General features: G+C 40.1%; 7 protein-coding genes, 1 long non-coding RNA gene and 1 pseudogene across 13 annotated transcripts; 6 read left to right on the top strand and 3 right to left on the bottom strand.

Annotated features, from left to right (window-relative positions):
* The first annotated feature begins 12,664 nt into the window (after positions 1-12,664).
* Positions 12,665-69,286, top strand: SHOC1 (shortage in chiasmata 1). Its single transcript, XM_070430877.1, has 28 exons — positions 12,665-12,709; positions 16,050-16,173; positions 19,846-19,933; positions 22,812-22,996; positions 28,888-29,053; positions 29,261-29,378; positions 30,033-30,186; positions 32,590-32,691; positions 34,275-34,383; positions 34,616-34,618; positions 37,275-37,366; positions 38,122-38,364; positions 42,466-42,879; positions 44,033-44,152; positions 45,262-45,438; positions 47,705-47,809; positions 50,183-50,361; positions 51,512-51,584; positions 53,844-53,913; positions 55,292-55,470; positions 57,129-57,246; positions 58,610-58,721; positions 60,174-60,292; positions 61,181-61,274; positions 63,136-63,267; positions 64,782-64,931; positions 65,581-66,547; positions 69,010-69,286. The coding sequence occupies exons 1-28, from the start codon at positions 12,665-12,667 to the stop codon at positions 69,108-69,110; spliced, it is 4,539 nt and encodes a 1,512-aa protein (XP_070286978.1). The 3' UTR covers positions 69,111-69,286.
* Positions 69,287-72,354: 3,068 nt separating this feature from the next.
* Positions 72,355-79,203, bottom strand: GNG10 (G protein subunit gamma 10). 2 transcript variants are annotated; one of them, XM_070430907.1, is made up of 3 exons: positions 79,028-79,203; positions 74,369-74,500; positions 72,355-73,134 (listed from the first exon to the last, which is right to left on the bottom strand). In XM_070430907.1, the coding sequence occupies exons 1-2, from the start codon at positions 79,151-79,153 to the stop codon at positions 74,375-74,377; spliced, it is 252 nt and encodes an 83-aa protein (XP_070287008.1). In that variant the 5' UTR covers positions 79,154-79,203; the 3' UTR covers positions 72,355-73,134; positions 74,369-74,374. The 2 variants fall into 2 exon arrangements, with proteins under 2 accessions (XP_070287008.1, XP_070287009.1); XM_070430908.1 differs by having other exon boundaries at positions 79,073-79,200.
* Positions 79,175-100,376, top strand: LOC139020868 (uncharacterized). Its single transcript, XR_011473373.1, has 3 exons — positions 79,175-79,350; positions 97,790-97,893; positions 98,675-100,376. It is a non-coding gene; the product is annotated as an uncharacterized lncRNA (long non-coding RNA).
* Positions 80,753-104,305, bottom strand: DNAJC25 (DnaJ heat shock protein family (Hsp40) member C25). Its single transcript, XM_070430902.1, is given in 5 exon segments — positions 80,753-81,971; positions 84,524-84,994; positions 85,902-86,054; positions 103,972-104,238; positions 104,240-104,305. Coding segments are annotated over 5 exon segments (1,080 nt in total). The 3' UTR covers positions 80,753-81,848.
* A 15,574-nt stretch (positions 104,306-119,879) lies between these two features.
* Positions 119,880-143,806, top strand: PTGR1 (prostaglandin reductase 1). Its single transcript, XM_070430903.1, has 10 exons — positions 119,880-119,968; positions 121,730-121,845; positions 123,716-123,761; positions 124,566-124,622; positions 127,416-127,583; positions 130,106-130,223; positions 133,310-133,465; positions 136,236-136,344; positions 140,226-140,341; positions 143,580-143,806. Exons 2-10 carry the CDS (start codon positions 121,740-121,742, stop codon positions 143,688-143,690), a joined length of 987 nt encoding a protein of 328 aa, XP_070287004.1. The 5' UTR covers positions 119,880-119,968; positions 121,730-121,739; the 3' UTR covers positions 143,691-143,806.
* A 651-nt stretch (positions 143,807-144,457) lies between these two features.
* ZNF483 (zinc finger protein 483) lies at positions 144,458-161,139 on the bottom strand. 2 transcript variants are annotated; one of them, XM_070430878.1, is made up of 6 exons: positions 161,093-161,139; positions 158,865-159,349; positions 156,853-156,935; positions 156,199-156,325; positions 155,715-155,807; positions 144,458-151,847 (listed from the first exon to the last, which is right to left on the bottom strand). In XM_070430878.1, the coding sequence occupies exons 2-6, from the start codon at positions 159,250-159,252 to the stop codon at positions 150,280-150,282; spliced, it is 2,259 nt and encodes a 752-aa protein (XP_070286979.1). In that variant the 5' UTR covers positions 159,253-159,349; positions 161,093-161,139; the 3' UTR covers positions 144,458-150,279. The 2 variants fall into 2 exon arrangements, with proteins under 2 accessions (XP_070286979.1, XP_070286980.1); XM_070430879.1 differs by lacking the exon at positions 161,093-161,139 and adding an exon at positions 160,204-160,273.
* A 13,312-nt stretch (positions 161,140-174,451) lies between these two features.
* ECPAS (Ecm29 proteasome adaptor and scaffold) lies at positions 174,452-270,885 on the top strand. 4 transcript variants are annotated; one of them, XM_070430911.1, is made up of 49 exons: positions 174,452-174,722; positions 195,203-195,333; positions 201,445-201,561; positions 204,646-204,764; positions 205,716-205,865; positions 208,543-208,711; positions 211,285-211,424; positions 214,532-214,613; positions 216,693-216,812; positions 218,716-218,801; positions 219,035-219,113; positions 221,140-221,189; positions 222,220-222,286; positions 222,376-222,498; positions 223,331-223,434; positions 223,838-223,961; positions 224,976-225,056; positions 226,054-226,279; positions 226,686-226,777; positions 228,453-228,587; positions 229,337-229,499; positions 230,185-230,357; positions 233,803-233,904; positions 238,283-238,406; positions 240,782-240,927; positions 241,370-241,424; positions 242,099-242,213; positions 242,882-242,950; positions 244,188-244,305; positions 244,599-244,766; positions 247,540-247,619; positions 248,239-248,344; positions 249,325-249,372; positions 250,081-250,202; positions 251,684-251,834; positions 253,595-253,660; positions 254,848-254,937; positions 256,258-256,324; positions 256,872-256,963; positions 257,042-257,108; positions 257,498-257,689; positions 258,305-258,513; positions 259,254-259,297; positions 259,394-259,586; positions 262,515-262,653; positions 264,891-264,996; positions 265,459-265,547; positions 268,800-268,871; positions 270,603-270,885. In XM_070430911.1, exons 1-49 carry the CDS (start codon positions 174,701-174,703, stop codon positions 270,740-270,742), a joined length of 5,523 nt encoding a protein of 1,840 aa, XP_070287012.1. In that variant the 5' UTR covers positions 174,452-174,700; the 3' UTR covers positions 270,743-270,885. The 4 variants fall into 4 exon arrangements, with proteins under 4 accessions (XP_070287012.1, XP_070287010.1, XP_070287011.1 ...); XM_070430909.1 differs by lacking the exon at positions 174,452-174,722 and adding an exon at positions 175,288-175,356; XM_070430910.1 differs by lacking the exon at positions 174,452-174,722 and adding an exon at positions 183,667-183,770.
* LOC139020899 (phosphatidylinositol-glycan biosynthesis class W protein-like) lies at positions 184,118-194,322 on the top strand (annotated as a pseudogene).
* Positions 270,886-282,275: 11,390 nt separating the features above from the next.
* Positions 282,276-283,304, top strand: OR2K2 (olfactory receptor family 2 subfamily K member 2). The gene has a single exon (XM_070430084.1). It carries the CDS (start codon positions 282,354-282,356, stop codon positions 283,302-283,304), a length of 951 nt encoding a protein of 316 aa, XP_070286185.1. The 5' UTR covers positions 282,276-282,353.
* The last annotated feature ends 5,054 nt before the right edge of the window (positions 283,305-288,358 follow it).

Raw genomic sequence — 288,358 nt, forward strand, 5'->3', positions numbered from 1 at the left:
ATTCAGCATGTATTTAATAAACATACATGCTCGGCTAGGGGAGAACAAAACTCTGAAGTCATGGGAAGTATAGTAGAAAGAACCCTCACCTAGAGCCATAGCTCTTGGGTTAGTTTGGGTCATTCTAGAACACTTCCTTTTGGCCGGTCCCCTGACCACTCTGAGCCTTGGGTGGTTTTTTTCTGTTAGTAAAGTATAATACTACCTTGGAGAATTGCTATGAAGATTAGAACCAAACACGTACATTTATTGAGCTCCTACCCTTTGCCAGATTCTTACCATATATGAAAGTGTTTGCAAAATCCTAAACAAATATGTTACTATTAATAACAAAGTTTGAAGGTGAAAAAACTCCACCAGAAGAGAGAGAGAGAGAAAGAGAGAGAGAGAGAGAGAGAGAGAGAGAGAGAGAGAGAGAGAGAGAGAGAATCAGAGAAGATTAGAGAATTCAGCTGGGAAGCTTGAATTGGGCTTTGAAAGGTGGGTAGGTATTGGAAGTGTGAGAAGGATAACATAGAGAGTATGATATGAGAGGGAGCAAATAGAAGGGGGGAAAAAAACCACAGAGCTAGCAGAGCACAGTACTTTAACAAAAGTGTGTGGTGTGTGAAGGTCAGCATAACTAGAAAAAGTTTGGAGCCAGATTACAGGGTCCTAGAGGCCAAACTAAGGAGTTAGGACTTATTTCCTTAGGGAATGAAAAGCTGTATAAAATGTATAGACTTTGGCATAAGACTGGCTTGGGTTTGAAACCTGACTCCTCACCTCCTGGCTATGTCGTTCTGAGCAAGTCACTTAACCTCTCTAAGCCTCATCTCTCATCTATTTGATGGAGATACTAATGCTAATTTAAGCCAAGTTCCAAACATAGCTCTTGTAATTACTTGAAGCTTGATTTGGTATCATGTACAGGCATTGGTTGACTACTAAAGGACTCTGATGAACATAGTGGGCATAATCTAAATTCTGCAGCACTATACAGGTTAGATTACAGGCTGGGAGAATAATTAGAAGAAAATCCCAGTAGTTTAAGAGTCCTGGGGGACACAAAAAAGTTAAAAAGCACAAGTTTTAGAGAATATTTTAGGATAAATTATAATTAAGCACATTTTAGACACAGAGGGAAAACACATTATATGGGAGAGAATGAAGATCCTATATAATAAAAGGGTAATATGCAAATCAACCGAATGGCAGAACTACCAGTTGCTATGATGTGTACTGACCACCAGGGAGCAGACACTCGACACAGGAGCTGCCCCCTGGTGGTCAGTGCGCTCCCAAAGGGGGAGCGCCACTCAGTCAGAAGCCAGGCTCATGGCTGGAGAGCGCAGCTGTGGTGGCGGGAGCCTCTCCTGCCTCCACAGCAGGCAGTCAGACAACCTCTGAGGGCTCCCGGACCGCGAGAGGGCGCAGGCCAGGCTGAGGGATCCCCCCGGCCCCAAGTGCACATATGTACTGGTCCTCTAGTATATACATGAGAAGAAATAACCTACGAACTAAATTCTGGAGGTGAGTAGAGATGAGATAAAGGATCCAAGGAAAATAATACTCTCTGCCTAATTTCTAATTTGCTTTTATTCGGTGATACAGAATGCGTTTTTTGTAGGGAGCATAAATAATTTGGGGAATAAGATAGGGCATAAATATTGAAAGGTAACAGTTTGGGAAAGAAAGACAGCTATTCACAGAAAGAAGAGAATAAGAAAATGCCAAATGAGGTTACACAGACATTTTGAGATGAAAAGAGAAAAGTGAAGGAAGGCAATTTCCCATTCAAGAAGGACATGAAGTCATCTGCAGGGAATGAGACAGGTTTTGTATGCACGACTAGAGGAGTGTGGAAATGCTTGAGTGTTTAGTTGGTTTAGAGCAGGATTTCTTAACTTTGGCCCTATTAATGTTTGGGGTTGGATAATTCTTTTCTAGGGAGATGAGAGGGCTTTCCTCTTCATATAGGATGTTTAGCAACATCCTAGCCTCTACCTAGTAGATGCCAGTAGCACCTTTTCCCCAGTTCTGACAATCAAAAACATCTTCGGACATGACTGAAATGTCCCCTGGGAGGCAACATTACCTCCAATTGAAAACCATTGGTCTAGGTCAGTGATGGCGAACCTTTTGAGCTCGGTGTGTCAGCATTTTGAAAAACCCTAACTTAACTCTGGTGCCGTGTCACATATAGAAATTTTTTTATATTTTCAACCATAGTAAAACAAAGATTTATATTTTTGATATTTATTTTATATATTTAAATGCCATTTAACAAAGAAAACTCAACCAAAAAAATGAGTTCGTGTGTCACCTCTGACACGCGTGTCATAGGTTCGCCATCACTGGTCTAGGTGTTGTTGGAATATGGTAAGGGGCCTAAAGATATTTTCTTATTTGAGACTTTATTCCTTACATATGCAATATTGCTGGCACATACTGATTCTGTCTGTCTCTCTCGATAGAGATAGATAAATATGTAGAAAGATACCGATATGAAATTAAGGGAAAAATGATTGACAGTTGGCAATGAAGGTCTACCTGAAGTTGCACAACATATATTTGTAGTGAAACCAAAGAGCCTGATTCTATGGTTTTATTATTTTCTCCCCAAATTATGAAGAGTCCAGAAGCAGAACTGGTGAGAGAAACCTGGAAGCTAGAAGCCAAAAGAGGAGACTATTTAAAAGAGAAGGTTGCCACTAGTGCTACATGTTATTGCCTCTAACTACTTTTCTTTTTCCTTTTTTTCTTTTATTCCTGTAAGAGACTATACAAGTTATCTAACTTCCCATTAAATTCTATGTAGTAAAAGCATAATATGCTAATTAGACCAGACGTCCTTCTGGACGACCTTCCGGATGAAGCCAGGTCTGTGAGGGAAGCCTGGGTCCTGGGTTCCGGAGGGAAGCCAGTGCTGGCAGCTGGGGGAAGGAAGGCCTACTCTTGAACGAATTTCATGCATCGGGCCTCTAGTTTGTATATATTGAGCATATAGTAGGTATTCAAAAATTATTTGTTAAATTAGTTTATATTCTGAGGTATAAGATTGGGTCTAAGTTTAAAACATCAAGTGGCAAGAATTGCTGTTTACAATATATTTTAATTTATGGGAAAAGCCTACCCTCAGCTTTTCATAAAATAACTTTTCCTGCACATGAAATTGTTATTAATGTAATATTCTTCTTCCCAAAATTTAGCTCAATGAACTATCTCCTCTATTTAAAAATTATAAAGCATAACTGCAATCTAGAATGCCTCATACAACAGTAAAGACTTTTTTGAAAATAAAAAAAATAATAGTTGTCCACACAGCATGGCTCAGTGGTTGAGCATCAACCTATGAACCAGGAGGTCACAGTTTGATTCCTAGTCACATGCCCAGGTTGCAGGCTCAGTCCCCAGTGTGGGGCATGCAGAAGGCAGTTGATCAATTCTCATCACTGATGTTTCTATCTCTCTCTTCTCCTTTTCTCTCTGAAATTAATAAAAACATATATTTTTTAAAATAGTTTTTCCAGCTTTTGTAAGGATGATGTTTGCTACCTTAAATGTTTGCAACACTTGTTATAACTTATTATAGCTCGAATTTGCAAGTTTAGATCCTAGGAAGTTATATGTTTACAAGGTAGTTCATTTCCCTTTAGAGACATAGTAGTGCTGTTATGGTTTTTGTGGTTCAAGCAACTAGATTTCCCATAGGTGTGGTCAACATGGGGAAATACTGAAATAAGTTATTTAATCAATTATTTTTCTGTATCTCTACAACTTATTTGTTAAAATAATAAAGCATTACAGTCATGTGTTGCTTAATGACAGGGACACATTCTGAGAAATGAGTCATTAGGTGATTTTGTCCTGTGAATGTCATTGATTATATTTAAACAAACCTGGATTGTATACCTACTACACACCTAGGCTATATGGTGTAGCCTATTGCTCCCAGGTTACAAGCCTGAACAGCATATTACTGTACAAAGCAGCATGAGATTAAGTCAAGTACAGGAGAAAATGATGCAATTGGACATGATATGAGTCTGCTGTCGGCCTACTGTTTCACAGCAAACATTTTTTTTATAACAAGAATACATTCTTTAAAAATGATAAAATATACAATACATAAAGGAGAGGGGGGAGAGAGAAAGAGAGAGAGAGAGAGAGAGATCAATGTGTGAGAGAAACATCAACCCATTGCCTCCCATAAACGCCCCTATCCAGACCAACCGAGACTGACCGGGAATTGAACCCACAACCTAGGTACATGCCCTGACCAGGAAACAAACCTGCAACCTTTTGGTGCACCTGGAATGATGCTCCAGCCAACTGAGCCACCTGGCCAGGGCATATGTTTTAATCTTATACTACTGGCAATGCAGTAGTTCTCTTTACACCAGCAACACCACAAATGTGAATAGTGTGTTGCACTGTGATGCTATGATGGCTACAGTATCACTAAGAGATTGGAATTTTTCTGCTCTATTTTGATCTTATGGGACCACCATTGTATATGTGGTCCATTGTTGGCCAAAATGTTATGTGGCGCATGACTATATTTCCTTTTTATACTCCTACTAGAGGCCCGGTGCACAAAAATTTGTGCACTTGGGGGGAAAGGGGGTTCCTCAGCCCATCCTGTGCCCTCTCCCAGTCTGGGACCCCTCGGGAGATAATGACCTGCTGGCTTAGGCCTGCTCCCGGGTGGCAGAGGGCAGGCCCAATCCCTGGATGCAGCCCCTGGTCAGGCTCAGAGCAGGGCCGATTGGGGAGCTGGGGTGCCGCCCCCTGACACGCACAGAGCAGGGCCCATCAGGGGGGTTGGGGCTCCATACCCTGTCACACACAGAGCAGGGCCCAACAGGGGGTTGAGGAGCTCCCCCCTGTCACTCACAGAGTAGGGCCAATAGGGGAGTTGGGGCACCACCCCCTGTCACACACAGAGCAGGGCGGATCAGAGGGTTGGGGCGCTGCCCCCTGTCATGCACAGAGCAGGGCCCATCAGGGGGGTTGGGGAGCTCCCCCCTGTCACCCACAGAGCAGGGCCCATCAGGGGGTTGGGGAGCTCCCCCCTGTCACACACAGAGCAGGGACCATCAGGGGGTTGAGGAGCTCCCCTCTGTCACTCACAGAGTAGGGCCGATAGGGGAGTTGGGGCACCACCCCCTGTCACACACACAGCAGGGCGGATCAGGGGGTTGGGGCACCGCCCTCTATCACCCACAGAGCAGGGCTGTTCAGGGGGTTGGGGCGCCGCCACTGTCACACTCAGGGCAGGGCCGATGGGGAGGTTATGGTTCTACCCTGTCACACACAGAGCAGGGCCCGTGGGGCGGGGGGGGGGGGGGGGGAGTTGGGGCGCCGCACCCTGTCACACACAGAGCAGGGCCAATCAGGGGGTTGGGGCGCAGCCACTGTCACACTCAGGGCAGGGCCGATGGGGAGGTTATGGCTCTACCCCATCACACACAGAGCAGGGCCCGTGGGGGGGCGGGGGTTGGGGCGCCACCCCCTGTCACACACAGAGCCACAGGGCGATCAGGGGGTTTGGGCGCTGCCCCCCGTCACGCTGATCCGGTGCCAGGAGGCCTCGAGGCTCCACTGATCCCGGTGCTGGGAGGCATATTACCCTTTTACTATATAGGACAGAGGCCTGGGGGCCGGCTGGTTTGCCCTGAAGGGTGTCCTGGATCAGGGTGGGGGTCCCCACTGGGGTGCCTGGCCAGCCTGGATGAGGGGATGATGGCTGTTTGCAGCTGGTCACACACCCTTCAGGTTGGGGGTCCCCACTGGGGTGCCTGGCCAGCCTGGGTGAGTGGCTGAGGGCTGCTTTCAGGCTGGCGGTTGTTGATTGAAGCTCCCAACCACTCCTTTTTTTTATTTTATTCTGGGCCAGCTTTAGCTCTGGCTCTAGCTCTGAGAGCAGGTATCTGGTTTGTTTCGGTTCTATAATCGAAACAATATATAACTTCAGCTCTGAGATCCTGGCCTATATTTGTTAGAATCTTTCAAACTGCCAGCTCAGAGGCCGGCAGCGCAGGCGGGGAACGTTGGAGTCTGCAGTCCCTGGAGCAAGCAAGCCTCATGTTCGCTTCCAGCTGCCTGGCTGCCGGCCGCCATCTTGGCTGACAGTTAATTTGCATAAGGATATGCTGATTAGCCAATGAGAAGGGTAGCGGTCGTACGCCAATTACCATGTTTCTCTTTTATTAGTGTAGATAACTTACGACATAAATTTCCTCAGGGAATAACCAGTCATTTATACAAACATCTTAATTTGTCTCCGCACTGACAGAGTAGAATCCTTTGCTCTTCCCAACTAGCATAGTTCCTTACACATAATATGTGCTTAAAAATAACTACTGGATAAATCAATGAATGAACAACTACACTCACTAGATGGAAGTCAGAAGACCTGTCTAGACCTATCTATGTAATTATAGGCAAACTGCTTATCTTCACTGGACAAAAAAATATGAGAAATATTAGAGTGTTACCCAGGAAAATTTTAAAGCATAGAGTTATCCCTTCCATTTTCCCCAAGGAAATGAACACTCAAGTGTAAGTATTTATTCCAGACTCTGGCTTCTTCAGGGATACAGAATCAGGTCTAAGCATGGATAAAATTTTCATCCTGGCCAGAAGCTTGGCTCAAGTGAATTGTTCAATGTGTGTAAAAGACCCAATAAATATGTAAGGTCTGAATAGGCTCATAATTAGAAAAATGTTGAGGGGTTGAATGTATGGAACAGAAAAATGTCAGTAATTATAAAGATAGATGTTGTAAATATAGGCTACAATAGCAATTGGCTTATTTATTTGAAAAAAGGTAAAACTACATGAATATGAAATGTTCGGTTTGTCTTCTATACTTGTGAGAATTTCCTTACATGGTGATGCTACCACAGCTCTTTTCTAGCATGATTATGTAGTTTAATTATATTAAATATGGTGTGCTAAAATGTTTGTTCTGAATCTATTGATGTAAAATAGTCCCTTACTGATCAAAAGATAGTATGTGAGACTACACCCATAAATTAGCACCATAAGACAAGTTATTTATGCAACACATTTGTGCAATATTATTTCATTCCATATATCCAGATTTTCTGCATTTTCTAGTTCAAACTAATCAGTAATTCCATCTCAAGCTGACTATCTGCCATATTCATGCCATGCACAGGACTCTCCAGAATAAGTAATGCATCTGCTAGACTTTATTACAGCTGAGTGACCATGTGACTAGGTCCTGGCCAATCAGATGGAAGCAGAAGTCTTATGTAGCAGCTTATGGGAACCTTCCTTAAGAGGCACCTGAATACTTACCAGATTCTCAACATTAAATAGTATGACATTGCTAAGGGTTGGTGAGGATACAAAGCAATAGGAACTCTCAAATAGTGTTGGTGAGAGTGTAAATTGGTACAATCACTTTGGAAAACAGTTTGATATTGAATAAATGTGAAGTTATGCATACTCAATAAACAAGAAATTCATTCTCAAATTTATATTCTAGAGAAACATATATGTGTACTAGGATATGTGTAAAAGGATATTGGTAGCAGCATTATTTGTAATTGCCAAAAACTGCAATAACTCAAAGATCCATCAGCAGCAGAATGGATAGATAAATTGAGGTATATTTATACGCTGGTATACTATTCAGCCAGAAATTGAATTTACATATACATACAACAACATCGATTAAATAGAAGCGAAAACCAAACTAACACAAATAGTAAGATTCAAAAATAGGCAAAGCTATATCCTTTAGAAATGCATACTTGGAAATGCATACTTTAAAGCAAGGCAAAGCAATGATTACCATAAAGTCAGGATTATAGTAATCTCTAGGTCTAAGGGGAGATTTCCTTTAGGGAGAGTTGTGATTAGAAAAGGAAAAAGAGAGTTTCTGAAATTCTCAAAATGTTCTGTTTCTTCACTTGAGTGGAGGCTGCAGGGATGTTTTTTAAAAATATATTTTTAAACTGTACATTATCTTATGTATTTTCTATATGAACTAGAGGCCCGATCGATCAGCCCCCGGCCTCCTCCACCTCCTCCTCTGCCTCTGCCCCCGCCCGCTGTGGTGACCTGGGCCTCTGCCTCTGCCTCGGCCCCAGCCCACTGCAGCTTGGTCCGGAAGGACGTCCGGAAGAACATCTGCTCTAATTAGCATATTATATTTTTTTATTATAGAAGATATTATATTTTACAATTTTAATTACAGATATATAAAGAAACATTGTGCCCCGGGCCTCTTATCTTTTTCATTCCTTTCTCTATCCTGCTGCCTGAAACAGAGATCCTGCCACCTGAGACCATGAAAATAAGGATCACAACATAGAAATATCAGAGTAATGAGCTGGAAGGTAAGTCCCTGAGGACTTTGTGGGGCACAGGTGCCATATCAGTTCCGAATATTTCACCTCTGTACTTCATTTACATGAAAGAGAAATAAATTTAGTATTATTTTAGAATTTTATGTTATTTATATAGCAAAACCTGATATGAACTAATATGCCTGTATACAAGATCTTCCAAAACACAAACTATTCAACAGAAAAAGTGCCTGATCTTATAGACACACAAACATACATACACACACATATAAATACACACAAACACACATACACAATTAGGCAATTAATTCCTGGAAGAAAAATCCAAAGAGCTCATAAACATCTAAAAAAGTGTGTAATCTCAGCAGTAATCAGAGAACTGTGAATTAAAACAAGATAGTATTTTTCATGCAGTAGATCAGCAAACACTTTTAAAAAGCAATATATTCATTTCTGTTGAGTATTCAGGATAATGGTCCCTCGCAGGCACTATTAACATAAATTGCTACAAATTTTCAGAAGGTAAATTGGCAATATCTATTACATTTGAAATGCTTTATCATTTGAGACAGCAAAGCAACACAATTCTACATCACAGAAATAAAAGCAACAATATTCAAGACCACATGTCCAAGAATTCTTACTGTGGCATAATTTGTCAAGGTAAAAAACTGGACAAATCCAAAAGTAGTAGAATATTTGGATAAATCATAGCATTACCTTACTATGAAATATTATGCAGCTGCTAAAAATGAGTTAAATCTATATATCCTGATCTAGAAGTTTGTTTATGAGGTATTGATTAGTGAGAAAAACAAATTACCTATTTTTATATAATTGGTCAACCTATTTTGTGTATGCATGTCTATATAAATTTGTATGAATATGTAAGAAGGTGTGAAAAAATACACCTCAGACTAACATTGGTTGCCTGGGACTCAGGGTAGTAATGGACATTACTTTTTCTATATTCATCTTTGGATGGTTTTACTTGTTACAGTGAGTATTACCAGGTGTTGCTTTTGTTTTGTGTAATTTTAAATTAGTCTTATTAAAAGGTATACATCCAAGAATGCAAAATAATTAATGCCCCTCAATGCAAGATGGACATCTTTGTAACTGATTATTGCCCAACATTTAAATCCACATCACTGGAGCAAACTGCACAAACCTGCACAAAACAAAGTAGGTAACTTGAGAGTAATGTGGTTTATTGACCGACCTTTCACAATAGTACTTCGTTAATCATTAGCTTTGTAAGACAGCCATGTGTTAGTAAAATAAATACATGCATGTTACTTCTTGCAATCTCCTGGGAAAAAATGTCATGTCTGGCTATGTTATGGAAAGGAAGGCAGGAGTTAAGAAACCCAGAGAAAGGAACAAATCTTTTTCTTATCAAATGGGTCTAAGGATTCCCCAATGAGTGTGCGAGTGAGGGCGTGGCTATCAGTCAAGGTATACAATCCCGAGGCCCCAATTCTAACTTCCGGCCGCTCCTCACATGTTCTTCCGCCATCAAGGCCCAGCCAACACCTAGCCAGACACCTGAGTCACGCTGGCCTCCACCCTTTTGCTTGCTCTTTCCCTGGATCTGTTTGGTTGCCAGATCCTCTGAATTTCACCTCTGGAAGGCTTCTGCCCTGGCCCTCCTCCTGGACCTGTCGCATTTGCCCAGGATTATAGCGTAACGGTGGCGTGGCCGCTAAGGAAGAGGCTCGGGCTCCTCCGCCAGGTCTCCCGGACCTTCCCCATCTGGCACCCCGCGGCTACCACCACCTTCTCCACCTTCCCCCGCCTTTGCTCGGTGTGACCTGGATTTTGCTCACCCCCGAGGACCTCGGCGCTGACCAGGTCCCGCCCTCTGGTGACCTCCTCAAGCCTGGGAACACCAGGAAGGAGCAACCGCTTCCGGAAGTGCCGGAGCCTGCGGGGCGGGCCTGTTCGGGAAGGGCTGGCCAATGGGGACGCTGAGCTCAGGGTCAGAGGTCACAGGTGCTGTGGGCGGACATTTTCTCCAGCGAAGGTGACGGCCGGTGGGAAGCTGTTTTAACCTCCAGCAAAAGGTCAGAGAGGCTGGAGAGAGAAGGGAGGGAGAGTGTTCTTGATGTGAGGAGAAGGAAAGGTCGGGATGGCAGCTCTGAAATCCCTGGAAAACAGGTTTATGGGGCTGTTTAAATAAGTCCCAGGGCCTCAGAACCAGCGTCCCCTCACCTCACCTCATTCGGCGGGAACAGAGGATGTGAAGGGCACAGAAAGGCCAATAGGGCTTCAACCCACTAACTAGAAGTTGCATAGTTTACACAATGTGAGAAAGTATTGAATATTGAAATTTCGAATTGCTCTTCCGCGATTTTACTTAAAGTGTCGTTTTTTATGTGACGGAGTGAGGAAGGGGAGAAATCTGATGCTTTAGGCTAGTGGGAGGAGATTCACACTCGCCTGTGTGTGGTCTTACATAATCTCGGAAATTACGTGCATTGTATATACGTACACTTTAAATATATGCAGTTTTTGTTTTTTAAATATGTTTTTATTGGTTTCAGAGAGGAAGGGAGAGAGAGAGAGAAATAACGATGAGAGAATCATTGGTTGGCTGCGTCCTGCACGCCCCCTACTGGGCTTGAGTCTGCACACCCGGCTGTGCCCTGGCCAGAATCAAACCCTGACCTCCTGGTTCATAGGTCTGTGCTCAACCACGGAGCCACGCCAGGCGGGCATGTACAGTTTTTAATTTGTCAATTACACCTCAGTAAAGCTGGGAAGGAAAAATCTTGGGAAACCGTACTTTTCCACCTGGTGCATAAGCACCTGGCCTACTTATTTGTATTTACTTCCATTTTGGCCCAATAAATGCAGGTCAGTAGGTAGCACAGGAGAAATAAAATATTTAAAAACAGGTCAGGAAAAATATTTCAGGAACTGCTGCTGTTCAGAAGTTGGCTATTTTAAAATACATGTTCTCTAACCATGATTTTGCTTATTTCCCCCCCCGCTGTCTTTGATTTTAGAAATAAGGCCTATTTATCTTCCTATTCATCCACCGCTATAAGATGGATTCCAATATCTGGAATGCAATAAAATTAAATTGCAGATTAAAGGGATTCTATGAGTGTATATAACATGGTGTCTTAATTTAAGTACTATATATTTAGATGAGTTTAAATGATTAAGTTCAGTACAACAGTAATTATTGTTTAAGGTTAGTCAATGGGCACGATGAATCTAAAATAGACATACTGGAAAATTTAGAAGTTCAAAGAAAGAAAATTTAAGGTAAATATTGACAATAAACTGAATGGATAAACTAGGTAGAGTTCGTTTTTAACTTTTGTTTAATATAGTTTTATTGATTTCAGAGAGGAAGGATGAGAGAGAGATAGAAGCATCTATAATAATAAAAGCATAATATGCTAATTAGACCAGACGTTGAACAACCTTCCAGACTTCCTTCCAGATGACCTTCTGGATGAAGCTGGGGCTGCGAGGGCTGAGCCTCTTGCACAGATTTCGTGCATTGATCCTCTAGTCAATGATAAGAGAGAATCATTGATTAGCTACCTTCTGCATGCCCCACACTGGGGACCAAGCCCACAACCTGGGCATGTGCCCTGACCAGGAATCAAACTGTGATCTCCTGGTTCATAGGTTGATGCTCAACCATGGAGCCACACTGGCTGGGCATGTTATTGCTTTTTAGAGACAGAGGAAGGATGAGGGAGAAAGAGAAACATCCATATAAGAGGGAAACATCAATTGGCTGCCTGCTGCAGGCCCCCTACAGGGGACTGAGACCACAACCTGGGCATGTGCCCTGACTGGGAACTGAACTGGCAACCCTATGGTGCATGGGAAAACACCCAACCAATTGAGCCACACCAGCCAAGGCAGGCTTTTTATTTTCTAAGACAGCAGAATTTCCCAAATCCTACTCCACTGCTTCAGCACAGTTTTGCCCTTGGTTATTCAATTTTAAAGTCACTTAAGAAATATGGTTATCCTGAGAAAACTACTCTATCAATTTTGTAAACTCTAGCCTCTTTTGCAACAAAATGATCACATTAAATATATTTCAATCTCCCAACAAGAAGTTGGAAGAATTCAACAATGTGAAAGATTTTATATCAACATATTTATATATTAGCTATAAGTCTTTAATAAGTATTATGTTCATAATTAATTTTTTTATCATTCAGAGCCTTTTTTTTAAATGAATGACCACAGTTTTGTGATTAAGAATGATTTGTCTGTTCCTGGCTTCACTATTTTACCAGCATTTAATTTCATTTTTCTTTTTCCAGATGTTGAAATTTGTACTGCCTTGAAAGGAAGAAGAAATGTTTTCAATATTCAAATATCGTGCAATAGACTATTTATACGAGGTAGGGTGTTACTGGGTCACCACCTTTTTACTAAGAATTGTGATATAAAAAGTGCTATCTGCATTCACAACATGATTATGATAATTTTGCAGTTGTCCTTAGATTCATCCTCAGTCTAGTTGCTTTGAGATTTATTTAAAATTACTTTTTACTTTTAATATACCTTAAAAATGACAGTTTGGGAAAAATAATTGACAATATAACATGAAATTAAAACTCTTAGTGAAAAAAAAAGGAAACTTGGCAAGTTTGGGCTGCTTTTATGAATAATCTTGAGTAATCTTTTTTGAAAGGAGGGGGAGGGAAAGGCAATCTCAGTTATCTTTATGATAAAATAACAGTATTGACCACTTACTATGGGCCAGGTACATTGTTTGTTTGATGGGTTATATCATTTGATCATTTGCTCTTGTGATAGATTATGTCATTTGATCATCATAACTACCTGAGGTAGATACTATTATTATAAAGGTTTTACAATTTTAAAGGTTAGGAAACTAATGTCTAGAGAAGTCAAATAGTTTGTACAAAGCTGGGAGTCAACCAAGGCACATTGTTAAGAACTAACTGGAGTACTTGTCATACAACAGTTCACTGTTCTTATGATCTTAATTCACAAGTTAAATTTTTGGGGTTTTTTTATAACCTTGACCCCATCTACCAGGAAAAAAAATTATTCCAATATAACCAAAATTGTGTTACATTTTAGAGAAAATAAAGGCATCTTCAGGTTTTATCACTCCTTCATAAGTGAGGGAGACAAATGTGTCATTATAACATATATGTGGCAAGGAATCAGAGATCATTGTTATACAAATATATTTATGAATATACTAGAAACCCAGTGCACAGATTTGTGCACCAGTGGGGTCCCTTGGCCTGGCCAGCAGAGATCAGGCTGAAACTGACTCTCCGACATCCCCTGAGGGGTCCCAGATTGTGAGAGGGCTCAGGCCAGGCCGAGGGACCCCACTGGTGCACAATCAGGGCTGGGGAGGGACCACGGAAGGGCCCTAGGGTGTGTCCAGCCCATCTTGGCCAGTCCCGATCGGCTGGACCCCAGCAGCAAGCTAACCTACCAGTTGGAGCATCTGCCCCCTGGTGGTTAGTGTGCATCATAGCGACTGGTCGAACAAAGGGTTGGACACTTAGCATATTAGGCTTTTATTATATAGGACTAGAGGCCCGGTGCACAAAAATTTGCGCACTTGGGGGGTGTTCCTCAGCCAGACCTATGCCCTCTTGCAGTCTGGGACCCCTCGGAGGATGTCCACCTGCTGGCTTAGGCCCGCTCCCTAGGGGATTGGTCCCAAGCTGGCAGTCAGACATCCCTCTGGCAGCCTGGCAGCCCTCAGGGGATGTCCACTTGCCAGCAGGGAGCAGGCCTAGCTGCAGTCAGACATCCTTAGCGCTGCTGAGGAGATGGGAGAGGCTCCCACCACCACCGCTGTACTGGCAGCCATCAGCCTGGCTTGTGGCTGAGCAGAGCTCCCCATGTGGGAGTGCACTGACCACCAGGGGGCAGCTCCTGCATTGAGCGTCTGTCCCCTGGTGGTCATGTGTATCATAGTGACCAGTCATTCCCAGTCGTTCTGCTGTTAGGGTCAGTTTGCATATTACCCTTTTATTATATAGGATTGGCCACTTGCAAAATTAGTCTATACTCAAACATCTTCAAACTTTAATCTTGCCCATAGTATCTTAATTTCTTGTTCAAATACAGTACAAATATGATACTAATAAATGGTAACTCTTACAAAAAATACAGGATTTTGTAGAATTCATGAAAACAGTGTTGAAGAAATACTCAAAAGCAGGTAAACCTATTATCAAATGAGGATCTTGCAAAATTAGATCAGTTAACAAACAAAAAGAAGAGAATGGTTTGAATATCAGAGTCAGAGATACCTTGGGAAAATTTGACTAAATCCTCAAATACTTTCTAAAAATATCTTTTTATGATCAAAGGTGAAGTAATGACTAATATCATGTATATCATCACTTAATACAGTTTGTGGGGGAATTGTGACAAAACTATTACAATTATAAACTAATTATAAACAAAATTTTGTTAGGTATAAAATTTAATTTTTTATAAGTTTGTTAGTTTTTTAGATAAAGTACCAATCAAGCTATTTTTCCTTCTTACTGTGAACCTTTGATTCTCATATAAATTACTTTAACTGATCTTTTCTTTGTACCATTTATTTTTGGATAATGACGATCTGTTATTTAATATGTTTTAACACCTTCAGCAAACATAAAACTCTTGGGGAATTATGCACAAAACAATAATTTGTTCAACTTCCTAAAATAATGAACTCTGTGGGAAGTTGAGAATCATTGAGGGATGACTTTGTAGAGGAGGTATTGCTTAAGACAAGCCTTGAAAGACGAATAGGTTGTTGATAGCTAGAGTAGAGTAGTGGGGCATTTTTCAGAGGCAAACAATAACCATGGTGTGCCTGGTAAGGAAGTGACTGCTGAATGTTAAGGGAGGTAATAAGGAGACAAGTCTATTTAAAGAGAACCATTAGTATTAGAGAGTAATGGGAGATAAAACAGGAAAGTAAAGGCAGAATGGAATTATAGAGAACTTCGATTTACAAGTTTGCTTAGCTGATTTAACATTCTTTTAAAGAACGAGCTTTATTTGTTAGAGTTTTTAAAATTAGAAAAACATTTGATGGTTCTCACAAGTGAAATAATGCAAAGACATAGAAGAAAAATATTAAGACAGCTATGTTTTACTAAGTGAAAAAAACCACATTGCTAAATGGTATATAAATGATGTGATCCCATTTTTTTGTCAGACACACCACACACACACACATATTTTGGCCTAACCTGGAAAAAAAGACTGGGGGAAACAATACCAAACTATTACTGATATTACCAGGGACCTTGATTTTTTCAGTATGTGGTTCTGTGTTATTTTATATTTTATAATGAGCATATATTACCTTTAAATAAAAATAACATACATTTAGCCTGGCTGGTGTGGCTCAGTTGGTTGAGCATCACCCCATGCACCAGGAACTCACTGGTTCAGTTCCAGGTCAGGGCACGTGCCTGGGTTGCAGGTTCGATCCCCAGTAGGGGACGTGCAGGAGGCAGCCAATCAATGTTTCTCCCTCATTGATGTTTCTATCTCTTTGTCCCTCTCTCTTCCTCTCTCTGAAATAAATAAAAACATATATATATATTTTTTTAAAGCAGTGGTTATCTGGGGATTTTTTTTAAACCATATATTTTAAAGAATAGAGAATTTTAATATTCTGAATATTGATAAATATGTTTAATATATTAAAATATTTTATAATCTTGCTTTCTTACATAGAATGTAGTTAGAAAGAAATTTTGCAGAGATGCTTTATTGCTTCGAATCCCTTCATGTTTATATCAAGATGGAAATTATTATGCAGAAGTTACTGATCATAAATTTAGGAGGCCATGGACAAGAGGTATGTTTTACTTTTATTTCTTAATAATCTATTTTAAAAATTATTTTAGAGGTTAGCACAGTAAATTAAGAAAATACAGTGCTTTTCTTATTAAATAAAACACATTGAATTTATTTATTTGGGTGGCAAACTAAGGAATTGAAAAGCTTATTCTAGAAATGAATGAAAGATAAGACAATAGTTAATGTGATATGAAATTTTAGGAGTAGAGAGTGCTATTCTGAATATGGTTAGGGAAGGACTTCTATGAAGAGGTGGACATTTGAGTTGAGATCAGAGTGATGAAAAGGCAGTAACCATAAAAAGATGGAGAGAAGCCTTTCAAGCCAATGTAAAGTTCCTGACTAGGGATAAACTTGATGTGTGTAAGGACCAGAAAATTAGGCCATTGTGACTGGCTCATGAAAATGGAGATCTGTGAAGTAGGCAGTTTCTAAAAGATATAAGGCTTTGAAGCTCATAATATGGAGTTTGTTTAGAGTACGGCTAATGTAGTAAGTCATTGAACAGTTTTAGGACAGGGAGTGACATAACCTGATTTAAGCTTTAGAAAAATTATTCTAGTTGTCTAGAGGATGGAAGGGATAGTGATTGGGAGGCAAGAGTTGAAGACAGGAGAGTCAATCTAAAAGATATTTTAAGTGGTTCAGAATCTAGACCAGTGATGGCGAACCTATGACACGCAAACTCATTTTTTTGGTTGATTTTTCTTTGTTAAATGGCATTTAAATATATAAAATAAATATCAAAAATATAAATCTTTGTTTTACTATGGTTGCAAATATCAAAAAATCTCTATATGTGACACGGCACCAGAGTTAAGTTAGGGTTTTTCAAAATGCTGACACACCGAGCTCAAAAGGTTCGCCATCACTGATCTAGATTATCAGGTGAATCTATACATAAAAGATGATGGTGGCTTGGACTAGCTTATCATAATGGATATGTGAGAAGTGGTTGAAAATGGGTTTACTTTAGAAGTCTAACCCACAGTGTGAGGGTTAAAAAAGTGTAAGATTCAAAAATTTCTTTTAGGTTTCAGACCTTAGCAACTGGGTGGATGGCAGTGCTATTTCCTAAGATAGAAAAAGGCTCATAGGGAAGCCAATTTGTATCTCATAGGCTGCAATCAATAGCTCTGCTTTCACCAGATTAAAATGCCTATTAGGCTTCTAAATGGAGACATCAAGAAGGCAATTGATTATATTAATCTTGAGCACAGGTAGAGCTTCAGATTGGAGTCATTGATATGTAAATTGCACATAAACTCATGGAACTAGATGACATCACTGAAAGCATGAGTATAGATCAGGGGTCCTCAAACTACGGCCCGCGGGCCACATGCAAATACAAATATTGTATTTGTTCCCGTTTTGTTTTTTTACTTCAAAATAAGATACGTGCAGTGTGCATAGGAATTTGTTCATAGTTTTTTTTTTTAAACTATAGTCCGGCCCTCCAACGGTCTGAGGGACAGTGAACTGGCCCCGTTTAAAAAGTTTGAGGACCCCTGGTCTAGATGGAACAGAGAGCCTAGGACAGAGCCTTGGAACATTCCAACCGTTAAAAGGCTGATAAAGAAAGAGGAATCACTTAAGAAGACAAGTGAGAAAGGAAACCCAAATAAGTGTGGTGGTGTAGCACTCCAAAGAAGAAGGTGTTTCAAGAAAGGAGAAGTAGTCGAAAACATTGGTCCCTGTTAAAAGGTCAAGTAAAATGATGATAGTGAGTTGACCATTAGCTTGACTAAATTAAGGGCATTGCTGACCTCGGTAAGAGAGATTTCACTAGAATATTGGGTAAGAAAGCCTAATTAGAGTATGTTGAGAAGAGAATGAGAAGTGGATGTGAGGTGGTAAAGACGGACAACTCTTCCGAGGAATTTTGCTATGAAGCAAAGTAGAAAAGGGAGAAATGAGGTAAAGAGCATGTTTTTGTTTTCTTGTTTTTTTAATGTGTGATTTTAAAAAATATGTGTGTGATAAGGAAAGAGACTATAAAATATTTGCCAGTGGAAATTATCTTGGTAAAAAGAGAGAAAAGAATGATGTAGGAAAGAAAAAGGGATAGCTTAATAAAAGGGTGTAGTATCAAGAGCACAGTTGGAGGAGTTGGTATGAAGAGGTAGGGTAGTTCTTCCATAGTGATGGATAGGAAGGCAGGGTTTGTAGGGACTAAGCCACTGAGATGGTAGAGCTGGGGGTGAAAGACAAGGTGGTTCTTGATTTATATCAATTTTCTATGTTGAAGCAAGGCCATAGACTGAGAGTTGGTAAGGGAATGAGTATTGAAAATTCAAAGGGAGAAGTGTTAAATAGTTAGTTGTCTTCAAAAATGAGAAAGCCAGTTTTATTAGGAAGTTATGTTATTATCGTCTGTCAACATTGGATGCCCTTTTGAAATTTATGATCATAATTTCAAATGAGTTCATTTGGCATGGCTGGGAGACTTTTCCTCCAATAATTTTCAGCTGCTCTAGAGCATTTACACAAAGTGGAGAGTTGGGGAAAACCTTGTAAGTTAGTACAAGAGATAAAGAGGCAACTGAAGTCTTTCAAAGAAGTGGTAATGGGGCTGCCATGGAACCTAAACTGAGAAAGAAAGTGAGGATATGAGAGAGGATGAACACAAGAAAAATGGAAGGGTCAATGGATTGAAGGTCTCAATTGGGTTGCAATAGCTTTTATCAAACTGTTTTTCTAAAAGTGCAGAAGGGAAAAAATGAGTTTATAATTTCTTCCTACTTATTTTCCTTTTCATCTTTTAAAAAATATTAACACTCAAAATTTATTAGGCTCTTATAATATTTCAGGTACTGTTCTAAAGCAAATTACATTTAATGTCTCATCACATTTAATTTTTATGAAAACACTATGAAAAAGCCATTACTATTTCTAATTTGTAGATAAGGAAACTGAGGTACAAAGAGGCTAAGAGATTTACCCAAGGTCATATAGTTAATAAGTACCAGTACAAGTATTAAAAACCAGGCAGAGTGATTCTAGAACTTGTACTCTGCATAAAAGATTTCCACTAAACTTTCATATTTTTTCAGTGAGGCACAGACTCAAATGTTGAGTGATTTGTTCAAGATAACGAAACTAGTAAGAAGTAACACTGGTAGGAAGATACAGGTCATTTGACTCTTCCTTTACTCAGTTGCTTTATTTGATATTAGTATATGACACAGCTCTTGTCCTTAAGGAACCAAGGGTCTAACTTGGGAGACAAGTATAGATACATACAATTTTAATATGTGACTGAATGTGATTAAGTACCAGAGGGAGTACTGCTGACAATATTACTGCCCTTCATGGCGAATACATTAGAGTGAGTTGGAATGGTTAATAAAGGCTTTATGAGGAGTAATATGAGCTGTTGAACAGCATGACCTGGGAGGATAGTGCTGTATAAGCAAAAGAGAGGCTGTAAAAATAGGATGGTATCTTCTGGTGATATTGTTCTGCCTGTAATTGAGGGATTTGGGTGAAGGTGGGGGTCGTAGTAATGAGAATAATTGTTTGAATATTTGGAATCTGGTATAACTTAGGGGGAAACTACATGATGAACAAATAAAGGTAACACCATAATGTAAAAGTTGAATGTTGGGCTTCCTTGTATTAAGTGTAAAAGAAAATTCTGAAAGCTAATGTTTACCATTCTTCTTTCTAGTCTCAGCTGTTCCAGTTTGGGGAATGACAGATAGCTCAATCTTGGACCAATGGAAAGCAAGCCTCATTGGGGAGGAATTCCATGAAAAGTATGTGTCCTTAACCTCAAATTTTCCTTTTACATCTAGAAGTTAAACAGTAAGTCCTCAAGACAACCAAAGAGAGAAGATCCTTTCCTTTATATCCTCACATATCTTCTTCCTTTTTTATTTTTGTTGTTAATCCTCACCGAGGATATTTTTCCATTGATCTTTGAGAGAGGGAAAGACAGAGAGAAACGTCGATGTGAGAGAAATACATTGATTGGTTGCCTCACTCACGCCCTGACCAGGGCCTGGCCTGCAACCAAGCCCTTGACCAGAATCGAACCTGAGACGAATGCTCTATCCACTGAGCCAAACCAGCTCAGGCAGATCTTCTTTTATCAGAAGAAAAAGCCTTAATCTGACCACAAAAGTGAGGTTAATAGAAGTGACTTATATCCTCTTTTTATCCTTCCTTCATTTATCATATATTAACTGTTCTCTATGCATTTGTGTTACAAAGACAGACAGAAATAAAGCAAATATTATTATGCCTTTATTCAATAAGTATGCTTTGTGTAGAAAATGTATATAGAAAATTCTTTATATTAAAAACAGTCTTTTCTCCTGTAGATGTAAGGCTGTTTTCTAACATACCTTGTCAAAATGTTATTTATTACTAGAGGCCCAGTGCACGAATTCGTGCATGGGTGGGGTCCCTCTGGGTGGCCTGCAGGGATCGGTCCGAAACTTGCAATCCAACACCACCTGCAGCTCCTACCTGCCACTCCTGCTCATCCCGGCCCCACTGTACCTGCTGTGGGCTCGCACCCAACCTATGTTGAGTAACAAGATATAAAATGATCTCTTCACTCTGTGGGTCAGATTGGTAGGGCTGTGCATTTATAAGCAAGAGAGATCAGCTTCACAAAGAAGTAGGAATTGAGCTTGAGCTGGACATTGAAGGAGAAAACTACTTAGAAGCATTTCAGGCAAAGGAAACAGCATGTCTGAAGGCACAGAAGCAGGAATATGATATAAGTGCTTAGCAAAAGCAATGATCAGGCTACCCTGGCTCAAACCAAAGATTCATGTGTGAGAGAAATGAGAGACCCTACAGGAATGGACACCCCATCATATCTGACCTTCCGTTCATTTTGCAGTACCAATATATAGTCCATGGCAAAGCAGGTTGAACCTATGGCACCTCCTAGAATAAGATTTACATTTCTCAACCTCCCTGTAGCCAATCCTAGCAATTTGACCCAAGTTCTTCGCAGTGGGATAGAAGCAAAAGAGGCTTTTGCGATTTCTGGGGAATGTCCTTAAAAGGAAGTGGCATGTTTTTCTCCTTCAGTTTTCTCCTTCCTGATGCTGGAATACAGATGTAATGACTGGTTCCAGCATCCACCTTGGACCATACTGACAAGAATTAAATCTAGGCATGGCAGAGTCGAACAGAAGGGGCCTCAGTCCCTGACCAATTGTAGAATTGCCTTGCTAGCCATGAACTTCAAATCTCCAGACGTTTTGTGTGTGTTTAAGCCACTATTGAGTTCAATTTTTGTCTCATGCAGTAAAATTTAATTTTTTAATAGACTCTATTTTTTATAGTAGGTTTTGGTTCACAGCAAAGTTGAGCAGTAGGTACAGAGAAAATGATTCAGGAGCCACTGCTAATGGAACTTAAGGATAAAATCCTGATCATTAGCACTACCGAGATTTCCTAAATCTTGCTTTTCCTCTGTCTCACCTCTCTTTGTTTCTTGTTTCTATTTTTGTTACTTCTTAATATTGATTGTAAGGCCTCAATTATTTTACTTTTACTAATTTGTTGGCATACTGTGTCTTAATATATATGGGCATTTTTTGCCATGCGTATCTTGAGAAAACAATTAGACAAGTACACAAAGATATTCCTTGCATTATAATAGCAAAACAATTAAGAAAATTTAAGTTTTCAACAACAGGGAATTGGTTGAATAAATTATGATTTACCAATATAATTGGATCCTGTTCATCCATTCAAAAATGAAGTAAATATACATTGATTGACATATAAATGTACTCATGCTTTACTGTTTAGCAGAAGAACAGATTACAGAATACTATGTACATGAATCCACTTTGGTTTAGAAATATTCAACATAGCCCATGGACACAGACAATAGGGTGGTGAAGGGTAAAAAGGGGGGAATGGGAGACATCTGTAATATTGTCAATAATACTAGTAAATATCTATAATAATAAAAGGGTAATATGCTAATTAGACCAGACATCCTTCCTGACAAAGCCAGGCCGAAGGGAAGCCGGCCCGGGTCCCGGGTGCCTGCCTGCAGCCTGAGGAGGGAAGCCCGGGTCCTGGGTGTCAGAGGGAAGCCGGTGCCAGCAGCCAGGGGAAGGAAGGCCCACTCTTGCATGAATTTTTGTGCACTGGGCCTCTAGTCCTATATAATAAAAGCCTAATATGCAAATTGACTGAACAGTGGAACGACGAGTTGCTATGATGCTCACTGACCACCCAGGGGCAGACACTCAATGCAGGAGCTGCCCCCAGCCCGCAGGCCCTGACTGGCGGTGGCAGCAGGGGTGGGACCGGTGAGGGGGGAGTGCCAGGCCAGCCAAGGTGGGTGCCAGTGCGGGCCCCCGATCACCCCCCTAATCACCCCACAGATAAGCCCTCATTGTGGGCCAGGACTAGGGACCTTACCCATGCATGAATTTTGTGCACCGGGCCTCTAGTGTATATAATAAAAATATTAAAAGTAACTACAAAAATACGTAATTTTTAAATTTATTTCTTGAGTGGTGGGGCTATGGGTAATTTTTCTCTGTATCTGTTGAAATTTGGTGTGTGTTTTTCTACAGTGAATATATGCTATTTGTTAACAAAGATGTTTTAAAATAGGACATACATAAAATCAGTAATTTTACAATGTCATAGAAAAACAGTTACAGGAATGATGACTCAGATTAACTGTGAATTTGAAGAAATTGTTCCAAGTTCAAATCCAAACTCCCCAATTGAAGTCGATGAAGCCATCTTACACACTCAGAAGGACTACACTGAAGTCTTTACACCTATTAGCTGTTCAGAAAAATGTCCAGCATTTCAAGCACAGAACCAAGGTAAAACATTTGATTCTATTGTTTTAAAATATTTCTTACTAATACTCAGATTTATCCTAGTGAATTTGGTTTTATTAGATTAAAATTTTTATTTTATTGAAAATATCCATCTGCAAAATTATAATTCTAAGCCAGTGATGGTGAACCTTTTGAGCTCGGCGTGTCAGCATTTTGAAAAACCCTAACTTAACTCTGATGCCGTGTCACATATAGAAATTTTTTGATATTTGCAACCATAGTAAACAAAGACATATTTTTGATATTTATTTTATATATTTAAATGCCATTTAACAAAGAAAAATCAACCAAAAAAATGAGTTCGCGTGTCACCTCTGGCATGAGTGTCATAGGTTCGCCATCACTGTTCTAAGCTGTGCCACATTAGGGAAATATTTACCCTTTTATATTAATCCCCTTATTGTAAGTTAGGCTTTTGGAGTTTAAGTGTGTTGGGCCTCAAAATAGCCTGAGAGATTTGATCATACCGTGCTCACAGCATATTGCTGTAATAATAGTAGCATCTGGGTACGGATCTGATAACAGCAATCTGGTATAATATTAAATTAGTAGATTATTAAGTGACGTTTTTATTTTCTAAAATATCCTAAATATTTTCAATGTTATCACTTATGTGAAACCATAATTCAAAGTAGAGATGGAATAATTTCAGTATTATGTCAGAAAATTCGCCCAGTTTTTACAAATTTACCAAAAGTAGTAATTAAAATTATATTTTATCGCAAATATGTCTCAAATCTTTCATAATATTAAAGGGTGCTGAATTCTTCCAGCCTCATAATAACTTGCTAAGATCTACCTTCCTAGTATGGAAGCCTATTCCCTTTTTATGTGAAAAAATTTAAAGCTCTTTTATATAACTAGAGACCGGATGCACGGATTTCGTGCAAGAGTAGGCCTTCCTTCCCCAGGCTGCTGGCACCAGCTTCCCTCTGGCACGCGGGACCAGGGCTTCCCTCACAGCCCCGGCTTTGTCCCGAAGGATGTCCAGTCTAATTAGCATATTACACTTTTATTATTATAGATTGGTATTATCATTTAAGATACGCTATAGTTTGAGTAAGGAAAATAAATTGATTGATTTACTGCTGTTTTTATGTAGATACATAAATTGTGTATAAGTTTTTAGTATTGGCAAATAGGCGTGTTAAATCCCTCTTATAGTTTCAGAAGAGAGAGAGTGATTGCATTAAAGATTAAACTTCAACGCATGGTATAGTAGGAAGAGCCTGAATTTAGAATCAGAAGCTTTGACCAGAGTCCAAACCCACCCTTAAAAAGTGGTACAAGTTTGGAACAGTTATTTAAAATGTCATGGTTTTCAATTTTCTTCTATAATTTCTTTCTTTTAATGTATTCTTCTAATTTCTTATAAAATTTTTGTGGGGATCAAATAATATACTAGTATATGTACATGTAAAGAGAGGGTTTGTAAAAAATAACAGGCTACCCAAACATAGCTATTATTAATGTGGCAAACTAGAAGCTATTATTGGCAAATTTTATAATAGCTACTGTCTGCAAGAATTAGAATCTTCTTTATGATTCACTGAATGAAAATATGATTGAGTTTCCCAAAGCAACAGACTCATCAATACAGAGGACAAACTTATAGTTGCCAGATGGGAGCGGGGTTGGAAAAAGTGAAGGGATTAAGTACAAATTGGCAGTTACAAAAAAGTCAAGGGGATGTAAAGTACAGTATATCCCTATATTTCCATAGAGTCAATAATATTGTAGTAACTATGTATGGTGCCAGGTGAGTACTAGACTTATGGTGGGGGATGATTACTTTGTAAGTTATATAATTGTCTAACCGCTATGCTATATATATGACACTAATATAATATTGAATGTCAACTGTAATTGAAAAATAAACAAATATTTTTAAATACATATGAATTATTCATATGTTATATTTCGTTAGGGGTCCTATTTCATTATATTTCCTTCTTTGTAAGGCTGAACAATATTCCCTTGTGTATACATATACACCACATTTTCTTTATCCATCTCTGTCAACGAACACTTAGGTTGCTCCATACCTTGCCATAATGAATGCTGCAGTGAACATGGGAGTACAGATAACTCTTTGAGATAGTGATTTCGTTGGCCATCTGTTTCTTCCTTTACAACATTTATAACTTTCTTTGTCTCACTGTGCTGACTGAAACTTCCAGTACATTGTTCAGCAAAAGCAGAGAAAAACAAGACCCTTTCTTGTTTCTGACAAAAAGGAAGTCCTTTAACTTTTCGCCATTAAAATGATGTAAATATCATTTCATTGTTTACGTCATTTTAAATGAATCATTTTTAATATTTACATTGTTCTAAATGGTGAAATGTTAGAGAATTTACTTTATTGGGTTGGGGAAGCTTCTTTTTGTTCTAAGTTTGCTAAGAGCATTTGACCATGAATGAGGATTGAATTTTACTAACATTTTTCTACAACTATTAAGATATCTACATCTTAAATATATAGAATATCTCTTTACTAAAAAGTTATAGTCCTTAATCTAAACATAAATTGTTTTACTATTGGGATCATGCTGTATATGTGTTACAGTATTTTTAAATGTTAACATTATCTAGGGAATAGTTCACCATATACTAAGATTTCCTCAAAAACCTGGTTTTTTATTATGGCAGTTTTTTGTTTTTTTTAAATATTTTATTGATTTTTTACAGAGAGGAAGGGAAAGAGATAGAGAGTTAGAAACATCGATGAGAGAGAAACATCGATCAGCTGCCTCCTGCACATCTCCCACTGGGGATGTGCCCGCAACCCAGGTACATGCCCTTGACCGGAATCGAACCTGGGACCCTTCAGTCCGCAAGCCGATGCTCTATCCACTGAGCCAAACCGGTTTCGGCTATTATGGCAGTTTTTAATCTTATTTATGATTCATACATTTGAGAACACTAATGTCTTTAATTTCAAATGTGTTTCCATTTTCAATTATTTCCTTTTTAAAGTGAATCCTTGGAAATGGAATTATTTGATATAAGTATATTTTTAGCTATATGTTCACTAGTATGGTATGAGAATACCCTGTGTACACCAACCTTATCATCACTGGATATATTATTACTGATGTTGTAATAATATATTTACACAATGTGATGGGCAAAAAATGCAATATTTTCTACTGGCACTTTAATAATTACTGGTGCTTAGTGCCTCAGATTTACTTTATAACCACTTTTCCAGGTTCCGAAACAGACCTCTTGAGAAATTTAATGTTATTGGGACTTTGTAGAAATTTTACTATAGACTTTTTAGCCAGGAAAGGGTTTATCTTACCTTTTCTTTAAGTTTTTAAAAAATTATCCTCATTAAAGTTTAATGATTCCTCCATATACTTTCTGCACATTTTTGTTATGTTTTCCCTCAATATTAATATGTTTATAGCCATTATGAATTAGTTTTTCCATTAGTCTTTTTTACTAGGTTTTTGTATGTATTGATTTTATAACTTTTAGCAGCACCTTAGTGAATTTCTTTATTTGTTTTCATTCTGTTATGTTGGGGTTTTTAAGTGGACAAAAATTATCTTCTGCAAAGAATAAATTTATCTTCTTTCCTATTCGTAGACCTCTTTTTTTCTGCTTTTTTTCATAGTTAACTAGCAAATTTTTTTTCTTAAGAGTTTAAACACTCTTCTACAATAGAGGAAAATAGTCTCTGTGTTGGTTCATATAATAGAGTTACAGTAATAAGTAAGAACTCAAAGGAATGCTGTATAGGCATAAGAATATAAAGAAATAGCCCTAACTGGTTTGGCTCAGTGGATAGAGCGTCGGCCTGCAGACTGAAAGGTCCCAGGTTCGATTCCGGTCAAGGGCATGTACCTGGGTTGCGGGCACATCCCCAGTGGGAGATGTGCAGGAGGCAGCTGATCGATGTTTCTCTCTCATCGATGTTTCTAACTCTCTATACCTTTCCCTTCTTCTCTGTAAAAAATCAATAAAATATATTTTTTTAAAAAAGAATATAAAGAAATAGCACCCTTGGTTAAATACAAAAAACTACCTTTGTAGTTATAAAGAACATTAATTGTGGTGTTTGCTGCCATCTAGTGGCTGCATCTAAAAAGGAAGAATGTCCGGGTGGACTTCCAGAGATATCAAAAAGGAAAGATGGCTAGAAGGTCTGTGTTTGAAAGTGGAATGTGAAAATAGGGATATAAACAAGTGCTGCTTGGGTTTTTGATATTAATATAACTTTATTAATATTTACAGAATGAACCATCTTTAAATTTTCTCAGATATGCTTAGACTTGGAACCAATAGCTAGTTTTCTTTGGTGTGTAATGGGAAGCTCTGGGAAGCTCACATTTTTTTGCCCACAAGATTGTCAGGAACATAACAGGTTTAGATAAACAATCTTTTAGGAAGCTAGTTTATATAACTTGTTCCCTCTTTTTTTAAAAAAAAATATTTTTATTGATTTCATAGAGGAAGGAAGAAGGAGAGAGAATCATTGATTGGCTCCCTTGTGCACGCCCCCTACTGGGGATTGAGCCCACAACCCAGGCATGTGCCCCTGATCAGAATCGAACCCAGAACCCTTCAATCCACAGGCCGAAGCTCTATACAATGAACCAAACCAGCCAGGGCTAACTGGTTCTCTTTTGACACTTGAAGTTAGCAGCAGTCAAAGGGATGGTCCCCACTGCTCTACATTACATATTTATTAAGCACAAGCATACCAATGATATGGTTGGTCATGGGAGACATGGCTCCGTGCTCCCTCTCTCATGCCATTCTAATGTTACTTAACTGAAACACCAGTGCCAGGACAAGGGACCATTGCTCCCCTTCAAGGTGCCCTTTGCTTTGGGGAGCTTGGCTTTCTGAGTAGCTCCTCATCTGAGCTTACATTTTCCTTTTTCTCTTTCCACTCAAGAGTTTTTGAAGAATGGGGCCAGGTTCAGAAACCGTTAAAGCCCTGACATAATTAGCTAAGATTCTAAAGTAACACAAACATGGTAGGATGGGGACAGAGAACAGAAATGTATTCCAGCAATTAGTTGTTAGCAGTAATATGTAAGATACATCACACTTCTCACGTAAATACGTAACTATAAAACTTTTTCATTGTATCTAATTTTATAGGAACATGCTTGACAACTTTAGAGTGCTAGAATCAAAGTTGGCCTCACTTGTAGGCTTTGCAGACCATCTCCATTTCCTACTAGTACATGTCAGAGTCTCTGGGGATGAGCTGGGGACTTTAAGAGGCAAACTGATGCAGAGAAGAAAAGACTAGTCATCAAAAGTCAAATGCTGTGACCTGGCTGGTTTGGCTCAGTGGGTAGAGTGTCAGCCCAGGGACTGAAAGGTCCCAGGTTCGATTTCGGTCAAGGGCATATGCCTTGGTTATAGGCTTGATTCTCAGCCCTTGTCAGGGTGTATGCAGGAGACTCTCACATCAGTGTTTCTCTCTCTGTCTCTTCCACTCTCTGTAAGAATCAATGGAAAAATAACTTCAGGTGAGGTTTTTAAAAGTCAAGTGCTTTCATTCCTTTACAATTTTATTTAGGCTATTCATGGCTATGTTAAATCATGGCACAAGAGCTTTTCCTCCATTGATTAAACTAATTTTGTTGAACAGTTATAAGCTATTATAACTCTTTTAGGATATTTGGTTACTACTCAGTGTATGAAATAATATTAAAACTTACTGAGCTTTTACCTACTTACTAGTACTGTGCTACATGCTTTATATGCAGAGTACAATGAAGAATTAAAGAATTAAACATGTGTTTGAAAACCCCAACTTTATCTAATGGCTCACTATAGTAACTAGATCCTTTTGTATAACTTTCAGATTTTTTTCTTATTCTTTTATATTTCTTATTTCCTTTCAGATTTGTTTTTTGATGATGAAGAGATAATTTTCACAAATAATTTGATGACTTATAAAAGTTATCTACCAACATTGGATACTCTGTTGAGTAGGCTGAAACTGTTTTTGATAAAGGACCCCCTTTTAGATTTCAAAGAACAGATCTTCACAGATGCTGATTTTTTCAGGTACTTAGTTGCAAGTGTTGTAAATATTTGTAAGAGGAGAAAATATTCTTTGTATGCTCACAAATCTACATGGTACCAATAATAATATTTTATCATTGTTGTACTTCAACTCTAATTTTAATTATTGTCTATCATTTTTGGCTACATTTTATTTCATGTAACTTGCTATTAATAAACACTAATTTAATGTTTTATTTTTTTGTTAAGGGAATGTTTCTCTTTTCAAGGAGATTTGAAAGATCATATGAAAGAAGATTTTCATGTGGATAAAGAGAACTTTTGTCAGGAGAAACTAGAAGATACAGTAGGTTTAAATGAAGCTATAGTACTTTCATTACTATTTTTACAGAAATAGTAAAGCACCCTTTAAAAAATTTTAGTAATATACCTTGACCATCTACTATTATCAAATTAAAAAGACTTGATAATGGGTTGAATGCATATCAGCTAAGAATTCAAATTTACTTCTAAGGTAGTAGTTCTAAACTTTGGCAACACATTGGAATTACTTGGGGAATTTTAATAAAATACTGAAGTCTGGGTCCTACCCACATATATTCTGACTTCATTGGTCTGGTGTGTAGCTCAGTTATAGAGAATTTTAAAACCTCTCCCAATTATTTTAATCATTAAACCTGGTATAGGACATTAAGTGATTATGTTCTAATTTAAAAATTTAGAATTTTTTAAATGTATTAGCCCAAAAGAAGACATTCCTGCCTCTATGGATATTGTACATCACTAATATAATCAGTGACCATACAAGACATTACTCAGAACATTGCTTATTATGTAGCAGAATATATTTTTGGCTGCTACACTTCTATTTTTTAAAGATATGCATAGTATTACAATTTTTGAGGGTGGGTTTGGTTTAAAATTTGTTATATCAATTAAACAAATATAACTGTTTATGAATTCAGAAATCTTTATTTGCAAAACCTAACTAAAAATTTATTTTACTTACTTATCATTTCAGTCATCAGTGTTTTCTGAGTGTGAATTAATAGCTCCAAACCTTGATCAAGAAGTTGGTATTCCATCACCTTCAGAACTGAAGGAGTCATTACACTTAGTGCCAGAAATAATAACTCACGAAGATGAAAATGAACATGAAAAGCTTTTCAAAAGAGGTGAAGATTAATTTAAAATTTTATTACTTATAAAAACTACTTAATAATGTTTGTTATAAAAATTCTTGTTCGTTTTTTTCTCAACCTCCAGATTTTTAAAAAAGATTCTGCAGGTTATATGGCAAAATCTCAGAATTATTGATGAGACTCTTTTCTCATCTTTCTCTTTATATGCTTGCATGCTTAAAATGTCTCTGAAATTCATCTGACCATTTCAAGTTAATCACACTAATAAAGCTAAGATACCTATGACTGTATTACTTTTTTAGTTGTTTTCTTTTCTTATATAAAATGACAAAGCACTAACAACTTATGTGCTAACTTCAGTTAAGTACAGAGAAACTCATAACCTAAAACTTAGATGGTTTCATCTCAGTTAGACTTGGTACATGTTGTTGAATTCTTTTTAAGACAACTTGGGCCCAAATATTTAACTCCCCTCTCATAAATTTCAGTTGAAATTATGAAAGACATAGAATATTAGAGGAGTGAAGGAGGATTTGTGATACCCATTGAGAACAGGGTTGCTTGCTATCCATAGACCACAGACTTGAAGGAATTCTGCAGACAAAACTAAATTGAGGGAATTACTAATCAGCCTACAAGTCAAAGCAAGGGAATGAAAAGTCAACCTGAGTATGTGAATAAAATTTATACCCAAACTTGAAAATATAGCAGAGCTCAGAATGCAGGGTGACCATGGGCTTTTCAGCAGGACACAAATTTATGAATGCTAATGGTAAAGGACAAGCAACTTTATTGGATGACTGTGGTATTACACTCCCAGCATTTCCTTGGCTCTGATGGTGACTAAGTAAGAAAGAGGCATTACCACAGAGGAATGAACAAGCTTACAAGACATCTATCCTATATAATAAAAGGCTAATATGCAAATCAACCAAGCAGTGGAATGACAGGTCGCTATGACACATACTGACCACCAGGGGGTAGACGCTCAACACAGGAGCTGCCCCTGGTGGTCAGTGCGCTCCCACAGGGGGAATGCCGCTTAGCCAGAAGCCGTGGCAAGTGCAGCGGTAGTGGCAGGAGCCTCTCCAGTGGTGAGCAGGCCTAAGCCATCAGTCAGACATCCACCGAGGGCTCCTGGACTGCGAGAGAGCACAGGCCAGGCTGAGGAGCCCTCCCACCCCCCGAGTGCACGAATTTCTTGCTTTGGACCTCTAGTATATATATAAAAGGCTAAGTGACCGACCGTATGTCTGTCCGACCAACAGACCGGCCGGTACATATGACGTGCACTGGCAATTTAAAAATAAATGTTGACTCGCACATGTGCGATACATATAAAGCTCTCACTGGCACCAATTGCATGCATGTGTTTCAATCTGTCATTGTTGATCGTGAATTTGGTTGTTTTTGTTGACATTCTGAAACTGAAAGAAAGCTGCATCGTCAACTGAATATGTCTAAAGAGCAACTATTGGCTCAATGTACTTCTGAAGCCGAAAGAAGCCAGCATCGTCAACAGAATGTATCTGAAGACCAATTATTGGCACAACATACCATTTGAGTGATGATTCCGTCGATTCAATGGATGATGCCTAAAAGAAAAATTTTCCCATCGAATTTCTTAATAGTATTACTCCTTCAAGAATGCCATGTCATAAATTAAAATTGAAAGTAGGTGCAATCATCATGCTACTGAGAAATCTTAATAGTAAATAGGGTCTTAGTAATGGTACTAGATTTATTATCAAAAGATTGCAACCTAACATAATCGAAGCTGAAGTATTAACAGGATCTGCGGAAGGAGAGGTTGTTCTGATTCCAAGAATTGATTTGTCCCCGACTGACACTGGCCTCCCATTTAAATTAATTTAAAGACAGTTTCCCGTGATGTCAGCATTTGCGATGACTATTAATAAATCACAAGGACAAACTGTAGGAATAGGCAGAGTAGGAATATTCCTACCTGAACCCATTTTCGGACATGGTCAGTTATATGTTGCTTTCTCTCGAGTTCGAAGAGCGTGTGACATTAAAGTTGTAAATACTTCATCACAAGGGAAATTAGTCAAGCACTCTGAAAGTGTTTTTACTCTTAATGTGGTATACAGGGAGATATTAGAATAATTTTAATCAATTTATCAATCATTGTATCAATGTTTTTATATCATGTTTTTGTTGTTTTTATATCATGTTTTTGTTTTTATATCATGTCTGTTATATCATGTTATTTATTAATTTATATATTATTTTCATATGCATTTTACTAATTTTCTTTCATCTCTGACACTTCAAGTATAGAGAAAGGGCAAATAGCGATATTAAAATATTTCTTTTAATTAATTTCCTTTCAATGTGCACAAATCCGTGCACCAAGCCACTAGTTTATTATGCTAGTACTTTGGCTGAAATAGACTGCCTTCCTTTTCTTTCCAGATCCTACTACCAAGCATGTAATTGACACTGAAGCTATAAAATGCAGTTCCACAGAGATTTTGGCCATTCAAAGCCAATGCAAACCAGAGCACCATAAACCAGGTAGAAATTTTGACTAAATCATTGAGTTTTCCAGCCCTGGCCAGTTTGACTCAGTGGATAGAGCATTGGCCTCCAGATCAAAGGGTCCTGGGTTCGATTCTGGTCAAGGGCATGTACCATGGTTGCAGGTTCCTCCCTCGCCTGGGCTCTGGTTCAGGATCATGCAGGAGGCAACCAATTGGTATGTTTCTCTCATATCGATGTTTCTCTCTGTCTTTCCCCCTCTCTTCCACTCTCCCTAAAAATCAATGGAAAAATATCCTTGGGCAAGGATTAACATAAAATACTTTAGTTTATCAGAGGTTACCTATATCTGATGTAAAAGTACAGTGCATTCACATACAAAGTCTGCTATGGGACGGTTTTCATGTTTAAAATTTGATTATTGTAATCCAAGGTATTATATTTTTCTCTTATCTGTTCTTTTACATGTATTACTATCACTAACTCGTTATCCTTCTAGCATCAAAACTGAATACTTTACAGAGAGAGTTACAAAGATCAAGGAAGAAAAATAGAGGAAATAGCATTAATATTAAAAATAGGAATCTTACAATATTATAACTCAGTAAATGAAATTTTATATTTTATCTTAATAAGTAATCTTGCTAATCCTTGTTATATTTTTATAAATTTAACCTTTTTAACCTCTCAAAGAAATCTTATAATTATTGTTAATGTTATAATTTTATCAAATTTGGAATCTTAGAATAATCTTTTGTTCCAGTGTAATGCCAAATTGTGTTGTTTCTTAACTATGTTGATGATATTTAACTATGTTATTTAGTTATATTTATAATTGGACCATATTAATAATCTATTTGGAAGTTTATTTATTTATTTATGAAAGTGATAGGAACATACTGACTACTTATGAATAAATAAGAGTCAGTTTGTCAGGCCCACCCTATTAAAATGTAACTCTGCTAGGACACCTAGACCCCAGACTTATTAAGGTGAAGGATTACCCACCATTAATACTACTTACTTAGCATCACTAATATTTATTCTGGAGGTTAAAATAGTAGTGACAACAAAATTGTCAGAATTAAAAGCATGATTACATATAAAGCTCTTAGAATTTATCTTATATAATAAACTCAATAAAGTTTAATTGTCAATTGATTTTTTAAAATATATTTTTATTGATTTCAGAGAGGAAGGGAGAGGGAGAGAGAGATAGAAACATCAATGATGAAAAAATCATTAATCTGCTTCCTCCTGCACATTCCAGACTGTGGATCAGGCCCACAACCTGAACAGGAATCAAACCATGACTTCCTGGTTCATAGGTCGACGCTCAACCACTGAGCCATGCCAGCTGGGCCCAATTGATTTTTTTAAAAACCACCACTATCACAGTTGAGACACCATGAAATGTATGTGTAATTGCTTATATAGATGAAAAATTAAGTTATTTTGTATTTCAAGTAAGCCAAGTTTTTATTGAAAATTTTTTTGTTGTAACGTAATGATCAAACATAATAATTGCTAACAAAAATTCTAAATTATACTTAATTTTATTCAATGTTTATGTAATATTATGATTTTTAAATTTGTATGCATTCTAGAAGAGTTAGAAGAAGAGTTAGAAACGCCATTGCCTCCTCTACACCTAGCAAACCAACAATCTTCTGTGAATTCATTATGTACAGGACTTCAGACATTTCCATCTTCTCCTGCTTGTGAAATGTAAGTAAAGATTATATCTAGAACTCCAATTGCAATTCAGATCAAGCAGTTTTTAATTAAATCTCTTTATGTAAAGGCAATTTCTAAGATACCTCTGTGAAAAACATTCTAAGAGAAAGAACAGTGTCTAAAGTAAGCAACTGGGGGGGAATATATGAATATACATGTACATACTTGGTTTTACATGCATAGAATATCTTTTGAAGGACACAAAAGGAAATATGGAAGCTAGTAAGTGATAGAGCCAGGCTCTTTTATACTTTTAATATTTTGAATGTTAATATATTACTAGTAAAAATAAACAACTTGAAAATTTTATACCATGTGATATACATGTAACTTAATATTTTCCAAGTTAGATTAGTTTGCTCTCCTGGAATAAAGTCACCCATTCCTCTGTTTCTTATACCACTTATAAAACTAGGAACATAACTAGTATAGTCCCCTTCTTCCTTACTTTAATCCTGGAATTTAATGTGTCCTAAAATAGCACATTTTCAGAAAAATTACCCCCAAAAAAGTCTATAAATCTTGAATGAATTATTCTGAGAGTGGGCATCATAGGAGCTACAAGCAGGGTTTTGAGTTCTTAGCTGTGATTGGCTGATCTATCAGAGGAGAATGCTGTTGGGTTACCAGGAGCAACTCATCCCTAGCTGCAGATTCCTGGTAATGTTCTGAGAAAGGTGTCACAGCATAAGGTGGAGGGGTCTGGCATTGAGGGATTATCATCATCATCATCATCCCTGGCAAAGATTTAGGTCATTTGAAGGGTATATCTGTGATACAGAGAACTCTACCATGAACTAGAACTCCCTATATCAGACATGAGCTCTCTAAAAGCAGCATGGGACAAATATAGAAAATACCTATAATTTGTCCAAGTAGTTTGAGTCCTTCTGTAGGATCTATACTTTCTTTTTATTGCTCTTTTACATTTTTTTATTTACTCCACATACCATGATCCTTCTGTTAAGGCAGATTGGCAATCTGAAACAGAAACCAGCAGAAAATTAGTATAATTTTGAATTTTAATTTGATATAAAAATATTTACTTAAAAATAAGTTATATATCTATTTATTGTTATAACTAAAATGTCTAATGATAATTTATGAAACTTATCTATGTATTAAAACTTGCCAAAGTTAGAACAAGAGACTAAAATTAGCCAAGGTCGTAAGGTCATTGAAAACAATTTAAAGTGGTCTCATCACCACTACATTCATTAACAAGCAGTATATCACTTCCATTTGGTTTGTGAGTTATAAAAACTTAAAAATTCCTATTTAAAAAATTGATTTACACCTCAACCATGAAACTGCAAACAATGAGGAAAAGTATTAAAATAAAAATACAACAGAAGGGGGAAATAATATATAATATTATTGTATTTTTAACTTGCTTTTATGACTCCAATTACGTTGTTTCAGGACACATTTTGGCTGGAAATATACCTAGTTAACACATATTTTTAGTGCCTACCACCTCTAAAACTCTATGCTAAATTTTATGGGGCTAAAAAGAAAAGTCTGTATGGCATAAGATTTAATTTCCATACTAACTGATTTCTGAATTGTGAATATTTTCATATATAATCAAAGAAGATATCAAATTCAGATATGTCTTCAGAAATTTCCATTAAGCATAAAAATACATGTCTATATTACAGTCTCCTGTTGGACTTGGCCGGCCTAAATATTTCCCCTTCTTTTTACTTTAAAATAATTACCTACAATCAGATGTGTCCAGTTGCCAAAGACCTTGGTAAGGTTCAAGAATTGTCTAGATTCTCAAATTTTGCCACTACATATCAGATTATTTTATTATGTGGGTAAATTGGATTGTTTAGACATAAAACCTAGCTTTCTTAGTCCAGGACTGTCAATTTAACTAGCAGTACTTATCATTAGCATGCTCATATCTACATTATAAAAGGCCAAGTGGCCGTAACGCCATAACGACCAAATGACCGGTCACCAGGAGGTGCATTGATGGGTCCCTTGGCGGTGGCGGGAGGGACTCTGAGTCTTGCTGTGTGGCGGGTTTAGGTCTCGCAAGATTTCACGTGCTGGGCCTCTAGTATGTTTCATATGAAGAGAGAAACAGAATACAATCAGTTGTTATTTAGGAGGGCTTAGGAGGTTTGGGGGCATAGATTAAGGGGGTTGTGAATTAATGCTCACTTCCCTACCAAGGCTAGCATCTTCATAGTTGTTGATGTGCTATAATTTATATTGATTGTCTGCATATTTTCTCCCTTTAGGACCAAAAATGCACAAACAGACACATATCTCTCACTCACACACCCATCAGAATTGAAGGAACTGAACTAAATGTTAGGACCTGTCACTTCCTGAGAAGGTAGAGCAGACAGAACTTTTTCATAGTTCTGATGCTCAGCCAGTAGAGGCTCCAAATTTTTGGTTTAGAATGGACTTGGGGACAGCAATTTTGTAAAAGTTGGTGTTGAAACTGCTGTTTTGTATGGTAAGCAGAACAATTTTATGTAAAAAAAATATATATTTTGAGTGACTTATAAGGTTGGTGCTAGCACAATTTATGGAATAAAGTGCTAAAACCTTCCCAAGTCAGCCTCCTCTGGCTCCAGGTTCACTGAGGGAGATAGAGGTAGTAATAAGTTACCAGCAAGCAGGACCAATGAAAGGGCTGACAAATTGCCAAACCTTCCCAGGGGAGGAGAAAGGAAGAATTTGAAATTTGGTCTATGGAACTCTCTACTTCAGCTTATACATTTATAAAATAGTTAATTCTTCACTTTGCTTTTGAATGTAAAGAACTACTTTTCTTAAAAATATTTATTATTCAAAAAAGACATAATATTATTAATGTATTAAACTCTAACTCCTTTCCTCCCCCCCACCCCCAATAGTTTGCTTACTGCTGAAAAATCAGCTAATGAAGACTGTACAGTGTGGCAATCTGAAAGCTGCAGAAGCTTTCAGAACTCACTTTTGCTTCCAGGTAAAGATTAATTGATTTTGAATGCTAAATGAAGTGTATAGACAAAAATGTACAATCAGTAGAAATGTAATTGTCTGATTCAATGTTTATTGTTATTATTACCGTCATTATAAAAAGACACAGTTCTAAAATTAGAATTTTAAAATTCATAATCCTAATTTTGGGTTGATGCTTAAATGCAGATAAAAATGCTAAGTAGTCATGCTACTTCATTTCCTCCAAACATTATGATTTGTCCCTATTTAGGCTAAAGGTATTGAAGCAGAAAGCTCTGTGCCTTGCTATCTAAGCTGATAGTCATCATAAAATCGGATCAAGTTTATCTTCTTGTTTAATCTCATTATAATGAATCAGAATTTCTGTTTAAATATACCTTATGTTAACTCTTCAAAAATGTTGTCAAATGTACTAATTTAGTAAATGCTAAAATAGTCAAGTAGTAGTCCCATCTCCTACTAAATATTAGAATAATTTTAACTTCGTGATATTTCCACAGATTAAAGTAAATTTTTATATGGCTACTATTGCTGTAATATTTTGAATTTTTACACATATTAGCATCTGGAAGATGAAATACCAGATATCGCTTTAAGTTTCACGTTTTTTCCCTAATGTGTGAAAATCTATTTCACAAGAAATTTTCAGTGGTCCTGTGTATTGTATTTTCCATCTCTTGTGCTCTGTGAACTGTTTCAGACTATTTGTTGTGTGTTGGTGTTGTTGTTTTTTTTTTTTTTGCATTGTTGTTTTTTAAGTGCCAAGAACAGAAGAGCCCAACAGTCAATACTCAGTTACAGATTTGAAGAAGATATTTTCAATTGAGGAAGAAAGCCTTGTGGTTACTCCTGTGAGCCCAGAGTGGTGGAAACAAGCAGGACTAAATCTGAGAGTGACAGAAACTTTGGAACATCTGACTACATATTTCAGCGATCAGGATCTACCTTCTGATGACACTAAACTGGAGGTATTTTTGCCTACAAAAGTACCTGAACTAGAATGTAAGTACATAATAGTAAATACCACTTGTATGAACATTTTCAGGTTGAGACAATATTAGATACAGGTGATTGGGGAAATATAACTAAATTTCAGCATTCAATATTAGCTCTGGCTCTGCCAGAATTTATAGCTTTGAGTTTCACCAAACCCCATTTTCTTCCTTGGAAAAATATGAAAATTTAACTAGCTAAATCCTAAAATCCTTTTCGGTCCTAAAATTCTACAGTTTTGAAATTCCTAGCCATTTTCAATTAGTGACTTTATTTTCTTTTACAAACAATTAATTGCCATCTCAGTTTCTGTTTACGTAGCCTAGACACAAACCAGCAGTGTTATTTTTTTGACAGCTGAACTTTGCTCAGTAATATCTTATGATCTCTCTTCAACAATGGAAAATCTTCCCTTGTTACCAAAAAGCTTACTCATTTAGCATTTTTTTACTTGTATAATTTAAGAAGACAAAAATGTCTTTTGAATTTCAATCTTTTGAGTTATTTTGGTTGCTATATATGCCATTATAGTAAATGGAACATTCTTAATGTGAATTATATCTTTTTGAAGTATATATGTATTATTTAATAAACAATAGTTGAGTTGGAAAAGTTTACTTTTAGTTTATTATAGAGTAAATAAATATATTTAAAAGTGAATTTTAGAAATTATTGTGAATGTTAGGATATTGCTTTAAGGAGATAAGAATTGAGGTAAGAATTGTTATTAGCAAGGGATCTTTCAAAAACAGAAGACAGAGGGCTTTGGATATAGTACGAAGAAGAAGAAATAGACTTTATGAAGCAAATGCACACCAGTCTACCCAAAGCCTAGATGGTTATCCCTGGTAGAAGAATTTTTAAAGAGATTAGGTCAGAGTGCTAGACAAAGAAAAGGGAAAGGAAGATTTTATGGTGTCTTCAAATATACAGCATCATGTATTAAATCTATAAAATTATATAAAGTCTTTATTATCATATGTAACTATTTTAAAGTTAAAATAAATAATTTGCCTTGATACCCAATAACATTATGATGATAGTTTAATCTGATGTTCAAAAAGTAAATAACTGTATCAGGGGCCCATGGTCAAGAGAAAGTAATAGAAGAAAATAAACAGAAAAATGAAATAATAAAGTTTCTATTTACCTGTTAAACATACCAAGATATCTCTAGAAAATAGCTCAGAAATTTCAAATTGGTACCATTCAGATTCTATTCAGTCCACATATTATTGATCCATATGGTGTTTTAATTAGTTACCAACATTAAAAATTTGGAGGGTTGTCATAAATGATCTGCATTTTGAAATTATCTTTATGATTCCAAAAACCAGGCTTGTTTTTTCAATAATATATTTTATTATTGAAAGGAAGGGAGAGGGATAGAGAGCTAGAAACATCCAAGAGAGAGAAACATCGATCAGCTGCCTCCTGCATACCCCCTACTGGGGATGTGCCCGCAACCAAGGTACATGCCCTTGACCGGAATCGAACCTGGGACCCTTCAGTCCGCAGGCCAACGCTCTAGCCACTGAGCCAAACCAGTTAGGGCCAGACTCATTTTTATATGGCAACATTTGGCTGGGGCCAATAGCCACTCACCATTTTAGAACACACACCCTCTAGTGCACCATGGTTCTCAGTACTCACAAATTGAGGCTAACCCTTAGTTGTCATTACTCATTACATTCATCATTACTCTTGTACTTTTCCAGTTTTGTGTTATATTTAGTATAGTTAAGAGAAAAGTAAAATGTTTCTTATACCAATACCTCTAATAAAAACAAAACAAAAATAAAAAAATTCTAGACCATGTTTTAGAAGGAAAAATATAAAATTTATCTTCCCAAAGATTATGATTTAAGCCCTAGCCATATACTTCCCTAATTTATAATATTTAGCATTTTTGTTCAAATAAATTTTGAGGTATAATTTATATATAATAAAATGTGCCCATTCTTTTTTTAAAAAAATATATTTTATTGATTTTTTTACAGAGAGGAAAGGAGAGGGATAGAGAGTTAGAAACATCAATAAGAGAGAAACATCAATCAGCTGCCTCCCGCACACCCACCGCTCTGGATGTGCGTGCAACCGAGGTACATGCCATTGACTGGAATCGAACCCAGGACCCTTCAGTCCGCAGGCCGACACTCTATCCACTGAGCCAAACTGGTCAGGGCAAATGTACCCATTCTTAACTGTACAGTTTTATGCATTTTGACAAATGTGAAACTACCATCATAAATAAGATACAGAATATTTCTAACACCAAAAAGTTCCCTTGTGTCCCTTTGCATAATGCAGTGATTCTCCCTCCATCTCACTCCTCTCCCCTACCAGCTTTCACCCCTGATCCCAGCCAAGTAACTACTGGTCTACTGTCTATCACTATATATTAGTTTTTCTTGTTATAGAATTTTATCTATAGAATAATATAATATGAATTCTTTTGTACCTGTCTCCTTCCACTCAGCATAATATTTTGAGATTCACTCATGATGTTCTGTGTATAACTAGCTCTTTTCTTTTTATTACTGAGGAATTTTTCATTATATGGCTGTATCATGGTTTGTTTATCAACTCTCCTGAATCCCTCCGCCCCAGTTTTTTACCATTATTAATAAGACCACTACGAATAGTCTTGTCCAAATCTTTTTGTGGACACGTTATCATTTCTAGAGTGATTATTTAGGAGTAGAATTGCTGGGTCTTGTAGTAGGTGTATGTTTAACTTTATAAGAAACAAATTGTTTTCCAACTTGGTTGCACCATTGTACATTCACAACAGCAATGTGTGAGAATTCCAGTTACTCTATATCCTTGCCAACACTTAGTATCAAGAGTCTTGAATTTTAGTCATTCTAATGGGTGTTTTGTGGTATCTCATTGTGGTTTTAATTTGTATTTTCCTGATGACTAATGATGAAAAGCATCTTTTTACATGCTCATTGACCATTTGTATATCTTTTAAATATATATGTATATAACAGCTTTATTGAAATATAATTCACATATCATATAATTCACCCATTTAAAGTATACCATTCAATGTTTTTTAATATATTCATAGAGTTGTATAATCCTCACCACAATCAACTTTAGAACATTTATACCAACCCCAAAAGAAATATTGTACTCATTAGTAGTCACTCCCCATTTTGCCCAGATATGGAACCACTAATCTAGTTTCTGTATTTACAGATTTGCCTATTTTGGACATTTCATATAACTAGAATCATATAATATTGGTCTTTTATGACTAGCTTCTTTCATTAGGGTGTTTTCAGGATTCATTCATGTTGCAGCATGTGCATATCTTATATGAAGTACTAGAGGCCCAGTGCATGAAATTCATGCACTCGGGGGGTGGGGAAGGAGGGCTCATTCAAGCCTGCACCCTCTCACAGTCCGGGAGCCCTTGAGGAGTGGGCCTAAGCTGTCAGACATCCTTAGCGCTGCCACGGAGGCAGGAGAGGCTCCCACCACCGCTGCTGCGCTCACCAGCTGTGAGTCTGGCTTCTGTCTGAGCAGCACTCCCGCTGTGGGAGCGCACTGACCACCAAAGGCAGCTCCTGTGTTGAGCGTCTGCCCCTGGTGGTCAGTGTACATCATAGCAACCAGTTGTTCCGCCGTTTCGTCGATTTGCATATTAGCCTTTTATTATATAGGATTGTTCAAATATTTTGTCAAATTGTTCATTGGTTTTATTTTAAAATTAAGTTATAGGAGTTCTTTATATCTTTTGGATACAGTTCTTTTTCAGGTATATGTAGTGCAAGTACTTTCATTTGGTCTTGGCATGTAAGTTTTTGACCCGTAGAGTAACTGTTACCTCCAAAGCTCTAACTGATAAGTCTACTAGCAATAGGGCTTTTCTGGAATTCCTTTTTGCTCAGTAACCTAGTTTTAGTAGGAAAAAAAAGATGTGCTGGATTTTTATTCTATAATAATTTTAGTTTATTCAGACCAAAAATTGATTTTTAAAGCTGTGAACAAAGTGCTGGATTAAATTATATTAATAAGAACCCATAACTAAAAGTTATCCTAGTAGAACACTCATTTAGGCATGGAAATCATTTGGATATTTTTATTTTCTGTTTTCAGCATGGCTAGACCATAAAAGTTGTTCCTCACCTATTGTACTTATGAATGAGGAATCTACAAGTGATAATTTATTACTTCAACAAAAAAGTCCATCTCCAGCAGAAGTACCAGATCTGTGTTTTTCTGATGAATATAGCTCTGTTCATAGTCCAACAAAAGAGGAAAAACCAAAGGATGATCAAGAACTAGTTAGTAGTATAATCCAAAATAATGAAAATAAAGATTGCTTGGAACTTGACTGCACAGAACTATCTACTGAATCAGCGTCCTCTTCAAAAATTGAAAAAGCATCTTCTAAATGTAGTAAAAGGCGGGAGAATCATTTGGACCTTTTGAGTGACTTTATTATGATGAGAAATAAACATAAAACTTGTACCTCAAAGACTGAAGTCACAGATAGCAATGAAAAAAATGGTGGGTAATTTAGTAATATTTTGGCATAGATATGATAGCTTCAAGGACTAAATGTATATTTTACTATAGAAGATAAAGAAACACCTGGCTGGTGTTGCTCAGTGGTTGAGTATCGACCTATGAACCAGGAGGTCACGGTTTGATTCCTGGTCAAAGCAAGTGCCCGGGTTTGCTGGCTCAATTCCCAGTGTGGGATGTGTAGGAGGCAGCCGATTGATGATTTTCTCTCATCATTAATGATTCTGTCTCTCCCTCTTCCTTCCTCTCTGAAATCAGTAAAAATATATATTTTTTAAAAAGATAAAGAAACAAAGCTCTTCCAGGTAGAAAATATTATTTTTCAAACTTAAAGAAAATGTTATTGATTCATGATATCTATTGTGCATGCAGAAAGATATGGGTATAGATATAGATGTAGATATGTATTTAAAATGTCTTAAGTAACGTTTGAACTTCTAAGCAAAGTCACTATTTGTAAAACTTGCTTTCTACAACTTAGCCATACAGATTCATATTATTTCTAACTTTTTTTTTTATTCTGCCATTCTTTTTTTCTTTTAGAGGAAGAAGAAATTTAAATTATATTTTAATGTATACTAAGAACACTTTGCCCGGTGAATTGCTTAGTCTTTTTAACTGTTTGAGTTAACTGTTTTACATTCTGCTTATAACCATATCAAAGGTAGTATAATGTGTCATATCATTTTACTTCTAGAATATGTTTGACATAGGTTACCCAGATGAAATAACTATGAAAATATTTATGTGTAAGAGTTAGAGCATACTTAGGTCTTACTATTCTATATACTATATTTTTAAAATATATTTTTATTGATTTCAGAGAGGGAGCGAGAGATAGAAACATCAATGATGAGAGAAAATCATAGATCAGCTGACTCTTGCACTCCCCCTACTGGGGATGGAGCCCACAACCCAGGCGTGTACCCTGACCAGGAATAGAACCTTGACTTCCTGGTTCATGGGTTGATGCTCAAATACTGAGCCACACTGGCAGGGCTAAATAGTTCAATTTAATACGATGTGTTTCAAAGAACTTTAGCAATGGTGGTCATCATAGAAGAAAACGTTTAAGTAAAGCAACATTAAGTTTCTTCTGAACAATGCAAATTAATATTTTTATCAGAATTTCAAGATAAAGAAGAACATTCTTTGACTCTTCAAGAAGAAAGTCCTATTGTTTATACTAATAAAACTGTAGAGAAAATAAATCAGGAGAGGGGAGCAGACAATGTCATTGAGATTCAAGCATCAGGTATGCTATGCTTTTAAGATACATTCAAATTAATTTAAAAGTCCTTTCTGGGGTATCTAGGATATACCTCATTTTCCATGTAACTTTACTTGTTTCAGATATTTCTTTATTTCCACTTCTACTTTCAAGTTATTTCCAAACTTGGAAGGCCCTATTCACTGCCTCTGCCTTCCCCTTTGCCCTACCCCAGTCCACTAAGTGTTATTTCTTCTTTTAAACTGCTGCTTCCCTTCACTCATCAGAAAAGAGCAAACCGCTCCAACTCTTATGCCAGTCTCAAAAATGATCTGCTAATGGTTGCTTTCTCTATTCCCTTATCCCTTATCAGGGTGATATAAATAAGTTATTATTAAACTCTATGCTGATTACACTTTTTCTTCTTCTGTAAAGAAGAATATACTTTGACTCCTAAAGAACAGCCTGCCTGGGGGGTGGGAGCAGGGTAGAGGGCATCAATGGGAAGGGGGGAGGAGGACATACGTAATACTTTCAAAAATAAAGATAAATTTTTTTAAAAAAGAAAAAGTACAAAATAATTTAAATGTTAGAATCCAAAGAAAGAGGACAGCCTGCTTAAGAACATCATGCTCAGTATTAAAGTCAATAAGAAAGTAGTATATTACTAGTTCTTGAATATCTTTTCATTCCTTTGGTTCAATTTTATTTATGACCTTTAGGTGATTATGCAAATCTTTAAAGATTGATATTCTAGTGAAAACTAGAAACAATTTGTCATTGTTACAGATTTGTTTGGCTTAAGGTTGTAAGCTAATAGTTGAGGGAAAAGAAAAAAAATTGCAATTCTCTTTATATGGCTCTTCATAGTTGCAGTGTTGATTTAGTTACTGAATAAATCCTTTCTAATAAACAAGATAGCCATAAAATTATAGTAATTCTATGGGGGAAGGTGTTTTGTTTTTTACTAGTTTATTCAGCATAAATATCTTAAAATAACCTCTGTGCAATCTTATGTACAATATCATGATATTTTAACTCAGTAAAATTTAGATAGAGTTCAGGTTTCCATGAAGTAACATGTTCAATTGGTTTGTCAAAAAGAGCATGCAATCTTTATAAAAACACTTCCTTTAATGCTTTCATGTTTACAGATAGCCAGTGCCACGCGTACTGTCTCCTAGAAGCAGCAGCTACTCCTATCTTAAAAAAACTCGGGTGCCTCTGTACTCTCCCTGTTGCTAGTTGGAAATTTGCCACTGTTCTTTTTGACCAAACAAGATTCCTCTTAAAGGAACAAGAAAAAGTAGTAAGTGATGCTATTCATCAAGGTGAGTGCAAATAAAAGTCACATTATTTAAAAGGATATTAATTTATGGGTTATATATCAAGTTAGTAAAAATATAGAATATGCAAAAAATTAGTCTTGGATGAAGGCATAACTGCAATTCAGCATATAGCACCCATACACCGAAACTGGAGAATCAGCTAAGTAAGGGAGAAAGGGGAAGAAATATAATCTGGCATTGCTCCTTAGTGAAGCTCCATTGACTTATACAGGGTGGGGCAAAAAGTAGGTTTGCAGTTGTTTGTATGGAAAATAATCCAATAAGTAATAATACAAAAATAAATTCTGTGTTTTGCATACTCACAACTGTAAACCAACTTTTGTCCCACCCTGTATTACTTGACAGGTTCCTATTATAGAAACTAATTTAACCCCTATTAATGTTAACATATGAACCACCTGGTTTCCTCCCCCAAAAAGGGGGAAAATAAAAAACAAGAACAGATTAAAGTCCATTCGCAATGTCTGGCATCCAGTCAAAGGTTATCAGGCATTGTAAGAGACAGAAAAACCAGTAATTGTTCAAAACCAGTAATAAGTAGAAAACTGTAGTAGCGGCCAGAGGAAAAAAAGATATGTTGCATAAGAGAAACAAGGATATGGGTGACACCAACTTTCTTGTCAGAAATAATGCAAGTAAAAAGATAGTGGAGTAACATCTTTAAAATACTGAAGAAGCCCTGGCTGGTATGACTAAATAGTTAGAGCTCCATCCCGTGGACTGAAGGGTCTCTGGTTTGATTCTCGGTCAAGGACATGTACCTCAGTTGCAGGTTTGAACCTCGGCCTCATTGAGGCATGTGTGGAAAGCAACTAATAGGTGTGTCACTCTCACATCTATGTGTGTGTGTCTCTCTCTCTCTTATTTACTCTCTCTCCTCTTCCCTCCCTCCCTCTACTCTCTCTGAGACTCAATGGAAAAAATATCCTCAGGTGAGAATTTAAAATATATATATATGCTGAAGAAGAAGAAAAAACCATCAACCTAGTTTTCTATACTGGGCAAAAATATATTACAAAAACAAAGGTGAACTAAAGATGTTTTCAGCCATACAAAAGCTGAAAGAATTCATGAGCTGCAGACTTACACTGTAAGGAATGTTCTCCTAAGGGGAGGAGAAAAATGATATCAAATCTGGTTTCTCTGTTCTGTTCTCATCACTTCCAGGTCATGAGTGACTTGTTTCCACAAGTCCTTCCCAAGGCAGAAGATACTACCCATAATTGGTTCTCCTATTGCTTCTTTTTTTTTTTTTTTAAATATATTTTATTGATTTTCCACAGAGAAGAAGGGAGAGGGACAGAGAGCTAGAAACATCGATGAGAGAGATCAATCAGCTGCCTCCTGCACGCCCCCCACTGGGGACGTGCCCGCAACCAAGGTACATGCCCTTGACCGGAATCGAACCCGGGACCCTCCAGTCCGCAGGCCGACGCTCTATCCACTGAGCCAAACCCGTTTGGCTCCTATTGCTTCTTGATCCCCAATAACTACTGCATATTTGCCTCATCTTTTTTTTTATTAGATCAGCATTTTCCAAACGTTTTAGCAAAACTCTGTTCAAATAAGTATTTCATGGGATTCCACTATTTAAACAGAAAAGTAGAGCTTCTCTGGTTATGTTAGGGCAGTGGGTCCAGAATGTCTCACTTCTGTACACAGTGAAATCCAAGCTATCACCCTCAAAAAGCTGTGGAGCTTTGTGGACACGTTGATTAGACCGTTGGCCTGTCCCTGTGAATACATCTCTTGTTTAAGTCATATCTTTAGACAAATATTTCCAGGTGTCTACCTCCATTTGTAGGTATTGCTTTATGTTCTGATCCTCTACCTTTATTTTAACCAGTTGGCATGTTATGAGTTTAATTTTCTTCTTGTTTCATAACTGGGAATCATTTACCTGTTTTCCCACCAAGAGTAGAAATAATTGAATGTGCTTTGGAAACAAAAAGAGTATGAGCTCTAAGGTTAGCTGTCTGGGTTTAAATGTCAGCCCCACCATTTATTCACAAATTGACCTTGGATAGTTACTTAACCTCATCCACAAAATAAGATTCATAATAAACTTGCCTGATAGAGTAATTGTTATAGATTTAATGAAATAACCACCTTATACACAGCCTGGCACAGAGTAAGCACTCAATAATAAATATTCGCTTTTATTGTTAAACATTCTGATACATATTCTAAAATTTTAATATATATCCTACGTTTTTTAATACATTTAAATATGTTTTTGCTTACTTAGGTACAAATGCTGAAAGAGAAACGACATTTAGGCATGCTGGTCTCTTACACCTTCTGGTCACAATTCGAGATGTCCTTTTAACATGTAGCTTGGACACAGCACTGGGTCAGTAGGGAAATTTTTTAATTTTCCTTTTCTTCCTATTGAAATATTTCATCTGAAATAACTTTCAATTTTCTGAAAAAGATGCACCTTATAAGAAATTATGTAGCTTCTTATACTTCTATGTAACACTTATCATTGCCTAAAAAAAAATAGGTTTAGGATTCCCTCATCTAGGCCTGAATTACAGAATCCTAATGACCTTAGCAGATTTGATTGTATAATCATTATCATGCACTAATTTTTAGTATAAGCTGATATTTTCCATATACATTTTAGGCCATTATTAAATGTCTGTGGCTTTAAATCTTTTCTAGATGAAATATGACTAAGTTATTAGTAGTAATGCCTTTTGCAATTTTTAAATTGTGTGTGTAAATGAGGATATAAACTATTTGAGTGATAAAAATAAAACTAATTTAAATGTGTTGAAAAGTTTATGATCCTGAAAATCTTTACTAAATTATCAGAATCTGTCTTACTACATTACTGCTTTAAGTCCCTTATTGCAGAATTATTGAGCATTATTCAGTAATGTTATACTTATAGGATTATGTTTTATAATTTAGAATGTTTTGAACCTATCCTATATAATAAAAGCCTAATATGCTAAGAGTCCAGTCGTCCATTCAACCAATCAAAGAATAATATGCTAATGATATGCTAAGGCTGCTCAACTGCTCACTGTGATGTGCACTGACCATCAGGGGGCAGATGCTCTGACCAGTAGGTTAGCTTGCTGCTGGGGTCCAGCTGATCAGGACTGAGAGAGATGAGCTGGACATGCCCTGGAGCCCTCCCGCGGTCCTTCCCTGGCTGGCCAACCTCCTGTGTCCCTCCCCAACCCTGATCATGCACCAGTGGGGTCCCTCAGCCTGGTCTGTGCCCTCTCACAATCCGGGACCCGTTGGGGGATTTCAGAGAGCCGGTTTCGGCCCAATCCCACAGGCCAGGCCGAGGGACCCCACTGGTGCACGAATTTGTGCACTGGGCTTCTAGTTTTAAATATAAAGTGAAAATAAATTTTCTCTGATTTCTGACCCAGATGTTTTATCTGTGACCCAAATATTATTTCTCTAATCCAAGGTTTTAGAGATAAGTATTAAGCAGCAGTAAGTTATAGTTATACTCCCTCTGCAACCACTGGGAGTTATAATACTTGGCTAAGTATTATATTATCTAGCCAAGTATTAGAACTAAATTATAGTTACTCTTAGAGGACCTAGCATGGTGCTTTTCCTTTCTTTTCCAGTTAAACCACTTGGGTGTTGATGCTGGATCAGGTTGTCTTATCTCCGTCCTCAGACAAGTAAGGTTTGGGAGCTATAGCCCTAATTTATAGAACCTAGTAGAATTAGTATAACGGTATAGTGTCACATGCCCTTCTATTTAGTTACCTGTCTTCATTAGTCTTTCTGGCTTCATAAAAGACTGTCAGTCCCATTAACAGTCAGGCTGATGTTAAAGCATAATAATAAGGCAGATTTTCAGATTCTAGCATATCTGAGCTCCCCGTGCTATAGAGAGAATTGTGACTCATCCATGCTCAATACTAATCAAAACCTTGGATTAGAGATTATGGAGGATTGCTTGAAGCATATTCGCCTTTAGGTACTCTACAATTTACCCTAGGATTAGGTGAGACCATTGAGAGCTATGTACTTGAATTGTTTTTGCTTCTCAAAGAAATGCATTTACTAAATTAAACTTTGGCATTACTATTTGGCTACCTTGAAGAATATTATAGCTCAGCTGGTGTGGGTCAGTGGTTAACCATTGACCTATGAACCAGGAGGTCACGGTTCCATTCCTGGTCAGGGTATATGTGCAAGTTGTGGGCTCGATCCCTAGTTCAGGGCATGCAGGAGGCAGCCAATCAATGATTCTCTCTCATCATTGATGTCTCTCTCTTTCCCTCTCTCTTCCTCTCTGAAATAAATAAAGAAAAAACATTTAAAGAATATTATAAAAGTAAAACCCTTGTTGGAAAACTAACTTTGTAAGCTCTACATACCAAGCCATAATGAGTAACCTAACTGCGTTGGACATTTTTAGTGGAGGGCTTTTTCACTCCTCTAAACCTCTTGAAATCGAAGAGCAAGTTAGGTTGTTGTTCTTTCCTTCCCTCTCTGTAGTGGCAGAAGAAAGGTCTGTGGGGGTCTAGCTGCCTGCTCTGCTCCCTACCAGAATTCTGTCTTTTCTCACAGCTTTCAGTTTGCTACCTCTCCCAAGCTAGCAAACCGGAAGATTCAAGGGTAATGATGCAGAGTTTCAAACCAAGAGGATGAAAGGAAATTTTAATTCTTTTTTGTCCATGGAGTTTCTCAAAGAACAAAAAGTCTCACCCGCCCCCCCCGCCCAATTTTGTTTTAACAGGATATTTGTCAAATGCAAAAGATGTGTACAAAAGCATTTTAGGCTCCTATTTGGATAACATTTGGAGACAGCTAGAGATTGTACAGTTTATTAGGGAAAAAATGCCTGAAACCAACTACAAAATACAAGAATTGCAATGTCAGATATTAAATCGGATGCAAAGTGAACAGCAAATTAAGGTTAGTACTGGAATAAAGCAGGTAACAATAATTAGCTTAAACAAGAACTGGATGTAAGATAAATTTTTACATTTAATTTTGAAATTATAAAATAGTCTATACCCGTGGTCGGCAAACTGCGGCTTGCGAGCCACATGCGGCTCTTTGGCCCCTTGAGTGTGGCTCTTCCTAAGCCTTAGGAGTACCCTAATTAAGTTAATAACAATCTACCTACCTATATAGTTTAAGTTTAAAAATTTGGCTCTCAAAAGCAATTTCAATCGTTGTACTGTTGATATTTGGCTCTGTTGACTAATGAGTTGCTGACCACTGGTCTATACTATTTGGTCCCTCAATAGTTTTCTTCTAAGTTAACAGAACAAAATTGGATCCAGAGAAAGGATGATTTGCATCATTATTCATATGTCTTAAATTTTTTTAAAAAATTTTATTATATACAATTTTTTATGGATTGCTTCTTCAAATCTCAAAAGTGGTATCTGTTCTTATAAGTATATGAATGTTGTTTAGTCCTTGTAAGTTCATCAACATTTACCAATAATAGAACTATAATAATTTATTTTTAGAAATTGAGCCAGAATCTCATCTTATGTGATTCTATCAAAACAACAACAACAACAAAAACACTTAGTTTATGCCTAGGATTATATTGGAAATTTTTGCCCACCCTACCTCAAGCATATGAAGTTACATTAATAAATATTTAAGAGAAAATACTTTTAAAAATATTTACAAGCAGAAAAGCATTTCAAATGTTTTACATTGAATCTGGTTACAAATTTGGCCTTTTTCTTCTTTTTCCTCTCTGTCCCTCCTATATTTTTATCTCCAACTTTATGGTTACTTGGCAACTTGCTTACGTCACTAAAATAAAATAAAATAATCAGTAAGAAATTTAAAACTGAAATTGATTTGTTGTCCCCACTCCACCCCTAAGCCAAGAATGTCCTACTGCAAAATAGTTTCCTCATTAATATTTGACCTTATTTTGTATTTAAACATATCTTTTACAACGTGAATATTTACTTGGTAATCGTATAGCCATTCGTTTCATAACCAATTAAGTTTGTTATTTTGTCACTGTAGCAAAACTATGAAAAAGAATAAGCAATCAGATATACGTTTATGAGAAATTCTTATTTTTGGTCAGGTGCTGATTATAATAAGAATGGACTCAGATGGTGAAAAACATCTACTCACTGAAATCCTTAACAAAATGGAAGGTATGCAATTTTAAATTATGCTTCATTTGCTAACATATGCTTGAACATAAAAATGTATTGATCTAACCAAGTTTTAAAATTAAGATATAATTAACATACCATAAAATTTATTCTTTAAAATTAAATAACTTAGTGATATTTAATCAGTTTTTAAATCAATCTGGACTATAAACCTGCAAAATATAAATATTCTATAATGTACTGATGTGAACATTAAATGTATTTATACATATGTTATTATTATTATTATTATCAGTTGATACCTTTTATTGAATGTCTACTAGTTGCTAAATAATAGTGACTACTTACAACTCTATGAATAGGTTTTACTAACTCAATTTTACAAATAAAGGAACTAAAGTTCATAAATGTAATGTAGCAAGCCAAATCTCACAGGTAGTAAGTTTGGGAATCAGAATTTGAACCTCGGTCTCTCTTGTTCCACTGTTATTCTTCAGTTCATTCTTCTACCCACTGCAGCCTCCTCTGCCAGCCATTTCCACCTTGTGCTGTGGAACCTACTGCTTATATGTAAACTCTTCTTCACCTCCTTTGTCTTAAGTAAAACCTAATTTTCCCCAGATGACACTGCTTCCCTGTATTCTTCTCATTTAGAATCTGACTCATTTTCTCTCTGTCTCTCTCTCCCTCTCTCCTTCTCTCCCTCTCTCCCTCTCTCCCTCTCTCCCTCTCTCTGTAATGTCTTATTATTTCATTCAGTTTTCCAATCCTGGGGAGATGAGTTCATATTCACCAAATTCACAAGATCCTTACTAGTACCAAAAAGTAAGAGCAATAGTTAACAGTGGTGGGGCTGAACCTGCCACAGTTGTCTGGAATCTGGGTACAGTAATTGGGAAAAAAAATTCTAATTAGGAAAATGCTGAGCAATGTTAACATTAAAAACAAAGGGATCTGGTAGGGGAGGGGGGGTAAGGGGGAAAGATCAACCAAAGGACTTGTATGCATGCATATAAGCATAACCAATGGACGCAGACACCAGGAGGGTGAGGGCATGAACGGGAGTGGGGTCGGGGCGGGGGGAGCAATGGGGGGTAAGTACACATATGTAATACCTTAATCAATAAAGAAAAAAAAGGGATCTGGGTAACCAAAGGAATATTTTTTTTAAGAAGTTGAGAAAATATTCCTGCTCCACAAAGAATACTTAAACCTGCTAATTGGGGCACCTTTTCTTTGATGTCACTTAAGATATGTTGACAAATTATTACTGTACATATACCTCTTATCTAGGCTTCACACTGAACATCCCTATTTCTTTTGGTATTTGGAATTATATCATCACTACTCTTAGTATTTTATTTCAACAAGGTCTGCTGACACAAAAATATTGACTTTATACACTGACAAATGTTTTTACTCTCTAACTGGTAACTATCCTCTATATCTAGGAGCGAGGCCCTTTTTTCTATTGAGTGTTAGAAAGTAAAAATGTAGTTCCATCATTCTATGTGTTTTTAAGATCCTAGTAATGCACTCAGCAAGTAATCTGCTTTGGAATCATAGCTAACACAAATCATTTAAGGAGATTAAACTTTTAAATTATATGACCTTATAAATTATAAAAGAAAAATCATACTCCCTCCTTTCTTCTTGCTGCCAAAACTATTGTCATGTCAATTCAAGTAAATGTGATATTATTAAGCATTACTTTGTCATTACTATATCATATCACTGTAAACTTTACAATTGACAGAGTACACTAATAGAGTGTAGAATTTACTTTAACTAGAATTAGCTATTCTTAAATATGTCTGTAAAAAATAAACTGTATGTGTGGATACAGAATTTAATGGAGTTTATTATATTTTGTTAAAAAGTAACATGAAATTGAAATGCAGTCTCCTGATGTTTGGTTACATACTTTAAATTTTACCAGAGGAAAAAAAGGTAAAATCTACCATAATTTTTAGTTAAATAAAGTTAACTGCACAGAATTGGTAAGTTTAATTTGGTTATTTTAAAATTAAGTTTTTGATCCACTTTATTATTTTAGAAAGTAAACTCAGAATTTCCATGCTTATACACACAACATTCACACAGAAATATTGCCCATGGTTTAAACTTTCTGATACCCTAGATTTAGAAAAATAATCTCTCAAATTGTATTTTAAGCAGTTTCCTTGTTCACAGATGTTTCATTCATTTTTGTGGTAGTGAATACATGACACACTTTAAAAATACACATGAACAAAACACCGGGAAAATCTTTCTTTCATTCCTCTTTTTTTCCAACAGGTTTAAAATTGACTGTCTTACATTCAAACAAAAGAAAAGATTTTCTGGAATCTGAAGGTGTTTTAAATAGGTAAAAATGTGTTTCTTCATCTATGGGGAGCAAACATTCAAATTCCCCAGGAAAAGCACAATTTCTCCTAGAATTTAACTTTTAAAAAAAGGTTTAATAAAGTTAATGTCTCTACCCTGTACCTGAAAAAAGCTTCACACAGAACACTTTAATTCAGTTTATTGCCTTGTGTTAAATATTTTGTTGTCCAAAAATTTAGTTCAATCTTGCTTTAATATCCCCAAATTATCATTATTATTGTTATTGTCAGTACAGAAAGTGCCTATTTAGACTTACCAGTGTTTTTGTTTAGCATTGTTATTTTTTTATATTTCCTTCCTTTGTTTGGGTTCTCCTTCTTCCTAGAGTACATTTTTATAAATTCTCTCAGTGAGGTTCTGCTAATGATAAAATTAGTGTCGACTTGACTAAAAATGTTTTTATTTTGCCTTATTTTGTATAGGAATTATTTATTCCTAATATTGGATCTAAATAATAAAAAGAGAAAATGTAAATCAAATAGAAGCCCATAAAAGCTAGACATAAATACCTTTTAACTTCTGTCTACATTGCTCTGGGTAGAAAGCAGTGCTAGAGAATTTTAATTACAGTAAGAGCTGTTATATGGCATTTGAAGATGGGAAAGATAACTTTATAGTATTTAAGTTTTCACCTTTTTTGTTGTTGTTAAATCACTTATGAAGCCCATTGAGGGAAAAAAATAACTGCACTTCATAGTTGTCAGGTAATACTCTGTTACATAGATTCTCAAAGGTTAAAACCTCACATTTGTAGGAAAATGAGATTGATTTCTCATGATGACTTGTCTGTTATGGATAAGCCTCAGGTAATAAAATTAAGGTCCCTTGCATTTGAGGATGTGAAATAGTCTACAGTTGTGTGTGTGTGTGTGTGTGTGTGTGTGTGTGTGTGTGTGTATTTTTATTGATTTCAAAGAGGAAGGGAGAGGGAGAGAGAGAGATAGAAACATCAATAACAAGAGAATCACTGATCGGCTGCTTCCTGCACATCCCACATGGGGCATCAAGCCTGCAACCCAGGCATGTGCCCTGACCAGGAATTGAACCATGACCTCCTGGTTCATAGGTCGGCACTCAACCACTGCAGCCATGCCAGCTGGGCTAGTCTACAGTTTGTTATATTTGAATTTTAAAAACAACAACAACAACAAAAAACTATGACCATCAAAAAAGATAAAAATAGATTAGCAACAATTGGAGAACAAATAAACAGAAAGTACACCAGTGCTTTTCCAAGATAAATAGGCATAGATTAGAGAAGAGTAACATAAGCAAGCCAAAAAGAGTTATCTTTTAGCATTCGAAGTAAATAATTGCACAAGTATAGTTACATTTTCTTGGCTTTCTTATGTCTTCAGTACAAGTTCCTGTGTAGTGGTACCTAATCAATATATTGGAGCAGATTTCCCCTGGAGTAATTTCTCATTTGTGGTGGAATACAATTATGTAGAAAACTCTTGTTGGACTAAACACTGCGAACAATTGAATATTCCATACATGGCCTTTAAAGTGATGCTTCCAGACACAGTTTTAAAGAGTAAGAATATGAACTAATTTTTTTTATTTCATTAGAATGAAATTTCTGTTCTCTGTTTCTTATCTGTGGAAAGGGAATAAACTATGGCATGAGAAGACTTGAGTTTAAGCTCTAATCGTACCACTATCCATGTAACCTTGAACACGTTCTTTAACTATCTCATACTCATATTCCTCATCTGAAAAGCAAACTTTACTGATCATATTTATCTTCATCCCTTTAACTTCTAAATTTTACTTATATAGCATAATTTTATTATAATTATATATAATATCAATCTGATACTTTTATTCAATAGTATTTTATTGAATTTTAGGGAAAAATTATGTTGGATAATTAGTATCTTGACTGATTCAGAAAACTTTTAATAAGCAACAAAAATTATGCACAAATACTTAGAAAAGAATCCAAAGCCACTTTGGTTTCTTTGCATTTCTCACTTCACATGACTAAGGTTGTGAATTCTCAGACCATTTCATTGAAAAAGCCCATGGAGTTTTACTCCCAGTGCATCTCTCAGTATTTGCCATAAGTTACTTTCTATCCAACTGAATTATGAGTGGGAAGTTTGAATTCTTAGTCATTCCAACTCAATTCTAAAGTACACCATAATTCTTATTTAGAATCTTTAATATTTAGAATTAAATGTTAAGTTGATTAACCAATTAAAGAATGGGCCCAAGAAAAGATAAAAGATAAGTATGCTTGTTTATATTTAGAAGCTTCTTTCATTTTCTCGAAGATGAATTTAATTTATTCAATCAGTTCTTTGGGCATTTACAATGTTTCAATTCACTATTATACTGTAAGATAAAGTAGTTTTATATCTTATATATCTTGATATACTTGTTCTAAGAAATTCGAATTCCAAGAGGTAAAATTAATTGCTGGGTCAAATGTATACACACATTTATATATTGCCAAATATCCTTCCAAAAATGCTATTCCAATTTATATTTGTGCAGAAAGTGTGAGAGGATACTTTTCCCATATCTTTACAATAAGTCGGCATTATTAATCTTTTAAATATTTGACATAATTATAGGCAGAAAATATTTTATAGTTGTGTTAATTTGCATATCTTTGATTATTCATATCTTTTCAGATGTGAATTGATCTTGTATAGCCATTCTTTTGTAAGTTGCCTGTTTATGTCCTTTGTCCATTTATCTATCGAGGCATTTATTCTTTTCCTATTGATCTGTATCATTTCCTATAGGTTATAGTACATAATTTTAAATTTTGATCAGCATATTTACACAGTAAATGTCCAATATATACTTAAGTGAATAAAGCAGGTTTTAATATTCTGTTAGATTATAATCCTATTTTTTTCTTTTCTTTTTTTCTTTTTAAGTGAGTGTACATGTGATAAGCAAATATATAGGAGAAAGTCTGGAAGTATGTACTAAACTTCGTTTTAGTATATAGTAGTTTTAGTAAGATCTGTTACCTTTTCTTTCTAAGTAATAGGATAACATAGTTTTTATTTTATTCTTCAGAACTTTCTTTATTCTGACTTCCGATGTTTTACAGTGAATATGTTTTTATTTTTATACGACTCCTTGAACATACACTTTAAACATGTTTAGTAAAAAATTAGAAAGAGCTGAGGGATGAGAAAAAAGAGAAATATTTATAAATTTTCTGTTATTTAGGAAACAACTTGCTGGATAGTTTTGGTGGTTTTCTTTTGGAAATCCAGGTTCCATATGTATTGTTTGCATCTGAAGGACTTCTTAATATTCCAGAAATACTTCAGTTGTTAGAATCCAAGTAAGTTATAGATTTCATAACTTTAACCAAGTATATATATAATGGCTAAATATTATTCTATACTAGAGGCCCAGTGCATGAAATTTGTCCCAGGCCTGTTCCCTCTCACAGTCTTGGAGCCCTCAGGGGATGTCCGACTGACTGCGGGGAGCAGGCCTAAGCTGGCAGTCGGACATCCTTAGCGCTGCTATGGAGGCAGGAGAGGCTCCCACCACCACTGCTGTGCTCGCCAGCTGTGAGCCCGGCTTCTGGCTGAGCAGTGCTCCCCCTGTGGGAGCACACTGACCACCAGGGGGCAGCTCCTGCATTGAGCATCTGCCTCCTGGTGGTCAGTGTGCATCATAGCGACCACTAGTTCCGCTGTTTGGTCGATTTGCATATTAGCCTTTTATTATATAGGATTATATGGTACTATTTTCAGATTCAAGCCTGGTATTATATCACACAGGAAAAGTTTTCCAGAAAGCTTATGTCAGTGTACATTTCTCTTCCTCTACTACACCATAATAATTATTAAATATTATTTTTCAGTAACATATCAATTTTGTGAAGAAAAATATTTCATTATTGTTTAAATTTATATCTTAATAGTATTTTTTTGGTTCTAGCAAATAAAAACATATAATTCACAGACTTATATATTCATAACTTTGGGTCATTGATAATATTGAGAATGACTATTCTTATTTAGAAGACTTTAAATACTGCCTGGGAAACAGGACTATGAAGGTCTAAATGAATTTTCACATTTTTAGAACTTTAGTTCTAGGTTATACCAACACTGAGAATTTTAAAATCACATAAAACACTTTATCAAGACACACAGTTGTCATAGTGATGTTAGACATTGGGCTTTATCTCAAGGAAAGATGACTGTGCTGTGACCTTAGTTAAAATGCAGATTTACTTTCTGTGCTTTTATTTTTATATCTCAAGGCTGTGGGGCATTCACAGAAACTTCTGAGCTAATAAAAGGTAATTTTAAAAAAAGATAGCTAAAATCTAAGTCAGTTTTAAGGAAAAAGAAAATTCTGATAAATACAGAATGTTTAGTCTCATAGCATGATGTTTTGGTTTCATTAATTATTATTTAAAAAGCAGAATAAATTGGCCAATATATTTGTAATAGTATTGTGTTCAGTAATACTTAGCAAAGTACCTACGGCAACACATGGTCAATGAATTTGTCATATATACTGAATAAATCATAATTTCATATCTCAAATTGATAAAATTGAATAAATTGACGTATAAGAGAAAAAGCACAGTAGTTCAAATAATTTTATATGCAAGAGGACAATCGTTTTTCTTAAAGAATTTTCTTAACCATTTCATTGTCACCCCCAAATATTGTATTTTACAGCTATAATATCACACTAGTGGAGAGATGCTACAGTGAGTCGATGAAATTCTTTGGAGGTACGGAGTATTATGTAGTAGTGACAGTTGATGAACACACTGCCATAATTTTGCAGGTAAAACTATACAATCAAAAATAAATCAAATAAATTAAAAAGATATATAACTATGTAATTTTGTTATTAGCTTTACTATAGAGAGCTTAACACGATCTATTAATGATTTCTTCCAAAACTTTGCAAGTGGGCCACAAGTGCCAAAATCATGACTGTGAAAAATGTCCATTACCAAGCTTCTTTGATGCTTTTAATTTTTAACATACTTTAAGACAAAGCAAATATAGAATCTTTAATATTGTATATTGTCCTATTTTTTAATGTATTTATATAATAAGTATAGTGTTGAAAACTTTAAAAACTCAATCCTAGCCACTGTGTTTCTTAAAAGGGGGCAGTATGTTAGTCCATGATCGGTAATATGGCATTTCCTGTGAGGTAAGTTGGAATTGCCAATAAATAGCTGGTTTTTAACGAGAGAGTGTCTCTTAAAAAATCCACATAGTTTATAATTTAAGATATAAAAATTCTTGTCTGAATCTCCTTGATGTTTGCTTAATTGAAGAAACCAGTTTGACGGTATAGAATAGAAATTAATGAGAAATATTATGAGCAAATGTTAACAATATAATAATTATATGATGAAAACACAAAGCTCTATTAGAGGGTTTGTTTTTTTTTAAGGATTTGTTTTTGTTTGTTTAATATATTTTTATTGATTTCAGAGAGGGAGAGAGAGGGAGAGAGAGATAGAAACATCAATGATGAGAGAGAATCATTGATCAGCTGCCTCCTGCATGCCCCACATCGGGGACCAGCCCACAACCGGGGTATGTGCCCTGTCGGGGAATGGAACAATGACCCCTTAGTTCATAGGTCGACACTCAACCACTGAGCCATGCTGGCCAGGCAGAGGGATTCTTAAGAGATATTGTGTCTTGTATATTTAAGATTCTTTTAAAAAGCAGTTATTTGGGGAAAATATTGTTTAGGAAAACTGTTTTAATCACTTACATAAGTTACTATTAGAGTAAGCCACTTCCTGAATTATTTGCTCGATCAAAGATTGTGTTAAAGGAAAAAGAGAATTCCAGACCATTACATAGAGATTCCTAGAAGCACATTAACTGCTGCTTTCTCATTTTCCTTAAGGAAGCATTGGAAGCAAATTATCTATTTTAAACATAGTTTCTGTAGCCTTTAGGAGTAGCCAGACCCCTATCTACAAAGGACTTGACCCAAATTGGGACACTGCAGGCTGCTTTCTTCATAGCTAGGACTTTGGGAGATTCATGAGCCTTTCTTGCTGAAACTCACTAGTTGTTTTGTATCTACTGTAGCTTTCCCCCCAGTACTTCCAGTGTGATTTTATTTTTTTCATCAAATAGAAGCCCAGGCCCATGCTTCTCCTCAAGCTATAATCTATATACTATAGATTTTGAAATACGGTACCAGTAATTTCATAACAACTATTAACCTAGTGAATCTTTTTTATTTATTTATTACTGGTAGGATCTAGAAGAATTGAATTGTGAGAAGGCGTCAGACAACATCATTATGAGACTGATGGCATTATCATTCCAGTACAGCTATTGTTGGATAATTTTATATGCCAAAAAAACAAACTCAGAGTAAGTAAACATTTCTTCATCTAAAGTCACATTCATATTTTTTAAGTTTTATTCAGTCCTCTTCTGTGAATAGAAGTAGCTCCGCTAATTTTCTGCTTGCTCATCTGGTCTGCTTTAAGGCAGGGATTCTCAAGGTGGAGGCATGCCCATAGGCAAACAAATGGAGATTTTGGAGATATGTTTCCCCTGGACATGCTGTACAAATCATCCTCTCCTCCTCTACCTCCCTAAGAATTGCCGCTTTAAGTATTTCAATTCTTATTACTTTAAAATTCTTGTACTTGTCTGTTAAAAGATAAGTCATTCTTAAATCACTTCTAAAACCTTATTAAATATACCAACTAATGAACATCTTGCTATACTTTTTTCATTAACGAAGAATTATAAAAAAAAAAAATCCAGCCAAGACACTGACCAGTAAGGGGATAAGTTAAATTTCTCCCCTTCCTCCCCACACCCTAGCATCTCCTAGATTTAACAATATTTTTTAAAATGGAGGTGGGAAAAAAAAATTTTTTTCAAAAAAAATACTGAGTAGACAAATACCCATGAGTCTGCCATTCTAGTATTGTGTTAGCCAGGTTATTTTAACCAGTTAACTGCCAGGCATCCAAACTGGAAACCATCCCCACACGCCATGATATTTTGAGTTTAATTTTAAAAATCAATTTGCAATGAATATTATAAAAATAAATATATTACTCACAATTCAGGTGTTCTTGAATATTTTCAGTTGAAAATTCTCACAAAAAATGATTTTTAAAGCATCTACAGACACTTATGGTGTACAAAGGGTTAATAACATGAAATATGGAAAACAAAATGAATTTTTAATAAGTATAATCAGATGTCAAGTGAGTGGAAGTATAGTAATAAAATTCTTTTTAGGTATTATCTTACAGAAAAGACACTTCATCACCTAGCACTGATTTACGCAGCTTTAGTTTCATTTGGACTAAAATCAGAAGAACTGGATGTAAAGGTATTTTTTTCCTATATGTTTGTTCATAAGTATTTTTCATAAACCAAAATTATACTCAAACCCATATACCCAATGAGAAGAAACATTAAATAGGTAAATCAAAACTGCCTAAAAGTCAAAGAACAGTTTTTAAATTAATGAATATTCTTTCCACCTAAACTTCTGTTCTAAAAGTCTTTAGTTTAGTAAATATAAAATAATATTTTATCTCTTAATTACTACCTGTATTTATTTGAAACATAGCAGGATATGAATAAAAATAAACATATCCCTTGATCAAAAATGCTCACTTTCCCTGACCGGTTTGGCTCAGTGGATAGAGCGTCGGCCTGTGGACTGAAAGGTCCCAGGTTAGATTCCAGTTAAGGGCATGTACCTTGGTTGCAGGCACATCCCCAGTGAGGGGTGTGCAGGAGGCAGCTGATCGATGTTTCTCTCTCATCGATGTTTCTAACTCTCTATCCCTCTCCCTTCCTCTCTGTAAAAAAATCAATAAAAATATATTTTTTTAAAAATGCTCACTTATGAAAGATATACTAAGTTCTTATCTGTTGTAAAATGGAAATCTTAGGACATATATTTTGGTAACCTCTAATTAGTCTTCTTTCTTAGCTCTTTTTTCAATGTCATTGCTCTGAAATTTAGACATTCCTCCAAATCTGGGGCTCAGTACTCTTCTATTATCAAATATTCTCAAAACACCCAAAACTTAACAATAATATGAAATTGTACTCAAACAGTGTACTTCTGTGCACTCTATACATATTTAATATAATTTAGAGAAAATCTGTCTTTAGAGTACTTATATTTCCCAGATATGTACCAACAGTTTTATATTTAAAATTCTTGAGAAAGAAAAAATTGTCATAATTATTTTTTGAGATTGGTACAGTCCTTGCTTTTTAAATTTCTACTACAGGACAGTGTATTTATATTTCTAAGACATGATTGTTTAGGCTAGTTATTTCTCTCTCCACATTAGACTGCTACCCCATGAACTATCTTTCCTTCAACTGAACCTAAAAGAAGATAAAAATAGAAATGAAAGAGGAAGAGAAAGAATGGCATTTCAGAAGAAAGAAAGGCATGGAGGGAAACACAAGTGACACAGGAAGCAGGGGAAATGAAGAAATTCTTTCTTAGAGTTTAGTTTAATACACACACACATTTTTGGCAGCATTATCTTAGTATTAAATAAGCCAAAAATGCTAGGGAAGGCTACTCTAAATTAAAACCTTTTTTAAAAATTGATTTCAGAGAGGGAGAGAGAGGAACATCAATAATGAGAGCATCATTGATCACAGTGACCTCCTGGTTCATAGGTTGACACTCAACTACTGAGTCATGCCGGCCAGGCTTTTTTTTTTTTTTTTTTTTAAATAAAGCTTCAAATTCATCTGCAGATATCCTTTATTTTTAACTTTGTTTTTAACAAATCTTACACTGTCTTTTTAAAGTTCTTATTTTAGTTGAGAACTATTAGGTTAACCTAGAAAAAGCAAAATATTAAACATTACTAGTGATAGCCAAATTGCTTTTTCTTCTAATACAGATGAAATATAATACCAAATAGATTTAAATGATGTTATTGATAAATATCAACAGAAGTGAGGAAAAACAATTTAGTTCCAAAAATTGGAAACTACAAGGATATCATTCTTAAAGAAGGAAAGAAAATTGCTTATCCTCACACACAAAAATGTCCTGGGTTTCACATAGACAAATTAATAAATTATATCTAAAATAGTGCTCAAAGATTAGACTCTGCTGGGTTTTTTTCTTCTAATTATAAACAATTTTTGAATGATATAATTTACTTCCAAATATTTTCTATAGTCTGACATTAAAATATATTTTTCAGCTAATAATTGCTCCAGGGGTGGAAGAGACTGCATTGATAATCCGACAAATTGCTGACCACAATTTAATGACTTCAAAGAGAGATCCTCGTGAATGGTTGGATAAATCCTGGCTTGAAGTTTCACCATCTAAGGTTTATTTCCTAAATAAATAAGTTAGATATTTTCAAAGCAAATATGAATACCTGTATTTGAATTCTCTTTCTGGTAGTATATTTTGTTCTCCAATGCTTTCATGAGCATATATGACAAAAACACTAATCAGCAACATTTACTTAGACCATTTTCTAGAAATATTTGTATTTAACTTCACAGAACTATTTTAATGAGATCTTTTATAATGAACTTCCAAATCTAAGTTATTATAGGGTGATGTAATGACTTTAATGCCTAATATATTTTAAAACATAACTATTTTTCTAATTCCTAAATTTAAACATTTAAGAATAGTAAATTTGTTAAGAGAATAGCAAAATTTTATCATTTCATGATTTGTCAGTAATTCAGTTATATTATTGAAACTCAAAGTAGAGTTTTAAAGTACTTATAAGAGTAAATAGTTAATTTTTAGAAATTCCTTTGGTTTGAGCATAAATATTTCCAAGACCTCATACCAACTCAGTGTTTCTGTTACCTTTATATTTAAAATATATCCAAGTCATGAAGCCATTAAAAAAAGAATGACAAGGCTCTTTATGAACTAATATGGAATAATCTCCAAGATAGATTGTTAAGTGAAACATCGAAGTTGCAGGACAGAGCATGCACTATACTACCATTTGTGAAAAACAAGGGAAAATTAATATTTATGTGTTTATTTATAAATTAATAGAATACTTCTGGAAGGATACCAAGAAGTGATAACAATGGTTATCTCCAAAGAGAACTGGAGTAATGGGTGGGAATGAGACTTTTCACCTTTCAGTACTTTTAAAGTTTTGAACCATGTGATTTTTACTTATTCAAAAACTAAAATTATAAAACAAACTAATAAAATAAAATGTTCATATCTATTAAATCACAGAACTTTTACATGCTTAAATAGAACACAATACAATCAGCAAGTATGGGTATAATTATATGACATGTATATGTGTGTCCTACCAAGATATGTCAAATCTGCTCACATGTCTGTCATTTGATAAAAATCAGAGAGGGTACAAAAAACCAGTGCAATTCAGGAAAAAATGGAATATAGAGATGGCTGCTATATTTCTAGACCTGAAAACATACATTTTTAGACTGTCAAGGTCAGTTATGGTCAATAGAAGTTCTCCCTATATAGTCTTTACAACAGGCTTTCCTGAAATTATAACATCTCTTAAGTATCAGAAACATGGTTCATCTTAATCAAACAGTGATAGTATATGGTATACAAAGGGAGAGATAAAGAAATCTTGAGGTCCTATACTAAGTCCTGTAAAAGATTTCTCTTTAGAAAATGTAGCATTGGTTAAAACAATTGTCATGTGAAGAAGGTGAACTCTAACACATCTTTTTGAATGCGTGATTAGACTGAGAGTGTATGCAAGTTTCTCAAATTGAATGTAGGTGGAATGACAAAAGTTTTAATCCAATAGAATGAGTAGAATAAAATGGGTCACTTTTAAAAGACCAATGGCTGATTATTCCTTAAACTCTTTTCTAGGAAGAAATGTACTTACTTGATTTCCCATGTATTAACCCATTGGTGGCTCAGCTCATGTTACATAAAGGGCCTTCACTCCACTGGATATTATTAGCAACTCTTTGTCAACTTCAGGAACTCCTACCTGAAGTTCCAGAAAAAGTGTTAAAGGTTAGTTATTTGAGATCTATAATCTTATAAAGGTTTATTTCCTTTCCATCTGAGTATGTATTTTTACAATAAGGGTATTCAAAATGAAGGTATCCAAGTGTAATTGTTTTGGACTTCACAAAGCAAACAAATAATTTCCTTGAGCTAAATTTTACATAGAATTCTCATAGGCTGTCAATCACGTTATACATTTTAAAGTTACGTTATACACATAATTCAGTACAGTCAGTTTATCATGATCTAAATCATTGTGAAATGTTATTGTGCCCCCAAATATTTAATTATACATTCTATTCAAATGGATTTACATAATCTCTTCCAAACAATCCTGACACCCTTCATTATAGTAAAAAGAACTTTAGCCTCATTGGTAAAATGTTAAATTTTTATCAAGGAAATGGTATTCATGTGTAACTTGTGTAACTAAAAATTATTTTATAACTGATTAGAAAATAGATGCAAATTACAATGTTTTTCTTTTAACAGAGCCTAATTATGTTAATATTACATGGGTCAATATAAACCTATAATAAACTACTTATTTATATTTAGCCTCCTTTTCATATAAATAAGCATTATTATTTATATTTATTTGACTGATGTTCATATTGTATTTGTATTGTATTAATTAATTTTTAACTATTTTTAGCATTTTTGTGACATCACTTCCTTATTCAAGATTAGTTCTTCTCCCATAACAAAATCACCTCAAATGTCATCACCTCAGGAAAATAGGAATCAAACCAGTACCTTCCCTTCTCAGAGTTCAGCTTCTGACTCTTTAGACTCTGCCATTCAAGAACATGAATATTACCAGAATTTACACTTAGGAGAGACAGTGCAGGAAGAAACAAACAGCACTTCAAACTATAACTTTTCCCTGATGGAACTAAGAGAAAGAGAAATGCCATGCGTTTTACCACCTGTGACTTCTTACAGTCAGACCAGCTATTGGAAAGGCTCCAGTTATAACCCTAACGTAGAGAAAAATTCTTTTCTGATTAATATGGAATCAAGGAACTCAGCTGGTAACTCCTTTCTAAACCAGAATGATTCACAGACAGATGTCTTTTCTTTAGATCTAACACAAATGAATTGTGAAAGCAGAATATCACCAATCAACACTCAGAAGAGAGTTGCCCTTAATTTTATAAATTATCAGAAAAAGGGAACACATGAAGCAAAAAGACCTATAAATAAAGAAGAATTTGCCCCTGTCTTTTCATTAGAAGGCTCTCAATCACCTCCTTATTGGAGCTTTAAGGAAAATGTATGGGAACAACAGAATCACTCATTCAACCTACAGTATGGTTCAGAGCAGACTGTGTGTGACAAATGGTACTCTCAGAAAGATGATTTATTCACTAATCAGCAAAAATGTCTATCAGATGAGTTAGAAGGCCTCCTATACAGAAGTTCAAGTGCTGGGACTAAAGAGACTTTCTGGAAAGAATTACCATCTGTCCCCAGTTTGGATTTGTTTTGTGCTTCTGATTCTAATATAAATCAAGAAGAATTCAACAGTCTTTATTTCTACCAAAGAGGTAGAACATGTTTAGGACAGAAAAGGCATGCTGAACCTTCATCTAACTCAGGAGACAGGAAATCATTAACAGGTAATGCTATTCAATAGTTAATACACTATTCTCAAATGTAACTTAAGATGATATAACCATCTCAAAATTTTTAAAAAATGTTTTTATTTTAATGACTACACTTAAAGAGTCCTCAATAACTTTTGGTTCAAAGGAAAAATCAGAATTCTAATTAAAGATAGCTAAGAAAATAAATGCAAAGAAAATATATCAAATTCCTGTACCTTTAGATGAACTAAGCATTCAACTTCAGAAGTGAAAAACACAGAACAAATCTAAAAAAGCAGAAGATTAAAATCAACAAAGATTAAACAGAGAAATCAGTGAATTAGAAAATTTGTCAGGCAGGGATATTTAATGGGCTAAAATTTATTAAGAGCTGCTATTTTAAAAAATCTTTATTGTTGAAAGTATTACATATGTCCCCCTTTTCCCCCTATTCACCTCTTCTAGCCTGCCCCACCCCTGCCCCAGGCCTTCACCAGCCTATTGTCTGTGTCCATGGTGGTGGTGGTGGTGTGTGTGTGTGTGTGTGTATTTATACATACATACCATGGTATGTGTGTGTGTGTGTGTGTGTATTTACACACACACACACACACACACACATGTTTTTTTGGTTGATTACTTCCCACCCACCCACAAGAGCTTATTATATGCCACGTGCCATTTTAGGCCTCTTATGTGGATTATTTAATCCTGACAATCCTGTTAAATAGATACTTACTATTAGCTCTATTATGCAATTCATGTTTCTGAGCATTTAATCATATCAAAATTTTAAAGGACAATTTTATTTCCTCATTTATGGTAATTATACCTTTCTTTTGTGTCATTTCTTATTGCTACCTCCTGAACATCTAGAACAAAATGTTAAGTTCTAATGGTCCTACAAGGTGACTTTGCCATGATGGGAGAAAAAAAGGGAGAAGCTTAAGCTTCAAAGCTCCTCTTTTGCGTAGGCCCTTTTGTGAAACCTGAGAGGGGTCCTGAAAATCTTATATTCTTTCTTTTATTAAAAGAGAACCTCCAGGACTCACAAAACTTGGATTTGATCCCCTTTAATAGTCATAATAGTCATAATTTCTTTGTTCTTGATTTTACTAAGTATTTTATCCCTAGTTTTGTAAGAACTATTATGAGGAACAGATGCTGAATTTTATAAACTTTTTTTGGCACCTATTGGGATAAATCAAGCATGTTTTCTCCACTGACTTATTAATGTCAAGGATTGTACTGACAAGTTTAATAGTGTTAAACCATTTTTGCCATTTCTGTAATAAATTGAATTGGTTTTGAGGGGGGATTTTTAAAATATGCTAAACATGGTTGCTAATATTTATGATTTTCATACCTATATACATAATGAAATTAATCTATTGTGTTATTTGTGCTTTCTTGCATTTTGACATGAGGATTATTCTAGCTTCATAAATTAACTGGATGAAAATTCCATCTTTTTTCCACCCTGGAACAAATTAAGCATGCAAATTATTGTATGTTCCTGAACATAGGGCCCCCAATAGAGAATAATCCTCCCATTTTCTCAATGAGACTTCAGAAAATATTTTAAAATAAATTTTAATATTTAAGCTTTTAGGATATAGATGGAATAGTCATTAATTTAGTTATAAATATATATATATTTTTAAATTATATATAAATACTTTCCAATTATTTTCATAAAGTAATTTCATTCAAATAGTTCACATAAATCTTTGATGATAGTATCTTCATATCACTATGGCAACTTTTGACTTTTTACTGTGATTTTCCCTAGCACATCATTATCTCCAAATATGTTTAAGATATAACACATTTTGAATTCATATTGATGCAGCCCTAAAAAATTTATTCAAAGCCATTAGCATAACTTCAAGATAATTTCCATTTGTCCTTTAAGTGTATTATTTGTGATATCTATGACAAAACTATCTACTACATTGTTGTTGTTTTTAATTTGCTTATAATGGCATCCAACTTTTGCAATTATGAGATTATATATTTCCAGGAATAATCCTAGAATGGTTTTAAATTTTTAGCCTTTTATACTGATTTAATCAATCTAGGCTATTTCAGGCTAGTGTATATCATGTAGAATATAGTCATGTAAGATGAGTCTACACATCACCACCATCTATACTAGTTTAGGATACATTTTACAACATTACATGTATGGGTTAAAGAACAGGTTTACTGAGGGAAAACTTAAAAGCAAGAGTCTTAAATCAGGAGAGATCTAGTTATTTGTGTAAGGTATGGCCATACAAATATGTGTTTATAACACTAATTACTACTGGGCCATTAGGTATAGATGCGTTTATGCTAAAAATTTAATTTTAATAGTCATTATTTTATCCCAATTTGAAAATTTTAAAACTTCAGATGATGAAAAGACAAGATCCATTTGAATAGTTGGAAAAAATAGCTACGCTTTATTATTTTCAGCACTAAAATGGTTTTCCTTTTTCTCCTTTTAACAGATCTCACGAGTTCACAACTACCACAATTCAAAAAGCGACGTCTAGTGTATGAAAAAGTCCCTGGTAGAGCTGATGGACAAACTCGTCTGAGATTTTTTTGAAAAAGAAAGAATAGTGCTACATGCCACATTCCATTGTTTTTGTTGATAGACCAATCACAGAATGATTTAGAGTTGGTCATACCTTAAAGAAAATGCAATTGTTCTTAGATGTTCTAGGTTTTCTATATTAAATGTTCATAATATACATTCTGCTCCATAGTTTGCATATTCAAATATTCTGGATAGACCCTTGTTAGGGAGCCAAAAGTGTGAGTTCAGCCTCCAAGGCCCTTTCCCAAACACCTCATCACATGGAATTGATTAGAACAGCCCCAACTCCCCAGATTGGCTCTTGGAATAGAAATTTCAATTCTTTCTCTGAGAGTATTTCATTTTCCTGTGAGCTTTTCATGTTAGAGGGAGTTACTTGCATTTAGGTTCATTGCTGGCGATAGTGGTGCTGACCTTTGAGGTCTTGTGAGAGGCCTTACTCCCAAGTTCCAAGGCCCAGTTCAAACTTAGTAGACCTCACCAGAGTATCACCTGTCTCTCCAGTTGTGATGGACATAAGATACTCCTGTTTCCACTGAAACATCATACCCCTGGGATCAACACTGGGGTGTCCCACCCCTTGCCTCTCATTGTAGGAGCCTGGATATTCTCCCCAAATATTGAACCCCACCCTAAAACAAGGGATCCAACAAATGGAGTAGCCTGAGTTGAAGGGGATGGGGAATGCAGATTGTAGCAATACAAAATGAAAGCTGAAAAAAATATGCTTTTCTGTCTTTTGCTTTTTTATTTGGTTTGTTATTATGTTTACCATACAACAGTTACTAATTTAAGTGAAATGCCATACTTAATTTTTTTAAATTTAATTTGGTATAGGCAAGTGTAGATGTCTTTTCTCTTCTGATTTCTGGGTTTCCTGCCTTGCTTACGAAGACAGCTTTTACCCTAAACCCGTATAATTAATATCCTAATCTTTCTTCTAATGCTTTTGTATTATCTTTCTTTAACCCATGTGGGTTTTTTTACATAGTGTAATACAGATCCAATTTTTTCTCCAAATGGATAGCCAATAATGGCAGCACCATTTACTAATTAAACTATACTTTCCCACTGAATAGGGGGAAAAAAGTCATTTATTTCTGAACAGTTATAATCCATTCATCTATTTGCCTATTCCTGTACCACAATAATAGTTTATTTTGTGTTTTTTTCATTTTTAAAATCATTTTATTTTGATTCAGCAACTTAAAAGTAAAACTTTTTTTTTACTTTGTTAAAAATTTTTATTTATTGGTTTTTGAGAGAGAGAGAGCGAGCTTTGTTGTTCCACTTATTCATACATTCATTGGTTGATACTTGTATGTGCCTTGACTGGGTAGGGAACCCATAACCCTGGCTTATTGGGATGACGCTCTAACCAACTGAGCTACCCAGCCAGATTTCAAAAGAGAGGAAGGGAAGAGGGAGAGAGGTAGAAACATCAATGATGAGAAAGAATCATTGATTGGCTGCCTCCTTCACGCCCTCTACTGGGGAGTGAGCCTTCATCCTAGGCATGTACCCTTGACTGGGAACTGAACCATGACCTCCTGGTTCATAGGTTGACGCTCAACCCCTGAGCCACACTGGCTAGGCAAAGTAAATTTTAAGAACTAGTAAGGCAAGTTTCACCCTTCCTTGTTTTTAAATACACACACACACACACACACACACACACACACACACACACGGTTTTAAAAACTATCTTGGACACTTGATTTTTCCATATGAACTTTTAGATATTTTAACCAGTTTTCCTCAAAAGAAATAAGAATGCCACTAAGTTTATATGAAATTGAGATTTAATGATATTATTGAACTTTAATTTATGTAGACCCTGTTCTATAAACAGCAATAAAAGCTTTTCTTTATAATTTGCAACTTTTGTTAAATTCTCAAGTATTTTTTATCATTTTGTCATTAAAGTGGAAATGAGATATAGTTTCCATTTCCATTTCTAAATAGCTATTGCCAGTGTAGAAAATGCTTATTTTTCTATATATACTTTGCTATGTCATTAGTCCACTTAGTTTTTATTCAGAACAACCACTGAAATTTATCAAATGACTTGTTGGCATAGATTCTCTTCTTTAAACCATTCATGGAATGAATTGCATTGATAGATTTCCTTATATTGAACTAGCTTTGTTACATTGTATCTCCTCTTGATATATTATTAGATTTGATTTGTTTATATTTACGTCATTTGCATCTGTGTTTGTGAGATGTCTCTAGTTTTCTTGTACTATAGTGCCAAGATTTTGCTGAAGGAAAAAGTGGAATAGGAGAAGTTCTTGTGAGTTGTTTCTATTTTACACATTAAAACCTGTACATAATTAATGTTTACAACTTGATGAATTTGGAGATAAGTGAAACCATCATCACAATCTATGCCATGAACCTAGCCACCACCTCCAAAAGGTTCCCCCTGCCCTCTTATTATTTTTGTGATAAGAACAGTTAACATTAAATCTGCACTGTTAGCAAATTTTTAAGTATACAATAGAGTACTGTTAATTATAGGCACTAGGCTGTAAGCAGATCTGTAGGACTTACTCGTCTTGTAAACCGAAATTTGTTTGTTAATGGAGATTTTTAAAAATGCTTGTTATCGTGAAGATGGAGAATGGAACATGTCTAAATGGTGATAGAAAAGATCCAATGGAGAAGCTGAAGATAAAGGAGAGAAAGGATAATTGACAGTGTGACATTTCAGAGAAGGTGAATCAGATCCAGAGAATATATACAAGGGCTAGAAAGGGACACCTGAATTATGATCGAATGAAAGGCATTCAGATTGCTTAGATTTGGAAGTTTAGTGGCCAGAACTTAAGGGAGTACCCACCTAATGGCTTCTATTTTGTCTAGTGTTACAATACTTACGCTCAAAAAATATTTTCGTTTATTTACTTATGGTTTTACACATAGTTATTTCAAGAGCAAATGCCAGCCATTGAGATATTTCTGTATGTTATACATATACTATTTATAAAATTCTACAAGTACTTATAAACAAAAATTTCTCCCACTTCCAGCATTCAATCTCACAAGCAAACAGATATCTGTGAAACCTTAAAACAAAATCAGACACCAGATGTTGCTGTCATAGAAAATAATGAGCTAAGCAGAAACTTTATTTCCAAGCTCTTAAAAAATTACTACAAACACAAATAAAGTATCCATTTTAGTGTCTCAAATCAAAGGCACATCAAAGTAAAACACTTATGACATTAAGAATCCATTTAGCTTGTAAGATTTTCACATTGCTTTGCTTTTAATCATTTGCAGTGTTCTGTAAGTCACATTTTAAACATTTGAAAGCTATGAGATAATGTAGTGTTTTTTTTAAAGTATAACCACAACTATAAAGTAGAGGAACTTAAGACAAAGATCAGATCTGTGGCATACACAAAATGGGGAGAGCTAATACACAACACATTAATCTTTCCAAACAAGTTTGCTAAGAAACAGCTTCCATATTTAGTGTTAAAATAAAACAATCTCACAAAAATCAAGACATCACTTGATTAATAAAGTCTGTTCTTTCCCCCACTTTTACACTGTCTTGCCTTCATTTTGAAATTATAAATTCAAGAGAAAAGGACACATTTTGTTATGGTGTAAAAATCTTAGGAACAACAAATTACAAGTATTCAATTTTTTAATAAAAATGTTTTCCTTCCCAAAATGTAAACATCAGTAAATAAAACATACATAATATTTCGGGTCTAGAAACACCAATAATTCACTTACGAAAGAGGTGCATTTTTGTATATTTGGTGGTAGGGTTTTTGTCTTAAGTATAAAGCACTTCACCAAACAAACCAGGCCGTTATTATTTAAAAGTCTCCTTCACTCAGTTTCCTAATTTGAGTTGAAACTCATCAATTTCTGTAGAATTGTGGCTATAGGACCAGGCCGCAGGGAAGGTCTGAATATGTAAGTCGTTTGGTTAGAGAAAAATGTTTTCGTGACACTTGGAGGCAGTCATTCATCACTTTGTGTCTGAAGGCTTCCTTAGCGAACTTCTTTCCTAATGGAAAGAGAATTTGGTTCATTTTCAGTTTAGTAAGATTTACACATGAAATTAACAGCATTTCATAGGACACTTTAGTATTCTCAAAGCAGAGAGTAACAAGTTAATTTTAAAAACCCATTCAAACCACACCCATGAAAGTGCTCTGTAAAAAGAAAAATGCCAAGCCAGTATGTAACTACTACTTTAGTACCATAAATGTGGGCATTTTTTATTAAAAGGTACAACAGTACCTGATAGTATGATTACTTCTTTTTAATATGCATCATTTCCTTTATATGTATGAAAACGGACCTAAGATGATTATTTACTGTATGAAAACCCATTCAAACACAAAATTTGAATATGTTGGCCCCAAAAGACTCTAATAATCTACTCACTGAACTCTTCCAAAAAAAGAAAAAAGGGAAAATGTGAATTAGACCCCACATAATGCATTAGAACCCATGACATTTCTAATATGCCACCAAAGAGAGATTTTCATTTCAATAATCGGCTTTTAAAGCTCTTTTAACCAGACTCACACTTTTCCCCAGTAGCTACATTAAAGCTTCCTCCATTAAAACACAGAGATAGCCTGGCCAGTTTGGCTCAGTGGTTAAGCGTCAACCTATGAACCAGGAGGTCACTGTTCAATTCCCAGTCAGGGCACATGCCTGAGTTATGGGCTTGATCCCCAGTAGGGGGCGTGCAGGAGGCAGCCAACCAATGATTCTCTCCCATCATTGATATTTCTCTCTCCTTCTCCCTTCCTCTCTGAAACCAATAAAAATATTAAGTGAAACAGATGTATTCTGAAGCCTTTGAAAGACATCACAGCTGGTAGTAGGAACAACTCTCTTCCTCTGGGGAGTCCTTTGTCCCAAGAGCAGCAAGTGGGTTGATAGCACCAAGCAGCAAATGACAACTCTGGGATGGTGTAAGGACAGAGAGTAGGATTAAGGTCAAGCAATGACCACCAGCTAACTCAGTCAAAGAGCTCAAGTACATGAAGATATTAACATCTTATGAGTTAGTGCCCAAGAGGATTGAGACTCTCTTAATTAGATGCAATGCACAGGCAGGGTAAATAGAGACTAGAGTCACCCTTCAGGGATAGTTGTGCATTTGGCTGCTTTTCTTTTTAATTCCCCCAAGAATAGTAGATATTCAAAACACAGTTGCCCAAATCCTCTGGGAAGCCCTGTGATAGTGGCATGGCCCCAAGCCGGCATGGTGGATCAAGACTCACCAGTCTTCAGAGTAAAGCACAAGACCTGGGCTCCCGGAAGGGGTTGCTGCCCGCTGGAACTCCGACCAGCAGGGCATCCTTGCAGGCATTCTGCATGCAGTACTGCTGAAGCTCGGCAGCCGCCTGGGAGACCTGAAACCAAAGGCCTGCAGCTTGACACGCCGCCCACAGCCAGATCCACCGGGCAGCCCTTCGGCATTCTGAAAAACGCGCCTGCAGCCTGACCACACTTTCTGTGGCTGCCAGAAGTCTTCCTTTTTGCTGAAAGTTCTAATAACTGAACTCCAAAGAGGAAAGGTTACAATTGCAATGAACTCTGATTTAGGATATTTTTGGTTGCTTATTCAACAAAAGAAAGAAAAAGCAGCGTCTCTGATGCATTTAGTATCCTAGTTCTGAGACTAAATTGGTAAAGAAATAGCTCATGCTAGTGTTCCCTTTACACATTTTCACTCATAAAGTATGTATAGATGTATCCCTGTTTGCCAAGTGAGCACACTGTTTAATGTATACAAGGCTGGAGTTTTATCCCGTGTGCTCAGAACAAGTTCTCCCGCCTCGCTCGGGGGCAGGACAGCTTGTTGGTGAACAGAGCAGCCTCTGGAACCAGACTGCCTGGGCTCAGATTCAGCTGTGTCACTACCTGTACGGACATGGGCCGGTCTCTTAGCTTCTCAGTACTTGTTTTCTCATCGGTGAACTGTATTTAGTAACAGTACCCACTTCATTGGATTGATGTGATGATTGAGTTAATGCAGGCAAAGCACTCAGAATAGTGCTGCCACACCACTAGCAATATATATGTGGCAGACTGCAGAAAAGTCACAATATTTTGCAACTCCTCCCACCAAAAGCTGGAGCCTGCTTACCCACTTCTCAAATCTGAGCTTGTTTGGTGACTTGCTTTGACCAGGAGAATGTAGTAGAAATAATGGGCAAGTTCCAAGCCTTGGTTAGAAGAGCCTTTGCAGTTCTCTCTCTCTCTTGCTGTGATTAGAATCCTAAAATCACCATCTCATAATACCAAGCCAGACAACCCGAGACCTTGTGGAAGAGCAGCAGAAAGCTAGACCCAGCCACCTAACTACCAACCCCCAGCTACGTGAGTGAAGCCACCCCATATCACCCAGCCACCAGCCAACCCTCCATTTGACTGCAGATGCACAGGAGGGCACAGCAAAGATCAGCAGAACTATACAGTTGAACCCAGCTTAAACTGCTGACCTAAGAATCGTTGAGTTAATAAATGTCGTTTTAAATCGCACATATTTGAAGCCTTTCTTCACTTCCCATTTTTCTTTTCATTTTTAAAAATATGTGTTTATTCATTTCAGAGAGAGGGAGAGAGATAGAAACATCAATGATGAGAGAGAATCATTGATCAGCTCCCTCCTGCATGCATGCTCCCTAATGGGGATTGAGCCTGCAACTAGGACATCTGCCCTGACTGGAATCAAACCTTGATCTCTTGGTTCATGGGTCAACACTCAACCACTGAGCCACACGGGCCAGGCATTTCCCATTTTTCTTGCATTGAAAGATGCTTTGTGTAAAAACTCACCTATATTGTACAGAAATGATTCTAATTGCTCTTCAAGAATTACTACCACTTTGTGTTAATTTCCCAAGTTTCCAAATAACTGGAAAATCAACTCATGTTACAGTTACAATCTCATTTCTAGAATGCTTTTAGGAATTTTGGTTTCATTCATGTAATAATCATTTGTTACATAACCTAAACACAAAACACTGTCAGAATAATGTTTAAGTTTACTTTTCCCTCAATAGAAGTTTTATCATTTCACATTAATTATAATTGGAGTTAATGGTTCTATAGAACAGTTATTAATTCAAAAGAAATTTGTAACCAATTGTGCTCATGCTTGCTTCCTCTGTATCAAAGGGAACAGGTGGACCCCACACCTGAGTGGAAGGAGACTATCTCCCAGGGCCCCTTGGAAAATGGGACTAACGGAACCCTTGCCTAACAACATGGTCAAAAAGTGAAGGTGAGAGGACACGCAGAGAACATAAGAGTAAGAGTGGACAGCATTCCTCTTGCGCAGTGGTTCTCAACCTTCTGGCCCTTTAAATACGGTTCCTCATGTTGTGACCCAACCATAAAATTATTTTCGTTGCTACTTCATAACTGTAATGTTACTACTGTTATGAATCATCATGTAAATATCTGATATGCAGGATGGTCTTAGGAGACCCCTGTGAAAGGGTCATTCGCCCGCCAGAGGGGTCGCGACCCACAGGTTGAGAACCACTGCCTAGCACTTTAGATTGGGAGGATTCAGGCCCAAACTCTGGGAAGCTGTGGCCTGCTGCTGGAGGTGGGATAATGCCCACCCAGGTTACACGACTTCCCTTGGTTTCCGCCCATCTCACCCAGCAACGTCCGAGAGGCTTCTCCAAAGCAAAGAAGGGGTCCTGGGGTGGATATGGAGCATTCCAGGCACTAGGAAGGGAAACTAAACAGGTGGTGCCCTGGATATTGACCAGCTAGCAAGTCTGTTGAGGAGACATCATCTCTGGGTGCGCTGAGCACGGTCATCGAGCCCCGAGATGAGGAGGCCAGACCTTGGATTGCTGTGACTCCCTAAAGTGCTGCCTGTGAGACGCCGCCAAGCACCCCAGGTCTGCTTCCCTGAGCACATCCCTCAGCGAAGTGTATTCTCTGTGTGCCTTGAACAATTCTCTCAAATTCCCTAGATCTCGGTTTCATCTCCCATAATAATTTATTTAACGGGTTCCCCAGCTTCCTCACAGCGTAGGCATCTGGCTGTTTCCCTCTCCCCCTCAGGTCTCCGCATCCTCCTGAACACTTGCTACAACCCTAGTTTCAGCTCCCCGACCTCCTCTCCTCAAACCTCCTCCTCCTCCATGCCAGCAGTCACAGCCAAGACCTGTTAACTGCTCCACAACGGAAATGTTACACTCCAGCATCCTGCTTTCTGATCACAATCTCTCCTCCCATCCAGGGCGCTGCTTCCTCCTCCGGCTACACCTGCTCTCGGCTCTCAGAGAGAATGCCACCTCGCCCTCCCTCCAGCCCAACACCAGGAGGCTCGCCCTGTTCCGTCTCTATCCAGCCCAGGCTCAGCCTCTTTCTGGGCAGACCCTCAAGCCCCTTGCCCTCCACACCCACTTCCATCTTTCTGGCATATCTTCCCTGCTAACCCACTTACTTGGATCAACTACCCTTCAGGTGGGCACTCAGACCCCTGGGTGGTCAAATGCTGCCGGGTGAGAGGACCCATAAAGGGTGCAAGGAGTCTCCACTCTCACAGCAGCCGGGTCTCCAACATCACGAGGTGTCTAGGGATGTGCCTGGTAAGAAAGAGACACCCTCCCGCCCCCCGCATCCCTCAAGGCACCCTCTCCCCACCCTCGCTCTGGGGGTTCCATTGGCTCCCTTTCCTCTGCCCCAAAGAAGGCCTCTATTCCAAGAAAACTGTCACCATACAAGTCCTCAAGTCCCTACCTAGAAACATCTATCTGTATACATATCCCCATCCCTTCTTCCTGTCTCAAAAGGTCCCCCCAATCCCAGGCCCCCTGTCTCCTCTCCCTCCAAATCTCCTTCTCCATTTGTTCCTTTGCTCAACTCAAAACATGGCTTTTTGTTTCCTACTTTAAAAAAAGAAAAAGAAAAAGGTGTTTCCTCTCGAAAACCAGACTTCTCTTTAAGGGTGCCTACCTTATTACAATCCAGACTGCTCCTCCTCCTACGGAGACCCTTCAGCATGCCATAAGCCTCTCTTCCCCTTGTTCTATACGCTTCACATCACTTACTGTCTGACATTATTTTCTGGTTAATGTGTTTCCTGTTTATCTTCGCCCCTGGAATCGCTCAGGACCTAGGATAGTGCCGGATGCGGAGGCCGGCCTGCGAGGTCTGCAGAGGACGCTGCCTGTACCCGCTGCCACACCCGGTCACACAACAGATCCTTTACCCCGCGGACTGAACCCACAGTGGACGCGGGACTCGCCCCGGGCTTCCTCCCGGCTCTCCTCTCGGCCTCCCCTCTGCAGGTGCCGGCTCCATGCCGGCCTCTCACCAACACGCCTTTCCCGCCCTGCATCTCCCAATGGCATCCTTCAGCCTCGGCCTCTGCGCTTCGGCCCACGGAGCTAAAGGCCGTCGGGACGTCGCCGCGAAGCCCACGGACCCAAACCTGACCTCGCCGCCCCCTCCGTCCCCTCCTCGCGCTCCCTCCCCGGTGCGGCAGCAAACGGCCGCGCCATCCGCGGGTCACGACGCCGGATCCCTGAGCAGCACCTCCCCCCTCTCAGTCCATCACCCAGGCCGTCCATTCATTCGTCGCCCCCGCATCTCCGGCCTCATCCTCGCGCACCGACAGGGAAACGCGGAGGGGCGCTCGGTCCCGGCCCCGCGCGCCCCCGCGGGGACCGCAAGCCAGTCTCCCCGGCCGGCCTCCTCGCCCTCCCCTCGGGCCCACCTTCCCCCCCCCCCCCCCACCCCCGGCGCTGGGTCCCGCTCGGCCCGGCGCGGGGCTCCCATCCCTGCGGGCCCAGCCGCGAGCCGGGGCCAGCGCGCCGTCCTCCCCGCCGCCCCGCCCGCCCCGCGCGGCCTCGCCCCGGCCCCGCGCCCCGCGCCCGGCTCGCGCTCCCGCCCGCCCGCGGCCTCACACGTTCTCCGCGCTCCGCCCCGAGAAGAGGGCGCCGGCGCCGCACCTTGATCCTCTCCACGCCGGCCTCCAGCTTGAGCTGCTCCACCAGGCGCTGCAGGGCGTACACGCTGGCCCCGGAGGACATGGCGGCGGGCGGCGCGGCGCGGCGAGCGGCGGGGGCTGAGCGGGGGCTGAGCGGGGGCCGGGCCGGGCCGGGAGCGGGTGCCGCCCCGGGGCGGGGAAGCCGTTGGCCCGCCCCGCCCCGCCGCCCGGCCTCGCCCTCCCGCCTGCCTCTCGCCCGGCGGCCGCTCCCGGATCCCGATCCCCGCGGGGAGGAGCCAGGTAAGCGATAACGACAGTTGGGTCGGGAACTGCCAGGAACCCCAGCGCCTCCGCGTTCCACACACAGGCAGGACCGCGCTGCGCCGGCGTCCTGCACGCTTCCTGCCTCCCAGCTGTCACCTGCAGTTCCTCACTCCTCTGCCATGGACCTTCTAACAGCGGGTTATCTTCCCAGCAAAGGGGCTAAAAATCACTCTTCTCCATAAAAACGAAACCGGAAGGTGTTTCTGCCCATGTTCATGAAAATAGCAATTATCCCTTTGGTTTTCTAAAATGATTCAAAAGAAACAGGAAAACACATCAACTATCACGTGTGAAACAATGTACCATAAGTTATTTCACTTCCTTATGCCCATTTTTAGAACTCTCCTGATTCACCAGGTTTGTAGAGAGACATTTTCATGGGCTTTTTTTTTTTCTTTTTAAAATTTTTAGAGACTGAAGGGGGGAGAGCAGGCAAGCGAGAGAAACATTGGTGTGCCCCAACCAGGAATCGAACCCACAACCTTGCAATGCACAGGGTGCTCCAACCATTGTGCCACACAGGCCAGCGCTTGAGGGGCATTTTGAGACTTTTGGAGGCAGTGGAACTTAGGGCTACTTGATGTCCTTTTGAGCAACCCTTCAAGCATGCCTGTTTATCTTAAAAGTGTCCCTTCAGTAAATGTAGGCCTTCTACTAGTGAGTAGCTGATTATTCTGATGTCTCTGGAAGTTTCTTTCCTGAGTTGTCATCTTAGCTGCTTCACCTTGTACCCAAGGCAACAAGAGGCCAGCAGCTGCTTTTAAAACACACAACTCCAACCCTAAGGAGCATCGCTTTTTTCACTCTAGCACAGCACTACACCTCGAACAAGGTGAGGAATTCAAACACCTATTAAAAGAGTAAAGAAAACACCTATTAAAAGAGTAAAAGAAACATGGGGTGCCCTAACGGGTTTGGCTCAGTGGATAGAGCGTCAGCCTGCGGACTGAAGGGTCCCAGGTTCGGTTTCGGTCAAGGGCGTGTGCCTTGGTTGCGGGCACATCCCCAGTGAGGGGTGTGCAGGAGGCACCTGATCGATGTTTCTCTCTCATCAATGTTTCTGGCTCTCTGTCCCTCTCCCTTCCTCTCTGTAAAAAATCAATAAAATATATTTAAAAAAAAAAAAAAAAGAAAGAAACATGGGGTTTTAAATCATCAGTAGACACCCTCCCGCCCTGGATTTTAACAAATGAGAATGAATGGTTCCTGTTCCCTCTGAAGGTAAGAAAACATTTACTGAGCACTCATATTTGCCAGCACTTTCCTCCTATCTTATTTAATTCTCATAATAATCTACTCTCTATCCTAATCTGTAAAAGTTATGTAACAAAAGCAATATGTTAATCTTTGATTTACAATGTCATACCAACAAACGTGACATATTGCAACCATTTTATTCATATGACGCATGGGATAAACCCTTTAACAGCAGTACTGATTCGCCACCACGCATGTGCGTTGATACCTTGGTGAAAATCATGCTTCAGTCAAATTATGTGTGAATTACTTTCACTTCCACATGTATGAAAACATATCTCATTGTTTATATCTCATTGAAAGAACAGCACATAGTCACTTCTTTTTTTCTGGTTCAAATATATGTAAATGCATTCATGTACAATGGATTTTTTTTTTTTTTACCACTCAAGGACTTTATAATATACTAACAACTTTTCAGTACACTATTTCTGCTTCGTCGCTTTTTAAAAATTGAAGTGGGGGTGAAAAGCAATACTGTGGTACAAAAGGCCTTTGTACAAGGTCTCTTCTGGAAACATGTTTGAAAAAAGTCATAGTCCTATAATGACTGTAATCAAGATCATCCTACAAGGACATGAACGCAGAGTCACTCTCCTGGAGAGTTTATGACCTTCTTAGGAATACTATGACTGGGGAGGAAGAGTGGAAAGACATTTTAGAGGACTCTCCTGGAGATATATTCTGAACATATTTCAATCCCAGAATGACTATAAAGAAGATGACGTTATAGTTGAAATCATTTTGTTGAAGTTTGTGTCTAGAAAGACACTCAATAACATAATGAAATGCTATTATAATGTTTTATGTTTTGTGAAAATATCAGAGGCCACGAAAGCAGAAAAATGTAGCACTATAACAGAGAATACGGAAACACGTTTGAAGAATAAGCACTTAACACGTAAACATTGTCAATGGTATCTAATAAATTTTCATGTCAAATCTTTTAACCAAACATATAAAATTTTAAATGGCAACTTATAAATCTTCATGTTAAATCTTTTAACAAAATCCACAAATAGATTATAAAAACTGAACAATCATAAATGTCTTATGTATAAAGTTTTAAGGTAAAGTTTAAATTTCTTCATTATTCTGTTGAATCAAATACTTAAGGAATTTTAGTTACTGCAGAGGAGTAGGGGAAACATTTCTAAAATAATTCAGTTATGAAAATATCACGATTAAGGTTTGGCATAGTAGCATTCCAGCAGGCCTCAGTCATCCACAAATGTTAGCCGTCCGGGCCCTTCATTCCTCATCCATCTCCTGTATCTCTTCCATCGAGGGTTGTTGGCCAATTTTTGCTTTAGCTCTTCTTCTTGTTCTTGTTTGTAGACCTGTAAGTATAAAAAACACTAGCTGACTTTATAATCCAAAGGGATGCATTTGTCATAAGCTTTATGGCATATTTACATTTTTCAAATATAAGTTTAGATAAAAGTGTCCAATGAATGTATTGGTTTGTCTTCTGAAGACCATGCACTAAAAATACTAAGCAGTTAAGCACTTGAACATTCAGTGTTAAATACTAAAGAACAGCTTGTAGAAGAACTAGCCCTCATTAAAATCATACACAAGCTGAGTTTAAAGGACTTAAACATTCCCTCTCTGCAATTAATGTCCAATATTTAGAATCACACTTCATTTTTTTAACGTATTTTTCTGTAAATTTAACTGGTGGCTTTCGGTATTTGTTGATCCTAACCAAGGAACAAAATGACCTGGTATATACATTTGTCTCCAAACTGAACTTACATCCAATCCACTTTTATCTTCAAAAATAATTATTGGTTTTTCAAAATATTTTACTAAAGTTACCAAAGAAGGTTAAATAAACCACATGGATTAAGAACAAAACATATGCATCTCTGTAACTTTCAGTGGATGTCAACTGACATTAAATGGACACGTTTTCATAACCAGTTTCAGAGTTATATCAAATTTTACAAAGAAATTATTCTACTTCCAAATTTAGGAAGTAATGACCAAATATATATAATCTCATATAATAACACTGGAGGCCCGGTGCACGAAATTTGTGCACTCGGGGGGGAGGTGGGGTCCCCTCAGCCTGGATTGCGAGAGGGCACAGGCCAGGCCAAGGGACCCCACCAGTGCACGATCAGGGCAGGGGAGGGACTCGAGAGGTTGCCCAGCCAGGGAAGGACCACGGGAGGGTTCCAGGTGTGTCCGGCCTGTCTCGCTCAGTCCCTATCGGCTGGACCCCAGCAGCAGGCTAACCTACCGGTCAGAGCATCTGTCCCCTGGTGGTCAGTGCACATCATAGCGAGCAGTTGAGCAGCCTTAGTATATCATTAGCATATTACACTTTGATTGGTTGAGCAGCCGACTGGACGACCAGACACTTAGCATATTAGGCTTTTAGTATATAGGATAATTAAGCCCAGAATAGTACTCTATGAAAGACAGTTTTGTGAATTAGACTGCTTAACCTACTTTAAAAAGAAAACTTTTCAGGTAATTTAGGAGCAAAATAGTATGTTACCTTCCATTTTTATGTTAGTGATAATCAGGCTGAATATAATTACTTGCCAAAACATTCTGGCAATTTTCAGTAAGTTAAGTTACTTAAATATAATTCAGACTGAAGCTTTACTTTTAGTAAAATCTATTTAGAATATGACATATAAAAGGAATGTCTCTGAAACTAAAAAAAACAATTATAGTTCAGATTTTTTAGGAAGATTTCACTGTTTTTTATTCCTATATTTAATATATTAACCAAGTAATTTTACCCCAAACCTAACAGATCATGGTGAGATGACTAGTTGCTTGAAGACTTTAGCTCGGCAGCTGATCACCTCAAAGTCACTGTTGTAGCTGACAACTGTAGAATATACAGTTATTAAAATGCCCACAGTTCGAGGTACATAGTAAGTCAATTGAATTTAAAAATGAAAGTAACTTTTCATACATATGTTAGTTATTATGTAGAAGAGTCTGTGCTCATTTTGTTTGGAATGAAGCTATTTAAACAAAATTTCCATCTTTTATACCCTCTCTCTGTGTTTTGTTTTAATCTCCGTGGCTAAGTTTACATGACTGGAAGGAAATTTGGGGAAGACCAAATTTTACCTAGCGCAGTTAACAGAGAGTTGTTGTGACACCCTTGCAAACATACATTATCACCCCATTCTACTTAAACACAACGAATTAGACCATCCTTAACATTTTCAGCATCAAAGTATTTAAAATTTATTTTAAAAAAACAAATTACAGATTAAAAATCCACTGTCCCACCCTAGCCGGTTTGGCTCAGTGGCTAGACCACTGGCCTGCAGACTGAAGGGTCCCGGGTTCAATTCCGGCCAAGGGCACATGCCCGGGTTGCAGGCTTGATCCTCAGTAGGGGTTGTGCAGGAGGCAGCCCATCAGTGATTCTCTCTCATCATTGATGTTTCTATCTCTCTCTCCCTCTCCCATCCTCTCTGAAATCAATAAAGAAATATATATTTTTTAAAAATCCACTGTCCCACTACCGAATATAGTCATACTTTCAATAAAAGACCTTTTTTAAAAAATCCTCACCCAAGGACAAGTTCACTAATTTTTAGAGGGGACGGAAAACAGAGGGGAGAGAGAGAGACATCAATGTGAGAGAGAAACATCCATCAGTGTCTCCTGTAAAAGCCCCAACTGTGGATCAAACCAGCAACTTAGGTCTATGCCCTGACACACCACCTTTCAGTGCACAGGACGACACTCTAACCAACTGAGCTACACTGGCCAGCGTAAAAGTAAGATGTGTATTCATTATTTAGCTCTTGGATTTCAGAAATTTGAGTGCACTTCTGTGATCCTTATCACACAACTAATTTTATCTTGGTATGGAAGGTGACATAAAAATCACAGAAGACTTGTTACTCACCTCATAATTCTCCTTTATCCAGAGCTCCCTTTTAAGAAAAGTTTCTTTTTGATGATCTTCTAGACTATCAAACTGAGACTTTGACATCTTCATAGATTTACGTATGAGATATAGTCTTTCTTCTTCCCCATACTCTTTGCCTTTGATATTGAAATTATAGACCCACCGGCAGTACCAGACTATATATGAGCAGAGGTGAACAGGAGCTAAGAGAATTTGAAACAGGAGAAGATCGCATATCTGGGGTTTTTGATAGCCTCCCTTTATATCTACTTTACTCTTTATAATGTTCTTTATAATGTTCTCCTCCTCATCACGAATTTCCTCTTTGGATTTCTTGTTTCTGCCCTTCTCTTTGGCTTTTCTGAGCAACCCCTGCTCTTTAGCTATCTCCATGGCTTGGATGCGGTACTTGGGCACTGTGGCCAGGTAGTTGATCGCCTTGTCGTAGCTATTCCACCAGCTGAAAAACTAGAATATTTAACAAATAAAAATGGGTGATTTTTATTACCAGAATTCATCTTGGTGAGCACCACCCCTCCCCAAAACCCATTCTCATTAAAAAACAGGGACCTCAATAACCTTACACTGCAAGTAAAAGATACAACTGAATAATGCCTCTATGTACAAGGCTGGGTAAGTGAGGTAAGCCCTGAGCTGAGCCAAAAAGCCATTAAATCAGACAGGAGATACCCAAGATGAGAGGTTAGATAGATCAATGGAATCACACACCTGCGACTTCACATCTTTACTATCTGGCTCTTCCCTACTTCACTAGTAAGAAATCTCGCTGTAGTTCTCTCTCAAGAGTACAGTCTACTTACTGAAATAAACGTTAAATGGCAAAACTAACTGGTAAGGAACTTGTTTTAAGAACTCAGCATATAGCTTGACTGGCATGGCTCAGTGGTTGAGGGGAAGGGAGAGAAACATCAACTGGCTGCTTCCTGCACATCCCCTACTGGGGATCAAGCCCACAACCGGGACATATGCCCTGACAGGGAATCAAACTGGCCACCTCTCAGTGCATGGGATGATGCCCAACCAACTGAGGCACGTGGGCCATGGCTCTAGTTCAGTTCTAATGACTAGCCCCAGGCAGTGTACACTCTACAGCGGTTCTCAACCTGTGGGTCGCGACCCCTTTGGCGGTTGGATGCCCCTTTCACAGGGGTCGCCTAAATATATCCTGCATATCAGATATTTACATTACGATTCATAACAGTAGCAAAATTACAGTTATGAAGTAGCAACGAAAATAATTTTATGGTTGGGGTCACCACAACATGAGGAACTGTATTAAAGGGTCGCGGCATTAGGAAGGTTGAGAACCACTGCTAGCACATACATAGAGACGCACCTATCCACCAATACACACCTGAAACACCGAGATGGCACACACAGTGACCAAAATCACAAGTCTGACGTCCACTCTGGGGGCCAGGCGCCTGCGGTAGTAGTGATAGTAATGGCTGTAGTATTCCTCTGGGTGATCCAGCATGTAGTCATAATCTTTTCGTGTTTCTTCATCCTGTAAAATAACAAGATGTCCAATTTCACAAACATTTCCTAAAATGGCCTCAGTTTATAATCTTTTAAGACAAATCTAGAGTTTTTTAATTATGTAAGGTTAATCTGAGTAAAAGCACTATCAAAATCAAAAAATTTCTGCCCCGCTGGCGTGGCTCAGTGGTTGAGCATCTACCTATGAACCAGGAGATCACGGTCGGGGCACATCCCTGGGTTGCGGGCTTGATCCCCAGTAGGGGTCATGCAGAGGCAGCCGATCAATGATTCTCTCTCATCATTGATGTTTCTCTCTCTCTCTCTCTCTGAAATCAATAATAAAAATATATTCATTAAAAATTTCCCATCCCTCTTCAAAGGCACATTAATTTGTTTCCAGAACTTTAATGTTAGCTATAAAGTATAATAAAAAATATCTCCCTAAATTCTTGAGTACTGTTAGTCCTCCTAGAAAAATAAAAACACTTTAATAACAATTAGTGATGCCTTTTTAGCCAGTGTTGTGCTACTAAGGATGTCTTTGTGTTCTTATAACGGAAGAGCATGTTGACACCTACTCTCAATAACTGTTGATGGGAAAAAATGTTTGTTTCTATTGTAAATATTCACAATCATTTTCCAGCCTTAGGTAGAAGGCTTTCTGTTGAAAGCAATGATTAAGAGAACAAAAAGCAGACGAAGCCAGTCTGTGCCTATAAAACTGAATTATGTTCATCTCAAAGAAACATCTATGCAGAATGGTGGTCCAAGTCTAGCTTTGTGACTTTGGGTGACATTTTCAGCCTCTTTTTTGTTTTTGTTTTTTGTTTTTGTAAAATAGAGATAATACTGCTCTTACAGTGTTGTTTTGAATATCAAATAACACATTATATAAAATCATGTTACAAATACACAGTACTTTACTATTACAAACCTTGTCACAGCCCAGTTCATAAACAAGGCAACATATAAACATGTTGAAAATAATTAACACTCTGAAATGCTGCTCTGTTTACAAATGTTCACAAATAAAACATTTCTTAAAACCTTGCATAATTTTAATCAATTTCCAACAGGGATAAATGCCAATCTTTTATTGAGCTACATTGGTTGAAGAGCTACTAAACTAGGTTATGAATTGCTTTTACCACACAGGAAAAATCTATTTTGTCTTGTGTCTAAAAAAATGTTAAAAACTAAAAGCACAACAGATTCTTTATAAGTGAGTACACAAAAACCACTATGAAAACAAAGATCTTTTTCACCTAGAGGATTTCTTTTTTAGATGAACTATTCAACATCCATAAAGTTACAGATTCTTAGACAAAGACATTTCAAAATCTGCACCTGGTGCTCTGCTACCAAACAGAGGTCCTGGGGTCTGTTCAGGGTCTCCTTCTGAGTCCTCCAAATGTAGTTTCATAGATTTCAAATAAGAAGTTTGCTAATGACAAAAACCTTCACTGTAGCCATTAAAGTCATTGCATATTTTCTATTAAGATTTCTGAAGTTGAATGAGCATAATTTCAGTGACAAATCTCTTTCATTACATTCAAAGTATTTTCAACTTCTGACTAGAATTTGAAATTAGATAAACTAAGTACCTAGTATGGTTAGATATAACTATACTTAAAGTCCCCATGACACTACAGAGGACCAAGATGAGAACTGTGTGTGATATAAGAAGGGCTATTATTATTTTCAAATTCACTCCTTATATGTTCATTTCTATAAAAAAAAGATTTTCTTGTGGCAATTGCTACTTTTTTTTTTTTTTTTTTTTGCTTTTGGGGCTAATGTTATAGAAATGCTCTGTGTTTGGCCTGAAATCCGTGGCTTTTAACTCAGCCTCCCAATCTTAGCAGATGCCCTTTAAAAATGTATTTCTTCACACGTGATTCTTCTCCGACCAGATGAGAGGTAATTTTGAAATTGACTGCCACACTGAGATCAGATTCCTAAAGCCTCCAGCATCACTATCTACATGGGCCCTTCCCCAGCCTGGCTGTCCTTCTGGTCTCCGTGTGGCTGAAATCCACTATGTGAATGTCATACATCCAATAGTTATCCTTTCTTCTTTGTTCTCTTGTCTTAGTGAAGGTCACATTCCACAGAATGCAGCCTCCATCAAGCATGTCACCCACATCTTCCCGGAGGGTCACCATCTTACCACTGGTCCCTAGATGTGTGACATCATCAAGTTGTGGGCTACTCTAACAGGATGGTCACTCAATGCTCTCCAACCAGCAACTCCAAAACCTAGACCTTGTGTCTGGTCTCCACTGCAACCTATAGAGTCTACTCAGAGCCCACGAACAAGCCCTCAAACCACCTCATTCCTGAAAAGGCTTCATTCAGGGCCAAGTCTGACTTCTCTTAGATGGTTTTCTTTTTCCCTGGAGTCACCATAAATTTATGACCCACTTTTGGTCATGATTAGAGACAAGAAGGTTAGCCACCTCCTTATAGCATTTAACCGGCCAGAATCTTGACTCAGTTTATAGCTTTCCCTCAGAATGAAGAAAGTGACTTTAGGCTGAGGCATAATGTACTTTAGCGGGTGTTCAAGGTTGGCACAAATTGGAGAGTTAGGAGCTCTCAACGGTCTAAGTCAAAATCCTACTCGTTAGTAACCCACAAAGTTTAGAATCAACCTAGTAAGCACACCAGGATACCAGGATTATTAGCAAAAAAGAAAAGACAGAGACTAGAACCCAGTTAGAGAGCTACAGGTACATACTTATTTTAACACCATATATTTATATTTTTTTCTCCTATGTATTTTGGAACTAAGATACTCCCACATTAAAAAAAAAAATCTCCAGGGCTAATCAGGTAAGTTAAAATTTCCTTGGCAACCAATAAGGCCTCCATACCTGGCCCTATCTTACCAAGCAACACCTCATCACTCTCCCCTCTTCTGTCCACAGCAAATAGATAGTAATTCCTGGAATTTAGTGTGTTTTTCCAATCCAGCATGCTCTCTCAGACCTGTCTTTGAACACAGAATTCAAACTCAAATGCCCATCCCTTTTTTCCAACCTCATGAGCTCCTATTAATCCTTTAGGGCACAAATGTTACTGCTTCAGACAGAGTTAGACCACCTTATCACACACATCACCTATTTATTATAGCACTTATCACACTGTAATCACCAATTTTTTTCTTTTCCTGGAGTAAGAACTTCTAGAAGATCGGTAGGGTGACTCAGTGATCTCTGTATATCCAAGACCTAGCACAATGCCTGGCACTCAGGAACCATCATTTTAAAAAGGAGTGACATTTTGTAACTCCTTATAACTCACTACACACATCTCCCAGCCACACAGGTCTCCATCTCACCAGGAAGGCTGGATGCGGGATTATGTCACAAAAAACTTCAGTTGAGCAGACACGACTGCTTGATGTCATAGCTTATGAGAGTATGCTACTGTGGCTTAAATAGCTTAAACCTTAAAACAGTTGAATATCTTACCTTTCAACAAGTAGTACTTTTTCTTTCAGCAATTTTGTGGATCTTAAGGTCCCAAGGTCAGGAAGATTCCAACTTCTTTCCAAAACCAAAACCTTTATACTTGTTTCTTCCTCCTCTCTGTCCTGAGCCTTTGCAAGCTGGACAACAAGCTCCTGGTTTCTAATCTCTACAGGAAAAAAGTGCTGCAGCTGGTGTCCACGCCACTCCCAATCCTCTTGGGCATATGCAGGAGGACTGGAACATAACCACCAATATCTAGATCAAAAGTGAACAAAAGGAAACCCACAAGCAAAGAAAGTACTGCATCCTTCCTTCTCTTAGGAACAGATCAGTCCCCCCGCCCCAGAGGCAAAAATGTATTATTTCTTGCCCTTGAGAGAAATAATTGTTTAATCTTAAGAAACATAAATTGCAATAATTTGATATTGCAGCCAGTTTTACATTAAAAAAGTTTCCATTACACAGATAGTAAAAACCATTTTAGGATAGTAAAGGCCAGGAATCAATAATGTATGAAAACATAGTAATATTTTGTTTGGTCTTAAAAATATGTATTAATTCTTTTTTCAAAGAAATATACACAAATTATCTTTTTTTAAAAAAAAAATCTGTTACCCTAAACTTTTTTTTCCAGGCCATTACATCCTACTAAAGATGATGAAAATTAACTACTATCAGTTTCATTTTTCTTCTTGTTCCCTGCCCACTAGCCACTGTGTCTTCTTCTCTTCTCAGTCTACATGAGATCTCAACAACTCCCATGATTCATAGCATCACATATATATAATCCACTCACACCTGTCCTTCCTGTGTCCACCTATTTTCAAGGATCTCCTGGACATTTCCTAAATGTAACAAAAATGTCCAAATTCAACATGCTCCAAACCTAAATCTATACCTCTGGGTTTCAATGAATAGCGTAGCACCATCATCAACTTGGTTAACTGAGCTTTTAAAAACTTTATTTTCAATTCAGCAAATTATTATGCAAGGCATTAAGCCTTGTGTTGAACTCATAAGAGGGTAAATAAACCAGTAAGATAAGGCCCAGGGCTCAGGAACTCTCCCACCGAGAAGCCTCTAGTGAGCAAGAAAAGCACAATTGGATGTGCCAAGGAATCAAGGACTGACCCTGCCCTGCCCGAGGCCACTGGTAATGGGAGTGACAGAAGAGGCAGCGTGAGTGCTGATTTTGAAAAGCAAGGAAAGCGTGGTAAAACCTGCTCCAGGTACAGAGAACAGCAAGTGTTAGGTGCAGAAGAATCAAAGGATACAGCAGATTTAGAGAAGCTGGAGCACTGGGGAAATTCAGAAAGAAGGGAGTAGCCAATGTGCCAGGAAGGTAAGTGTGGGTAAGAACGGGAGGGGGTCGGATATGCCACGCTAAGGTGTTAGGCTGTTATTGTCTGTGCTAGTCAAAAATAAAATGTTTTCAAGTATGAGACCAGTGGCACTGAGAAGAAAGAAGTATGTATTTTTGAAAGATAACTGATAGTATTGTAAAGAATGGGATGAGGGAAAAACAGGTTTTAGAGACTAAGAAGTGGAATGAATAGGACTTAGTGATTAAATTAATTATGTGGAGCATGACAGTGAAGTTTTTAATTATAGTTACTGCGTGGACCATGTTACTCTTAAGATAAAGAACAGAGGATGAAGACAGCAAATCTGGAGAAGATTCGAGGGGAAACTGTGGAAAATTTTGAAATGGGGAGAAAATTAATTATGGGACATCTTGCCAATTCTTGGGAGTCTCCAGGGGTTATCTAGTCCTGAAGGAGGGGTACACCCTTGTCTTTGAAAAGTCTATATTAACTTTGTAGAGACAGAACTAACTTGCAGAAAACTGGAAATCATGCAAATACTTCTTGTTCACAGAAAGACAAACTGTGTCTGGTGTAATGCAGCTGACCATTGCCTTGTCACAATGGCCAGTTTTATAGGCGGGTCAGCAGCCCTTGTCTACAGACTATAAATGTGTGGCGTTTTTTTCACTTTTGAGCCAACTTTATTTTTTATTTTATTTTTTTAATATATTTTATTGATTTTTTACAGAGAGGAAGGGAGAGAGATAGAGTTAGAAACATTGATGAGAGAGAAACATCGATCAGCTGCCTCCTGCACATCTCCTACTGGGGATGTGCCCACAACCCAGGTACATGCCCTTGACCGGAATCGAACCCGGGACCTTTCAGTCCGCAGGCCGACGCTCTATCCACTGAGCCAAACCGGTTTCGGCTTGAGCCAATTTTAATATCTTACTGGTTCCCTCATTCATTAATGGGTTAAATAAAATCTGGTGCATGTTCATTTTGTATTGGTCTGAGTCATAATTACACTGTATTTTTAAATTTCTGCTTTAACCAAGATTAACAAGACTGATTTCAGACATGTTTAATTTGGGGCGCCTGTTCTACAGATGAGAGACAACTGAAAAATGACCTTAGAGAACACAGAGATTTTAGAGCTGTCAAGGATTTAGTTAAGTTTCATTAGGCAAAGCTTAGAAAAGAAAGAGTACCAAAAGGATAAAACTTGAAGGAAAAGCAATGTTTAAGGTGTAGGCAGAGGAAAAGAAGACTCTAAAGACCCAAGAGAAATGGCTAGAAAGGTAGGAGAAGCATGAGAGTACTGCATCACGGGAGCCAAGGGAGAGTATCTTAACTGCACGGTCACGAGCATCAAATGCCACACAAAGTTCCAGGAAGAAGAACGCAGAGCCCTCAGCTCTGAGGCTGCAGCATTGTTCACCCAGGACCAGTTCCAGTACGTGTGCTGATGTACGTGTCCGTCTCCGACAGCTTGAATGAAAGGAAGATGAGGAAAGACAGTCAACAGTGGAAAAAGAAGGAAGCTGTGACCACAGATTTTCAAGGAGAGACAGGATCCGCTGACCTATTCGAATTTCTGCATTTGCGAAGAGAGTCTTAAGTTCCCAAAGAGGAATGATGAGATTCCAGAAGAAGACGGAAATAATCAGTTCAGTCACCAGTGCTTTCCTGCCTTCCCCAACCATCCTCAAAACTGTGCCCAGAATTTCCTTTCTGAATCAAACATCAGACTGGTGTGACTTCTCCACTTTGAAGCCTCTGGCAACTATTCAATACATGAACTTCAAATCCCTGAACACAGCTTAAAGGGTTGTTCACCATGTGATCCCAGGCTGTGTTCCAGGCTCCGGAACATTCTCCCTACGATGCCCCAGACAGGCTTCTTACCTACAGGCAGTACCTCCCCTAAAGTCTATGAGAAGATGCAAGAAGGTCTTTGTGCTGTGACTATCTCAAAATGCTCCACTTACCCATGATGAATCTGCACAAGCTCAATTAAAATGTCAAGTGCTCAGTTTCTGGCTACAATTACATCATCTCTAGTTTTTGCGTTAATAATCTCCTTGGTTGTTGATAACACCATGTGTCAGATGGGCACAGCACTAGAATTAAACACATCTGGTGTGTAATCAACCTTGGCCATAAATAGGGTATGGAACAGCTGAAATTAAGGGATCGGTAAAAAATAAACAACACTTTCGGGTTCACAGCAGAAGTAGCAAATGTGGCACATAAGGTACCACACCATTCTGGGCCCATGGGAGAAATCACTATCAAACTTATCTTTCCCACTGAATCCAGACAAGGCCTCAGAACATTCACAAGTGTTCCAGGGAGTCGTGACCAGACAGAGTTGGCGTGTGAAATAAAGACTGTCTGCTCTCCAGCTGTTCATCAGCTTCACAACTGTTATAGAAATTTACATAATTTCTATTATTTTTATGAATACTAAATTATTAAGGATAACTGATTAAAATCAGGATTGATGCTGGGAAAGAAAAATATTAATACTAATACGTGCAGTTCATTACCCCCCCCCCCCCCCCCCGCCCAAAAAAAAAAAAAGAGTCCCTGGGAACCCAATAATAAAAGTGATCCCTGGCGGAGAAAACCCTCACTACTGTAACACCGCACCAAACTACATCTCTCTCCTGGGGCAGGCCTCACACTCCGACTGCATGTTGCTGTTGATCCAGTTTTCCCTCTACCGGAATGCGCAGCATGTCCCTTCGTCGTCAACCTTGGTGACTGTTCTAGATCCAAATCAAAGAGCACACCCTTCTCCGCCCCCCTATTCCCTCAGCTGCTGCGATAGAATCTACACACATTTTTATTATGTAACTTAAATACCCAAACACTAAGTATCTGTCTCCTTGTTATAATAAAAGCTTGACCGCAGGAACTGTGCCCTTTTCGCTGTTACGGTCTCCTCCCCCAGCACCCGTCAGTACTGGTTGCAGAAAGGGGTAAGAAAATATACTCTGGGAGAACAATAAACAGTGACATAAAAGGGCAGGGCGTTCAGAATCCCCCTTTTTGCCAAATTCTTCCTAAGTGCTAGAGCCCTGCCGCATCCATCAGACTGGTGTAAAGGAACTAAGGGGCTCCGTGACTCGCTGCCAAGACGAGCTCGAGCAGCAGAGGGCTCTCCCACACGCCCCTAACTGCCCGCAGGGCCTTCATGCGACACTTCGAAGACCTTTCCTAGGTTCTTCTCGTGTGGTCTCGCTAAATGCAGTCAAATTCTGCTATTTTCGCTTTTTCTACCAATCATAGTTTTTTTAAGTGCATTCTTCCCACCAATTCCTTTATCTGCTTATTTTTATGCCATCCTCCTTATTTTATACAATTCTTATTTATATTCAAAAATGGATTAATGTTCTGACGTAAAAACCTTCAGAACACAATTTCTCCTGAAAAAAATAGAAGTGCAACTTTCCTCTCATGCAGGGATTTCTCATTCATACCCAACCAATCGACTTTATCTGTACCACTCTTTAAAACCACAACTAATTTGGGGTAAAATGCCAAAGTAGGCTTCACATACTAATGTCAAAAAACTCCAGAATCCACTTTTGATTTCCAATTTATCTGAATCTCCAGGTATGAGTTTTTACTTAACCGAATTTCTCTATCTGATGTGCCAGACACTGTGCTAGGTGCCGCGGATACACACACAGACAAGCTGAGGAGCGTGGCTTAGTGGCGAGGGGTGAAGGGCTTCAGTATTTACGGTGCAGTGTGATAAGTGCTATATCCACACAAAAAGACCCAGTGTTGACACAGTGAGTGACAGTCCGTTTACTGAACTTCCCAAGTCCATGATTCCCTGAATCCCCAGTAGTCAAATACACTAAATACCATTTCATTGTCTTCACTCATTATGAAGCAAATATAAAGCAGTGGGTGAGATCCTAACGGTTTGAAATCCTGCTGAAATCTGGAATTTTAAGTTATTTTTTAAATTAAATTTATTGGAGTGACAATGGTTAATAAGGTTATATAGGTTTCAAGTCAGACAAAGTTCAGAACCATATGCTTTCACTCATTCGTTGGATATAAAGCTGGGATTTTAAGTTATTTGAGAACATGAACTAGGACGACTTGCTGAAAAAGCACTGAGCAGTGCCTTTGCCTCCCACCATTACCCATCCTTCTCTTGGCGTTTTCTCAGTCTCTATGCACAGACGGAATCTTGGTTGCTAAAATAACAATGATAGAATCTTTGTTGCTAAAATAACAATGACTAAGAACCACTTTCCCTTTCCACTGAAGACTGTACACTGTTGCCCTAGCTGGTTTGGCTCAGTGGCTAGAGCATTGGACTGTAGACTGGAAGGTCCCGCCAGGGTTTGATTCCGGTCAAGGGCACATGCTCAGATTACAGGCTCAATCCCCAGTAGGGGGCGTGCAGGAGGCAGCCGATCAATGATTCTCTCTCATCATTGATGTTTCTATCTCTCTCTCCCTTCCTCTCTGAAATCAATAAAAATATATATTTTTTAAAAAGACTCTACACTGTGTCCCCTGCTGGAGCTGAAACTCTGAAAAGTGGAGCTAAGCAGAGCTGTCTAGGTGGAGAAGTGGCTGGGCCCGGGGCCACCTACCAGCCATGCTGTGTCACAATTGAGCTGTTTGCACTACAACTTTCCTTCTTCATCACCCCAAATTGGAGGATCGTGTTGGTGTTGAACTGACACCAGTGACCTGCAGTTGACACGATGTCCTGTCTCCGTTCAGAAACCACGAGCCCCTTATACTTGAGTTAGCTTTCCTGCGGTGCCTGGGGGCCTCGGGTACGTCCTCTCAGATCCGAGATCTCCCACTCTTGCAGATGAGGTCTCAGAGACTATTCGATTTAGGTGGGGGACCCTGGTTCGCCCGTTTGGACCTAGAGGGCCCCTCTACACCATTCGGGTTTGGTGCCTGGGAGGGGTATCCCTCAGTCTTGTTGGGCACCAAGGAGAGTATTCTCCAGGGCAAGCTTTGCTTCTTGGAGGCTGGTACCCAGGGAGGCTATCTTCCAGGTTAGGACTAGGCCTCATACATAAGATCTGGGAGGGCGCTCACCTTGACAGGCACTCAGAGGGGCACCGCCGAGAAGGAGTGCAGAATGGGTAACCCAAGCTCTAAGCTTCACATGCCAATCAGCCACCGCCTGGGGCTCTGGCTGATTACATGGACCAAAATTATGGCCCAGAGAATTGCAAGTGGCTAGGCCCCTGGACAAAGATCACACAAGATGATCGAAGCTCTGCTGGCAAGACGGGCTCTTCTGCAACGCCAAGGCTTGTTTGTGTGCTCAATAGAACAGAGAAACGACTGTCCCTCCCAGAAACCATGGGATGCTTTTTTTGGAAACTGGTACCTTGAGAACTCTAAATAAAATCAAGAGGCTACTATCACCTCCCTTAAGAAAACAATATTCTAAATTGGGTAAACGCCTTGATAAATTAAAAAAGAAACCAGTGCTGGCAAAACAAGAAAACTTTTCCTCTGACCCTTGCACTTGTGACATGAAAATCAGGTTTACTAATAAAACCTCAGGTGATCCCTCACTTTTCAGCTCCTCCTCCCTTACCTACCAGCTGCCTACCCTCCACCTATTCCCCCTCCCACCTTTGACTCCAGGTGGGCAGCAGACATCTGATGCTTAGACTGTACCCGGGGAGCCATTTTTTCAATCCCCCCCGCCCCCCGCCCCGAAAATCTGCACCTTTTAAGATTCAGGACTTTGGAGGCCATTCTCTTTACTTTTGAAGCTTTTCGACTTCATTGTGGACAGCTGCTTTCTACTTCTCTTGTTTGTGTTTGTTGATAAGCCCACCTTAAGAAGAAATTTTAAAGGAGAGAATCTCAAAGCTCTCAGAGACAATGCAATGCATTCTTCGATTTAAACGACAACAAACAGCTTTAAAGGAATTCTTACTGCATGCAAAAACTTTGACCACATAAGCAAAACCTCAACTCGGTCCATCTGCCAGAAACATATTTGAATCCGTAATTTTTCTTTTGGGTTTTGTATTTTGCTGTGTGTTTATGTCTGTCTGTTATAGATATGGTATATTTCTATCACTAGATGGGACTGCCAAATTCTAATTTATATTGCAAAAGGGCCTTATTTAACAGGCTTAAAATAAATGAGAACTCATAGAAATTGGAGAAATAACAGAAACTAATGCAACTGCTTTCAAAGTGCACATGATCAAAGATTAATCTTTAGTAAATAAAACTAAGGATAGTGGTTTAATTAAGGAGATGTAGTTGTCCTGCTCTTTAGCTTTGTAACTAAAAGATCAGATGGGAAACCAGGGAAATAAATTTGGAGCCTTAATGTGTCATTTTACAAGGCTAGAAGGGCACAAGATGCCTCAGATGAAGATCCATTTGTGACAAAGCCCATTAGGATGTTATGGTGATTGAAAAGGATTCATATAGAGAGTAAGATGTGCGCTTGGTAAAAGAAGGTAAGAGGAATGGAAATACATTTTTATTGATTAAAATAAAAGTAATTGTGTCCTAAAGTAAATGATTGTTCTAAAATTTTCAAAAAGATAGAACAAAAGATAGAAGTTTATAAAAGTTGCAGAAAGTTTGTGTGTGTTGCAGAAGGTTCATAGAAAAGGAATCTTGAAAAAGAAAATCTTATGTGTGGCCAAACTAAAGTTGGAATGGATTTATTTAAGTTACTGGTAACAGAGAGAGAAACCCAAATACCAGTTCTGTGTCAGAGTACTTTTCATCTGCCTTGGCTTAAAGCCTTTCCCTTGGTATTGCTTAAGGTCAATTCCTTCTGGTATATATTGATTGTCCCCTTCTAAAATTGTTACTGGAAGGCTTATCCTATGAAGCTAGATCAGGGAGTATGGGAACCTGCCTTATTTTAACTTATTGCAAAGAACTTACAAAGGCCCTTGAAATTAATGCAAGCTCAGAGAGCAATCTTTCCGCAGGGAGATGACACCGAGCATCCTGGCGTACAACATGGAACATGGTCCACCAAAAAAGACATCTCCACACGGACTCCCTCCAGCTTCACTGGAGTGGACCATACCAGGTACTGTTAACTAATGCCTGAGTCACGGGTTAAAAGGATACATGAATTCATTTTCAAAGGACCCCAAACCTGAACCTCATTCACCTGTTTGAACACCCCAGACTCTAGAGACCTCAAATTAAAGTTATCCAGAGCTTGGCTTTTGCCTTGGCAGTTTTACAATAAATGTTTCATCTTTCAGTCTGTATATACCTTGCTGGAAGAGATCATTATGCCAAGAAAATGTTCTATTCCATTGGTATTATTTCTTAAGTAACTATTAATACCATTTTTTTTTATAAATGGATTTAATGAACTCATAGACTGGCAGCTTTCTTTGAAATTCTCTTCTCTCATTTCTGAGCTTATTTTAATCTCGGCCTGTAACTTGTGAATATCTGTCTAGAATTGATTAAATGATTCCAGTTGGGTCCCCATCAGCTCAACGAGACTGTCATGAGTACCACTGATGTAAGGTAAAAGTTAACAAACTAAAGTGTTGTGGAGTGAAAACCACACAGGCAAATCCCTCTAAAGATTCCCTTTACACAAAGCTGAGATTTTAGAAGAGAAATGTTAAAGGAAAATAATTACTCAAATAATAACTTATACATGAGAGTAGAGAGATTTCTTAAAAATAATGTGCCAGAGACTCCCCTTAAGTGTCCTTCATAAAAAGGTAGAATTTCATCAAACATATTACCTCACAATTTGTACCTTTACTGCAATTCTTTCATACAGAGATTTCAAAGTGTTTTTACAAATGTAAATTAACAAGTCTCATCATTACTTCTCTCCACAGAGATGGTTCACTTAAGTAACAGAAATTTACCTAAATGGCCTACTCAAGGTCACCTGAGAAGTCCTCTGTGTCATCTGCTGATGGATATTCAAAGTGTAAAAATACCTTGCGGCCTCCTTGCAGATCCAAATTCATAGCATCCTTTGGCAAGTCCCATTGGAGGGACGAATCGTCTTCTTTACTCTTTACAGCAAGGCTCCTACCTGTTGGCCTTCCCTCAGCTTCACCAAGCGCCCACATACCGGGAAACGCAGACTTCAGCCCCCCTCTTTCCTATCTTATCTGCACTAAAAGCAGAGTGAGGACAGAACATGACTTTTTCTGAGATGTTTTTATGAATCACTTTGATCAAATAGTTGGCCATATCTTCTTTTGTTCCCCCAAACTCTTCTATTAATCCAGTCAACAAACATTTATGAAACACGTATTCTGTTGCTACTCACTGTGCTAGACACAGGGAACACTAGTCATGCCCCTCCTTCATGGGTAGGACAGACAGTAAATAAGAACCAGCCCCACTGTGGTCAGTGCTATGAAGATGGCAAACGTGATGAGCTGGGGGTGGAACGCAGGAATGGATGGAGCAGGGAAGCCCTCTTGTTGATGTATGGAGCCTGGGGGTAGTTCTGTATAGGAAGGTAACAGGGACCCTAACAGTAGTGGGGGAGGACTTTTTGGAACTGAAGCAGCAGGTATAGAGTGAGCACTTCCATGTACCACACTTGTGTCTATAGAATGTCAAAACATTTTTTAAAAAATAATGACCCTCAACCCCAGCAAAAGAAGAACCATGGAATATATATTGAAGGACCCATGGGTCAATATGGGCCAGGAGGAGGAACTCTGGCCTAACAGCGAGCCACCCTGGGGCCACATGGACCCCCAAGTAACAGAGATAATGAAGAATCTGGGATTTGAGTGGGACGAGATCCAAGGATCAGAAACAGAAAGTACAACACGTACCTGATCTTAATAAGTTCCACGGAATACAAGGTGAAGGGCCACACTATCAGGGTAAGACCTGGTGCTCCCTTCACCCAACAGTTGCAGTCCTTCCCCAGCCTGAGAGGTTCTTCCATCAGAAAGAAGACCAAAGAGCCTGCCATTCACCCACCCAGCCCAGCCCAGCCCAGCCCTCCAATGTGGCCTGGGGGCTCTCCTTCCACCCACAGCAGCAACAACAAAAACTCCTTCCATGCTGAGCAGCCTGATGGTGGACCCCAGTTCTCCCTCTGGCCCGTCAGGGCCAGCAGGGGTGGCTAGGAGGGTCTTCAGTTTCCTATTAAGACTCATGTGCTGCAAGCCATCCACTAACAAGCAGCATGTGTAAAGGACGAGTCAAGCTAATATAATTTTTAAAATTGTGGATGGCCAAGGCAGGGCCACAGTCAAAGACTCAGGGAAGTCAAGCTACACTCCCTGCATTTTAAATGCTGAACTTCAAGGTGCTGAGCTTCAGGGAGGTCAGCCAGAGGCTGGATGCAAACAGCCGCCAGTCCGAGTGGTGTTAGAAATACATGCCGTGTGTGCAGAAACCTGTGAGTGAGAGGGTTCGTATCAGGAAGGTGTCCGGCACCTCCACGGCCTTCAGAAGCATCTTATCCGCTTGGAGGACGGCCTGGAGCCCTCTGGGGGTCAAAAGGAGAGGCCGTCCTCACTGTGGGTCCACCCCTTGGCCTCCACTTGAATGAGACTTCAGAGAATGGACTGCTTTTTCCTGGGGCCCTTCTCCCTGGCCCTGCTATTGTTTTCTCCCATTTTTGGGTGATTTTATTAAAGTATTTGGTTCTTCCAAATTTTGTAGTAAACTTGATGCTTCAGGAAAAAAACATTAACAATGACTAATTGTGATACTATCTCCTTGTCTTACCAAATGTATTTAAATAACATTAGTGTATTTATTTTTTAACAACCACCATCTAAAAAAAAAATCTCAAAGTGGCATTTATTTGACCAAGACAGCCTTAGCATCATAAATCCACTAAATCTTACACACATATATTCCCATCTGGTGAGGTATTACGCACATTCAGAGATCCTTGACTTTAGAAGTTTTGATGGAACATCACTTCAGGTTATGAGTACATAATATAGCTTCTTATATATGTTAAAAATATTAAGAGACTCTAACAGTCTAATCACTATGCTGTATACCGAAAACTAATACAGAATAATATTGAACTGTAATTGGAAAAATAAAAAATAATAAAAGAAACTCGAACACACCAATAATAAGAGAAATTAAGGCTATGAAAAAAATTTAGGGGAAGAAAAAAGGCTCATAGCTCCAACAAATTTACAACTAAATTATTTCAGATTTCAGAGAGAAACAACTTCTGTTAGCTACACTGTTCGAGATGTAATTTACCTGTGCATTCTACAAAGCAAATATAAAATCAACCTTTTCCTCCAAACATATGCCAGGAACTGCTGAACACGGTGGTGAAGGGCACAGTCTTCCCAACCCCCTCCCTCCTTTTTGGCTGGCTCTGTAGATAAGTACACCTCTCACAGGGTTGTACTGTTGTTCTTCATGGAGAAAGAGAGAGAGTATAACAAAAATAGCAAACAAATGAAGTGTGGCCCAAGTCTGCAGTGGCTGCTCCAGAGGAGATGTGGAATTCTAGATGGGCTTCTGCATTTCGTCTTCATTCCAGAGCCACTGGAACTCACGCACTTCTCCCACTCTTCTGTCCATCTGACCTCCTCTTAGTAACAGAGGCCATGTGGACCCCTTATCCTTCACAAGCTTTCCAGCCTGCAGACATAATCCATGCAAAAGCAGGTACACCCCCTTTGCCTCAAGAGCTAATTTGGAAGGCGGGGGCCATCTAAACTGAATGGCCCTGGTTCATTGGATCTCTGCATTACCCAGAAATGTTACTCCCTGCCAACATTCTCACAGCTTCCGAGGATGACAGAAATCAAATCAGATCACCCTGTGTGTTTTTAATAACTTCTTCGACACAAAGCAAGTCAAAGTCCTTTTCCTTATTCCAGGAAAAGGAACAAGTTTTTGTAAGTTTCCTGAGCCGTTCCAATGAAAATGGAATCCATGTCTATTTCTATAAATTTAAAAGGGACTCTTCACAGAGCTTGAAGTCTGATTTTCAAGGATCCAACTATCCTTAGACATCCCTTTACTCTCCAGATAATTCCTATTCTCTTGCAGTAATACCATAGGACGCTCCCGCACTCCCTCCTCCATTGGTGCAACTGCAATTTCGTTTTCCTGTTTGGAGGCTTAGTAAGTCCCACAAACCACTGGTGGGAATCAAGAATAAGAGTTTTACTTTCTCCAGACATACTCGTTTTTAACTGCCCAAAAGTTCCTTGTTCGAGAGTGGACTAGCCATTTTGATGCATTTTTTATTAGCTGACAAATCAATGCTAAACTTTAGGGGTAGAAACCTTTAGAGGCAACTATTACAGATCCACCAGATCAGCCTCTAAATCTGCCTCTTCGAGAAAAATGTCGGGAGTATTTAGATCTTGAGGTTCCTCCCGGCAAGAATGTCTCTACTGTCTGTCTTCCTTGGCACATGTTTCACTAACATGTTTAGCATTCTCAGGCCAAACATACCCATCTCCAACCACAGCAGAAGGAGCAGTTTCTAGTGTTTCTGCTGCCCTCCCTTCTGGAAGTTCTCCATCTGCCAGTGCCTCCTGATACGCCCCCAGGGCCTTGGAGGGCCAGCAGAAGGCTTTCTGATGGCTGGTCTGGACCACTAGCTTTCCTCACGGAAGAAAAACTCAGACTGGGGCTTCAGAGGCTGGCTGCCCCGATGGAGAAGTGCTGTCCCATTTTCTGAAGTCTTCCCTCAGTTACTCTTTATCCTAAATGATAGGCAGTTAAACCCTCTGGCCTCGGTACCCTCCCAGCACACTCCCCCCCATTCCTCAGTTAACTGCCAATAAAAATTATAATCCCAACAACGCAGCGAAAATAAGGTGAACTAGGCATGCTCATTTTATTTATTTTTAAATACATTTTTATTGATTTCAGAGGGAGGGAGGGAGGGATGGAGGGAAACACCAATGATAAGAGAGAATCATTGATTGGCTGCCTCCTGCATGCCCCCTACTGGGGATTAAGCCTAGAACCCTGGCATGTGCCCTGACCAGGAATTGAACTGTGACCTCCTGGTTCATGGGGGCGGGGGGGGGGGGGGGGGGGGGGGGGGGGCGGGGGGGGGGGAATGCTCAACCACTGAGCTACACCGGCAGGGGGCTAGGCATGCTCATTTTATGACTCCATACTATCCAAACTGCTCTGGGACCCATGAATGCAGAGCCTTTAACTCCTTGACTCAGTATTTTCAGCTCTGGAAAGCTAATCTGGAAAAGTATTCCATGGTTAAATTATTGTATACCCACTCAAAGGAGTAAGAGCAGACTACATAGCAACATGAAAAACTGGCCTCAAAAATAAAAAGAAACCCCATACAACAGCAACTGCAGTTACATTAGCACGATAGGGCCTCTGAGACAGAAACACTTCCATCAAATAGGATTTATACTCTGTGATTTCTTATATGGTTTGATTTTTGCAAACCGGCTCAGGCTCCTTCTCCCGCTCCCCAGGGGACTCAGTCAAACCCTGTCCAATGCACACATACAGAATATTTCCTACCGGACACTCTCCGAGTCTTGAATCCCAAGTCATTAAGCACCTATTTCCAGGCCCCATGTAGGGGGTTTCCTCACACTTATTTAGCCTCATAAAAGCCCTGCGGGGAGGTATCCTGGCCTTAATTTTACATATGAAGCAGCAGCTACTCAGCATATTAAGTCACTACCCAAGGTCACACTGGGCTTCAGAGCCCAGAGACAAACATCTGGTCTTCGGGCTGGCTGTTCATGGCTCTTTGCAGGTGTCCTCTCGACCCTTAAACCCAAGCTAAGTGTCACCACGAGGACCATCCCCACACGGGCGCTATCACACCATCATCCAAGGTGGACGGCCTCTCCTGCGTTTCCGTCACAGGTCCCGGGGCCGAGACTCACTCTGAGTGTGCGCCGCACGTTAGTAAATCGCTTTCACCAAGTCGTCAGATGCCCAACATATGTTACGCCTGGCATGACCGGGGCTGTCACAGAAAGGAGCCGGCTGGCTGGGCCCCTAAGGCCATTGGGGTTTCCTGGCTTTGTCCACGGGCCGTGGGGCTCTTCTCCCCCCGGGCCACGTGGGAAGGCGCGAGCATCCGACCGGTCGTAGAGGCGTCCGGCCAGGGCCCGGGGCGCCGCGCGCCTCCCCCCGAGGGTCCCCGCAGCCCGCCCGTGACCCAAGGCCTCACCTTGAGCGTTTCGTAGGCGGTCGCCACCAGCAGGAAGGCCTCCTCGGCGCTCTGCGGCGTGCGCCCGGGGCCCTGGTCGCCGGGCTCGGGCCGGTAGCGATCCGGGTGGTAGCGCCGCGCCAGCTGGCGGTAGGCCCGCGCGATCTCCGCCTTGCTGGCGGCGCGGCTCACGCCCAGCACCTCGTAGCAGTCCCACGTGCCGCAGTACAGCCCCTCCACCAGGGCCCCCGCCGGCCGCGCCAGCAGCAGCGCCAGCAGCAGGGGGCGGCAGCAGCAGCACCCAGCGCCCGCCCGCGTCCCCGGCTCCCCGGCGCGCAGTGAGCGGCGCCGCCATGCCGGCCTCGGCCGCCGCTCCGCCGCCCCAGCCGCGCTCCCGCACGCCGCCGCGTCCAGCTCCGAGTCAGCAGGAGCCGCCTCCGCGCAGGCGCACTGGGCGCCGCCGCCGCCGCTGCCACGCTCTTGGCGACCGTTGCTAGGGAAGGACGCTTGAGCCCGACCGCAGCTTCCGTTTTTATCCCCGCACGCCTTCCTCCCCCAGTGGCCAGAGGGTTGGTGTTGGTCGGATTTAAAAGAGCACTCACCAGCGTGCGCAGAGCGCTGCCCCATCCACAAGGCCCTTCACACGCGATCTTTTCCGCAGCACGATTTCACCTGCTGCACTGGGTAGTCGGGCTCTCGTGCCCTCTGGTTGTCAGCATCAGGATGTGTGCACAGGGTCTTAAAGCTTGGTCTGCACCCCGGACGCCTTCCTCTCACTAACCGCATGCTGCCTTTCCAAAAGGAAGATGCATTTAGAGATTCTAGGTGCTGCCTGCCTGCTAGGGACCCGTAAGTTCACTCATGACTATCTATTCGGGGGTTTCTCAACTTCCACACTATTGACACCTTGGACCGGAGAATTCTTAGCCTTGTAGGGACTGTCTTTTGCATCGTTAAGATGTTTAGCAGCATCCCTGTCCTCTACACACACACACACACACGCACGCGCGCACACACACACACACACACACATACACACACGCACACACCACCACCACCATCAGGCGTGACAATTAAAAAGGTCTCCAGATATTGCCAAGTGTGTTCTGACGGTATGGTTGCCAGAAAAAATACAGGTCCCTCAGTTAAATTTGAATTTTGGGTTACCCAAATATTTGTGTCCCAGATATGACATGAGCTTATACAGTAACATGAAGATCTTTGCCTCAAAAAAATTGTTTCTATCATTCCCTCAGTTAATATTTATTGAGTCTCTACTATGAACTAAGCACTGTTGTAGGCACTGGGGATAGTGGTGAGCAAGGTAGGCAAGGTTCTTGATCTGGAGGAGCATATATTCTAGTGAAGGATGACAGATAATAAGCAAATAAACTTTAATATGTAATAAGTTCTTTTACAGAAATAAAACAAGCCCTAACCATTTTGGCTCAATGGATAGAGCGTCAGCCTGTGGACCAAAGGGTCATGGATTTGATTCCAGGCAAGGGGAGGTACCTTGGTTGCAGGCTCCTTTCTGGCCCAGGCCCTGGTCAGGACTCATGCAGGAAGCAACCAATTGATGTGTTTCTCTCATATCGATGTTTCTCTCTGTCTTTCCCTCTCTCTTCCACTCTCCCTTAAAAACAATGGAAAAATATCCTTGGATGAAGTTTAACAAAAAGAACAGAAAAAAAAGAAAATGAAACAAGCCCACCCGGTGTGGTTCATGGTTGAGCATTGACCCATGAACCAGAAGATCACGGTTGGATTCCTGTTGGGGCACATGCTGGGGTTACAGGCTTGATCCCCAGTAGGGGGCATGCAGGAGACAGCTCATCAATGATTCTCTCTCATCATTGATGCTTCTATCTCTCTCTCCCTCTCTCTCCCTTCATCTCTCTGAAAGTCAATAAAAACATTTTTTTAAAAAGAAAATGAAACAAGGTAAAGATGTATGATTATATAGCATATACCATAGACTATATATATATATCACCTAACCTGAAATAATTATAGTCAGGGTCAGTCATTAAGGTCAGTTCCAGGAGGAATTCACATCTACACTGACTTTGAAAGACAAATAGAGGATGAATTGAAGGGTGGGAGTGAGGGAGGAGTTTTGGGATAAGGGAGTTGTAACCTAAGTACCAAGAAGAAAAATGAGACATAGGCGACGACGAAGAAGAAGAAGAAGGAGAAGGAGAAGGGGAAGGGGAAGGGGAAGGGGAAGGGGAAGGGGAAGGGGAAGGGGAAGGGGAAGGGGAAGGGGAAGGGGAAGGGGAAGGGGAAGGGGAAGGGGAAGGGGAAGGGGAAGGGGAAGGGGAAGGGGAAGGGGAAGGGGAAGGGGAAGGGGAAGGGGAAGGGGAAGGGGAAGGGGAAGGGGAAGGGGAAGGGGAAGGAGAAGGAGAAGGAGAAGGAGAAGGAGAAGGAGAAGGAGAAGGAGAAGGAGAAGGAGAAGGAGAAGGAGAAGGAGAAGGAGAAGGAGAAGGAGAAGGAGAAGCTTTTCAAGAAATAAAAGCAGCCCATATAAGAGTAGGTGGAGATGAGGAATAGAGGGAATGAAACTGGAAAAGGCCAGAGGGGCCATTTTATTCCATGTTAAAGTAGTTGCTTTTTATCCTAAGAGCAATGGAAAGCCAGCGTGGAATTTTCAAGTAGTAAAGTGGCACCTTCTGATGTGCTTTTCAGAATAATTACTCTGAGAAAATGAGTGGGGACATTTATAAGAATGAATTGGGACAGTTATAAGAATCCAAGTGAGAGATGCTACAGGCCTGTCTCAATAGAGCACTGAGAATGGAGAAAGAATAGAGGAAAGTTGACATAGATTTATGAAGCAAAATGGGCGGTATTTAATCATTGGTTCTGGAGGAGCGAAGGAGAAGAATGAGGCATGATAATGCCCAGGTTTCTGGATTGGGCAACCGGATGCCATCGCTGAAATAAGGAACATGGAAGGACAGTAGATTTATGGTACAGGTAGGACCATGCACTCTGTTGAGACATGTTGTGTTTGAGATGCCAGCCATCGCCCCAATGGACCTTATCAATTTTGTGTATAAAACATTTGGTTGTTGTCATTGAACCTTGCCTCCCATGGGGGCTCTTGAGTTATGCAGGTTTCCCGGTCCATTTCCTCCATGCAAGCTCCCCATAGAGGCTGCCTGCCACCTGTTCAGGGCTCTCCTTCCCAAGGGGAGACGTCCCCACGCTGCTTTGAGAGAAAGGAAATTGTCTACATTACAAATGTGGTCATGTTGCTCTTACCCAACTTCATTCTCAAATACCGTCGCATGGATTCCAGGCTTCTGTGACAATCTAGGATCTCACATGCTCTGCTTTTGCTCACTCTGTTCCCTCTGCCCAAGATGTTTCATCTCTGTGACACCCTCCCACCTCCTATACCCTATGGGATTCAACCTCAGTGTCTCCTCTATTTGGAATCTTCCCAAGTCACAGGCCCACAGCTGAGCTTCGTAATCAAGATCAAACTACCATAGGGAAGGCTCACCTCAAAGTAGACAAAACTTGGGTCTGTGGCTGTTATGCATTTATTGCCCCTGAGCTGTAAACCCACACTCCACCTCTGTTCTGCAGACTGCCGGTTTCCCCATTGCCTGGCTAGATGCTAAAGCTAAACTCTGCCAACAGAGGGTGCTTGAGGCACATTGCCAGGCTGGAAAAGGAAAACGCTATATTTAACTCCAAGTAAATTGATCAATGTGCAGAGTTCCCTGTGCAGTGTTGGTGTCTTTGCCAACACACTGATGAGGGCTCCGGTTATGGGTTGAATTATGGCTCCCCCAAAAGATATGTTCAAGCCCTAACCTCAGTACCTGCCAATGTGACCTTATTTGGAAATAGGGTCTTTGCAGATATAATTAATTAAAATGAAGTCACACTGCCCTAACCAGTTTGGCTCAGTGGATAGAGCTTCCGCCCGCGGACTGAAAGGTCCCAGGTTCGATTCTGACCAAGGGCATGTACCTTCGTTGCGGGCACATCCCCAGTAGGGGGCGTGCGGGAGGCAGCTGATTGATGTTTCTCTCTCATTGATGTTTCTAACTCTCTATCCCCCTCCCTTCCTTTCTGTGAAAAATAAATAAAAATATTTTTTTTTTTAAATGAAGTCACACTAAAGAAGGGTGGGTCCTAGTCCAGTGGCTCATTATAAGAAAACAGAGATGCAGCCTGGCTGGTGTGGTTCAATGGTTGAGCTTTGACCCATGAACCAGAAAGTCACAGTTTGATTCCGGGTCAGGGCACATGCCCAGGTTGAAGGCTCAATCCCCAGTAGGGGACATGCAGGAGGCAGCCGATTGATGATTCTCTCTCACCATTGATGTTTCTCTCTCTCCCTCTCCCTCTCCCTTCCCCTCTGAAACCAAGAAAAACATATATTTCTTTTTAAGAAAAACATAGTTTTAAAAAGAAAGAAAACAGAGATGCACACACAAGGAAGACAACCCTCTGAAGACAGAGGCAAACATCAGGGTTCTGTTCCCACAAGTCAGGGAATACCGAGGATTGCCAGCCACCACCAGAAGTTAGGAGGGAGACATGGAACAAAGTCTGTCTCGGAGGCCCCAGGAGGAACCAACCCTGCCCACACCTTCATTTCAGACTTCAGCCTCCAGAACAGTAAGAGAATACATGCCTGTTGTATTAAGTCATCTAGTTTGCGGCCATTTGTTAGGGCAGCCCTAGGAGACTAACACAGCTCTAGTCAGTGGCATTGTCACCGCGTTGGTGGCAGCTGTTGGCTCTCAGCAGAGGACAGCTTCCTCACCTCAGCCGTGGGCATCGTGCTCCTGTGACAACCCCATTCTCTCCTCAGAGCAAAAGTAGTAGCAAACGGATGCTTCATAGGTATAAGATTTTCTTTTGAGAATAATATCTTAAGCCCCAAAAAATAATTCTTATTACCTAAACTCTGGCCTTTGCCTATTTGTTTTAGTCCAAAGTACAAGATTGGTGTAACCTCCACATTCCATTCCTTATCTATTTGTACTTTGAGTTTCTTCAGACGGTATACGTAAGGAGCAATAATAAGCATGGTAAACAGTGATTTATTTACAGTTGACCTCTAGCCAAATGACTTCAGTGTGTTAGTAGGTTCATCAACTGTAACAAAAGTACAGTTGGTGGGGGATGTTCATAATGGGCGGGGCTATGCGTGTGTGGGAGCAAGAGGCATATGAGAAACCTCTGTACTGTCCCCTCAATTTTGCTGTGAACTTAAAACTGCTCTTTAAAAAGTCTTTTTAAAAAAATTAAGGCCATGCCCTGTAATTCTTTGTGTTCCCATAATGCCTTGTACACAATTAGCATTTAATAAATATTTTCTGACTAATGAATAAGTTAACTAATCTGTCAGATGAACAATCAGGGTAAGATAATTTGGAGTTGATTGGCTTTGTCTACATACCCAGTGACAAAACAGTAAAGATAAGAAACTGTTCTAACTATACATTTTAACCTAATGGACCTACACTGTCCAACTATAGCAGTAGGATTGTCATAATTCATAATTTCTAGATAGCTGGCATTTGTATTACTATGCTGGAGAACTACTGATTAGTTTGATCAAAAGTCATAGACTACTGTAGATGTATCTGTAATCTCCATTTACCTGAAATGAGAGAACTCTTGTTATAATTTCTGGATACAAGACTTTTAAAAGGTCTTTCCATTCAAATTCAGTATACTTTCTTCATACTTTTATTGGCTTACTTGGCCTAAAAGTTAATTTGTATTAAGTAAGCAACAGTTACACCTACATATCCATAAATCAGACATTGAAAAGCAACTATTCCATGTGACTTTGGGATATTACAGTATTTTAAAATTCTTTATACTTAAAAAGCAAGGAATTGGTATGACAAGATCTTTTTTTTTTTTTTTCAAAAACTGAATAATATTATAAAACTGGAGGGAGCTAACTCAAAACCAGCATTGCTCAAAACTTCCTTTTGGTCATATCTGCTAGCCCAGAGGTCTGCTAGTGAGGTGGTTTATGTAGTTGGAATACTGCAAATTTCATTGCCAATTTGAGTTTTAAATGTTGTCAGACTTGTGTGAATAGAACCTCTCTTCTACTTTGTTGACATATGCCTACTTTTTTTTAGAAAAAAGTTAATATCTGTTTCTCCCTTATCTCTTCTATCAGTATCCACTTGAAGAACAGGGTCTGACTCTATTAGTTCCCGTTGTTTTTACGTTCACTCACTCCTTACTGTTCAGCTCACTCGGTTACCTCTGTGGAGAAACCCACTTCACAATTCTCCCTCTCCTCTGGCTTCTTTAGGGCAAGCAGAAAAATCACAGCCCACTCCAAGTGGCTTTATATCCTGGACCCATTGGGTCATCAGGGAGACAGAAGCCAAGTCCTTTCTTGCTGACCACCAGAGAGACCCATAAAATCTTGTCGAGGGATCCTGGAGAAAACTCCCAAAAGAAACTATGCCAGTTCCAAATTTTTCCACCAGGGGTGCTACCCATTCCTGCACTGTCTGTTACAATGACTAAATTCCACAATTAGAATGGTTTCCATTTTTCTTAGCTTTTCCTCCGAATTCATGAATGAAGCACTTTTAAAAGCCAAGAATCTAAGTAGGGAAACTAAATCTATCTGATTGGCTTCATAGGTAAAAGGGTGTGTGTGTGTGGGCGGGGGGGGGGGGGGGGGGGGGGGAGCATGATTCATCACAGGATGGTGGTTAAAAGAATTTTGAGCCAAACATACAATTTAAACATTGGTGTTTGGCACTGTTTTTAAAGGAGGAAAGACACTTGCAAAGAAAGATCTCCAATGTGCAGGCCGACTCCTACTTACTTTTCATCTAAATAATCTGTGAAGTTTAGATAAACAGCCATTTCCGAAATATTCCCTATGGTAAGGTTTCACATGGGATGCTTAAGGACACATGAATTGGCATAATACCCACTCAGGTGTCTTGCTCCAGAGCATGGGAAAGAGATATAAATTTGGGAGCCCAGGCCTTGGCGACGTGCTCAGTGGTTGATCGTCAACCTATGAACCAGAGGTCATAGTTCCATTCCCTGTCAGGGCACATGCCCCGGTTGGGGGCTCGATCCGCAGTATGGGGCGTGCAGGAGGCAGCTGACCAATGATTCTCTCTCATCACTGATGTCTCTGTCTCTCTCTCCCTCTCCCTTCCTCTCTGAAATCAGTAAAAATATATTTTAAAAATAAGAAAAAAATAAAATTGGGAGCCTATAGTCTACACGTGATTTTTGTCTTCTTATTTGCAGTGGAAAGCATTCTAGTTGTTACAGAAGAGGTTGATTATGCAGAAGAGAGGAATTAACCCACGTAGCCTAAGAAGGTTAGAAGAGCTGCGACTCAAGTACATTAACCTTTAGTGGGAGGAAAGACACTTCCTCCATCATCCCAGAAAGGAAAGAGAAAATGGGTGCAGATGCAGATAAGCTAGTAACTTTGACCATGGAAAGACAAGGTCTCTGGTCTAGTGGCTTCTATTTCTCAATAAGGTAAGATCATCTCTCGAGGGCTGAGGTTTGAAAATGGAAGTGAAAGTATAAAATTGTTATTACATTGTATGAGAAAGCAAGTATATTGGAGAATTTATGGGGTTGCTGGGCAGCACTGAGTGTGCCTCTATGATCATTTGTGATAAAATACAACCAGTCAGTCTGGTTGTGTGGTTTTTTTTCTCCAGTAATGCTCCTGGGAAGGCATGAAGAAGGCAACAGTTGGTTTTATTTAGCGTTGGGAGGATGCCAAGGTAATTGATGGAAAAAGAGCAAAACAAGGAAGCTGGAGGCATTTGCCAGGGAGTAATAATAGTGAAGCACTTTGGACTAAGTTGGGCTAAAACTCATACCCACTACTATCATTATGGCAATAAAAGGCAAGAAGAGCACATAAATAAAAGGCCCATCGATTATTAAAATTGAACTTTATGCTCTACCAGCTCCTCATTCCTAATGCCTTTTACGAAGCCCAAGGCCTGCGGTGAGGGCATTGCCAAACACCAGCATTGCGCTGCAGCCACACCCAGAATAAGCATGCCAGAAGTGTCTAGGCCCTCGGTTCTCAACCTGTGGGTCGCGACCCCTTTGGCGGTCGAACGACCCTTTCACTGGGGTCGCCTAAGACCATCCTGCATATCAGATATTTACATTACGATTCATAACAGTAGCAACATTACAGTTATGAAGTAGCAACGAAAATAATTTTATGGTTGGGTCACAACATGAGGAACTGTATTTAAAGGGCCAGAAGGTTGATAACCACTGGTCTAGGCAGAACCCCCTGTGTCTGCTATTGGGACCCAACCCAGAGAGGTTTCTCCTCCCAGGCCTTCCAGAAAGACCAATGACTATGCATCACTTTTTTGCCAACTCACTTTTCCTGGCCAAAAACTCCTAGCTGAACATGTAGTACTCTGGCAGTGGGACATGGCACTCGCCTTTAAACTTGACTCCCAAACAAACAGTTTTGTAGGACTCTGGTGGGAGGAGATTGCCCCAGGGTTGTGTAGAAGTGAGGAGATGCGAAGGTAGAATTGTGTGGAGTAGACAAGCATCAGGGAGGTGCTAACCCGGTACAAGATCATGAGATCGCAAGCAGAACCTCCGGAACAAACGACATGGACCCAGCATGCCCAGCAGGAGCTGGGAGAAGTTTCCTGAGATGGTGGAGTGTGGCCCACAGTGATGTGTGAAGAGGAGAGTCCTAGGGGCCACAGGTCGTTTAGATCACACACATGTACTAGTACACACGTATATACACATGTGCACCTTAATACCCAGATGACCGTTAAGAAAGCAGAACTAAACTGGCCAGCGTGGCTCAGGGCTTGAATATCAACCTATGAACCAGGAAATCTCAGTTCAATTCTTGGTCAGGGCACATGCCCAGGTTGCAGACTCCATCCCCAGTGTGGGGTGTTCAGGAGGCAGCCAATCAATGATTCTTTCTCATCATCGATGTCTCTCTCCTCTCTCTCTCTCTCTCTCTCTCTCTCTCTCTCTCTCCTCTCTGAAATCAATAAAAATACATTTTTAAAAAAATATATTTTTTTTAATAAAAGAAAGCAGGACTAGTATTTTTCTGGGCTCCGCACCTAGAAAACTTGAACACGATACATCTCAAACTGTAGAATGTGCATCTGAATCACCTGGGGATCTTGTTTAAAATGGAGTTTCTGAACCAGTAGCTCTGAAGCGGGACCCGAGGCTCGGCATTTCCATTTCTAACAAGCTCATAGCTGCTGTTGCTGCTGGTCCAGGGCCCACACTTGGAGGAGCAAGACTCTAATATGCTTACTGGTGACCATTCTCACAGCACAACCATTCCTCTGTGTCTGGGACTTGCCATGGGGCCAACTTCTGGATACCATCCTCTTGTCATCTGTTGTGTGCCCACATTGAACGTGGCATGACAAACAAGGGTAAAGGACTGAGTAGATTCCCCACCCCCACCCAGCTTGGGCCAGAAGGGGTCCAGGGAGGGAGGCGTGCCCAGGGGCAGCCTGAAGGAGCTGTGGCTTTTGTTAGAGGGACACCACCAACCCCAAGTAACCTACAGGGAGAATCATCACTAGACGTACCAAAACCAAGCAGAAGCTTGAGGCAAAGGGGCCGGGTTGGTGAAGAGCAGGTTGGGGAGTAATCTAGAGGGCAAGTGCAGAAATTCAAATAGGTCAGCGGATCCTGTCTCTCCTTGGAAATCGGCGTTTTTGATTGCTTATTCCTATCACAGAGCGTGCTGTGTAGCCCTTTGAGGTTGGAAAGTGTTTTCACGTCCATTGTGTTACGACTCTGTCAGGTACATGGACATGTATGGACTGTTCTGTGATACAGATGAAGCTATTACCCCCTAAAAAAGATGCAAGTCATCCCAAGGTACAAAGCAAGTAAGAGGCCAGGCCAGCATTCAAATCCAGTTCTTCTGGTCTCCCCACCCTTGGTACAGATACCTGTTAATCTTTGTGCACAGTCATTAATGAGAAAAGTAAACATGATTTTTATTACTCACAAGTTAAAACAAATCAAAGACAATCTTTAATTAAGGAATTACTGAGTCACTCCCTAAATAAATATCGTTAATAGAAAATTGCCAAGTCACAGGCTGATTCAGAGAGACTTTCCCTGAACTTGACTAGATCTGCAGGCTCCAATTTAAATTTACCTTCATTTTAGAAAATGCCTAGTCACAAAAACACAGCACTTTATTATTTTTAATGTTATAACAAGAACAAAGCAAACTGTTACTGACCAATGTATAAATTTTATATCCCTAGTAACTTCAACCTAAGTAACAAGAACATTCTAAAAAGAATTGCCTTCACCCAAAATTCTTTAGATTTAAAATAAACTAAAGAAGCTTTGGGGCAGATTTCTTTCTGTAATAAGGAGAAGCTAGGGCTGATTAAAATGTCTCTGAATACTGCCTCCTTACCTTCCAAAATTTGGGATAATTTCTTTTATTTTTTTGTCTTCTCTTTGACACCTTCTCTCCCTCTCTCTCTTCCTTCTTTCCCTCCTTCCTTCCTTCATTCCTTTCTTATACATACTCTATGAACACAAGTTGTCCTATGAACCAGACACCCATTGAAAGGTGATCTATAGTATTCAATGCAATAGGAATAATCTATAATTTGTATTTTCTAGTCATTTGAATGGACCAAACAATGGAACATTATTCAGCCTTAAAAGAAAGAGAGAAAGAGAGAAAGAAAGAAAGAAAGAAAGAAAGAAAGAAAGAAAGAAAAAGAAAATGCTGTCACATACTACAAAATGGATGGAACTGGAGAACATGCTAACAGAAATAAACTAGCCACCAAAAAAGACAGATACTATAAGATTCCATTATATAGGCATCTAAAGTAGTCAAACTCACAGAAATAGTAGTGAACTTGTGGTTGCCAGGGCTTGAGAGAAGAGAATGGGGTGTTATTGTTCAAGGATCATAGAGTTTTGTTTTTGCAGGATGAGAAAGTTCTAGAGGTTGGTTACACAATAATGTGAAAATAGTTAATACTTGAACTACACACTTTAAAATGGTTAAGATGGTAAATTTGATGTTAGGTATTTTTCATCCTAATCTTTTAAAAAATATAAATACCATGCTTAGCTTTCAGGCTATAGAAAATTAGACAATAGGCTGGATTTGACCAGAGGGCCATATATAGATTTTCAACTCCTGTTCTAATACACTGGGTCCTTGGTCCTAAGGGTTTTAAGGGCAGAGATCTTAGGGGAGGTCCTGGGGAAGATCTCAATAGAATATTCAGTAGCTTTCCAGGTGTGTCCTTTCAGGGTTATGGTCTCCACTGACTGACTGGTGGGCACCAGGGCAAGGAATCATTATTTCATGCAGCTGGTCTTGAGGTCAGCCATGGCTGGTTTTATTGCTTATCTGGGCCTGGAGATCCCATCAATATATGAATTGCTGTTGCTATTCATATATATATGGATGCTAATATGTTAATTTGATTATTCATTTTGATATTCAAATTGTCTTAGATTTGGCCAATGGAAGCTCCTTTTAAATGGTTTCTAAGTCCTTTTGACACTCCCCCATCCTTTTTTTTTCCATCCCCATCATATTTTACAAACTTTCTTACCTACTGGTACAAAAAGATGTTTCAGGTTCATCCTGTATTTTCTCTGCTCCAGTCCCAGCTCCAGCCATCAGGAGGTGGAAAGAAACCCGGACTCAGAATTACATCAAAGTGGGTAGGAGGTGGGGGGAGGAGAGACTGAGAGAAGTCAGGATGAGAAAGTGACATTCCAAGACATTCAGCATATTTGTATGTCAGAAATAACATTACCAATGATAGTTTGCAAATATCCCATAAGAATGACCTTTCTTAAATTTGTTCTTACCTGCAAGAGGAATCCATCTCACTTGTATTGGAAGGTACAATGGAAACATGAAAAGTACAGGGCTTTAGAGCATGTTAACTCAGATTCAAATCTCAACCCTGCTATTGACTAGCTATGTGATTGGTAAATTAAAGAGGTAATTGTTTGTTTGTTTACCTCTTACTACTTCAATTTCCCCAGGCTCTGAGGAAGATAATATGTACTTCCCTGGATTATTATGATTAATTGTAGAAGTTTACCTAAAATCCACTCCATATGTGCCAGGTGAGCTTTGGAAATTCTCATCCCACAGGCTAAGGGCTGGGGTGGAGAAGCATCTTAACAATTGCCATAATAGTTCCTTCATCTAAAAGACGGTTGGACTTGATAAATTCCCACCAGGTTGTTGCATAGGATTAGCCTATTCCATCCCCAGGAGGTCAGAGCTGTTTTCAATGGTTCCAGAATCCAAAACTACAATGGCTTATAAAGCACTTTTCTTTTTTCCATGTAACAAGGAGCCCAAAGTAGGAAATCTAGGGCTCAAGAAATCAGATCCCCACCCTGGCAGGTGTGGATCAATTGGTTGGGCATTGTCCTGTGCACCAAAAGGTCTCCGGTTTGACTCCTGGTCAGGGCACATGTAGGGAGCAGCTATAGGTTCAAGACTCAGACTGACCTGTGGCAGAGCCACATACAAGTCCCAGCTTGGAGGGCAGAGCCCTCCCAGTACAATTAAGCTTGACCTTATAGTCCTCCCTTGTTCCTAGGTAGCTAATGGGCTGCGGGAGGTGCAGCAAGTGCTGCCAGAACAAGGCTTGAGTAACAAAATAGATTTGAAACTCACAAGAACATTGTAAACATGTTGACCACTCCCCTTATTTTGCTTTGTGTGCTCTGACTATAAAACAAAGCTTCAGCTTACAGGCTGTGTCACTGTTTCCTCATCCAGGCACAGTGATCCTACCTAGCCCAAACTGTATTATCTTGACTGTCTTCACCGCTTCTCCTCAGGTTCACCCCTGGCGGTGCTGGGCACGGTTCAGGCACATGTCCACATTGTGGGTTTGATCCTCTGTTCAGTGTACATAGGGGAGGCAACCAATTGATGCTGCTCTCCAATGGATCTCTCTCTCTCTCTCTCTCTCTCTCTCTTCCATCCTCTCTCTCTAAAATAGATAAAAAACATATTTTTTAAAAAAGAAACCAGATTCCTATTCTCTGCCACTACCACCACCTGTAGTGAGTGGCTTTCTCCTCCATGGTCACAAAATGTTTGTCGCATCACCAAGAAGCACCTCCACATTCCAGGCAGGAAGGACAAAGGACAAGAGATGCATATCTGTTGAGTTTGTTACCATAACATACCCATTACATTTCTGGATATGTTCTATTGATCAGAACTGTGTCAAAACCCCAGCTACATAGGCGCCTGGAAAGCAGAGTTCTTTTACTGAGCGTACTGCTACCCTGAGCAAAATGGGGGATGTGTGTAGGAAAGACAAAGGGGCGAATGAATATCGGACAGGAAACCAGCATGGTCTGCCCCCGGATATACTAAGCATGAGACCCTTTTCAAAGTCTTTATATCTGGTTCTCTGCCATTAATCGCATATGCCCTTTTTTACTTTGGTTACTTTGCAATATTTCTGTTAGAAAATAGAGGGAACCATAAGCTCTCTATGCCCCAAATGGGAAAGGACATGTTGCAATTGGATGTCACCACTTGGACTTTCAGATAAAAAAGAGGGAAGTAGTTTGTCCTGTATCCATGGACCTGGATGTGGCAAAATCTCTCTTTGTCTACCCTGCTTAAAGAAGGTGGGGGCAGGGTGTCATGGTTTCTTCACAGCTGATATTTGATTTTGTTCCACAGGACCAGAGAGTTGAGTTCACCAGAGTTTATGGTGCACTGTCACCACGGTCTCTGAATTCATTCTCTCTCTCTCTCTCTTTGAAAAAATAGAATGCCCCCTTCCCTACGCTTTTCCTCCTCCTACTATTGGCAACTACTGTGACATGTTTGATGTGTAGTTTCGTTTCTTTGTAAATATTCTTGCATAGCGTGTATTGTGAACATATGCTTAGAGAAGAAGGACATCAGGGATGTGCCCGGGCAGAGAAAAGGACATGTGAAGACATAGAAAGAGGGAGGCCATCAGCAAGCCAAGAAGCAAGGGCTTAGTGGAAACCAAACCTGCCAACACTTTGATCTTGGACGACCAGCCTCTATAACATGAGGAAATAAATTGATTAAGCCACTGAACTTATGGTGCTTTGTTATGGCAGCCCTGGCAATCCGATATACACTCTTTCAGGGACACCCAGATTTCTTTCAACAACTTTGTTGAAAGCTTTGGAAGACAACAAACCTTTCCTGCTAAACTGACAATACTGTATAGCTAGCATTTGATTGTAACTTAACCTTATCTTACATAGAAAACTGAGAAGTTTTGGGGTTTTTTTTTTTTTTCTTGAGTTCTGAATCTTTCACTTAGTGCCTTGTTCATTGAAAGCCTGGCAAAGAGAAAAAAAGGAATCCTATTCCTAATGACACATGATTGGGTTAGATAACCAAGACCTAAGCTTTTCCGTTGTTAATTGGCAAGAGATTGGTTTAGAAACAATCCGATCAATGAGAGGTAGGGGCCAAAACCGGTTTGGCTCGGTGGATAGAGCGTCGGCCTGCGGACTGAAAGGTCCCAGGTTCGATTCTGGTCAAGGGCATGTACCTGGGTTGCGGGCACATCCCCAGTGGGAGATGTGCAGGAGGCAGCTGATCGATGTTTCTAACTATCTCTCTCCCTTCCTCTCTGTAAAAAATCAATAAAATATATTTTTAAAAAAATGAGAGGTAGGGGACTTTTGCTAGGAACTTGGGGACATGGGTATTTTTCTCTCTTAGGTTAGTAGAGTGGCTGCAGCCATTCGGTCTCCATGAGGACAGCAAGCCTTAAGATTATGCTGATGCCTGGAAAGCAGTGAATCAGGATGGAATATGCCAGGTCACGATTCAGACCAACCCTGAAGCGCGTCTTACCTCTGGGCTTTCCTGTCACATAAGCCGATAAATCTGCCTTATTTTTTTAACCCAGTGTGAGTGTTGTGTAACTTGCAAGAAAAAAAAATATCCTAAATGATACAGGTAGTTGCAAGGGTTCAAATGTGAATGTCAGATCTAAGCTCTTGGTCTCAGCAACACTGCCCTGGTAACATTGGTTTCCTTACAGAGAGGGAAATGGAGGAAATTAAGGGGAAGTTCGAAAGTTCTCTGAAGGTTTATCTTCTCCATTGTTTCATTTGCATGACATGGCTGATAAGGATTGGGTCAGTGAAATTGAATGAAACTTGGTGTGGCTGGCCTGGCACTGACTTAGGGTCAGTGGGAAGGTCAAAAGATTGTTACTAGGCACTAGCGTTCCTTGAGGGTTACCACTGGCCTGTACTAGACTAAGCATTTTATATTGATTAACACATTTTATTCATTAAAAATATATTTAATGTTCACTATAAAAAAAACAACAGAAAAATCGGGGGCTTCCCTTTGCGTACCCCCCTCCCCCCCTTAGAATGCATCTGGAGTCTGAGAGAGGTCCTGTCACGGGCTGGGTGGGGTGGGGTGGGGTGCTCACTGCCACCTGAAAGCGTCTACAAAGGACACACAGAGGAGGGGACCCTTGAATTGGCTCATCAAAGGTCAGCAAGTGTTCATCGGGCAAACCGGGACTGGCGGGCAGGGCACCTGGACGGGCGCCCACCGGGGTGGAAGCGTGGATGCTAGACAAGCTGCAGGGGTGAGGAGGAGCCTGGGGACCAGGCCAGCACTGGTCCAGACCCGGACTGTGGCCGCTCGGGGCCCTGTCTTCGCACCTCCTTGCCCGAGGCCACGGCTCTTCCCACTTTCTGCCGCATCATTCTGCCACGTCCCCAGTTAGGACACTGGTGCGGGTACAGCACGACCCGGGCAGGGCTCCAACGGGAAGCTCACACACACACACACACACACACACACACACACACACACACACACACACCCTCTCACGAACGCCCCGCCCTGGGGAAGCCCCGCCCTCCCCGGAATGTTCCTTAAATCCAGGCGGGAGTGCTCTGTTGCGTAGTCACAATCGCTGTCTCCGGGTAGTGGAACGTGCGGACTCTAGTAAGTGAAGACCCTCCCCCGCCCATCCAGGCCGCGCTTTTTCCTCCTTTCCCCCCCTTTTTTTCTCCTGCTGAGTTTCTAGACACCCTGGGCGGAGCGTTTGCGCGTGGCTCTCCCCCTCCTTTTGCTGAATAACCTCCGGCCTTGCGCTCGGAGGAAGCGATGCAAGCTGTTCCGACGCCTCTGTGCCCTCCAAGTTCTTGGAGAGGTCGGAAAGGGGTGTTGGCTGGAGAGAATTTGGGCTGCACCGCGTAGCTGCCTGCTCCGGGGCTGCGAAACTGGGACGGGTGTGGAAGGAGAGGAAAGGCAGGGGTCGGAGTTCCATTCCTGGGCACGGGTCTGAGGGGGGCGGGAGGTGGGAGCCTGGGGCGGGTGTGCCAGGCGCTCACCAGGCCCCCTGGCTCGGGTCGGGTCGGTGGGAGGCTCGCTGAACTGCTCCGCGCCTCTGCGGCCAGGCCCTTTCCCAGGGGCTCCTGGACGGCGGCGAATTCAGAATTCTCAGCTGCTGCCGCCTGGGGAAAAGAAGCCAGCAGGCACAGCAGGGCTGCGGATGGGGCGGGTCCGACCGCTGCTCTTGCAATGTGTCCCCTCCAGGCCACAAGTGTCCCCGACCAGTGCTGGGGGCAGCATGAAATCGCCAGCGGCTGCGGGCGGTTAGCGGCTGAGTCACAGATGGGGAATTCAGAGCGGTGAAAATGAGCTCTCGGTTTGGGGTGGGAGCAAATTTAAATCCCAACAAATCCTTGATTTCCCGCTCGGTTTGCCCAAGAAAACTCGCGCCTGCAAATGGGGCGGAACAGCAGCGCCGCCCGGTGCTGTGCAAGTGTTCCTGAGACTGTCTTAGAACGTGTTGCTCCATCTCTGAGATTTTCAACTGATGTGCCGCAGGAATTTTTTTTAAAAAATGCAATACCTGACTATTGAGTCAGGGGCACTCACCTCTTTTCCCTTAGACTGTCAGATTTAACAATGACAACAGCCAGGCCAGTGTGGTCCAGTGGTTGAGCTTGGACCTATGAACCAGGAGGTCCTGGTTGGATTCCAAGTCAAAGCGTGTGCCCAGTGGGGGTGTGTGCAGGAAGCAGCCGATTAATGATCGTCTCTCATTATTGACCTTTCTCTCTCTCTCTCCCTCTCCCTTGCTCTCTGAAGTCAATTTTTTAAAAAATGACAAACGCCATCCAGTGTGAATGGATCAAAATTATACCTCAGATCATCAAAAAATACATTTTTTTTTTTTTTTTGCTGTGCCACAGAGTTTGAGCAATTAGTTTGTGTGCCAGGAGTTGAAAATCACTGCTCTATCCATTTGAAAGATGTGCATGGACTTCTAGTCTGTTCTTTGTGTTTGACAATATTTTTTAGAATTCGTTTCATGTGGGGCAAGAAACAGAATATTTGCACACCAGGTAGGTGTTCCGTTCCCTGGCGGTGGCTGGGAAGCATTTCTGTGCTGGATTACATTTTTCCTGGCCTTGACGGTTTCCCGAGGAAGCCTCAGTTTGCTCTTCTGTACACTGTATGCTGTGAATGATGACAATGCCCATTCTGTAGGGAAGTCATGAAGATAAAATGAAATGATGACTATGAAGTGCTGAGCACAGCAACAAAAACATAGTGAATACTAAAGAAGGGTGATTGATACGCTATGATAGTGATGAGAAGTAAATGATGGATAGACCCTGTTGTCTGGCCCCAGTGCAATGACTAGTGAGCTATCATAATCCAGTCACTTTGTGACATTTGACTACTATGTTTTAGGCGTTTCAGGATGGTTCGTGCTAAGAGCTGGACCCTGAAGAAGCACTTTGAAGGCAACCCTACAAATAGTAACTTTGAGATGAAGACCGTAGAACTCCCACCCTTAAAAAATGGAGGTAAGTCATATCATATGATTTGAATGGAAAGAGACTGTATCAATCAAACTTTGCTGCATAACAAACTACCCCAAAACTTAGTAACTTCAAACAACAGTCATTTATTAGCACACAATTCTGCGGCTTCAGTTCTCCTCTGTGTGGCCTTCCTAGCAAGCTAGTTTGAGCTCTTTATTTCCACGGTGGTCTCTTGAATCTAGAGCAGCAAGAATCGGCAAGCTGCAAGTACTTTTCAAACCTCTACTTGTGTCATGTTTGCTAATAAAATTGTCAAAGCAAGTCACAGCCAAGCCCAGGCCAAGGAGAGGGAACAGACTTCTGGTGAGAGGATTGGCAGAGAGGCCCTCACACAGAGATGGGAGGTATTCTCGGCCATTCTCAGTCTGCCACAGAGACTTTTTCAAAGTCCTCTGTGTGAAGCCTCGATCGATATCATGTTGGAGGATCCCTCTTTTTTCTTGGTAATTGACACTTGAGCTTGGGTGCATTATTCTTCATGACTTTGATCGATGGGAGGATTTCCTCTCTGGCCTGGTGAACCCTATGATGACAGCGGGGTAGACAGTCTGTGTGCAGAGCTCAGACTATCCCTGTGAGGAGACACGGAGGTGAAAATCCTCATCCTTCATTGAGTCCACTTGGGGGAACTGAATGGTCAAGTCAAACCTAAGGGTATCTATGGGAGAGAAATGGCAACACACTTCATAACATGTTTGGAAATGAGCTTTGTAGAGCAGACTTTAAGGAGGGTCTTAATCGGTGTTTACAGGTAGGTAAGCTATGTGAAAAGGGCATGCAATCAAATAGTATGACCAAGTTATCTGTCCCATATAAATCGGGATAGCCAGGACTCAGCTTCAAAATTCCAGAGAATGTGTACCTAAGAGTCAGGCTAGCAACATACATATTCATATATACTAGTATGTTGTTGTTTATTTTTTTATTGATTTCAGAAAGGAAGGGAGAGTGAGAGAGAAATAGAAACATCAATGATGAGAGAGAATCATTGATTGGCTGCCTCCTGCATGCCCTACATTGGGGATCGAGAGTGCAACCCAGGCATGTGCCCTGACCGGGAATTGAACCATGACCTCCTAGTTCATAGGTGGACGCTCGACCACTGAACCATGTTGGCTGGGCACAACATGCATATCTATACGAATAAAAGGGTAATATGCTAATTAGACTGGGAAACCTTCCGGACAAAGCCATGGTGGTGGGGCCAAGGCAGAGGCAGTTAGGGGCAATCAGGCCAGGAGGGGAGGGCAGTTGGGGGTGATTAGGCTGGCGGGGGTCAGTTGGGGGCGAGCAGGCCGGCAGGCAGAGTGGTTAGGGGCAATCAAGCAGGCAGGCAGGTGAGTGGTTAGGAGCCAGCAGTCCCGGATTGCGAGAGGATGGGCTGAGGAACACCCGCCCCCCCCCCCCCCCCCACACACACACACACACAAATTTCGTGCACCAGGCCACTAGTTCTTTAATACTAACTGGAACTGGTAATGAAACCCTAGGTGAGTACTGCAAATAGTGGTTACAAATATGGCCCTGGGCAAGTTACTGAACCTAAACTTAAATGAAGTAGAAACAATAATTGTTGAGAATATCCTATGAAATAATACATGAAAAGCATGGAGTGCTGTGCAAATATCGTAATGATGATGATGATGATGATGATGACCACCACCACCATCATCATCATCAACAACAACAATAGGCTGGGCCAAATGTGAGTCCTTCTTGGCTCTTCAATAGGAAGTACTTATGAGAGGGCAGCCCTGAAGCTGAGATACGATCTGTGTTTATTTAGAATGTCAGAGACAACAAAGGCATCAAGCCTTTAGTTCTAATTGCCTATGGGATGCTTTCTTTGTAGAGGTCCTGCTGGAAGCGTTGTTCCTCACTGTGGATCCTTACATGAGGTATTATTTTCCTCTTAAAAATTCTTATATTGTATGTTAGTCCCTATGTTAAAGTAGCTCATCTTGTAAAATAGCCAACTGATTCAAAATAGTCATTTCCCCCTGATTCTCCCAGCACAGTAAGAGTGATGGGATTTGTGGCAGGCAAAGGCCAGAGAAGCTTGGTGAGGAATTACCCTGGCCTCTTTATTTTACAATTACCTCCTATCTTAGTGTCCACAATTTGCCTCTCATTGCTCACCAGAGTTGCTTCCAGAAAAATTTAAAAAATAAATAAATAAATAAACCAATCTCCAATTTGTCCATTTCACTACTGGCAAACAGTTTGAGTAGAGGAAGATGCTAAGACTAAAATTGGATTTTCTTGCCTTCTATTTCCCTATAGTCTTGTAATTTGGGTAATCTGCAGGTGACTCAAACTGAGTACTCAGTAAATTCTCTGGGAGGGAAGAGAATAAAAGCCTTCATAGGTCACACACTCCTCAGTAATTTTTTGCCTAGGTAATCCATATAGTCATCTTTCCTTTAAATAATTTTTCTCCTAGTTGATTGATAGAGATGCAAAGCTAAGACACCAGCTGCGTGCTTGCAATTCACCTTGATTCTGACACTATCTACCGGAAGATAGTGTCAGATTCCACAGGTTAAAGATTCAGTCCCACAGGTCTGTCCATCCCCCTTTAGGCACCAATTGCAAGTCCAGGTTTCTGCACACACTTCCCCAATGGTTTTCCATTTGCCTTAAACTCAAGACAGTTTTTCCCAGATGCTCTTATGTATTAAGCATGGATTATTTTTTTCCAGATTGGCAGCCAAACGATTGAAGGAGGGTGATACGATGATGGGGCAGCAGGTGGCCAGGTAGATATTTCCATTTACCCCAGTGTTTGGAAAATGTCTCCCCTTTACCTTCTGCTAGGCCCTGTCTCTGTCCATTGCTCTCACAATTTCTTCAACTGTGTACCAGTAGTTCACTCATTGTTTGATCTTCAAAGCAACATGGGAATTGTTCTTTTCCTGACTAATGGGAAAGGAAGAAAGGCTGTGAAATTGTCATCATTTCAACTTCACTTTGCTATACTTACTTTTAATTACTGAAAAAAATTGTATTTGTCCAGTTCATAATTATTTTGTAGAAATTCAAATAAAACAAAAAAATTGTATCTTGGAAGCTGACAGTTCCTCCATCATCCTCAGAGAGGACTGTTGTGAATGTATTATTATTTCAAAATTTTTTCAGTACACATACTAATATCTATACTTTTTAAAAATGGGATTAAATGCCCTTCAGCAAATTGCCTTTCTCAATATGTTATGGATGTCCTTTGTTGGTAGTATATAAATATACTACCTATCTTTTAATGGCTGTAATTTATGCCATTGTTATCTGCCAATTAACTAATCCACTACTGACAACCATTCCCAAATACGAATAGTTCTGCAAGGAATAGGTATATGTGTGTCTGTGTATTCTTTGCCCACTTTGATGAATATTGTTTTACATTAAATTTCCAGAAGTATAAGTTCTAGGTCAAAGGAGGTATGCATTTTTAATTTGAAGAGATGATGATAAATTGCTCTTCCAAATGATTGTATGAATATCCACTCCTATCAATATCATATTAATCACCCTGTATCCTACATAACTATATGCCTATTGCTTACCATCAATCGTGGCAATTTGAGAAGAATATGTTGACACTTCATGCCCAGTTTAATTTGCATTTCTTTCATGATTAGTGATGTTGACATTCTTTTTGTAAATTAATGATCGACTTCTTCTGTGATTTATCTGTTTATGTCCTTTGCCCTTTAGGTCTTTTCATCTCATCTGTAAGGAATATTACTTTTGCAAGTAGTTGGGTCTTTGTTTTTCTTTATCTATCTTCTATATCCAATCATAGTTTAAACATTTTATGAGATACCATTATTAATATTTGTAATTATGGCTTCTTGGTTTCATTGCATGATGATAAAGGCATTCTTCTCACCAAATGGCTAAAAGATTTATTTTCTAGTATGTTATACTTTAATTTTTCACATTTAAATATTTGAATTATTTTATTTTGGAATAAGGACTGAAGTGTTTGCTTTATGTCCAAATGACTAGTCAGTTATACCATTTATTAAAATTTTATTTGGATTTTTATGGGGACTTCAGTAACTATAGATTTATTTAGTGAGAACTGCTATATTTATAATATTTCTCTCCAAGTACAAGTTATATCTCTTCATTTATTCATTTTTGTGTTATGGCTTATTAAGAGTTTTCTTCATATAGGTCTTACTCATTTCTTGCTAACAATCAAAGGAATGAACATGTACTTGTGTTTGCTGAGTTTCCAAAGTCTTTTTTTTTTTTTTTACGTAATACCCAGTAATGGAAATGTTGTCATAATACTCTCATACATTAACTGTAAAAGCAAAAGTTGGCATAACCTTCTCAAAAGGAATTTGGCAATATCCAGCAACAGTTAATGTTTTAATACCCTTTACCCTAGTAATTCCATCTAGAGAAATACTGTCTAAGGAAATAACAAATTCTTATTTACGGATAGAAATTGAAATGTAATTTACATTAGGACAAATACTGGAAATAGTCTAAATGTCTAATAATGGGGAAATAATTAAATTCATTATAGTTTTTGAAGGATTCTGACTAACATGAGAAAAAGTATAAGTTATATAGACTAATATCATGTTGAAGGAGAAAATTAGATTACAAAACACATAAAATTACTTCACTTATGTAAAGATACACAATATATGCACATTAAAAAATATATCAAGATTGCCATAAAATACACCAAAATATTACAAGTTATCTTTGTTTCATAGGCTTAGAACTGATACTTTTATATGTTTTGAATTTTCTAAAAATAAATGTATGTTATAAAACTTTATGATCTTGGGAGAGGGACAATAAAGAATGGTAGGAGTGGGAGATGCTGGAAGAAAGGAAATCGACAAATGAGACAAAAAAGGAGCAGCTTAGAGAGAGAGGTAAAAAGCCTGACAAAATCCTGGAAACCAATGGGAAAGAGTGTGAGGTGGCACGGTGTGTTGAATACAGTAGAAAAGTCAAATCAGATGATGAATGAAGAGTGTCCACTGGATTTTGCTCTCAGGGGGTTGTTGTGACCTTAGTGGCATAGTGGGGGTGTTGCATTGAGTTATCAAGTGAATGGGAAGTAAAGAAGACAGAGGAAGGAGGCAGGGAGAAAAAGGGATTGTAAAATAGCAGAGTTGAGCAGGCTTTTACGCCGAGGGCAAGGGACAGTAGGGAGGAAAGTGTTACAGATTCAGGGGAGAAGAAGGGCTCAGAAATGGAGGGTGACCCCTGAAGAACATAAGCAGCTGGTGTCCAGGGCACCGCGAGACAGAGGATGGACACCTCTTGCTTAGATAGAAGAGAAGTGGGTTAGGACAGGGACAGATGCTGGGCCAATTGAGAGCATCCCTGTCTGATGGCCCCTATATTTTGTCCAGAAGAAGGAGAGACCAGTGGCTAAGAATTAAGCTGGAGAGAGGTGGGCGGGGTATTCATTCGTGGAATATCAACCTCCGTGCTCATGGTATACACGAGCCACACAGCATCCCCATCCTCTTCGAAGGCAAGAGGTTTCACATGTCCCGATGTGCTTTATCTTTCAGAGTTGTGGAAAGTAAAAACTCAGCCTTTCCCACAGGAACTGTAGTATTGGCTTCTTCAGGCTGGACATCACACTCCATTTCTGACGGAAAAGAACTAGAGAAGATGCCAGAACCGTGGCCAAACACATTACCTCTGTCTTTGATGCTGGGAACACTCGGCATGCCGGGGTGAGCTTTGTGCCTGTATGCCACTTGTTTGAGTGCCTGACACTCTGTATTTCCTAAATGCTTTTCCCAGAACTTGGTCAATTAGAAGAGACAAGGCATTATAGCAGTGGTTCTCAACCTTCTGGCCCTTTAAATACAGTTCCTCATGTTGTGACCCAACCATAAAATTATTTTCGTTGCTACTTCATAACTGTAATGTTGCTACTGTTATGAATCATCATGTAAATATCTGATATGCAGGATGGTCTTAGGCAACCCCTGTGAAAGAGTCGTTCGACCGCCAAAGGGGTCGCGACCCACAGGTTGAGAACCGCTGCATTATAGGTTCAGGGCTGATTAGAGAAGATGGTGGGGTTAAGAAGGAAAGAAGAGTGGGCGAGGCTCAAGGTAGCCTTAAAACTAAAGGAAAAAAGTGGGGGGAATCAGGTCAGTGACACTCAGGTACAAAGAGGAAGCAGGAGTGAGAAGCAAGGTGGGCACGATCCCTCTCAAGCAGCTGGCAAACGGCAACGCAAAGGCACCAGCTCCTCCTGTCCCTGGGAGGGTCCTAGCTTCACCCATCACTCATCTCTGCCTCCATTTCAGAATTCTAAAAGGGAAGTTCAGTCTACCTTGGTTTTCTGCGTCTGTATCCTTCTCCACCTTTCCCTGAGGAGCAAGAGAAGCTGGACGTTAAATAACGAAGATGAATCACAGATTATACTAGTAGCTGTGCAGTCTCTCCGCTTGGCACAGATTTAAAATAAATGCCCAGGTGTCTCTTGACCTCGGGAAGTTCTTCCTGTCCCTCAGGAAGACACCTGGTCAGTTCATCCTGTGTCTACCTTCCAGGTCCCGGCTGCATTGTGGACCTCAAGTTTCTTTTATGCCCAGCAGAAGCAAGGTCGACTGAATTCCTTTTGGAGTCCCCAACACGTTCTAGTCATTGCCTGGAATTCCTTTATTTCTGCTCTTTTACTATGTTGTGTGATCCTTTCCTTCCTTCCTTCTTCCTTCCTTCCGTTTCCACCTTTCTCCCTTTCCTCCTGCCTTTCTTCCTCATTTCCCCCCATTTTCCCTCCCTCTTTCTTTTGAAAAACACTGGATTAAGGGAATATTAGTTAGATATTTGGGTCCTTGGATAAAGTGCTGCCTATGCCTTTCACTACCTTCCCTTCAGTGCTCAACTCTCATGGACCCCAAATAGAGTCAAGGCTGAGGAAACTTAAGTTATGCCAATATATAGTTTCTGTTTTTGTTTTTAAAGAAATCACATTTTTTATATTTTATTGATTTTTTTTTACAGAGAGGAAGGGAGAGGGATAGAGTTAGAAATTTTGATGAGAGAGAAACATCGATCAGCTGCCTCCTGCACACCCCCTACTGAGGATGTGCCCGCAACCAAGGTACATGCCCTTGACTGGAATTGAACCTGGGACCCTTCAGTCTGCAAGCTGACACTCTATCCACTGAGCCAAACCAGTTAGGGTTGTAGTTTCTGTTTTATATAGAAACAACTTTACATGAATTTGTCTGAAATTTTGAAAGTGGCTTAACAGTCACCACAATGGGTGTGGATTTCATTGGCTCAGACTCAGGGGTGCAAAACATAACTCAAACTGTTTCTACTATTGCACTTTATTTCTATTTCAAGCCCTTATTTTGGCTGGTGTAGTAAAAGAAAACCTCAGTAAATTCAGTGATTTCTCAGGTCATTTCAGGTTTCAAGCTCAGCATTTCCTTTATCTTCTCTCTAGGGTCGATGCAAAGCTCCAAGGGCGAATGCAAGTTCAGTGTCAGTAGAAGGGGGACAACAACTTCTTGAGCTTGATCTTTCTTAGTCTGAGGCTAGTCTCCTGCTCAAAGCGTAACTTTTCCCATCGTGTCTTCAACCACGTCTTCTTCCAAGCCAGCAATCCACGGAGGTGTGGTGGTTTCTTCACCTGCTCCCCATCAGTACTGTCTGAGCTGTATCTTTGCAAGCCTAGTGTTCTTTTCCTGCAAGCTAACTTTGACATCCTACTTGGGGTGAGATGAAGAAGTTTCAGAAGTTCTCCCATACTGCTTTGGAGCCATGGGAAAATCCAGGTGTTTCTCTCTGACCCTGTCATGCCTAAACACCTCATACCATTATATCTGCTCTGTGGCTGTGGCACTGGGATGACATGGAGACTTTCCCCATGAAGCTCTCCATTTCCCTAGGAGTTAGATGCGAATGAGGCACAAGCTCTCTATTCTTGGGTCACCAAAGTTTAAGGGGGACCTATCTTCTTTCACCCCCAAGACTTAACCTGGTGATAGACAGGATGCAGTCCCTTCCAGCCAACTCTCCATTCCCTCCCTAGTGCCCTCATCTTTATTTCTGTTTGGAGAAAGGGGTAAGGAAAGAGAAGGTGGACCATTAGTGGATGGTAATATTCATTTCCTATTGTTTTCTTTTACCTAGACCCATGGCAGTCTAAGAAGGTCTTTGGGATATATCTAAATGAATTATATGGGAAAGCAACAAATTTATCCACATATCCTTAATTTTCTTTCCTCAGCCTAACAGCCTACTTTGGCCTACTCGACATCTGTAGTGCAAAAAGTGGAGAAACAGTCTTGGTTAATGCAGCAGCAGGAGCCGTGGGCTCTGTTGTGGGGCAGATAGCTAAGATCAAGGTAAGTGTCTTCCTCTAGGAGCAAATGCTCAGCACCCACAGTGTGCACTGGGAATGCAGCAGTGAACACAGCAGACCTTCCCTAGTCTCAGAGATGCACTGGTTCTCAACCTTCCTAATGCCGCAACCCTTTAATACAGTTCCTCATGTTGTGGTGACCCCCAACCATAAAATTATTTTCGTTGCTACTTCATAACTGTGATTTTGCTACTGTTATGAATCGTAATGTAAATATCTGATATGCAGGATGTATTTTCAGGGGTCGCGACCCACAGGTTGAGAACCGCTGGTAGTGGATCTTGTTTAGAAGTTGAAGATTGGGAATGAATGAGAAATGGGAGAATGAGGAAAAAATGAACATTTTTTTTAAAATATATTTTTATTGATTTCAGAGAGGCAGGGAGAAGAGAGAGAGAAAAAAAAAATGATGAAAGAGACCCACTGATTGGCTGCCTCCTGCGTGCCCCCTACTGGGGATTGAGCCTGAAACCTGGGCATGTGCCCTGACCGGGAATCGAACTGAAATCTCCTGGTGCAAGGGAAGATGCTCAACCACCTGAGCCACACCAGCCAGGCTTCTTTCATAGTGGCTGCTGAACATTTCTCGTTACAGCCTTACCTTCTCTCCTTATGATTGTCCCCAACAATGAAGGAGGAACGTGAGGTTAGCCAATCAAGATAGCCCACATGGCCCCATGGCGAAGGCTACTACAGTCAGCCCAGAGCGGTGGGGCCAACTCCTAGGAGGTACCTAGGGCATGGAAACATTGCTCTGATTTAGGCAGGAGTCTGTGTTCAAGAGGTCTGATATGATGGTGGGCAGCAGGCAGCTCATACATGGTCAGGATGTGTCACATGGAGGAATGTTGCAAGCTGATTTGGCTTAGCTGATCCTTTCCCAGAGGCTGGGATGCAGAATCAGGACCTAGTTCCTGGGGAAAGAGTGAAGTGAAATACAGATGAATACAGGACTATAACCAATAGCCAAGGATTCAGGGTGGTCCCCAGTGTTAATGGGAGCTTGGGCTACAAATAAGAAATGAAGCTACCTTAGAGGTTACAGGAAGAATTTATTTACAAGTAAGTAAAGACATAGGAATAGATACTGAATTTTATCAAATGTTATTTCAGCATTTATCAGGTTAACTTTGCAGTTAATGAATTACATTAGTAGTCCAGTATTGAATCATTCTAGCATTCCTGGCATAAGCTTTATTTACCTATGGAAATTATGGATTTGTACCTTGGAATTTTATTTGATCGCATTTTATTTTATTTTATTTTTTTAAAAATATATTTTATTGATTTTTTACAGAGAGGAAGGGAGAGGGATAGAGAGTTAGAAACATCGATGAGAGAGAAACATCGATCAGCTGCCTCCTGCACATCCCCCACTGGGGATGTGCCCGCAACCCAGGTACATGCCCTTGACCGGAATCGAACCTGGGACCTTTCAGTCCGCAGGCCGAGGCTCTATCCGCTGAGCCAAACCGGTTTCGGCTGATCGCATTTTTTTTTTTTTTTTTCTCCACTCCCCTCCCCAGACCTCTCCACAGGCTGATCGCATTTTAGACAGAATTTTTGCATCTATCTTTATAGATGAGTTTGGTTTGAAGTTTTTTTTTTGTTCTGAACTTATCAATATTCAGCTTGGGTTATGGTAGACTTACAAAACAAATTAGTAATATTTCCAATAGTCAGATGTTAAATGTTTTCTTTAAACTGTAAGGCATGTTTATTTCAAAAATTTGATAGGACTTATCCCTAAACCTGTTCTTTTAGAAACCCCACTGGACAATGCCATACTAAAAAGCTTAATCCTTAAAGGAGAGACAGAATTAGTTCTGCATTTTAGAGAAGTTACATTGCCTTGGTTCATAGTTTCCAGGGGCAAAGTACTAGAGGTAAGAAGTTTAATTAGGAGGCCCTTACAAGAATTCAGATGGAAACTGTGATGCATCAAGGGTAGAGATTAGACGTCAGAGCCAGCTTTTAGGATATTTGGGGAAAAAGAATAAAACCTGGTGATTGGATGTGGATAGAAAGGGTGAGAAACATCTGCATGAAGGAGGCATTGAGGTCATAAATGTCGATGAGATCATCCTGTGAGTTTATAAGGCTAGAAGGACAAAAGACAAAGGGGGGAGCTTTTGCAAGAGTTTTTTTCTTGAATCATGAAAAAATGGGAAAAGTAGATTGCAGTTATTGTTTGTACAGATACATGTATGAACCTGAAGTTCTTTTCCTAACTGAAAGTGCATAGTGGCTCATCTTCTGGTCTTCACGATCCATTCAGAATATAAGAGAGCTTTCTGAAGAGCTACTTTCTATGTGCCAATATAGTATCCAGTCTCAGCCTAAATGTGCTTTGCAGATTAAGCAGCATCTAGTCCAATGCTTTGGGCCAAATCAAACAAAAGGGGACAGTTACCCGGACGGCTACCTATGAAATGAGAGTCCCAGAACTGAGCCAAAATAATAGTTAAAGGACAGCTGCACCAAGAGATAGCATGCAAGTCATTGCAAGGGAAGAGAGGCTTCAAAATAAAGAAACAAAAGAGGGCCTGGCCAGTGTAGCTCAATGGTTGGGCATCGACCTATGACCAAGAGGTCACAGTTCAATTCCCAGCCAGGGCACATGCCTGGGTTTTAGGCTAGCTCCCAGTGGGGGGTATGCAGGAGGCAGCCGATTGATGATTCTCTCTGATCATTGATGTTTCTATCTCCCTCTCTTTCCTCTCTCTGAAATCAATAAAAAACATTAATTAAAAAAAAAAAAACCCACAAGAGAGACAAATGAATATGTTGTCAAGCTGGCAGGTTGAAATCAACTGCAAACCACATAAATATAGAAAGGATCTATTGGGTAGTCAGAGGCAAGCTGAAGTTATTCTTGGGTTGTAGGATGGTTCAGGGACTAATTTTTCTTATAGAGTCTTTTGGCCTATCTTGGTATTCTCATATACGTGGCTCAGCACCTCAGAAGGTGTTCTTGGGGGAACCTGACCTTACTGGACTAGGAGGGTGGAGTTGGTCTGTGCTTGTGACTTACACATGATTTCCTTCCCCCACCCCACCCCTACTTAGGGCTGCAAAGTTGTTGGAGCAGCAGGGTCTGATGATAAGGTTGCCTACCTTAAAAAGCTTGGATTTGACGTTGCCTTTAACTACAAGACAATAAAGTCTTTGGAAGAAACGTTGAAAAAAGCTTCTCCTGACGGTTATGATTGTTATTTTGATAATGTAAGTACAAATTAGACTTAAAATCTGATTTACTAACAAAGTAACTATACAGGGAATATACTTCTGGAGTTTCCATCTAAAATCTATGACTAAAGCACATATGACTTTTTAAACAAACAAACAAAACAAAAATAGCTTTATTTGTGATATAATTCACCCATTTAAAATGTAGAATTTAATGGTTTTTAGTATATCCACAGAATTGTACAACTGTCACCACAATCCATTTTAGAACATTTTTATCACACTAAAAAAGAAATGCTGTACTTATTAACACTTCCACTTTCCCTCAAAAGTGGTCTTCTGTGACTGGCTTCTTACACTTAGCATGTTTTCTAGGTTCATCCATGTTGTAGCATGTATCAGCGATTCATTCCTTCTTATGGCCAAATAATATTCCATAGTATTGATATATCACATTTTATTTATCCATTCATCAGTTGATGGACATTTGTTATTTACACTTTTTGGCTGTTATATAATGCCGCTATGACCATTCATGTATAAGTATTTGTGTGGATATGTTTTCATTTCTCTTGGATATACACCTATGAATGGAATTGCTGGGTCATATGGTAACTTCATGTTTAACACTTTGAGGTACTGCCAAACTATTTTGCACAATGGCTGCACTATTTTACATTCTTGCTAGCACCATATGAGGGTTCCAACATCCTCACCAACACTTATGATCCATCATTTTGATTAGGGCTATCCTGGTGGGTCTGAAGTGATCATTTCATTGTGGTTTTGATTTGCATTTCTTTAATAGCTAACATTGATCATCTTTTCAGGTGCTTATTAGCCATTTGTATATTTTCTTTGGAGAAATGTCTGTTCAAATCCTTTGCCCATTTTTTCAATTGGGCTATTCGTTGAGTTGTAAGGCCTCTTTATACATTCTGGATATAAATCCCTTTATCAGATATTGTCAGTTCTTGGTATTCCTGGTAGTTAGTTCTATAAAGTCACCACAAACACTGAACCATTCATTGCTCCTGGAAAAGTATGTACATATATGCGCGTATCTCACATAGATTACAATCTTAAATCCTAAAAACAACTCTTCCAATAGCTTCCATTTTCTTTATTTTACAATAGGGAATAGGAGATTCAGAGAAATGTTAAGTAACTTGCCTGAGGCTGCCCCACTAATCCTCCCAAAGTTGGAGTTCATACCCCATACAAATGGCTCAGGAGCAGAGCTTCTTGAACTAAACTGCACTGCCCCCTACTGTCTTCACCCTCCGATGATCTCTGTGAGAGAGCTGAGAGAAGAAGGCAGAGCCTTGGCCTTGCTTGACCTTAGCTGGTAACTTTGCATCTCTTTCTCTGCTCTGCACGTGTCTGCAAATGACCAGGGCAAGCCCTGTGAATACTGAGTTGGAGGTTATAAATAAATTTTAGCAAGCAGTCCAGTTCACAAATATGGAATCCAGTAATAATGAGGATCCACTGTATATAGTTTGCAAATATTTTCTCCTATTCTGTTTATAAGTTGTTTTTCACTTTCTTGTTGGTGTCTTTTAAAGCACAAAAGTTTTCCATTATTTTTTCTTTTGTCCCTTGGTGTCACATCTCATGCTTTACCCTACCCAAGATCATGAACATTTATTCTTTTTGTTTGCTTCTAAGAGATTTATCATTTTAGCTCTTACATTTAGGTCTAGGATGCATTTTAAGTTAATTTTTGTGTATGTATAAGGAAGGAGTCCAATTTCCTTCTCTTCCATGGGGATATCCAGTTGTTCTACACGATTTGTTGAAAAGACTATCTTGTCCCTCTTGAGTTGTTTTGGCACTCTTATCACAACCAATGGACCATAAATGTAAGGGTTTATTTTTTTGGACTTCAATTTAGTTCTATTGATCTACATTTCTTTTCTCACATTATTTTGATTAATAGAGCTCTGTGGTAAGTTGTTTTTTTTAAAATATATTTTATTGATTTTTTTTTTTTTACAGAGAGGAAGGGAGAGGGATAGAGAGTTAGAAACATTGATGAGAGAGAAACATCGATCAGCTGCCTCCTGCACACTCCCCACTGGGGATGTGCCCGCAACCAAGGTACATGCCCTTGACCGGAATCGAACCTGGGACCCTTGAGTCCGCAGGCCGATGCTCTATCCGCTGAGCCAAACTGGTTAGGGCTCTGTGGTAAGTTTTGAAAGTGAAAAATGTGAGTCTTGCCAAACCGGTTTGGCTCAGTGGATAGAGCGTGGGCCTGCGGACTGAAAGGTCCCAGGTTCGATTCCGGTCAAGGGCATGTACCTTGGTTGTGGGCACATCCCCAGTGGGAGGTGTGCAGGAGGCAGCTGGTCGATGTTTCTCTCTCATCAATGTTTCTAACTCTCTCTCTCTCTCTCCCCCTTCCTCTCTGTAAAAAATCAATAAAATATATTTTTAAAAAAAAGAAAAAAAAAAGAAAAATGTGAGTCTTCCCACATTGTTCTTTATATGGCATTTGAGTACTTTTCCAAACTTTTAGGTAGGGCAATGAGATTATTGAACTGAGCAGAGGACCTCACAGTATAGAAGAATGCAATTTATAAGTTATATAATGTATGTTCCTTTAATAAAAATGGAAATGCCCAGTTCCTATTGTCTTTTTCCAAATGCAAGTTTCTTCACTACTGTGCTAATTCAATCAGTTTTGTTGCTGTTAAACAAGTGATGTGAAATGATGATTTTAAATGAATGATTTTCCTGAATCTTCTAGTGTTTAGATTAAGGTTGTTATTTTTTGTTTCTTTGTTTTTGTCCTGTTTAGGTCGGTGGAGAATTTTCAAACATTGTTATCCCCCAAATGAAGAAATTTGGAAGAATTGCTATATGTGGGGCCATCTCTACATACAATAGTACTCGCCCAATTCCCCCAGGTAATGAGCTTATGCACATGGTCACAGCTGTAGGAAGACTAGACATGGAGAAGATTCACATATATGGCATTGGATATTAATAAGATGTTAGTGACTATCAAAATATTTAAAAGACTTTGTGGTATTCTTGATGAAGTAGTATATATCAGCTAACATAGAGAAATAACAGGATCTGAACATATGGAACAAACATTATTATTATTATTATTATTGTTAAATATATTTTTATTGATTTCAGAGAGGAAGGTAGAAGGAGAGATAGAAGCATCAATGATGAGAGAGAATCACTGATTGGCTGCCTCCTGCACACCCTCTACTGGGGATGGAGCCGGCAACCTGGGCATGTGTCCTGACCAGGAATTGACCGTGACCTCCTTGTTCATAGATTGACAGTCACTGAACCACGCCGGCCGGGCCAAACACATGTTATTAAAAGTTTTAGTTTTTACCTATTTCCTGAAAAAATGTAAAAAGACAGCCATGATTTGATTTAGAAAGAGAACATCTTGGTCTGGGTGGTAAAATGTCAGGGTTCTTCAGGATCTTCAGGATATTGCTGGAGGTGTGGGAATGGGTAGAAGGTGACTTGAGGTGGGTGAAGGGGAAAACAGGTTGCCATTTCCTTCAGACAGTCGTGGGCAGTGCTTCCTAGAGCAGCCGGCCACCCTGGCCTCACCAAGCTGACAATTTCCTCTAAAAGGCAAAGGAGCATGCATGTCCCTCCCTCCATTCCTTGATGGTCCACGTTTAGTTTCTCCTGTGCCCTGCCATGCCTTCCGTCCCCCACTTCCTCACTCTCTTATGCTGAGAGAGCCCCTCCCACCTCCATGCCTATAAAGGTCTACAAATAGTGTCAATTAGAGAACTGGATTCATTAGGTCCCCATCTCTGAGAGAGGTTGTATAGGCCTCCCATTTTACGCATGGGGAGATAAATGGCTGAGAGGACCAGAGACTCCTCAAATCCTATTATCAACCCACTCAAAACCGAGACAGGTTTTCTGAACAACGCATACAGCATCCTTTTCTGCTACAACAATTCTGTGTTGTTGGTGAGATTACAGGTTTCCTGTAGTCAAAACAAAAGGAGAAAGAACAAGAAAGAATCTTCCAGATTATCATCATGATCTACACAACTAACTATACATAAACATTCTATGATAGGCTTGACTCCTGGGAATGAAATCTTACAGCTCTGCTAGTTAACAACATGCAACTTGCCCTGAGACAGGTGGGCGAGAGTGAAAGGGGCCGTGGAAGGACAACCTATATATTCCCTCTTGAGCTGTGAAAAATCGAAGACACTACCTTCTCCAAGAAGGAAACTCCAGGTTCACTTGGCAGTCTTATTGGTAGGGACCTTTTTCCCCCTATATTTTTCTAATTGATGCTTAGCTAGAATCATGAGACATCTGCCCGTCAACTGAGCAAAGCTCCAGAATGTATTTCTTGACCACAGTCCAGATTGTCCAATTAGGACTCACAGGTGGGGAACGTCCAGCCTGAGAAATCATTTGGTCTGGCCCTGCCAAGGCGTTAGGGTTGAGTTAATTAAATGTTTGCCCAAATATAGCAGGCTAATTTTTAAATTGGCAATTGTTTATGGCCCACAGATGATGTTATAAATATCCAAATGGCCCTTGGCAGAAAAAAGTTTCCCCACCTTGATAGGTGTAGCCAAATATTTTGGATAGAGTAACCTGATTTAGTTCTTTTTTGCAATTACTCTTTGGAAATTCAGCTGCTCAGATAGGTCTTTGAGATGTCAGCTGGCCTTGTCCATTCCATTTTAATCAGATGGGATTCTGCCCTGCTTCTGATTTTCAGAAATTCTAACATATTTCACTATTAGGATAGCTCAGAGGCAAGTAACTATTTCCCCTAACTTTAAACTTTTCTTTTTATCATTACCCAAGGATATTTTTTTCCCATTGACTTTTTAGAAAGAGTGTGGAAGGAAGAGAGGGGAGGAGAGGAGAGAGAGAAATATCGATGTGAGAGAAACACATCAATTGGTTGTCTCCTGCTTGCACCCCAACCAGAGCCAGGAATGGAACCTACAACCAAGGTACATGCTCGTAATCAAACCCAAGACCCTTTGGTCTACGGCTGACATTCTAACCACTGAGCAAACCAGCCAGGGCTATTTTCCGCCAACTTTAATGCCACATTTGTTGCCGCATTTATTTTTTGTTCTCAATAAAGAAACCCACATTCCCACTAGAGTGGACAAGCCCAGAAATGGTATTTCATCCTCTTCCAAATGAGGATTCCAATCCATAACCCAAAAAGAACTATAGTTGGTGGGGGTCTTTTGAAGAAGCACCCTTTCTGTGACATCAATCTAGAATTTGGGTGTATCACTCTCTTATGTCACCCTGGTGTCTCACTCATTTTGCATCAGTTTCTTTTAGTTCAGGATGAAGCCCTATTTTTTCTGACTGCTAATATTACTTTCTTCAAAGTAGTAAGTGGGAACTTTTAAGCTTGAGTGATGGCAGTTATCAAAGATGCTGAAATAGATTGTTGCTTCTAACTGAACCTGACTTCCTGGAACTTGTAAGACTATACTCAGGTGTCATTCCCTCAGTGTCTGGTCACTTAAGATCCTTGGGAGAAGAAACCAGGCAATCATACAACCTTTGCTCTCTCACACGGAACAGTACTATCTTTCAGGCCGCAGGGTAGCCTTGTGCTTTTTCTAGGCTGGTGGTTCTCAAAGTGTGAACCCAGGACCAGCAGCATCACCATCTCCTGGGAATGTATTAGAAATACAAATTCTTGGCGCATACTCCATAGCCACCATCAGAAGTTGGGGGAGGGACCCAGCAATTTGACAAACCCTGCGCCTGATTCTGATACACACCGAAGTGTGAGACCCCACTGTTCAGGCTAACTCTTGGTTCCTGAAATGGCGAGGACAAAGGCAGGCATGGGAGCTGTTGAGCCTCTATCTCTTTTGTTGGCTCTTAGTCCAGGGGTGGACACTAGTTGTTTTGCATCTCCTCTGAGTACAGAACAGAAGGAGATGGCTTTATGCCACAGAATGACTGCATTAGCCATCAAGAAAACCTGCTAAGTACTGGGAATGTGAGGGTATTCATTCTTGAGTGGTGCAGAAATGTGTCCATTTTCAGGACCTCTTTCTATTCTATAGAACTGTTTGGGAAGTTTTGGGTGGGCCTTGCTTCTGGCACGTCCAGAATGACCATTCTCTGGCTTCGTGACCTGTGCGAGGACTCCACGTGTGTTTTCTATTGCTGCTGTAACAAATGACCACAAACTTGGTGACTTAAACCAACACAAATTTATTGTCTTACAGTTCTGGAGGTCAGAAGTCTAAAATGAGTCAGCAGGGCTGTGTTCCCTCTGAAGGTTCCAGAAGAGTGTCTGTTTCTTTGCCTTTTCCAGCTCTAGAGGCTGCCTGCATTTCCTGGCTCCTGGCCGCTTCCTCCATCTTCAAAGCCAACAGCCTAAAATCATCAAAATCTCTCTTTCTCTCTGATTTCTGCTTCCATCATCACATTCTTTTTTCCCGGACTCTGACATTTTTTCATCCTTCTTTCCCTTATAAGGATCCTTGTGATTATTCTGGGCCCACCTATATACTACCCCAAAATTCCCCCACCTCAAGTTCTTAATCATATCTGCAAAGTCCCTTTTGCCCTGTAAGGTAACATCTTCACAGGGTTCTGGGAATTAGGATGTGGACATCTCGGGGCCATTATTCTGCCTACCACAGAGTTGACTGGTGGGCAGCCCTGTGGATCAGAAAAGAGTGAAAGCAATGGAAGGGGGAGCAGTAAGAGAACAGTCAGTACTTGTTTTCACCATGGCCACCTCCCTGGACCCTGTCGCCCAAATGTGCCCTTTTCTTCACAGGTCCCTCCCCAGAGGTCATTATCTATCAGGAACTCCGCATGGAAGGGTTCCTCGTCACCCGCTGGAAAAATGACCACCACAAGGCTCTGAACGAATTGATGAAATGGGTATCAGAGGTAAGGGGTTCCAGAGCCACTCCCTCCAATTGTACACCAGATCCCATTCCCCTGTGATGCCGTAGATACATCTTCACATACATCTCACTGCTCCCTATTTCATAGCAAAATACCCACAAGTGTTGTCTGCAGTTCCTCTCTTTCCGCTCTTCCTTAGATCCACACATCAGGCTTTTGCACTGGTCACTGGGCTTCTTTTCTTCTCTGTCCATCCCTTAGTTAGCTCATCCAGGCTCATGGTTGTTTTGTTTGTTTGGTTGGTTGTTTTTTGTGGGTTTTTGTTGTTGTTGTTAATCATTACCTGAGGATATTTTCCCATTGATTTTTAGAGAGAGTGGAAGGGAGAGAAAGAGAGAGAGAGAAAAACATCAATGTGAGAGAGACACAAGGACTGGTTGCCTTTGCCTTCACACACGCCCCGACTAGAGCCAGGGATCGAGCCTGCAACTAAGGTATATGCCCTTGACCGGAATCAACGCTCTTTCCACTGAGCCAAACCGGCTAGAGCCAGGCTGACGGTTTTACATGTAGGTAGGCTGACAGTTCCTGAATGTCAGTCTCCTGCCTGCACCTCTCCCAAGCTCTAGACTGCTTGACAGCTGCACTTGAATGTGGGATACACACCTTCGACTTAACATGTCGAAAACAAACTATGTTTAGATTTTTCCTGCTAAACCTGCCCCCTTGATAGACCTCACCGTCTCAGTTATGGCAGTTTTACCCTGCCAGTTGCTCAGTCCAAAAACCTTGAAATCATCTTTGATTCCTTTCTTTCTCTCATTCATATCCATGTCTAATCTGTTGCAAAATTCTGGTGGCTCACCAGAATGCATACATACAGAATCTGACCACTCCTCCCACCTCCTTTGCTACCACCCTGGTCCAGGCCACCACTTGTCTAGGATGTTGTGTCAGCTTCCATCTGGTGTCCCACCTTTGTGCCCTTACAGACAATTCCCAACACAGCAGCCAGAGTGATCTTTTAAAGCACAAATCAAGCCATGTCATTCTTATGCTCAAAACCCTGCAGAAGTCCCCATTTCACTTAGAATAAAACTTACAAGGCTATCAGCCATCTAGCCCCCATTACCTCTCTAATTTCATTTCTTAGTGTTTCCTTACTTTGCTCATCTACGCAATCCCTCCCCTTACCTCTCTAACCCTCTGTAACTGCTCAATTCTCGCACCTCCTTTAAGTCTTTGCTAAAAACTGCCTTCTGAATGAACTTTTACAGTGACCCTATTTTAAATTGTAATCCCCCTTCATTCTTGCGCCTCTTTTTCGTTTACCCATACAATTATCATCTTTCAATGTGACTTATATTACAATTAACTTCTTTAATTATTGCCCATCTCCCACCATGAGAATATAACCTCTATGCAGGCAGCAGTGTTCATGCATTTTGTTTGCTGATGTATCCTTAGCACCTAGAGTGTCTGCATCAATGTAGGCATTAGACGAATATTGCCGAATGGATGAGGGGCATATATTTGTGCCATAGCCCTTCCAGGTCCTACAGTTGAGCCTTCTGACAGCCATCCCTTTAGAAGAGGAAGAAGCCAGCCAATCCCTTTGTCCTGTGCTGTGATCATTTTCCCGCCATGTAGAATGTTAGTCAATAGAGAGCTGAATAAACAAGGTACATTATTTTACTTTTTAGAGGGGGAAAGTGCTATCACACGTTCTAATTCCTGGCTTTACGATCATCTCCCAATTCAAAGAAATAAATTGCTTCTCTGGCAACCATTGGAGGTTGGCATTTTTCCCAGCTAACACTTGTAGTGCTGGGCTGGGCTCATTCCAGGAAGCTGGGAAGAGTGAAATTAGTTTTAAGTTCCCCGTGTGTAGCGCTTTATCCCTGTTGGTGAAATTGAATCTAGCGCTACCTCAGTCACAGCTGACAGCAAGAAACCACCGTGCTGATGCCCCTAATGCAACCCTCTAACAAAGTGAACCTAATTATAGTTTTAAGTAACTAGTGAATTAGCCTAATTTCTCATCTACATTTTTCCTCATCTCTCCCCTTTTAAAAATATATTTTTTATTTTAGAATAATTTTAGATTTACAGAAAAATCAGAGTTCCCATGTAACCTATCAGAGTTCCCTATATCCTATGCCTAAATCCCCACATTATTAACATTTAATATTAGTATTCATCCTCTACTTTTAACATTTATTTATTTATTTAAATATATTTCTATCTATTTCAGAGAGGAAGGGAGAGGGAGAGAGAACCATCCATCAGCTGTCTCCTGCACACCCCCTACCGGGGATTGAGCCGCAACCCAGGCATATGTCCCTGACCAGAATCAAACCCGTGACCCCTCAGTCCGCAGGCTCACGCTCTATCCACTGAGCCAAGCCGGCCAGGGCTACTTTTAACCTTTAAACCGGATTATAGCTTTCACCTCTTTCCAGGTTCTTTGCCTCTTCAAGAGCAGGAATGAGCTTGGACTTTCTAGTCAAGGGTGCAATTCCCAGTTTTCCTACTTAATAGTTGAGTGACCTCAAGCAAATGGTCTCTCCGTAAGTCCATAAAGGGTGCTACACTATCACTGGAATACATTAGGGTAAAAATAGTATCAGTAACTCAGGTCTCTACATAAGATCCCTTAAAAAATCTTAAAAATGTGAATTAGTTCTACTCAGTAGCCTGTGTCTTGTAAGAGAAAGAGAATGAAAATTCTTCCTCACTAAATGAACCCTTCCCTCCCAGATTCCTAAATGAATGTTAAGCACACATTAACAGAACCTTGGCTTGAAGAGAAGACAGATCATCAAGGTGCCGTGATACTTACATTTCCTGAACAGGCTCTGCCTCCTCAGGGTTCAAAGAAAAGCAATGAAGCTATGTCCTGGGAAGAATGAGCGCAGATCACACCCTAAAGGGTGCGCCTTTCTCCAGCTGCTTTCACCTCTTCTGAGATCATTACATTATAAAACTTTTCATATAACTTACTTAGAGATTGCTTAAGCACTTCCTTGTGACATTTCTCCTATTGCTGGGCTGTGATCTGGTGCCTGTTATGAAATGCCTATTGTACTTTGTAATCTGTCACATACACTGTGTGTGTGGATCATGCCCCAAGGTGACGCAAGTTCACAGAGCGGAGGGATTTCCAGCTGTCATTCCCAGTGTCCTGTGATGTACTTGATAAATTTGTTGCTACAATGAGAAGAGTGTATCATTTAGAATATGATATTAATCTATTACATTTGTTGTTGCTTTGATGCAGGGTAAAATCCAGTACCAGGAATACGTCACTGAAGGATTTGAGAACATGCCAGCTGCATTTATGGGAATGCTGAAAGGAGATAATCTGGGGAAAACAATAGTGAAAGCATGAAAAAAATGACACATAGAACCTAGGAATCATTTGGATGATTACTTAATTTCTTTTTAACCATTTGGTAAAAATGTAAGCTGCCCTCTTTATCTAATAAATAGTGGTTGTTGCTCTAACTGGTTTGGCTCGGTGGATAGAACGTCAGCCTGCGGACTCAAGGGTCCCAGGTTCCATTCTGGTCAAGGGCATGTACCTTGGTTGCGGGCACATACCCAGTAGGGAGTGTCCAGGAGGCAGCTGATCGATGTTTCTCTCTCATCGATGTTTCTAACTCTCTATCCCTCTCCCATCCTCTCTGCAAAAAAATCAATAAAATATATATAAAAAAATAGTTTTGTGATGAGTTTGATCTACCTAATAAAGTACATGTAAATAGTATGTGATTAGCAATAGAGAATGAACATTTCATAGTGAACGGCAGCCAGTCACCTCACATCATATAATGCTCCAGTTCTTGCTTTCCCTGCTTCAGGGACCTTGGAGGTGGTATGTTCCAGATGGCCTCGCTACAAATATTGGAAAGCAATAAATGTTGGAAGGCTGCCAAGGAAATAAGCTTTTATTGAATTAAGCTACTTTGATTTTGGGGATCTCTGTGGCTAGCATTTACAAAACTATTCACAAAACTCATCACAAAACTATTTTTTTATATATATTTTATTGATTTTTTTGTCCAAATATGGTAGTCATTTAAGACTACTGAGAACTGGAAATATGGATAGTATTACATTTCAAGATTTTAAAAAACAACAACAAAGCACAGTTAATATTTCTCCATTAAACACAACTTTATTGTTTTGGTAGAACTACAATTCATTGTAACTGTTGTGTAGCATAGGACATTATTGTTGTAATACTTGTACAAGAATGTGCATTATTTCTAGCATTACAGATAAACACTTCACCAATCTAGTCAGTATCAACAGACAGATTCAGTTCAGGTAACTGTTTTCTATGCACTGAAGTAACATCACAATGTCTTTACGTGCGTATTTTACGTACACAGCACAAGTTTTAGCAATACCGATGTAAATCATAATCGTAAACTGAGACACTTACTACTTTAATTATAATTAAATTGTTTTCTAGGTTAAAAATACAGAAAAATATTTAATCTTTAAATGAAGGCAGATTACTAGGCAGAAAGTGCAATACAGAAGCTAGTACTACAACTAGTACAGTAAAAAAAGAGTGGAAGAGGGCATAGTACACATTCAAGGATGAAAGGCAATTGCAATTTACTGCAGACATAGCAAAGGGAAAAGCTATTTGTTGTATACCAAAGTATTAAAGATACCACACTAGACAATATTTAAGACAATACCTAATATTAGTCACTTTTTAGCAACAACCTAGTGAGTTCGTTAAGTACACTCCTAAAAAAGAATCCAAGAAATTAGTCATATGAGATGAGAACTAAATTTCCAACAAAATATTAAACAACTTTTTAACAGGATTTGAGTTTGTAAATTTAGCCAGCTCTAAAATAGTATGAATTCTCACACACAAACAAAAAGAATCTTAGATGGAGAGATGATGAAAAGAAATTATTTTAGTTAGGTTGATTTAGTCAGAAATTTATGAGGAAGAGACTTAAAAAGATATTTACAAATACTGAAAACTTCAATCCTTTAAATAATTTTGCTCATAGAATACAAGAAGTTTCTGATAATATCAAAGACCAATTGATTCAAAATTTGAAAAATTGCAAGAATTTATCTTCAGCTTTAAATGAGTTTTGTATCATAAGACACAGCCCCATGAAAACTTTGGGTATATGCCATCTCAAAGAAGATCCAAATTTACAAAGAAATGTCAATTCACTACCTAAAGATTCACTCAGAACAGAAATTTTTGACAATTCCATCTGTCAAAGAAGAATTTCAGCTAGAGATAGAAAAATTTGTTTCCACTGTAAGAGGAACTCTAGCTATATAAAGTCAAAAGACCAGCTATATTGGCATTTTAAAGCAAGAGAATGCTGTTTACCTCTTTGCTTTGTTCCACTGTCTCATAATGAATACATTTGTGCTCAGTTTTTTGTAGCAGACTCCAAAAAAGGAGTTATAATGCTAAGACTCTTCAGTATATTGGTGGAAATGCTATACAATAATAATTGCCAGTTTATGGGACTGTACTGAAACTATGGAACTCCGAAAAGAAAACATGGGGGTAGGGGGTGGAGATTTCATGACATTGGATTTGAGAATGATTTCTTGGACATGACACCAAAAGCACAGGAGAAAAATAAGCAAAAATAGGCAAATGGGACTACATCATCAAACGTAAAACCTTCTGTGCAACAAAGGAAATAGTGCCAAGAAAATGGAAAATGTTCCAATGGAACCAATGGAATGGGAGAAGACACTCAAAAATCATAAATAAGGGGATAATATCTAGAATAAATGAAAAAACAGCTGAAATACAAAAACAAAAGCTTGATTAAATAATGGGCAAAGGACTTAGACAATTCCCTTAAGATATACACATGGTTAACAAGCATATAAAAAGATTTTCAACATCACTAATCATCAGGGAAGTGCAAATCAAGAACACATCTGTTAGAATGGCCACTGTAAAAAATATAGAAAATAATATGGGTTGCTAGGATGCGAAGAAACCCTTCTGCATTGTTGGTAAGAATGTAAAATGGTGCAGCTGCTATGGAAAACAGCATGGAGGTTCCTCAAAAAGTTAAAAATTGAATTACCAAATAATTCAGCAATCCCACTTCTGGGAATATATCCAAAAGACTGATAATAGATCTTGAAGAGATATTTGCACACCCATATTCACAGTAGCATTATTTACAATAGCCAAGAGGTAGATGCAACCTAAATGTGTACTGATGGATGAATGCATTAAAAAAATGTAGCGTAGCCCTAGTCGGTTTAGCTCAGTGGATAGAGTGCCAACCTGCCGACTGAAGGGTCCCAGGTCTGGGTTGCAGACTCAACCCCTGGTGGGGGGCCTGCAGGAGGCAGCCGATCAATGATTCTTTCTCATCATTGATGTTTCTACCTCTCCCTTCCTCTCCCTTCTTCTCTGAAATCAATAAAAATGTTTTTTTTAAAAAGTGGTTTAAACATACAATGGAATATTACTCAGCCTTATAAAAGGAAATCTTATCATACACCACAAGGATGAAACTTGAGGACATTCAGCCAATTCCACTTCAAGAACTGAAAGCAGGGATTCAAATAGGTATTTGTACACCACTGTTCATATCAGTGTTATTAACAATAGCCAAAATAGTAGAAATAACTAAATGTCTACCAACAGAAGAATGGGTGAACAAAAAGCAGTACATACATACAATGGAATCTTATTCAGCCTTAAAAAGGAATGAAATTCTGATACATATTACATGAACCTTAAAAACATGTTAAGTGCAACAAGCCAGGCACAAAAGAACAAATATTGATGAATCTATTTATATGAGGTACCTAGAAGAGTCAAATTCATAAGAAACAGAAAGTAGAAGAGTGGTTACTGGGGGCTTGGGAGAGGGAAGAGTGGGGAGTCACTGGTAAATGAGTAGAGTTTCAGTTTGGGATGATGGAAAATTTCTGGAGATGAATATGACAACTGCACAATAATGTGAATGTATTTAATGCCACTGAATAGTACACCCAGAAAGGATTAAAAAGGTCTTTTTCACATTCTGTATTTTGACCACATTAAAAACAATTCTAAGATAAGTTAAGAAAAGGAAACTCGTTGACAGGGGAAGCCTCGTCTTGTGGTGTGACTTTAAGGAAATGTCTTCAATAGAAACCCATTAAAACCTTTTTTAAAGCAAGGTCGTCATTTTAAAGTAAACATCCTGAACAAGCCTCTTCTCAAGAACTTTACACATTTAATTCTTTCTATAAGTTACTTTTTTTTTTTTTTTTTACAGAAAAACAAGCTAGGGTTTAGATAAACAAACTAGGTTTTATATCACCTAAAAGAAAAGCTAACAAGGGTTTATATCTTTTCAGAGAAAAACAAACCAGGGTTTTTATGTTTAAAAAACAAAAACAACAACAACAACCCTAAACCAGGTAAATGATTCTCATAAGCCATAGTCCTTTAGGGCTAAATGTCTCTGGTTGGTCTCTTTAGCAATAACTATGCAGATCAATTTATCACACAGCAGAATCTGAACTACAAGCTTTGGGGGAGGCACAAGGAAGAAACCAAACATTATCCAGAGGTAGCAATGCACACCTAAACCCACTAAATCACAGCAAATACTGCTGCATCTCAGATGAGCATGTGGATCTCTGCTTTGATAAGTTGAAAGTTTTTTGTTTTAGCTCTGTTTTTATACACACTGTCTCCAATTTCAACTTTAGCAGCTCTGTACCACTGTTGAGTCAGTGGGGCTCCTCTAGAACCTTATGACCTGAGACCCAAATCTAACTGACTTGGGGGTTTTAATTTCCCTTTTAACCCATTGTACGCCACAAGCATCTGTAGATACAAGCGGCGGACCTTCCCCTACACGCCACCTGCGTCTATAAAAAAAAAAAATGTTTTCCCTAAGTGGCAGCCCTGACCTACTTTAAAGTCATTTTTTATGAGAATTTTCAGCTGAAAATATTCAAGAACACCCGAATTGTGAGTAACATATTTATTCTTATAATATTCATTGCAAAGTTATTTTTTAAATTAAATTTAAAACATCGTGGCATGTGGGGATGGTTTCCGTTTTGGACACATGGTAGTTAACTGGCTAAGTTAGGAACTATTATTCAGACTCTACCAATGAAAATTAGTAAGGAATAATCCACTAATATCTGTATTCTTCATTCCTTTCAGGTCTAATTTCACAACAGAAAACTTAAGTGAAAATCTGTTATAATTTCTACATTCCTTTCCTCAATTTTATTTACCATCAATGGAGTCTCTTTCAATGATAGAATATGTATTCTCCAGATGGTAGGAGATCAGAATATCAAATTCCTACTGTGGGCAAGTCAGGTTGCATGACTGAGAGAACTTGGCAAGTAGAAGAATAGATTCCCTATCTAAAGGTGGAAGCGGCTGGCCCAAACAACCTTCCTTATGAAATAAGGCCTTAGTGTTGTCATCCCTTACATTCTTCAAGACTAGCCTTTTTTAAGTATGAAATTTCCTATTTTAAATAATGGCAACTAATTACACACACACACACACACACACACACACACACACACACGCTTACCATGCACACCAACTATGACATGTCAAGGGCCCAACTTTAGCTTGTGACCTTTGCCATACAGAATATTTATACTCTACTGACAGGAAGCTGTACTTAGTACAGGCAAAAATTAAAAAAATAAAACTCTATTTTGCAAAAGGCAACCCGTTCAGAATAGCTGTTTCCAGCACCCGTTTCCTCTCACCCTCATCACCCCCAATCTATTTTTCTAAGACTGTAACTCTCATGTCTGAGATGGCTCAGGTGCATGAGACCCCTAGACCCCAATCCTCTCAGCCAATGCTCAAAGGAAAAACAAGTTAGGTGTTTTGTTCAATTAAAACATTCCCTGAAGGCAATCTTGTTTCAGCTTCACTAACTTGTTCCTGTTTACAGTGTTCTAGCATCAAGTATTCAAGGCATCCAGTATTCAAAAAGGGTACTATATTCTCACTGCCAGAAGTTTAGTATCCTAAATCATTTTCTACAACAGAAACTTGAAAATTCCAATGAATCAAAAATATTTAACTTATGCCCTAGCTGGTCTGGCTCAGTGGATAGAGTATCGGTCTGCGGACCAAAGGGTTCTGGGTTCGATTCCCATCAAGGGCACGTACTTAGGTTGCAGGCTCCTCCACGGCCTGAGCCCTGGTCAGGGCACATGCAGGAGGCAACCAGTCGATGTGTTTCTCTCATACCGATGTTTCTCTCTATCTTTCCCTCTCTCTTCCACTCTCCCTAAAAATCAATGGAAAAATATCCTCGGGTGAGGATTAACAAAATAAATAAATAAATAATTTTAACTTATGTCTACAGCTTCAGAAAATATGAGGTAAAAAAAAACAACAACCCCAACTTAGAAATTTTAGTCCCAACCCTTCATTCTATCCGTTCAAAAACAAATTCAGAAAGGTTATATAGTAGATTGGTTGGAAACTGGGACAGAACCCAGGTTATCTGACTCCAACCAAGTTTTCTATTACACTACATAGGAGTGGAAGGGGAAAGTGGACGAGAGGGAAATCTTCTGAAATGGTTAAAAAGGTAGGTTCTGGGCACCCCTTCCCCTGCTATTTAAATTCATATTTGGCCTTTTACAATAATTTCACATCTCATACTATTTTCACTTTCCACATGACTTTTCAAGCCCTAACTACTATCTCCCAAAAGTTAACATTCTTACAAAGAAGGATGAATGGGGGAAAGTCTATTTTTCCTAGCTGCCAGCCCATCATAGTTGCAGCTACTAATCAATGTGGTGGCAATTTATATCCAGGTTTCTAATAAGGAACAGTTTTGATTAACTGTTTATATCCAGGTTTCTAATAAGGAACAATTTTGATTAACTGTTTATATCCAGGTTTCTAATAAGGAACAATTTTGATTAACTGTTCCTCCCACCTTGCTATAGTTCAAGAATTACTCTCCAGAGTGAAATCCCCGATGTCTGATGAGGCCTGAATTACTTTTGAATGTCTTCTTACATTCCTTACATTCATATTCTTTCCTTCCAGTATGAATTTTTAGGTGCTCTACAAGGATTGAGCTTCTACTAAAGGTTGCTCCACAGTAGTCACATTCATAGGGTTTCTCTCCAGTATGAGTTCGATAATGTTCATTAAGAGATGAGCTCTGACTGAAGGATTTTCCACATTCTTTACATTTATAAGGTTTCACACCAGTATGAATTCGCTGATGACGACTAAGGAGAGAATGGGTAGGGAAGGCTTTCTCACACTGACTACATTTGTAGGGTTTTTCTCCTGAATGAAGTCGCTGATGATAAATTACAGATGTAAAATGGCTGAAAGTCATTCCACAATCATTACATAGGTACGGTTTTTCTCCAGTATGAATTCTCTGATGTCGGGTAAGGCAAGAATTCTGTCTAAAGGCTTTTCCACATTCAGTACATTTATAGGGTTTCTCTCCAGTATGAATTCTCTGATGCTTGGAAAGGGATGAGCTATGACTAAAGGATTTGCCACAGTCGTTACATGTATAGGGTTTTTCTCCAGTATGAATTCGCTGATGTTGAATAAGAGATGAATTGTCACTAAAGGGTCTCCCACATTCTTTACATTTATAGGGTTTTTCTCCAGTATGAATTCGCTGATGTTTAATGAGGTGGGCAGTTAGGGTGAAACCTTTTCCACAATCATCACATTTGAAGGGTTTCTCTCCACTATGAGCTCTACGACGGGGTGTGAAGGATGCACTCTTACTGAAAGCTTTCCCACAATCATTGCACATAGAGGGTTTTCCACCAAGGTAAAGTCTCTGCTGTTTGGACAGTGTGGTACTATAATCAAAGGATTTTCCACATCTGCTACATTTAGGGGATTTTTCTCCAGTCTCTGTTCCCTCATCTTTATTCGAGGTTGTATCCTGATATTTACTTTTCCGACATTTCTCACATATAGGGGTTTTTCTTCTCTTAACAAGGGATAAGCTTTGAGTGAAGTCTATCCCACAGTTACTGCACTTCTGGGGCTTGGTACCCATATAAATTTTCGGATGTTTCTGATGTTTGGTAAGAGATGAAGAGTGACTTAAGACTTTCCTGCCTTCCTTACGTTTCCGTGGCTTCTCTCCAGTGTGCTCTTTGCGGTTCATAACAAGGTCTGAATGAAAACTAAAGCGTTTCTTGCATTCATTATACTTCCGAGATTTCTTCCGTAAGTAGACTCTCAGATGCTTAACTAAATCCGAAGTTTCCTTGGCATTACTTGCAGAGGGGCCCTTCTCTGAGTCAAATTCCTCACCCTTACTGCCTCTCCCATGAGTTTTCTTTTGTGTGCCTGCTACTTTCGAACATTCTTTATTGCTACGGCCCTTCTCTAATCTGCCGCGTTTGGAGGATTCTCCCATCAAGCCATAATCACCACACATTAAGTACCTATCTATTGTTTTTTCTAAAGTCGATTCGTCCATAAGAACATCTTGATTTTGAACAGATTCCTTCAATTCACCTCTAGGTTCACACTCTAAAAGAAATAACACAGAATATTTCCTGTTTGCAATAAAGGAAGGTGCTGTATTTGGGACTAAAATAGGAATAGGGGCAGTAATGACTATGAGGATTATGACTTGGACAATTCTCAAATATACTCTATAAAACAAGGAAGGGAAAGTGATATAAAGAAAATAGGTAAACATAGGGGTTAGGAAAAATATTGAGGAAGATGAAAAGTTTGTGCTTTATCGTTAGAAATGCAAGTTTTAACCTCCATTTCAAATTTTGAAAACAGGCTCAAACTTATTCTTCCTGTACCCAATATTCCTTTTTCAAACAACTAATAATATTAGTGCAAACATTTATTGAATACTTACCAAATGCCAGGCCAAATTTCAAACACTTTACTTGTATTTCACTTAATCTTCACAACAGCTCTATGAAATAAACTCTATTATTAACCCTGTCTTGTGAATGTGACAAGTAGGTACATAGAATGTAAGTAGCTTGCCCAAGGCCACATGTATTATAAGTGGCCGTGCCAGATTTTTATCCTAGTCTGACACTAAAGCCCAGGCTTTTGACCCCTATACTATATTGTTTCTTCTCAAAGCAGTCAAATAGTACTAAGTTTATAGATATGCTATGCAATAACACCTATGCTAGACTTTCAAAGGTAACCACAATCTGGCCCTATCAACCTATGGATACTTTAATCGGGCATCCATTTACTGTCCCTAATACACTACAGCATTTTCAATCCTATTCTTTTGTTTTTTTAAAGAAATTTTACTGATTTTTAAAGAGAGAGGAAGGAAGAAGAAGAGAAAGAGAGAGAGAAACATCGATGTGAGAGGGAAACAATGATCAGCTGCCTTGTGCACACTCCCTACTGGGGGGATGGAGCCACAACGCGGGCATGTATCCTGATCGGGAATTGAACAGGTAACCTTTTATGCATGGGATGATGCCCAGCCAACTGAACCACACCAGCTAGGGGTCAATTCTATTCTTTTAGTGTCGACACTTCACACTACTTAGAATGTAATTCCACAGTACCTTCACTCCCACAAATATATAAATTTGACAGGGCCTAGGGTTCAAGTCGCACAATCTCCACAGGGCCTTTTCTAGTACTATACTCTTTATACCCTTCTCCAAACTTTGAATTCATTTATTAACCATATCATCATCCTAACTCTTAAGATTACATTGTCACTTTTATAAAATTGTAAACAGAAAACTATAAAACGCAAAATTCTACTACCCAGAAATTAACTATTATTAATAACTGTGTATTTTCTTCTAGATATTGCTCTATATTTTATTTTATTTTTTTCTCTATATTCTAGATAGAAAAAATATGCATAATATATAGGCTTACTTTTCGTATTCAAAATTCTTTCCCATCTCATTGGTCAGTCTTCATAAAAATAATTTTAATCAGTTACATAACAACTAATTCTATATTATTATATTTATGTGTTAATATAACATATATTAGCTTAACTTTGAATGTTTATCAAATGATTAATATTTCCTCAAAAGAGGAGTCATAAAAATAGAATTATTGAACTAAAGGGTAGAAAAGTTGTATCACATGAAGCATGACGAGCAGAAGTACCTGAGTACTCATCTCCAGTCATATGATCTTTCTTAAATCTTTGTGAATATGATTTATAAAAAATAGTATCGCTGCTTTAAACGTGTATTTCATTGTTGCTCAGTTGGTTGGGCATTGTACTGTGCAGAGGGGTTAAAGGTTTATTCCCAGTCAGGTCACATGCTCAGGTTGGTGGCTTGATCTCAGGTAGGGGGTGTGCAGGAGGCAGCCAATTGATGTTTTGCTCTCACATTGATGTTTCTCTCTCTCTCTCCCTGTCTCCCTTCCTCTCTCTCCAAAAATCAATTTTAAAAAATCTTAAAAAGAAAAATATGCATATTTCATTCTTTTTTTTAAATATATATTTTATTGATTTTTTACAGAGAGGAAGGGAGAGAGATAGAGAGTTAGAAACATCGATGAGAGAGAAACATCGATCAGCTGCCTCCCGCACATCTCCCACTGGGGATGTGCCCGCAACCCAGGCACATGCCCCTGACCGGAACCGAACCTGGGACCCCTCAGTCCGCAGGCCGACACTCTACCCACTGAGCCAAACCGGTTTTGGCACATATTTCATTTTTGAGCATTATTTTCATGTCCATAGCTATTTAAATTTTAATTTTCTCGGTTATTTTTAATTTTATCAGCTATCTGCTCAAATTCTTTGCCCATATTTCTAATAGACTCGGTGTTTCTTATTGTTTTACATGAGCTTTTAATAAATTATGGCTATTGAGTCTGCTTTGCCTGTCAAAAACTTTTTTCCTCCGGTCTGTCATAAAATGACTGTTAGACAAGTTGTACATCTAAATGATGCTTCTTTTATATAAGAGGGAAGGACATATATTTGTACCAATATAGACTTTTACCTGCTAGATTTTTAGAATACAAAACATTTTTAGAATCCATTTTTGGAATTACTCTCCCAAATGCTACTTAAACATAAGGCAATTGCTGTCCTTATGGAAACAGCCAATACGTTGTCTAAAATGAATGGTTAAGATGGAATAGCGCAAAGTGAATCTTTTTTTTTTTTTCTTTTTCTTTAAAATAAACTAAGTGCCGAAACCGGTTTGGCTCAGTGGATAGAGCGTCGGCCTGCGGACTGAAAGGTCCCAGGTTCGATTCCGGTCAAGGGCATGTACCTGGGTTGCGGGCACATCCCCAGTGGGGAGTGTGCAGGAGGCAGCTGATCGATGTTTCTCTCTCATCGATGTTTCTAACTCTCTATCTCTCTCCCTTCCTCTCTGTAAAAAATCAATAAAATATATTTAAAAAATAAAAATAAAATAAACTAAGGTATTGATATATAAGTAATTATTTTTTAAATGTAAAATGGGATTATACTATACTTGATGTCCTCTGGATAAATTCACATTGATCCTTCAAGATTCAATTCAGCCCTAACCGGTTTGGCTCAGTGGATAGAGCGTAGGCCTGCGGACTGAAGGGTCCCAGGTTCGATTCCGGTCAAGGGCATGTACCTTGGTTGCAGGCACATCCCCAGTGGAGGGTGTGCAGGAGGCAGCTGATCGATGTTTCTAACTCTTTGTCCCTCTCCCTTCCTCTCTGTAAAAAATCAATAAAATATATTTTTTAAAAAAAGATTCAATTCAAATGTTAATTAAGCTGTTGCTCCTAATATTTTTCCACTGTTCCTTATACTTGCCATTATAGCATAAATCCCATTACGAACAGTTTTTGTTTTGCTATCTGTATCTATGGTGTCCATAAAAATGCCCTTTTCAGATCTTTTCTGTGGCACTTAACTGGCAGCTAACAACAGCTGCTGCTGCTCTATGAATCCACCATGGCATTCATGCCTCGGCCACTTTCCCACAGCTGGTCACAGTCGATGACAAGTAGAGCAGGGATACTCAGGCCCATTTCTGTGAGACATAGGACTCTGAGAGGAGACTTGCCAAAACCTCCTTAAACTGAATTTTAGTCTCAGACTCTTCCTACCCACCCTTCCTTCCCTCTCCTTCCCAGGTGTTATACCTACATCACGCTCTGACCTCACTCCCAGGCTCTTCCAGAGCCTGCCCCGTTTTTCACTGCAATTTTTCCTAGTAAGTCTCCAGCAAGGCTAATCATGTCGTGGCATCTACTTCTCAGAGAACCCAAACTAACGGTCTGTTCAAATGAACATTCCAGGAAGACAACGTGTATATTCTAATCGTCATTCTATGTTAATTTAGGAAGATGGCCCACCCAACATTTCAAAAGGTCTTCCCAAATGACCTGGCAAGCAACTGTTTTAATTTCCTCGTCTACTTTTCGCCAACTCACCTGGTATGGAGCCTTTTGAGACTTCTTTTTCCAGAAGCCCTGGTTCAACCCACGGTAGCTGGGAGATCACATCTAATTTGGTAACTGGAAAGCCTGCTCATAGAGAAAAAAAACAAAACAAAACACAAAAAATGTCTGTTTTCCATAGAACAAAGTCAGTCAGCATTCACACATAGAGTCTGGTTCTCCAGGGAAGAGAAGATACTGTCAAATACAGACAGCAATACTGAAATTTGAAGAGAACATGGGGGAGGTTTGGTCTTGATGAGGGCAAAATGATTCTCAACATTTCCAATTCAATGAAGCAAAGACTCTTTTTTGGAGAAAACTCGGCGGAAAAGTACCTTTTCAGGACCCATTTTTAGGATTAATCATATCATTCCTGCATGCCCAGCCAAAACAGTAGCAATTGTCTTTTTTCAAAAATAGTGGTCCAAAAGATAGCCAGGTTTGATGCTAAATCATAAAGAGAAGGTGTCTTTACCCAGAAATTCTAGGTGCCTACAGTTCTCCAGTAGCACTTCCTTATATATCTCCTTTTGAAAAGGTTCCAGCTTCCTCCACTCTCCTCTGGAAAAATTCACAGCTATATCCTTGAATGTCATGGGTTCCTAGAACACCAAACACAGTCTTTTTCATTGGATTATTCCTAAATAGATCCTAAGATTTCAGAAAATATAAACTATTAGTTTTGGTAGTATTTAAATTTCTAAGGATTCCAAAGCAAGCTATCAATACTTACCTATTTCTTTCTTATCGTACTACACTGGCTAAAATATTCAGAAAATACTCATTAATAGCAGTAAGTTTAAAACATCCTTATCTTTTTGTGGGCATTGTAAGAGCTGCTTTTGATTCTCTAGCTGGGGATGTTTTTTATCATGTTAGGAAATACATTTCTATTTTCACCTGGCTAATTGTATCAGGAATAACTGTTAAATTTTAGCAAATATTTGTTTTTATTAGAGTCAACCTTGTGACAAATTCTCCAGACTGAAAAAAAATAGAATGTGAAGAATAACTTCGAAGAATGACAACAGGAGACTGTCTTACTTATTCTATCTAGTATTTTTATACCACTCAGTAGGAGGTCAGTAAGTATTCACTTAAGAATGAAAACCAGTGAAAGGACACTTACCCCGGACTCAGTATTTGAAAGGACAGAAACCGTTTTATCTTCTTCAGGGTTCTCCTCTTGGGAAATAACAGAATCTTGAGAAACTGGATGGGAAGAAAAAAAATACAGTCCAGGCTTTCAAATGAATTCCTCAGACTAGAAATTCCTATATATGTCTCTAGAGAAAAAAGTCATAAGAAACAGAAAAAGTTTTCTCCTACTCTTTAAAACAGAAAGGAGAGCCATAGATATAGATTCCCATTAAAACCCAAGCTTACCCCCTTACCCTGTAAAATATCCTTTCAATTCCTAAGATCACAAAAAAAACTGATTTCATTCATTCTATACACCCACAGTTTAATGTATTCAGTTTGCATAATTTACAATATTTATAAGATGCATTAAGGTATAACCACATATTATGTATTAATTTGTTTTCTTCATAGTCCTTCCCTTGCACAAGAGTCACTCATTAAATGAAAGCACCAAGCTGGTCTCAAGAACTGACTCCAGCTCTGAAATCACCATCTGATTCCTAAAGACAGAATCAGGAATTTGAACCTATGAACTGAATGTGTTAAATACCCCAAGATGTAGCCTTAGTTTGGCTCCGCAGATAGAGTGTCAGCCTGCGGACTGAAGTGTCCCGGGTTCTATTACCGCCAAGGGAATATGCCCAGGGTTGTGGGCTCGCTTCCCAGTAGAGGGTGTGCAGGAGGCAGCTGATCAATGATTCTCTCTCATCATTGATGTTTCTAGCTCTCTCCCTCTCCCTTCTTCTCGGAAATCAATAAAAATATTAAATACCCCCGAGATATTAACAGCTTCTAATAAGGGCAAAGTGGCTTTTCTTTTAAATCATATTTTACTTTCTTATGAAAAGTATTTTAGGCAGTTTATTGATTAGATAACCAATGGAAGTTAGGAATCAGAATTACGCAATCAAAGAGAAAAAAGGGATTGTTATAAGGAAACTGCTCATTCATGAATTGAATGCTAGAGCAATCAATTCATGAACTTCTTGATTGCAGGGGCCTCCACACAGAGGCCCCAGTTTTGTGGAAGCACCGGTTGCAGTGACAGACAAGTCGGAGAGGAGTCAGGAAGCCCAAATTTTGGATACACCAATGAGCTGTGTGACCACAAATTAAGTCTGTGGAGATAAACACCCATCTATCTCAGAACTCCTGGTAGAATACAAACTGTCACACATATGTACTGAGAGCCTTATGGTAAATAATATACATAAATATTTGGAATATTTGTAGCATATAGAGGGATTTTATACAAGTTGAACCACATGCTCTCAAAAGGGCTAGCCACCCTAGAAGTCTTTTCACCAATATTTTACAATGATGTAATCATATTGTAATTCATAGTGTACATTGTATACACTAGTATATAATGTGTAATAATGTAATTATGAAAATGTGAGCTGTTCCCGAAGGCTATGGAACTGTACTATCCAACAGGGTAGTTGCTGGCCACATCTGGCTATTTAAGTTTAAATTTAATTAAAAACTCAATTCCTTATTTGCACCAGCTTGAAGTGCAAAAACAGTGCAGAACACACTTCCATCATCACAGATATTGGACAGCCCCATTCTAGGAATGTGCTGCTGCACACACTGGAGTTAGAAGTTAAGGCCTGGCTGGCTGATATGGTTGTGACTCCAAACATTTCCAGGTAAAGTTTTTCTCTCCTGCGTTCTAAAGTCCCCTCTTGCTCAAGGGAAAGAACTTACTGTTTCTTGAGCATCCACCATGTATTATACTTGCCTTATTTATTCCTCACAACACTATAGATAAGATGGGATCCCCTTGTTACACCTAAAAGAATTTAAAGTTCTGAGAGGTTATGTAGCTTCCCCAAGATCACACAGTAAAAGACAGGGAATTCAAACCCAATCCCACCTCCAAACTTAGTCTTATATTAGCCTCCTCTTTAGCAATATATTGCTATCTTTTGGGGAGTTCACTCTCATACGCTAGGGAGATCTTTCCCACGTCCTCCCTCCATCTATAAATCTCACCTTCCTTTCCTTCAAGCGTTCGGGTCAAATCCTCTATTAAGGTCACCACTTTCTCACTGTTCTCAGGACGTTGTGATTTTACCCAGATCCTGATCTCCCCGGGCAAAATGGACAGGAATTGCTCAAACACCAGAAGCTCTAAAATCTGTTCTTTCGTGTGGATGTCTGGTCTCAGCCACTGAAGGCAGAGCTCCCAGAGCCGATTCAGGGCTTTTCTGGGTCCAGCCTCTTCGGAGTAACAAAACCACCGGAACCTCTGTCTGAGCGACTCTGGGTCAGGAGTGTTTCCTCCCAGGATGGCTTCTTCCTCCCCAGGTGTATCCATTCTCAGGTCCTTGTTTTGTTCATTTGAAGCCAGAGTGGGAGGCTCTGAGCCGATGGCCGTCATCTTGTTCACGGGTATTACCGCTTGCCGTCTGTATCACCAGCAGGAACTCAGTCCCCTTAGACTCTAATTGGATATCAGTACAGTCCACCAACAGGCACTATAAGTAACAAATATCAAGGATTCAGTTTATGGTCTTGTAGGAACTGTCAAGAAATATAAAATATTAAATAAGTGAAATGAATCATTAATCCTAAAAACATTGTTCTTGGTTTGGTTCATAGATATAGATATATAGATATAGTTATACAGATATATATTCTCAGAGGCCTAGCTACTATATTAAAAGCATAATTTTCTTTGTAGGTGAAAAGCCGAGGAGTTACTTAAGGGTAATTAAAGGTCCCGTCGAGAAAAACAGTTTCTTCAGACTCAATACTCCTCATAAGCAAAAGTGATCAGAAAAGGCTCAGGGCTACAGGAAGAGACAGTCGCAAACCTATTCGTCAACTCCTGCCCTCTCTCAGGGAATGGCCACACATTTCCACCAGTTGCTCAACTCAGAAGCCTGATTTCATATTTGCCTATCAAATTTCTCACATAATCAATATCCCAATTCTGGCCGCTTTAATTCCTAAGAACCTCACCATTCTATCCCACTGAAACTACCTAAGGAGAGGCTTCTCCATCCCAGTATCACACTGTAGCCTAAGCAACATAAGATCCCTCCCCAACTGTCTCCAGATAAAATAGAAACGCAGAGGTCAGGCATGATGATCCAGAGACCCTGTCCGCATGACCTCGCCTCTTGAGCTCTACCTAGTGCCCTTGATGGACACTGCAAGAAGAAAAAAAATAAAAGTATCTCCTCCCACCAAAAAAAAAAAAAAGCATCTCCCCATTCCCAGACACACTATCCCCTTCTATCCTTTGCACTAGCGCCATTCCTTCTCCTTGGAATGCTCTCTTCTTTCCCTCTTCAAGCAAAGGTTTTCCATTCTTTAAAACTGTCACCTTTCTATCCTTTCATCTGTCCCCTCTGGGTGAAGCTTTCTCTGAACCACAGGTGCTTTTCTGCAGAGCCTGTCCTGTGCGGCATGCATTCTTCTCATTCTACAAAGAACGGATCGTCAATGAGCTGGGAACGGGGCGCTCGGGAGGCAGGCAGGATAGGTCACACAGGGTCCCCGCCCCCACAGAGCACCCAGCCTGAGATGTGCTGCCTCGCAGCCAGTGCCAGAACACTCTCCTCCTCCTGCAACTATGGTACCAGCAATTACCCACCTCCGAGCACACGACCCGGCACACGGTACGTATGACGTCACTTATTCCTCGGCCAAATATTAGGCGCCTACCACGAACCCAGCGCCTTGCTGGGCATCTGGGGCTCTGCAGCGACTAAGACACTCCTCTAGGTCTCCAGGGAGCTTACAACAGAAGCACCGAGAAAATGTGACGCAGGCAGAAATAAGTTCTCCAATGGGGGTGGCGGTGGGGAGGGGGAACAGGTGGGGATTTGCCTCGCAGGGAGCCTTGGCAACGCTGAAGACATGTTGGTTGGCACGACTGGGGAGGAGGGATGCTACAGGTACCTAGCGGATAGAGCCGGGGATGCTGCTAAAAACATCCTGCCATACAAGGGACAGCCGTCCTCCCCCCACGCACACATAACAAGGAATCTGCCCGCTGAAAATGCAAAAGTACCTAAATTGCTAGACCCCGGGGGCAGGGAGGGGATGGAGGAGAGCTCGGTCATTTAGGAGGGTGGCCACCTCCCACCGGAGCTGCGGGATTGGGAGCTCAATATCCCAATATCCCTCGGCACCCACCCCTACCCAAGTGCATCCTCGGAGCCGGCGACCTGGTGGTGGCCCCCAAATGAGGGGCCCTGGGCAAGCACTACCTGCATCAGGACCAGCAGCCAGGACCAGCGCTACCGCAATGAGCTTCCAGAAGCTGGTCCTGCAGTAGCTGCGCGCGCAAGCCGGCGGGGGACCACTGCGCCTGCGCACGGGCGCAGAACTACGATTCCCGGGGTGCGCTCCTCTCGCTGTGCGAAGCCCTGCGCTTTCCATAGGCTCCCACCCGGGCCTGTTGCGCGCGATCATTGGGAAGCGGCCGGTGGGCTCGGCCACAGAATTATTGCTGCGCCAGAGGCCTAAAGGCCTAGAACATTCTGAGGTTTTCAGATCTATGATGTTCTATCTCCTTGGTAACCTCAAACCGTGTCGCCCCCCCCTCCCCTCCCTATCCATCCCAAATCGAGGCTGGGAAAACCCAGCGCAGAAGCGTATTAGTGATGCATTCAATGCAAGCCATGATTCATGCTGCAACTTGAATTAAACAAACATTATTTTTATGACTTTCAACCTGCCGCCATGGTCCAAAACACCATCATGCTTCGCCTGAATTATTGCAATAGCTTCTTGACTTCACTCTTCTTCACAACACAGCCCAAGAGATGCTTAAAAAACGGAGCACAGAGTATGCCCCTCCCCTGCCTGAAACCCTGCAAAGGCTTCCCATTTCACTCAGGGTAAAAAAATCATATTTTTACGGAGGCCTATAAGGCCCATGGAATCCGGCCACCCATGACTTCCCTGACATCTTCCCCCACTTCCCTGCTCCAGTCACAATGGCCTCCTCACTCTCCTTTCCCTCCAACCTGCCTGGCACTCCTGGCTGATATGCTCCTCACAGAGTTAGCAGTATGTTTCACTCTGCTGATCCTTCCTATCTTCTCAATGACAACCTCCCACCACTATCCCTATATTGCAACCCCACCCCTTCCCACTCCTGTTTCCCCTGATAACAGATCATATACTAGTAATTGTCTTATTTGTTTACTACTCATTGTCTGTCTTCTTCACTAGAATTGTTACAGAAAACCAGAGAAGAACCAAGCAACGCTTAGAGAGATGGAGTTACATTTATTATTATTATGGGTGGGCCCAGAGGAAAATGTCTCTCAAATTCTGGGCAAAATCACACAGGAAGTTTCATGTATTTATACCATCTTATCCTCTTTGTCTCCCAAATATGGGGTTCTGTTCCAGTCCCCTTTGCAAGTTCTTAAAGAGCTCCTATGTGCTGGCGCTTTGAGACCTCGACCAAAGGCTTGGCCTGACGCCAGCGCTGATAACTTCGTCTGGAGAAGGTTTAATGGCCTCTCTGAAATGGGAGTAATCTTATTTTCCTTATTATTTAAGCCAGCAAGCATTTACAGAAGCCAGAAATAGCAGGGTTAAAATTTCAAACAGTTTTTATATAAGATGGATGCTTCAGAATATCAGTTCCACAAAGTAAGGATTTTTATCTGGTTTGTTCCATGGAAGTACAATCCCCCTAGTCCAAGCAGTGCCTGACACATAGTAGGTGCTGAATAAATATTTGGTGACTTTCTGGGCACTTGTATGAATTACAAGGGCATAGCCAAAAGTTCCTCTGAGGAACTCTAGAGGATTATTTGGAGGGTCCTAATAACTAGATGGCTTTTGGAGGGGTGGAATGAGGAGAAAAAGATTGAAGGAGCAGGATGGGACAGACCAAGCTCAACTAAATGAAGCTACTGGGTTTGTTTCAAAGGCAGCAAGGCAAGCTGTGGAGGCAGGGCTGCCTCAGTCAAGAAGCTCATTGGTTTAACTGGGCAGGTCAGAGAAACAGTAGTGGTTCTCAAACTTCAGTGTACCTTACAATTACATGGTATTCTTCATCTGAATACAAATTTTGAGACCCTCCTCCCATACAACCTGTTGCAGGTGATCCTTGACTACACTTTGAGACACACTGCATTAGTTGAAATATTCTGTAATTAAAGGACGTGCTATATATGAATAAGTTACCAGGAAAGAATGAACCCTTCTTGGAACTGGTGGCCAAACTGGACATTTTTATTCAAAGCAACCATCATGGTAGAGAGTGGTGGATTGTGCATCAGTAAAGAAAGAGCAAACGACAAACAAATCAATAAGCTGGTGGGATCTCTAACCAGGATAAATAGACTTAGGAATACTTTAAGCAAATAAATGGGCTTCTTGCTTGTTTGTTGTTGGGCTTTTGGGTTTTTGTTTTTTTGTTGTTGTTGTTGTTTTCTAGCGGTTTTGGCTTCAGTACGGAAAATAGATTGGAAAGGGTAAGGCTGGAGACAAAGCTGATGCACTATGTGGCAAATTATATTTTGTAAAGATAGCTGCACCGATATATCCATATCCCATCTGGATGTATATTCTTACAATGTGATGTTAAAGTCCTTCCATTGAGAGGAGGTATTGATGTTTCCTCCCCCTTGATCCTGGGCTGACCTCTGTAACTACCTGAGCCAATAGAATGCAATAGAAGTGACACTGCCTGGCTTCTAAGACTGGGGACATCCATGTAACTAGCATCCAGCATCCCAGAAGCTCCACTTGCTCTTTACTCTCTTTCAGTCATCTCCCAAGGGTGACTGAAACAGAGCAGAATAGTTTTGTTTTCATACCTTAGAATCTAGAGTCTACACAACGTGAATCATATATCTACTCTTTGTATATAGCTTCTTTCATTCACATTATATCTGTGAGATTTATCAGTATTGTTGCATGTGGTTATAAATCAATGAAAATCATTTTTGTTTTTATCGCTGCACAGTATTCCCCTGTGGCCTGTTATTTCCATTAAAGTTTCTCTTATTCACAATTCCTTGCCCAGCCTCTGTTCCCCTATACACAGGTGGGGAGGAAGTGTGTGTATGTGTGTGTGTGTGTGTGTGTGTGTGTGTGAAGGGGCCAATCTGTCTAGTTTTCCTGCCTTTCTTCAAGAATCACCCACTTTAGCCCTAACTGGTTTGGCTCAGTGGATAGAGCGTCAGCCTTCAGACTGAAGGGTCCCAGGTTCGATTCTGGTCAAGGGCATGTACCTTGGTTGCAGGCACATCCCCAGCGGGAGGTGTGCAGGAGGCAGCTGATTGATGTTTCTCTCTCATCGATGTTTCTAACTCTCTATCCCTTTCCCTTCCTCTCTGTAAAAAATCAATAAAATATTTCTTTTTTTAAAAAAAGAATCACCCACTTTAAAACAAACTGAAGAGCCAAGGTCCTGCCTGCTCCTCCTCACCCATGCTGTACAGAAATGACACGCAGGGCAGGGAAGGGTCCTGCCCAAGGTTACTCGGCTGGTAAATTGGCAGCTAACTAGCTTTGAGGAGAAGCCTTCTAGGAGGGGGAAGCACATCTTCCCCCATAGTTGGAGGGAGGAGGACAGCCTAGGAGTTCAGGAAAGGAGTTTTAAAAGTTGTTGTTTAAATGCCAAACTCTATCCAAAAGAAAGATTACAGATGAAAGAGGAGTTTTCCTGACTGAAGTCCTGTGTTTCCCACCAGGCAGCCTTGGAGATGTCTCCTTAGGACCCTGAAGGCTTCTGAACTCCTACAGTTTCAGCTGCCTCAAGGACACCAAGTCCCCACCTCCTAGTGCCTCTGGCCCTGGCTCAGCTGAGACCACCAAGTATATAATGAGGGGGTAAGGATGGGCAAAAATGGGTGAAGGTGGTCAAAAGGCACAAACTCCCATTTATGAGATACTAGAGACCCAGTGCATGAAATTTGTGCGGGGGGAGGAGGTGTCCCTCAGCCTAGCCTGCACCCTCTCCAATCCAGGACTCCTCGGAGGATGTCCGACTGCCAGGATCGGGCCTAAACTGGCAGTCGGTCATCCCTCTCACAATCTGGGACCACTGGCTTCTAACCACTCACCTGCCTGCCTGCCTGATCGCCCCTAACTTCCCCTGCTTGCCAGCCTAGGCACCCCCTAACTGCTCCCTGCCTACCTGGTCACCCCTTAACTGCTCCCTGCCGGCCTGATTGCCCCTAACCGCCTCTGCCTTGGCCCCCGCCACCGTGACTTTGTCTGGAAGGAAGTCATGTATCCGGAAGGTGTCTGGTAAACCCAGTCTAATTAGCATATTGCCCTTTTATTAGTATAGATTACAGTCCTGGGGATGTAATGGACAGCATGGTGACTATAGTTAGTACTGGATTATATGAAAGTTACTAATGTTACTGGAAAGGAGACCTGGCCCTTAGCGGGTTTGCCTAGGGCCAGCTGGTAGTGTGTGGGTTCTTGACTTCATGCAGGAAACATTTACAACACAAGTGCAGGTGAATTTTAGAGGATGTTTTTAAAGCTGAGACAGTAAAACAAGAAAGGGCTGGGGAAATGAGCCTGGCTGGTCTGCTTTGGCTCACTGAGTCAGAGAAAAGGGGCCTTGGGGACAGGTTCAGGGGGTTTGTCTGGGGCGAACTGCCACTGCCCATTGCTGCCCTGGCTGCAAGCCTGGTTGGCAAATGGCACTAATTGAATTTCTGCCATCTGTCTCCCTGAGTAGGGCGATTTAAGCTATTACCTGTTGGATGGGGAGAAGTGCAAATCATTTACTCTGAAATGTCCCTGGTTTAGGGAAGATAGGATTTACGAGGTGGCCGCAAACTGCTTGGCATTTAGATTTTCTAGATGGCTGCAAACTGCTGTTTAACTATCTGTCTTAGTTTCTGTCCTGGCTTACATCACAAGAAAAAACAAATTGTTAACTATGTGGTGATGGATATTAATTAAACTTATTGTAACTGTTCCGTAACACACACATATATAGTATACCTAAAACTTATACAATAGTATACATCAATTATGTTTCCGTGAAAAAAAAAAAAAATATATATATATATATATATATATATATATATATATATATTGTTATGCCCAGATTTCAGGATCCCCAAGAAACCACATCAGGGAGCCAGCCAGTCCGATGCAAAAGCATAAGAGTCTTTATTCGAGCTAGCTCAGCTCCCCCACCTTGCCGACGCAGCGACAGGAAGCAGAAAGAGAGATAACTCTGTGTGGAGATGGGTTATATAGGGGGAGTTGGAGGAAGGGGAGGAGAAAGGACTGTGCTCTGCCGATTGGCCAGGCACAAGTCTGTGTCTTGTTCCTGGGTGTGGCTAGCAGAGGCTTAGACTTCCGGGATGAAGCTCCTTGCCAAGCACGTGGCCAAGGTAAGATGGAGCACTTACCCTGGGGCAAGGTGGAGGGTGTAGCCCTTACCCTGGGGCAAGGTGGAGGGCCTAGCCCTTACCCTGGGGCAAGGTGGAGGGCCTAGCCCTCGCCCTTTCATATATATATATCTCACTGGTAAACTTTGAGAGTAACACTTGAGCTTTATCACGATAAAGTGAGAAGCCAGAATGCAAAGGATTAAAGACTGTTTACCATAAGATTCCTTAAAGAAAATAGACTAAGGCAAGGTAAGAGGGGAAGTGACAGAACAGAGCCATTTTAAGGAGAATGAACATTTGCTATTTAGACTAGTGGGTTGGGGTTGCTATTGTCTTATTGTCCAACTTTCCCTTCCCCCCATTTCTATTAATAGTCCCAACTCCCCACTGCAAGGTGGACAAGTGATCCAAAGTAAATCAATCAACTCTTCAGTCCCGGGATTTTAATCTTGACATTGTCCAAGAAATCAAACCTGGTTTTGTGTTTGGATCAGAGATATCAGAGGTGACTTTAATTTCTACAGCTATGGGAGAGTCATTCCGAATACTCTTGATCTGACAAAAGGAACTGGAGGGTGGGGGGCGGAGAACAAACTTCCCTCTACCCTCAAGGTTCTTCTGGCCGGTCTAATAATCATATAGATGTGAGGCAGATTAGCAAGAGAAAAGAACCAAATTTAATACCCATACGTATGGGAACCTCACATACAAGAGAGACTCAGAGACTCTTCATGCAGAAGAGGCTCAGAGACAGAAAGGGAACACGGGTACATAAGACACCGTGAGCTAGGGATGACGTGAGGCGCCTTGGGGGTTTCAAAAGGTCATTGTAATGCAGGGTGATAAGAAGAGCAGACCTTTAGTCAATAGAAATTTGCCTTGCCCTATACATAGATCAAAAGAAGTTACCTCTGATAATCTCTATGGACAAGGCCTCTAATTAAAATTCTTCTAGGTAGTTAAGGGGGTGGGGGTGAGATGAACACAGAAGCTTCTCTTGAGCCTGCAGCTAAAGTTGCCTTTAGCTCGAAACAATCTGCATACCACAGAGGCACATCTTGGGATGACTCATTCTGGACCCGCACAGAACCCATACACTATATATTGTGAATTCATTTATTGCATAAATAAGATAATTTAATTACTTAAGACAGGGGTCTCTTATTCCTTATTAACATTAAATAAGCTATAATTTTAATCACAAGAAATAGAACATGCAAATATTTGAGATTTAATCATGACCTTTGCCCCTTAAGAATTCATTGATTCATTGTGCTCCTCTGGTCATCAGAATGTAAAATTTTTCTCATCATCTCTTTTCGTTGTTGTTATTGAGAATGGTAGACCAACAGAGTACTTTGGATTTCCAGAAAATTTGTGTCAGCAAGATTGTTTACCTCTCACCTACCATTTCAACCTATAGTTTCTTTTAATTTTAACCAAGTGTAAATCAAAGTTTGGAGCTTATAATTCTTATTCTACAACATTCAGAAATGAAAGACTCTGTTGTTACGGAATCATCTGTTGCAATTCCCTGGGGAATCTTTAAGTTCCTGGTGCAGAATTCTTGGAAGCTGCTCGCTTCCTATCCTTCCAGAAACCTACTTGTTTCATTTTTCTTGTTTCTGTGAACTACTCCAGTACTCTTCTATAAATATTTTTGCACCTACGTGAGTCGGTTTCTGTGCTAGGAACCCGAGAGACCCTAACTGATACAACTTAGTGATGATCTACAATAGTGAGTAAAAGTGAGGGAGAAAGAAGATAGAATTACAGGCTACTCCCAGGTCTCTGATTTGGTCAATTGGATGTTGGTTCACATACTCTGAGGGATGCAGGAAGTGGATTTGAGAAGGAAGATAAGTTCAGTTGGGGATATATTGAGCTTGAAGCCCATGTAGGACATCTAGGTGGAGATGTCCAAGAGACTTGACTGGAGAGAGAAATTACAGTCATTTAGTAATTGAAGATGAGGGAGTGGGATTGCAAAGCAAGAACAGGTAGAGTGAGAAGTGGTGTGAGGCTAAAAAACCCAAAGGACTTAAAGGGGTGGTAGAAAAAGACAAGGCAGTGAAGGTAACTGATAAGCAGAAAAGAATTAGGTGAAAGTGGCATAAGGAAAACCAATGGAAAAGAGAGAGTTTTGAAAGGGAGGATTGAGTCAATTGTTCAAACAAGACTGAGATGAAAAAGTGTTTACCAGAGTTTGCAGTTGGTTGTTCCTCAACCGATTAGTTTCAGGGAAGTCCAGTAGGTTGAGGAAAGAATTAAGGTGCCCCTTAAATATGAGAGTAAAAGAGGACTTGGGTAGTTTTTTTTTGTTTGTTTGTTTGTTTGTTTTAGTTTTTTTGTTTTGTTTGTTTGTTTTAATGACAAACTAGGTACAGAATAGGATAAGGAGGAAGAACACTGAAGATGAACTGTTCTGGAGCAAGGGTCCTCTGGGATACATGGAAATTTTTTTAGGATACATGGGCATGGATAGTATTATTAAGAGAATCAATCTCAAGATCATTCATATTCTTTCTTCAAATTGCTTTGGCTAAGAACACCTCCTATTTCACAATGGTCCTTGAAAGGGTGAGGGCTAGGCCCTCCATCTTGCCCCAGGGTAAGGGCTAGACCCTCCATCTTGCCCCAGGGCAAGGGCTACGCCCTCCATCTTGCCCCAGGGTAAGTGCTATGCCCTCCATCTTACCTTTGGCCATGTGCTTGGCAAGGAGCTTCTTCCCGGAAGTCTAAGCCTCTGCTAGCCACACCCAGGAACAAGACACCAACTTGTGCCTGGCCAATCGGCAGAACACAGTCCTTTCTCCTCCCCTTACTCCAACCCCCTATAAAACCCGTCTCCACACAGAGTTATCTCTCTCTGCTTCCTGTCGCTGCCTCGGCTAGCTCGAATAAAGACTCTTATGCTTTTGCATCGGACTGGCTGGCTCCCTGATGTGGTTCTTGGGGATCCTGAAATCTGGGCATAACAGTCCTCTCACTTTACGAAAGCAAGCCTATCTCTCAGCCATCTCCAGTTCAACTGTGGTTGATTGCCTCCAGAGGAAGAACGCTAGGACAAAGGGACAATTTGATATGTTAAATTAGGTAACAAGGAAGTGAATTTCAATTGGGTATCTTTTTTATTTTTATGCAAAAAAACCCCCTGTCTTTTTCATTAAGGAGTTACATTGCCAATAAAATTTTACTTTTTATGTTAATACCTCTCAAAAATTGTGACATAAAAATATGCTAATCATTAGTAGTTGAAGCCTTCAAAGAAGTTGTAATATATTTATGTTGTTTTGATAAATTGTGTATTTTTAATTATGATCACTCAATCATAATAATTTTAAAAGAACCATGAAAAAATTTATAAATATCCTAATATATATAAATATATTTTGAAGAAAAGAATAAAGTAAAAGGTTAGACTTTCAAGGTTAAAACTATATTGCATTGGTATAAAATTATTATGGGGGATGGAAAGATTGCCTCATCCTCTGAAATGCAAGGTGGAGTAATATATTGTACCAGGTCAGCTTTTTGCTTTTTTCCAGTGATATTTGGGAGTGAAAAATAAAGTGAATAATGAGGTTTGCCTAAGGTTGGGAATTGATTGGCACTGTCTGTGAGAACCCAAGGAAATGTGGATGAAAGGGGCTACATGCTGACCTGACAAACTCAGGAGAGGCCTGCATGGCAGTCTTGCAAACTTGGAGACCTAAAGTAACCTCAAAGGATGGTCTGAAATTAAACTTTAACTAAAAGCAGTTATGGTGGGCAGTTATGTCCTGGGCCAGTATCTTCACTGACAAGGTCAACCTTTACCTTAACTGAGCCTATCTGTCTTTTTGCATCTATGATAACATACCCTTGAAATGTCTGGGTAACTTGTGACTTCCCTTTATCTGGAGCCCCTGGGGCACAACCAGGTGTGCTGGGTCCCAGGACAGATACCACAGATTCCTTCATTATCATGTTAATTGTTCCTGTACCCACCTAAGTATGTGTCCATCATTTTACTTTTTATCCAATCCCAGGGGTTTCCCTGCTTTGCTTATCCCTCCTCCTTAATCTATCACCAATGAATTTAATGTAACCCACCTATGTTCCTCCTTTTGATTAAAATGTATAAATACAAATGTAACCCCGCCATTCTCCGGAGCACTATCTCAATTCGTTGAGGTTCTGCTTCCCGGCATATGTCGACAGTTTGGCTCAAATAAACTCACAAAAATTCTTTACAGGTTTCAATGGTTTTTTAAGTTAACAGAAAGAAGATGCCAGTAAGAATTCATTGCCGCCCTGGTCAGTTTGGCTTAGTGGATGGAGCATTGGCCTGCAGACTGAAGGGTCCTGGGTTTGATTCTGGCCAAGGGCACATTTCCGGGTTGTGGGCTTGATCTCCAGTGGGGGTCATGCAGGAGGCAGCAGATCAATGATTCTCTCTCATCATTGATGTTTCTATCTCTCTCTCCCTCTTCCTTCCTCTCTGAAATCAATTATATATATATTCATTGCCATCTTTGGGATTTTGGCTAAAAATGGAGTAAGTGGTATCAGAAGAGGACACACAGACCAGGAAGCAGTCAAATGGTTGAGGTGATGATGATGATCTAAAATGTACTCTAAATCTACAAGAATGAGGGCAAAATGGAAGGATTCTATATATTGTGATTAGAGACTGATGTTTCAGAGTCTGATTTTTAGAATGTTTTGAGTCATAATATGATTTTACTAGAGGCCCAGTGCACAGATTGGTGTACTGGTGGGGTCCCTTGGCTTGGCCTGTGGGGAATCAGGATCCCAGATTGTGAGAGGAAGGTTCTCAGGTGTTGCACCCCAGAATCTGGCTCCCTCCTTTCTGGTTCCTGGTGCATCACGGAGAACTGCAGCTTCCAAGTCACTGCAGCTTGGTAGCTCCTGTGTTGAGCGTCTGCCCCCTGGAGGTCATTGTGCATCATAGCTACAGGTTGGATGGTCGCTTAGGCTTTTATATATATAGATGTGCAGTGATATATTCTTTAATCAATAACTGACTGAAAAGAGCAAAGATGAACCATTATTGTGAACTCTGTTGGTAGACTGGATCCAGTCTCTAACTCAGCAACCAACATAAATACCATATGAGACTTATTTATATAGAATTTTGGCTTGTTTGGAACTTTTTGGGAATGGATAATTGAATCATTTGGGATAGCTGGATTTTCTAGATAGAATTGTTTATTATAACCATTTTAGATGAAAAGCTTGGTAAAATATACTTCATACTCTTGTTTTCTGATGCTGATGTACTAAACATAATTTTACTATTTCTTGATGTCACGACTAAAACCATGAACATCAATTACTCAATTGAAATAATTTCAGGGCCTATGGGGTGGACAGTGGTTTTTGTACTTTATAAATAACCCCAGCATGCTTTGCTTTTTGAATTCGTATAGTTTCTTTTCATAGTTTTCCTGTTTCTTATTTCTTAGGGTGTCTATTAGCACTTCTGTCATCCAATGGTACCTGCCCAGAAGAGCACTCTTTGATATTCTGCTTCTAATCTCCTTAGACTATGGAAAGATTATTTACCTTATTAGAACTGTGCATACATTAAGTGTGATGAGGGCCTACAAAAGGGGAAAGGGGACTTTTAAGGAGTAAAAGGCACATTTTTAGTTCTTTGATTTTGTGATATCTTATTTTGGTTTCTCAGTGGTCTCTTCTCTGTCCCCTGTTCATTCCTTCCCTTCCTCCAATGCCTTCTTTGTCTGTTTTTGAACGTTGAAGTAAATTCTAGATAGGAAGGATCTCAAGGCCACTACTCAAAACAAAAGTGTGTATGTAGTAAGAAGATGAAGCTATGCCCAGTTGGTGTGGCTCAGTGGTTGACTGTCGACCTATGAACCAGGAGGTCATGGTTTGATTCCCAGTCAGGGCATATCCTGGGTTGTGGGCTCAATCCCCAGTGTGGGGCGTGTAGAGGGCAGCTGACCAATGATTCTCTCTCATCACTGATGTTTCTATCTCTCTCTCCCTCTCCCTTCTTCTCTAAAATCAATAAAAATAAAGATGAAGCTATGTAATGGGAAAAATAAACTATAGTTTGAAGGGAGAAGCAACTATTAAAAAAAGCTAGAAGTATAGTAAAGCCACTGGAATTGTAACCACCACTGTAAGCTGCTATTAACTATGATATATAATAAGTTGTTTTTGCCTGACAATTTCACATATACACATAGAAATGTATGACTTCATAAAGATATATGTATAAGAAAGTTTTACAGTAGCCTTGCTTGCAATAGTAAAAAATTGTAGACAACCTAAATACTCATTTCTAAGGGAACAAATAAATTAGGTCATGTATTTATTATGCAGCCATTTAAAAGAAGGAGGTAGCTCTGACATACAGATCATAGTGGTTAAGAGTAGACTCTGGATCCACACTGCCAGGGTTCAAATACTCTCTCCACCACTTTCCAGTTGTGGCACTTTTTTTTTTTTTTTACCGATTTCAGAGAGGAAGAGAGAGATAGAAACATTAATGATGAGAATCATTAATTGGCTGCCTCCTGCAGGCCCCTTACTGAGGACTGAGCAGGCAACCTGGCAACCCAGGCTTGACTGGGAATCTAAATGAACTGTGACCTCCTGGTTCATAGGTTGACACTCAACCATTGAGCCACACTAGCCGGGCATCCAGTTGTGGTGCTTTCGATATGTTCTTCAACCAGCTGTGTCATAAAAATCCCTACTTCATAAGATTGTTATGAAGATTAAATGAATTCATCCAAGTACAACACTTTAAACAGCGCCTGGCACATTAGTATTAGCTACTGTTATCATTACTGATAGGAAAGGACAACTGTGATATATCGTTTGGTGAAAAGATAAAGTTTCATAATATGTGTAGTATGATTTCATTTTTGTCAAAACAAAAATCTGTGTACACACATATATAATTTGCACACACATGGTCTCTGGAATTTCTATGTAGGAGGAACTTATGAGTTGCTAGCTGGTTTTGTCTGGAAGTAAACTTGCCTAACTTTTTTTAAAAACATAGTTTCTCTATTTTTTTTTAAAATGACTTTAGAAGGATCTATTGGAGGTTATGGAAAGTCAAAGTCTCCCCCAACCAGTCCTTGGTGCAGCCACTTTATATATTCATAGAAATGGTCAGAAAAGGTTGTGTACACCACTTTTAATAGGAATTATTTCTAGGGATGAGGGGATGGTGGGCAGGGAGGTAGGGGACAACCTTTACTTTATACACTTCAATATTGTATTCTTTGAAAATAGTTTGTGTATTGACTGTCAACAACAAACGAAAGCGCCAAAATATCCTCCAAAAAAAAAAAAAAAAGGAACTGGTTAATTTAATGTACTATGAAGTCATGAACAAAAACTGTGGTGGTGCACGGCTCTTTGAATTAACATGGAAGAATGTGTGTGTGGGGGAATATTGATGCAGAACTTTATAGTGATTGTGAATCCCCTCCCCACCCAAGGCGTATTTGGGGCTGCACATACCCGTGTGCAGAGACAAGCCCTTGCAGGCTGTGCGCTCAACTGTACCTGCTAACTATAGTTTTCTCTGCCAAGTGGGGTGAGGGAAAGGGCTTTCACGTTTTTTTTATGATATTCCAACTTTCTGGACATTAACTAGGGCTTTATAGATGTCCACCCTTAGGAACAAATGCAATGTTACCCCATTTACAATCTTGATTTCTCACTCTTATTAAAAAAATGTATCTGATCTTGTACCTAATTTGTTACGACAGTACCATCACTTAAAGCACTGCAATTATGCAACCCCTTAATTTGAATTCCATTTTGCAAGCGTTTTTTTCTTTTTTTTTCAAGTACATGACCTCACAGACAAACTGAAGGGATACAGTGAAAATCGGTAGATCAAAAGTAAACCACTCGGGTCACCAAAAGGAACGTAGGTATGACAATAAACACATTTTAAAACACAGCTCATAGAAGCATCTATACACTTGAATTTGAACTTTAAAAAATCGGTTCACTGAGCTCTCAGTAGGGCTCAGTGATTTCCCTTCTCTCGGTAGCCCTCGCTCCCAAGAGCACCCGAAACCTACACCTGATCGCGCCCAAGGGGGAAAAGGGGCCCGGGGAGCCCGGTCCGGGGCGGCTGGCGGGCCGGGCTCGCTCGGGACTGAGTCAGCGCCCGGCGCCGGGGCCGAGAAGTTCGGCGGGAGGCGCAGGGCGGGGCTTCCTCCCGCCGACTCCGAGCCGGGCTCCCCTTGCCCGAGTCCGTCCACGTCTCTTGCTCGGACAGGCGTGTTTCTCCGGGTCCGGGCCGGCAACGTGACAGCCGCCGCGCTCTCGGAAGGCAGCTTCGGCCCCGCGGCGAGGAGCTGCCCCCGCCCGAGCCCCGGGCCCGCGCTCGGAGGAGCCCCTCGCGGGTGGGCAGCGAGCGGTCCTCGGGCCGAGCCCGCCGAACGCCTCGCTCCGGGGGCCGAGCGCCGCATCCCCGGCATGGAGACCGGCTCGGACTCAGGTCAGAGGCCCGCGCGTCCGGCCCCGCTGCAGGCTGCGCGGCTGGGGTGGGGAGGCGGCGGGGACAGGCCGCCGTGCAGGCCGCCGCGTGCCGGGTCCGCGCGGGGAGCGCTCCCGGGCCGGCTCCGGCGCGCGGGGCGGGCGGGCGGGCGGCGGCAGGTGGGCAGGACGAGCCGCGAGCGAGCGAGCGAGGGCGGGCGGCGCGCGGCGGGCCCGGCGGGGGGGCCGCTGGGAGGATGGCTCAGCTCTTTCTAAATATAAAACCGGCGTGAGTTGGGCGAGCGCGGCGCGAGCCTCCGAGCCGCCGCGCGGGCCGGGCGCACGGGACTCGGCCGACGGACGGCGGCGGCTCCGCAGGGGCGCGAGGCGGCGAGAGCGCCCGAGTCGCGACCTCGCGGGGGACGGCGAGAGCGCCGCGCGCGGGCAGGAGGAGGGCGCAGGCGGCGGGCGGGCCTCGTGGGCGCCGCGCGGCCCGCACCGAGCGACCTGAGGCGGCTCCGGGTCGCTGCCGCCCCGCGAGCCGCGAGCCGCGAGCCCCCCGCGCCGCCGGGCCGCGCGCTCCCCCTCCGGCCCCTCCCTCCCGCCGCGGCGCAACATGGCTGCGGCCGCCGCCTCCGCCTCCCAGGACGAGCTGAGTAAGTGCCACGGCGAGCCTGCGGCCGCAAGCCGGGGCCGGGGCCGCGCGGGGCCGGAGGCCGGAGGGCGGGCGGGCGGGCGAGGGCTGGGGCTCGGGCCGGTGGGCAGGCGGGCGGCCCGGCGGGCAGGGGGCTGGGGCGCCCGGGCCTGGCGGGCGGGCGGGGCGCCGGACGCGGCCGCCGGCGTTTGTAGGCCTCAGGTTTGCACCGTCACGTTGCGAAATTGAAACCGGAGCCCCAGGCGGAGCCACCTCTGCCCGCGATCCGCCCCGGCTCGGGGGTGGGGGAGCCAGCCCCCTGCCCGCGGTCACCTGGGCCGGCGGACCGGCCCGAGCCCCGGGGTGACGGGTGGTGTCCGCCCGTCCCGTCTGACCCCGCTGTGCCCCGCTCCCCGACCCCAGCTGTGGAGCGAGTCGTAGCCATCGCGCTTTCAGATGGGGGAGCAGATGCCTTTCTGTGAAACCCCCGGAACCCGCGGAGAGGCCCGGGACCGGCGGTGACCCTCAGGCGGAGCAGGAAGGACGGGAGAGCGGCGAGGGCGGCGGCGCCGGCCGCCCGAGAAACGGCGGGGTGACAGCGCTTGCAGAGGGGAGCGCCAGTGCACACGCGACCTTAAACGTTGCGGTTTTCCAGGGGACGGCGGTCGCGGTGCCGGAGAGCGGTGGTCACCCTGAATCCCAGGCCGCCACGCCCGCCGCCCGGGCTCGCCCCGATGCCTTGTGGGAAGTGTAGTCCCGGGCCGAGCAGGCCCACGCGGGGGGCACACACATGGAAGGTGTCTAGGACGTGTCCGATCATTTCTGACGGCATCGGGGGTGGTTCGATGAGTGCTTTCGGTTTGTTTGCCTCCTCAGTGCCGCCCTTCAGTGAATGACAAAAACGAGGTGTTATGTAGGGGGATGCCTGTGATGTTTACCTGGAGTGAAGCCCGGGGGGTAGGTGTCCCCAGCTTTGCGAAGTTTCTGCTGTTTTAGCCCCTTCTGGATTTTCCCTGTGAAAGTCGTGATAAACATAGTTTCTGTTTCTTTGGTGTTTGGCAGGGTAAAGGTACTTTTATGTGCATGATCTCATTTTTGCTCTCGGAACAACCTGATTGAAGCAGGGAGGTAGGAGTTATCCTTATTTTAAAGAGGAGGCAGGTTTAGAGAGGTTACGTTCCTTGGTGTTTTAACACAGAACTGGTGTAGCAAGGAGTAGGGTTTGCTCCTTTTGAAGCTGAGATAAACGGTCGGTGTGACCCTGGGCAGGACGGAGAGGCTGAGGGGACAAGGTCTCCTGCTTAGAGGTAGACCAGGGGCTGAGAGCCACTGAGTTGCTTGCTTGTCTGTCAGTTCCGAGCTGGAGCACCTCCAGGCCTTCTGGGGAGATTAGTTCCCTGATTTTTTTCCTTCCATTTTTTGTTGTTGTGGTAAAATACACATAACAGAATTTACCATCATAGCCATTAAGTATACAATTCAGTAATATTAAGTACATTCATGTTGTTCTGCAAACATCACCAGACTCTTCAGAGCTCTCTTTATCTTGCAAAACTGAAATTCCATATACATTAGACCCTAACTCAGTGGTTCTCAACCTTGGCTGCACATTAGAACCACCTGGGAATCTTGTTAAATCCTGATTTCTGGGCCTCATCATTAGTAACAAAGAAACAATTTCCGCAGGATGAGGCCCAGAAATCAGGATTTTAACAAGATTCCCAGGTGATTCTAATGTGCAGCCAAGGTTGGGAACCACTTGGCTGCACATTAGGGCCTAACTCCTCTCAGCCCCTGGCAACCACCATTCTACTTTTTGTCTCTGATTTTGACTACCCTATGTATCTCATGTAAGTGGAGTCACACAGGATTTGCCTTTCTGTGACTTGCTTATTTCACTTAGCATAAAGTCCTCAAGGTTCATCCATGTGATGGCATGTGACAGAATCTTCTTCCCTTTTAAGGCTGAATGATATTGCACTTTATGTATACGTCACATTTTCTCATCCATTTCATGTTAATGGAAACTTGGGTTGCTTGTATGTTTAATGAATAATGCTGCTATGAACATAGGTATACAAATAACTCTGAGATCCTGTTTTCAGTTCTTTTGGGTATTTACCCCAAAGTGGGGTTGTTGGATCATATGGTAATTCTATTTAAAAAAAAAAATATTATTTCAGAGAGGAAGAGAGAGAGAGAGAGAGAGAGAGCGAGAGAGACATAGAAACAGCAATGATGAGAGAGAATCATTGATCGGCTGCCTCCTGCAAGCCCCACATTGGGGAATGAACCCGAAACCTGGGCATGTGCCCTGACCTGGAGTCAACGGTAACCTGGTTCATCCTGGTTCATAGGTTGATGCTCAACCACTGAGCCACAGTGGCTGGCCAGGCATATTTTTAAACTTTTGAGGAGCCATCATACTGTTTTCCACAGTGGCTGTACCATTTTGTGTTCCCACCATCAATATACAACGGTTCCAGTTTTTCCATGTTTACCAACACTTTATTTCTGTATTTTTAAAAAAAAATCCTCACCTGAGTATATGTCTTTTTATTGATTTTTAGAGAGAGAGAGAAAGAAACATCTATCGGTTGCCTATCATAAGCACCCTACCCGGGATTGAAACTGCAACCTGGGCATGTGCCCTGACTGGGAAACAAATCGGAGACCTTGCTGTGCATGGGACAGTGCTCAATCAACCACCGAGCAGGCCAGGTCTTTGTATTTTTTATGGATATGAGGGGTCTGACATTAAAAATTTTGATATTGCATGATATTTATTCCTATTGTACCAATAAACACGTTAAAATCTGAAGTACTAGTTGGAATGGGGAACAAAATTAGAAGAAGTGGATATCATTTTAGTCTTTTAAAAATTTTTTGATTTTAAAGAGAGGAAGGGGGAGAAAGAGAGAGAAACATCAATGTGAGAAACATCTGCACATGCCGCGCTCAGGGATGAAACCCGCAACCTGGGTATGTGCCCTGACTGGTAGTAGAAACTTCCACCTTTCGGTGTACCAGACGATGCTCTCCAACCACTGAACAACACCGGCCAGGGCAGAGTGGATATCATTTTAAAGTGGCTGATGTATTTGTACTTTAGGTACCTGTTAAAATGCTGATAGTACTTCTAGTTAAGGAATTTTTTGGCTTTAGCAGCAGCTACTGGAAAAGTTAAGAACAAATAGTTCCAATCCTGCTTTTCCAGTGTTTTGTTTGGTTGAATTATCAATCATCGACCACAGATGTCTGTTCTTGATTTCTGTATTTCTTCAGGAAAGATTAAACACTTGGTAGTTGGCACCTTAGAATAATTTAACTTGAAGTCACACACATATATACTGTCTAAGAAGTTTCAAATAAACTTTTAGTTTCAGAATGGCTATAATAAAAGGATAGATGGTTGGCACAAAGGTGCTTTTTAAAATTCTGCCATAAAAAAGGAGCTAAGTATCTGAGTATTTACTGGCTATTGTTTCTGACTAGTAGATGATGATAAAAGCAAACTACAACATCCGGCATTGTTTTTCCCTAGTAGCTTATTGTAAAAATCTTCAAATATACAGAAAAGTTGAAAATGAGCATTCATATACCCCTGCTTAGATTCTACATTTGATATTATACTAGCCTTATCACATGTCTGTCTGTCCATCTTTCAATCTGTGTTTTATAATTTTATTTTAATTTTTTTTTACTAAAAAAGGTTGTGGTAAGATACACATACCATAACATTAGTCATCTTAACTATTTTTTTAGTGTACAGTTCAGTGGTATTATGAATCCATTTTTTGATGCATTTCAATGTAAATTGGAGGCATCAGTACACTTCCTCCTAAATATTTCAGCACTAGCATTGTTGTGCTTTGTATATATTCTTTCAGTTGTCAAAATAATCTTAAGAGGTAGGTAAAAATTATCGCTGTTTTATGGAATGGAAAACAGGCTTTAGGTTCCCAAGCTCCTACAGCTAGTCAGCGGTAGAGTTGGATCTCAGGTGTGTCAGACGCCAGTTGCGCTCATAACCAGCCTTCAGGCTGAATTAATTCTGTGCACCCACAGTTAGAGTTGTTCGTGTTGATGAAAAGATCAAGGCAGACGCTTTGCTAAATTCTCTGCGAAATGTTACTTTAATTCAACTATTTGCTATTTAACATTGCTTTGGGGGTACAAAAGAATTATAATATTGTTGGGAAGAAAGAGGAGGAATCCATATAAATGATATAACTAAGGTCCAAAAGGTATTATAATGCTAAAGTAATATTATCATCTGTAGTCCCCAGGTCTGTTATTTAGAGATGTACAGCTGATAACACAGTTTCCATTTTTTATCTTTACATATGAAGTGATATACATGCCATAAGTTTAAATTAAATCTACCCCTGCTTTCAAATTTATTTGCCATCACACTTTTCAGGATCTCCTGAGAAGCAGAATTAGGGTTGTCTTATTTTACTTTATTTTTTGGAGTAGTATCATTGATGTTATGAGGGTTGACAAAAGATATGATCCTGAGTTGTGATGTGTTAGACTTTGTTTTCACAAATATCATTAATTGTCACTTTGAGTCAGGTATTGTAATAGAATAATAGTAAAGCTGATGTTTGAAGGCGTAACCGTGTGTTCTGATCACTTTGTACATGTTAACTGATAGAAGCCGTGCAGCAGTGTTCCCTGGGAATTTGGTGCTGTTATTTTCTCAGTGGTGGAGCTTCCCTCATTTTACAGAGTTATGGCTTGAACTCAGATTCTCCGATTCCTACGTTTGTTATTTCTGCTCTACCACTGTATTTACTCTATCCAAAAGGGAAAATATACAGTTTATAACAAGATCAACATGGCTCTCCCTCCCATATCTTGCTAGCTTCTGGAGAAAATCTGTAGTGTGTAAAATGTGGCAACATTCTGATGTATATTGAATAGAACATAGATTTTGAGGTAAGATGCCAAAATAAAGAGAACAGTTCTGACAAAGGCAGTTCTGAAATCTAGTTTGTGAATTACTTAAGGTTATTGTCTGTAGTTTTCTTTCTCTATGTAACTATTTGGAATGAAATGAAATTCAACGCAGGGCATGTGGGCTAGTTGTTCTCGTATATGCCAGTTCATGGAAAAGTTGACAATGTAGTTATGTTTTAGCAGTGGGTATGGAGATTTCTGACAGAGAAGGAAGCACTTGCGACTTTTCACCTGGTCAACTTTTAGTGATTTCATATTCTGGGCTTTATAATTATAAGGCATCCTCAGTATCTTAAGACACACTGATACTACTAGTATTCAGTTTGACCATTTGACACAGCCATGGGAAACTTCAGTTGCAAAAGTTGGTCAGATAATCAACATGTCAAATACCTTCTGAGGGAGTCTCTCTGCCAGTGCCAGGAATCCTAGTGCCTTTTAGAGGATGAGCCATGGTAAGCTGTGTAGGTGAATGGGATTCTGTGGGCATACTGAGATGGTACCTTTAATGACAGCCATACATGCAATTGAACTGATCTTTGACAGAAAGCTAAAGCAAGCCTGTATCATTTAAATTTTGGTTACTTAACCAAATAGGAATGTTAAAATGGAAAATAATATTTGTTTTTTTTTTACCAACTTCTAATCTTTCAATTTCATCCTATTGTTTTTCTTTATGCTTTCAGTAAAATGTAGTTCTATATAATAAAAGGCTAATATCCAAATTATCCCCTCGACTGGGAGTTTAACTACGGGCAGGGCGGCCAGCCAACCACCCTCAGCTGCTCCTTCCCTCTTCACCCTGCCCCCCTCGAGATCAGGAGCAGGGTTGGCCTGCCAACTGCCCATACCTCCCCCCCCCCCCCCCCAGCCCACCTGATCGCCGCAATTGGGGCGGGCCAGCCGGATCCCACCCATGCAGGAATTCATGCACCAGGTCTCTAGTATTTAATGAAGGCCAATGTCTGTGAGAATTGTTGGCACTAGGGCATTTGACCTTGTTCAGAAGATGTTAAAATTGTAGTCACTGCCACTAGCTCAGATGGTCTGATCCATTTTGCTCCAGATTAGTGGATGCCAACCTTTCAGACATCACAGACTAACAGTGGTCCATGGACCACAGGTTGGCGACCGCTGCTCCAAAGGTTTTCTTAAACCAGTGGTTGCTAACCTTTTTGAACCTCACTGACCACCAGTGGTCTGCGGACCACCTGTGGATGGTCTGATCCAATCTCTGGTTTCAGGTCTGACCAGTCTCTGCCATGATACTTGCCATCTTATATGGCTTGTTTTCCCCACATGTTTATCAGTTCAGTTAGCAGACTTTAAAACTGAGTGACAAACTTAATGGTCCTGTCTTCAGAGGCCTTAGAATTCAATATAGAGATAGATTTATATGTAAATATAAATAATGTGAAGTGTGATATTAAAAATGCCTAACAGTTTGTGATACTAGTATTCCATCCTAAGGGAACAGTAGCTTGAGCTAAGGCAGAGGTTGGAAAATAATGTGTCTTTTCAAGAAAGTTTGAGTAAGTCTGAATGCTGGAATGGGGGTGCTATGGTTGCATGAAGGGGAAGGAGATATGATTTGGAGTTTGAGACTTGGCCCTTTCTTCCTTTTACAATTTGGGATGTTGGGCAAATTATCTTACCTTTGTAAGTCTCAGTTTATCATAAAATTGGGATAATAAGAAATACTAGTCTCATAGTGCTGTTAGGATTAATGTATGTCAAAATGCACTGTATAAACAATTAAGCTCTGTATAAATTATTGCTATTTTTAGGGGGGAGCAGTTGGAGATGAAGCTGGGAAGATAGGTTGAGGCCAGTTCATATAGGAATGCCAACGCAACTAGTTTGGACTTTGTTCTGTAGACAGTAGAGAACCATCAAAGGCTTTTAAGCAGGGGTTGTAACATGAGTAGATTTGTTTTATAAGGATAACAGGTGGCAGTGGTGTAACATTGATTACAAAGATCCAGAGAGCAGGAGCAGCAAAGACTAATTAATTAGGAGGGTATCACAGTGGCCAGGGAAAAGAAATTTATGGTCTGAATTGGCAAGGAGGTAATATAATCTAGAATCTCTCAAATAGGCAGAAATTACTGGCTAAGTAGATGAGTGTTATTCAGGAGAGGAAAGAGTTAGAGATAATTCCAAGAATCTTCCTGAGAGGTGAGAGGGATGGAGAGAGTGTAGTCTCGACAGATGTAGGGAGGTGGAAGTAGAAAATAGAACAGGTTTGTGTTCAACAAATGAATTATTTGTTAAATGGATGATTGAATAATTGAGGCACCCATGTTGAGTTGTTTAGGGAGACTGTTTTGGATAGAGGCTAAAACTGTCGGGCATTGAAGTCAGAGCTGGCTTTGAAACCTGGCTCTGCCACTTTGTAGTTAATGTCCTAAATAAGGGACTTAACTTCTGGGTCTTGGTTTCCTCATCTGTGAAATGGGAAAATAACAAAACCTATTTTACAGGGTTGTTATAAGAATGGTAAGAGAATGCATGCTAAGAACTTGGCACAGTGTTAGGCAAGTGGATTGTAAGTGTGTGAGAACTTTAGTTTTGAAGCTTGGGGAAGAGTAGGGATGATGGTGGAGTCATGGGAAAGGACAGATTGTCCAAAGGACAGCTAGCTGTCTGGGGGCTATGTATATGTAGGGGTGAGAAAAAGACAAAGAAGAACCAGGGAAGGGGATTAGGAGTGCTGAGAGAGGGCAAAGGTTCCCAGAGTTATGACTGTTACATTCTCAGTTAAAATGTGCTACTAACATGTGTGCCTACTTACTAATATTTTTCTTACAAAATTATTGTATATTTCAGATACTTTTAATTTTAATGCAAGGTTTTGTGTGTTTATAATATATACATATGCACATATGTGATAAAATATATGTTGCATTGATATTAGAGTTTTTCAGTCTTCAGTGAATAAATACCAGTGTATTTTTAAATTATTAACATATCTTACATAGTAAATTTTATTTATAGAGTATATTTCTTATTCTTTCTCCAATTTGGTAATCACTATGGGGCATCAGTTAGGGGATCTTAGCATAGAAATGAAAAGTACTTTTTAAAAAAATGGTATCTATGGTCCTGGTTGGGTAGCTCAGTTGGTTAGAGCATCATCCTGATATGCCAAGGTTGCCGGTTCTATCCCAGGTTAGGGCACATACAAGAATCAACCAATGAATGCATAAATAAGTGGAACAACAAATCCATGTTTCTCTTTCTCTCTCTCCCTCCCTCTTTCCTTTCTTCTCTCTCTAAAATCGATAAAAATCAAAATAATAAAAAAAATGGTAGCTGCGAGTATAAATCTTTTAATTGTTTTTTTTTCTGGTGTTCTAAATAATAGATTCTTTATACAATTGCATATGTACGAGTGGATGAACATACCCTTGGTGATCCAGAGGATTTTTGTCAAGACTGGATAAACCATGTATCACATTGATTGTAGAGGTTAGTAGATTTAGTTCTTTAGGTTGTATGCATTTTTTTGTAGCAGAATTTAAAAATGCATTGGTTATCACGCAACAGTTACCCTTCTAGGTCTTCATGGGCTTTTCTCCTTTCCTAGCTATCCTGAGAGAATCAGTTTAGTTCATGTTAGTTTTTGAGGACCTGAAGTTCTATTCTCTGCTTTCATGTAAACATAAGTTTGAAAAGTTAGCAAGAAAGAGAAAAAGATGAAACTTCAAGATGTTACTTAGGAGTGTGCACAAGGATAAGACTGAGTGTTAAGTTTACAAGTAGCATTGTCTGCCACAACCACAAAAAATGATTTTACTTGCTCCAGGAATGTCATCATGGAATTAATTGTTTTGTTTGTGAAAAGAGGTATTGACCAAGGTATTGACAGAGGTATTATTCTGGTAATTGGATAGTGCTAATTCTGCCATTTTGACATGCACTGTGATGGAAAAGCCACTTGATTCTACTTCATCCTGAGACTGAACAAGAATATGGTGTTAGTTTCACTCTTGGATGATATTGGATGGTCCTTTGATTGAAACTCTGTAAGTTCAGATTGTAATTCTCAGATGTCATGGGCTGAATATACTATGAGTGTCTGGGATTTTGTAGCTTCAATCCAAAGGTGCATTTTGTTGCTATCTTTGAATTTAACTCTTGGGTTCCTCCTTCCCCAGTACATTCTGTTTTTCAGTATGTATATTGCTGATGGTGATGTATGATCCTTAATTCATTTAGGTGGAATTTTGAGGGATGCAATGAATGGAATATTTTATAAACCAAAGTTCAGCATTGGAACAACTTTTGTTATTTTACATATCTTCATTCCATCACAGAAAAATGGAAAATTGGGCTGTTGAAGGAATTGTTTAGAATTGAATTGTTTAGAAGATAAATGAGGAGGACATTGTTTATTCGCTCTTAGATTCTTTCTTTCTTAAAAAAACATTCTAGAGTTTACACATCAAAATGAGCATTGTCCTAAGTAATTAGCTGGATCTTAACTAACATATTTGACTTTTATGCAGTCTGAACTCTTGCATAGTATATATTACCTCCTCTGAGCCAGCTTTCATAGCTAATCTCTCTGCTCATCAGTTTACTAACACTGATTTCTAACTGGGTATCTGCCAGCTACTGTCTCTGAGGGAAAGGGCCTCCTTGGGAGGTGGGACTGTTTGTGGACCTCAGTGCATCTGGGGTCTGGCACTTACTCATTAAACTTAGGATACAGATGTGGGCTGCTGTCTCCTCACTTGGCCCAACCCTGCCTAGCTAGCCCTATGACTTCTTCCCTTCCTCTGTGTGTGTGTGTGTTAGCGGGGAGGTGGGGGCAGTACAGGATGGGGTGTGTGAGCAGGGAGGAGTGGCCTTGCTGTGGTTGGTTGGGAGGAGGCTTAAAGTAGCCTGACATCATATGTAGATGGTTAGGATTTCTGAAGTGGCAGGAGAAGCAGGCTCCCCTTCCTTGCTTAGAATCTAGTCACTAGTGTATCCTGATGCAGGGGTTCATATTGGCGTATCTGCCTGGGCCCTGGGAATATCTGCCTAAGACTGTTAGGCCTGGGCACAGGAAGATGGCCTGTCGATTGCCATATTTCTGGATGATGGGTGCCAGCAGGGACTGTGTTAGGAATCTCTTGCTTAGGACCTCATTGCCTTCAAGGGTTATTTGCCACCCCCTTGGACTGCCCTGGCTAGAAGGAGGCAACTCCTGCAGAAACTGTGATGGGTTGTCTCTTTCTTGGAATGGATCCTCTCCCCACCTCTGACTTAATATATTAGTTAGTGCTAGACTTCCTGACATTCCCCTTTTTAAGTTCATTTGCATTTACGGAGTTCCTTTTAAAAAGGTGGGGGAGGGAGCAATCCTGTATTTAAAAAGGAAGGAGTAGCCCTGGCTGTTATGGCTCAGTTGCATGCCTACTGTATACTACCAAAAGGGGTAGTGGTTTCAGGACACATACCCAGATTGTGGGTTTAATTTCTGGTTGGGGTGTGTAAAGGAGGCAACCAATTGATGTTTCTCACATTGATGTTTCTCTCTCTACAATCAATAAAAATATATTCCTGGTGAGGATGAAAAACAAACAACAATAACAACAAAAAATCTTAAAAAAACAACAACAACAAAACTAAGGAGTAGAGATTACAATTCTAAGCATTAATTCCTCAAGAAGTATCCTGTTGACCTCATTTGGATTTTTCTAAGTATTAGAGTGACATTTAGTAAATTGAAATGGTATAGAGGAATCAATAGATATGTGGATTTTAACTTTCAGTTAGTACCTACTTAGGTTTATAATTCACAGGATTTATTTACCAGAAAAGTTTGAGTATTACATACAAAACCTAGATGCCAGCTAGAACTTCCTTATTCTTCATAGTTTCAGCCTCAAACTCATAATTGCAGAATATTGTCAAAATTCAGAGGTATTTATCCTTCCTCCATCACATCTAATTTTTATGAATTTCCTATAATTTACTTTACTTATGCTTTTCTTACTTTCTGGGCTTCCTTCTAAAAATGGTGTTTTGGATCCACCCAGGTCAGCTTGGACAGGAAACTCCCTGTCTCACTGGTATGCACACACCATCCCCTTTTCCAAGCATTTCAGGAATTTAGTTAACTCTCAGAGATGTGGTGAGTCATGGGGCAAGGCCTTGCTGTGGAGCCTTGATTTTCCTCCCGTTCACTGATCCGTCTTCCCTCCATCTCTTTTTCTTTTCTTATCTCCGTTGTGCAGTAACTATTGCACCTTTCCTGATTTGGAGCAGAACAGTTCTGCCACACAATTGGACCTTCTGGAATTTTTCTCATTATCCTCTTTCTCCTTCCCTTCATCTTCTTTCTCTAAAAAAAATCCTAAGCACTTGTCATAGGAATGAAAAACATACAGTCCCTTTTCTAAGAGGTTCTGATGTCAGGTATTATAAATTATGTCAATGTAAGAAATATTCAAACCAGTAGAGAATTTTTGTGAGTTTGAGCTAAACTGACGACAATTGCCAGGAAGAAAATCTCAACATATTGAGAAAATTCTCCAGAAAATGGCAGTTTTGCATCTTATTTTATATATTATAATTGGAAGATGTTAATGGGTTACATGAAATTCATTGGTGATTTGCCCAGTCCTGCCCCACCGCCACCTTCTAATTAATTACTTTCAATGTGCACTAATCGGTGCACCGGGCCTCTAGTGTTGTGGGCAAAAAGACAATCAACAGGCCTAATTAAGGTGAAAGTTGACCTTTGCCAGGGAAGATTCTAGCCTAGGACATTAAATACCCACCATAAATTGCTTTAAGTTAAATTTTAATTTCAGACCATGCTAAGTTATTTTAGGTCTCTGAGTTTGTAAGTCCACCATACAGCCTTCCCTGAGCTTGTCAGGTTTAGTATGTGGCCCCTTTTTATCCAATTGCCTTGCTGTAGTTGTTAACTGTATAAACTTCTTTTTTTTTTCTTTATGCCTGTATAAACTTCTAAATAGCTTTTCTAATGCAGAGGAAGTAAGATTTCACGTATTCAACAGGTATTTGAGCAACTACTCTCTGCAAGACACTGAGTTAAATGCTGGGAAACCAAGAAATTTGTATCACTGTTTCTCAACCTGGGAACTCTAGAGATGGATGGAGGGGGTTAGGTGGAGTCAGATTCAAGTCACACCTCAAAGAGTTGTTATGGCTAGTGAAGGACAAATTGGGCAGTTACATAATGTACACATAAGTGGCAGGAGAGATGTAGAAAGGTCTGTAGGAGTTTATAGTGCCAGAATGGAATGTGTAAGTGTGGAACATTTTGGATTTGAGCTGGACTTTGAATAGGGAGGATTTGGATGTGTGGAGATGAAGAGATGGTTGGGAGAGTATTCCCAGTTGAGGGACTGGTTAACAAAAAGAATTAGGCTGGAAGAACATACAGTGCACTTAATAAGCTGTTGCAATTTGGATGACAGTTGGGGAATGAATGGGATGAATGGTTGAGAAAGTCCCTTGAGCAAGGGTCCTCAAACTTTTTAAACAGGGGGCCAGTTCACTGTCCCTCAGACCATTGGAGGGCCAGACTATAGTTAAAAAAAAAAACTAGTCGGCTGCTAAGCAACAGGCAGTGGCGGCAAAAATACCCGGCGGGCCGGATAAATGTTTTCGGCGGGCCGCATGTGGCCCGAGGGCCGTAGTTTGAGGACCCCTGAGGCTAGAATCTTAGAAGGGACTTCTTTCTGATCTGATATTCATCCTAGGCATGTGTTGACTGCTTAATTTTTAATGTATTTTTAAAGACGTACATTTCTTGCCCAGTTGATGTGGCTTAGTGGTTGAGCATGGACCCATGAACCAGGAGGTCATGGTTTGATTCCTAGACAGGGCACATGCCCAGGTTGTGGGCTCCATCCCCAGTATGGTGTGTGCAGGAGGCTAGTGATTGACGATTCTCTCTCATTGATGTTTCTATCTCTCTGTCCCTCTCCCTTCCTCTCTCTGGAATCAATTTTTTAAAAATTTTATTTTTTTCCCCGGTCAAGACCTTCCATTTGTACTTGGACCCAGTTGTGAGCTGGCTTAAGCAAAAACGGGGCATTTACTACAAAGGAATCAAGGAGTCTATGGAAACAGAGGGGCCTGTTCCAAACAAGAGAGGTTTGGAACGAAGGACTGGAAGTCATCCAGTTCTGCCAACTTCTCTCTGCACCTCCATGCCATTATTTCTGCAGACCAGCTTCTCCAATTTTGTGCTCCATAGGGTAGGCTGAGGATGCCCATGTCGTTTCTTTCCTGGCATACTCTTATTAAGTACAGGCACTCAGGGAGGCTTGACTCTTTGGTCCCAATTCTGAACCTGAGGAATGGATGAATTGAGTAAGGGACCCGTTCTGGCAACATTGGCTGTGGCCAGGGTACAAAGTCATGTGGTACATAGTTGTCTAGTAAAGCTTAGAATCTCTCCCATATTCTCTACCTCAACCTTACTATAATCAGCATACTAGAAAGAACATTGGGTTTGGAGTTGGACTGCCTGAAGTTTGAATCCTAGCCCTGCCACTTACTACCTTTGTCATCTTGGTCAACATTCTTAATGAATCCTAAGCTCTCTTTCCTCATCTCTTAAGTTGGAGCTAGTATTACCTACTTCAAAAAATAGTACTTAGAGATAGATAGGTGCTATGTGTTTGGAGGGTAAAGACCTCTTTCTAAGTTTAACTAACAAGTCTGTGTCTTGTTAGCTTGGACACCTTTGGCAAGTCAGATCCGGAGCCCCAGTTTTTCATTCATAAATGCAGACAATAGATGCCCACTTCACAACGTTTTTTTTTTAAACTTAAAAGGCCATGTGAAACTGCCTTGCGAGTGTAAATACATTATACATTATGTGTGAATCAGAGGAAAGTAAATACCATTGGGGAGAATATTTCTTTGTGGAATTGTTCTATTATAGTCTAGTGTAATTTTGTGGTAACTTGACAGATCTTTCTCAAAATAATCCTGTAGGTTTAGGCTATTAATTGCTTTATGATGCAGTAGGCAGTGGTCTAGGCATTTTCAGCTTTCCCTTTTAATCTCAGCTTACAATTAAGGCTTCTAACTTGATTTGTAATTTAAAATTTATTTTCATAATTCAGAAAAAATGTTCTTTGTAGAAGATTTTTAAAAAATCTGAAACCTGTTGTTATCAGTGGAAGTGGAGTTCTTGGGGTGCTGTGAGGATAAGAATTTCCTGAGGCCCCCATGAGAGGTTGGGGTTTCATGGAAAGCTTTATTGATGATGTAAAATTAAAGGTTTCTCCTAAGGTCCTATTTCTGTCCATCTTGCCATGGAAGAAGTCCAATCCTATCTTCAGCAGGGCAAGAATTAAGGCCACTGCCATAGTTTCTGCTCCAAGTTCAAGTCCAATCCAGTTCAGCATCCTGTGTATGAAGTCCCCATGTCCCATGTCCCATGATCCATGGCCATGTGACTACTTAAGGCCACATGGCTATACGCCCATGTGCTTGCCTGTTCTCTCTCCATAGCCATGTGGCCTTAAGCAGCAAGAGAGAGCAAGAACAAGAGTGTGAACAAGAGCAAGAGAGAGCACAAGAAAGATGTAACTCTTGGGGGTTTTTAACCAGGATCTTAGATTTTGTGCCCTTCTGATGGGTCCTCTCTCTAGCCAATCCATTGTTTCTGAGACTAGACTGACAGGCAAGCACCTTCCCTACATCACCTTGACTTCATTGCACATGCATCCACCTCCCCTTTTGTTCAATCCCTTCTTCCAGTGGTTTGCAGGGAATGGACCAGTGGTTGGTTCCCTGAGGAGTGTGAAGCTGTAGCTTCCTGATGAAGCTTCTGAGATGACCATCTATATATATAAAAGCCTAAGCGACCGTTATGATCGGAACAACTGGTCAACCAGTCACTATGATGCACATTGACCACCAGGGGGCAGATGCTCAATGCAGGAGCTGCCCCCTGGTGGTCAGTGTGCTCCCACAGCCAACCTCCTGTGGCCCCTCCCAGCCAACCTCCTGCAGTCCCTCTCTCCGGCCGGCCAGACCCCTGTCTCCCCGCTGATGGCCCCGATCACCAGCCAGGCTGAGGGACCCCACCCATGCACAAATTCATGCACCGGGCCTCTAGTGTTTATAATGTTTGGCCTCCTCTTTGCTCTCTTTCTATTATTAATATTAACTGGCTAATTAGGATGATAACACTGTCACCCTGAAATATAACTGTTTTCTCTTTTTAAATCACACAAGTTATTCATGTTCATGAAGTAAATTAGTGATGACATAGAATAAAACAAATAAGCAAAAAAAAAAAAAAGAATCCTGAAATTCCACCATATGGGGATATTCAATACCTTATAGTCCTTTTCCTATTCTTTTTGACAGTGTATGCTTTTCTTGCATACTTCCCAAGGAGTGTTTTGATGTTCAGGTTGTCATGAAAAGGTGACATCTCTAAGAAAACTGATTTATTACTTTTACTTTATGTTGTTTTTTCCCCCCTTAAGTGATGATGTGAGTGAAATACTAGTATTTGCCTTTTATAATCCTGTGAGAAAATAGCCTTTCCTCCTTAACTTGGAAGTCAAAGTTATATATATTTTTGGAGAGATCGGGAGAGTGAGCGATTTCTGTGGATAGTCTTAATTCTCAGGAATAATTTTCAGAAAAATCAGTGGCTAATCCTTAACCTTGGTTGGTTGGTTGTTTCTTCCTTGGGAGGTTAGAAGAAGAAGGTTTCTTCTTTCACTTTAGATAGGGTAGGGAAACTAAAGGGGTGAACAATATGAGTTAGAGAATTATGTAATGAAATTAAATGAGTATATTTATTTTTAGTAGTTTTTTTGCTACATGAATGTAATAGTTGACATAATCTAATCTGGATTTTGTTGTTGTTTTGGAATTTAAGAATCTCAGTGGTTTAAAAAAATTTTTTTTTATTGACTTCGGAAAGGAAGGGAGAGGGAGAGAGAGAAACATAAATGATGAGAGAGAATCATTGATCGGCTGCCTCCTGCATGCCCTCTATTGGGGATCAAGCCCACAACCCCCCAGGCATGTGCCCCGACTGAGAATAGAACTGTGACCTCCTGGTTCTTGTGTCGATGCTCAACCACTGGGCCAAACTGGCCGGGCAGGAATCTTTTTCTTTGTACAAGTTTCAAGATAAATGTTTTTACTTGAGTTGGGTGATAGTTACATAGTAGGTGTTTATAATAATTCATTAAACTATATGTTTTGTACATTTTTCTCAATGTTTAATTTCACAATGAAAAGGATTAAAAAACCCCACAAAAGAATAGGTTTCCTATATCCCTCTATGTGCCTCCCCCGAATAAAAAATTCCAGCTGGATTAAGGACTTGAATGCAGAAAGCAAAATCCTAAGAAAACATAGATAGATATGTGTCAGAGTCTCCAAGACCACCCCAAGGCTCAGTGATTTGCTAGGAGGATTCACGGGACTCAGCATATAGTTGTACTCATGGCTAAGATTTATTATAGGGAAAGGACACAAAGCAAAATCAGCAAAGGAAAAGGTACATGGGGGTGAAGTCCAGAGGAAACCAGGTGCAAGCTTTTCAGAGTCCTCTCCCAGTGGAGTCACACAGGCCACACATTAATTTCTCCAGCAATGAGTCATGACAACACATTTGAAATGTTGTCTTCAGATACTCAGTAGAGACTCAGTGCTGAGGGGTTTTATTTGGTGCTCGTCACATTGGCACTTTCTGCCTAACACATAACAAAAGTCCAGTTTCTCAAAAGGAAAGCCGGTGTTCAGCATAAACCATATTGTTTGTATAAACAGTTTAGACACAGTGAGTCACTCTTATCAGTTCTGGAAATGGTGGGAACCGTCCTGAAATCCAAGTTTCCAGATGCCAGCTGAGGGCCAGCCTTGGCAAGTGAAGACTTCATAGCAGTCTCATGGAACCCACGTGCTGGAAGCTACCCTGGGCTTGTGCTTGCCTGTGCTCTGTATCCTGTGCAGAGGGCTCCTGCTCTTTCTCTCACAGCACTTGTGGTCTTCTTCGCTTACCTAGAGAACTCGTTTCTTCAGTGACTTTGTCTGCCTAATGGTTTCCCAGTGACCACTTTGACCATTTGTCTTCATTTATCTTCCTTGAGCACCTTGCTGTAATTATCTCTGGGGTAGGGCTATTCTATCAAATATACTGCTGGAGAACTTGCTATGCCAGAATGCCTGTCCAGAAAATCCTTAAAAAATTCTTAAAAATTAGTCTAGAATCAGAATACATTTCAACCACCTCTTATTTCTGTGTAATTAACAGTGCATTTACTGCTGTTGCCATTTTGGTTGTGGACTTTCCACTTTTTCCCAGAAGATTTGCCAAAACTGAGCTCTCTGGGACAGGAACAATGGATTTTAGAGTAGGAGGCTTTGTTTTGGGGACTACAATGGATTTTCCAGAGATTAGGAGAAAATGTATGGAAGGATCCAGATTTTCTTTATTTACAAAGTGATTGTACTCTAGTCACTAGTCTTCCTAGGAATAGGACTATTAATCATTATAAAATCTACTAGAGGCCTGGTGCATGATATTTGTGCACTTGCGGGGGGGGAGGGGAGTCCCTCAGCCTGGCCTGTGCCCCCTCACAGTCCAGCACCCTTGCTTCTTAACGCCAGGTTCGCTGCTCCTTAGCAATGCTGCGGAGGCAGGAGATGCTCCTGCCAGCCGTGAGCCCAGCTTCTGGCTGAGCGGCGCTCCCCCTGTGGGAGCGCACTGACTACCAGGGGGCAGCTCCTGCATTGAGCATCTACCCCCTGGTGGTCAGTGTGCATCATAGTGACCGGTCGTTCTGGTCGTTCTGCCATAACGGTCACTTAGGCTTTTATTATATAGAAGAAGATAGGCTACCAGGAAAATTTAACTGAGTATGAAGTTCACTGGAACTTCTTCTTTAACTTATTAGTTGTGAAATTGATAACATCACTGCTTTTGATTCTGCCCCCCCCCCCCCCAAATAAATCCTGGATTGTGGCCATCAACATTATTGTATTATATCAGCTAACCCTTGAGTGTGCCCCATTGAAAAGGTTAATTTTTATTGTTGAAAATATTACATATGTCCCCCTTTGTTTCCCAGTGACCTCTTCTAACCTGCCTCCACCTCCCACCCCAGGCCTTCACCACCTTATTGTCTGTGTCCATGGGTTATGCATATATGCATACAAGTTCAAAAGCTTAATTTTGTATGACACTGATGGCAGTGGCACAAGGGTTGGTTTATTAAATGCCAACCGAGAGTGAATAATGTCTACCTTGGGGTGTGACAGTACACATGACTGGTGTACAAACAGGGTCATGTGTGCTTAAAAAAGATCACATGTCTAAGACTGGATAAAAGTAGCATATGTATTCTAACAGCTGTTGACCTTTTTGTATCTCTAAAAAATCCAGGTATACATGTAAAAGTAGCATCTCAAAGAATGGCCTTTTGTATTTGGATAGTTGCTTCTAGCCTGGTCCTTCTTAGTAGTTTATTACTGGGTGATACAGTTTTGAGTTTTGTCAAATTTTAATTTAAGGGGCTCTAGTACTGTGTGATTAGAAACATGTCTAGTCTCCTGCTACAAATAAAAAGTTTTTAGAATCTCTAGTCTCTGAAGCTGAAAGAAAGAAACCCAGTCTTTGTTTAATCACAATTATAAACAGAAACCAGTTGATTTTTTTTTTTTTTTGCTATCAAATATAACAACTGGCCTCATACATTGCCCAGCAGTACCTCTGGGCCTTATTTGTGCTCAATCTCTGTGTGTTTACCAGCTGTTTAATTATATATATGTGCTACATTTGCAAGATAAGACTAAAATGTTGGTGATCATTAGGGGTTGGATGTGTGTGTTTGAACTATTAATGAGGAAGAATAAACATTAAATGTGAAGAAAATGGGCTTTTGGCAATCCAGTGTTAATTCTATTTTATTATAGAATTAAGAGTTTCAACTTTTCTATAACTGTAGTGGGGCTTCATATTTTAATGTATCTCTGCACTTTGTAAAACAAAGCAATGGAAAAGAAACAAAGCCTTGTGACTTGTTAGAATATTCAATTTCAGTATTTTAAAGAAACGTGTTTATAGTTGTGACACTGGAAGATTGGAGGGTGGGGAGGAGGGTTTTTACTTTCTATTTTATATCACCATATACCATTCTCTTTTTTATTGTATATATTTTATAATATTACATTAAAAAATGATGTGAGTTGTGGGGAAAAAAATGTTATCACCCAATATACTTGGTATATTTTGCCTGGTATCTGATTAAAGTTCTGCCTTGCTCTGCTAGGTAGGACTAGAAGATTTCTTTAAAAAATTGCAAATTTTTTTTTAATATATTTTATTGATTTTCCACAGAGAGGAAGGGAGAGGGATAGAGAGTTAGAAACATCGATGAGAGAGAAACATCGATCAGTTGCCTCCTGCACGCCCCCTACTGGGAATGTGCCCGCAACCTTGGTACATGCCCTTGACCGGAATCGAACCTGGGACCCTTCAGTCCGCAGGCTGACGCTCTATCCACTGAGCCAAACCGGTTTTGGCAAAATTTGCCAAATTTTGATTAGGCCAGCTGTTATACTGTATTTGATGGCAAAAAAATTCTTTCTATATCGAAATTCTTTAGGAAAATGGAATAACTTTGTATGTAGAAGAGAATTTTGTTATTCCTGGCTTAGTTTTCCTTTCTTCTAGATGTTAAATGACTGGGACAGTTGTAAGAGTATAACTAGCTAGTAGCCCTTTTCTGTGTCATTCCATAGCTGTGTCAAAATCATCTACATATAAGGCTAGCTATGTTAAAGTTCTGACTGAAGGATCTGCAGTACAATAAAGGATTAGCCATAAGAACAATTACTCCTGGTTGTGTTTGACTTGCTAAATTCTTTTTTTACTTTTTATATTATAGATCAGCTTGAACGGGTCTTTTTACGACTTGGCCATGCTGAAACAGATGAACAGTTACAGAATATTATATCTAAATTCCTTCCTCCTGTTTTGCTCAAGCTGTCTAGCACCCAAGAAGGAGTACGCAAAAAGGTAAGCATGTTGGGACAGTTGGGGGAATTAAATGGTGAATAAATAGATATATATTATGAAGTATATTTTCCTTTCCCATTATTGAAATCTAGGTTCATGATTCTAATTATGGTCTTTCAAAATGGAGACCACCTTACATGATTTAAAAATAGCTTTTGTATGCTTAGCACAGCTGCATTTAGCACCAACTATATACAATTGGCATCAGTGCCAGATGATATAATTGAGATAATTATTCTGAAATGTATGGAGGCTTGATCTAAAATTCATGCCTTTGGTTTTTTTTTTTTGTTTTTTAATCCTCACCCGAGGATATTTTTCCATTGATTTTTAGAGACAGTGGAGGAGAGAGGGAAAGACAGAGAGAAATATTGATGCGAGAGAAGCACATCGATTGGTTGCCTCCTGCATGAGCTCCACTCAGGGCCCAGCTGGAAGGAGCCTGCAACTGAGGTACGAGGTATATGCCCTTGACCAGAATCAAACCTGGTACCCTTCCGTCTGCAGGCCAATGCTCTATCCACTAAGCCAAACTGGCTAGGGCTCATGCCTTTGATTCCAGTATGAAAGTTGGTGGTTGCGGGGCAAAAATATTCTTTAATCATTGGCTGAGCGTGAATATAATCTTAATTAAAAATTAGCAAAATAAACATTTTTGAAAGCACAATGTTGTATAGCTCGTTTTAAGATTCTATTAAGTACTGTTACTAAAAGTTGGATAACTGTCATATCAAGATTTTCTTTTTTTTTTTTACATCCTTGCCTGAGGATATGTATATTTGTTTTGAGAGAGAGAGAAAACATCAACCTGTACATGCCCTGACCAGGAATTGAATCTTCAACTTTTTGGTGTAGGACATTTCAATCAACTGAGCCACCTGGCCAGGGCCAGAATTTTCTTTTTTAACCTAAATGTTTTCATGGAACATTTACCCACTTCATTTTTAAATAGTTCATTCGTCTTCTGGTTTTACTAGACCTTCGAGCCTTTGATCTGGTTTCATCTCTTGGGCTACTCTGATTGATTGGCAATGACAATTGGCAGTGCCTGCCCTGAGAGGGAATCTGAGATCTGTCCTGACGTGGGTTCATTGGAGAAAGAGTATCTTTAAGAATGTCTGTTATGTTTGCAGGAAGGAGTAGGGCATTCTTGTTATATATTCGACATGCCTGTTGTTAATAGGGTCTTGCTGAGATAAATATGTATTTGATAATGTCACTATTCTATTTAAAACTCTTCTGTGGCATTCTGTTACCCTCAGGATAGCAAAGTATAAAAAGACCTACATGAATTGGTTTGTGCTTATTTATTTAGCCTCATTAGTTTTGTCATTCATTTGGCAGATATTTACTGAGTGCCTTCTGTATGCCAGGTGGTAAGGATATGTTAGTGAATGAAAGAAACATCTAGTTGGGGATACCGGTATTAAATAATCAGGCATAGAGTCTCTAGTTGTAAACTGTAGTAAATGTTAAGATGGAATAGGATTCTATACAAGAATATATTTGGGGCATAAGGTACACCTCTGTAGGTGTGTGTGTGGGCAGTAGCCAGGCAGAGAGATGAGGGAGACCAGTAAAGACAGAGATGGCCTGTGCAGAGGCTCTGAGCTAAAGCAGAGTGTGAAGCCTTCAGGGAGCTGAGGAAGGCCACACCGATGCACACAGTGCACAAGAAGGCAGGTGCCAGGGAAAGGAAACAGGGATGCCAGTGGGCAGCGATTTGAAAGGTCATGGATAAATAATTTTAATATGTGAAATTTTGAAATCAGTGAAACTAACAATTAATTTGTATTGCCTCTCAATTATGTAATTTTGGGGTTTTTATCAATTGCATAATGCATATTAGATTTAACCAGGATATCCTGTATGGTGGCTGGGAATTTGTGGATAAATTGAGTGAAAGAGAAATTGAAGTTTTTTTATTTTTTTGTTTTGTTTTAAAATATATTTTATTGATTTTTCACAGAGAGGAAGGGAGAGGGATAGAGAGTTGGAAACATCGATGAGAGAGAAACATTGATCAGCTGCCTCCTGCACACCCCACACTGGGGATGTGCCCGCAACCAAGGCACATGCCCTTAGTTGGGATCGAACCTGGGACCTTTCAGTCTGCAGGACGATGCTCTATCCACTGAGCCAAACTGGTCAGGGCAAAAGAGAAATTGAAGTTTTAGATTTCTACTGACATATCATTAGAGTACATTTCCTATTTTAAGGAAAATGAAGTTTGTTATGTAGAATTCTACTTTACACCTAACTTTGTATATTCAGACTCATTGGGATAGCTAAAAATTAAAGACTGACTGTAGCAAGTGTTGACAAGAATGTGAGCAACTGGAAATCTTAGACTGTTGGTAGGAGTGTAAATTAATATTATTATCACTTTGGAAAATTGTTTGGAGTATTCTAAAGTTTATCATATGCATATTCCATGACCAAGCATTTTCAAGCCTGAATTAATATACAATGTGTGTGTACATATGTGTACCAAGAGGCATATGTAACAATGTTCATAGCAGCATTATTCATGATAGCCCAAACTGGAAAATAACCTAATGTCAATCAATAGGAGAATAGATAAATTGTGCTATTTTTCCACTAGAGCAATATAAGTGAACTAATGATATGAGCAACATCATGGATGAATCTCAAATACAGTGTAGAATGAAAGAAGTTCAGACACATGAGTTCATCTTATATGTTTCATTTATATATAGTAAATTAAGAAATGGTGGTAGAATGGTGGTGTGGTTCTGGTTGTTACATAGGTGTGTTTATTTTGTGAAAATTTATGGAGCCTTATATTGGCAGTTGTGTACTTTAGCTATATGTTATACTTCAATTAAAAAGTTGGCCCCTGGCCCTGGTTGGGTGGCTCAGTTTGTGGGAGCATTGTCCCGTACACCAAGTGTTGCAGGTTCAATTCCTAGTCAGGGCACATACCTATGCTGAGGGTTTGATCACTGGTTGGGGAGCGTGTGGAAGGCAACTGATTGACATTTCTCTCCCTCCTTTCCTCTCTCTAAAAACAAACAAACAAACAAACAAAAAAACAATAAAAACAAGTTGGCCCTGGCAGGGTAGTTCAGTGGGTGGTTAGAGCCAAAGTTGTGGGTTCGATCCCCCAGTCAGGGCATTTACAGAAATTAACCAATGAATGCATAAATCAGTGTAACAACAAATCGATGTCTCTCCCTCCCTCCTTCCCTCCATCCTTCCCCTCTCCCCCCTTCCTCAAAAAAACAAGTTCATTAATAAATAAATAAATAAAAATTAATGTGTAGTAAGGAGAACTGATATGGCCAAAATAATATATACCTGAGGTTTGTAATTCTATAGACTTACTGCAGAAGTTAATTATTATCGATTTAGCCCAAACTGATTCAGCTGATTTCTTGATTTTTAAAAATGTATTTATTGATTTTTTTACAGAGAGGAAGGGAGAGGGCTAGAGAGTTAGAAACATTGATGAGAGAGAAACATCGATCAGCTGCCTCCTGCACATCCCCTATGGGGGTTGTGCCTGCAACCAAGGCACATGCCCTTGGCTGGAATCGAACCTAGGACCATTCAGTCCGCAGGCCGATGCTCTATCCACTGAGCCAAACCAGTCAGGGCTGATTTCTTGATTTTTTTTCATGGGTTTATAGAGAACTCTAGACTGTAGACAACCAAATTATGAAATTAATATTTAAGGAGATAAAATTGGTTGAAGAAAAATAAGTAGTTAATTCATTTAAAACAAAAAGTCCTGCCCTATCCGGTTTGGCTCAGTGGATAGAGCGTTGGCTTGCAAACTTAAAGGTCCCAGGTTCGATTCCAGTCAAGGGCACATGCCATGGTTATGGGCTCGATGCCTGGGTTGTGGGTTCGATCTCCTGTGGGGGACTTGCAGGAGGCAGCCAATCCATGATTCTCTCTCATCATGGATGTTTCTATCTCTCTCTCCCTCTTCCTTCCTCTCTGAAATCAATAAAAATATATTTTAAAAAAAGTCCTTAAAAATAAAGCATGTAACTGTGCACACAATTGTTTATCACTATCAACAATAATTTTCCAAACATCTTTCTAGGAATCAACTTAGATTCATTAGATTGTCAGAAGAAAGGAAATTGAAGTTTTTCAATTTATATTATAGATCAGCTTGTTATAAAGAAATTAGAGTCCTCTCTCTCTTTGCCACATGAGGATACAGCAAGAAGGCCACCTTCTATAAATCATGGACAGTTCATGCACGAAGAAATTGACCATGTTGGCATCCTGATCTCAGACTTCTATCCTCCAGAATTGTGAGGAACAAATGTTTGTTGGGCTATTTCCTTTGTATCCTTATGATTTTTTTCCCTGTCATCAGCTGTATCCATAGATCTGGACCAGGTAAGAAGTTTGGAGGGAGTGTGCTTGGTAATGCACACTTCTAGGTTTCTTTAGGGTATCAGCAGTCCTAAGGATGCCTCATCCTGACAGGCTCTTTAGTTTTGATGAATTGAACTCAATTATCAGCATTTGAAGAAGTTAAATATATGGACCTTGGAGTCAATTCTTGACTATGTCACTTGCTGGTTCATATCCTTGGATAAGTTACTTCTTCCCTGAGCCTCTGTTTCCTCACCTGTAAAATGGGAATGACAGTATCACATCTCTGGTTATTGTAAGAATCAGATAAGATAAGGAATGCAAAATGCTTTGCACAAGTTTTTCTGTGCTCCTCTCTTAGCAAGATAGTCTCACTTTTATGGTAGAGTTGGGGCCATTTGACAGGAGCCTCTGTTATCTTTTTTTTCTATCTTTGGGAATTGACGAACTCTTTTTCTCTTGTCTTTCCCACTTAAGGGAGAGGAAGCTGATCATTACTTAAAACTCTTTAGTAGAATCAGATGATCTTCAGAATAAAGTAAAAATTCCTCAGTATTTTACCCAATACCTTATATAATTCGGGCCCTTATCTTACCACTTTGTGTTTCAGTCAGATGCAGTGTGTAATGTCATTTTCAACCTGTGTGCTTCCTAATAACTGATTCTGTGCTTGGAAATTTATCTGATCTTTAGGAGTGGTGTTCTTGTCCTTTTTCTCTGAAGTCCTTGATCTGGCAGGTACTTTCTCTTCTGGAAACCCAATGTGTATTTCTTGTGTACATTTCTCTTTTTTTGTAGTATTCGTGGTGTGTCTTAGTCAGCTTGGGTAACAATACCATAGGCTAAGTGACTTACACAACAAACATTTGTTCCTCACAATTCTGGAGGATAGAAGTCTGAGATCAGGATGCCAACATGGTCAATTTCTTCGTGCATGAACTGTCCATGATTTATAGAAGGTGGCCTTCTTGCTGTATCCTCATGTGGCAAAGAGAGAGAGGACTCTAATTTCTTTATCCGTTTATTACGATATCAACCCCATCATGGAGGCTCAAGCCCATGATTCCATCCAAACCTAATTACCTCCCCAGATCATCACACTGGGGTTTAGGCTTCAACATATGAATTTTGGGGAGACAGACATTGAGTCCATGGCATTGTGTGTCTCACTCATTTGTTCACAGGTGTTCTGGGGGATTGTGCCTCAGTAGGGGCCCATCTCAACTTTGATTAACCAAAGCACAGTGTAAAAATAAATTCATTAGTAAAATTCTGGTGCATGGAGCCCTGGCTTGTGTGGCTCAGTTGGTTGGAGCATCATCCTGAAAACTAAAAGGTTGTGGGTTTGGTTCTTGGTCAGTGCACATACCCAGGTTTCAGGTTCGCTCCCCAGTCAGGGCAGATGTGGGAGGTGGCCAATCGATGTTTCTCTCTCACATCGATGTTTCTCTCTCTCTCTCATACTCTCTCTCTCGCTCTCTGTCTTTATCCCCCTTCCTCTCTCTAAAATCAATAAAAAGAAAAAAAAATAAAGCTAATGAAACTACTATTGTCAAAAATTCTGATGCATGGATTCTTGGGGGGATATTTTATACTCCCTTTCTGGGATGTAAAATTTAATTTTAAAGACAAAGTAGCCACTATTTATCAAATAAGTACTATCTGAGAAATTAATTTGTTTTGTATTTCTCAGATAAGTCTGAGAAATGAATTATGATCAGTAATTTCAATTTATATCTCTCTGTATTTTAGGTAATGGAACTGTTGGTCCATTTGAATAAGCGTATAAAAAGCCGCCCAAAAATACAACTCCCCATAGAGACACTGTTGGTTCAATACCAGGACCCTGCTGCAGTTTCCTTTGTCACAGTGAGTGTTATCTCGGAATATTTTCTGACTTACTGTAATTTTCTTTCATAACATTTATTAGATGTCATCAATATATTGGCAACTTAGAATTTTATTATAGACTATTTCTAAATGAAGCATGGGATGTTTTCTTTAAATGACACACTGTCTTACCACTGAGTATTGATCTAGAGGAACTGTTACCAGGATCGTGCATGGGCTTTTACATTGGGCAAAGGAATGTTGGTGAAATGACTTATCAGATATTTTGATCTATAAAATAATGATTTGATTCATAGTAAAAGATTATATGAGGCCAATCTGAATAGAGAGAAGAGAAGGGTTATGTAGCATAGGCATGAATAAAAGATAATATAAGAAGAAAAAAGGGTAAAATGGCAAGAAGAGATACAAAGGCTGAGTTTTAAAAACATCTATGTTTCTGATATCTATAATAATAAAAGTGTAATATGCTAATTAGACTGGATGTCCTTTTGGACGATCTTCCGGATGAAGCCAGGGCTGCAGCCCTAGGATCCAGCCGCCGTTCTTTGAAGGGAGGGATGGAGGCAGCTGCAAAGGCCTACTCTTGCACGAATTTTGTGCATCTGGCCTCTAGTCTATATATATAAAGAGGTAATATGCTTATTGGTCCTAATGGTGTCCCAGTCATGACTGTTCAACAGGCAGCACGTGCACAGGAGCTTGTGGGCGGGGATAGGGACAGGGACTTGCGCCACTGGGACATGAGGCTGCTGCTGGGGGTGGCCCCCCTGGTGGAGGCGTGCACAGGCCTGCTGTGCCACCCGGCCCGGAGGGGGGCATCAGGACAGGGGCAGCCCCCCTGGTGGAGGTGTGTGCAGGCCTGCTGCGCTGTCTGGCCCGGAGGGGGGCTGTGTCAGGACGGGGGTGGGGCCTCGGTGGAGAGCTCTCAGCACTCCTATGCCGGGGTCTGAAGGCGTGAAGAGGAAGGGAGAGCAGATAGGCAGGGGGATCAGGCCAGGAGGGGAGTGCAGATAGGCAGTTAGGGGGATCAGGCCAGGAGGGGAGAGCAGACAGGCAGTTAGGGGGATCAGACAAGGAGGGGAGAGCAGTTAGGGGGATCAGGGTGGCAGGGGAGAGCAGTTTGGCAGATAGGGGTATCAGGCCAGGAGGGGAGAGCAGTTAGGGCCATCATGCCGGCAGGGGAGTAGTTAGGGGCATCAGGCAGGCAGGAGAACAGTTAGGGGCATCAGGCAGGCAGGCAGGTGAGCACTTAGGAGCCAGTGGTTCTGGATTACAAGAGGGATCCCAGATTGGAGAGCGTGCAGGCCAGGCTGAGGGACGCCCTCCCCTCCCGTGCACGAATTTTGTGCATCGGGCCTCTAGTATATATATAAAAGCCTAAGCAACTGTTACGACCAGAACGACCAATTGACCCAAGTGCACCGACCACCAGGGGGCAGACGCTCAACGCAGGAGTTGCCCCTTGGTGGTCAGTGTGCTCCCACAGCGGGAGTGCTGTTTAGCCAGAAGCCAGGCTCACAGATGGCGAGCGTACCTGTGGTAGTGGGAGCCTCTCCCACGTCTGTGGCAGTGCTACCGAGCAACAGCAGCAGTGGCGGCAGGTGCAGCGGGGCTGGGATGAGTGGCAGCGGAGCTGCGTCTGGCCCCGGCTGGGGCTCCTTCCAGGCCTACCACTACGGCACTGCTGCATCTCTCGGGGGGATGTCAGAATGCCAGTTTTGGCCCGAAACCGGAAGTCCAACATCCCCCTGAGGGGTCCTGGATTGTGAGAGGGCGCAGGCCAGGCTGAGGGACCCCACCTGTGCACAAATCTGTGCACTGGGCCTCTAGTATAATATATTCAGAAAGGTATCCTTTTAAAATGATTAAACTGAGGTTGGTAAGAAATAGTCCTCTTGAATTGTTGTCTTCATGAAAATTAAATATAAAACAATATTGCGAGATGACAGGTGATGTTTTTTCACAGGCCCTTGTAGTTTCTAGCATTGAGGCAGAATCTAACATCTGGATTTCAGACCTTTGGAGCCACCTACTGGTCCAGACCTCTGTCTGTGCCTGCTTTGGACATACAGCTCCATTACAGATGTTCCTGTTTTTAAGCACAAAGGAACATTTTGAGCCAATAAAATTGCTAAATAGGAATGGCTTTAAGGGAAAGGGATAACCTTATTGAAGGGATTAAGAACTAGAAGTTGGCAGTTATAAAATAGTCACGGGAATATAGTCAATAATATTGTAATTACTGTGTATGGTGCCAAGTGGGTACTTTAAATATTAGGGGGACCACTTTGTAAAGTATATGATTGTCTAGCCACTATGCTGTACACCTGAAACTAATACAAAAATCTTGAATGTAAACTAAAATTGAAAAAAAAAAGGATAACCTTAAGAAGTCAGTTTTAAAGTGAAGAATCCTTCAAAAAAGCAGATCTTTATATTATGTGTAAATCCAGATATGCATTTATGGGTTTGCTTAAAATGAGGCATTCACACGGATTATAGTGATGCAGGCATACTGACAGCACTCAGCTTCCCTTGGTTCATCACCATTGGTCAGTTGTGAATGAGGAACTAGAGTACTGCAATATACTAAGGTTGGTTTAGTAATAGAGCAGTTGAGAAAGGGCAGCCTAGTTTAACACGTGGCCTCTTCTTAGCTTGAAGGGATTAATGCAACAAACTGGGAGATATGATGCTAATGTGTAGTGTGTAGGTTTAGATAGGTCAAATGTTACTTTATTCTTTTCAGTGAAAGTAATTGCTTATATGAGTACTTTTCCCCCCAGCTTTATTGAGGCATGCTTAACAAATAAAATTGTATATATTTATAATATACAAGGTGATAATTTGATATATATATATATTCATTGGTTAGGTGTTTCTCTCTCACATGAGGCCCATCTTAAAGCAAGCATTTTGAATATGTGGGGCTGCCATCATCCTGAAATACAATAGTTGGTTAAGCTGAAATAAACATGTGATAACATATGGAAGGAGGATGCAATTTCTTTGTTATAACTCCCTAAGTTATCAATATGTTTATGTTGAAATCCTAGATTATTTCCTTTGCACTCACTTGCTTTTCTCCCGTTGCTTTAGAATTTTACTATAATTTATGTTAAGATGGGCTATCCTCGCCTACCAGTGGAAAAACAATGTGAACTGGCCCCTACGCTTCTTACTGCAATGGAAGGGAAGCCTCAGCCACAGCAGGATAGGTATGCTTTCCTCAATTATGTCACCTCAACTCACCATTATTGTTCTGTTGATACTATTATAAAACTTCTTAATGTGAGCATATTGAAAAATGTGCAGAGCAAATAACATTTTCCCCAATCTAAATACATTTTTTTTTTGGTCAGTGATTTTGAAGCAACTAATTTTCTGTGACTGAAAAACTTAGTTATAAAATACTTTTCATCAAAACATATCTATCTTGGAGGATATAAAGTTTGAGAGCAGTTTTCTTAAGGGACAGATCACTTGTTTGTATTAATACAGGAATTGGAGATGTGAAAAGGTTTAGTCAACATCCTTCATTTCTAGGCTTAGCCCAGAGTTCTGTATTGTAGTCGTGTGTAGTGGTGAGACTCATCATGAAATTGTGGAGGGAAGAGGGAGTTAAATAATGTTTTCAGCTCATTTTTCATGTGTTTTAAGAATAGCAAAAGGTGTTGTGAAAGAAGGAATTATTGAAGCTGTGTTACTTAAATTCACACTGGAAATTTTATTATATTTCAAATATTGACATGGTGGATTTTTAATTTCTTTAGCTTTAGAATAACTTTATTTTAATTAACTGTGGAAAGGAAAAAAAATTTATCAAAAGGACATGTTATAAGTTAAACTTTACCTAAGGTTTAATATAAAATCTCTTGTGCTGACAGATATTAGCACTGAGCCCATATTGTGTACATTTTTTTCAGAGACCACGTGCTTCTGGTGATGAGCCAGATGGGCTAAATGCCAACATTCAATGTATTGAACTTTCAGTAAGAAGGAAATCTAGGCCAGTCCCTAGATTAGGACTTTGTACACTAGTGGTATTGAAATGAGTGGCCCTTGCTACAATTGCCACTTTTTGTTATGGGATATTTGTTTTGTCTATTATTTCATGTATAAAAACCATGTTTTTTAAGTAGTTGCATTAAATGTGATTGTTTTTTCAGCTTAATGCATCTTTTAATACCAACCCTTTTTCACATGAAATACCCTGTTGAATCATCAAAATCAGCTTCTCCGTTTAATCTTGCTGAGAAACCAAAGACTGTGCAGCTGCTTTTGGACTTCATGCTAGATGTCCTTCTGATGCCTTATGGGTAAGTTAAAGAAATGAAAACAAAACACAGCAACCTTGCTCATGACTGCTTTTACCTGTGTGGAGGTAACTATTCGCCTTCACTTGAAAATGGATGAGTCTCAGTGTTTTGCTGTAGCCCTGACCTCTCTGAACTCCAGCCCCACTGCTTATTGACCTGAGAGGTGTGGAATTGCTGTTGTGATTTCAGATTCAGCTGTTCAAGCTAAAATCAGTCTTTCCCCATAAAATAGTTCCTCTTCTTTACTGCCTGTGATGACTATGTGATACGCTGTGATGGTTCTTTTAGCCATGTAGGCATACAATTATGAATTGCCTCCAGCTTTTCCTGGTTGCTACAATGTCAGTACCTCTTCCCTCTCCTTGATGTGCCCTGGGACCATTCCCCCTTGCAGCCATCTAGTATTGGCTCTTTCCAACTCTTGTCATCACTTTCTCATCAGCTACTCTTCAAAACTTTCTACACTGCCATAGTTTCCTGATGTTTAAAACACACCTTAAATTCCTTGGGCTGTGTTTTCCAGTCATACATGCACTCATGTATTCATACTCTTTTCTCTTTTTAATTCTCACCTGAGGACATGTTTTTATATATGAGAGAGAGAGAGAGAGAGATAGAGAGAGAGAGAGAGAGAGAGAGAGAAAGAGAAACATCGATGTGTGAGAAACATTGATTGCCTCCCTTACACACCTGACCAGGGATTGAACCCCCATCCTTTTGGTGTACGGGGTGACACTGAAACTAACTAAGCCACTCAGCCAAGGCTTCATGCACTCTTATGTGTCCAGGCCTTTCTATGATTTAAGAGAATACAGTTCTTTGCTTAGAATGCTTCCCCATGAACAAAGGAAGAAAAGAAGAAGGAAATGCTGAAAGAAACAACAGCCAAAAATCTACTTTGAAAAAGCATCTCAAAGTAGCTGAGATGTCAACTATGTTTATCAGTAATCAACCATCTATTCTATACACATTGCCATTTTGTGTTCTTATCGCATAGTTGACATGTCCATTTTCTCTAATAGATTGGGAGCTCCTCGAAGTCAAGAGCTGGTCCCTGGCCTGGTCTGGTCCCTGGCTTAGTGCCCTAGTTATGATCTGCTTCAGCTTATTTTCTAGGTTGTAGTGCTGCCAGATACTTTTCTCAAATACTGTTTTCATTGTGTTTCTTTCCTGATTAAAACTACAGTATACACTCTAAGCTTGACATGTGGGTCTAGACATAAGAGTGCATGCTGTATGGCTTCTTTCCTCTCCAGTTTGCTCTCCTCCTACCCCTCTAGTTGAGTGGCTTTATTTTCTGGACCTTCAGACACTTCTACTAACCTCTACCTGTCACTTCCATTATCTCTGTCATATCATTTCCTATGTCATCTGACAACATGTCAGATTGTGACATTTGTTGTCTTATTGTCTCAACTTGCTACAGATGGCAGAGACTCAATCTTACCCCTCCTGGTATTCCTCTCTCTTGTATTTAGGATGATGTTTTGTACAATGTTAGCTGTTCAGTAATTATTGATTGATTTACTTGCTGCCACCAGTCTTGCTATAATTTAGAAATAAATGAAAATTTCCTTTTATATTTGTTATATCAGGAGGCAGTCAGATTTGGCAGGTGATGATGGCTTTGGTAAATAAACTGTGAAATCCAAATTTAACTTAGTTACATAATGTACCAAGCCAGTGATTCCTCACATTTCTCTTACCTTTGAGAGTTTGCCTAGTTTGTATAAAAATAGTGATTCCTTAACCGTTTTTTTTGTAATTTAAAAAGATGAATTTAGGAATTGAATGAATATGGCATGTAAGTAATATAGTATAATTTACTATGTCATCAGGCTCTGAATGTTTTCTTTAGTTTTTATTGTAGTAGGTATTTTATTTAGTATTCGGTCTGATGATTTGTCAGCATATACTTTTAGAGTCTGATGGAACTTGAATTAATTTTCACATAGAAATTTTGTAGATGAGGTATACCAATTCGATTAGATAAAAATGAATTTACCAGAAATCTCATTTTTAATCTATAGAACTAAAAATGAAATAGGATGATAAATTAAATAAATAATAGCTGTGAAGGGCTTTGAATATACAGTGGAAAAGCTGATTCTCTTTTCCTCTTTGAGCTTTTTTATCTTTTTTATTTTGGGAACATTATGTGCTTATGAGCTAAGTGATTTTAGTGGGTTTTGTAATGCAGGGACATAAGGAGTTCAAGGAGAATTGAAGGTGAATTGCAACTTAACAGCAATAGAAATGACTGTTAAAATATTCTCTGCTTTGAGTATAGAGCAATATTTTTTTATCCCCCTCTCCCCCCAAAGTCAAACATTTCTCTGTATTTGTCAACTAAAAACTCAAAATGCAGTGGGTCCACAGTGGCTCTCAGAACAATAGTTTATAGATTGAGAATCAACAAAATATATTTATTGTTGGTAACTACTATAGTTTATTTGTAACCAAGTTGAACAGATGTACTCTTATGGTCAATTTGCTGAAGATGTAGTACCTTTTTTAGATACCTTTAACATTTTTCTTAATGATGAAATTTTACTTTTAAGTGTTTATTCTTCTAGCAGAATTCTGTGAGAGGAAGGTATATAAGTGAGTGTATTATATATGCATGTGTTTGTATGTGTTTTAATAGAGAGGGGTAAAATTTCTATTTCCTTTCCAGATATGTGTTAAATGAATCCCAGAGTCGCCAAAATTCATCTTCAGCACAGGGTTCTTCTTCAAATAGTGGGGGAAGTTCTGGCATACCACAGCCTCCCCCAGGAATGAGCTTTTATGCAGCTAAACGAGTTATTGGTGATAACCCATGGACACCTGAACAGTTGGAACAGGTATCACATACTGTTTATTCATAAAGCAGCTTACCCTTGAACATGCGCCCCTGTGAAGTCCATGAAGGCATGTGCCACACAGTGTGTTCAGGCTCTCTATTGAAACGTGTTTGAAGGAGCAGTTGATGTGATTTGTTCTCTTCATCATGTCATTTACTTGTTAAAGCCCCAGGGAAAGGGAGGAGTGGGATTTCTTCAGCATTTCTAATATTGCTTACATATTTCAAGTATGAAATACAGCCCACTTATGAATTGAGTATATTTAACTTCTTTTACTTTAGTTTTAAATTATGGGTTTAATAATTATTTAGCTGCTTTGCTGCAGTTAAAATACAAATTATCCTACATTACTTAGTGTTTTTAAGGCTGTACATTTTGTGTAAAGTGAGGAACCTGTATTCAGAAGTGACAATATGGGAGAAAGCATGACTCCCTTTTATATTTCTTCCTGGGAATTTAAAAAAATGGCATTAAGAATTTTATTCTGGATTTAAACAGGACACAGATGTTCTCTGAGCAGCTTTTTAAAAAGATGGTGCTCTACAGAGAAGGTGCCTCACTGTGTCTGTGTCATCAGGCACCTCAGGGAAGAACAGATGAGATCAGTATGTAATTATTTTGGAATTCAAGCAATCTGGGTTCGTCTTCAAGCCTTTCTTTATCTCCATGACAGTCTAAGTGATTTGATCCTTTTCTTTTTGGGGGATGTGCGTGACCACTGGTCAAAACAGTGTTCCAATGAGAGGGGAAAAGGCAAGTGGGACATTCTTGCCACTCAAATTTATAGAATGATTTGTTCAGTGAGGGCTATGTTAAATTAGATTTACTTCCTCATGTTTTATGGATTTTTTTTTGTTCTCCTTAAGCCATGATGTAAGTAAGAAATAAAGGTAAATAGTAACAGAAGCTACTCTTTATTGAGTGTGAACTATGTGACAGGCACTATACTGATGAGTACTTTGAATTCATTATCTCATTTAATCCTCACAGCAAACCAATGAGGTATAAAATTTATTACTTTCATTGGTAAAAGGTTTTGAGATTCATCACAGTCTCACTTCTAGGACTAGGCTTTGAATCTAGGTCTGTGTGAGGGCTAAAGCTGTAAGTGGTGGAGAACAATTGTTAACGTTAAGTTGCAGTCTGATGTTAGTCATTCTTTGCTCATTTCTAAGGTTTTCTGTATGCCTTTTGTCACCTTCATAATCTAGGGTTGAAAGGAACAGTTTTGATGCAAGGATGAAAGCTGTTTTCCTCTAATTTTTAAATCTCTTTTGTTTTACATATTTTCTTCCAGATAAACAGCTTTTATTTTGATAAAAATAATGATAATCTAAAGATTCAGTTAGTCCAGAACATAATAAAGAGAAATTAAAAATTACCTGGAATCCTGCCACCTACTTTGTCATGCTCTGTGTGTACACATAAATACAGTTTTACACTATACATTGTTACATACCATATAATACATTATTTATAGTTCATATTTTTTATTTAACACTATATCAAGTTTTTTAAAAATGCCATCCCTTTTATTCTCTGTATACAATATAGTTACGTGTAAGCCACATGGTCTTCTATTGATGGACGTCAGTGTTGTTTCTAGTTTCCTTTAAACATTTTTTGTGTGCTTGACTCTCATACCTGTCCTTTTTATGGCTTAAGTAAACGTTTGACTCTTCTGTTGTAGCTCTTATTACAAGTAAGTATATTGAACAGGAGGAGGGAAGGCAGGCATTTTTATGATGTTTATATACCTTTTTAAATTGCATCCTTTGTCATTTAATACTTTTAAATTGTATCAATCCTATTTAATATGCATAAGAACTATTATGTAACTGATTTCTTCAGGTAAAGATAAAGTTTTACTTACCAGGTATATTTATTTTTAGTGAGACTCATAGCTATTTTACATTACATGAAGTTCTAAGCAGAATCTCTCTTTAGTCTGGGTTTCATTGTAGCCAGTTATTTACATTGAATACTGTTTGAATAGAAATTCACTTGCATTGACTAGAGTACATTTCAAATCAGATTGTTTTCAGGATGTCAGTATATTGAGGACAAGAATTAATATTTTTAACAATACAATGGAACTCAAGGAATGTGAGTTTAGTTCCTTTTGAAATATCATATCCATGAAGAACTGTATTTCTAATAAACCACCATTCTTACCTGGAGGCTTAGAATTTGGACCTCAGTTCAAGGTTTTGTCATTTTAGAGAGGCTGTGTATCCTAGTAGGAAGGCTGTGTATCATAATTGTCTTGGAATCTGAGAGACTTGGGTTTGAATCCTGCCTTCATCACTCGTTAACTATGTGTCTTAATCTCTTAAGCTTTGCTTCACTTTCCTAATCTGAAAAATGGGTATAATAATGCCTCATAGATTGTGAGGATTAAATGAAATCATGACTATATATGGTTTAGTACAGTCCCTGGCTGAATAGGAGCTGCTACTGTTGTTACTATTAATCTTTGGTTTATGGCCATACTGATAATGTTAAACAGTATTTTTGGTTGGTGTTCTTTGTTTCTCTGATCACTGTTTCTCCTTCCCTCCATTTATCCACAGTGCAAATTGGGTATAGTGAAATTCATAGAAGCTGAGCAGGTGCCTGAACTCGAGGCTGTTCTCCACCTGGTGATTGCTTCTAGTGACACTCGCCACAGTGTGGCAACGGCAGCAGACCTAGAATTGAAAAGCAAGCAAAGGTAAACTATATCTCTTTTATTTTTTAATTTAATTTTTATTTTTTTAAATATATTTTTACTGATTTCAGAGAGAAATGGAGAGGGAAAAGAGAAACATCAATGATGAGAAAGAATCATTGATTGGCTGCCTCCTGCATGCCCTTTACTGGGGACTCAGCCCGCAACCCAGGCATATGCCTTTGATCAGAATTGAACCCGGGACCCTTCAGTCTGCAGGCTGATGCTCTGTCCACTGAGCAAAACCAGCCAGGGCTAAACTACATCTCTTTTAAATTCTCAGAATTGGAAAGAGGCTAGATTTCTAAATTGCTCAGCATGTATTTGTTCTTTTAGGATTTTATGTAATGAAACATTCAGTTTATGAGATTATGAAATACAACTAATTTGTAATAAGGACAGCTTGCTTACGAGCAGAATTCTGTACCAGACAAAGAAGAAAAGCTGTTTAGAGAAGCAGTTTAAAACTGGAAGTGGTTAGGAATATTATGATAAGGGAGATCTTTGGCTAGGTAATGAATTTAAAGAACTGGTGTGTATCTATATGGAATATTATATATCTGCCAGGTAATTATCTATAACTAGAGGCCTGGTGCACAAACTTCGTGCATGGGGTGAGGGTGTTCCTCAGCCCAGCCTTCCCCCTCTCGAAATCCGGGATGCCCTTCCAGACACAGGTGCGGCGGCTGTGAGGGCCGAGGGCAGGCAGCTGCGGTGGCCAGCAGCGGCAGCAGTGGTGGGGTGATGGGGGCGGTGCCTTCTCCTGATTGGCCGGGTTGCCTCCTGTAGAGGGAGGCCAGAATGCGGCTTAGGCCCACTCCCAGGAGGGGGCCTAAGCTGTCAGTAGGACATTCCCTGAGGGCTGCCGGACTGTGAGAGGGGGCAGGCCAGGCTGATGGACACCCCCCCTTCCTCCCACCCAGTGCATGGATTTTCATGCATCAGGCCTCTATAAAAATAATAAAGCAGCATGGAAATTGCCTCCACGTACTGGCAAATTAATAAAGCAGAATACAAAATGTTATATGCACTGATTTTAAAAATGACATGTGCAAAGAAAAAAAATTGAAGATGGTTGAAAAAAAATCAAATTATGAAATAGTTCTTTTCTAAATTTATTTTTATGCTTAGTATAATAACATGCTAAAAGACAGTTGAATGTGGATAAGGAAATAAAGCTTTATAAAGGTTCCATGCATTGTAGTTTTCTCTTTCCTAAGAAACCAGACAAGTAGGTGTAACAGAATAAGGAAATTAACTTCATTGTGTCTATAGTTTGTTGAAATATAAGCTAACTATGTCTGTGTGTGGTGGTGGTTGGGAAAGGCTTACCACTAAGGGGCATGTGAAGTAGGATACAGGAGGAGTGCCTCTTGGCTGATTCTCTGAATTTGGAAGGCTCACTTAACCTTGCCAGGCCTTGGACTCTGTGAAATAAGAAAGTTGGACTAGAATGTTTTTCACATTCTCCCAAGTCTAAAGTTTCTTCATGCTGCTTATAACTATATCTTCCTGACATCTCTTTCAAGAAATTTATTTGGTTTCGAAGTATCAAAATACTTTCCTTTAAAACTTTTCATTGTGTTTGAACTGGCTCCATTCTTTACACCATATGGTAGATTGGATTGTTGGAAATACAGATGTATTAAATATTAGTTTTTGCATTAAGTGTATGCATTTTTCCATAAAATAATACAACATTGTTAAGAGGTAATAAGTAAGTTGAGAACATTATGTAGATATTATTTCATTTTGTTTAACAAATATTCCAAAGTATCTCTTCAAGTGATGCATCTGTTGACCTATTTTTTAAAATCTACCTATGTGCCATACCCACCCACCTATTTTACATGCTTAGTAAAGAAGTCTAGAAAAAGATACGTAGCAAAGTTAGTGGTTACTGAAAAGGAGTAGAGGAGGGATATGGTGCAGATTGTAAGGAATTTTATTTTCTATGTTTCTGAATTTTTACAACAAACATTTACTCAGGAAACTAAAGCTAGAAAGATGCCAAGAGGAAAAGTAAAAGAAACAGTGAAAATTATACCTAATAGTTAACCATTGTAAAGTTTTTACTTTTTTTTTTTTTTTTTTTTAGTGTTTTGTCAAAAATCTCTAAACTTACAGTATTATAAAAGGGAAACAACAGTGGAGCTTGAGGATTAGTTAGTAGTCATCAGCTGAGGAAAGATGTAGATAAATAATAACTAAGTTATAATTACAGAATGAGTTTGAAGAAGTGGAATTGTGGCTATCCAAAGAAGAGGTAGACTGACAAACTATGACAGAAGAGATGGATTAGAAAAACGTTCAAAGTAGCAGGATAATTTGTGTTTGCACAAATAGAGCATATCTTGAAAGCAGAACCAGTAACCAAAGGCGGAAGATAGTGTAGTTAAATCTTGCTAATCAAGTGGAATGCAAGATTGCATTATTAATTAGGTTTATAAAATGACTGGGAGCTGCTGCAGAGGGTGGGTGCCAATCACTAATCACATGATACTCTAATTCACCTTTTTGTGGGGCCCAAGTAGGAATTTGTCTTAGTGCCTAAAAGATTAGATGCTAAATCTGCAAGTGTGTGCTGGTAAATAAAGAAGAGGATGCTGGAAATTATAGTGGCACAATATTTGAGAAATGCAATGGGCTGCAAGCTTCCTAGGATTGTGTCTTTGAATGGGTAAAAATTTTTTGGTCACCTCTTCATTACTTTTGAATTTCCTTGTGAGGAATTTCCAAGTGGTTAAACAGAAATCCATGCCCCGGGGCTCTCTGAACAAGGATAGTATCGCTCTGCTGTGTTGGAACTGCTCCATGGCATGGTCCCTGAGAGTGAACACAGTTTGGTGTTTTGTGCTGCAGTACCAGATCGGACCATTGGAACTGATCTACTGGTCAAAGTGGAAAAAGTGAATTTTTTTCTTCTGTTTAAAAACTTTGATGAAATTAATCCCCTTCCTTTTCTTCTTTTATAATGTCAGTTGCCCATTTCATTTGAGTGTTTTTAACTTTTTGTTTTTGGTAACAAATATTGGGGCTATCATTGTTTGAAATCATTGAAGTAGGAGAAAAATAATAATTTTAACAAGTTGTGTTGAAACTTTCTGTAGCTTGATTGACTGGAATAATCCTGCCATCATTAATAAGATGTACAAAGTATACCTTGGCGATATACCACTGAAGACAAAAGAGGTGGGTTGTTTTTATGTTTCCTCACATCCTCATAAAAAGTACTTTGTTACATGAGCTCTATGTAGTTGAACATTTTTTCCTATTTTTATTTAAGCTGAACCTGTGCTGTAGGAAATAATAGTTTTAAGCCATGTTAGTCTAGGTAGAGTAAAATCTCCTGGAGACTTAGTTTACCTGATCTGGTGATTTCATTTCAAGTGCTTAAATAATGTCTGGATTAGGAGTCAATAAACTTTTTTTTGTCAGTATTTTAGGCTTTGCTGGCCATGTGGTTGTGAGGCTGCCACTACTCAACTCTGACATAGGTGAAAGCAGTCGTAGGCCACTCACAACTTAAGGAGCATGACTGTGTGCCAGTAAAACTTTAGGGGCACTGACATTGGATTTCATGTAATTTTTACATATTATGAAATATTATTTTGATTTTTACAAAATCATTTGAAAATGTAAAAACTACTCTGAACTCACAGGCCTTATTAAGACAGATGGTGGGCCAGATTTGGCCCATGGGCTGTACTTTGTTGAACCCTGGTCTAGAATCTAGAGCAATAGGTAGGTTCTTTTGAAGCCTTGAAGTAAAATGTTTGCTTAATAACATAAGTTATGTCTGAAAGTGTTCCAAGTCCAAACCCAGACAGGGATTATTTGTTTGCTTATTTTTAAACTATAAAGAGTTGTTTTAAAAATTAGCTCTAGTTAGATTCAGTTGCATATGATGTCGCAAAAAGAACAATTAATTGGGAATTGGGATGGGCCCCCCTACCCCCAGTGGCTGCCATAATAAATGTACTGTAGAGGAGAGATTTGACTAATTACAGAACTTCTCTGGGCCTCATGTTCTCTGTGTAAAAATGAAGGGGTTGGATTATTGGGTTACAGAGAGATTTTTAGCGGTCCACGAAGGCAAGCATTTACTGCTTTTTAAAAATTTTACTGTGTTGATATTTGAACTGATGCTGCAAAAGCAACGGTAGGTGCAATTGCTGGCGTCCTAGCATGAATCAAAGCTATGTCACTAAATAATATTAGCAGACATTCTGTTCTTCACTGTCAGTATGCATGTAAAAAAAGAAAAAAGAAAAAGAATAAATTTCAGCTATACTTAAGAATATCTTGATGAAGCAGTAAATATTATTTGAAGAGTAGATGAGAAAACTGTGGGTGTTGAAACACATGCTTGTCAGATATTTCTCTAAAATGAAAAAAAAAGAGACTTCAAGAAAAACAACATGATTTATTGGCACTGATAAAAATTGAGCTTTTAAGCAAAAACTGAATTTTGGAAAATGTGTATTCATTAGAACGAGCTTGACAGTTTGTCAGAATTTCCTGACTTTTCTGATGAGATTGGTGGTGGTGTTTTCCTTTCTGGATGTCTTATAATGCAACATACGCTTACAGTAAGTGAGCCAGTATTTTCCAGATGACCTCTGATGTTACAGAAGCATACAAGGGTGCTTAGGTAGACCACAGAGGCTTAGTATAACAGCGTGCAAAAGTTCAAGGATTTCAAGTCCAAATGGCAGCTCACCTTTAACAAGTGATTACTTATCAGGTTTTGGTGTAGTATCTGAGTATCCACCTGAAAAGTCTAAAATTATCCCCACTTTTCCATCCACATTTGTGTGAAGCTGTTTTTTAAAATATTATTTTAAAACAACATATCACAACAGATTTAATGCAGAAGATCAAAGAATCCAGCCCTCTTCTGTTAAGGTAGACAGTGAAGAGATTTATAAAAAATGTTAAATAATGCCACTCTCTCAGTATAGTCTTTTGTTTTGGGAAATACATTTTTCTTAAAAATGTTATTTATGAAAATATATACTAGTAATAGATTTATTAATACTATTTTTAAGTGAATAAGTATTTAAGATATCTCAATTTTAACTTTAATTTATTAAATATTGATAGGCATTCCAATATAAACAAAGGCTCTTTGATGACTTCAGTAATTTTTTGAGTGTAAAAGGCATTTTGAAACAAGATTGAGATCACTGATTTAGATGCTCTCTCATGACTTTTTTTCAGTACAGTAATTTTGAAATGGTGATTTATAATCCACCATATTTTTGACAGGGAGCAGTTCTGAAGCCAGAGCTGAAAAGGGACCCCGTCAGTACGAGAGTCAAGTTAAAGATTGTCCCCCATCTTCTTCGTTCCAGACAAGCCGCAGAAACGTTCCCAGCTAACATTCAGGTAATTTGTTCTTTCCAGAGAAAACAGCCTGTTTACAACTTTTATGTCTCTTTACTTAGAGAAAGAAGTGCATTAATGGATTTTCAGGAGGTAGGTTGATGTAGACTTCTTAGCGTCTCTCCTTCGGAAGGCTTGTTTAAGTGGCTACTTCTTCCTTCTAGATGATAAAACTTTTGTTCCCAGTACCCCTATAATATTTGACTAATTTCAAGTACCTGTTGTATGTCTCCAGAGAAACATAAAATTACCAGAGCTGCTTCCATTTCACTTTCCAAGTACTGTTTCCCAGACAGTATCTTGATAATTTTGGTTTCAGAAAATTTGGTTGTGGTAACACTGCATTGTATAATAAGCAGCAAGAATTTTGTGCCAAAATATTCATAGCCATCCTGTAGGTATACACTTTATTTGTAGTTTTTTTTATGTCTTTAAAATAGGTCCTAAATTTTTGTACATTCAAAGACAAACTCATTGTCCATCACCTATAAACAGTCTTCCTTTTTTCAATATTCCCATTTCTAATGATGGATTACTATTCTCCTACATAGTTGGCCCTACCCCTTTCTTCTCCATCTGTCAATCACAGAATCCTTTAAAGGTAGCTTCCTCTTACCAGACACCAATAGTTTTAACTAGACACGTTACCTCGTCTTGATTTTGAACATATGAAAGAAACTCGCATAATTCTTCGCATGTGTGTGCAGCATGAATTTTATTTTTCCCCACAAAACCTTAGTGTTCTAATTAATCCATTGTTTCTATTATCTGACCATGTTATTCTCTATATTATAGCATTTTCACATTAATTTTCTTAAAAAATGTCTTTCAGATGTAGCACTTGATTATATTTTGTGCTATGCCATTTATTTATTTATTTATTTAAATATATTTTTATTGATTTCAGAGAGGAAGGGAGAGAGGGAGAGCAAGGTATAAACATCAATGATGATAGAGAATCATTGATTGGCTGCTTCCTGCACACCCAACACTGGGGATCAAGCCCATATCCTGGGCATGTGCCGTGACCTCCTAGTTCATAGGTTGATGCTCAACTACTGAGCCACATTGCCTGGGCTGTTCTGTCATTTTAAATGTGTACTTGACTCCTTAACCAGGTTGAGTGCCCTGATAGCAATGCTTGTCTTTTTTATGTCTCACAGTACCTTGTGGAGTGTTGAGTATACAGCAGATACTCAGTAGTATGCTCAGTCACATGTTATTGTTAAATAAGGTTAGAATACTGTTAGTAGTTTTAGGAAACAGTATGAAGGATTTTTTCTTTTGAAGTGTAAGACTATCTTTCCCATATAAAGTAGGAATTTGAGGAGTTTATATTTCTTTGATATTGATGTTTAAGGTCAACCCTCTGGATATTCCACAGTCCTCATCTACTATATGATATTTTTGCTTTCTAGACATGACTACATAATACATGGAGCACCTATACCCTGTCTGTACACTTTAGAATGCTTTAATTTTGGTATTTTCCATGAAGCTTTCTGTATAACTTGTTCTGAATGACTATATGTAATTAGGAAACCTAATTCCCCCAAAATGATCTCCTCTGCTAGTGTCCTCTGTGTGACGTGGAGTGGCAGGGTGGTGGCCCACGGCAGCGTGAACTCTATGTGAGTTCCTAGTGGTAGACCCCAAAGTTTTTCAGACTTGTCAGATCAGTCAGATCAGCCATCATGTTTGTCACTCCACAGACCATTGATTGGAATTACCGATTGGCTTCCTAAGTCTATCAGCTAAAACGTGTGCATATATTAAAAAAAACTGCATTAATTTTGGAAGAGCAAGGTGTAGTGCAAAAGATGTGCTGTTGGATCCTAATAGTTGAGAATAGTCAATTACTATTCTTATTAATTGTTGTTCTTGACCACTAGTTTCTTTCTCATAGGTGGTGTATGATGGACTCTTTGGTACAAATACAAATTCAAAATTAAGAACATTATCTCTGCAATTTGTGCATCACATTTGTATAACGTAAGTTTTTCAAACCATTTGACTATAAAGTTTTTAAACTGTTGGAGTGATCAAGTGATTAAAGTATATTTTATCTAGAAAGAAATCATGTTTGCTAATCTTTTAAAAATTTCAGATTTTAGTAGATTATTTTAATTTATTTCAGTTGTTTCTAATTATTTTAAGTATCTGAAAAGATATGTAATTATGAGAGTCTTACCTTGCTTTGTGTATGTGTGCTGTTTTTTTTAAAGTTGCCCAGAAATCAAGATTAAGCCATTAGGCCCAATGCTTTTGAATGGCCTCACCAAGCTAATCAATGAGTATAAAGAAGTAAGTAACTTATCTCAAATTTTGTTAACATTTTATATTTTAAAATATTTTCTATTATAAACTTTCCTGGTCTTCTACATGTTGGTTTAGTTAGTTATAGTTTGATATTGTTCCATCGTTTCTTAACGTTTTTACTTGAAGTGGTGCAAATTGCAGAAATTACTGGAATCTTTTTCTTTTGGAAATAAGTGTTAAAAACTGATATGAATCAGTTTTTATGAAAAAAAGTCATCACTTTTAAAAATAACATTTAAAAAAATACATTTTATTCTATTTTTAGGCACTGTGTAAAATGGAGTGAAAAGAATTAAATTTTATTATTTATTTATTATTTTTAAAAAAAAATATATTTTATTGACTTTTTACAGAGAGGAAAGGAGAGGGATAGAGAGTTAGAAACATCAATGAGAGAGAAACATCAATCAGCTGTCTCCTGCACATGCCCTTGACCTGAATCGAACCCGGGGACCCTTGAGTCCACAGGCCGACGCTCTATCCACTGAGCAAAACCGGCTAGGGCTAAATTTTATTTTATGATTCATTTCTATATGGGTGTTTTGGATTTGCTTATATATTGAGAAACAGTGTTAATTTTTAGGGTCTGAGATATTACTGATTCAGAATTCTGTTAAAACATGCATTCAGTAAATTTTTGATTCCTTAAGCTAAGTCAGATGAGGACTCTTTGGATTGTAGCATTTCGAATTCCATTATTATTAGTCCATGCAATATCACTCTTACCATCTCCAGTATTTCAGGGGAATTTACTTAAAAAATAAAGTCTCAAGAACTCTAGTTAGCATTATCTTCCTAAGTCTTAGTTAAACATGAATGCATGTTTGCAATAGTATAGTGATTAAGATTTTGCCACTTGGAATCAGAATTGAGTTCAAATCTTAGTTTTGTTTTTTGGTGAGTTACTTGCTTTTTTGGACCTTGATTTTTATTAGAAAAATGAAAATAATACCATTTAGTTGGGTTATTGTGAACATTAAATGAAATATGCACATAAATTATTCAGCACAATGAAGGCACCTTAGTAGATGTTATTATTAGTGAAAAGCTGTTAGTTGTGCAGTTATAACGCAGTTGAGCTTTGGGGGCAGTGTTGGGCCTGGCTGTCCTGTCTGCTATTGAAAGTGCTTGTGTGGTTTTTAAGGCCTAGGAACCGGATTATTTTTATGGCATACATAGTCAGATGCTTTGGATGGTTGGTAGATATAAAAATGCTTTGGGGCTTTATAGGAGAATTTGTATATTTAAAAATAGATTAGAGAGGCCAGATAAACCACAGGGCCCTAATCTCCTTACTTGCAGGTGACACCTGCATGTCTTCCCAATGATGAATCCATAAAGTTGAATCCATGAGAGTGGTCATCTAGGTGTAGGAGAGTGAATCTTATGTTAAATGTACAAACTTCAGCTCACACAAATGTTATTTTTTCTTAGTAATCAGACAGACAATTGGTTTCCATTAAACCATGTAAAATATTTTTGAGGAGGCAACCTCTCTAACTTACTTGATGACTATGATCCCTTTAATTTTTTATAGTGGAAGACATGAAAAGTGCAGATTTTAAAGGAATCGCTCACTGCGATTTTGGGTGAAAAAGGGAGGATCTTAGCTTGTTTGATCAGTGGTGAATTTTCTAATAAGTTAATAAACTTTTTCTAACGTGTTAAAGATGAATTTTGGTGTTTGCAGGTTACATAGTATTGGAAAGATCCTAAACTTAGCACTAGCTAAGAACCCTTTTTATATATGACCACTGCATTTTCTTTTGGGAGTGAGTTGGGGATAAAAGGTTTTATTTGTTTTTCCGTTTAATTAGTGTGATGAATTCTGGGTTTAGACTTGTTCTGTTTGTTTTGTTTGGATGCTAATATAATGCAGTTAGGCAGAGTGAGACCAGGTTTACCAAGGAATAAAGTAATGCATGTAATTGCAGCAAAAGGTTTTGCCGTTTACTGTGTTGTTGTTGTTTTTTTGTCTGTTTTTGTTCTTTTTTTTCTTCTTAATTTCAAGGACCCTAAGCTACTGTCAATGGCATATTCAGCTGTTGGAAAACTCTCCAGGTGAGTAAACTCTTTTTCAGTGAGAGATATCCTGTTGTATACTAAGAAAAGTTATGTGGCATTTAATAATGGATGGAGAATAAGTTTGTGTGATTTTGAAAGGAAATGCATTTAATGGCCATAGGTTGTTTAGAAATGTCTTCCTGTAGCAGGAAAATTATATGAGAAATTTTAATTTGCACTTAAAGATATGTTACCATGTTAAATAGTAGTCTTGAAATGAATTTTGAACTGGATTGTGTCATGATGGGTTACATTTTCTTGTATGCTAGAAACATTCAACCTCAGGTGTTCTTGTTGCTATGTACTATTAGTCTTTATAATCTCCATAAACAAGGTTTGCTAGTGATTTTCTTTTCTGATAGTGTTATATTAGGATTCCGAGTGGCCCGGTTTCCAAAGGTGGATTTTTTCCTTCTGCTTAGTATGCTTTCCTCCTTCCAGTTCCTCCTGGTTTCCTTTCCTTCACTATATTTCAAGGCAGGGAGGTAGAAGTCAGCATCCTCAGTGGCACCAGGTGCTACTTTTAGTCCTGATGCATGTTCTGCTTTGGCCTGTGTAGTCTAGGTCTTCTTGCTTTTCTTTCTATGCAGGGAAGGGAACTTCAGGGCTCAGAAAACCACCTGAGATCAGCTGATACAGCGCAGGCTTGTCAGCACACCTTGTCCATTGTCTGTTGGCATGAAGTAACAAAGCCCCTTATCACACTAGCTTTTAGTTTAAATAGCAATTTAGTCTTAATTATCTATTTTCTTTATATTAAAATCAGAAATATTAACTGAATGCATGGAATATAATGAAGAAAATATCTGGATAATGTGTCTATTCATCAAGGGTTACTTGGATTAGACAGCTGAAGTATTAAATTTTTATTTATAAAAATATTTGGCTCTGTGGGTAGGTAACCTAATGGTGCTGACATGATGTCCAGAGATGAAATTGCAGGTTCAGGAAAATTTGTATTTAATTTTATTTTCTTCCATGTCATGGAAATTTATGGTAGTAAAGGTAGTCTTGTATTCTCTTACAGTCGAATGCCCCATTTGTTCACTAAGGATATAGCTCTTGTGCAGCAGCTCTTTGAGGCCTTGTGCAAGGTAGGGAAATACCTGGCCAGTAATGCTTCCTGCTTGGATGCTCACCTGGAAACCCAATAAGGAGGGAAACACTTTTCATTATCATTTAGGAAGAGCCCGAGACTCGACTTGCTATTCAAGAAGCATTATCTATGATGGTTGGAGCTTACAGTACTTTGGAAGGAGCACAGAGAACTCTCATGGAGGCACTTGTGGCTTCATACTTGATAAAGGTAGGTCCAACTATGTGAACTCTAATGGCTGGTAGTATATGCATCTTATTTAAAAAAATATATATTTATTGATTTCAGAGAGTAAGGGAGAGGGCGAGATAGAAACATCAATGATGAGAGAGACAAAATTGATTGGCTGGGGATTGAGCCAGCGTCTCAGGCATGTGCCCTGACCAGGAATCGAACCATGACCTCCCGTTTCATAGGTTGATGTTCAACCACTGAGCCACACCAGCTGAGCTAGATTCTGCTTTTCTGGTTGAACTTTGTATTCATAGATTATTAGTCTATTTAAGTTAACTTAATATACTTATGTAATTGAAACTTTGCTTTGAGCCAGTTTTAACTTTAGAACTAATCTGAAAAAGCATGAGATATTTTGCTTCAAATTTGTAGGGATTCCAAGTAAACTCTATATTCCCTGCAAAATATCTAAATTTGACTCATGTGACTTTGAATTTGAGAGTCGGGGAAACAGGTTGTGGCCAGAAACTCACGGTGACCTTGGTCCCAAGGTTGGGCTGAGGACGTGCATCTATAGAGAGAAAGTCTCTGGCTGTGGTCTTTGTAGGTTTTCCTGCTTTATTTGGAAGGTCCTCTTAGATCATAGAAGTACTTTTTAAGTGATATCACTGTCTAAAGACTTTTAAGCAACATGGTCAAAGATTTTGCACAATTGCTTTGTCTTGATTTTATTTATTTAGACATTTATTGAAATAGCAAATTAACTTTTGATTGTATATAATTAATATGTCTTATCCTGACTAGAATGAGTTGTTGGTAATTATTTTTAATCTGTGAGTGTTTTTGTGTGTGTTTGTATGTCACATAGCCTGAAGTTCAAGTTCGACAGGTGGCTGTGAAATTTGCCAGCACAGTGTTTCCCTCAGATCATATACCCTCCAGATATTTGCTCTTACTAGCTGCAGGAGATCCGTAAGTTTTTAAAGGTGTTAATTTTGAATTTGGGTTCATTTTAAATTTATTTAAGCATTACTAAAATTATGTTTAAAATGTTGGTCTATGGAATTTAGAAGCAGTTTATTAAAGAGTTAAAAGTATGTCCCTTGGTATGATATAAATCTGTAGTCATAGCCTGTCTCTTTTTTTTTGTGGGTAAAATTCAAAGATGCAAGCCACATGACTCTTCAAATCTCAAGAAATTGCCCAAAAGAAGTAATTTCTTATAATGTATCTTATGACCCTGCTTAGATAGCCAAAAATATATTTAAGGCATTTTCTCAAAACCTCAGCTGCCAAATAAAATTGCTGTTCTTTGTCTTCAAATTATTATTCTGCAATTGGTAAGATTGATTTTTTATTCTTATTTGTCTGAAAGACGGGAAGAAGTTCATGGAGAAGCACAACGAGTATTAAGGTGTCTTCCTGGTAAAAACAGAAAAGAAAGTGCTTCTAAGCAGATGCCTTCTTTCCCAGAGATGGTATATTATATCCAAGAAAAGGTAAGGCATTGGACTTCAGATAATTAGTTTGAGTTATATAATGGATGATGAAATTAAACATACATATTTTAGGTGACACCTTTAAAATGTTATCATCACTAAGTGTTGAATAGTAGTAACAGTTCTAACAATGTCAATATTTACAATAAGAGGAAGGTACAAAATGAAGAGAAAAAATTTATTTTCAAATGTAATTGATCTCTTTTGACCAAATCTACATTGGTTGCAATTTCTTTTATCTTCTTCAACACTTCGGCTGTATTTGAAATTTGTTCCCTTGGTATGACATGCTTCAAAATACATCTCCTTTTTATTTTTAATGACATTACTTGAGGCATCATAAGGTTAAGAATGATGAAGGGAGCAGTTCAGATTTTTTCCACTGTGATCATAAGAGAACATCACATCTGCTTTTGCAAGTCACCTGTTTTGGCAGTGTTCTCTGTTGATAGATCAGAGAGTATTGGTAGTCCTGACCCCCAGCCCTTATCCTATTCCACTGTTTATATCAGTGTTTCTTTGAGTATGATGAGGAGGGGTGGGGGGTGGAGGGGAATTCCAGCATACTCTGCCTCTACTGGTGGTCCTAGCTTTTTGCTCAGATAGTTATCTGATGGGAGTTGGAGGGTCAGTACTAAGCATCCATGATTCTTTTCTCCTTCGCACAGTCCTATTTGTGGTCAGAAGGTGCTCTTGTGTGCATATTTTCTTCCTGCTTCAATTGTTAATAAAGAGCTGGCATGCAGTGGCCTGGGGTGGCTGTGTCAGTAGATGCCTGGAGTAGGTTTATTCTTTTTAAAACAAACCAGTAAAAACATGAGGAAGAAAATGCAACACACCTGTCATTTAGAGTGAGGGACATGAATAGTCAGCATGATTAATGGAAAAATGTTTTGACTAGAAAGAACCAGTTTCAAAGAGTAATGCAGCTTGAAGTACAGTTATTTTCAAACTGAGGAAGGACATGTGCTCCCTTTTTCAGTAATGGTGTTTGTTTTGGGCTTATTTTGTTAGGCTTCCCATCGAATGAAAACTCCAGCCAAGTACATGACTGGGACCACTGTCCTTCCATTTAATCCAGCAGCCTTTGGAGAGGTAGGATTGGCATATATTTCTATTTTGTGTTCTCTGAATATTCTAAAAGATAATGTGACACCCAAAGAGATGTCTGCAAATATTTTGTGTTCTAGATAAATTCATATTGTGGTGTCATTGTTCTTAATAGTTGTTTATTAGAAAAACAGTAATGGTAATTGGAATTATTTTAATTCATAATGGAGTTGATAAATATATTTATCTCAGCTGAGATTCTCTTTGTGAAAGAACTGGATGCTCCACATTGATTACTATTAAGATTTTACAGCAAATAGATTTGAATTTTAAAGCCAACAATATGTTGAAGTTGTTTGGATTATCTAGTTTTGAAGATTGGAGAGTGAGATTCACTTGTCACATTTACTAAGGGAAATTCTGTTGTTTAGGTCACTGACTTGCATTAATTAAATGACGAGAATAGCATTCCTCACAATGAAATTGCTGCCTGTCCTATCTTAGCTGTCAAGGAACGAGCTTCCAGAGGACTCCCGAGCAGCCAGTTTATACAGAGGTTTTTATGGTGTCAGATTTGCTCTTCTGGAGATGATTGGAACCCATTTTCTCAAATTCTTGTGTTAGTGGAGATTAAACACAACTGGACTTCCACAGGATTAGGTTCTTTACCCCAGGTTTCTGCTCATTCCCCCCCCCCCCCCCCCCCCGTCTCTCCCTCACTCTCTCCCTCCCTCCCGCACATACACACAAACACATACACAGAGTATTGTAATTTTTTTAGACTTTAGGAGTTGAGTTTGCATTTTAACTATGTTAAATGCCACTAAAGAGCACTTTTTGGATTTATAAAAGCTTATTAGGTAAATTTTACTCCATTATGGTAATTTCACTTAACATATTGGGTCATGTTTTTCAGTTTCTGTGGGGATTTTTGAATGGCTTTATGAAGAAGGTAGAGGAGTCCAATCTGTCACTTGAAGAATATCCTCCCACGTTGATTTTTGGAGAAACTTACCTGGTATTCTTCTTTCTTCTGTTTTAGATAGTTCTGTACTTACGAATGTGCCTAGCTCATAGTGCGGGAGTGGTGCCCACCTCTCAGAGTTTGGCAGATATGCAAGATCATGCCCCAGCCATTGGACGCTATATAAGGACTTTAATGTCAGGCAACCAGGCAACATCCTCGTCATCTTCTTCCAAGAGCGGAGAAACCAACCCTGTTCAGATCTACATCGGCCTGCTTCAGCAGCTGCTAGCGGGTGTTGGAGGTAGGAGGTTGTGATGCTGAGGACAGAGATTATAGCACTTGAGAAAAAAATCGAATTTTAAGCTCGGCTAAGAATTTATAGCAAAATTACTTTTTCTCTTCACTACTGTGACTGAACATTAGTCTTTGTTTGTTTTTCTAAACTTATCTGATTCATCCTTGATGCACTGTTTCTCTTTTCAGAAGTAAATGGTGATAATAGATAATATTTTTACTTTGGAAGTGGGTGTGAAGAACAGGCCAGCTTAGTATAGATAACCAGTCTGTGAATATGCTGTATTGTCACACGCTATTTAGGTTAATTTTTCTTTTGTAGAACTAGGGACTGCCTCCTAAAGGAATTTAGTGATCCCTGATGTTTATCACTTCTCTTGAAATTAAAATGGTTCTGAATTCTTCTTATTTAGGTTTGCCAGTCATGTACTGTCTCCTGGAAGCTGTCTCAGTGTATCCAGAAAAGCTGGCTACCAAGTTTGTAGACAAAACAGAATGGATAAAGGTATACCCTGTGCATGTATCTTTCTCTTTGAGTCTGCATATTTTAAGACTCATGATTTTATCTTCATGTCAGTGTTCTTATGACCAGTTCTGTCTTTAGGTCATTTTGAAAACTCTCTCATCATCAAACACTTACTGAGAAACATGTAGGTTATTGTATCTCAGTGATCCATCTGATGAGAGTGAGAGATGAATTGAGAGTAATATGAGTACAAAATAATGATTTTTCTGTATTTTAAAGTTTAACAGATTTATCTAGTTTAAGAAAAAATATGTAAAATGTCTCCCACCTACCCAAATCCCCCAACTTCCTGTCCCTTTCTCTCTCATTGACAAATATACATGGTCATCACTTATTTATAGGTGGTGTACCTTCTAGAGTTTACTTAGGCATATATACACCAATAAAAATAAGCATTTTTTATTTTTATTCCTTCTTTTACACAAGGTAGCGCAGTTGTCACTTGGTTTTATACCTTACTTGTTTTACCTTCCACTGAAACATGGAGGTATTCCTATGTAACTACAGAGAAAAAGCATCCTCTTTAACAGCTTCATTGTTTTCCCCTGTATGAATGTACCATAATTTATATTAAATCCTTACTGATGGCCATTTAGGATACTTCCAGTCTGCTGCAATGAACAATTGCCATTTTGAAAATGAGGAAGTATGTTTTTTAATGGGTCCCGCAGAAGTGGAGTTGAGTACATGCATTTTAACAATTTTGACAGTACACATCCATATGAGTGGTACCAATTTACACTCTCACCAGCTGTGTTGGAGAATGTTTTCATCCCATGGTCACAATAAAAGAATTGCCAGGTTTAGAAATAAATACAAGATGCTCAGGTAAATTTGAATTTCAGTTAAACAATGAATAATTTTCTTAGTATGGGTATGGCCCATAGAGTTTTTGTGCTACATAATTTCAACTTGAGTTATGGTTAAATGTACAGATTATCTTTTTCTGTGTGAAAGCATGAATGGAATTGACCAAGAGGTATGAGTTTTATACTTCTGGAAAATCTGCTCTCATGAAATTTCTTCTCGTTTCAAGGGTTTTTATTCTTTGTGAATATTTGCTGATTTTAAAATGATGTTAGTGTTTTTGACATTTGATCTTGTAGATCAGGGGTCATCAAGCTCTAGTCCATGTGCCAAACCTGGTGTGTTTTTATATGGCCTACAGGCTAAGAATAGTTTTTATGTTTTTAAATGGTTAAAAAACACACACACAAAAACGAATAATACTTCCTGACATGAGATTTGAATAACACTTCCTGACATGAGACTTGGAGTGTCCATAAAGCTGATTTGAAACACAGATACCCCTGTTTATTGTCTGTGGCTGCTTTTGCACTGCAGTGGCAGGATGGGGTTATGACAGAGACCACATGGCCCACAAAGCCTGTTTGGCCCTTTACAGAAAACATTTATTGACCTCTGTTTTAGATCATATGTGTATTAGTTCCACCTGTTTATACTTTCTATCTTTGATGAAAATGCATAGATTTTGGTATATAATTCAACTTTTATTTCACTTTGAAATACCTTGTGTTTTTATGTCCAATAGATTGAACAATTTAATTTATCACTTATTTTAATCTTAAATGTTAGATGTTATCAACAGGAAGATATATATAAAAATAAATATTTATTTTTCTATACCACTTAGAGTCTGATGAACAGCAGTAAAGAAGAGATGCGTGAACTGGCAGCGTTGTTTTATTCTGTGGTGGTATCCACAGTGTCGGGAAACGAGTTGAAGTTGATGATAGAACAGCTTATAAAGACTACAAAAAATAATCATGTATGTTACCAGTATGGTCTTCATTCTTTTTTGTTGGGAGATAGTGGAATTTTACAAAAAATATCTAGTTTATTTTTAGTTCCTGCATTCTCATTTGTAAAATGAACTTTTATGATTGTATAGTTTAAATGAGATAATTGAATCAGTTCATTCAACAAACTTGAGTGCTTTGTGTCTGATTGGCACTGTTTTAGGTGCTAGGAATGTAATGGGGAGTAAATACCTATGCTGCTGCCTATCATTGTGCCTTTTCTATCAGTAAATACCACATGTTTTCAAATATTTTGTTGCTTACTTACTTTGTGTTTGGAGGTTTGAGCAATTAGAAGTAGGATCTGTTTATTGTATTTGGTTGGCAATAGGAAGAAATTATGCTTGAAAATTATGATAGTGTAGTTGCATAAGTTACCTAAGTGCTATAAGCTAGAAGAAAGTTTGGGTGCTATAGGAACATGCAAGAGTCACCTCACCCAGAGTTGGAGTTGGAGTGGGAGTGGGATTAGGGAATCTAAATCTTGAAGTTAATCAAGACTCAGCTTAACTTCTTAGAATTTATCTGTGTTAGAAACTCAAAGTTTCTCTTGTTCCCTAAACCTGATTCTTTAGCATCCAGTAGAACCTCAAAGATCACTTTATTCTTTGGCCTTATGTTTTGTTGGGGAGATGACTAATAAACACAGTTATTTCAGTGTATTCTTGCACATGTAAGAGAGAGACAGAGACATATGCTATTGTGTTGTTAAACTCAGAGCCCAGAGATACAGCACGGATCCGTGCTCGCATTGGGATTCACCATAGGAAGATATTTGGCTAAAAAGAAAATGAGAATGGCAGAGCAACAAGACCTGGAGACAAATGCTGATTTCCTGCCTGAACAAGAGGAACTCATTCAGAGTGCCACAGAGACAATAGGTAGTTAATGTGTTTATGCTGATTGGGATGTCACAATTTTTGCATTAGGTTAAAATTAATTATAGCATTTTAATTTCTTTTTAAAAAATATATTTTTATTGATTTCAGAGAGAGGAAGGGAGAGGGAGAGAGAGAGATTGAAACATCAATGATGAGAGAGAATCATTGATTGGCTGCCTCCTGCACACCCCCTACTGGGGATTGAGCCCACAACCCAGGCATGTGCCCCTTGACCCAAATCAGACCCGAGACCCTTCAATCCACAGGCGGACGTTCTATCCATTGTGCCAAACTGGATAGGACCATTTTTATTTCTTTTTACAGTAGTGAACTTTAAAGGCACAAGCCTTTGTGTAAACCTTACTCGATGCTAAATAAACTCTGTGTTTTAATAACAAAACTACCTTCTTCTGTCTTTACTGTATGTTTTACAACATGATTCTATTATGGGAAAAACTTCAAACATTAAAAAAAGACACTGCTTTATGCCCTGTTCCTACTGTTTTTTATCTGTTTATATACTTATATGTATAGCCCCTTTCTGTGTTTACTAAGTAAACATTAATGAATTAACTAGAAGATACTACAGACTTTGATTTTGTTTTACTGTCTTTAAAAAAATCTTGAATACATTTCTTTGGTTTTAAGGTATTTTCTTCTCAGTTTTGTCTAAATGTGTTTACAGGATCATTTTTGGACAGTACATCGCCCCTTCTTGCAATTGCTGCTTGTACAGCCCTGGGTGAAATTGGCAGAAATGGTCCTCTCCCAATCCCCAGTGAGGGATCTGGCTTTACCAAGCAACATCTTGTGGAAAGCTTACTAAATAGAATACCCTCCAGTAAAGAAACAAATAAGGTAAGTCTCTTCCTTTTTCCCTTCCTTTCTGAAATTTATATATGAATTGTAATCAGGATGGCATTGCAGCTGGAAGAGGATTTAATGTGAAAAGGAATGAGAGGAAAGTCTAGGTGCGTTAGGGATTTGTGCATAACCTTCGTGTGTGCACCATCTGACCCAGTTACTCCAATGTAGGCAATAACTATTAAGATTTAGATACAGTGTTAATTAAGTGCATCAGTTCTTTTGTCAGACAAAAGGTGGATAATAAAGTGTTAAATAATTTGATGATTTTTGTTATTTCAGACCAAATCTAAGTCTTAACCTCTTGTAGTGAGTTTGGTTTAAAGAAGACTGGGCATTAGTAAGCAGTGTGAGTAATCTGTGAGGGAAAGGACATTTATAGTTTCTTAGTTTTAGGTAAAAATTTTCATGGACTTTAAGACATTTCCTTTGTGGTCAGAGCACCTCAGTGTGGAAGTATGAGATGATTTAACGGGCAGAAGAATCAGTTTACTATAAGTTTAATAAATATGTAATCTTATTCTTGGTGTAGCTACTGTTTAAGTCTTTGGGAAGATTACCCAGTGTAGTTTTTTAAAATATATTTTTATTGATTTCAGAGAGGAAGGGAGAGGGAGAGAGAGATAGAAACATCAATGATGAGAAAAAATCATTGATCGGCTGCCTCCTGCACCTACTAGAGATTGAGCCTGCAACCCAGGCATGTGCCCTTGACCGGAATCAAACCTGGGACTCTTCAGCCCTCAGGCCGATGCTCTATCCACTGAGCCAAACCAGCTAGGGCCACAAGTAGTTTTTACTTGTCATTATTAACTAACTAGAGGCCTGGTGCACAAAATTTGTGCACTTTGGGGGGGGGGGGCGTGTCCCTAAGCCCGGCCTGCAATGTTCTTGCAGTCCAGGAGCCCTCAGGCAATGTCCGACTGAAGGCTTAGGCCTGGCAGTCAGACATCCTTAGTGCTGCAGTGGAGGCAAGAGAGGGTCCCGCCACCGCTGCTGCGCTCGCCAGCCATGAGCCTGGCTTCTGGCTGAGTGGCGCTCTCCCTGTGGGAGCACATTGACCACCAGGGGGCAGTTCCTGTGTTGAGCGTCTGCCCCCTGGTGGTCAGTGCATGTCATAGTGACCGGTCGTTCTGCTGTTTGGTTGATTTGCATATTAGGCTTTTATTATATAGGACTAGAGGCCCGGTGCACAAAAAAATGTGCACTCGGTGGGGAGGGAGGGTCCCTCAGCCTGGCCTGTGCCCTCTCCCAGTCTGGGACCCCTCGGGAGATAACGACCTGCTGGCTTAGGCCTGCTCCCGGGTGGTAGAGGGCAGGCCCAATCCCTAGGTGCAGCCCCTGGTTGGGCTGAGAGCAGGGCCGATTGGGGAGTTGGGGCGCCACCCCCTGTCATGCACAGAGCAGGGCGGATTGGGAGGTTGCGATGCCACCCTCAGTCACACTCAGGGTAGGGCAGATTGGGGCTTTGGGGCACCGCCCCGTCACACTCAAGGCAGGGTCGATGGGGAGGTTGCGGCGCCACCCCCTGTCACGCACAGACCAGGGTCGATCAGGGGGTTTGGGAGCTCCCCCCTGTCACGCACAGAGCAGGGCCCATCAGGGGGTTGAGGAGCTCCCCCCTGTCACTCACAGAGTAGGGCCGATAGGGGAGTTGGGGCACCACCCCCTGTCACACACACAGCAGGGCGGATCAGGGGGTTGGGGCGCCGCCCTCTATCACCCACAGAGCAGGGCTGATCAGGGGGTTGGGGCGCCGCCACTCTCACACTCAGGGTAGGGCCGATGGGGAGGTTATGGCTCTACCCCGTCATACACAGAGCAGGGCCCGTGGGGGCGGGGGGGTTGGAGCACTGTACCCTGTCACACACAGAGCCTCAGGGCGATCACGGGGTTGGGGAGCTCCCCCCTATCAGGCACAGAGCAGGGCTGATCAGGGGGTTGGGGTGCCTTCCCCTGTCAGGAACAGAGTAGGGCGGATAGGGAGGTTGTGGCCCTGCCCCCTGTCACACACAGAGCCGCAGGGCGATCAGGGGGTTTGGGCGCTGCCCCCTGTCACGCTGATCCCTGTGCTGGGAGGCATATTACTCTTTTACTATATAGGATAGAGGCCTGGTGCATGGGTGGGGGCTGGCTGGTTTGCCCTGAAGGGTGTCCTGGATCAGGGTGGGGGTCCCCACTGGGGTGCCTGGCCAGGCTGGATGAGGGGATGATGGCTGTTTGCAGCTGGTCACACCCCCTTCAGGGTGGAGGTCCCCACTGGGGTGCCTGGCCAGTCTGGGTGAGGGGCTGAGGGCTGTTTTCAGGCTGGCGGGTGACTGAAGCTCCCAACCGCTCCTTTTTTTTTTTTTATATATATTCTGGGCCAGCTTTAGCTCTGGCTCCAGCTCTGAGGCCTCCGCAGCTAAAAGCAGGTATCTGGTTTGTTTGGGTTCTATAATCGAAATACCATATCAACTCCAGCTCTGAGATCCCGGCCGGCTGAAAGCAGGTTTCTGGGGTTTTGTTTAGCTTCTATATTTGTTACAATGTTTCAAACTGCCAGCTTAGAAGCCAGCAAGGCAGGCGGGGAACGTTGGAGTCCTCCGTCACTGAAGCAAGCAAGCCTCATGTTTGCTCCTACTGCCTGTCTGCCGGCTGCCATCTTGGCTGGCAGTTAATTTGCATATCGCCCTGATTAGCCAATGGGAAGGGTAGTGGTCGTACGCTAATTACCATGTTTCTCTTTTATTAGATAGGATTACCAACCACTGTTGAGCACTTGTAATGTGCCAGGTATTTGCTAAGTGCTTTGCATACATTAATTAATTGAATCCTCCAAAAGGTCTAGTGAAGTAGGTACAGTTGTCATCTGTGTTTTCCAGATGAAGAAACAGAGTCATAGAGAGGTGAAGTGACTTTCCTAAGGTCACATACCTATAAAGGCTACAGAAATATTCAGGATGTATGATTTGATCTTAGGTCCTTTTTAAAAAAAACAACAAAAAAACTTTTTTATTTTTGAAACTATTACAGGTATCTCCCTCTCCCCTTTACCCCACTCCTCCCAGTCCCTACTCACTCCCCCATGTCTTCACTACCCTATTGCTTGTGTCCATGGGCTATGCATGTAAGTATATATAAGTTCTTTGGTTTATCTCTTTGGGCCCAGAACCTACATTTGTAACTGTTATGGTTTGAAGGATAATAATCCTAGTTAAAGGCTTTCTTTTTTCTTCTTTTGCCCCTATGGACCCTTAATGGACTCAGTTTGGTGTGTTTTTTCCTCCAATGTCTTACAGATATAATTCTGTAAAATTGGAGACTATAAAAACACCCATGTATGCACTGCTGCATTATTATTTAGACAGACTGCCCCCTTCCTGCCATCTCATTTTGGAAACATTCTTCTGGGATAAAGCTGTTACATGCTTTAAAAAATAATTCTCTTTTATTCTAGATGAAAGAACGAGCAATCCAAACACTGGGATATTTTCCAGTTGGGGATGGAGATTTTCCTCATCAGAAACTCCTCTTGCAAGGTCTGATGGATTCTGTGGAGGTATTTATATTGCTTTCTGATTATTAGTCATTCAAACAAAAGGCATGCTGTGAGATTTTAAATTAAACTTGTATTTATTTATTCACCAAGTACTTATTGAGTGCCAGCCTCGGGCTCATCACGATGATTGGCGTAGCAATGACTAAATCACTTATGTGGGAAAGTCCTTTTCTCATAATTTTTGAGTAAAGCATGGTGCAGTGTGGGTAGGAGGGAAATCTACCCAGTTGCTTAGATGTGGGGAGTGGGTGCTGCTATTCTAGTTGCTCTTGCGTCTGATGACTTAGCTCTGTCCTCCAGTGTTGTGAGGACCTGCCATTTGACAGCTGCTGGCCCAGTGTGATGAGGGTCTAAGTGCAGCCCTATCTGGCCCCTAATCCAGGCTCAATTCTTGTCACTCACTCACATTTGTATACACTAGCCTCTGCTTCCTTTGCTCTTAGCTTTTGAAAGGCCCATACTTCTTTCTTGGGTTGTTGCTGTGCCCCTTGAAAAGCCTGCCTTGACCCTTCAAGCTAGAGTACATAGGTTCTTTAGTTATCTATGCTGTCATGACCCTCCATTCTTCTTCACAGCATTTATCACTGTCTCTAATTGCTCAATAGACTGAAGGCAAAGTCTATTTTGCTCCTCATTATAAAACAACACAAAAGTAAAAAGATAATGAGTCCCCATGTGCCTATTTTTACTTCTTTTATTTATTTATTTATTTCTGGACTACTTAAGGCATTATAGATAGCGTATCATTCATAAATGGAGTTAAGGGTTTTGTTTTTGTTTGTAATGCCAACTTTGTTGTTATTAACAATCGGAAACATGTAGAAAATAGGCACATTAAACGAACCCCTAACATAGGATTCTCTGTGTTGAAATACCTTTTTCTCAGGGATGGAAGCCCTTAAATCCTTTTTTCTCAGAATAGGAAGCATGTGATACCAGCATTTGACACCTCATTTGGTTGATTGAGCTTAGGAATGGCTAAACTGTTGTCGTAGGTATGCCTTGTAAAGCTCTCCACAAAGGTCAATATTCTCATATCTCTCCTACTTTCTGTTCTTTATTACCTTATTTCTTCATTTTTCCATTTCTTTCAATTCATGGTACACAATGCCAAAAGGAACTGAGATCTAGTTTTGTGCTAAGTCAGTGCTCGTAATTGTGCCAAAATTTCAAAATCAAATTAAAAAATTCCTGAAAAGAATTTTTCTAACATTTGATTTTTGAAATAATTTTAAACTAACAGCGTAGTTGTAAGGATAGTATGAAGAACTTCTTTATACCCTTTATCCAGGGTTACCAATTTTAACATTTTACCACATATATTTTATTATTCTATATTTTTTTAAGGAACCATTTAGAATAACTTGTAGATATCATGTAACTTACGATTGAAAAGAGGAGTTGTTAGTAAATTATAGTGGTTGCTATTTTAGTGCAGTTATTACAAATCAGGTATCCACCGGAAATTTTCTGTACATTCACCTCATTTAATCCTTCCAGCCTGATGAGGTGGGTGTTATGCTCATTTATATATATAAAAGCCTAAGCGACCGAATGACCGGTCGACCAGTCGCTGTGACGTACACTGACCACCAGGGGGCAGACGCTCAATGCAGGAGCTGCCCCCTGGTGGTCATTGTGCTCCAACAGTGGAAGTGCTGCTCAGCTGACCCACCCATCCTGGTGGCCCACCAGCCCGGCGGCAGCCACTCACTCCCTCAGTAGTCCTGCAGGTCCAATCTCTGGAGAATGGGCCAGGCATCAACGGACTGGTGCCACCAGCATGATCCTGACAGCGCTGCTGGCTTCCTGGAAGTCGGCCTTGGGCACCGCGGTCGCTTCCTCTCCCTAGACTCAGCAAGGAAAAAATGATATAAAAGTGGCCGCCAGGTGGTTCCCAACAACCGGTGCAAGTGTCATCAGGACAGATTTGGATCCCGTGCTGGCAAGGGCGTCCCATTGCCCACTCGGAGGGCTGATCGTGTCCCAGCCCATTACCCCCCACCAACCCTGTGATGGGTGCCAGATGCAGGGCTCATGGCTGGCGAGTGCTGCCTCTCCCAATCAGGACTGACGGTGTGACCCCGAGGCAGACGCAGGGGGGCCAGGATGAACAGGAGCTGCAAGCAGGAGTCGCAGGCGGTGTTGGACTGCCAGTTTTGGCCCAATCCCCGCAGGCCATGCCGAGGGACCCACCCATGCACGAATTCGTGCATCGGGCCTCTAGTATCTACACTAATAAAAGAGAAACATGGTAATTAGCGTACGACCGCTACCCTTCCCATTGGCTAATCAGTGAGGATATACAAAGTAACTGTCAGCCAAGATGGCGGCCGGCAGCCAGGCAGCTTATGCGAACAGGGAGGCTTGCTTCCTTCAGTGACAGAGGACTCCAACGTTCCCCGACGGCCTCTGAGCTTCAGTTGGAAACATAGTAACATTTATAGAAGATAAACAAAAGCCCAGAAACCTCCTGTCAGTCAGCCGGGATCTCAGAGCTGGAGTCGCAACATTGTTTCAAATACAGAAAACAAAGGCCAGAAACCTGCTTTCAGCCGAGCCTCAGAGAGAAAGCCGGCTCTCAGCTCCAGTGACAGCCATAGAAGGTAAATAAATGCCAGAATAAAAAAAAAAGAAAAAAAGGAGAGGTTTGGAGCTCCAGTCGCCCGCCAGTCTGAAAACGGCCCTCAGCCCCTCACCCAGACTGGCCAGGCACCCCAGTGGGGACCCCCACCCTGAAGCAACAAGATGGCGGCTAATTTGCATACTGAAGGCAGGCGGCAGCAGGCAAGGCTGTCTGCGGTCTGGGACCCGGATCTGTGACCCTGCCGGGCGGGATCAGCAGAGCCACAAGGCCTCCCGGCACCGGGATCAGTGTGACAGGAGGCAGCGCCCAAACCCCCTGATTGCCCTGCGGCTCTGTGTGTGACAGGGGGCAGCGCCCCAACCCCCTGATCGCTCTGCAGCTCTGTGTGTGATAGAGGGCGGCGCCCCAACCCCCCCCCCCACAGGCCCTGCTCTATGTGAGACGGGGTAGAGCCATACCTCCCCATCGACCCTGCCCTGAGTGTGACAGTGGCGGCGCCCCAACCTCCTAATCGGCCCTTCTCTGTGTGTGACAGGGTGCGGCGCCCCAACTCCCCCCCACGGACCCTGCTGTGTGTGTGACAGGGGGTGGTGCCCCAACTCCCCTATTGGCCCTGCTCTGTGCGTGACAGGGGGGAGCTCCTCAACCCCCTAATCGGCCCTGCTCTGTGCGTGACAGGGGGGAGCTCCCAAAACCCCTGATTGACCCTGCTCTGTGTGTGACAGGGTACGGAGCCCCAACCCCCCTGATGGTCCCTGCTCTGTGTGTGACAGGGGGCAGCGCCCCAACCCCCTGATCGGCCCTGCTCTGTGCGTGGCAGGGTGTGGCGCCACAACCTCCCCATCGACCCTGCCTTGAGTGTGACGGGGCAGTGCCCCAACCCCCCAATCGGCCCTACCCTGAACGTGACTAGGGGTGGCATCGCAACCTCCCCATCCGCCCTGCTCTGTGCATGACAGGGGGCGGCGCCCCAACTCCCCAATCAGCCCTGCTCTGAGCCCGACCAGGCGCTGCACCTAGGGATTGGGCCTGCCCTCTGCCACCCGGGAGCAGGCCTAAGCCAGCAGGTCGTTATCTCCTGAGGGGTCCCAGACTGCGAGAGGGCACAGGCCGGGCGGGGGACCCCCCACCCCCTGCCCCCCGAGTGCACAAATTTTTGTGCACCGGGCCTCTAGTTACATATAACCAGTTGAGGCTCAATTTAAATAAGAGTAGGAAGCTGGTGAGAGACAGAGCTAGAATTTGCACTGAGATCTGTGTGGCTTCTAAGTCCATGCCCTTCTCCCCAGGTTAATGGTATCATGCTTCCAAAGATTAAAAATCATTGTGTCGCCCTGGCCAGTTTGGCTTGGTGGATAGAGCGTCGGCCTGCGGACTGAAGGGTCCCAGGTTCGATTCTGGTCAAGGGCATGTACCTTGGTTGTGGGCACATCCCCAGTGGGGGGTGTGCAAGAGGCAGCTGATCGATGTTTCTCTCTTATCGATGTTTCTAACTCTCTATTCCTCTCCCTTCCTCTCTGTAAAAAATCAATAAAATATATTTTTAAAAAAATCATTGTGTCATGGTTCCCTATGGAGGGTGAGGAGAGGAGTGCAACATGGACTTGGAAAAAGATCTCCAAATCATCTTACCTTCTCCATTCCTTCACTTTACCTCACTTTTGAACCACCTGGGTTAGCTGAAAGCAGTCCAGGCAAAAGAGAGAAATGGTATTCAGTAGCCTTTCCATAAAATGAATGCTACTGGGAAATGTTCTCTCTGATTCATGGCATTTGTTTCCTTCATTGCAGGCCAAGCAGATTGAACTTCAGTTCACTATCGGTGAGGCCATTACTAGTGCTGCAATAGGAACCAGCTCCGTGGCTGCCCGGGATGCCTGGCTGGTGACTGAGGAAGAGTACTCCCCTCCTGCTGGTACCAAATATTCAGCAAATTGATCTGTAATCCCCAAGTAACCCTTTTCTGTTCTCTTTATCCACATTTGAAGCTAAAGAAAAACATATACATTCCATTTTAACTCTTCTTTACATACTTATATCTGTCTTAGTTTGGTTCAGTCAAGAAAAATAGTTGGTTAAAGGAGAGTGAGTGTGTCATGAATGAGAACTCCTTTTTTAGTCTTTTGGCAAGCAAGCAGGGAGTTAGGTATGGGTACCTTGTGCTCTTTTCATGAGGATTGGTGTATTTTGCCAATTTTACAAGTGTAGGCATAGCAGTTTCCCAATGATGTATCCCCTAACCCTTTATCACATAACTAGAGGCCCGGTGCATGAATTTGTGCATGGGTGGGGTCCTTAGGCCTGGACGGCGATCAGGGCCGATCAGAGGGGCCGGCCGGCCCAGGGGAAGGGACCATGGGAGGTTGGCTGGCCAGGGGGAGGGAACACAGGAGGTTGGTCAGCTGGAGGGAGGGATCGCAAGAGGTTGGCCAGCGGAGGGGAGGGACCGTGGGTGGTTGGCTTTGGGAGTGCACTGATCACCAGGGGGCAGCTCCTGTGTTGAGTGTCTGCCCCCTGGTGGTCAGTGCACATCATAGCAACCAGTTGACTGGTTGTTTGGTCGTTAGGTCATTCAGTCGTTAGGTCACTTAGGCTTTTATATATATAGATGAGGCTTCAGTGTCTTCTGTTCACCCTCCAGCTGCCTCTGTGCTAGAAGAAGGGAGTTATTACTTACGCTGGGGAAGGCTGTGGGAGATACATTTTTGTAGAGTGGTGGTGGGAGGGAGCAGGGAAAATTGCCTCACTGGCTCTTGTTCCTCCACACTCCTCCTGGTCTGTGTTGGAATGCCCCAAGGCACTTGCAGGTGAGCTGGGGGCTAATAACCTCATGGACAGACCTAGAAGACAGTTGGATGTATGAGTGTGGAATGTTGAAGAGTTCCAGGTTGGAAATCTGGGAGGATCGTGTAGAGATAGTAGTTAAGGCCATGAACTTCAACATGATCACCAAGGGAGTGAGTAAAAAAGAGAAGTTCAACAAAAGAGCTCTGGGTTCCCCAGAGTTTCAGGTTTTGGTAGTTTAGAATAAGCCAGGGAAGGACAGGTGAAAAGGAGCACTCTGAAAAGGCGTCCTGGAAGTGAAGTGAAAAAAATCTATGAACAGGCGTGTGGTGGGGTGGGGTGGGGATCAACTGGGGCATATATCCTGCTGATAGATCCGTTAAGCTGAGAAGCAAAAAGTCATCATTGAAGTTAGCAACAGGACGGTAACTATTGACTTTTACGAGTAAATTCTGTGGAGTGGAGAAGGTAAAGCCTGATTTTTGAGTGAGTTCAGGAAAAAAATAAGAGGAAAGAAATACAGAGCATGAGTACAGATAACTATTTTGAAATGTTTTGATGTAAAGCAGTGGCTCTCGACTAGGAGAGGGAGCTTTTGCCCCACAAGGGACATTTGGAAATGTCCGGGCACTGGAGAGGGTCAGTGTGCTGGTCTCCAGTAGGTGGAGGCCCCGGATGCTGCTAAACCTTACAGTGCACAGGACAGCGCCCACAACAAACTGTCCCGCCCCCAGTGGCAATGGTGTTGAGGGTGAGGGACCTTGAGGAAGTAAAGGAAAGGAGAAAAGTAGCAGAACAGCTGGAGAGGAAAGTGAAGTCAAAAGAGGTTGGTTTGTGTGTTAGTTTCTAGATGGGGGATGGGAACTATATAATAGAGAAAGAAAAAGGGCTGAGACGGGAGAGTGGGGATAATTTTTTTCTAAATATTTTTTTTTAAAGACAAGTTTTAGGTTCACAACAAAATTAATAGGAAGGTAAGGATGTTTCCCATATACCCACTGCCTCTACACATGCAGAACTTCCTCCATTATGGGGATACTTTTTCATTCTAAGGGACTAAATCTGAGTACCTTTGAAAGGTTATTTAGCTTATGCTAGGTTTTTTTTTTTTTTAAATATATTTTATTGATTTTTTACAGAGAAGAAGGGAGAGGGATAGAGAGTTAGAAACATCGATGAGAGAGAAGCATCGATCAGTTGCCTCCTGCACGCCCCCCACTGGGGATGTGCCTGTAACCAGGGTACATGCCCTTGACCGGAATCGAACCCGGGACCCTTGAGTCCACAGGCTGACGCTCTATCCACTGAGCCAAACCGGTTCGGCTATGCTAGGTTTTGACATGAATGATTATAAGTTCCTTCAGCAATTTATTTAAACACCTTAGTCACGTAAATTTTAATATTGCAGGTTTATTATATTGAGTAAATTGATTAAAATTTAACTTTTTCAGGAAACTCTGTTTGGTTATTTTAATTTCTTTTCATCATTCTTTGTTTCCCCCCCAGGAGCCAAAGTGAATGATGTGGTTCCCTGGGTGTTGGATGTGATTTTAAATAAACATATCACCAGCGCCAATCCACACGTGAGGCAGGCAGCCTGCATCTGGCTCCTTTCCCTTGTGAGGAAGCTGAGTACCCATAGAGAAGTGAAGGTAAGCCATGCTGTAAATGCAATCAGCTCTACTGGGGAAGCCGATATGAAATCTTAATAATTGAAGGGTGGTAGGAAGGAAAGTGTAAGAAGGTGAGGCAATCTGAGGTAAGGGCCATTAACCGATAACAGATATTTTGACATAAACTGTACATGAAGGAATGAAGGATTGCAGCTGATACCTATTGGCTGGAAGATGATTCTAAACGGGAAGGCACACAACCAGAATGGTGAGGATGTGGAGGCTCAGACTGTGTATTAGACTACCTGTAGGCGGTCCCACCTTCAGTAGTTTGGTAACCCTCCTAGAGGAGAGCATTGCAGGGCTCGTGACTGCCGTGGGTCCACAGATCTTACAGGTGTTGTGTATCCTGAGAGGAAGATTCTTGTTCTCCTATAGAGGAGGAGTTTCACTTTTCTCAGTGCCTCTTTTCTTCTTTCAGTCTCATCTTAAAGAAATTCAGAGCGCATTTGTGTCCGTTTTGTCAGAAAATGATGGTAGGTTATTGGTAAATATTTGATTTCCAAACATCATTAAACTTATATTTCAAATTTTGAAAAAAAAATCTATTGGTGAAATAGGGGTGCAGGAAACTTGATTCTTATTTACTTATTTTCTAATTAAATCATGTTCTTCAGTTTTGCATTTAAAAATGGAGCTGATGCCGTCTTTAACATTAGCCCTTCTACTAAATAATAGCTTTCTTCTACTTCTGATTCCTTTCCTCTTTATGATCTAGGCCAGGAGAGAGCGATTGTATGTGTGATAGGCATTTAAATAGTAGATTCACTTGATAACTTATTTTAAACGTATGGTCTTGTGTTGACTTTTCATTAAAAACAATTGAATGTGGGTATACTGGAATTCCGAGAGGTGTCAGCCTCTCACGTGTGTGACTTGGGTCCATTGATCCTCTGAGGCCCAGCAGTCTTGACTTGGTTTGTGGGTTGGATCTACTGTGAATGTAGTCCTCAGTACAGGGACTTTTGGGGGCCATGTCCACTGATGTGATTTAGTACATGTTTAATAAAATAGGCAGATTGATTCAAGTCTCATATCTTTACTTTGATATCCCTTTGGATTAATGCTACAAGTTTTTAAAAGTTTCAACTTGATGGCCAGTAGACAAATTTTTCTTAAAGTAATATTATTTTGTCTGATTTTTGTGTAGAACTTAGCCAAGATGTTGCTTCAAAAGGCCTTGGGTTGGTGTATGAACTGGGCAATGAACAAGATCAACAGGAATTGGTTTCTACGCTCGTAGAAACACTTATGACTGGCAAAAGGTACAGTGAACTTGAAAATTTCAGGTTTGAGCGCATAAGACAAGTTTTGCACATACTAAGAACATGCTTGGAAGAAGGAAGATTCAACTTTTTATATTCCTGTTTGTTAAGTCTTTTCTAAATGGAAAGACTTAATTGCTATGCTGTGGATAGCAGCTTAATTACTGTCTAGAAAGTAAACTAAACTATTTGGAAGCATGCCAGTAGGTCAGATTTTGAAAACTGAATGATCTCAGGATAGTTAAAGCATTGGGTTACAAAAACACTATAATTACTGTTGGCTAAATGAAAACGATGACATGGCAAGGATGCTTGCACATCACTCAGAGTCTGATCTGTGAAGAGTATGAGAGAGGATATCCTTCTCGTAATTTAATTGGTTGCTGCTTTATATTTTCTTCCTTGTAGGAAGGGTATTTTTTAATGTAAGACAGCATTTAATTCAGTGTATTTATATGGGATGCTCTTTTATATTGGGGTCTATTTATTCTAGATTTCATTTTATAAAACTCTCAGGCTGATGGAAAGGAATAGTCGACTGTTACATCTTGTACTTGGTAGCTACTTGACGGAATTTTGTCATTTTGGGAATAAAATGTATCACTTAGTTGAATGCTGGTATGAAAAATTTGAGTCTAATATAAATTTTTAATGTTGTTTTGGTTTAGAATTAAACATGAAGTTTCTGGAGAGACAGTGGTATTTCAAGGGGGAGGTCTTGGCAAAACACCTGATGGGTAAGTGTCCAATCCATGGATCAGTCCTGTAGACATCTTCAGTTTGGTAAATAGAGCACTCATAAAATTTATTTCCACCCTCCTAGACAGTGTGTGTTAGTGGAAGAAGAAAACTTCTATGGAGAAAAGCCTAATGTTGTAGGTTGGGTTTCCTGGGAAACCGCCTTTGAGATGGAGATTTGTATGCTGGAGGTTTATTGAAGAACGTCTGGGGTCATCACCTGCGGAGGGGTAGGGGGGGGAGCGTGAGGAAGCAGGATAGGGCCAGCACTGAAGCAGATACTGACCTCGCCAGGAGCTCGAGCTGGCCTTGGGTGGCCCTTTAGACTTTTCCTGCTTTGAGGATCCAGGCCTTTACAACCCTTCATTCAGCCTGACCTTGAATCGAAGGAAGTTCTGTCAGCTCCCAGCCAGTGAATCCTGCAGGGGGAGGGAAATCTGGCTGCATAGTTGGGGATCCACTGCACTTGGTTTGGGGGGTGGGGGGGTGGGACTGGGAGGACTCGACTTGGTCGGTGTCTTGAAGCTCACCAATTTAGCATTTCAAATAATTCCTAGAGCCCTCCCTCTTTTATCTTGTATTATTCCATTGTGGCTACACTGTTGCTTTTCCTCTAAAAATGCTCAGGGAAAATTGCAGATTTGGCTGTGTGCTGCCTGCAGTATTAGAAAGCAGCATTGGCTCTTCCTGAGGTGCTCCCTTAGCTCATTGCTTTCAGTGGAGAGTTGTTTCCATTTACTTACTCTCCCTGGTTATTAAAAAGTACTTGCTTTTCACAAAGTAACTAACCCAAGTGATCAGGTATTTCAGCAAATATTATTTGTTCAGAGGAAAATTAACAGGACTCAAGATGTTATTACCAAGCTGTGTGCTCTAGCTAGAAAAGACTTCGGGAAGACCGAAGTTATCTTCAAGTCAGTCTCATGATGGTGAGAGAGATTCATGCACAATATAATGAAGGGTCACTGAGCTGCCTCCCGAACTGGTGAGAGCTCTACCTCCATGAGAGTTGCAGGGGTGTTGAGGTCATTTACCAGGCATTGGTGATATTGGATTAGGTGTCTCTTTATATTCTTTTCCGTCTGGTTCTCTGCCCTCTGCAGTGATGAGGTAATGCAATATTGGAAATTTAGTAAAAACATAATTTTAAGATGTCCTAGTAAGATTGGTAATGTAATTTTCATTAGGTCAGAGATAGAGCAATACATTATTATATACTTTCTGTTTGTTTTCAAGACAGGGCCTTTCTACTTACAAGGAGCTTTGTTCTCTGGCCAGTGATCTTAGTCAGCCAGACCTGGTGTATAAATTTATGAATTTGGCAAACCATCATGCAATGTGGAACTCAAGGAAGGTAAGTTACTATCACTGGACAGTTTTTATTTTTTTTCCCCTCCAATGCCAAATCTGTTACATTGGTGGGCAGTGACAATTGATATGCAGTATGTTTTGTAAAAGTCTGTGATTAGAGAGAGCCAGACCACCACATGGCTGCTGTTATTGATTGGTAAAGCTGGGACACCCAATAAAATCAGGCTCAATTCAGGGGCAAGTTTGAGAGGGAGAATTTTGTGATCTTCATATATTGAATATGTTAATATTTTACTGCAGCAGATGTATCTGATCCACTTCATCGTATCTTTTCAGGGTGCTGCTTTTGGTTTTAATGTAATTGCTACCAAAGCTGGAGAACAGCTGGCTCCTTTTCTGCCTCAGCTAGTTCCTCGTCTCTATCGTTACCAATTTGATCCCAACCTTGGTATCAGACAGGCCATGACGAGTATTTGGAACGCACTGGTCACTGACAAAACAACGGCAAGTATCTCTGACCTCTTGTCTAAGATTATGTACAGGATTTGAACCCAGTGCCCATCTTCCTTTCTTACTTTGTATACTTATTTATTTAAACAAATACAAATTCTTTTATTTCTTGTTTGCTTTCTTCTTTCAAAGTATTGAATATACTCATGGCAACATTTATTGAAATTGCAAAAATGGAAATAATCTAAATGCCCACTGGGTGGCAGGGTAAAAAAATGACGGTATATTCAGACAAGTGGAATACTACATGTCCATAGGTTCTGTTGATGCAATGGAGAACAGGCCATGGTTCCCACATTCAGGGAGTTGACTTAGTTGGCAGGCAATTACTGTGTGTGGTCTTTCTCTCTTAGTTTTCTATCATCTGGCTGTTTCTCATATTCTGTTCCACTCCTAGATATTAGGACTTCTCCACTCCAGGCTTGCCTCTGAGTACCTTTTACTCTCTCAGCTTTATCATTCTAGATGAGCTCATCAGTTCACGGGCATTTATTGTGATGGTTCCCAATCTTATATTTTTGGCCCAGACAAGACTTGTGCTCCTGACTTGCATATCTAACTGCTGCTTGACATCTTAAGTTGGGTGTTATTTCACAATACCTTAGACATAGCATGTCTGGAATAGGACTTGGAGAAAAACAATGTTCTGCCCTGGCTGGTGTGGCTCAGTTGGGAAAGGTTGCCTGTTTGATTTCCTGTCAGGGCACATACCCAGGTTTCAGGTTTGATCCCTGGTCAGGGTGCTAATGGGAGGCAACCAGTCGATTTTTTTCTTTCTCTCTCGTTCTCCCTCTCCTTCCTCTCTTTATAAAAATCATTAAAAACATATTTTAAAACAACCTTCCCTATCTGTTCTCAGTGTTCATTCATTTACCCAAGCCAGGAAACTTGCTGTCATCCTTAATTTTGTCTGTCTTACCCCCATCCCCATTGGAATCCAGTGGCACATTCTGTTGATTCTGCTTCTAGAGTGTTCCTTGAATCCATTCTCTGCCTTTCTTTATTTTTTCCTTGTGAACAGGTTGTCATCTTTCTCTTTGCCTTCCTTCATTTAATTATCATTAGTAAAAGTGATTTAAAAAAAAATGCAAATTGCCCTGACCAGTTTGGCTCAGTGGATAGAGCATCAGCCTGCAGACTCAAGGGTCCCGGGTTCGATTCCGGTCAAGGGCATGTACCTTGGTTGCGGGCACATCCCCAGTGGGGGGTGTGCAAGAGGCAGCTGATTGGTCTTTCTCTCTCATCGATGTTTCTAACTCTCTATTCCTCTCCCTTCCTCTCTGTAAAAAATCAATAAAATATATATTTAAAAAAAAATTTAAAAAAATTAAAAATAAAATAAAATAAATGCAAATTGGATTGTGCCGTTTTGGGTTAAAATCCTTTAGTGGTTTCATAGTTCACTTTAAATAAATTCCATGATCCTTATTACAGTCCCTGAACATGATGTGGCCCTTTCCTCTCCCTTCAGTCTGATAATAGGTTGAGTGTGTTCCTTTTCATGGTGGTAGATACTTAGGGGTCAGCTCGAAGGATTGATGAGTTTCATTTGCTCTATGAGATTATTTGGTACCATTGGGGCAGTCAAGATCTAATAGGCCAGTTGGCTTTATAGATCTGAGTTCAGGGCACGAGGCCTAAGCTCTGAGTGAGTATCATCTTTATGTGAGTGAAAGTGAAGCCACAAGTGTGGATGAGATCCCTGTGGAGAATGTTTAGAGAAGTGGACATTGAAAGACATCCTTTTGTTAAATCTTAGGTGAGCTATTTACTTCTCTTGGTTTTCTTACATATAAGTGAGGATAACAAAACCTCTACAAGAGTGGAGGTAGAGAAGCTGTAAGTCTTGAGGTTCTCTGGATCAGCACAGAATCAGTCTGGCATCAGTTTGTATTACCAAATTGATGTGTATATCAAAACAAAACAGGCTTAAGAGATTAAATTCATCTTTGATTCTGAGTATTTATAACACTTCTTTATGTGCTAGACTCTGTGCAAAGTACCAGGGATGCAAAGACAACTGAGACACTGTCCCTGCCCTCAAGGTCTCAGTGTGATGGAGCAGTACAGCTAGGAGGACTGATTTGTGCTTGAGAAGGTACTGTGGGAACAGAGGTAGAGTAGGCCAGTCTTTTCTGTAAAGGTGTTGCCTGATTTGAATCTTGAAGGACAAGTGTGAGTTAGTTAAAGAAGTAGGGGATGGAAGGTAGAGTAGTATGTGCCAAGAACTGGAGGTGAGATGGAATATGAGACGTTTGGCATTAGCTGGGTCACAGAGGGTTTTATATTTATGTCCAGGTGATTGGACTTTATTCTCATGCACTAAGGAAATAAGAGGATCAAGTTTGCATTTTAAAATGCTCAGTCCAACAGCTTTTAGTAACTAAAGTGGGGAAAGAATTGTAGGCTAAGAGGCCTAGAGACATACTTATTAGGCTGTTACATACAGAAACATGGTCAGGCCTGGCAGGTCTGGTTCAGTAGTTGAGCATCGACCTATGAATCTGGAGGTCATGGTTCCATTTCTAGTCAGCGTACATACCTGGGTCGCGGGCTTAATCACCAGTAGGGGGGTGCAGGAGGCCGCTGATCCATTATTCTCTCTCATCATTGATGTTTCTGTCTCTCTCTCTCCCTCTCCCTCGCCCTCTTCCTCTCTGAAATAAAAAATATATATTTAAAAAAACCATGGTCAGGTGGTTAGAGATGAATAATTTGATTATTGATAGATTTCACATTTTTTATTTTATCCTTTTGCTTTCCCTAGGTGGATAAGTATTTGAAGGAAATTCTTCAAGATTTGATAAAGAACCTTACCAGCAGTATGTGGCGAGTTCGAGAATCCAGGTACAATTTTTGGAAATAACAAGACTAGTTAAATGCAACTGAATTTTTCTCTTGACGTTTTTAAGTTTTATACTTTGAGCCAAAGGAGTAAATTAAAGCTTCTTTAAAAATATATTTCTGGTTGGGTTAGGCAGTTATTGATATTGAACTATTTAACTCTGGTCAGTGGTTTTCCTAAGATGTCTTAGTTTTTATAAGTATGAAATTAAAGAAGTAGTAGATCACTTGTTAAATTGGTAGACATCAAGATATATTTATATATCTCATGACTTTGTTAGGGGAGGATTTATGTGCACATGTTAATTTATATTTATTAAGTGCCTGCTATATGCTTGGCAGAATGCTAAGTACACTGGTAAGTAAAAAATGATGTATCCTCTCGAAGAGATTGTATTATAGTTGTGGGAAACAGACATTGGATGACAGTAAATGCCATATGTCTGTGGTATATTTGAGTCACCAAAGAGAAACTAGTCATTGCTGTCTTGAGGAGTAAGGACTTGTAGAGTAAGGACTAGAAATATAGGCAGAATGCAAATTCTTTTTTGATATGAATGTTTCAGAGTAAAATATTGAGCTTTCTTGATCATGTATTTGAAACCAAATTGTTTATTTTCAGCTGTTTAGCTCTGAATGACTTACTGAGAGGAAGACCCCTAGATGACATCATTGATAAACTTCCAGAAATTTGGGAAACTCTTTTTAGAGTACAAGATGACATAAAGGTAAAATCTGCATTTATTTATAGAATAGCTTAAACTGAAATTGTTAAAATATGTATAATTATATATTTAAAAATTCGATATCCAGACTATTTTTAAAGACTGCAAGTTCTTCCCAAAGTTTCAGTCTTGATGTGTCTATGAATTTGCAGGGTTGGGTATCTTTAGATCTAAATTGAATTGACTTTTTAAAAAAGATGGCCATTGCTTGAGCTTCTTTTAATAGAGATCTCATGATGCTATTGATTAGGGACAAATAAGAGTTTAGAAGTGATCCAGAATAACTCTACTTTGATAAGTTTCATAAATTGGATCAGCCATTCCCAAATGGCATGACCAGTTCCTCTGCATTTTTCCTGGGAAATCAAAATTTTAGATATTTTGATATTTTACCATTAAAATTAGGCATTTCAGCCTGGCTTGTGTGGCTCAGTAGTGGAGCATCGACCCATGACCCAGGAGGTCACTGTTGTATTCCTGGTCACATGCCTGGGTTGTGGGCTCAATCCCCAGTAGAGGGCATGCAGGAGGTAGCCGATCAGTGATCCTCTTTCATCATTGATGTTTAATTCTTCTCCTCCTCTCCCTTTCTTTCTTTTAAATCAATAAAAACATATTTATTTTTAAAAAAAGGCATTTCAGTTTTGCCTTTCTTTCTACCTATTCATTAGAGATATTTTAAAAGTTTTTTAGAATCCTCATAGAGATCTTTATGTTTGTTTTTATAATATATTTAGTTTCTAAACTGTTATATTTAATAGCCATATTGTTGTAAGGTTAAAATAGATCATACCTAATTTTAAAAAAAAGTATATATGGCATGGAAATTTGTTTCTTGATGGGCAAAGAGCCTAAAGAGGCACTGTTCTTTGCCTAGAATTGAAGTAGGACTTTTCACACTAACCTGTGTAGACCTAGAGGCAGTTATTATGCATTGTGGAAGGAAACTAACTTTTACGATGCCAAACTTTTCTCTTTTTTAGGAATCTGTACGAAAAGCAGCAGAACTAGCTCTGAAAACCCTGAGCAAGGTGAGAATTCTTATCTTATATGGGGGGGTGAAATGGGGCTGGGTTCTAGTGACTTAGCAGAACCATAATAATGACTTATTTCTTATCATATAAAATGACATTTAATTGCAGTGTAATTGGTATCATGTTATATATAGTTCACTGTTCTTACAATGAATGTGAAGCTGGGTGCTATTACACTAGAACACCTATTAGTATATCTCGCTGGTCTTTTTAAATGGTGAGCTTTTTTTGGTCTTTATATAAAGTCTGACTTTTATTTGTGAAGAGTATATTACTCATTTAGATTAAGCAACATCTATCTTTTCTCTTTACTATTGCTGTGTTTATATGTTAATCTGCCTTTCATTTTTATGAGGTTGGCAAGCTCTTTGAAACTAGTTTCCCACTTGAACTTGATTTTATGGTATATCAGATTAATACATTCTGGGTCATGTTGTTAAATATTTTCTTAGACATTTTCTCATTTTATCTTTAGTGGTTTCCTATTTCACAAATTGGAAGGCCAAAGCTTAGAAAATAAAGTACATTACCAAATTTTCCATTTAGTTATTGCAGACATAGGACTCAATCCCAGTTCTCATTCTTCTGTTTCTTTCTGTAGTGTCATAGACAGTGGATTCACTCATCCTTTTCTATGGATGTGGGAAGTAGGAAGTGTTGGGTGAGAGGTCAGTTTCACTAATTTCCATACTCTTTGTGTGTGAGGTTTGTGTGAAAATGTGTGACCCTGCCAAAGGAGCAGCTGGCCAGAGAACCATCGCTGCCCTTCTGCCTTGCCTTCTGGACAAAGGAATGATGAGTCCTGTGACAGAAGTTCGAGCCCTCAGGTGTGAATCAGCTGATGAAATTAATATACTGGATTTACTTAGTTCTGTGAATGTTTCGATTTGAAAGTGTGGAAAATGAGATGAGGAAAACCCAAGGTAACCCAAGAAAGAGCATTTATTAAAAAGCCTAGAATATATTTGCAAAAACATTCTCTTGGGAACCTTGCTTTTGACCAGCATTTTGCCATTTGGCCTCAACCTTGAGAAGAGTGTTTTTTAAAAAATTTTCATTGGCCTCTGTGCCCAGCAAGCACATTTTCCTGTTAGGCCATGAGTCCTTGAGAGCTTGCTAGCTGGTTGTACCATCTAGTAATATTGCAGAGCTTACTAGTTTTAAAATAAACTTTACCACTTGCAGTAATTAAATATTAAAAGAATATACTCATATTTAGATACATATGGCCATTTTAAGTTGAAATTAACAGAATGATTCTAGTTTGTATTTTTTGGTTTATTTTTAAACTAGAATACTATTTAGGAACTTTATTCCATTTTTATTTCACTCTTAAAATTGGACCAAATTGATAGTACCAGCAGTATTTCATAGTTGATGAGGCAAAGTTCTTGTAGGAGTGATAAAATTAGGATATCATCATTTTGCTGTCCTCGGTGAAATAATCTAGGTATTGATTTTTTGTGGCTTCCAAATCCACTGGTAAAAGGTTGATGGGGAACTTTATAATGGATGGTTCAGTCTAACCAAACTGGAATTCACCATCACTCTTAACAGCACAAACAGGGAGCAGACATGTGCCTGTGATGTGCTGGGACAGGACACGTAAACACCACCTATGAAAGATTCTGTTTTTAAAAAATTGAACCTGAACTTGATTGAGCCTGCAGATCTACGTAAGAGACAGAGGAACATGTTAAGTGACACCATCAGGATATATTCAATGAGGACAAAGAAATTATTTAGAAACAGAGAAGGGAAGTCACTATTAAAAAGATTCAAGAACTGTAGCAAATTGCCACGTGTGGATGGGCCCTGGGTTCGATTTCAACAAACTTAAACACAGTTGTGAAACAGGGGAGTTTGGATATTAGGTGATATGAAAAAAATTATTAATATTTTTGAGTGTGAATTGCTGTTTTGATTAAGATTAAAGTCTCCTTGCCTGTTGGTGATACATACTGAAGTTTAGTTAGAGAATATGCTTCAGAATAATACAGTGGCAGGGGAAAGAGTATGTCTGTGTGTATTATGGCAGAGGTGTAAATGAAGTAAAGTTGGCCAAAGATTGCCATTTGTTGATCTGGGTGGAGAATACATAGAATTTAACTTACAATTTTCTCTACTTTCATATATGTGTGAAAATATGTGTAATACAAAGTAAAAGCAAAAAATAGTGTAAGACCAGGATCTATAACCAACTGAGTATATTCTTAAATGCAATACACTGCAAAACATCCCCATGATTAGATTTGTAGGGCTTCTTATTAGTATTGTTAAAAGGACTGTGTTTTCTGTGTGTCTGTAGCATTAACACTCTTGTGAAGATCAGCAAAAGTGCAGGAGCCATGTTGAAACCACATGCACCAAAACTCATCCCAGCTCTGCTAGAATCCTTAAGTGTATTGGAACCCCAGGTTCTCAATTATTTGAGTCTCCGGGCTACAGACCAAGAAAAGGTGAGTTGACAACACAGGCGTTTAGGTAAGTGTCGTGAAAGAGGAGCTCTGTGAAGGTCTGGGGTCCATCTAAACAGTCCTTCCATTGTCCTTAGACAAACTGCATGCCTTGAATGGTACTTTCACCACTCTTGCTACAGCTCAGTCACTGTAACCACAGGGATGCCCTTTTACAGGGTGGGTAGGGAAAGGGCTCATACGGTGTTCTGTGAGTCAGATGAAAATGATACTTCCACCCCAAAAATGCATTAACATTTATTTAACACAGTTTTTGTCCGTTTTTTTATTTTTTTAGGGGTTGGGTCTATACTCTCAGAACCCTTTTATGGGTCACTCACTCCTATCCTACAAGTAAAGAGAATTTGTATCTAGACTTTGGCATAGTCTAAAATTACTCTGCTTTTTAGATATACTGAGATTTTATAAAATTAGAGTTTTTAAATATTACAGATGAAACATATTTATTATGAAAAATGAAAACTATACAAAGAGTATAAAGTAATTCCCTGGGAGTCATTGCTCTTTCCCCTACGAGCACAGTATTATTTCCTGAGGAGTACCCACTGTCGACAGTTTCCTGTGTCTTAAAATTCTTTTGTAGTCATAGGCTATAAAACCAAACATACTAATCTTAAAATAGAATCAGACTATGAATGTTGTTCTGCAGCTTGCTTTTTGTAATTAACAAGATACCATGTTTGTAGATATCGATCTATTACATTCTTTTTAATTCATGCCTAGTATTCCACAATGAGATGATTTTGAATTTTTGTAGGAGAGATTTTGTGGCATCAAACATTATGAATGTTCTATTTCCTCCATATCTTAAAGCCAACATTGAATGATATCAATCTGATAAGCAAGAATCATTGTTCTAATTTACACTTTCTGATTATTAGTGTTGTCCATTTTCTTTTCATATTATATTAGCTATTTTTATTTTTTCTATGAATTGTGTGTTTCGATTCCATGCCTGTTTTTGTACTTGACTTATTTATGTTTTTCTATTTGTCTTTATTTATTAGGACAGAGTGCCATGTAGATTGTAAATGTTTTTTCTCAGTTGACTATTTGATTTTTAACTTGCCTATGCTATGTAATAACTTACTGTCTTTTCCCTGGATCTCTACTATTGTTGTTTCTTCTCCATTTTTTTAGCAGTAGTCTTGCCCCTTCCCAACCTTCTAGGTGTTGAGAATTAGGAAATATAAATTCTATTCCAGACTTTGCAGCTTTGGGCAAGTCACTGCCTTATTTTTCTTATTTATTATGTCCAGATAGTGTTAACCTCTCCTACAGCATAGCTATAGGAGAGCTAATAATTAGACTAAAATGCCATTGTAAATGAGAAGGCCCTTTACAAAGTTCAAGCAATAAATGTATGAATTTTCTTGTTGCTTAGACACATTTTTTAAAAACCTTAGGTTGAAATTTACTTAGTCTATTCCTTTACTTAGTGGATGGAGAACCTGAGGCTCAAGTAGGCTGGATGACTTGCTCAGAGCCTTACATGTTAATTTCTGAGGGCCGTTACTTTCTAAATATTGTCTGAATTTCTCACCTGTAGTGAGATGTTGCCTCTACAGGTAAATGGTTGAATGTAGGTCAAAAGGAATTAGAATTGGACTTATGTTTGACTTTGTTATATATATTATCTTTCAAAAGAGTCTTCAATTTGGCATAAAGCCCTTTTATGGGAGTGTGTGGAGGTTCTTCTTTGTTAATTGAATGTGCTGAGTGACTTCAGTTTCTGTTCTCAGGCTGCGATGGATAGTGCTCGACTCAGTGCTGCCAAATCCTCTCCCATGATGGAAACAATCAACATGGTCAGTGCCTAATGTAATGAGAGAGTTTAAGTGTGTTTGCTTACCTTAGAGTGTAATTGTTCAAAGTTTCTAGTTTACATTAAATGAAATAGTGATTTAAGGGAGAGTCAAATGGCTATTGTGACTTCAGTTTTTTCTTAGTATAGTTCTTTCTTCTTTTGTATTACTAAATGGAATAAATGATTTCTCAAATACTAGAAACCATTAGTCCAGAGTTGTGTTATAGGAGAACAATATATTAAAATATTTCTGTATAGATCTCTAGGTATCCTTTGGCCTACTTAGCAAGATTGAGATTTTTGTTGCTACCTGAGCATTGTCTTTGGGAAGACCTGGGGCGGTGTAGGCGGGACATAGTCAGTGAAGCAGGCAGCATAAAGGCAGGGGAAGAGACCTAAGCAGTATTGATAGGTGTTTTTTTTAGTCATAGGAAGGGATTTGCAAAAAAGAACTGCTTAGCACCGAAGTTCTAAGTTCCTGGACTCTTAGATTAGGAGTCGCTAAAGTCACTAAAGTTGTCTCTGTTGTGCATACCCTGGAGTGGTTAACCCAGAGCTCATGAGCGACTGGAAATAATTTTGCTAAGCAGATCACAAGCCTGGACAGAAGGAGATATTTTTTACGGTTTACTGGGAGACTGGCCAAAGTTTGGTCTAAGGATGTTATTTCTTAATTGGATTATTGGGAGGAAAAGAAAACTTAAATAGGAATAGTTAGCAAACACCTTATAGATGTGCTCTTTAATAATAGAATATACTTCATTGCATTGTAAAAAATATAGTGAAGCAAATCTGCTAAGAAATCAACTTTAATAAGATGGATTGGTAGGGCAGACCCACTGAAGACCAGTTTTAATGTAGGTCCTTATACTAAACATGGACTGACAGAGGAAGTAGGTCCAGCAAGATCCTTTTTTGTTGGATAATCATTAATTTTCTCCTTTAGAAAGTCAGTGTTTTTCATTATTTCTGTTTTGTTTATAATGCTGAACCACCGATGAATGGTTTTTGTTTACAGTACAATGATGGTTTTAACATTGAAATTGAAGCAAAATCAAACTAGTGATTTTTCAACTTCATGTCAAATTCAGTGGGTACATATTTGATTGACATGGGCAGTTTTTCATTGAAGGTGTGGTATGGGCTTTATTTTCTAAGGTTAACTTTATAATTATTCTTTTCCAAAAGTGCCTGCAATATCTTGATGTGTCGGTGCTGGGTGAGCTAGTTCCTAGATTATGTGAACTGATCAGAAGTGGTGTAGGTCTTGGAACTAAGGTACGTAAGTGTATTTTTCACAAGAGTAATTCTCATTTGTTTAGGCCACAAAAATATAATAGCCACATGTTTGAAAATTCATTTTTTTTAAATAAAACCCAATATTTTAGGTTAACCAGTTTGTTTTTATGGTTGCATTAATAAATTAAGACATGTAACTAATTTAGGAAATGACATGTGACTTAATACTGTCCTTTTTAGTGGAGTCATTTCTGTCCCCTAGGTGCTGTGTACATGCCCTCTGGGTTCTCATTCATTATCACTTATTAATGGGAATGCTCATCCATTAATAAGTTATCAGGTGTGGTTGTTTTTAGGTGGGGATTAGCATTTTCACAGCACTCAGCAGGTGTTTGGATAGGAAAATGTCTTTCCAAGATTTTTCAAAGATCAGACCCTACCCCCACATTCTAAAAACAAGCAAGTCACATTTTTTTTTTTCCTCCTGACAAAATTAACACTTGCTTGCCTTTTAAAACTTTAGCATTTATAGATCAGGGGCAAGTTAAATTTTGTCCTAAGCTTACCACCCAGAGATCATTGCTGTTAATATTTCCAAGTGTTTCCTTCCAGCTGCTTATTCTTGCATGTGTCTTCCACAGCGTCCTCTTTAATGGCCATATGATATTCTGCTGTGTGGCTGTCACATCATTTCTTTCTTTATTTATTTGTACATCATTTCTTTTAATCCATCAAGGAACATCTGATTTGTTTTCAGCTTTTTTGATATTAAACAAAGTATGTTATGAATATCTTGGGACACATGTGAAGCTGTTTCTTATGGTTAAATTTCTAGAACTGGAAATGTTAGAACAAGGATGGACAAGATGACATATGTTGCCCTCCCAAAATAGTGAATCAGTTTTCTTTCTTTTTTGGAAAAAAAAAATTTTTTTTTTTATTGATTTTTAGAGAGAGAGGAAGGGAGAGCGAGAGAGAGATAGAAACATCGATGAGAGAGAAACATTGATCGGCTACCTCCTGCACACCTCCTATGGGGATTGAGCCGGCAACCTGGGCATATGCCTTGACCGGGAATCGAACTGGCGACCTCCTGGTGGATGATGCTCAAACAACTGAGCCACACTGGCCAGGGCCAGTTGCAGTGTATGAGAGCACCCATTTTCCTCCTGGAGGTTTTGAAAAAAAATCTCTGCATGGCTAATTTAAAATAAGAGTTTTCCTCTTTCCAGATTGATTCATGGAGGGGCTGTTAGACTTTGTATATTTTATTTTTAAATCTTCGACACCCACCTAAAACAAAGGGTTTCAGAGCGCTGTGACCATCAAATTTAGACCTTTGCCTTTGTAACCCTGTAGGGAGGCTGTGCCAGTGTCATTGTGTCATTAACTACTCAGTGTCCCCAGGACCTAACACCTTACTCAGGTGAGTTTGTCAAAACTGTGCGTAGTGATATTTTTCTATGGCCATGTCTTGTGTGACAAGATTTTAAAAAAATAATAATTATTATCATTCCGACATGCTTGTGATCCTGTATACTTTTTCTCCCTCTTCCTTTATCTCTTTGTTTGTAGGAGTAAAGGAAGATCAATTTTAGCAAGTTTTATAAGTGTTTGATTATTTCTCAGTGGTACAAGAAGGTGAAAGTATCTGTCATCCTGTAGGATTTGTTTACTGTATAGCTCATTTTACATCAGCAATTTTCTCTTCCTACATTGGCCCCTAGGTGGGCCTAATGAACTTTTTGTACCTAGCTTTCATTTTTTCAACTTCCTTCACAATGTTCTAGACACAGATGAATTTTAAATTTTATATCAGGCAAATGGACAGTACAAATATAATATACAAGGGCTCTAAACTACCCTGGAATAAATCAGGCATTAATTGCAGGGTTAGGTTTGTTTTGGTTCTGGGGATAGAGCAAACCATTTGGTCAACCAAGTGCCAGATTTTTCTCCTTTATTTCTGATAGGTAAACTTATGAGTGCTTTACTTAGTGGCCTGACAGATCGGAACAGTGTAATTCAGAAATCCTGTGCATTTGCTATGGGCCATTTAGTTCGGGTGAGTTGAATTTCTTACCTAGTTAAGTAATTATACTTAGATAATTATACAGAAATGACAGTATTGTTTCTTTTTCAGACCTCACGGGATAGCAGCACTGAGAAACTCCTGCAGAAGCTCAATAGCTGGTATATGGAGAAAGATGGTACCTTTTAAATATTTATATTATTTTAAATTTAGATGTTAACAACCTAATCTGATTTTATGTGCTTTGCTAAGAACATTTCTCATTGATTTTACTGTGGTCCAGATTGAGCAATAGTCTATTTCAGCCGTGGGCAAACTACGGTCCGTTTGAAATGAATAAAACTAAAAAAAAAAAAAGACCTTACCCTTTTATGTAATGATGTTTACTTTGAATTTATATTAGTTCACACAAACACTCCATCCATGCTTTTGTTCCGGCCCTCTGGTCCAGTTTAAGAGCCCATTGTGGCCCTCAAGTCAAAAAGTTTGCCCACCCCTGGTCTATTTAGATTAGTTACCCTTAAAAACAGTATCATAAGGATTGTGTTTTTTTCTGCTTCTCTTCAGAACCCATCTACAAGACCTCTTGTGCTTTGACTATTCATGCTATTGGACGCTACAGCCCTGACGTATTGAAGAACCACGCCAAAGAAGTTCTGCCTTTGGCATTTCTAGGCATGCATGAGATTTCTGACGAGGAGAAATCAGAAAAGGAAGAATGTAACTTATGGACTGAAGTGTGGCAGGAGAATGTACCTGGTTAGTAAACAGTACCTATGAATTAGACCTATTTCTTGGGAATCACAGCTGGGTTTTTACTCGTATTTTTCATCATAAACTCCTGTAGCTCCTTTCCCAGGACCTGAATAGCATGTGTCCCGTTTGCTTTTGAGCCTCTATCCCAATTGCTGAGTTCTCAAGGTTGGCGCTCAGAGCTCTTCTCTTTCCTGTCTCATTGCTGCCCCCGTGCAAGAGTAGGAACGCTGCCCCAGAAGAGTAGAGTTTTACTTACTTTAATTGAGAGTGAAGAGTGATTTTATGTTGCCTTAGAGCATTATTTAGAGTAGTGCTTCTCAAACCACCCTCCCTTTTTTTTTACCTGGACGCACGCACATCAATGGAATGAGGACTATTGGCATGATGCCCTCATGTACATACCCAAGTACATGAAGTCCTGCGGTTGTAGAGATATATCACAACACCACCTGCTTTCTCTCCCTATTACAGAGTGGCATAATGTAACCATCAAGAATCACTGCTTTAGACTATGGTCACTGACTTTTTCAGACTTAGAAAAGAAAAAGCAGTAATTTATTTTAATTTTTATTTTTTGGTCACTTAAAAGTTGCTTTAATTTTGCCGTTTGTAACCTAGGTTCCTTTGGTGGCATTCGGTTATACCTGCAGGAGTTGATTGCTATTACCCAGAAGGCTTTACAGTCTCAGTCCTGGAAAATGAAAGCCCAGGGTGCAATTGCCATGGCATCAATTGCAAAACAAACCAGCTCCCTAGTACCTCCATATCTGGGAATGATACTGACCGCATTACTGCAAGGCCTCGCTGGAAGAACATGGGCAGGAAAGGTAAAGGAACCACTCACGCCCCGTTAAATCTAACGTATCCTTAAAGGGTGATGACTTCGTCTTTCATTTCTTACAAAAATTAGAATCTGGTTTTGTGAGACATCAGATGGATTCTTTTTGTGAACCAGATTTTCAAAGTGCAACCCATGTGTCCTGAATACTGCATAGTAATGCTGGAGATTGATTTTTTACTTATCATGTTTAGCTTTTTAAGATAAGTCTTAAACCAGTGACCTCCTGCACAGATCAGGATTGGGCATATGTGAAATTGAATAGCAAGGCAGGCTGTCCAAACCTGGACCTGAGGATGCTCATCTCTGGGCCTATGAATGAGTAACAGTCATTTTTCATACAAGGGCAGTAGTAGTATACTTACAGTGAGCACTCAGCAGGGAAAAGGAGATTGTGGCAGCATGAAACAATCTATTTGATGCTGTAAACGTTAGTGTTGGCCAGTGCAGTACCAGAGAAGAATAGCTGGGCTAGGAGCAGATTAGTTCTAACTCCATAGTCCACACTTCTGTCTGTGTGACCTTGGGCAAGTCAGCTCTTTAGGCTTTATGAAATGTAAAGGCAGTTGTTCTGCATCTATGGGTGTACTTATTAAACAGTAAGAGCCTAAAGATAAGATGACTCTGGTTAATTTTTATTGTCATAGTTATGAAATTGTAGTCATAGTGCAAAGAATGTAAATGACAGATATGTGTGTAATAGCATTCTCTCATTTTTCAACCCTTTAGGAAGAACTGCTGAAAGCCATTGCCTGTGTGGTGACAGCTTGCAGGTAAATGTTCTGTTAGTGAAGATGCCATTTCTTAAACTGAACCCGAGAGTGGCGGCCTTTATTAACTGTTGTGATGCTTTTGTATGGGTTCTGTAGTGAAGAGCTGGAAAAGCCTGTGCCAAATCAACCCAGCACAAATGAAATTCTCCAAGCTGTTCTCAAGGAGTGCTGCAAAGAGAACCCCAAATACAAAATTGTAGCAATCAGCTGTGCAGGGGATGTCTTGAAGGCCACCAAAGAAGACAGATTCCAGGAGTTTTCTGACATTGTCATACCTCTCATCAAGAAGGTAATGACCACCTGTATCCTCTCAGGTCTGGTTTCTACTTCAAAAATGAAAAAGAAAAGATTTTTCTGTGTTCTGTTTGCATATTTTATTTTAGGATTAGTGTAGCTGCAAATAGCAGAAAATCATTGTCCTCATGGTCCACAGTGTAGCTACATTCCAGACAGGTGATGGCAAAGCTGAAGAAAGAATGAAGGATCAAAGTAGGCATGTCAGTGCTTTCTTAAGGAGAGTCCCTGGAAATGCTGCCTGGCATTTTCACTTCTATCCCGTTGGCCAGTACTTAGCTGAAATCTGGCTGCAGATGCATTCTTGGTGTCCATTAGTCCTTCATGGGAGAAGGGGACAGTGGTTAGCTTTATTTTATTTATTTACTAGAGGCCCGGTGCACAAAAATTTGTGCACTCGGGTGCGGGGGGGGGGGGGGGTAGTCCCTCAGCCTGGCCTATGCCCTCTCGCAGTCTGGGACCCCTCGGGGGATGACCACCTGCTGGCTTAGGCCTGCTTCCTGGGGGGGATTGAGCCTAAGCTGGCAATCAGACATCCCTCTGGCAGCCCTCGGGGGATGTCCACTTGCCAGCGGGGAGAAGACCTAAGCTGCAGTCGGACATCCTTAGCGCTGCTGAGGAGGCAGGAGAGGCTACCACCACCACCGCTGTACTGGCAGCCATCAGCCTGGCTTGTGGCTGAGCAGAGCTCCCCCTGTGGGAGCACACTGACCACCAGGGGGCAGCTCCTGCATTGAGCGTCTGTCCCCTGGTGGTCAGTGTGTGTCATAGTGACCAGTCATTCCCAGTCTTTCTGCTGTTAGGGTCAGTTTGCATATTACCCTTTTACTATATAGGATAGAGCCGCCGTGGGCAAACTACGGCCCGCGGGCTGGATCCGGCCCGTTTGAAATGAATAAAACTAAAAAAAAAAAAAAGACCGTACCCTTTTATGTAATGATGTTTACTTTGAATTTATATTAGTTCACACAAACACTCCATCCATGCTTTTGTTCCAGCCCTCTGGTCCAGTTTAAGAACCCATTGTGGCCCTCGAGTCAAAGAGTTTGCCCACCCCTGGGATAGAGGCCTGGTGCACGGGTGGAAGCTGGCTGGTTTGCCCTGAAGGGTGTCCCGGATCAGGGTGGGGGTCCCGCTTGGGTGCCTGGCCAGCCTGGATGAGGGACTGATGGCTGTTTTCAGGCTGGCCACACCCCCTTTAGGGTGAGGGTCCCACTGGGGTGCCTGGCTAGTCTGGGTGAGGGGCTGAGGGCCGTTTTCAGGCTGGCCTGCAACTGAAGCTCCCAGCTCTCCTTTTTTTCTTTTTTTTTTTTATTCTGGCATTTATTTACCTTCTATCATTGAAACTCTGTTGCCTTCACTGGCGCTCCCAGCTCTGAGGCTGCGGCTGGCTGAAAGCAGGTATCTGGGGTTTGTTTAGCTTCTATAATTGAAACTTTGTTGCCATCCTGCTTGCTCCAGCTCTGAGGCCGCGGCTGGCTGAAAGCAGGTATCTGGGATTTGTTTAGCTTCGATAATTGAAACTTTGTTGCTTTTGAAGCTGTTGCTTTCAGAGCTCAGAGCCGGGCCGCGGCAGGCGGGGAACCTTGGCTTCCTCCATCACTGGAGCAAGCAAACCTCCTGCTGGCTTCAGCTGCGTGCCTGCCGGCCGCCATCTTTGTTGGCATTTAATTTGCATATCTCGCTGATTAGCCAATGGGAAGTGTAGCGAGGTACAGTTAATTACCCTTTTTGTCTTTTATTAGATAGGATTTTAAATATATTTTTATTTATTTCAGAGAGAAGGGAGAGGGAAAGAGAGATAGAAACATCAATGATGAGAGAGAATCATTGATTGGCTGCCTTCTGACTGCCCCCACTGGGGATTGAGCCAGCAACCTAGGCATATGCCCTTGCCTGGAATCGAACCTGTGACCCTTCAGTCCACAGGCCGACACTCTGTCCACTGAGCCAAACCAGCCAGGGCTGGTTAGCTTTATTTTTAAAACAAAGCAGAAAGATGAGTTTATTGCACGGGTTTTGACCTGCAAGCCAAGAAACTCTAGGCTACAGGAGTGGACATTGGAATGAATGGTCTCTGTCATACAGGGTGAGGCAAAACTGGGTTTACAGTTGTTCATATGGAAAATAATACAATAATTAATAAGTGCTAACATAAGAATAACCTCTATGTTTTGCATACTCACAACTGTAAACACACTTTTGCCCCACCCTGTAGTTACAATAAGCTTTGCCTTTGAGCTTGTGCAGAAGCCACCCCAGCCTCCTAGAGTGAAGACAGGAAGCTCAGTAATGTCACTGTTAATGGCCTCTGCCATTTAATGGGGGGCACAGAGTTTGATCCAAAACAGACTTCAGTTTCACTTGGAAAATGAAATACTTGTTTTTAAAGAAATAAGGGTATAGTTTCACTATTTTTTGTGACACATGAAATTGTTTAAATAGCATTCTTATTTCTTGTGTGGCTGCTAATTTATAGTTGCTTTCTTTGAGTAAAAAGGCTATTTAAATAACATTACCTACATAATAGATTTGGAAGACTTATATTTTAAATTGATGATATTTCGAGCTAGCTGGATGAGTCACTTCCAACCTGTTTCCTTCTTATAGGAGTTTGGATTTAGATCATTACCAAGTTCTTTCATCTTTAATTCCATGATTCTAATGCAAGTATTTTTATGTGGTGCTCAAAATACTACATATACAGTGTTTATTTTCCACTTTGCCTCAGATTTCCTTGAAACGATTTCCCATATTTATTAGAAGATGTAGTATCCTGTTACAAATTCTAGAGATTTAGCATTTAATTCTTGGTTAACATCTCCTACTTTGGCACCCTGATTGTTTTAATAGTAAACTTGTAACTTTGAAAAAAATTACATTTTGCTTTCCTTTTTTCTTGTTTTTTGGGGACATGTTCTAGAACTCGCCTGAAAGCATTGGAGTCCGGACAACCAAAAATGAAGACGAGAATGAGAAGGAAAAGGAGCTGCAGCTGGAATCTCTGCTAGGAGCCTTTGAGAGCCTGGGCAAAGCCTGGCCCCGAAATATGGAGACTCAGCGTAAGCACTAGAACCTGCACTTGAAGAAGTGCTGTAACCAGAGGTTACTTATTGAGAGCAGAGATGTGCTGAGTGACAAGTTATTGTTTCTTGTACCTTCTGACTGATTAATAGAATTATCCAACACAAATTTTACTCCTACATTGGCACATAATCCTATTGTATTAGTTTGTTAGGGTTGCTATAACAAAGTATCGCAGACTAGGTGGTTTAACCAACAGAAATTCATTTTCTCACAATTCTATTTGAGATCAGGGTGTCAGCAGTGTTGGTTTCTTCTGAAACCTCTCTTGGCTTGTAAATAACGATCTACAATGCATCCTAATCTCTTCTTATGAGAACACCAGCAATATTGGATTAGGGCCCACACTCATGACCTCTTTAAAGATGCTGTCTCTCAGTACAGTTGTTCTGGATTCTTAGGATTAGGACTTAGTTATGAATTTGGGGGAACGCAATTCAGCCCTTAACACCCATGATTTAATATATATATAGTTTGACTGTAAAAAGAATTCTCTTACTCTTCTTTGTGATACTATTTGCTGAGCAATCCACAGAATATATTAGTGGGGTCTCTTCATCTCGGAAATGAATGGCCTTGTAAGTAAACAAATCTTTAATTAGCAAGTGAAATCTCTGTTTCACTGAGAACCTTGAGACTTTTTGAGAGATTTTCAGAATTGGACTTGTATTTCTAAAGGGTTAAGTAGATGAGCAAACAGTAAACCTTTTTTTGTTGGATTAGGTTGCAGTTAGGAGTCTTGACTGGGTCTTGAACTTGGGAGTCAGGCTCCTCTGAAGTTTTCCTTCCTAGAAGGAAATGACTGGTCACTATGACATCTTAATATGCTTGAATGTTATTAAAAAAGTATGTTGATTATTTGTAATTGGATATGTCTGAAATCAGATTTAAGATTGTCTCAGAGCCTTGTTATTCTTTTGTGAACTTTAAAAAGTACATTTGCCATGTATAGGAAGGATTTTCCAAAAGATATGTATTTATAAATGGTCTTATGTCTTGGCATTATGTTATGGACTGCAGTGGAAGTCTACTTTTTTTTGACGCCATTAGGGCTACTGACTTTTTCTTGAATAGGGTAGAAAAAGTAGGGAATTTATATAAAAACTAGTGGCCCGGTGCACAGATTCGTGCACATTGAAAGGAAATTAATTAGAAGAAAGATTCGTGCAGTAATTATGTTACTGCAAAAAATTACATGTCAAAATAGTATATATAATATAGTATTATAAAATTAAAACATGTGTGTGATAGGCAGCAGCGAGAGCTTTACATGAATTGTGCATGCACGAGTCGTTTATTTTTAAATGGCCAGTGCACATCAGTCGGACAGACAGACAGACGGTCACTTGGCCTTTTATATATATAGAAGATGATACATACCCAAAGCAGTTTATTTTAGTGTAAGGCATAGAAATGTATATTCATTTGCCAATTATTGAGGGGAAGGCCAAGCCTTTGAGAATTGAACTGTTACACATTGACTTCTCGTACATCTTACTCACAAGGTATCATCTACAATTTCTGAGTTCTGTTTCTTTATTGTAGAAAAAGAGGCTAAAATCTCTTATGCAGCAATTCCAGTGCAGAATTCTTGTAGATTTTTACTGCCATCTATCTTTACATATGTGAATCAAACTAAAAATAATGACTTTATTGCGTTTTATACACCTATTTCATTAGTTAGTGTACTATAATTATATAATTGTAATTGCAAGTGCAGTTGGCATGACTGGTTTGGGATAGAGCTGCTGTCTGTTGGTAAGCCCACAACGTGCGGAAGCTCCTGCGTGTCCCCAGGAGCTCCCGCCTGCAGAGTTCTGCTTTCTTGTCATTCAGGATGTTCTACAGGGAAAGGGAGTGTGGTTAAGATTCAGTGTCAGTTCCTTGGAGAAGGATACTGCTTTGAAAATGAACATTTATAAACAGTTACACAGGACCTTCATGGGGGAAGTTCTGATCAGGGAAATTTGTTTGGGAATTGGACACAAAGTCAGCCTGTAGTTCTGTTTGTTTGTTTTGAAATTTCATGGCTTTAACTAAAGGCATTTGTTGTTTTATTTTTTCCTCCTTTTCCCTCTTTTTTTCTGTCTCCCTATCTCCCACCCATCTCTGCCCCTCTGTCCCTCTCCATATTTGTCTCTGTCCCTCACTCGCTCTGTCTTTTGCTCCTTCACACTCCCTGTCCTGCTCTGTCCCATTCTGTCTTTCTTCCCAGGTTGTTATCGGCAGGAGCTATGCAAATTGATGTGTGACCGGCTAAAACTCAGCACATGGAAAGTGCAGCTAGGAGTCCTACAGTCAATGAATGCCTTTTTTCAGGGGTAATTTGCTTCATAGTTCATTTATTTCGTACTTTTCCCCTTAGCATTTTATATGTAATCAATGAAATTCCTTTAAATTTTAAAACTAAATGCTAGAGTGACATCATAAAGTGATACATGCAAATAGAAATTATTTGTGCCAGAAAGGTTTTGGAATATTTCTTAAAACTGGCATCTGTTACAGAGGCAGAGCTGCCTCAAACTGATGTCAAACTGCAGTGGGAAGGCCAGGGAGGGTTGGGGGGCAGGAGGGAGGCGGGGTAAGAGATCAACCGAAGGACTTGTATACATGCATATAAGCATAACTAATGGACATAAGACACTGGGGGGTAAGGGAGGCCAGGGGATTGTCAAGGGTGGGGCCTGGGGCGGGCGGAGGACACATATGTAATACCCTTTGTAATACTTTTAGCAATAAAAAAAAAAAACTGGCATCTGTATCTTGCTTTCTGATTTTTATAGATTAATGCTTTTGGAAGAAGAACATGCAGATCCTGAGGCTTTGACTGAAATTCTCCTTGAAACTTGTAAATCAATCACATATTCTTTAGGTGAGTGTGATAAACTGACATTGATAAGGGGTCCTGATTTTAAAGATCAGGGAGCTAAGCTTCAAATATTTTCTACCTTGTGCTAGGAACTAAGTTTATGGAACTATTAAACTATCCTATTTAATATACTCTGTATGCCCAGACTGAAATATATTAACCTGGAACTATAATTTAGGATTTTAACTCCTAGATTAGAAAAACGATTGTGATAAGTATTTTTAAAAAAACTTCTACTTGGAAATAATTTTAAACTTACAGAAAAGTTGCAATAATAGTACATATATCCCACATATGAAATCATATGATTCTTGACTTTTGCTGTAGGACTTATTTTGCTAGGCATTATATTCTCAAGATCCATCCGTGTTGTCGAAATGGCAGTATTTCATCTTTTCTTATGGCTGAGTAGTATTCCATTGTAATATGTACTACATCTTTATCCAGTCATCTGTCGAGGGACATTTCGATTATTTCCATGTGTTCACCACTATGAATAATGTTGCAATGAACATAAGGATACACACGTCTTTGCGAATAAATGTTCTCAAATTTATCAAGTACATACCCAGAAGAGGGTTTGCTAGGTCATATGGTAACTCTATTCTTAATTTTTTGAGGAATCCCCATAGTAGCTGTACCAGTTTACATTCCCATCAGCAGTGAATGAGGGTTTCTTTTTCTCCACAACCTTTCCAACACTTATTTTACTTGTCTTGTTGATAATAGCCATTCTAACAGGTGTGACATGTAGTTAATGAAGCTAAGCATATTTTTATATATCTGTAGGCCATTTGTATGTCTTCTTGGGAGAAGTGTCTTTGGGTTGTTTGTTTTGTTGTTGTTGAGTTTTATGATATAAAACTGAAAGCAACAAATGAACAAACAAGACAAATAAAAACTCATAGCTCCAGCCAGGTGGGTCATTTCGTTAGAGCATCGTTTCCATTTGCCAAGGTTGGGGGTTTGATCCCTAATCAGGGCACATGCAAGAATCAACCAATGAATGTATATGTGAAACAACAAATTGATGTTCCCCAACCCCCTCTAAATCAATGCAAGAAAAAATAACCACACCAAAAAACCCTTATAGACACAGACAACAGGATGGTGGTTACCAGAGGGAAAGGAGTGTGGGGGAGAGATAGTAGAGGGTAAAGGGGGTCCAATAAATGGTGACTGAAGGAGATTTTACTTTGGTGGTAAATACAATACAATATACAGATGATGTATTATAGAATTGTATACTTGAAAGCTTATATAATTTTGTTAACCAAAGTCACCCCAATAAATTTAATTTTAAAAAGCTAGCAAAAACAAACAGAAACCTGAGCTCAGTGACTTGCCGGGCTGAGCTCTCAGACATGGATGATACTGCCCCTGGGGTGGGAAGGTTGGGCTGCCATGAAGAGGGGTGACTTTTCCATCATCCTGTGCCTCGGTTTCCCTCCTGTCCCATGCTGAGGGGCCCAGTCAAGATATTAAATAAAAATAGTACATATAATACCTATATATCTTTTAACCAAAGTTGCCTGTTAACATTTTGCCCCATTTACTTAATCATTACTTCTATATACATATTTTTCTTGAACCATTTGAAAGTATATTGTTTATGTCACACCCCTTTACCTCTAAATTTTTCAGTGCCCCTTCTCTTACATCACCTCAGTACAGTTACCAACTTTAGGCAGTATAATGATGCAATTTTAAAAATCAAATTCTTTACTGTTCATGTTCTAGGTTTTCCGTTGACTCAGAATGTTTTTTATAGAATTTCCCCCCTCCCCTCCATTAAGGAATTTCAGTCCAGGATCATTTATTGAATTTAGTTGTTATATCTTTTTATTCTTCTTTAATTTGGAACACTTCCTCATCCTTTCTCTGGCCTATATGACATTGACAATTTTGAAGAAAAGTCTCCCCCTATCTTTTTTAACTGGAAGGTTTCTCATGGTGTTTGTCTCATGTTTCCTCCTGATTAGATGCAGGTCATGACTTCCCAGTTGGGATACTCCCTCCATAAGTGACGTGCCTCACATCAAGAGGCACACAGTGTCCATCTGCCCTCACTGGCGATGTTAATTTTGATTACCTGGTCAAGGTATATTCAGTTTTCTCTACCTTCTAGTTAATATTCCACCTCACCCCCCTCGTGTCTAATAAGCAGCCCGTGGGAAATACTTTAAGACCATTTAGATAACCTGCTCTTCTTCACAACTGTCTGAGGAAGCAGTGTGGGGAAGACACTTCAGGCCATGCAGGCATGCTGCTCCTCTCCAGAAGGCCTAGACCTAGCACGCATCAAGGTTTCTTCCTGAACCCGTTCTCACTGAGATGGCTTTCTAACTCCAGCCTCCCTCACATTTACCTTTTGACAGCTGGCATCCTCATAAGCAAGACCCCACCCTCTCCCTATCTCTATTATCGATACTGATTCATGGATTCCTTTTCCCCCAGTTGGTTTATAATTAATTATTTTTCTTAATTTGTTGCTCATATGGTCGCAGATTTGGCCAGTGGAGGCTCCTTCAAGCTGACTCCTGTGTCCCGTTGACAGGTCACCATCATTCTTACAGGCCCTTCTGTACTTTGTAACGAGCAGGATGTTATAAGCTCATCTTGTGCTTTCCTTGCTGTGAGTTTGGTTGTGTTAATTTTTTTGGTGGACAATTTCACCGTGAACTAGATGCTGATCTAGAGCAGTGGTTGCCAACTGGTGGTCCACGAACCATTGGCGGCCCATGAGGTCTGAAAGGTTGGCAACAGCTGATCTAGACTAGACACTAAGGAAGTATGTTTTAGTTGTATAGCGTGGTTTTGGATAAAGAACTTGCAGTTAAGAAACTGGTCTTTACAGGGTCCCAGGCAGGTGTCTCTGATTTTGCCTTCACCCTGGGTTGTGTAATGTTCTTTGTTAATTTGAGGTCATGCAAACCTGAAGACCCTTCTTAGGTATTATGAGGAGATGCATATGTGTTTAAGTAGTGTCTTTTGAATTCCCACTGCTAAATCGGGTCCTTTAAATGATATATTCGGCTGACATTTTTTTTTTAAGCAAGGAATGTGGGCACATAGCACATTTCAAGTATTTAATGATAGATAACCCGGAAAGGGAAGCTTACTTCAGAAAAGATGTGTCTTTCCCTGAATTTGTCATTTCTTAACATCTTTCAGTAACATTAACTTAATCTTGGAGCTTTTGTTTCGAAGGCATATAAAACAAGTAATGTGCATTATGTGATTTTTTTTCCTTAGAAAATAAGACGTACTCGTCTGTGAGAACAGAAGCTTTATCTGTGATAGAATTACTGCTTAAAAAGCTTGAAGGTGAGTTCCTGATAGTTCTGATTGGAAAACCGGAAAGCCAGGATATTTTATGGCATATGTTTTAGAAATTATTTTCTGTTTTTAATAAGCACATGCTCTAAATTACAAATTTATGGACATCCAAGTGGGACAGACAAAGCTAAAACCCTTAAATTTTATTAAAGTGTTTAAATTTTATGATGCTGTAGTTATCTTAGAATAATAGTTTTTGTTTCCAGTGCGAATCCTGATTTAATCTTGGTTATTATGGCATGTGGTTGACAGTGCATAGTATAGCTCACTGTCCGCGTGTAAACAAACAGAATGACACACTGAAAAGTGGAGTTGGGAAAGCATTTTAACAATTATCCACCCGAGTCACCTAATTTGATAGCATTTTCTTAATTCTATTTTTTCCTGTTTTTCTTTTTTTAACCTTCTTATAAAGAAGATTTCTTCTAGTGGCTGTGGTAAAAGAAAACATTTTCTCCAGTGGTGTATCTGTTACTAATTTTAAAAGGAGGCCTCTTTTTTTTTTATTTTAACCCCAGGGAATAGGGAAGAAGAAGCAGTTTTCTCCAGGTCCTGTATATTTGAAATTTTTACTTCTTTATTTTTGCTTAACATTTAAAGGACCTCTCGTAGGGCTCCATAAAACAGGCTTTTTGGACTCAGTGACACTACACACCTTGTAATCCCTCTTTTCTTGGTTGAAATGCAAGAGCAAGGCCCCTCATCAGATCACTGAATTTGCACTGTTTGCCAAATATGCATGAATGTATTCTAGGTGAGTAAAATGAGGCTAAATGGTGAGGTAACATGCCAAAACCACATCACTAGAAAGTGGCAGAACCTCACAAATAAGACTTAGGATCTTTACTTTGAGTTTCTCTGATGCTCCCCTTAAAGAAAGGAATAATAAATTATCATCTGTTGAAACTGACTGTGCAATTTTGAAATTTGTTCAAGATTTTTTTAACTGAACAAACATCTATACTAATAAAAGGATAATATGCTAATTAGACCGGACATCTTCTGGATGTCCTTCCAGATAAAGCCACAGTGGTGGGGGCTGAGGGGTGATCAGGCCAGCAGGGGAAGGCAGTTAGGGGCGATCAGGCCATCAGGGGAGGGCAGTTAGGGGGCGATCAGGCCGTCAGGGGAGTGGTGGTTAGGGGCGATCAGGCCGGCAGGGGAGCAGTTAGGGGCATCAGGCCGGCAGGCAGAGGTGCTTAGGGGCGATCAGGCAGGCAGGCAGGTGAGCAGTTAGGAGCCAGCAGTCCCGGATAGAGCCTAAACTGGCAGTCGGACATACCCCGAGGGGTCCTGGATTTGAGAGGGGACAGGCCAACTGAGGGACCCCCTTCCCCCCGTGCACGAATTTCGTGTACTGGGGCTCTAATATCTTCTAAAGAGGCTTTTTGTGTTGTTGATGATGGCCTTTTGGTCACGTTGTACTTTGCCTTGATACTTCCTACTTATCACTTTGTTTCAGCATCCCTAGATGCTTTTCATCCCACTAATACTGGGGGCTGAGGACTCTCTGATAAGCACTCAGGTTATTGTCAATAATTAGGGTTTGAGACAACTATTGAACCCGTGATCATTATATCCTAAGTTGTTATCAAGTGGTTGCTTTGCATTTATTTTGGGGATATGAGGTATGGAGGAAAAGCAGAACGACTAGTTTGGTTTTTTATGCTTGCTTGTTCTATGAGGAATCTTTTTTTTCTTCTTTCTCTTTCCATTCAGAGTCTAAACAGTGGGAAAGTTTGACATCTGAGTGCAGAACACTCCTGATTGAATCTTTAGCAACTATGGAGACAGATAGCCGACCTGAGCTAAAGGAAAAAGCATCATTGCTGAAGAAAACACTTGAAAATTTGGAATAATTTAGAAGTGGAAGAAACAAACAAGTGCCATGTTCATTGTGATGAAATTGGTGGTATTCTTTGAAAAACCAAGTGGGAAAAGTAAAGATTAACTGTAGCATGCATCATTCCTTGGCTGAAATAAAAACAAAAAATGCCTTAAATTTTGTTCCTTATTAGCTTTATTTTATTTGATGTTTTAAAAGTATCTGGGCTGAGTGAGCTTAATGAAACATGAATGTTTGAGAGGTGGTTGTTGGTAAAACTGATGGAAATAGTTATTAGAAGATTAAAGCTGTTACTAAAGGGATAAACAACGTTGTAGAGAAGCTGGATAACAATCCTAGAACCGCATCTACATTGAGTGAAGTTACTTCAGGAAGGGGCTCTGTCATCACATAGGTGAACCCCTCACTTCACACCCGGAGACATAGGCTCTGTGCTGACGGCTTCCTTTCTGCGGCCTGTGCTAAGGCCAGGACCCCGGGGTTGGGTGACCTGCCGGGAAATTTTCTTTTACAACCTTCTGCCAATCAGTGCTAACCCTGACCTAACAGAGAAACAAGAACTGAACTGACATCACTGGGTTCTTGAAATTCATAAGCTGAATGTTGTCATTTGTTTATTGGTTTTTAGAAAGTAATTGTTTAGAATCTTTCTTTATGGGTTGAGAGGGAGAATTTGGTCCCCATGTGATAGTTCTGATTGTCCTTTTTTAAAAAAAAAAAAAAGCCTTACCTGAGGACATGTTTTTCATTGATTTTAGAGAGAGGAAGGAAGAGAGAGAGAAACATCGATCGATTGCCTCCTGTACACGCCCCGACTGAGTATTGAACCCCAAACCTCAGTATGTGGCCTGCCTGGGGATTGAACCCAGGACCTTTCAGTGTATAGGACGATGCTCCTACCGAGCCGCACTGGCCAGGGCTGATTGTCCTCCTTTCACGGGCAGATGCAGGTAGGTTAGGGCACGACTGATCATTCTGTCCGTCTATGGTTGCGTATTTTGCAAAACCCAAACCAACAACGAAATCATGACTGTTGATTTAGACCACTTACAATCTCAAAACCATAAAAGCACCGTAAAATTTTATACTCACTTTTATGCTAACAGTATGACTTTAGGATAAAAAGGAAAGCATTTTAATTTGCCACCTGGGAATAACTTGGTACTGTTCAAAGTAAATAATTACAGCTAGAGTTTCTTCCTTTCCTTCTGTTGCTCATGCCCCTGCCTAAGGATGTAGGGTAAGGGGAAAAACAAGTGTAACGAAGGTGTTTAAGGTAAACTGAGAACACTAGCTCACCTTGGATTCCAAGCACAAAATTGGCTTATACTCAATATTGCCCTTTACTGACATTAACACCAGGGTTAAAATTTCATGTTTATTTTTTTTTTGTGGTTTCTATTGAGCAATGTATTTCAAACTTTCTTGACTGTGACCAAGAATAAAAATAACTTTTCACAATTGACCCAGAACTGTGTGTGTGTGTGTGTGTGTGTGTGTGTGTGAATATAAAATCATTAACTGAAATATTTTGTGAAATAATTCAGACTGCTACTATGTGTGATTTACTTTGATCCCTCCTCCACCTCTACTGTTTTCAATGCTCACTAAATTTATTTCCTGACGCATAAATGGGTTGCTATTCACAGTTTGAAAAACAGTGCATAGGTAGTACCTAACCTTGGCTGTATATGCTGTGTTCTGGGGTTGCTTCTGATTGGGAAAGGGGTTTACAAAGAAAACTTAAGTGTTTATTTCCGAAACGTGTTCTTAGCTGATACTGAATATAATTGTGAGCTTTAGTAGCATCATGAGTTTTAAGGAACCTATCGTGAACTTCCACTTGAGAAGACTTTTGCTTTAGGGAAAATCAGCTTTGGATGTTTTTCGGAAAGCTTATGGCCTCCCCGTGTTTTCCTGATCAGTACTCCTCCTCCACCAAGTGCCCTCTGACTTGCATGTTCAGTCCCTGGGACGCTGTTCCTAGGCAAGAATGCAGGGGAGGCCAGGTGTTACCAGAAACTAAGAGTGTAAGGGCAAGAACTGTGCTCTAGGCCCATGTGAAATGTTAAAGCCTCATCAAATTTTATGCTTTTAAACATTTTGTTATTTAATATTGGGAATTTCCCATGGTGCTGAGAGAGGTGCTAAGATACTTGAACCTTAGAGCTAGTGAATTAATTTTTTTTAGCTTTCTAAGCACATTTCTAATTTATATACTTAATGCCTTCATCTTAACCAGCCAAGTCATCTGCACAACGAGTAATGCTGAGTCATGGTCTCCCGGTGCAGCTTGTGTGTACATATTTATGTAAAAGGGTGAAGAACAGAGTGTGTGATTGTGGAGTGTTGATACTGGTGAACAAATGGAAGAAGGAACCGTGTGTGTTTGTCTTCTGCCTTCATTTTCCAAAGCTATCTGGAACAGGTTTTTATAATCCACCCCCCACCCCCCAGGAATATTGTGCCACTTGTCATACAAGCGACTGATTGAGATAGTCTAATGATTAAATTCCTTATTCCTGGAATAAGTACACTAGATATATCTTCATAAATCTATCGATACATGGAAAGGAGGTACCTGAAGTTTGAGTTGGTCAAAACAATGAAAGTAGTATAACATTGTCTTTTTGGTGGTAAAGAGCAGCAGTTTCTTTAATGTTTGTGTCCAATTTCTAATTGCCAGTGTGTCTGCCTGTGACCCAGTTTACCTGCACAATAAAGCGGACTGCCACCAGCCCCCATGGCTTTCCCCTGCCATCTTTTCCTTGTGTATTTACTAAGAAGAAAAAGAGAAGAAAAAAGATGTGACCATGTTGATCTAGAAGCAGTTGCACTGTGTGAGCACTGTCTGCCCCTGGCGGGAGTTTCTGCTGGCCGCCGCCACAATGTACCCATGCTGCTTGTGAAGTACAGGGACTTACTTTGACCTTGGCGCTCATTGTAATGTACAAACTGTTGTTAATGGATGTATATGTAACAGATTTTTGTATTTTATATTCAAAGTCTTCATAGAATCCTCTGCAATATGTACTGGGCTAGCTAAGCATGTGATAGTCTTATTTGAGAGGAAAATCCTACCCATGCCCAGAAGGTATGAAGAAAATAAAAGCTGCATGACCAGTTCTTCTGAAGTAGTGCATTGATTTTTACTGGGTCTCTAGGAAGAGTTTAGCTTCCGAGGTATTTGGCTAGTTATACTGGAAAAACCAAAAAAGGCCCCACAGCCTGCCTCTGCTTAGCTACCTCTGCTGATTCACCATTAATTCCAGAGTGTGCTTGGAGTGTTTTTTGAGTCATCTTGGGAGAAGCCTTTATGGGCCCCTCTATATGTTTGTACTCACATAATTCCATCATAAAATGTATAAAATCTGAGGGCTTTTAAAAAAAATTTTTAAATTTACATTTTTATATATTTCAGAGAGGAAGAAGAGAAACATGAACAATGAGAGAGAATCACTGATCGGCAGCTTCCTGCACACCCCACACTGGGATTGAGCTCACAACCCAGGCATGTGCCCTGACTGGGAATCGAACTGTGACTTCCTGGTTCATAGGTCCGTGCTCAACCATCTGAACCACATCAATGGGCGACCCTTCTATCATTAATTATGGGCCATACTTTACTGTTTAATATGTGACAAATCTAGAAATCCTATTCCCCTCCTATTCCCCTCCCATTTCTTACTTCCTGAACTAATTCTGTAAAGTCTCAATTCTTTATTGTATGTGCCCTCTGAAGCCTCTGCTCAGTTAGCTTAGTGATCAGGTAATGATTCGACAGATTTCCTTAAATTTCCTGTACCCAGCCCTAACCGGTTTGGTTCAGTGGATAGAGCATTGGCCTGCGGACTGAAGGGTCCCAGGTTCGATTCCGGTCAAGGGCATGTGCCTTGGTTGCGGGCACATCCCCAGGGGCGGGTGTGCGGGAGGCAGCTGATCGATGTTTCTAACTCTTTATCCTTCTCCCTTCCTCTCTGCGAAAATCAATAAAATATATTTAAAAAAAAAAATTTCCTGTACCCATAAGTTCTCCATTCTGATAACTACTGTTCCTCTAAAATTCAAAGCTCCATTACCCAAGATTGTTGTGTTTATATGATTTTAATTGCATTTTGGGGAGTAGTAGTGGGAATAGAGAATAGCTAAGACCAGCGAACAACCTCAAATTCCATGAGTTATCACTATTTTTATAGATCCTTAGCCTTTCCTGATATTAGGTATTTCTCATTGGCTCGTTTCTCTCTATTCTTTTTAGTCCTCAAGATTTCTGGGCCTTCTCCTGTCTTACACCCTCGTCACTCTCCTCTCTCCCAGTGTTCCAAGCCCTTCTAAAGAAGCCAGCAGTGAACTTGAAAGTTTTATAACTTCATCAGTAAATAGAATAATTGAGTTATCTCTGTTATAATCTTTTCCCATTTGAATGAGCCCAGGCCATGCTTTCACAATAGAACAGACCTCCTGAGGTGTTTTTCTAAATAAAAGCCACATAACCAGGAGATGAGATGCCACTCTTTTGAAAGGTGAAGTGGCTGAGGTTAGGTGATTTTGCTTGGTTTGGGGAGAAATGATTCTGAAAACCTTCATCTGTACCATCTTTACAAGAATTAAGATTTTTTGTTTATTGATCAAAATAATACATGTTTAGAGGTGCACTTGCTACAGAAGACCAAAGAAATACCAAGCACGCTTCCTCGAGAAAGGGTCGTGGCACTGCAGGAAGGCCCCCAGGGGTCAGGCCACATGGATGGTGGGTCCTGGCACCAGCATAACAGCCCCCCACCCCCCCACCCCAAGGCAGTGCATTGTTCACAGTTCCATGGCCTCTGCATTTAGATAACAAGTTCTGTAAGACCAGTTTCCTCCTCACACTGTAAATTTTACATTAGGATTCATTTCGTTTATTGATTATTACATTGCTGCTATAAAGTTTTATTGTTCCCTTCATATCTGCACTATTCTTGTTAGAGTCATTCTATTACCTCCAAATTTTCATGTAACTGATAATGGAATCTTTTTCGGGTCACTATGTTTTTCACCTAGCTGTTAGAAAATGATTGAATTTTATTCATCTTTTTATTAGGCAACTTTATTAAACTCTTGCTGTGAAACAGTTTTAATTTATTCCCTTTGGATGTGAAATCATCTAGTTTGCAAGTGATAATTTTATTTCCTTTTCTTCCATATCATTGCCTGTTGTTTCTATTTAATGTCTTAGTGTCAATCTTCTAGCAAAATTCTTGTTGCCTAGGGATGGGAGAGATTTATTGTGAGCACTGAGCTTTAGGACGAGAATGGCGAGAAGAGGGCGGTGGGGCTGCTCTGGAGGCGCCTGGGGCGTCTGTCTGCCACACTTTGCCGAGCAGCTTCACCACCTCATGGTAGATGAGGAACATGATGGCCACGTCCCAGGGGACCGGCAGGGCTGGGGAAGTGCCCGTGCAGACCCGTGAGGCCCTCATCCCTCAGGGTCTGCCGACAGCCCACGTGCTCCGCATTCGAGCACCCCCAGGCCCCGCAGCTGGTCCAGACCACGCGTGGAGTTGATTCCTGCAGCTGCGCCCTCGACAGTTCCCGGCACCGTGATCAGCGGCGTCGGCGGCGTGTGGGGCCGGTCCCCTCGGCACCAGCTCTACAGGGAGGTCACGACAAAGAAGCGCGAGGCCCTGGTACGTCCCCTTCACCCCTGTCCCCGCACAATCGCCCCGACTCGGCAGAAGGGGCCTCACTCAGTCCTTTGCGCGGGGGGAGGTGCGGTGGGGGGTCAGTGTCACCCTGATGGTCTCCTCGGGGCGCACGACCACCGCGGCCTCGGGCCATGCAGGCGCCCGCGCCGCCCAGCAGCCCTTGGACGTGTTGCTGCTGGAAACCCGACGATCACCTGCGGGACGGAGCGGAGCGGCGGGAAGCTGAGGCCTCGCACGGGCCCTGGACGCCCAGGTACCGCGGCCGGTGTGGGTTCACGTGCTGGGTGGGGAGGTGGCGCACATGGCACAGCCGCCCCAGGACGCCTGCGGGGCCGGTCCGGGTCCCCAGGCCTCACTCCCGGTGTCCCGGAGAGGCGCGAGGGGCGACGCACAGGGCGAGCCCCCACGTGCCAGTCGGCTGCCCCCTCCCCTCCGTGAAGTTTTAGAAAACGTATTTTTTATGAACGATTGGAGGGTAAGTTGGAGGCATTTTGCCCCGTTAGCACTAAGTACTTGGATATGCAAGAACAAGGACTTGGTCTTACATAGCATGGTCGTACAGGTGTGAGTTCAGGAAATGCCATGGACAGTATTACCGCCCACCCACAGCCCATATTCAGGTTTGGTCTGTTTTCCTAAAGTATTTGATTTTTGTCTTTTGTCCTAATGTCCTCTCTAGAGCTGTTTTCCTGGTTTAATAATACTCAGTGCTGGGTCATTGCTTGTAGCTGAGTCTTCAAATCTCCTGGAACATTTCCTTAGTTTGTTTGTTTTGTTGGTTTGTTTCCTGATTTTGACTTTTGGGGGGAGGGGGCAGGGAGAGCTATAGGTTGGTTATTTTGCACAAAATTCCTCAATTAATTTTGTCTGGTTTTCCCTCAAGATCAGATTCAGGTGATGTGGTTTTGTTGCTGTTGTTTCTTTTCTTTTTTTTTTGTTTTGTTTTTATTAATCCTCACCTGAGGATTTTTTTTTTCCCATTGATTTTTTTTTTTTACAGACAGTGGGAGGAAGGGAAGGGGGAGAGGGAAACATCATTTGAGAGAGAGACATGGATTGGTTGCTTCCCGCACTCCTCTCCCCGCCCCCCCTAACCCCCCACCCCCACCCCCCACTGGGTCAGGGATGGAAACGACCCTTGGGGGCCCGGGGGCGGGGCTCTAACCACTGAGCCAGCGGGCCAGGGCAGGTAATGTCCTTTTGATAGGAACACCACAGAAGTGATGTGTCCTCAGGGCATCTCATCAGAAGGCAGCTGGAGTCCATTTGTATTATTGGTAAAGTGGAGGTGGTTGTCCTCCAGGTTTTCCCGCGTAAAGCTATTACCCTGTTTTGGAAATTAGTAAGTAGTTTGGGGTGAGATACTTTGACATCATGGAAATATCCTGTTTCTCAGTCAGCTTTTACCTGCGATAACTATGATACTATAACATTTTACTTTTGATAAGCTAGTACTACAACAATTTTTAACCTCGACTGATGCTTTTCTATACCAATTTCTATATTTTTTGGCATCCTGCTGTGAGGAAGACCTTCCTTCTCCCTTCCCTTCTTCCATGAACTCATGCGTTCTTATTTTATTTAATGGATTATAATCCACTTTTACCGTTATTGATTTTGATACTCCAAGTAATCAGTCCCAGATTTGGCCAATGGGAGCCTCGCCCAGGGGGCATCTATGGCTTCTGAAGTATCCCTGTCATTCTTTGCATACTTCTTACGTTCTAGTGTGGCAAGGTGCTCCAAGCCTTGGTAATGGCCATTTCTCGAAGGAACTGGGTTTCCTTTTTAAAAATTTTTTAATTATTATTTTTCTTTATTGATTAAGTTATTACATATGTGTCCTTATCCCCTATTGCCCCCTCCACCCCCTCACTCATGCCCTCAACCCCCTGGTGTTGTGTCCATTGGTTAGGCTTATATGGATGCATACAAGTCCTTTGGTTGATATCTCCCCCTTATCCCCACCCTCCCCTACCTTCCCTCTGAGGTTTGACTGTCTGATGGATGCTTCTCTGTCTCTGGATCTGTTTTTGTTCATCAGTTTATGTTGTTCATCATATTCCATAAATGAGTGAGATCATGTGATATTTATCTTTCTCTGACTGTCTTATTTCGCTTAGCATAATGATCTCCAGTTCCATTCATGCTGTTGCAAATGGTAAGAATTCCTTTTTTACCGCAGCATGGTATTCCATTGTGTAGATGTACCATAGTTTTTTAATCCACTCATCTGCTGATGGGTGCTTAGGCTGTTTCCAAATCTTAGCTATGGTATATTGTGCTGCTGTGAACCTAGGGGTGCACATATCCTTTCTAATTGGTGTTTCTAGTTTCTTGGGATATATTCCTAGAAGTGGGATCACTGGGTCAAATGGGAGTTCCATTTTTAGTTTTTTGAGGAAACTCCATACTGTTCTCCACAGTGGCTGCACCAGTCTGCATTCCCACCAGCAGTGCACAAGGGTTCCTTTTTCTCCACATCCTCACCAGCACTTGTCGTTTGTTGATTTGTTGATGATAGCCATTCTGACAGGTGTGAGATGGTACCGCATTGTTGTTTTGATTTGCATCTCTCAGATGATTAGTGACTTTGAGCATGTTTTCATATGTCTCTTGGCCTTCCTTATGTCCTCTTTCGAAAGTATCTATTTAGGTCCATTGCCCATTTTTTGATCGGGTTGTTTATCTCTGGGTTTTCTTTTACTTGAGAATTGTATTAGAACCAGTATGTGGCCCTAGCTGACTAGCTCAGTAGATAGAACCTTGGCCTGTGGACTGACTGAAGAGTCCCAGGTTTGATTCCTGTCAAGGGCACATGCCCAGGTTTCAGGCTTAATCCCCAGTAGGGGGTGTGCAGGAGGCAGCTGTCAATGATTCTCCGTCATCATTGATGTTTGTATCTCTCTCTCCCTCTCGCTTCCTCTCTGAAATCAATAAAAATATATTTTAAAAAAAGAAAAAAGAACCCAGTATCTGGATATTAGGTGTCTGTTGCTACTGAGGGTTCATTGCTTTAAGGCCCTCTCCATAGGTGCATATTGGATAAAATTTCTGGTTACTTGTTGGGGCAAGTAGTTTAAAGAGTAAATTTTCTTCCTGTGATCTCTGAAAACTAGGGAGTCAGTTTCAAAAATGAAACAATATATATGTTAGAATTCTAGGGATATCTATTCTCTATATACTGTTAAATATTCTATAGTGCAGTCATTGAAGGAGAAAAATCTTGATCTAGCTGGGATGGATAGTAAGGAAAGAAAACTTTATTTTTATGGGTTCTTTGAAATTCTTTTGGGATAACTCGTTCCCTCTCTGCCTCAACTTTTAAAAGTTTGATATAATTGGATCTTTGGGACATTATCCCTGAAGGATCTGAAGTTTCAAACTGCTGCAATACAGAGCTGCTGAACTTTAAATTGTTCAGGGACAGTAGGTATTCCCCAAAACAACAGAGGATTTAAATTTACACAGTATTTCAGTTGCTACCCTTTGATATTTTTAGTTAGGGAGGCAACAGTCAATACTTTAGAAAGAAATGAATTGCCCTGATGATTTTGACATAATACGTTTAACATTTTTAACGTGGACGCCTTTATTCTTTCTTGCACTTAGCTAACTTTATGAAGGGCACCTTAAAACAAGATTTGGAGTCGGTGTCAGGGAATTCAGGTCAGAGGACCCATTTTTCTTGGCTACTATTTTTAAACAATAGAAAAGATCAAGTCCCAGACAACTGGGCTGATTTTTCATTCTAAAATAAGTAAATAAATAAATAAATAAATTGTGTTTTCTTTTTTTTTTTTTAATCCTCACCCAAGGATATGTTTTTATTGGTTTTTAGAGAGAGAGAAAGGAAGAAGGAGAGAGAGAGTGTGTTGCCTCCTCTACACACCCAACCAGGGATCGAACCTACAACCGTTGAGTGTATGGGACAGTGCTCCCACTAACTGAGCCACCCGGCCAGGGCAAATGATGTTTTCTTTGCTAGTTTTAAAAAATTTTTAAAGTTTCTTTAATAAAATAATCTCTTACAATAATATAATAAGACTTTCATAGAGAGTTTGTTAAATATAAAATTTGGCAGAGAAATCCCTAAAAATAATCTAACAAATGAATAAGAAGTAACTACTGTGATGTAGAAAAATGAAGCTTTTAGGAAGAAAAGCAAAAACTCTGCTGCCCAAGTACCACAGAAGGCGCTAAATACGGACAAGTATTCCCTGGACACCACACAAGGTATCAGTGTTACTGACAGTGAGTGGACCTGCAGTGTAAGCTGCTTAGGGACTGACGACGACAACAAACACACCAACAAAAACGAAAGGACTGGCTCATAGGCTGGGTGAGATACCATGGAACAGAAGTCAAAGATGCTAATGGCATGTAAGTCAAAAGAATTCTGTAATATATGAACTGTTTGAAAAATATTGTGCCCCATCTACGGTACTTTCAACATCTGGAGAACTGGGAGACAAGTGATAACATTGATTGAAATTGAGAAACGGGGGGAAATCGTCAGTGATGAGAAAGTGGAGACTGAAGTATCAAGATAAACCATGTAATGGAGGAGTTTGTCTATAAAAGGGAGAGCAAAAATAGGGTGGCAGTTAACACAGGTAGCATGACAATGAAGGGAACTTTTAAGAACACGTGTATTTGACAGTGGCAGAGCTGCCTCAAACTGATTGTCGGACTGCAGTGGGAAGGCCAGGGAGGGTTGGGGGACAGGAGGGAGGGGAGTAAGAGATCAACCGAAGGACTTGTATGCACCCATATAACCATAACTAATGGACATAAGACACTGGGGGGTAAAGGAGGGCAGGGGCTTGTCAAGGGCGGGGGGGAAAAAAGGACACTTATGTAATACCCTTTGTAATACTTTAAGTGAAAAAAAAAAAAATTAAAAAAAAAAAAAAAAGAACACGTGTATTTGAAAATAGCCAGGAAAGAACTCGTGGGGAAACGAAAAAGGTCGAAGGTGATAAAGGGCAACACCATTGCAAAAGCAAGGGAAGTTTTAGTAATTATTTTTGTTAATAATGTTAAATGTCGAAATAAATAAAGCCTCAAGTGTCGTGTTTATAATCAGGTCATCTATAACCTTTTCAAAGAGATTTTAAGATAATTTAAGCAGGGAGTTTAATTTCTGCATTCCCTGAATCTTCGTGAGTGTTAATACGAGCATCGCCTGGGTGTAATTTTTAGATCTATTTACATGCTCACAAAGGTATAGGTCTCAATAGTGAATGAACCTATACAGGGGCTGTATCAGTTTTTAAACGAGGTGGGTTATTTTGTGGGACTTGTGAACTGGCTCTTAATATGATCAAGACAAATATCTGCAGTGCTTCAAACAGGATCATTATTTTTGGAACAAGTATATAGACCTCCAAACTGTTAGTTGGAAAGGACAGAGGTAATGTAGACCTGGAACTTCATAGGTGTTAGTTTGAAATTCATTGATTTGTTTCTTTCAACATTCCTCCTCGTCCAGTGAGGATCATTACTGGTTTTTATTGTGCAAATGTGCTTTATTTGCCTCATTTTCTGGCTTCCTTTTCTAATTTGTGCTCAATAACTTACTCAGTGCCGATTCATATTTCCACCAAAACTTTACTGAAAACCTCCTGTGGGTCAAGCACAGGATTATGAGTTGAGGTTAAGTAGTAAATGTGTTGATTCTTGTTTTCAAACTCACTCTTTTCTAAATTTTGTTGTGGAAGCATCAACTGTTTATGTAGACCATCTTGTTCTTCCTTTAGAACAATAGATCCACTCTCCTTTGATTTCTTTGGGGTAAAATTGTGTTGATTATAGTGAAGATAAGTTTGAAAGTGTTTTCCTAACTAAAAGAACATTCGACTTGATCCACCTCTTTATGTTCTCAGATGAAATGAAGAGAATAATCCTAGAGTAACTGCAGGTGCAAAGAAGGAGATGCCAGGAAAAAACCTCACCACCTGGAGCTTTTTCTTCCTGGAGGGTTTCTCTAAATACCCGAAGTTGGAGATCGTTCTCTTCGTCTTCAGCCTTGTGATGTATCTGGTCACCCTCTTGGGAAACAGCACTCTTATTTTAATCACCATCCTGGATTCCCGCCTTCAAACCCCCATGTACTTTTTCCTTGGGAACCTCTCTTTCATGGATATCTGTTACACATCTGCCTCTATTCCCACTTTGCTGGTGAACCTGCTGTCATCCCGGAAAACCATTGTCTTTTCTGGGTGTGCTGTACAGATGTATCTGTCCCTTGCCATGGGCTCCACGGAGTGCGTGCTCCTGGCCGTGATGGCGTATGACCGCTACGTGGCCATTTGCAGCCCCCTGAGATACCCCATCCTCATGAACAGGCAGGTCTGTGTGCAGCTGGCCACCGTGTCCTGGGTGACCGGCTGCCTGACCGCCCTGCTGGAAACCAGTTTTGCTCTGCGGATGCCCCTGTGTGGGAATCTTATCGACCACTTCACCTGCGAGATCCTGGCGGTGCTGAAGTTGGCCTGCACCAGTTCCCTGCTCATGGACATGACCTTGCTGGCGGTCAGTGTGCTCCTCCTGCCCATCCCAATGCTCTTAATTTGCATCTCTTATGTCTTCATCCTGTCCACGATTCTGAGAATCAGCTCCGCAGAGGGGAGAAACAAGGCTTTTTCTACCTGCGGGGCCCACTTGACCGTGGTGGTCTTGTATTACGGGGCCGCCCTCTCCATGTACCTAAAGCCTTCTTCATCCGGCTCCCAACAGATAGATAAAATCATCTCTTTGCTGTATGGCGTGCTCACCCCTATGTTGAACCCCATAATTTACAGTTTAAGAAACAAGGAAGTCAAAGATGCTATGAAAAAGCTGCAGGACAAAATATCATCGCATCAAACACATGAAAGGATCTGACTGGAGTCCTTCCATGTGTACCAGGAGCTCACCCCTGGCAGGGCTCCCAGGGAAATTCTAGACCAAACACTCACCCTCAGAACACTGACTTGATCGCTCGCTCCATAATCTTCCAGCTGCGAGATATGTGTGCGCAGAGTCATGGCCTGTGGGCAACAGTAGATTCCAGTTTGCATTTAGTACTATTTTCTGTATTTGTGTTTCATGGCTGTGAGAGGTTTTGGGCTGCAGGCATCACACATTCGTTCCAGAAGGAAACTTGAATAAACAGAATCAGTGAATGTTAGAGCCAGAAGAAACTTGGACGTCTTCTCTGCCCTAAATCCTTTCTCAGATGAGGTGGGCGCATAAGGAAACAAAGAAATAACAGATGACGCGAAGGAGAAAACAGAGTCAAGGACAGATTAAGAGCCTTGTTCTGTGTCACGCAGGTGCCGAACTGGAAGCTCAGCCATCCTCCTTCTGTCTTCCTCCCTAGAGCTTGTCCTGCCGAACAGTGGTGGCTCCCTCATTCGCCCTTCTTTCCCCAAACCCCTGGTTAAAACTCCCTGACTTCCTGAGTAAGGCACCCGGCGCCTGCTTGATTTACCCACCCCCAACCTTGCTTTCCTAAGCACACAGATACTGTGCCAGTGTACCACCCATACGCTAGTTGAGACTTTATGTGTTTGTGTGTTTTTCTTCATTGGATGATTGACTTCACAAGGGCAAGGATTCCTATAATTTTGTATTTTGGGGGTTTATAGTAGGGATTCAGTGACCTAATAAGTCTATCAGCTTTACACTAGTCATTTTATTTGAGAAGTACCACTCGTGAAAAGTATGAAGAAGAAACAACATGAGCAATGAGGTATATTGCTTTATAAATACCTAACAATTGCAGAGACATTTTATACTAGTTGTTTTAAGTCTTTAACTTGTATAAAAATACTGCTTGTTTAAAATGCAGAGTAGGGCCTCCATTCCCAGATCCAGTAGCTCTGGGTGGGGTCCTGACAGTGCAAAAGGCTGAAAAACGCTGTAGGATGACCATACTTTGGGAGACATTGTTTTCAGTGAAAATTAAATCCCAAAAGAAAAGTAGAATTAGTTCTTATTTTTCCTTTTAATTTATTTTTTCTTCCTTTCTTCCTGCCTCTGTTGACACCTTCTCACTTGCCTATCTCCACTTCTAGAGCAGGGAAGAGTAGAGGGTTTTTAATAGAGAAGGTTAACTCATTTGACAAATTTCAAAATATGAAAGACCTGCTCAGCCGGTGTGACTTAGTGGTTGAACATCAACCTATGCACCAGGAGGTGATGGTTGGATTCCCCGTCAGGGCACATGCCCGGGTTGCAGGCTTGATCCCCAGTGTGGAGCGTGCAGGAGGCAGCCATCAGTGATTCTCTCTCATCACTGATGTTTCTTTCTCTCCCTCTTCCTTTATCTTGGAAATAAAAATACATTAAAAAACAACCACAAAATCAAAAACAAAATATGTAAGTCCTAAGAAGGTTTAGTATTGGATGTGGACTTCTAAGTGCTTTAACTCTTTTTTTTTTTTTAAATATATTTTATTGATTTTTTACAGAGAGGACGGGAGAGGGATAGAGAGTTAGGAACATCGATGAGAGAGAAACATCGACCAGCTGCCTCCTGCACATCCCCCACTGGGGATGTGCCCGCAACCCAGGTACATGCCCTTGACCGGAATCGAACCTGGGACCTTTCAGTCCGCAGGCCGACGCTCTATCCACTGAGCCAAACCGGTTTGGCATAAGTGCTTTAACTCTTAAACTATTCCCTTAGATCAGTGATGGCGAACCTTTTGAGCTCGGCGTGTCAGCATTTTGAAAAACCCTCACTTAACTCTGGTGCCGTGTCACATATAGAAATATTTTGATATTTGCAACCATAGTAAAACAAAGACGTATATTTTTGATATTTATTTTATATATTTAAATGCCATTTAACAAAGAAAAATCAACCAAAAAAAAAAAAAAATGAGTTCGCGTGTCACCTCTGACACGCGTGTCATAGGTTTGCCATCACTGCCTTAGATCTTGGGCTCCTATATGTGCTCCTGGATGTGTAATTTACATTTAAGGAGACTAACAGTGATCACACACCAAAATTCTGGTGATGGAGCAAGGGGACAACTTGATGCCAGGTGTTGCTGCCAAGAGGTGTTTGATAGTGGGGGGTGGAGACAAGCCCCGGGTTTTGGGGGAGCAGGGGAGAGCTGACCAGGAAGCTTTCTTAGCAGCTAGAAGTAATTATTTTTCTACTTAGATACCTCAACCTTCCCAACCCAAATACCACATTCATTTCCTGGTGATTTCAGAGTCATTTTGAAGTGACATTTTATGGTAGGCTTTTATTGGAGTAGAGCTGGATTTTGTGTGAGAGTAGAACTATTTATCTGCCTCCTTGACTTAGCTATGATATGTGTGGTACCAAATATAAACAGGAATAACCAGAGTTATGGAAATAGCTGAGATCTTTACTTCAAAGAGTGAACTGGGAGGACTTGCAGGGTCTGAACACCCTCTGTAATTAGCATATCAGCTTTGACACAAGGAACTGAGCCAATTGTTTCAGAATGAGACATGGACCAGACTGGGGCACTGAAAAAGATTAGAAATGACCCAGATGTCAGGAAAAGGCCCAAGATGGGACCTGGGCAGAAATCTCCCTAGCAGCAGAATAAGAGTTACAGTAGTACGGCGATATCTAAAATAATAAAAGCATAACACGCTAATTAGACTGAACTACCTTCTGGACGTCCTTCTGGACAACCTTCCGGACAAAGCTGGGGCTGCGAGGGCTGAGCCCCTTGCACGAATTTTGTGCATCGGGCCTCTAGTGTTATATAAAGTTGCTGTGAAAAACAATGAGCAAATGTAAATATAAATGTGTTTTATATAGAATAGGCAATACTAAAGTTAGTTATTTGTGAATGGAATATTCTTCCATGTGGATTAGCTTCTATCTCAGCCAGTACTAATTACAATCATTACTTTGATAGAGTCTCGGGCAAGGGATCCTTTTCTGGTATTGTTAAAAAGAGGAATATATTAGCCCTGCCAGCGTGGCTCAGTGGTTGAAAATCGACCTATGAACCAGAAGGTCACGGTTTGATTCACAGTCAGGGCACATGTCTGGGTTGCAGGCTCAATCCCCAGTGTGGAATGTGCAGGAAGCAGCTGATCAATGATTCTCTCTCATCATGGATGTTTTTCTCTCTCTCCCTCTCCTTTCCTCTCTGAAGTCAATAAAAAAAAAAATACTTTTAAAAAAAGAGGAATATATTTGACAGAGAAGGTAAAACCACCTCTCACACAGCCAGAATGAATGAATGATTACATGACCAGATTTATGCTTTAGGAAAATCTGATCATGTTAAAATCCTTTAGTGGCTTTTTATTACCCCGAAGTCCAAGTCTTTAAAATAACATGCAAGGACTTTTATAATCTTATTGCTCACCATTTATATATTTTTTTTACTCTAGGAACACAAGATTTCTTTTAGTTCTATAAAGATGTTGTGCTCTGTCTTGCTGGTTCTTTTATTAAGAGCATATATCACAATTTGTAATCATAGTAATTTGTGGGTTTACTTGTTTAATGTAGCTCACTAGTCTGTGGGCTCATTGAGGCCAGGACTGTATCAATTTCATTTACCACTGTCTCCCCACGGCTTAGCTCAAGGTCTGGCACAGAAAGGACATTCAGCGCATACTGTTGTGAAGGACCAAGTGCTCATCCATCATCTGCTGAATAAAAATACTCATGTAATAAACTTTTGATGACTATTCAATTAGTACTTGACCATTCCTATGGCGAGAGAGTTGAAGATGTCAAAGGTGACTTTTAAATGCCAAAGAAGGCTGATAGTGTCATTAATTAACACAGGTATTACTTGAAAAGGACCAAGTTTGGGGGTTGAAGGGTAAATCATGAGTTGTGTTGTAGACAAGCTGAACTTATCATGCCTTTGAGATATATAAGTAGAAATACCAAGGAGTCAGTTGGATTTGCTAGTTTGGAATTAATAAGAAAGATCAGGCTGGAGATAGAAACTTGTGACATATTTGCATATGTTGAATCATTTAATTGATGAACATGGTTGGCATTAAGTGGAGAGTGAGAATAGAGTGAGGGAATTACCCAGGATGAAACCAGAGGAACGCTAATATTTAAAGTCCATCAATCAAGAAAAGCCAATAAAGGGGTATCGAAAAGGAGCAACCTCTAAAGAAGGGAGAGAGCGAAAGTCAGGAGACAGATTCCAGTCGAGGTCAAGATGAAGTAAACCCACACCTTCCTGTTTCGCCCACTGAATGCAATGAAAAACTCTAGCTAGAAGGCAAGGAGCAGCTCTCTGAGGATCCTGAAAACTAAGTGGTAGCAGGTAGATGGGGGAAGGAAACTAGAATGCAAGGTACCAACAAACTCTTGATGAATTTTCTGTGTTTCTTTCCCCTCTCCCCAATATTTCTTGGCCTGGACTCAAGAGCACCCTGGAACCCAAACCTATACACTAGGTTCAGACAGAAAGACAGACACAAAGAGCTCCAAGGGAAGTGCTCTGATGGTCTAAAAAGAGGGAAAGGCATCATAAAGAGTGAGGTAAATTCCCTGATTTTTTTTTTCCTATTATCACTTGCCGAACCTCCTACACAATCCTGAGGGGACAATGGCAGCACCAGCAGTGGTGGCTGGGCCAGCACCTACAATTATTAGGCAGGAGGGCCCTTCTTCCTGACCAGAGGAACTGTGGTTCCCAGAGCACTGGAGGAGTCTCTACTGCCTTTTCTTTATCCTCTTAGCATGTGGTACCTGAGGCAGAGACGATCACCCTCCAGAACCGTGAGAAATAAGTTCCTGTGGTTTTAGCCACCCAGTCTGTGGATTCTTTTATAGCAGCCGGAGCAGACCAACACCTGGCCCCTTCCTTCTTCCATCTCCCAAGCCAGCAAAGATGAGTCAAGTCTTTCTCACATCACATCACTCTGACCCTGCTTCTGTCCCATCTCTTTCTCTAACTCTCTCTTCTCTCTCCTCTTCCACT

Source organism: Myotis yumanensis, unplaced genomic scaffold (assembly GCF_028538775.1).
Source record: "Myotis yumanensis isolate MYYU_CA2020_CCGP unplaced genomic scaffold, mMyoYum1.0.hap1 SCAF_12, whole genome shotgun sequence".
Classification (NCBI taxonomy): Eukaryota; Metazoa; Chordata; class Mammalia; order Chiroptera; family Vespertilionidae; genus Myotis; species Myotis yumanensis.

What these genes read in the sequence shown, in the direction of transcription:
- OR2K2 (XM_070430084.1), top strand. Translation starts at nt 282,354, where the DNA reads ATGCCAGGAAAAAACCTCACCACCTGGAGCTTTTTCTTCCTGGAGGGT.
- ZNF483 (XM_070430878.1), bottom strand. Translation starts at nt 159,252, where the DNA reads ATGACGGCCATCGGCTCAGAGCCTCCCACTCTGGCTTCAAATGAACAA. An exon ending in TTTCAAATACTGAGTCCGGG is followed by an intron (nt 156,326 to 156,852) that starts GTAAGTGTCCTT and finishes TTGGTGTTCTAG; the next exon opens with GAACCCATGACATTCAAGGA. An exon ending in TAGGCACCTAGAATTTCTGG is followed by an intron (nt 155,808 to 156,198) that starts GTAAAGACACCT and finishes CTCTATGAGCAG; the next exon opens with GCTTTCCAGTTACCAAATTA.
- PTGR1 (XM_070430903.1), top strand. Translation starts at nt 121,740, where the DNA reads ATGGTTCGTGCTAAGAGCTGGACCCTGAAGAAGCACTTTGAAGGCAAC. An exon ending in GGCAGATAGCTAAGATCAAG is followed by an intron (nt 130,224 to 133,309) that starts GTAAGTGTCTTC and finishes ACCCCTACTTAG; the next exon opens with GGCTGCAAAGTTGTTGGAGC. An exon ending in TGATGAAATGGGTATCAGAG is followed by an intron (nt 140,342 to 143,579) that starts GTAAGGGGTTCC and finishes GCTTTGATGCAG; the next exon opens with GGTAAAATCCAGTACCAGGA.
- ECPAS (XM_070430909.1), top strand. Translation starts at nt 175,317, where the DNA reads ATGGCTGCGGCCGCCGCCTCCGCCTCCCAGGACGAGCTGA. An exon ending in GCTGCTAGCGGGTGTTGGAG is followed by an intron (nt 226,280 to 226,685) that starts GTAGGAGGTTGT and finishes CTTCTTATTTAG; the next exon opens with GTTTGCCAGTCATGTACTGT. An exon ending in CTGGTATATGGAGAAAGATG is followed by an intron (nt 257,109 to 257,497) that starts GTACCTTTTAAA and finishes GCTTCTCTTCAG; the next exon opens with AACCCATCTACAAGACCTCT.
- SHOC1 (XM_070430877.1), top strand. Translation starts at nt 12,665, where the DNA reads ATGTTTTCAATATTCAAATATCGTGCAATAGACTATTTATACGAG. An exon ending in TAGGAGGCCATGGACAAGAG is followed by an intron (nt 16,174 to 19,845) that starts GTATGTTTTACT and finishes TCTTCTTTCTAG; the next exon opens with TCTCAGCTGTTCCAGTTTGG. An exon ending in TCCAGACACAGTTTTAAAGA is followed by an intron (nt 55,471 to 57,128) that starts GTAAGAATATGA and finishes TCTGTTATTTAG; the next exon opens with GAAACAACTTGCTGGATAGT.
- GNG10 (XM_070430907.1), bottom strand. Translation starts at nt 79,153, where the DNA reads ATGTCCTCCGGGGCCAGCGTGTACGCCCTGCAGCGCCTGGTGGAGCAG. An exon ending in GGGCGGAGCGCGGAGAACGT is followed by an intron (nt 74,501 to 79,027) that starts GTGAGGCCGCGG and finishes CTTTGGTTTCAG; the next exon opens with GTCTCCCAGGCGGCTGCCGA.